This window comes from Lethenteron reissneri, chromosome 37 (genome assembly GCF_015708825.2).
Source record: "Lethenteron reissneri isolate LAM-NWPU_2019-01 chromosome 37, ASM1570882v1, whole genome shotgun sequence".
Taxonomy (NCBI): domain Eukaryota; kingdom Metazoa; phylum Chordata; class Hyperoartia; order Petromyzontiformes; family Petromyzontidae; genus Lethenteron; species Lethenteron reissneri.
This window is the reverse complement of record NC_083815.1, coordinates 3,224,904-3,463,366: the sequence shown is the minus strand read 5'-3', so window position 1 is coordinate 3,463,366 and position 238,463 is coordinate 3,224,904. Positions and strand designations below refer to the sequence as shown.

Genomic DNA, 238,463 nt, shown 5'->3' with positions numbered 1-238,463 from the left:
CACTTGTCCTGACCGTCTGTTGGAGGTTGCCCTCCGCGGTGATCTTTGTCGTGGACGCCAATGGACCTCGTGGCGTTAGGCTGTCGCTTCGGTGGCTGCGTCGCAACTTCGCGTATTTGATGTGGACGGTACTGTGTGTGTTCCCTTGTCAAGTTTCCATTTTAGTGCAAGTCACTCTAGATCTATCTGTGCAATGCTTTCTGGAACTACATTGTACGATGAACAGTCTTGGAAAAAAATTTAACCCGTAAAAACTAAGTTTTTCACTATAAATCCTTTATATGCGAGGCGGCTAGAGTCCTCTCGTCGTCTGGCTTGAGATGGCTGCCACCTATGGGTCAGATGATTGCCTGCCACCATTAAGCAATTGGTAATTAAATATAAAAAAAATCCTAAAAAGTGTAAAATTTAGGAAAATTTTTTTCAAGAAAATACATTGTCACGCACAACGAGTCTGTGTGCAAAATGTCAGCTCGATTGGATCACGGGAAGTGGGTTAAAAACGACCGAAAGATTTGTACGGTCGTAAGCGCGCAAGCAAGCAAGCAAGTGAACTTAATATAAAGGATTTTAAAAAACCGCTGGAGGGAAGGCGATATTTTTAACGTTGATTTACGTGCGTGCCGTGTTTTCCATTCTTCACGCGACACGGTTGTTTTTAAATCCTTTATATTAAGTTCACTTGCTTGCATGCTTAGGACCGTGCAAATCTTTCGGTCGTTTTTTAACCCACTTCCCGTGATCCAATCGAGCTGACATTTTCCACACAGACTCGTTGTGCGTGACAATTAATGTTCGTGCAATTTTTTTCTCCAAAATTTTACACTTTTTAGGACAAAAATATTATATTTAATTGCCAATTGCTTAATGCTACCATGCAATCATCTGACCCATAGGTGGCAGCCATCTCAAGCCAGAGGACGAGAGGACTCTAGCCGCCACGCATATAAAGGCTTAATAGTAAAAAAAATTGTTTTTACGGGTTATACTTGTTTGTGCTCAATTACACAGCAGTTGCTTCATTGATGCGCTTGATTTGTTTGTGATTGTGGTGACCCACGTCACTGTTGCAAATGAGACCAACCTCGGTCCCATGAGTTCTCACCTCGCAAAATAAAATAAACTTTACCGAAAGAACCAAAGAGTAAAAGAAACTTCCTCTTCATCATCGTCTCTTCTCGCTATGACGGGTCCCACTCAAGCCAACTCGTTTTCTCTGCAATGTTTATACGTCTCCAATTTTGGGTTTGTTTTCCCATCCACGACTCTCTCCTTCCCTCCTCCCCCCAACACTGCAATGGCAATCTGTAGGTTGACTCGGCCTCAAATGACCATGGTGTTGTGCGTGAGCATGTTGGGGAGACAAAGGCGGCCGGGCGTGATGCAGCTTTCATCAGTGCAACCCTTGCGTGCTGTGCCGGCCTTAATCAGTGCTTGCTAACAGCAAGTTGCGCAACACGTAGCAGTACAAGTTCAAGGTAGCAGGTATATGCGTATGTCTCCTGCGCGTGTGTGTGTGATTGGGGATGTTGGGATGTGCTATGGTTGAGGGCAAAGGGTTGTTGTATATATATCGGGAGTTCAACCTCAACTTTACGGTCACAGGATAACGAGGGGGCAAAGTTCCATGCGTCCGCTTATCAGTCACGAAGTCCGTGACATTTGACGGTGACACGGGAGGCTTGGCAACAATGACGCCAATATTTACACGAGCCCTGGACAACCTACAACCCGGTTCTTTGGCTTCTAAAATCGGGCCCATTCCGGGTAATTTGGTAGTAAGAAACCCCATGCATGTGTAGTGACGTAAATGAAGTCACCGTAGTGGTTTAGCGCCAGCTACTGTCGTAAGAAGTGGAATTGTACGTCTTGAGCCTTTCTCTGGCACTGGAGCAGCTATGGCATGGAAGCAGGCCCTAGAGGGCATGGCTCGGAGAACGGTCAAAAGAGAGGGCATCTGAGGACATGGCAGTCTGGGTGACCCCGAGAGGGCACGTGACCGGCGCGAGGGGGGTCAAAGGGGGCTCAAGGGACACGTCATGCTCGGATGAGAACCTTCTGGTGAGTTTTAGAAGAGGGCATGGCCGAGGGCGGAGCGAGGCCGCGCCCGGCAGCATAAAAGAGAGGTCCCAAGAGCAATCGAGTCTGTTTTTAGGAATGGAACCCGTCGGTGCTACGTCGCTTCCATCCTCGGTCTTTATGCTCAGCATCGTGGGTCAGGCAGTGTGTTACTGACTGACCCGGTTATAGTTACCCCATTGTGGCCTAGTTAACCAGTGCACGTTCATGCAGTTACCCTGTTGTGGTGTGAGAATAAACGTGTTGCCTCCAAGTTCAAGTGTATGCCTCCGTAGAACCCCCTACACGTGTGTAGTGGCATAGTGCTGGCTGCTGGCAGAAAAGGGGATCTGCGGCAAGGCAGTTCTGACGTCAGCAGGCCACGATATACACGAGGGGGGACCTCGGGGAAAGGTCACAGGAGGGGCCCACCAGGAACCCGCTCGTAGGTTCCAGAAAGGGGGTGTGGCCGGAGCGGAGTGAGGCCACGCTGACAGTACAAGAGGGCCCCTGTGGGGGGACCTCGGGGCTGTCGTTGGAGTGGGATTCTCGTTGCCATCGTCGCTGTCGCCTCCACTCGATATTGCATTGCCAGATAGTTGTTGGCGGTCTCGGTTCAGCGCCGTCAGTGTTAGACGGTTAGAGTTGTGTATAGGCTAGCAACAGTATGTGTACCCACGTAGAGTTGTGTATAGACGAGCAACTGTAGTGTGTGTACCCACGTAGGGTGTTAATTCTAGATTTGAAGCTTTCGTGACTGCAAGGATTTATACTCTTAGGTTTTTTTTCCGGTAAAGTCACGTAGGTAAAAATAATAGAAATAATAATTATTATTTCTATTATTTTTTATTATTTACCCACGTAGGGTATGTATTATACCGATGGTGCTAGTGAAATATAAGTGCCTCCAAGTCTTATCGTCTCGGAGTTAGTCACTACACATGCATGCATATGGGAGGGCACGACTCAAAACTCTGCACAGATAACAGGTCGGGAACCTACTTGCTGCACTACCCCAGACACCACCTTGTTGAGGTGCGAGGTGTTGACCTTAGGCACAGGACAGTGCCATCTTTGCAGGTTACATCGACTCCAATTGGTCAATGGGCTGCTGAAAGATGGAGCGATGAAATCGCCTTGTGTAGCAGGTTAAGCTGGATTGAGGCTTTCATTGAGCAGTGGATAGATGGCTGCTGCTGATGCTGCTGCTGCACGGAGTAAACATCCTCGTCGAAACGAGCAGGAACCACATAAAACATTGTTCCCTTACAGATCATAATTTTATTCATAGTTTTATAAATTCACGCGAGCCTTTGATTTGAGATAAAAGGGAACAAATTAAACGGAAGATTACCTTATACCCTCATGCAACATTCAAAAGTATGCCGTGCCAAGCTTCTGATCAATTAAAACACGATTGTTTAATGAGATAGCGACGTGACTCGAATATTGCACGCTTTTGATGTACCACTTAAAATATGCTAATGGACGTCTTAGGCGACACGTGCAGTTTTGTTGTGCTGCGAACGCGGTTAACCGAGCCCGAATCCCGGCCACGGCTAACGCCGGTGGCGACTGATGACCGAGGCGATCCTCGATCCTGGCCTCCTTTTCCTCACCAAACTCACATTGCCCGGCGTTGCGAAGTATGTGGTCGAACCACCTTCAATCATCAGCAACGCGCGGGGAGGCCTTCCGCATAGCAGTGGATTGACAAAGGGCTGCAAGCAAGCGTGCAATAAGACGCAACAATGTGTAAAACGCACGCGACCATTCGTGCGTATGCAAAAAAAAATCAAACGTCGGCGTATGTGTTGAACTTCTTTCGCACCGTACGTAGCCAACCGTGCTACTCGTAGGTGCGAAAGCCCGTGTGCCTTTTCCACATTGTTCGTGTCTTGTCTGGCACTTCTGGTTTTCCAGCGTGGGGTATTACTCTGTTGTGATGGGGCGGGTTTTCGTCGTCATTGACAAGAGTTGATTATCGCGCACAGCGGATAATGAATTCACGCACTCATGGCATGCATAAAGCCACAACTTCGGGATCAAAGTGTTCTCTTGTAACCGCTATTATGGCGATTGTGAACTCGTCTAGCGCTGCACCACTGATTGAAACAAATCGTCAACAGGACGGGGGGGAGGTCCTGAGTGTGAAGAGGCACAAATCCTCAGCCACAACCCTCCTGCTGCCTTGTGGTGCACCCTTGGCATGCCGCTTATCCTTTCTGTACGTACACCTCAATACAGCCCTTGTCAATCAAATGCTGAAGGCCATTCCACGAGGGAAATGTGATACTTCACCACGCTGGTCAGTGTGGGTTGGGAAAGCGCTCGGACTTTGGAGCATATCATCATGACTGTCCCCATGGGCAGATTGCCCAGAGGTGTCGACTTCATATTTTATGTTTCCACTTTCCTGTCTTGTACCAAAATGGTTAGTTGTGCTACGTCTTTCTGGCACCAATCTCTGACGTCATCGTCGTTAAGCCATTCTCCGTTAGGTCTTCCTCTCTTTCCGGTTCCTTCCATTTTTCCCGAATACACTTTCACTGGTAGGAACCTCCTGGTTACACCAGCCCACAAGGGATTATTGTGTCCGTCCGTAGTGCAGGAAGAGGCTGGGTAGGGAAGGGCTGGGTGGGGGGTGGAAGGGGTGGGGCTGGGTGGGGAAGGGCTGGTCACCCCGTGGTGCCCTGATAAAACTCAACGTTTAACCTACTCACGCCGGCTTGTGCCCGCCCTCAGTCTGGCATCTTTGCGGAATACACCACTACCGCCGTTGACCCTGGCCATTGACCGAGCAACCCAACGTTCCTACCAGCTGCCTCCGCAGGAATGTGTTAAATTTCCCATTTGGGAGCACACATCCAATGGATTTTGCCGCACTGCCCTCTGCTGACAGGATAGCCCCACAGCAGCCCACAGCACCTGTTCAAGCCCGGTGGTCACGTATCCATCAACATCCACGGTCAACCCAGCAGGAGTCACATCGCAGTCGACCATTACAACGCATACAAATAAAAAGAATAACATCCCTTCTTTCACACGTGGAATTCAATAATCAATATCGTTGAAGCAATATGTAATTACATGCCCCATAGCAATGTCCTGTATTTGTTGACTTGTATTCCTTGCTTCCTCTCACACACGCAGAGAGCCGCAGTCTGTCGAGGCTGGGACGAAAATCGCAGATAACTTCCTCCCGTGACAGTGACAATTGCCTCTTCTTGGCTCGACTCTCTCCGAGTGATTTAAAAAACTCCCGAAGTTACCGCGCGTGTCGCAGGTTTGTGCTGCTCAGTAGTCTGGCACACCAATTATGCAAAAGTTTTGCACAGCCTGGCCCTCAAGAGACTGCAACCACAACACTGCAAATTCGGACACTTATTTTATGCAGGCACGGAGCCAGGTTGCATGTTTTGTATGGTTCACTTGTTGTTGGCTTGCCCCACATTAGGATTTTTGCACACAGCGTTTTAATTATTTTTTGTTTGAATATTTGCTGGTTTATTCCAGGATGTTTCTGTTGCGCGTCGTCGCTTTGGGATGTTCTGTGTTCATATTTTGTTTGTTGTGGTTGCACCCGACTTAACAGCCGCATGGCTCACAGGGCTAATCCTAATAAATGAAACATGAAAACATGCCTGGATGAACACTAACATAGCTTAATGGTGGCTCAGATTAGGGGCATCCCTACCACATCTGATTTGTCTCGGTTGACACAACCGCCCATCCGAAAAATGCACACTCGTTTATGCTGTGGAATGTACTCCTATAAAACTCGCAGACATCAAGAGGTAACAAAGATCAATTAAACAGCTCAACGATGCGTTCTCTCCAGGGTTGTACCACGCATTGTTCGGCATCATATCGGATATTTAGCTCCAAATATATGGGGAGCTTCTTCAGGAAATGAATTGTTTTTTATTGATGTTTACTTCCTGAAGGTCCGAATACTTAAGAGCGAAACGTCAGACATTTCATGCCGAATGGCAAACGGTAACAACCCCAAAATGCATTGCAGAGCTGTACAGCAGCAAGACTGCAAACAAAATAACCAGCAGTGACAATTAACAAGTTTACGTTTGTTGTACACATTGGTAATCTTTTTGTTTTCACCTGCATTTAAAATGGAAAAAACCCAGCGTCACATGCTGAAAATTAAATGTCAAATTAAAAGGTTAAATCAGGGCAGAAATTAATCATTGGCGAGGGTGGTAGGACTGGGGAGAATGATGAGTGCGATTGGAATGCTGGTGAAGTTGGCAGGCGAGGATGGGGTTGGAGTCCAAAGTCAAGGGGCCATGGGTCAAGCCATGGGCAGTTCGTGGGTGGCGGCGTAGTGGCCGGTGACGTGGTGGTAGATCTGCGAAGACACAGAACGGGGCCGTGTCAAGCTCACACGGAAAGAACCGGGTCCAGAGACTCTAGAGACCACCAGGATGGCCTCCTTTGCAAGAGTGAGCCGTTTTTTGACAAAAAAAAACATTATAAAAGCCAAAGGAAACAATGCACAGCGATGAAGCGAACAGAAATCGGAACAAAAAGAACCGACTCGTATGAGAAGTCGAATATATCGCATAAACACAAATAAATGTTAAATATGAGTAAAAAAGCAGGTATGTATAAATATAACAAGAAAAAGTATGCATATGCTTGGATTCTGTGACGCTTTCCAACGTGGATTTGTTCTTGGAATCGCTTGATAAGAAATAATGTAATAAGGGATAGTATTGCTACTCTCCCCGCAGTAAGATGACATTGCATGTTACGCGCCACGTGACGCCATCTCATTGTGCGGCTGTGGGGAAGTGGGGGGAGCTTAGTTAACAAAAGAGGTTGAGGTGCAACACTGCAACTGCTTGCTCATGCCCCTGCTGGGGATGTGGGACTGGACATCTGTGAACAAGAGCTTTATAGCTCATCGGATTCCTCCAGTATAAATAAATATTCTGATTCTGATGATTCTGTTTCGGATATCTCTCATCACTGACATCAGCCGCTGCCGGGAATGGAACTTAGGTTGTCGCCGGGTTCATAGCGCAGCGTTCTATCCACTGCACCCTTCGTGAAGAGCACTCGAAAAATATAACTCAAACACAATGATGACTCCATTCGTTTAAAACTTGCGGCCCGGGAGCGCGACTGAAGTGCAAAGCATCGTTTAAAGCATGGCCAGAGTAACGTCCCACGACACGACATTAAAGTTGCTGCTTGTTGAGAGTGGGCAGCGTTGTAGAACTCCACAGACCCGTGTATCTGACTGCAAACAGTTCTGGAAAATAAGACCCATGTGTGTCAATGGAGATGTCTATAGCCGTGGCAGGAGAAGAGCCTGCTCACCACCTTCCACCCGTGCGCTGTCAAGCACCGCTGGGGAAGTCGTGTTATTGTGGGGCGAATGTGTGAAAGTGAAACTTTTCGCGCTTTCCTCAGATTCTTTTGGCAGTTGTAATTGCAGAGGCCAGACATTGGGCTCTCGATGCGATTGACTCTAAAATGAAGTTGACGGCAGTGGTTAGGAATTGATTGGTCCCATGCACACTTACAAAATGAAATGAGGCTGTGGAGATCGTAGATGACATTGTGTATTTAGGTAGTCACGTGCGCGTTAAGAGAAATCATATTGACGTAGACTCGTAGAGGAAAGGATAGTGGGGGAAAGGACATGTGTCAGGGAATGACGGCCGATGGTTGGGGCTCATGATGCAGTAGTAGCCAAGGTAAGGAACGTGCCTGAGAGGATGTCTACAGCAGAGATAGAGCAATGAAATTAACTCGTATGTATGAACTTCTTTTGCGCCGTACGCAGCCAACCGTGCTAATCAGAACTCGTGTGCAAGACCTGAATGGATTGTTGCATCGCAAGGTTGTGAGAGATGGAGATGGCTTGGGGAGGCCTTCATCCAGCAGTGGATTGATCATGGCCAATGATGATGATGATGTGTATTATGCAGGGGGTTATGAGAAGAAAATCAGGAGGCTTATTGAGTTAGTAGTGTGCATTTGGACATACTAAATAGACCACTATGTAAAATTAAGGATGTCATCTGTAGTATGAAGAGAGGGGTTTGAGGCAGTAATAATGTCCATGTTACTGCATGGGTTAGAGAGCATCTAGAAATAAACTTGTGTTTATGGAGAATCCTATTGGCTACATACGGTGCAAATGAAGTTCAACATACACACATATTCATTGCACAGTAAGCAACTTTGAAGTTTGTAACAGAACGCAGCTACAAAGATTAAAGGCGGTTGAGTTTGGTGGGACACACGTGCAGGATGGACGAGGGGACAGGTCACCGAGGCAGGCAATGGAGTGGCACCCAGAGGGCTCAGCAACCAAGGAGAAGACCTTCAGCCATATGGTGGTGATGAAGACACCGCAGGAGCGGACCTTGATGGTCAGGTATCAACCTCATAACTACAGGATCTAGCACAAGCAAACATGCGATGACGAGGCGTGACGGCATCAGCAGCGCTCCGCCGAGATGACCTCTTCACCTTAACGCTGCCGCATTAGCGAGTTTTGAAAATCGACAGTCTTTCTTCGCGTTCGCTGCTCGCAACGAGCATGCAACACCGGTCACGGCCGCCGGTCTCGCACGCTCCGGCATGAACCCTTCGGCACCACAGTCTTAATCTCAGACGGCCTTCCATGTGCCAAGGGTGAGCACTCTCTCGTTCTCACTAATCAGCTTCAGGGCTACAGCTGCCGATAACCCTTTCACCCAGGAAATGTCGACTGTACGGATGAGAATAAATACACGGTGGTGGCATGGAGACAGAATATTCTTATCTTTGGATGATTTTGGTGCTTCATGTTGAGATGATGCCACGGCTATCTCTGAGCCAGTGTTAATTTTAGTGAGCGTTTAATTTAATTAATTAATCTATTAAAGCTACAAACTGAGACTTAACTAAAATTCCACATGTTGTCGTCGGCTATACTGGGACTAACACGCCGATGAAAAGGTTTTCTATTTGGTATTTGCAACATCTTAACACCTGTTTAATTGCCAGAAAGGGTAAAACCTACTCTTAGTTTTCATACACCGATTAAACTAACACCAATGGAAACCATTACAGCCACGGCCGACCCCACGGTCAGCGGGGCTGGCCATGTCGCTCTGGTCACATTTGGAACAAGGTTACTTCAAAATGACAACCCCTGCCAGCACTTTGTAACAAGTAAACTCGTAAAAACAAAGTTTTTCACTATAAATCCTTTATATGCGTGGCGGCTAGAGTCCTCTCGTCCTCTGGCTTGAGATGGCTGCCACCTATGGGTCAGATGATTGTCTGCCAGTATTCAGCAATTGGTAATTAAATATTTAATTTGTTTTCCCTAAACAGTGTAAAATTTTGGAAAAAAATTTTCACGAACATTAATTGTCTCGCACAACGAGTCTGTGTGCAAAATGTCAGCTCGATTGGATCACGGGAAGTGGGTTAAAAAACGACCGAAAGATTTGCACGGTCGTAAGCAAGCAAGCAAGCGCGCAAGTGAACTTAATATAAAGGATTTAAAAAAGAAAAAAATCTGACACTGACCCATCGCATCTCGCACTGGCTCCTCAGTGACCACGCGCCCATCACACCGCACCACGAGGTACTGGTGTACATGGGTTAGGGAACGTGTAGAATACTCATTAACTTTTTTCTTGAATTTAGTTTGTTGTCCTTCCCCCACACCCCCGATTAGCACGGTTGGCTACGTACGGTGCGAAAGAAGTTCAACGTACACGCGTACTTTGCTTAGCCCCAGACAATACACTATACCCTGAACCAGGGAGCCTACGTAGACTTTGTATAATCAGATTATTTGCAGTGGCTGGTTGATTGATTGGCTGTGCGAGCTGTGTCTATAATCTCATTAATTATGCTTCGTGCGACAATGAGATAATGAGGTAGTGAATTCACCGCAAGGTTATGGCACTGTGGTGGCTTTGTGCCACCGTGATGGTTGCTTCACACTGTCAGGGTCTTCGCACGCATTCCCTGCTTGCAAAATGAAAAGGCCAATTCTATTTAACATATCAGACCTGAGATCGATCACAACAGTATTTTGTCATTCATAATGCATAAAATAATTCGAATTCATACGTAATTGTGGTCTTCAGTTTACAATATGTTGCTGTAATTATAATTGACCTCAGATCTGACAAATATATAATGAATGGACACAAAGTCAACTTCGAATATACAATTAATATCCAGGAAGTCCATTACTCCACTTACAACAATTGTACTTTTTGGTTGTCAGCATAGGCAGCTTCGAGACAAGTCTTTCCCAGCAGCGTTGTTGTTTGAGCTGCAGTTGCTGCAGCAGATGGTGTATGGAGGGGAATGCATTATACTGGTAGGAACCTCCTGGTTACACCAGCCCACAGGGGATTGGAGGGGTGGGGCTGGGTGGGGAGGGGCTGGGTGGGGAGGGTGGGGAGGGTGGGAGGAGTGGGGCTGGGTGGGGAGGGGCTGGTCACCCCGTGGTGCCCTTATAAAACTCAACGTTTAACCTACTCACGCCGGCTTGTGCCCGCCCTCACAGTCGGGCATATTTGCGGAATACACCACGCCGCCGTTGACCCTGGTCATTGACCGAGCAACCCAACGTTCCTAACCGGCTCCCTTCGCAGGAATGTGTTAATGAGACACGATGGCTTTATCCAATTGTTATTCACTCAATCACTCTGGCCTCTCTGGGTGCTAAGTGAGAAAGGGGCATTGCTCGAAATGTCACCTATTATGTACAGCTTGGGTTTTTTTTGTTTCACTTGACAATGACAAGAATGCTTCAGATGATGCATATATATTGAACTTCTTTCACACTGCACATAGCCAACCGTGCTAATCGGGTGTGTGGGGGAAGGACAACAAACTAAACACAAAAAGCAGTTCTCAATAAATGTTTCAATCTAGATTTAAAAGTGCATAGCTCCAGTGGCTTCCTAATATCGGAAGAAAAAGCGTTCCAGACGGTCGCAGAAGACATTTGAAAGTGCGCGATGCAGTGACCGCCTTTGTTCGATTATGTTGATGACGTTGGAAAGGGACAGATTTCATACACACGTGACCAAAAGCAGTGACGAAGAATGTGGACTCTGTGACGCTATCGCCACGCCCACCTGTCTCTCGATGTCGGTCAGCAGCGAGCTGGCACCCAGGCGGAACAGCTCCGGACTCAGCCATTCGTTGCCCAGCTCCTCCTTGATCAGCACCAACCAGGCGAGGGCATCTTTTGCGCTGCGGATGCCACCCGCCGGCTTAAAGCCGACCTGAAAGGGAACGTTTGAATGTAAAGAAACAATCGGACAGCAGTGCAAAGGCCAACAAGATGTGAACTTCAAATATTTTTTACGACACTTTCTTTGAGTCTTATTCGATCTGTACACTGTAGAATTTCTGATATATATATATATTGCGATGAGATATTTGGCCAATTAGAGTCTTCCTGTTTATTCAACTTAAATGTTTTTTTTCCCCCTATGCCAATTATATTCCCATTGTGGCAAAGGTGTCATTTATTCAGATGAAAAAATGTTCCTCAGGAACCCTCGCAGTGAGCAGCACACCCCATTGTGTAAGATGGCACCACAGATCAAGTCCCTGCAACAGGCCCCATTACTCGCACGATGGCCACTCTCAGTGGTTTTGTTTCTTTTCAATTTGATATCAGAATACCCACAATTACACGGGGAAAACACTGGAGCGCATCACACACAGCATCTAAAACCACTTTGCTGGACTGCATCCAACAATACATCTTCTCATCTATACATATTCCCAATGAAGGACTCTCGTGAAAAAAAAAATTCAGCCGCAGTGAAGCTTTCCAGGGTATATAAAGGACATCGTTTTTAGTCGATGGCGCAGTGCACTGCATTATTAACCCAGAGAGTCGAGTTCAATTCCCATCCACAGCTAACATCCAGGACATCATTTTTATTTGACGGCACAGTGCACTGCATTAGTAACCTAGAGAGCCGAGTTCAATTCCCATCCACAGATAACATCCGTGGCGAATTCAGAATTCCAAGTCTATTTCCCACAGAGTAGGGCCCACCGAGCAAAGAAGCTGTTTTTCAAGGGCGACTCGACCGGCAGACAAGATCAAAGCCACAATTACGGATGTAACAAGAGCAATCATGCTGTAAAATTACATTCACACTTAAAACTTTTGTGATTTTAATAGTCAGTTTAAATGATGCCAGAGATAGCAGAATGGAAATGCTAAGAGACGAAACTAGGTGGTTACAAATTTTTTGGGGCAGCTACATTAAATGCTTTTGATTCAAATTGTACGCGACAGCTGGGAACTATTAATGTACAATCAGACGGGCGTCGCAGCTTTTTAGGATTGTCTCTTGGTAATAACAGGCTAGACCATGAGAGCCACTCTTTGTCGCATTCTGCAAACAAAATTCTATATTTCAAGTGCCACAATGCACGTGAATACAAGACGTTGGTCCTTGATGAATAACGTCACGAAGCAGTCCATGAAGAGCCACGTGCGGCTCTGGAGCCTCAGGCCGCCGACCCCCGGGTTAGACAATACACATTCCTGCTGCGGAGGGAGCTGGTAGGGACGTTGGGTTGCTCGGTCAAATGCTAAGGGTCAACGGCGGCGTGGTGTATTCCGTAATAATGCCCGACTGTGAGGAGGGGCACAAGCCGGCGTGAGTAGGTTAAACGTTGAGTTTTATAAGGGCACCACGGGGTGACCAGCCCCTCCCCACCCAGCCCCAACCCTCCCACCCCCACCCAGCCCCACCCTCCCCACCAAGCCCCTCCCCACCCTCCCCACCCAGCCCCACCCTCCCCACCCAGCCCCTCCCTCCCTCCCCACTCAACCCCTCCCTGCACGACGGACGGACGGACACAATAATCCCCTGTGGGCTGGTGTAACCAGGAGGTTCCTACCAGTATAAAGAGCAAATCTACGGACAATTGCCTTGTAGATGAAAATAAAATCCGTGGCGAGGAATATATCTGAACCGCTCCTGGAGCAGCCCCCTCCCGCCCCTCCGGCTCTCTTTACTAAGCCACATGGGCGAGGGCTACATGCCCGTGTGCTCTGTAGGAGCGAGGTGCGTCGCGTGCCTTGTTCCCAGTGCGGTGGTGGTAGTCGCGGATGGCTCGCACCATCACCAGCGCCACGGGGAACGTCGCGTTAACCCCTTCCTTCCCCGTGGACGTCTTGATGAAATCGGAACCTGTGGCAAAATGAGGGGGATGGGGGGGTTCATTGCTTCGTTCCCGCATGCAGTCTCCAAATGCCTTACCCAGCCATTGCCTTGTGTCAGAATTCAGAAGCTCAGCAGGGTTGAGAGTGGATACGTGTTTGTATATGAAACTGGGTGTTGTTGGCTGCTGCGGGGCTATGCTGTCGGTAGACGGCAGTGCAGAAAAAAACATTGTTGGACTGCACCATGCTCTGACGCCGACACTCCTCGCCTTCGCGAACCTGCAATGACCAGCGTGCGTGACGTGTGGTCAAATAACCCCCACGGCCCGCACGGCATGGGGAGGGGCTCTCATCCAGCAGAGGATGGAGGAGAGAGGCTTGTACTTGACCACGTGCATACCGGCCATCATGGCGACGAGGCTGGCCTTGTAGACGTTTGTGAGACTGCCCAGGTCTCCGACGGCGAGGATGGTCTTCATGTGCGCCTCTCCGCACGCCTTGCGGCACGCTCGGATCTCCTCATACAGCGCTGCTCGCACACAATCACACATAGACGCACGCACGCATGATCTTTTGCTTCTTAACAACGCTGTGGTCTTCTTCGACCGACCAGCCCCTTTACAGCGGCTGCTGGGTTCTGAAATTCTAGCAGCAGGCAGCAGTTCTCCACTGTTAGTAATCACCATCATAGCCCATCTGTTGCTGATGGTTCCATGTCAAATCTCTGCATTCTTGTGCCGCCTCCTCCACTCCTTCAGTCCATCCTTTTCTCGGTCGTACCCCGTCTTTGTTTAATTTCACCAGCGTTGCCATTGCTGTTTGGTGGCATTATTCTGACATGTGTGCATTCCCCAATTATTTATATTATTGTTCTTTCCATCTTTAAAATCCTTCTAACTAACCTTGCTACTCCGAGTATTTTTGTTTATGACAATTCATCAGATTATTGGAGCGTGGGTGGTGCGTAATTACATGCTTACTTTCGGAATTTCACATTTTGCCCACATTGGCCATCCAGTCAAAACGCCGCATCCCATTTTCTCATTGGCCAGCCTGACGCGGCAACTACCTTTCCATTGGCCGGTCAAGGCGAGCGCCCGACTGATGACAATGTCAATCTCCTTGGCTCCGTCGGCGACGGCCAATCGGATTTCTTCGAGCCGGGTCTTGAGCGGAGTCTGCCCGGCAGGAAACCCCGTAGCCACTGCAAGAGATTAAATGACTTAATAGGACTTTCAATTACCTTTGGCGGACAACCGCACGTTAGAACACACATCAGCATTAACCAATTATAATGGAAAACATAATTAGGGCTCAAAACCAATTACTGGGCGTGTTAAAATGAGTAAGAGAGTGTTACCATGTTGGAAATGTTCCCCTCCTTTATCCAATTAGTGCTGCTAAGATAAGATGTTCGCAATGATGAATAAATATCGTTTGCGAGCCGTTTCGCACCGGTAAAAACCGAAAGAACACTTGCGCGCAGCAACACAGGTTCGCCCACGCACGCGTGTTTGATTGCGACAGAACGTGTACATTCTCACTAACCATGAACATAACCGCTGGGGGGGAATTAATCACAGTGCGGCAATTCGCTTTGTGCGCACTGCTTGTTGAGTGTCGTGTAATGCGAAACCTGTCGGAGCAAATAATAAGGGAAAATGTGTCGAAACCAACAACGCGTTTGAATCGCATAAAAGTGTGAACGCCGGCAGAAGGCCAATTATCCCCGCGGCAGATTTGTTCCTGGAAGGCCGAGCAGCACGCATATGAAGGTCAGAAGGTCAGACAGGGCTAAGAACTGTACAGTGAGTGGAGTGGGAAGCTGGTGAGTACAAGTGAGGCGATCGTGCATGGCGAGAGTGAGACAGCGCGGTGAGAGTGTGGTCAGCGTGGCGAGTGTGGTGAGCGTGGCTGAGTTTGTGACACCGGCGAGCGTGCTGTGAGAGTGTGGGGATCGTGGCGAGTGTGGAGAGCGTGGCTGAGTTTGTGACAACGGCGAGCGTGCTGTGAGAGTGTGGCGAACGTGGTGAGTGTGGTGAGCGTGGCTGAGTTTGTAACAGAACAGCGAGCGCGTAGTGACTGTGGTGAGCACAGCGAGAGTGCGCGTGCGTGGTGCGAGCGTGGTGGGTGTGGTTTGTGGCACACTGGCGAGTGCATGGTGAGCGTGCGGTGAGCGCGATGGGTGGCGAGTAATCTAAATACCGGATGCCACTGGGATGTCGCACCCGGCGGACTTGAGAGCTTTGACAGCGTCGGACACGCGAGACGGATAAACACACACGGCCCCCACCGTGATCCCTGCGGGAATACAAAGTGGGCAGATGCAAACCTCACGCACGACATCATCACATGCACACGTACAGCCTTCTTCGTGGATCCACAAGCCGTGTGGGTGATGAGGGTTGCTTGACCAAACTCCGCCACGCTGGCCAGTGCTGGTTGGTGAAGGTGGGAAGCATAGATGCGGGGATTACGTTTTTTGTTTGCATTCTGACCACAAGTATTGTGGTTCATGCAGACATAATTCCTTGTAAAAGGTTTCAGTTTGGTGTTTAAACATCTTAACACCTGTTTTGTTGGCAGAAAAAAGGGGAAAACCTATTCTCAAATCCAATGTATTTGCAAGATAAACACGTACAACTTGGGCACATGGAAACTACGGTTTACACAGCTCACCAAGATCATGTGACCCATACTGCCGCCCTCCTTTAAAGACACAAGTATTCCCTGACACATTCCTTCAATGGGGTCAATGTCCCAACGTTAATGTGAAAATGTGGGCAGTGGTTATGTCCACTGGCAGAGCTAATTGGTGAAAACTCCACATTAATATTACAGGGAGCAGTTTTTCTGTAGGAAACCACGACTAAAATGATGACACAATGGTACTCATTTTATTGATCTTATTGTGACATCGGGCTGATTAAAGAATCCAATTCATACAACAAATGGACCAACACATTTGTGAATCATGACTCCATAGTTCTCACTCAGATTGCAGTAAATTAAAAAGGTTGCCAAAGATGGAAAAAAATCCCTTTATTTTATCTTATTCACCCCACTATATTCTTAGATGATAATCATCATCATCGTTTAACTCACCATCATGATTTATATACATAACGTTTATTATATGACTCAGATTGCATCATTGATGGATATCACTTACATCATTGATGATGATGACATCCTTAGAGTTAGTTATAATCTATCATTCAAAAGTGATTAGATTGATTAAACATGTTAGACATAATGATGCATTCATTGATCCATTGACTAAAATTGATGTGCATAGATTCATGCATATGTGAATGGAGTATTTTAGTATGTATGCAAATGTTATGCGGATGTTATAATAAGTTAAGAAAACAAGATGAATCAAAACTACAAATGAGAAAAATGTAATCGTGGGGGCAGTGACTCATGAACTGCCCAGTAGTGAACATGTACAAAAAAGCATGCACACGTTTAAGCAAAAACATTCGTCTATAAATCCAGAGCCACACACACAACCCACCACAGACCCACCTTTATCCTGCATGCCAACGGCCTTCAGGAGGTCCTCGCGAATCGGCCACTTGGCCTTGAAGCACAGCCTGTGCACGTTGGCCGCCGTGTCGTCGCCAGAGAGGGTCGTCAGGTCGATGCAGGTGACGGCCTTCAGCAGCCATGCTGCCTGGGAGGTCACCAAACGCTCGGGTCAGCAGCTTCGCCAACCAACTTCACAGGACGAGGGGTTATTCACCGTGAAGGGGGGGGAGGGGGTTAACTCGAGGATCAAAGTGATTCTAAACCTGGAATTTAGCCAAATTGAGCGCAGCAACTAATTCTATATGCAGTCATGTGTGACCGGGCTGAGACCATCAACTTACTTACACTTGAGAACCTAATTTAATCACGGGCAGCTGCCTGGATTCAAACTCAGGCTCTCAGTTGTGCCAGATCAGCACTCCACTGAACTGAGCCACTGAAGCACCTTAGGGCGAGCACGTCTTGACGAAGTTTAGCTAAACCCAAGTTCTCAGTGGCACTGGCTCAGGGGCACTGATATGGCCATCCTGAACCCCCGCTGCACACCTAACCGCTGCACACCTAACCGCTGCACACCTCACCGCTGCACACCTCACCGCCGCACACCTCACCGCCGCACACCTCACCGCCGCACACCTCACCGCCGCACACCTCACCGCTGCACACCTCACCTGCCACTGCTTCTTGACAGTACGTCGGGCTTGTAGCTGCTCGGCACGCAGCTTTACGGCCGGCAGGTTGACCTGCACGCGGGACACCCAGTCCAGGTCTGCAGGCAGTGAGCACACACACACACACAAATCCTTCCCGTTACATCAGTTTCGTTCATGTAACCAGTGTTGTTTGCAAATTATACTTTACGCTCTTTTTATGAATGTGTGTTTCCACGAATTGTATTCCAACTGAGCTGTCGTGTCATGTCATGAAGAATCCATTCAGATCTCGAGTGGAGGCGAACATCACAGAACTATAATAATAGGGTTTTCCCCCTTTTTCTGACAACAAAACTCATCGTGTGTTTTTGTTTGCATTTGACTGCAGGTATTGTGGTTAATACAGACATGAATCCTTGTAAAAAGGTTTCAGTTTTGTTGCCAGAAAAAGGGGGAAAACCCTATTATTATATTTTGGTACTGGCAAAGGAGGTCCAATGATCACAGAACGACTTCTGAAATCCCTTCATGCTTAGGTTACACTATATTTATCTAACATTTAAATGCAAAAATATCTCAACGTGCTCAACAGCAAAAGTTTATCGAGATGTGGAGTAAAATAAGCACAATAATGCAACGGACATTCAATGACAATTATCGCTCATAGGACCTTGTCACTTCTTCTTCTTGGTTCTTTCGGTAAAGTCACGTAGAAGGGAAGTAATAAAATAATAAAAATAAAACATAATAAAACAATTCTTAAGTGTGGCAGTGCAGTTTGGTGGGGATTGCTGGTGGTGATCGTGTGTAGTGTGGGTTGGTGGTTGTTTGATGATTACGGTTGGCTACGTGCGGTGTGGGTTTGCTGAGGATTGGTGGTGGTGAAGGGGGTGTTCTGGAATTGTGGCCATGTTTTTTGAGATCATGTTGCTGGACTTTCATTTGTGGACTGACGATGCTTCTCAATGGCCATCTGTTAACCGTACTGTGCATGGAGCGGTTGGAGTTCATCTCTGTGCTTTTACAGTAAAAACCCGGTTTACGTCCGCGATGCGTTCCTGAAAACTGCAACGGATATCCAAAACGACGTAAATCAAAGCAATTTTTCCCAATCACCAAAATACTGCACGTAAGTTTTATATCGTCTTCTGCAGAACAGTCCATTTCTTTATGCGCGACGCAAAGTAGTTTGTGTGCGGGGTAGGTGGAGGCGAAGGCTGAGAGGCGACGGATACGAGAAAGGACGGACGGACGATGCTGTCAGCAAGTGTAGGTTTAGTGGGCGCAAATCAGGTAGCAGTGTTAATAAAGTGACCACGTATTTGCGAAATAAAAGGGGGGAGCCCTAAACCAGGGGTATTACAGTGATGCCATTCACCTCTTGTTCTTATTTCCCACCTCTTTCCCCTTAGCGATGCTACGTTTTCTTCATTTATTTTGTAAGCCACTTTGAATAAATGTTTATTAATCAGAGGGACCGCTGTTTCAAAGGTAAACAAGCACACCGTAGCTCACCACATTCATCATGAACAATGCATTATAACACGATGAATATATAACAGGCTGACGTTTCAAGCAATGGCCCTTCTACAGAACAGAGAGAGGGATCTACCCACTAAGCCAAAACTAGCGTACGATACATCTCAAAGGTTACATTTTATTTGAAGCTTTCGTGACTGCAGGGATTCATATTCTTGGTTCTTTCGGTAAAGTCACGTAGAATGGAAACACTAAAATACTAAAAAATTTTTAATCTTTTATTCTTTTATTATTTCCCATCTACGTGACTTTACCGAAAGAACCAAGACTATATATCTCAAAGGTTGATTAATTATATACAAATATTCCATTTGGATACATTGCTTGTTGTGAAATGAGACATTAAATGCTCGGAATGTCGTTGAAAGGGGGGATTATCACTCAGTGTAAATGTTATCCAGTGGCAGGGAAATAAACCCAGGTTGCTGGACTCGTTGCAAAATTCGCTAACCACTCTGCCACTACTCCATATATTTTTTAACGCACGCAAGCACAGTTAACAGTACAGATTCTTGAAAGCACAATTCCTCTGCATATGTCATGCATGTTAGAACCGATTGCCATTGACGAATCACCGAGGTCTCTCTTGAAAGCGAGTTGTTTAATCTCAGCGGACTCTCACCTGGTTCAAAAGTCTCCTACCACAAAGCGCCTATGACCCAGTTGACCACGTAGAAGACTTTCGCGACTAACATTATCCATGATAGAGGTCTGTTTGCGTTAGTTTGCGCCAATATAAACCCGCCACAGTGCCGCGCATGACCACTGCGCCCACCTCGCCATCGCTTCCTTCCTTCTGCCAGATATCGTAACCACAGTGGTGGGAGCGGTGGCGCAGCAGTTAGCGCATTATGCTACGACACCCGGCGGCATCAAGTTTGATTCGGGGACCACGGCTAATATCGGTGGGCGCATTACAATCAGAACTGGTCCCAATCTACAAATATTATTGACTAACCGGCGTTGACCATCGTGGTGAAGTATGGTCAAACAAGCCCCACGACCGACACGATGTGGGGAGGCCTTTATCCAGGGCAGTGGCTCAAAGGCTGTTGCATGATGATGATGATTATTATTATTACGAGCTACTGTTCGCACACAGTAGCCCACTGCTTAAATTGCGGTTGTTCAGCAAAGGCCGAAATTTCCAACAACGCCAGGAGCCCAACAACAAAACAGCACCGTGAAAGTTGTAAGTCTGTCAGGTAGAACGAACTAAAACGTGCAGCAGCAGCTGTTGGTGAAGCGTCAATGCGCGCCGAGACGGACGACTGATTGTACCGATTAATATCGGCGAGAAAGTGAAGTTCCTACCGAGTTCCAGTCCCAAGTTGCGAGCCGCCATCGCCTCGACCGCTCGCCACTTGACACGGCCGCCTGACTCCGGAGCATCTTCCAGAAGCGGCAGACGTCTACCGTGGAGCCATTAAAACAACCAGAAGACTATCTACCGGTAGAGGCAGAGTCTTCCAGAAGAGATCTACCGGTAGAGGCAGAGTCTTCCAGAAGATGTCTACCGGTAGAGGCAGAATCTTCCAGAAGAGATCTACCGGTAGAGGCAGAGTCTTCCAGAAGATATCTACCGGTAGAGGCAGAATCTTCCAGAAGAGATCTACCGGTAGAGACAGGGCTCTTCCAGAATACATCTACCGGCAGGAATACACTCTACCGGAAGACATCTACCGGAACAGGTAGAGAGAGAGAGATCTTGATTTGAAGCTTTCGTGACTGCATGAATCCATACTCTTTGGTTATTTCGGTAAAGTCACGTAGGTATAAAATAATTATTGTATTTGAAACTGGAAGACGTCTACCGGTAAAGGAAGACGTCTACCGGTAAAGGAAGACACATCTACCCGGTCTCTTCCGGAAGAAAAAAAACAGACGGTAGAGAAAGTGTCAAACAATCGCGTTGCGGTATGAAGGGGGTGGGGGGGGCGTGGATCGTTCCTACGTCTCTGCGCATGCGCGGTAGTCACGGCAACGGCGGTGACGTCACGTAAACTGCTTAGCCAGGCGGCGCGAGATTTCATAAAGCGTATAGGCGCAACCCTCGAGTAGGGCGCCGTTTGATTGGTCCAAGCTGTTCACGTGACGGTGCCCATCGTGGATCCCATTGGTTGCATTTGTGAAGCGTGATTTGTGTTGACTACAAAGTGTAAAGTGTCCAACGTGGGATCTACGTTGAGGTATTTGGTAATGATTTGATGTTTTATCTTTATAATATTGGATATGAATACGGATAACGCTGCGGCGTAATGATGCGGTGTTGTGTGCTTGCGTTAACGTAATTGTTGTAAGCTTTGATAGCTTTAGGAGCTTCCAGAGAACCGGATCATTGAGGTACCGCCGCTCCGCGGGCTCCGAGGCGAGGTTCCCGGCAAGGCGCTTAGGAAAAGCGGGAGGCTTCGGCCTACGAGGGTCGGGGTTCTGCGAAACTGTTTAATGAATCGGTGTTTTAATTTGCTTCTGCGAAACGGACTTCAATAAAACTAGTGAACATTAACTCACGTGTATTTTTTAATGTATACTACGTTTAGCTACAGGTAGTATTATATAGATCTCCAATACTCTATCACTTTGATACACTTTATATCGTAATGCGTTCATTCCTCCAAATCAAATTTTTCGGAAAACATTTTTTTGCCCCTGTGACTTTAACTTTTTCGAAAGCGTGTCACCTTATCCGACTCCACTTCTAATCTGTATTTAGATTGTGCATGCAGTCTTAGTGTAGCGGTTTCACTTGTGTCATTCACTATCATAATCTTTAATTAGACTACAGGAGGAATCCGATGATCTATGAAGCTCTTTTTCACAGATTTCCAAGTTACTAAAATACGAATGTTCTGGTCTCTCTCTGTGTTATGAACAAGAACCATTGTCCGAAACGTCGCCTATTATTACTGTATGTTCTTTTTAAGGCAGTGTTATTGGCGAATATGTTGAGTTTTTTTTATTATCTTTGCTTGTACACCACTGCCAACGCAGTACTATATCACGAAGTATTGTTTTGTAATGTTTAAATATGTATATTTAAATATAAGTATGTTTTAATATGTACATTCTGCCAGAGGAGTATTGTTTTACACTACTTACGCAGGGTTGCTAACAGAGAGATAAATGTATTCCGCAAAAAAAGCCACATCATACGGCGACCAAAATAATTACCGTCGCAGTCATCGCATTCACTGAATGGTCATTTGCCGTGTCACTCGCGTGTGCAACAATAGGTTATCTTTAACACTGAGGCTTTCGCCATCAATATTATTCATAATAAACGTGATTGGGTTAGATCGCGTTATTTATAAATGTGTCGTAACCCTCCACCACCCGACACGGCCAATCAGCAAAAAAGTGACACGTTTATTTCACACCTGATGATGATTGCTTGTGTTGCAGTCGAAACGTCGTGAGAATTTGTTGTTGTTTTATATTTCTATTATTTTATTATTTCCCTTCTACGTGACTTTACCGAAAAAACCAAGAATATAAAAGACAAACGGTTCACTACTTTAGCCCACCGGTGTGTTGAAGAGTGAATTCACAACAGTTTTTGTGGATTCACTCTCCAACACACCGGTGGGCTAAAGTAGTCAACTATTTATCTTTTGTCAACGCGACACTGTTTTGCTGATTGGCCGTGTCGGGTGGTGGAGGGTTACGACACAATTGGTTATCTTGTCAAATAACCACGAGACGGCACTGCCATTAAGCTGAGTGTGCCCCGCCACTGGTATGGGACTTAGGATTGTGTAAGGGAATTAAGGGGACTTAGCTCAAAGATGCGCGCCATGGCTCTACAGCCTATATTTAGCCCGTGTCAGCGGAGCGCGTTACTGTTGCATGCACAAACATGGCTTCACTTAGTTAAGTGTTTAGTTAATGCAGTGTGTGCCAGCTTAGCCTTAGCCACGAATGTTACATCGCCAGATGAGTACACGAATGGATGTGCACGGGTAGGCGCGGGTTGTGTGCTTGGAGGTGCAGTTATTAATGGTGTTATTTGAAGAAAGTCAAGAGGGTGCCACCTGCCCACTGTCGTTGCAGATTTTTCATATCAAGAGGGATGAACTGTGGCCGATCGAGCCGTGTTGGGAAGCACAGAACTCGCGCGAAGAACGATTAGATCGAGCGGTGGGGGTTAACGTCAGACAACCACAGGGACAATGCTGCAGGTTACGAACTATAGCCTGGTCCTGACCGTGCAGTTCCTTCTGATCATTTACGACCTGGTGGTGAATTCCTTCTCGGAGCTGCTCTACAAAGAGAAAGTCATTCAGCTCGTGCTTTTCATGTGAGTGCCGCGATGTGCAGTGGTTCACCCGCGTTTTATTGTTTGCTGCAATTTCGTTGTTTGATGCCAAATGGTGATGTGCAAAACGATTTAAAAGTGTGTGTTAAACGTTGAATTAAAAGACGACACTGATTGCGTTTAATCGATGCAAATATGATGAAAGTACCTCATGCTGTTAGCATAGTTAGTATATATAATCTGTGTTCTCACTAAGTATGAAGTGCTTATGACCAGGTCACCCACAACATAAGCAGATTTCAGCCTGGATTGTGATTGTATGGGAGACCACCATGCATGAAATAGGTGTCCACTGCTAGGGAGCTACCTTGTCTGGAGAGGACAGTGTAGCAAAATACATAGCTGTACTGTACTTTGTATGTTCCAATGTTGTCCCCGTCTTCACTACCCACGCTGACCAGCATGGTGAAGATAAGAAATCATCCAAAGATCTGCACGGAGTGAGCAGGTCCTTATCCATCGGTGGATTTACAAAATGACTGTACACATATATTGAGTGGTCATGAAGACAAAAATAGTATGCAATAGGGACCTGGGCTAAAAACTAAAACGTAATTGTGCAACATATTTCGGTGCAAAAAACAAGCATAAACGAACAAAAAACAAGCATAAATGAACAAAAAAAGTGTACGAAGTTTCCTTTAAAATAATATTAGCTGTGTATTAAATGTTTTCTGTTTTATAATGTATGGAATTGTGCTGTCAATGTTAACGTAACATCGATATGTTTGTGTTCTGCATTGCAGTATTCAGGATGCTGGAATCCTCTTTAACGTCATCATCATCTTCCTGATGTTCTTCAACACGTTCGTGTTTCAAGCCGGGCTCGTGAGCGTGCTCATACAAAAGTTCAAGGCCACCATCCTCGCGTCGGCCCTGTACTTAACCCTCAGCATTGCCTTCCACGTCTGGGTCATGGTGCGTTGAAGCTCATGATTGATTTTACAAGCAACAACAACAACAAAGTCAATGGATATGCTGTAGTTTATAAATGCACTCGTATCACCGGACAAAAAATATGATGGTAAACGGAAAGTGCGGAGGGGTGCGGTCAGGGCAGGGCCCATGGGAGAGAGCAACACTGAGTCGCAGTGTGGAACAAAGCAACTGGGGCCCAGCACTAACAACAATTGGACAGCAAGGGCAACAATCATCACATTCTAGGGCATCCTCGGGGTGGCTGGAGCCCATTCTGGAAGAGCCACACAAACACCCACGTGCTGAAGAGTAGTGACAATGCATCGATAAATGTTTTTAATTGCTTAAGAATCAATGTGTTTTTTACTTGTAAGTTTTAAAGGGTTCACTTAGCCACTAGCGACCTCTATATTGTGAATGACATTGTCAAAAGAAATATTCAACCGAATAACAAAATTTCATCAAATCACCGAGAGTGAATCATCAAACCTCCACTGGGCTTCATCAGATTTTTTTAATGGTGTAAATCATATTGTGTTGAGATATTAATCCACATTTGGAGTAATATCCACGTGAGTAGCCCGTACCTAGGGTTCTCAGGTTGGAAAAAAAAACATTGCAAATTATTCTTGCCTAGACCCTTGTTGTATGTGTTGTGATTATGAAATTTTGATGAAAATAATAAAAATTAATAATTTTCCGAAAAATGCGCAAATCGCATTAATTATGATAGTGTGTGTATTAATATGCATAAATTATGATAATGCGTGTGATTATATGCATAAATTATGATAATCGTAGTAATTTATGCGGAGGCTTGCGATTATGTTAATGTGTGCAGTTATGATAATTTGCTTAGTTTCGTTTATCCAGAGTTATCAATCAGGATAACACGATTATCATAGATTCATTTACCGATTATCCTAGTGTGTGTTATAATATTTTAGGTCTCCATTTTCATATCTCATCGTAGGATACAGCTCTTATGAATAAGATGGTTTTGCATGGACTTGGAAAGAACACTCAATATGCTTCTGTGATAACAATTTTATTCTAACAAGCACGCGACATTCTATCATGCAGGTCAAACATGAGTCAATAATTCATGGGCAAGATTATGCAATTAACTAATATGAACGACAAAAACTTATGCAGTTGCGAAATTATGCAATTATGCAATATGAATAACGAAAACTCTTATGCATTTATGTAACTCGACGGCAGCAACTGCTTTGCACGATCAGTTGATATTGAACGCACCACCTCGAAATGGCAACCCTTTTTGAAACGCAAAGATCACTTTTTGAAAGTCTTATTCGTGTGCGTGCTGTGTGTGCGTTGTCCTCTCGTAATATTAATTGTGTCGTTAGCTTGTGTGGTGTGGGAGGATACGAACAGCTGCTGCTGCTCCCTCGCTCGGCGTGTCGCTCGGCTTTTGCTCTCTCTCTCTCTCTCCACTGCTGGATTGAGCGGCGTTGGCACGATGTTCCTTGAAGAAACTTGCTTGCTTGGCGCTTGATGGTTCCGGGGGCTTGGTGCTGCTCGTGCGCTCTCTCTTTCTACTGCTAGATGACGAGTTGGCACGATGCTGTCCTTGAAGATGCTCGGTCGCTCGTGTCGCTCGTTGTCGCTCGATGGCGCGCGGTGGCGCACGGAGGCGCAAGGTGGCGCACGGTGGCGCAAGGTGGCGCACGGTCAGCGCTCGTTCAGCGATCTCCGCCTTTCCTGCGGGTTGTTCGCTGGTCGTCACTCTGACGAGGAGCGATGCTTCGTTCGTGGCAGGGTGGACGTTGGCGTCTTTGTTGGCTTCACTCGCAGCTCTGCGACTCAGGGTAGCGATTCCTCTCAGGTGGTGCAGACCTCGGCTTGTAGCTACGCGTCGCTACTCCGCAAACCTCGTCATTCTGAATGACAGGAGCTTCTTCGTTGGCGGCGACGAGGAGAGATGGTTGTCGCCCTGGAGAACTCTGGTGGGGCCTTAGCCCGGAGACGAGATGAGATGTAGGCCGGAGCTCGTGAAGATCTGTGGTGGAGCCGAAGATGGGCTCGTAGCCCGGATGATATCTTGTGTTGGAGCCGAAGCCCGGACGATATGTGATGGGGGCCAGAGCCCCTGTCGATCTGCGTTGGAGCCAAAGCCCGGATGAGATGCTTTGTATGGATTTTTCTTCGGTTTATATCGGAAACTTCCACTCGGCTTCCCGAGTTGTTCAAAGGCTGTGTCATAAAACCTTCCTGTGGGCTGAACCATCTGCGTCCGTGTGTGTGTCCGTCCGTGTGTTTCGCGTGCGTGTTTGTCCGTGTTGTGGGGAGACAAAGGCGGTTGTTTCCACGGTGGGAGCACCCGGCGCATGCGCTTATTTATTCGAAGACGTGTTTATTTCCTTTGAGCCATTGCCCCTTTTATGGGTGTCATTTCCTAGCTTGGTGCCTGTGTGTGGAGATCCTCTCGGAAAGACAAAGGCGGCCGTGTTGCTCGCTTCCCATGGGTGTTGTGTTTGGTTAATTTTGAGAGCCTTCTCCGCCCTTGATTCCTCTTCTACTTTAATTCCGTACTTATTATTTGACTTCTTGTGATTATTTAATCTGATATCCCGGCTTATCTTTGTTCAGAATATAATTATCTCTTCCTCCGTGTCTCCTGGTTCTGCAACCCCCCGCCTGCAATTCCCCCCCTCCCTTGTTCCTCTTGTGTGAATTTAGGGGAGTTTTTTTTTTTTATTACCTTATTGCCCCCCCTGTCATGTCCTCTTTCCTTTGAAATGAGGTATGCGCGCATCTGTGGAAGTGTGGGGGCCTCTGTGGAAGTGTGGGGGCGTGTTCGTTCCCACGTGGCCCCGTGTCTATTAAAAAAACAATATTATATATGATGGCAGAATAAGCCTTAAAAAAAATAATATTAAAAAAAATAAAAAGGGGGTACATACACAACAGTCCGCCCGTTTGAAAATTATCAGGGGTCGATTTGGCCACTGGCGAATTTTCAAACAAAGTAATGCCCCCTTTTTATGTCATGAATCCCATCAGCCGCCCTTACTCTCGGCGGTTATTTCTTACGACGCGCGTGCACGTATTACCATCTTAACCTGGTTACATCTGAAATAAGCAAAGAAAATAAACAACACGTTAACATCGATATTGCGTTACATCGGTTCTCATACATCATAACTCCGGCGAATATTAATTTTTGTTTTTGTTAAATCCTGGTTACATTTGAATTAAGCAAAGAAAATAACAACCCGTTAACATCGATATTGCGTTACATCGGTTCTCATACATCATAACTCTGACGAACATTCATTTTTGTTTTGTTAAATCCTGGGAAACGCTAGGTAGCGGTTTCGAACGCATTTATGCGTTACCTTCCTCATGTTGCCTGGTTTACCACTTATCACTTTGATAATTTGATCACGGTTTTCGGGTTCGTTTTTGTAGTTTCCTCTCTCACTCTCTCGCGTCGTGGGAGTGTGTGGTGAAAAATTGTGCTGCACGTAACCAGAATTCGCGCACACGACCCATTTTGACACTTGGTTCGTGGCATTCGCTCTCTCTGCGATTACATGCACATTTGCCGAGTCAGTGTGTCGACTTAATTCTGTGCCTCGTAATGTTGCCCTCTTTGTTTTTACGAGTGTGTTAGATTCCAACACCATTCCTGATATGTCATGAACATTCGTCTCCATTTTAGCACTCCGATCCACATACATTTTGGTTTCCCTTGGATATTTTCCATTCAAAGGCTCACGCCTGCGCTCCTCAGGGCGTGTCTCTGTGTTCTCTCTTTGTCTCTGCTGTCTGCTATCCACCGTCCGATCACACTTCAATTCAGCCCTGTCACTTGCAGCCTGCTCAGGGTTTAACACCTCGGCGGGTGGGGAGCGTGTTGGCCGCTCGCTCGCACTCACTGTGGATGGTTCATCACGTATTTGGACCGCATTCTGTGTTATTCCTCTATTCCCTCTTGGTATAGCCGGTGGAGGAATTGGTCGGAATTGGATCGATTGTGTTTGACCTCCCATCCTGCGATTCTCCTGAATGTTCGCATCCATACCTCCGCGGTCTGTGTAACACCTTCCCGCTAGGTGGTTATCTTGCCATCTCTGTGCGTAATTTGAACCTTGCGTGTGTCGTGGGATGGGGTGTTGATATGGTTCTGCTCTGAACCTCTCCCTCCTGCGATTCTCGTACATTTTTGGCCAAGTATTTCTCCCATTTGGGTGCCACATTTTTCCTGGATTGTTACCTCGCCATCTTTGTGGGTAATTTTGATCTTGTGTGTGTCGTGGCATGGGGTGTTGATATGGTTCTGTTCTGAACCTCTCCCTCCTGCGATTCTCCTGAATGTTCGGCTTTGTGCCGCTCTCATTCTCGTGCCAACCTCTCTCTGGGTTATTTTGCCATGTGTGCGTGCGTTTCTGCTCCGTCCTGCATGGTGGGACTGCTCGGTGATTTTTATTCCTCTCTGAGAGGCTGGGTTCCTCATCCCTCTCCCTGTGTTCTGGATCCGAATTATGATTCTTAGCTCTGTATAACCATGCCATGTACGCCTTGCTCTCTATGCGGCGTAAGGATGCGGTTTCTGGATTCAAAACCATTCTCACCCTTTCTGTAATCTCTGGGCTCAAGGATTCAAAAAACATAATTTTGAACATTTTATCTCCTTCGTGGTATTGATTCACATCGCCTGCGTAATACGCTCTTTTAAATTGGACGAGGTAGTCACGTGGATCTTGGTCCATGCCCTGGGTCATCGATTTTACAGCATAAAACCCCTCCGTGAGTGTCGAATATTCTCCAAACTTCCGAATCACTGCCAGGCTCAGTTGTTTAAAATCATTTCTAACCTTGTGTGGTAGTGACTTTACCCATGGAATGGATTCTTTATGTAAGGTCCGTTTCAACAAACTCGCTTTTTCATCCCGTCTCCTCAGCCCTCTAATCATTGCCTCCTCTTCTACGGTTGCGATATGTGTGTGGATATCCATAGTCTTATTGTGGGGGTCAAAATCGGGAATTCTGACTAGAGCCTTGTCCATCAATTTAAGGGTTTTACTGGTGAATAGGTATTCCGAAAGTTGATCGCCGACAGCGTCATCATCAAACAAGTTATCATCAGGCAATCTGTCACTTTGGTCTGTGCTGTGTCGAGCGTGTTGCCATTTCTCTTCAGTTTTTGCCTCTGCCCTTAGTGGAGCATGTCCTGTCGACTTTACTTTAACATTTTTCCTCCCTCTCTCGAATTGTGAGGGTTTCCCTTTGTCAAGGATTTTTTGTTCGACATCCATAATTTTTGTGCGATTAGTCCCTGGACTCTGTCCACGTACCCAAGAGTGTGATTTACTGTTACTTCCATATTTATTCTGCGGATCAACGTCTGTGAGTTTCGCTGGTGTCGCGAGTACTGATTTCTCTCCCGTTTCCTTTCCAAATTTTTCCTCATTCCACAATCCCTGTCTGTATGCCTGTGTGAAAAGGAATGAGTCCTGTCCTGCCTTTCCTGCAGTTTTTACATCGTGTTCGCCTTCGTTACATTTTATCCAGTCAATTAGTTTCCCCCGAGGTGTGTTCGTGTTATCGATACAGCTCCCTTCCCATATGTCTCTCTGACTGTACTGCTTTGTAACAGATTGGTCGGTACGTTTAAATACGAGCTCCCCGTATCCCGTAACCCATTCAAAAATTATTCTTAATCCTAGCATCTTAGGTATGGCGGAAGTTACTTTGACATTTCTTTTCAGAGTGCATATAAAACAATTATCTCACAGAGTGTAGTCAATTTGACTCGAGCTATCTGTTATTTTCCGATTCAGAGTGCGTACCTCTAACACCATTTATCAGAGGATGCAATTGGTTTGATACGATATTATCTTAATTCCACTGTCTCTGTTTTAACCTGCTATTCTGGGTTTTAACCTTAGAGGGCGTTTTTTAGTTTTCCGCCCGTTCACAATTACAATGCAATGTTCGATCCTGATATTCTGGTTAACACGAAGTGATTCATTCCATCATCCATGCAAAACACTGTCTGCGAGAGATCCCGGACGAGCCCCCATTATGTTGTATGTGTTGTGATTATGAAATTTTGATGAAAATAATAAAAATTAATAATTTTCCGAAAAATGCGCAAATCGCATTAATTATGATAGTGTGTGTATTAATATGCATAAATTATGATAATGCGTGTGATTATATGCATAAATTATGATAATCGTAGTAATTTATGCGGAGGCTTGCGATTATGTTAATGTGTGCAGTTATGATAATTTGCTTAGTTTCGTTTATCCAGAGTTATCAATCAGGATAACACGATTATCATAGATTCATTTACCGATTATCCTAGTGTGTGTTATAATATTTTAGGTCTCCATTTTCATATCTCATCGTAGGATACAGCTCTTATGAATAAGATGGTTTTGCATGGACTTGGAAAGAACACTCAATATGCTTCTGTGATAACAATTTTATTCTAACAAGCACGCGACATTCTATCATGCAGGTCAAACATGAGTCAATAATTCATGGGCAAGATTATGCAATTAACTAATATGAACGACAAAAACTTATGCAGTTGCGAAATTATGCAATTATGCAATATGAATAACGAAAACTCTTATGCATTTATGTAACTCGACGGCAGCAACTGCTTTGCACGATCAGTTGATATTGAACGCACCACCTCGAAATGGCAACCCTTTTTGAAACGCAAAGATCACTTTTTGAAAGTCTTATTCGTGTGCGTGCTGTGTGTGCGTTGTCCTCTCGTAATATTAATTGTGTCGTTAGCTTGTGTGGTGTGGGAGGATACGAACAGCTGCTGCTGCTCCCTCGCTCGGCGTGTCGCTCGGCTTTTGCTCTCTCTCTCTCTCTCCACTGCTGGATTGAGCGGCGTTGGCACGATGTTCCTTGAAGAAACTTGCTTGCTTGGCGCTTGATGGTTCCGGGGGCTTGGTGCTGCTCGTGCGCTCTCTCTTTCTACTGCTAGATGACGAGTTGGCACGATGCTGTCCTTGAAGATGCTCGGTCGCTCGTGTCGCTCGTTGTCGCTCGATGGCGCGCGGTGGCGCACGGAGGCGCAAGGTGGCGCACGGTGGCGCACGGTCAGCGCTCGTTCAGCGATCTCCGCCTTTCCTGCGGGTTGTTCGCTGGTCGTCACTCTGACGAGGAGCGATGCTTCGTTCGTGGCAGGGTGGACGTTGGCGTCTTTGTTGGCTTCACTCGCAGCTCTGCGACTCAGGGTAGCGATTCCTCTCAGGTGGTGCAGACCTCGGCTTGTAGCTACGCGTCGCTACTCCGCAAACCTCGTCATTCTGAATGACAGGAGCTTCTTCGTTGGCGGCGACGAGGAGAGATGGTTGTCGCCCTGGAGAACTCTGGTGGGGCCTTAGCCCGGAGACGAGATGAGATGTAGGCCGGAGCTCGTGAAGATCTGTGGTGGAGCCGAAGATGGGCTCGTAGCCCGGATGATATCTTGTGTTGGAGCCGAAGCCCGGACGATATGTGATGGGGGCCAGAGCCCCTGTCGATCTGCGTTGGAGCCAAAGCCCGGATGAGATGCTTTGTATGGATTTTTCTTCGGTTTATATCGGAAACTTCCACTCGGCTTCCCGAGTTGTTCAAAGGCTGTGTCATAAAACCTTCCTGTGGGCTGAACCATCTGCGTCCGTGTGTGTGTCCGTCCGTGTGTTTCGCGTGCGTGTTTGTCCGTGTTGTGGGGAGACAAAGGCGGTTGTTTCCACGGTGGGAGCACCCGGCGCATGCGCTTATTTATTCGAAGACGTGTTTATTTCCTTTGAGCCATTGCCCCTTTTATGGGTGTCATTTCCTAGCTTGGTGCCTGTGTGTGGAGATCCTCTCGGAAAGACAAAGGCGGCCGTGTTGCTCGCTTCCCATGGGTGTTGTGTTTGGTTAATTTTGAGAGCCTTCTCCGCCCTTGATTCCTCTTCTACTTTAATTCCGTACTTATTATTTGACTTCTTGTGATTATTTAATCTGATATCCCGGCTTATCTTTGTTCAGAATATAATTATCTCTTCCTCCGTGTCTCCTGGTTCTGCAACCCCCCGCCTGCAATTCCCCCCCTCCCTTGTTCCTCTTGTGTGAATTTAGGGGAGTTTTTTTTTTTTATTACCTTATTGCCCCCCCTGTCATGTCCTCTTTCCTTTGAAATGAGGTATGCGCGCATCTGTGGAAGTGTGGGGGCCTCTGTGGAAGTGTGGGGGCGTGTTCGTTCCCACGTGGCCCCGTGTCTATTAAAAAAACAATATTATATATGATGGCAGAATAAGCCTTAAAAAAAATAATATTAAAAAAAATAAAAAGGGGGTACATACACAACACCCTTCACGATGCATGCGGCAGCTGTGGTCATTTACGATTCAGGGGTCATAATTCATGAACCGATTCTCTTTGCCATTGTGGTGAGTGGAGCACAGGGTTAGACAACTAATGTAACAAGAGACATGTTCTTCGAATTCGCTAAAACTATTATAAGATCCATGTGAATACAAGAGCCTCATGCAGAGGATGTATTTGAACTACTGTATTATGTATGTGCATTAAAATTGCTTATTGATGTATTATACAATGGTAAAACAATATCTCTGATGAGATGCCATGCAATTTATCCCTGTGACTTGTAGAACAAAATCGTTTATGGGATAGACCAATGAAAGTGGTTGAGGAAGAAGTATGCGGGGCAAGTGAAGGAGGCCGGGAGTTGTAAAACTAGGAGACAGTCGCAAAGATAGAAGACAGTCAAGGATACAATAAATTTTGATTTAAAGCTTTCGTGACTGCAGGGATTCATATTCTTGGTTCTTTCGGTAAAGTTACGTAGAAGGGAAATAATAAAATAATATAAATATATAACAATACAAATTCTCACGACGTTTCGACTGCAACACAAGCAATCATCATCAGCAAGAAAATTTGAAAATTCTAATTTTCTTGCTGTGGATTTCACACCTGATGCTGTGGATTTCACACATGATTGCTTGTGTTGCAGTCGAAACGCCGTGAGAATTTTCATTTTTGATATTTATATTATTTTATTATTTCCCTTATACATGACTTTACCGAAAGAACCAAGAATAAGGATAGAAGCCAAATGTAAAAGTTGTATATCGATACACATGGAGACACACGCATACAAATTGAAGCACTGCTCTGCTGGTAATATAATGGAGTTGTCTACTTCCGATTTTAGGGGGGAGCACTACCATGCATTTTTATTTAGCGATTTGGCCACGAATGCCATTGGTGCCATCACCTCTCCCATGCCTTTTTGTCTCCTAAACCTCTTATGTTATTGCCCTTTCCACATCACCTGAGAGGATTATACTTAACCCCGGAATACCTTTTCATTTTATTTAGCTTGTAAAACGTATTTTTCGAAGTTTGAGAATGAAGTCACAGAACCTTAAATAACAAAAATGACTGCATATGCTGTTTCTGTGCATCATCTTGAGATGTATTTGTATGCTATGTAAATCAAACTTGAATGGCATTTTGTTCTCACCTCAAGCATGTGCGTTGGCCTCCATCAAGCGTTTTCCAGTGGACTGATGGACTGCTAGCACTCTTCGTCTTTCAAAGACTTGGTGAGTCGAGCTAGCTAACTTTCAGTAAGCGCAAAATGAGATTCCATATAGTTCAAGATGAACACTTTTATATTTTATCCCTTGCCGGTCTGCTGCGGCCTCGTCAATGACCATTAAAACACTGGTTAAAACAACCATCTGTATCCCTTTGCACGTGTAGCAGCGGTATTTTATTACTACTTTTACAAGCGGACAGCACTCAGACTGGGCGATCCCCGGCTCTACGAGGATTCCCTCTGGCTCCGCAAGGCCTTCTCAAGGACCAACTAAAGCCACCCCACCATCACTGAACACATTCTTCCCACCATCAAAAAGAACAAAAGCTCGCATGGCGTTTTTTCATTGCCAGTTGCGAGCCGACAGATTTTGAATAACTTTTCAGAAGGTATGTGATGGAGACATTTTTATAAAGTGTAATTATATTCTGCAATGTCGGCTTTTTAAAAAATCACGTTGATTTATGTTCCAGGGTTATTGGTCATGGATTTTAAGTGTAATTGACATCTCAACTGTTTGTATTTAAACACTAATTGTCCATTTCAACCACTAAATGTATTTTCTTTAACATTTTTGGAAGTTACATAGTGTATAGTGTCAATAATTTAATGTAAGAAGTGCTAGTTTATTTTTTACATATTTGCCAAATATCCTTAATTTTTGTATTTTGCATATTTCTGAATAAATGTGATTTGTATTATTCTATTGACCAGATCGTGAGGGTTATTTGATTACTTCATGCTGTCTGCTGTGGCGAGGCCTGCACCCAGTAGTGGATTGATAAAACGGCTGCACATTGTATTCATTTGATGCAAACGGTTTCAGAGATGCCGTAAGTGATTTATTGATGTTGTTGTACATAAATTCCAGATGGCTTACAAAGGCAGACTTGTGCACTGTGTACACCATGATTATATTGTGAACAGAAAAGTGCCATTTTCCCTGTCCAGTGACAGTTGCACTTAGCAAAATATCTGTGCGTGGGCAACATGTTGCTCTCATTTATAAAAGGTCACTGCATATTGACAATAAGTGTCAATACAGGAAACAAATGTGACCTATTCTTGCTTTACACCACTGGACTTCAAATCGATGTCCAACACTTACATAAGAAAAATTGAATTCAAATTAACGTTCTTAAATGTTGCTCTACCAATGCGCACTGGTCGGCCTTCCGGACCAATATTTTGCACAGCGAGCGCCTGCGGTTTCTTTTTTTTTTCCTTTTTGTAGACTGCTCGAGTATTGCACAGTCTCTCATCGCACTCGTTTACAACCGATAGCAAACAGGCGAGTGTTTAGTGCCCCTGATTTTGCAAGATGTTTTTTTTTTATCTTCTTGCACCCTTGTTCTTTGCTGCCGCCTCCGCCGCTGCTGTTGCTCCAGTCGTGAGCAGCTGTGTACTGAGATGCAGGTTTACACCAGCTTGTGTCGCTCAGGCTTTCATTTCTGGAGTGCCATCGGGGCCACCAATCACCGTCTCACCGTTATCTGCAGTGAGCTCCTCTGTGGGAACATGGGGCGGTAAGAGTGCAGAGGAACAGCAAACTGGCTTTGCTTAGGCGATGTGTAACGCACACAGTGTAGACGGAAAAGCATATGCAATGTCATCAAGTTGGTGTATAAGTTTCAAAATAATTATGCAGGCGCTAACATTGCACTTTAACGTTCAAAAGGTACATATACAAAATGGTTAATGTGATGTACAATTTTCCTTTAAATAGACCAACAAAAATTAGCTTCGTGTTTTACATCCCTCCTTTTACAAGTGATTATTAACTGCAGATAGCAGCTGCTATGGGACCATTCTTGTAGGTGAGATGCAGCATAAGATGTTATGAATACACATTATGGTAAATTGTATTGTACTACATGTGTTTCCACCAGAGGCCAATAGGCATCTGGTGAGCACAGAGTTGCATCTTTACGAATTTACTTAAACGTCATTGCCCACGGAAGAGGGTTTCAGACTGCCGCAGAAATGCATCTAAAAGCGCGCGATGCAGTGACCGTCTTTGTTTGATGGCTAGCCAAAATCCGCTGCGAGGATGATCTGAGTTCACGTGATGGTTTATGCTCCTTGACGAGATCAAGTATTGTGGTTCATTTGTGGCAAGCGCTTTGTGTGTATTGAGTATGAGGTGGAGGTGATCTGGTGGCTCACAGGACAGGGTGCTGAGCTGGCATCGTTGAGATGCTGGGTTTGAATCTGTGTTCCAGCCGTCCGTGATTATACCGCGTCCTCGATCAAGTGCAGTGAGTTTAACCAACTTAACTGTTATTTTACCAGGTAAAGCCCAGAAAAATTATATTAGCTCACTCTATTACAACTGATATAACATGGGCAAGTGTTCAGTGTCTGCCTGCTGTGCCTCACCATTGATGTAGGAAACATCGGCACATTTTCACCAAACGGTGGATAAAAAGGCAAATGTTTGCAACACGTTAAGTGGTCGTCCCGTAGAGTTGTGTTGACATGTGTGTATATAACACCTGTCTGCTCACCGGGCAGCAAACACTTCCACAGGCCGTACGTCTTCCCCACGGCCGTTTGCCACAGTCGCAGCGTCCCGTCCTCCGAGCCGCTGGCGTACAGTTCGCCGTCGGGGCTAAACCGCACGCAGTGCACCGGTCCAAAGTGGCCCTTGTACGACTCTGCGAGCACATTGACAATGCGAGACGGCCACAAAAAGACAAGTTGAGAAACACCGATATAAACAGCAACACAACTGTCAGAATTACCTTATTCTGTGCAGCAGGTGTACTTGCAAAAAAGCAGATTTTCTGCCATTTCAAAGGTGTTTACTTTGGTACATACTATAAAATGTCTGAAATGTCATGGTTTACGACCCTCCCAATTACTTTTTTCCCTGCAGATTCACTTATGTGTTTACAAAACATTCGGACTGTGAAGGCAAGTGCCGTTAGGGAGCATCTGTTCAGGCCCTAATGATGCAGGAGGGGGTGGTTTGACCAGCGTCACACCCGGCTGCATTTATCACCCAAATGGTTATTTATACACAGCAGCAGGTAATAATTTAAGCCTGCAGGTGAACTAGGGTAGGCCCTGGATTGGTTCAGATATCACTTGGTACTAATGTTAGCCATGGTCGGGAATAAAACCGGGGTTGCTTATGTTCATAGCGAGGTGCTTAACCACCAACATCAACAGTCACCTACACTACCACAGTGGTGAAGCTCATACAGGAGGTAAACCAGTTATTTTTTAGTCTTGCTCTGTGACTCAAAGTACATCGTCACTTGACAATCTGAACATCCCTTGTAAATAAAACAAATGTGTACAGGACAGGCCTTGGCATGGCAAATGTCATATTCCCTGTGCCCCCAACAGCTTTGTACCCTGGGTAACTGCCCCTGACTGCATACCCCTTAAGACCACGCCTATCCATATTATTAGGCCAATTGCGATGTATACAGGAGGGCTATATGATGCGGAATCAACTCAACTGATGCAACTGAACTGACAATCACCTACCGAGTTCCTCTCCAGTGGTGTAATCAAACTTGTACAACTTGAAATCTTCTCCGCCGGCTATGAAGCACTCCTTTTCCGGATGAAGCGAAGCTGAATTTATTGACGCCGAAGCCTCGAATTGCTTGATCAGTTCCAAGCTGGAAGAATCAAATGAAGGTACAATTTTTTTACAAACTGCTTGCTGTTGAGCAAAAGTCAAAGCAAGAAAGTGTATGCAAACACAAGCCAAAAACAACACGCAGACGTTGGCGGGATGTGGAACCCTTACGTGAGCGCATTGTAGAAGGCGATGGTGCGTGAGTAGGTTACCACCACAATCTCATCGTTTGGGAGGTACTCCATGCTGCTTGCCGACATGGGCAGTGTCACAGACTTTACCTCCGTGCCCGTGGCTCGGTCCCACAGCCTGGAAAGAGGTTCACACGCCGATTACCTTTCAGCCTGATGTCATTGTAAACAGAAGAATACACCAGGATATGTTGCACACACTGTTTGGTTAAGTCGAGCTAAGTGTGGTTTTAAGTCAGGCTTCAAAGATGTGTCTTTTAAGTGCTTTTAAACATGAATATGACCCTGCAAAATGGTTCATGCACTGCACTATGAACACTTCAAACCGAGTTCCGATTCCCGGACAAGAATGGTAAGTTATACTTCAACTGGTTCTGGGGGAGACTTCACCAACCCACACTGACCAGCATAGAGTAACATGGTATGAAGAGGCCTTCGTTCAGCAGTGACTGTACAAATAGCTGTGGTTTATTGACTTTAAGCCCATTTTATAAACATGGTCGAATGCAGTTTTGGGTGAATATGCATCAGTAGTGCGATGTGGATGATGTATCGATGGTGCGTGCCACTGTAAAATAGCCTGTTTCTTTTCAAAAAAAGACATGTACATCATGCATACAACTATTCATAACCCCCCCCCTCGGTTTAGTGAACCAAAGACATCATGCCAGGTGTTATCTTCGAATCTGGAGTTGCATGCAAGGGTGAACTGCATGTCACGTAGGAAATGCATTGGCACTTCACTGGAGGTTTCGTTCTCACCGGATGGTTTTGTCGTCGGCGACAGAGATGATGAGCTTCTCCCCCGTGCACCACGCGGTGCGCCTGATGCCCGACGTGTGACCGCTCAGCAACTGGGGCTCTGAACCAACACAAGACAGTCCCGTCGCACCTATGGTCAATAACACCTGTAAATTGTGCCACTTTCAATCAAGTGCATTCTCAGTTTCAGTCTAAATTAAGTTCACAATGGTGCTGTAATGGTCATAATAATTGACTACTTATTCAAGCCCACGTGAAAACATGTTACTATGTATAGCTCTTTTGTCAATCCACTGCTGGATGACAAGCTTCTTCCCATGCAGCGTGGTGGGTCCTAGAGGTTATTTGAAAGTGAAGGGGGCATAGATGTGGGAGCTTAGAAGTACAGAAAATGTATTTTGCTGCACTCCAAAGTAGTTTGGTATATTGACCACTTCTAGTGCATGAGCTGTGTAGTGTCTTGGAACGTTTTATATTTTTATCTGAAACCCCCAGCTGAAAGATGTGCAGACCATTTCTGGTGGTGAGGAGGCATATTGGTTTAAGAAATTAAATGTGTTTAATACAACATCGTAACCTCTTTGCATGTAAGATCAATGCTTTCCAACACAGCTGGGTGTGCAATCCCACCTGCGTCTGTTTTCTCCAAATCATAGATCCTCAGCATCTTGTCCTGTCCTCCTGTGAGCAAGTGGACACTGTCCTGCAAGGAAACACCCCATCGGGTTCAGCACAGGTGTGTGTGCCTGCACCTTAAATCAAGCACAGCCTCTGGACTTTACTGCATTATTACTACAGTAATGTCACTCCATTGCTTGATTTTACCATCACATCCGCATTGTTGAAAATTTGCTGCATTACTTTTTATATTATTTACTAAAGCAGCATCCTATCCTATGCATGTGATCTATCGCAACACATCAAATCTTCTTGGTTCTTTCGGTAAAGTCACGTAGAAGGGAAATAATAAAATTATAAAAATAAAACATAACAAAATACAATTCTCATGCCGTTTTGGCCACAACGCAAGAAGCCGTACTCAAGGGAAGAACAGGTCTGTCGGAAAGACAGCGTCTGAATGAACACCACCAAGCTTGGCAGCGTATATTTAAGCTGGGTTAGAGGAGGAAAGGCGCCTTGACAAATAAATTGGCATATCAACAGAGGAATTTAGCATATTTATGGGAAATGCAGATATGGGATTAGTCACTACTTGTGGAATGCGTAGGAGGTGGGGGGGGGGGGTCTTAAAGTCATTATGCCCGTGCATTATGTAGGATTAGCAGCAACAAAGGGAGGAAGTAGGGTTAGCAGTAATAAAGGGAAGGAATTTTAATAGTAAGGAGCTGCAGCAGCCCAAACCACCACGTAAAAAACTAAATAAAGCTTTAAATCGAAACACATCAAATATTATACGTGTGATTTAATACATGTACCCAAGCCTTCAAATGTACTCAACTCGACGAAACTTTACACCCCTACTTTCTAGTGTTGTGGGGACGATTTCTAGTAAAAATAAACACATCGTGTACTTACGATCTGTTTCTCAATAAAAGTATAATGATGCATTGAATAAAATGCACGCGATTCATGCATAGAATTGTGTGCATGACAATTTTTTTTTATTCCTGCATGCTGCGTGACCGCTGCAGCAACTACAGGCACTACAACGCACCAAAGTAGAAAACATTAATTTAATAATTCATCGAATAACAAGCTGTAGAGACGTTAAATATGCTGCAGTGAGAATTACACCATTACCTCGGTGAAGTCGACAGTTTTAACGATGTGCTTGTGTGTGAAGCTGACAACCTCGTCACCGGATATGGCGTCCCACACTTTACTGCGGACAAGAAGAAAAGGTGGAGAGGTTGAGATTTCACACTCGAGTCTCAATGTGTCCGTTCAAAGCGTTCATCAACGTGGAATTTACCATTTTGTATCCGACACCATCCATGCAGTATTAATATGTGCTTTTTACATATACAGTGGGTAATATGAAACGATTAAATCTTCGCTTCTTTAGGCAAATGATGTGGCGTTTCATTATTACGTTGAGTTTTCCAAAAGGAAGTTACGTCAAAAATAGCCTAACTTCTAATACCGTATTCCAATTGTCAAAACTTTTAAAGAAGTTATTTCATTCACATTTTTTGTAATATCGCCAAACTATGTGTTCTTACACATTAACAGCATGCTGGCCTTGTAACTCATCACTGTAAGCAATAATTGATATGGAGGCATTAAGATGCATATTGCACTTTAAAATACAATTACACGGTGCCAACGGAGGTGTTCAAAGCCAACGAACACGCCACTTTACTTCTTCATGATGGCCGAGAGGCAAGGCAAGCTCTTTTTGTCACACGTCCTACGAATACTGACTCGCTCAAGGGAGCCAAACGTTTGCCGAGTTCAACAAAATAAATCCATCGGTCGCGTGAAGCTACTGCAACAAATGTCAGCCACTGGGGCGACAACAATGACATTACAAGACCCTTACGCGGTGAAATCCGCGGCAGCGGTGGCGGCTTTGGTGGCATCGCGGTTGAGTGTGGCACCCCACACCGCTCCTTTGTGGCCCAGGAAGGTGCCGACCCAGTCTCCCGTGTCTCCCTGCCTCAGCATTGGTTTCCCGTCTACGTACAAAGTCGGCAAAATCACAAAGGTAGTTAATTTACACCATTGGAACCTCATTTGCCAGTAAAATATGATAATTGGTTGTGCGCCTTTTGGCGTCATCTGGTCCAACCCATGTGAGACTAGGCTCTAAGGAAAGCTGTCTCGGGTGTGGACCAATCAACTTCAAGGACAGTGCACATTATCAGAGTCTTGTTTTTTGTTTGCATTATGACTGCAGGTATTGTGGTCTATGCAAACATGACTCCTTGTAAAAAGGTGTCAGTTTTGTTGCCAGATAGAAGGGTAAAAAAACAATAATCAAGGTAGTTAATGTTACAGGTTTTAGCGACATTCATCTTCCTGGCTCGGTTCCTTGCTGTAAGATTCAAGAACACACACATTCACGAAAAACACCAGAGGTTTTGTCTGCAATGCAAAACAGACTTGAAAATACTTGCTTCATCTGCAAATAATTATCTGTAATGTGATATTCATAGATCCGAATTCGCCCAGTCGTTATAATGGATTTTAAATGTTGGCGTTATAGTACGTGACTTAACATAGCATGTAAGTGGTGTAACACCACATAGTCAACAGATCCCTACTTGATTTAAAGCTTTCGTGACTGCAGGGATTAATATTCTTGGTTCTTTCGGTAAAGTCACGTAGAAGGGAAATAATAAAATAAAAAATATATAAAATTCTCGCTGTGAATTTCACACCTGATGATTGCTTGTGTTGCAGACGAAACGTCGTGAGAATGTTATTGTTTAATATTTTTATTATTTTATTATTTCCCTTCTACGTGACTTTACCGAAAGAACCAAGAATATAGATCCCTCCTTTTTCACAGCACTGGATTTTACAGATTAACATCACAGTACTATAAATAAACACTACTCCAGTCGCATCCCATTGCACTCTACAGATTCACATCACGATAAAGATTCACATCACTAGTCTATAAATTCACACCACTCTATTCCATAGATTCCACACACATCACTAATTTAATACATTTCACATCACTGTAAATTGTTGATATTCTCACTAATTTCTAAAGTCACACAGACACCCCACTGAAGATGTTATATTCATACTAATATATTCGATACAATCACATCAATACATCCCCTATAAATGAACACTACAAACGATATAATTATATATTTGCACCACTGTAAATGTCAAACAATCTTACCATTAATGGCCTATATCCTGTACATTTTATAGTTTAAAACCAAAGTGTATTCTATACTCTTACCATAAAAACCCTCTACACATTCAAACCACAGTATATTTAACAAAGTAACACCACTGTCGTCAATACAACCACACCATTCTAACCTTATTACACGAGTATCCACCACCATTCATTCCCCTCACTTGCACACATGGCCACGCCGCGGCCTAGCTCCACGATAGAGCCTACGGCCTGTCCTAGCGCCTCCCGCGGGCGGCCTCGCACCTTTGCAGGCGCTGATCATGAAGTAGCCGTACGGGGTGATGGTACTGAACGCCAGGTCCACGACCGGCCTCGTGTGGCCGCTGCAGGTCAAGGGAGTCTGTCTCAGGGCCATGGCGAGAGAGATGTTGGCACCGTTAACGTCCTTACAACTTAAAGATGACAACTTTAAGAGAACAAATTCTAGAGCGACGTTAACGCGAATATGACCCGAGACTGATGGACGGGGCAGAAGAATCGATTCGGCTTGGAAGCAAATCGATTAAAATATGTTCGATTCAACGTGCGAGACAAGGAAAAGACGAATCGATTCCTACACGTCAATGTGTAAAGGGGAATCGAATCGATCTGGATTCAACGGTTCTGATAGTCGGTTTCTTGTAAAATGTAACTCGAATTGAATCAACGAGTCGACGGTGATGATGGGGTTTACGATATTTTTTTCTCACCCTAAAGCAAACGTCAAGGGGTGCGTCTCATAATCCGATAGGCGAGTGTTTATGATCAGATCGGATGTGTATAATCAGAATCCGATTAGCTGTAAAGCGCTTTGTCTTGCCACCGCCGCAAAATTTCGGGGTACGTCTTTTAACATGGAGACTACGGTGATTGAGCGAGGGGGGGGAGGGCTCTTAGACTTATATTGCTGAGAAATTGCTGTGGTCTAACATTGAGTCATTTGTCTGAAGCAACTTTTATTTACTGGAATATATTTTAATAAATAATTTAATGTATCCTCTTTTCGAATTTCTTTATGAAACGCGCTTGTGCTAATTGTTTATTTTCTTCTTCTAATTTTGGTACCCCATGTGACTAATCTGACCTCTTGAGGTTCTCACTTTTGGGCTAAATAAAATTAACTTAAAACTCCAGTTACTGTGCTGCAATCGATCCACGGCTCAAGGGAATCGTGTTGTCAGTAATCGACTATTCGATTCTCCCCCCGTTGCCCAGGGGCGGAAGTGAGTCACGGTCACGTGATGCGATCGCTGCCACGAGGAACTCTGGGAGGAGCAACATGGCCGCGAGGGGTGAGCAGCTTCTCCGTCGCTATGGCAACGCGGCGGTGTCGCGTTTAGAATTAATAAAGCGACAATGTTAGACAAATGTTATAACATTTAATATTTATTCCTGCCTCAGCAGTCCGCCTGCTGTATGTTTTCACCTGAAGACGATTGCTTGTGTTGCGATCGAAACGTCGTGATTTGTTATTATTTTAATATTTATTATTTATTTTTATATCTACGTGACTTTACCGAAAGACCCAAAGAGAATGTTAGAAAATATTAAACGTTTTGTTACGAATCAACCGAGTTAGTTAAACGAGTAAGAACTTGATGGCGTAGTTAAGCTGTCTGTATTCCATGCATGGTTGCTTCTAAAGCAGTTCTTGTGTGACTGTGTACAGCCTCTCGATTAAGACTTATTGTGGGTCTGGGATGTATAGCTGAATGTGGGATGTAGAACTGAATTTGGGATGTAGAACTGAATTGGGTTGGATAACTGTATTTGGGATGTATAACTGAATGTGGGGTGTATAATTTAATTTGGGATGTATAGCTAAATTTGGGATTTATAGCTGAATCTGAAATGTATAGCTGAATCTTGGGTTTACGACTGAATCTGGGATGTATAAACTATATCTAAAGTTCATTGTCAGACAACCAGCCAGGCAGTGGACACACAGAGGGATGTACTGTAACTCGCTCGAGACGGTTACCACCGTGGAGACGGAGCGACGAAATGGGTTAATTCTAGATTTGAAGCTTTCGTGACTGCAATGATTCATATTCTTAGGTTTTTTCGGTAAAGTCACGTAGGTAAAGTCACGTAGGGTTAATGTTGGTGGCCACATATCGGCGGCTTAGGGAGGGCCTTCATCCAGCAGTGGATTGACCACGGCTGCCGATGATGAAATTGTTGCTAAATGTAATACACGTGTTCAAAAGTAGGAACCGTAAAAAGTAAGGTTGAAAACTTAAGTCGATGTCGATGCATCTGTGCGATCAACACACCCAGCAGTGGATTGATCATGCCTGATAATACCCCTCTAATGGGGGCTAAGCGATACTCATCTCGATCAAATCATTCGTCGGTGATGGAAATTCCACGGTATTATGGCAGGGGCGGGTATACCCATAATAACTGTTCACTTGAACCAACAATGGTTGTGATAGTCCTTGTTTGGTTGTCAGTGACGAAACGATAAAACATTTCAACTCTTGTCTGTCCACTGCGTGGCGCAGTCTGTCCGCTGGTGATTAAAGTTATGGCGGTGATGGTGTGCTCAGTTGACAGTAACCAGGATGTTATGTCCGCTAATGTGATCATGAGCCCAATGTCTCACAGACTTATCTATATTAGCCCTATTAACTGTCCAATAGTCATTTCGTTATATTTAACCTGGTTGTTGACGGTTAAGTTACATTGCTTATGTCTTTTTTTGGTGATTTCGAAAAGTTTTTTGGTTTGGCCATGTTTTGTTTGTTGTAGTACGGAGTCAGACTGATGGCTTTAATCTAAATTGTCTTGTGGTTGTTGTTGTTTGACTTGCATCCCACTGGGATTTTTGCACACAGCGTTGGTGTACGGTGCTTTTTATGGAAGACTTTGCAGTTTTTTCTTGGATTTTTCTGTTTGCGCGTAGTCACTTTGAGATGTTTTCTTGTTCATGTTTTTGTTTTGTTGTGGTTGCACCCGATTCAAGAGCCGAATGGCTCACAGGGCTATACCAAATAAACTGAAAACTGAAAGTGGTGGTGCAGTGGTTAAGAGTGGTGGTGCAGTGGTTAGAGTGGTGGTGCAGTGGTTAGAGTGGTGGTGCAGTGGTTAGTGCACTGCACTCTGACCCTGGCGACCGAAGTTTGACCCCCAGCCACTGCTAATAACAGTGGTGAGTGATCTCTGAACCGGTCCAGGGGGAATCCCATTCACCAACCCACTCTGACCAGTGTGGTCAAGTATGGTCAAACAATCTTCATGACAGACACATAATGTATAGGCCTTCATCCAGAAGTGGATTGCCAAAGGGATATATATTGGTATGAAGACTTTGCAAATATCTCACTCCTTTGCTTTAATAACTATGGATATGGTGAATGTCTAACCAATAACATAAGTTGGTATGAAGACTGCTGCAAATATCTGATTTCTTTGCTTTAATAGCTATGGATATGGTGAATGATTAACCAATACAATTTTATCTTTTTCTTTCAGGGAGAGCGAATATGATCGTATCCTTTGATGTCAGATGATGAGCACGCTAAACACAATATACACGTGGCAGTGATTAAACATTTTAAGAATATTCTACAGTAAAATATTAAATGTTGCAAATTAATTATATATGAATGCTGTGTTTAATTAGATCCTATTTAGAACTCGTAATTTGTTGAGATATATTTTCCAATCATAAATACAAGCGATTGCATGCAAAGTAATGATAAGAGGGCAGTTATTTTCCCAAGTCATCATTTGGGTATTTTACTGTTATATGGCAGTGTTAATGATTAACGTGGTGATTTTTTTTCAGAATTTGTACCGTCAGTTCTAACTTCCGATTGCGCCTTTGACTTTGTTTTCTTTTAATATGAATTGTAAATTTCCTTAATTGAAACACTCCAGCTTTCTTCAGTACCCTTGCAATTTTTACTCTTTTTGAATGGCTGGTATCTTGGCTTTTTTTTCATCGCAGAGGCATTGATTTTTATTTACAAAGGTAAGGCCTGTCACTTTTATTCAAATTTATAACATAGAATAATATATATTGCATCAAATCGTAAATGTGTTTTTTCCTTGGAGCTGTGTATAAGATGTGTTTATGAGTACATCATACTGTACTTAGATTTTATGTGACCAATGAGCAACTATTCAAGATTCAGTTCAAATTGATCTAGCCGTTCATTTGTTTTGACAGTTGGTGAATTGCACATACACCACCTTTAAAATTATATTTCGGGCAGTGTGAAGTTATATGATCCATGGTTTTTTATTAGCACTTACAAACAGGAGACTCTTATGTTTCCACTTGTGCATTAGGTGTCTTCATTGTCTGGTTTTAGACAGTCTGGTTAAGCATTGCCTATTGTTTCCATGGAAGATGAAAGCCAGGCAGTGGGGTGGTGGGGTCACTAATCAGGTGTTTGTTGGGCATGTTGCTTGAATCCCATTAATTGCCGTTTTGATGCCAACATTCTCATCACAAAGTACTGATATCGGTGTATGTACTCTATACGAGTGTGTATGTAGGTATGGAGAGTAGTAACGTTTCGTATACTATGCTGTGAACCTGGCAAACCTGAGTTCTGTTTCTACTTGCAAGAACTGGAGTCTAGTAACACTGACTTCGAGGTCATGTGCTGTCATCTGCAGGTCAAGTGCTGCCCTACCCCTCTTCCAACCTGGCCCTCGACATCATCCTGCTCTTTGTGCTCACACTTATCGAGATTTTCCGCATCTTCTTCTGTGAGCAAATCTTTCCCTTTAAACCCTCCCTTTGAGCTCAGCAGGTTAATGTTACAACATAATAATATACCTTAAGTGGCGTGTTTGTGTTACGTATACATATGAAATGTTGGTATAAACATTATATAGTTCTTGCACATAATGTGCACCTACAGCCCTTTCAATTTGATTGCTAGTTGAGGGTCTCCCCAGGCTGTGCGTGTCATTGGGGTTATCTGACCATACTTCATGCTGGTCAGTACGAGTTGGTTAAGGTGGGCTGCCTCGTAGACATGGGGGCGTACAAGCGCAGCAACAACATCGTATTAGCGAACGAAACGCGTTTGTCTTGCGTGTCGCACCTGGTAGGCAGCAAGGGGAACTTGACGGAGCGGAATGTTCCTCTGAGCGTGGGCGTGGGGCTCACAGTGCCCGCCGTGGTGCTCTCCGTCTACCTGCTGCTGTTGCAGACGTACGTTCTGCGCGTCGAGGTCATCATCAACGGAATCCTCCTCGCGCTGCACGGTGCTGAGCTCATCCTGAGCATCGTCGCCATCGGCACATTTGCAAGGTTGCGCCCCGTGCGGAGTCGATACTCGCTAGACGGGAGACGTTAGCTACCTCGCTTGGTGTACAGGAGGACGTGGGTTCCATCCCCACCCTGACACCTGTATATTTCTCCCCGCGTAGATTTTTTTTCTCCATTTAGAATATTTGGCTGTTATTAATTCCTACACGATAAGCCACTTCAGTCACCTATCATTTGTGGCCATGTCGCTTCTGAAAAAAAGCTAGAGAGGTCAGTGGGCCTTACCTGGTAAAAATAAGCTTATATTGGTTTTTAACTTGTGGAGTACGAGGAAGGGAGTTCGCCCAGAGGGCTCGGGGTTCAGCATAGAGCTGGGATGTCCAATTCATAAAGTAATCGATTACTCGATTGTCTGTTCAATTACTTGACTTATTATATGACATTTAATTGTTTGGGACAAAAGTCTGTTCCCGCGTGCGTTGTTGGATATGATGTGGTGGGCAGGGCTTCAAGTGGTTTCCTGCCTTTGCAAGGGTGTCATTTGGCCTGAGTAATTTCCCACAATAAGGTAGTTGATCACAATTTTTCGTTGATTAATCAACCAATTGTGCCGGCTCTAGTTCAGAACGCTAAGCTAGCACCGCCAAGGTCCCGGAGTCAACGTTTCAGCCAACCATGATTAAATTGCATCGTCAAGTCCAGTGTGTTGATGGTCTCATCCTGGTAACCAATTAATATGTAAAGTATAATAATTAATGCCATTTCTGAGACTGAGATGCTGCAGTACATTTTCATATATCGGTACTGGAGTGTAGTGTTACTGTCGTGTCAATTTGAGTGATTTTCTTCATTGGTGGACTTTCAGACTTGGTTTAGATAACCCAGCACACACAACCTGTGTGTGTGTATCCTTACGATATGAGCTGTTTGAGTCAAGGAACATCCAACCCTAAAAACAGATTAGTCAATGGCAATTGTGAGAACGTTTGTGAGCTTTTCACATGGTGCTCTTGCCACTGCAAAGGGTCTTTCTATTCAGTGGGTAGAGGTACCCACTGAAATCAGCCGATGACGTATGCAATGCATAACATGTGTATGTTTAAATTTCAAGTCAAAATAGGTTCCTTGCTAAGAGGCATGCCGCAAGTTACTCCCTCGACAATTCTGGCTTAAAATTCGAATTGAGAAACAATTATACTGGTAGGAGCCACCTGGTTCCACCAGCCCACAGGGGATTATTGTGTCCGTCCGTCGTGCATCCAATAATGGGATGGGTGGGGCTGGGTGGAGAGTGGAGGGCTGGGTGGGGAGGGGCTGGGTGGGGAGGGTGGGGGGTGGGAGGGGTGGGGCTGGGTGGGGAGGGGAGGGGCTGGTCACCCCGTGGTGCCCTTATAGAACTCAACGTTTAACCTACTCACGCCGGCTTGTGCCCGCCCTCACAGTCGGCCATATTTGCGGAATACACCACGCCGCCGTTGACCCTGGCCATTGACCGAGCAACCCAACGTTCCTACCAGCTCCCTCCGCAGGAATGTGTTTTTGGTGTGCTTTAAGTCTAATCCACCGGAAATATTGCCATGAACCTGTAGGTTTTCATGAACGAATCGCATACAGTATGCATTAACTAGAAACACATTAACTGTACATGCACAATTGCATAAACTGAAAAAATGTTAATCTTTATACACGCATTAGTGTGTATTGCATCGTCTAATACAATTGTCTTGCAAACATGAGAGTTGGTTATAATCAGTTAATTGGTACGTCCTTGTTTTTTTTTTTCTAGTCAGATGATTAAAATGGACTGATACCTGAGTTAAAGCTGGACATATTTTAAGTAAATTAATTTCGGAGCATTTGTTTTTGCTGATGCTCTGAACTGCTACTTTTTTTATTTCACTTTACATTCTTATATCCTATTTAATTGTGTTCTTTTTTTCTACAACAGGGCCAACACACTCGGCTGAATGGAAGAAAACAAAAATCCTGCATCCCAGCCATGCTGACAGTTGGAGGTGTCTACTATGTCTACTGTAAATCTGTTAAATAGGGGTGAGCTGTGTACATATTATTCAGTGTTTCAGAGATTCAATGATTGAAGTTATTTTTACATCTTCTCTATTCATATGGTGTTTGCCATGCTGGTGTGCATTTGCAATGAGTAAACGTGCCATCTCCACTTGTAATAATAAAGCATATGTCTATATAATTGTCAGATTGTTTCCACTATTACATAGCTGTGTTATAAAAAAAATGAAGCCGAACATGCATATGTTTTTCTACCTGTTTGTTAATATTACACGTGTTAATGTTAAAGGAAGCTAATTGTTCTCTGGACATTGTCCAAAATTAATTGGTTTGCAGTAATGTTTATTTTCCATGCACGTCCAAGTTTACAATTCTGGATAAATATATTAAACATCCCAATTTATATCGCAAAATAGCAGTTAAAGGGTGTGTTATAGTGCACATAGGAAATTACAATTCATAATCTCATGAGCCACCCAGATTAATCCCAGTTTTGTTTGTTTAATCAGTCCAAAGTTGAACTGGTAACAACTTTGGACTTACATCAGGGCATCCATTGGCACCGATTTGTCAGGCCACCTACAGTATCGCCGTTTATATTGCATTGAAGATCGTCCAAGGTTCGGTGTCTAAACAAATGTCGTTGGGGAAACTGGGAAAATCCCAGTGTGAGGTTTAAGGTGTCACATTAAACAATATAAACTCTGCACTTTGCAGGGTGTTAATAAACACTGAAATCTCCCAGACCAGCGTGTATAGCTATGCATAGCTTCAAAGAAACAGTATCACTGGAATTGTCAGAAAAGCTGGCCCAGCTATTTAAACTAAATTAGTGGAGTTTTATACGAACTTAATACTCAAGATTATAAACCTGAATCATGGAAGAGGCTCCATTCTATAAAAAATGACGATAAAACTGATTATAAGAATTAAATGCATTACTCGCCTATCGCACACATATGTATATAGATTCTTCACGAACATCAAATGGAACGTAATAATGGACAATTTAGATACCAACCACATGAGCAGGCAGGAATTAGAAAAGGATTTTTCGACCATTGACCACAGAAATAGTATAAAAGAAAAGATATTTTTTTAAATATATTACCTGGTTTGGTAGACTAATCGGTGAAAACATGTCATCCGATCTTTCACAAGTATTAGACATTGTCGAAACCATTTATGATTATGGGACAGCTACGCAGATTTCCAGAAGAAAACTACATATAAATGAAGCAAGGAGTCGGGCACGGAGATGCACTTTCGCGATGACTATTCACGGTGACAGAAGATGCTTTCTGAAAATTCAAATTGACTAAGGTTAGTGATGGAATGGCAGTCGAAGGAGTGAAAACGCCATAAAGCAATGTGTAGATTTGTTGAACTTCTGCACCGTACGTAAGACTAGGAAGTGATCCATATAACTGTTGCAGATACTGAGAGAGCAGTTTTGCATTTAGAAAAATATTTTATTGGTACATTGTTTTGAGCGTCGACTTTGTTCGACGGATCCAGGGAAGATTGGGAATCGCTGCCTTAGAGGATGATACGCACTACAATGACAATAGTTTGAGAACAGCAAGATGGATTGTGTCGCAAAACCGGAAAGGATGGTCTTCAAGCAGTGGATTGAGCATGACTGACGATGACACTGGCTGTAATAAACTAACCAACATTTAAAGTGATTACTTCAATAATTTGATGATGCATTTAGATCATAACATTACCTTAACCTCTGTCTTTATTGTAGGTTTTACCAACATTCAGGTTTCGTGACCCTCCACCCGCCGTCTTTCCACGTTTACCAATTTCTCCAATACAAATTAACAATACACTACGCAATTAACGCTGCCCGCGTGAATCGAGCTGATGCAAATGAAGATCGAGATCTCGGCGTGCGTGCGTGTGCACTTGTTACACACGCGTGTGTGGGCACGTGTTCCAGGTGAAGCAGACGGCGTTCATTGCTTAGCGCGTCACGTGGGACGTGTTTAACAATCATCGGGCGCGTGCAGCGTGCAACGAGTTCCTGTTATTTGAATGGAGTAAATTGATAAACGCGGAGAGACGTAGGGGGCCGTCCATAAATGACGTCACGCACCTAGGGGGGGGGGGGTCTGACATTTGTGACGATGTGTGACGAGGGGGGGGGGGGTTAGAAATGTGACGTCACGTCAAAATGCGCAACTTTAAATAAATATAGACAACACGTTCTACTTAATGAAATAGACTTTTTAATAAATGTTTCTCCTACAACATCAGAGTGCAGCGCCACATTAAATACGCACTATAATGACAATAGTTTAAAGCGATTTGAAGCATGTTTGAATTTTTTTGGGTGAGGGGGGGCAGAGCTTTGTGACGTCATATTTGAAGGGGGGGGGGGGGTAAAAAATCGTCCAAAATCGCGTGACGTCATTTATGGACGGCCCCCAGCGTGGTGAGTTCCGAGGATTGAAGTTTAGAAAACCCTGCCTCGTTGATTTGCATGAACATTGTATGATCAATAAACGAATGTGATTAGTTTTTACAGTATCCTATTCATAACAGAGAGCGGTAGTTTTCACCACCGTGTGCACCCCGTGGCTTTCTGACGCTCGATTTCGTGTCGGTTTCCCGTTGGCTTTTGTTTGCGAGTTACAGTAGTACTCTATGGACTCCCGTGTTGGCATGCCATTTCTTAATCCTCAATCCGAGAAAGGGGTGCAAAGTTCCACAGCGGCCACCCGCGTCTGGGTAAGCACGAAGCTATCTCGCATCGACGACCCCGGGCACCCTCTTGCCCTGCTCAAGCGAGCACAGTCCCCATGCTGGCAGCAGCGTAATTCAGAATCAGAAACGCGTGTGTATACGGGAGGAATCCGATTAGCTATGAAGCTTTTTTTCACCGATGTCCCGTCGGGGAGGGTAAGAACGTTCCAGCTACAAACGCTACAAAACATCACGATAGGAGTGCAAAGTGCAACAAAGTTAGACGCATCACTCAAAAACATGCAAATTAAACTACACCATCCCCAGCCTACCAGGCAAAACCCACCGAGTTATTCATTTATTTTCAGAACGCGGGGAAAGGGGGGCCTTGCCCCCAATCCTCCCCCCACCCCCCGTGGTCAAAACTACAAGTTGGGCCCCCTTGACAACCACCACTATCTTTTCAACAACATTGTAAAATAACTGAAACTTGTGTATAACGCGGTTTAATTAAAAACAATAAATACGAAAAGGCTTTCATTTACTTTCCACGTTTAATTCCTATTGACAGCAGTACTGTAATAATGCAACTACGGAGCTGTCGTGGCTGAATTTTGCGTAGACGGAGCGCCCCAACAGCGTTAAGTGTTCGAGACCGTGAGCGCAACGACGGTGTGATTAGGTCAGAGGAGCCGCGATATGTAATAGCGTCGAGGTACGTGCGTGCGAGGCAAATCAAATATTGGGGTCCCACCTGCCAGATTGCCACTCCCCCTGAGCTGATAATGTAGTTACAACGCCACTGATAGTGACGTTTCTACGCCACTGATGATGTAGTTACTACGCCACTGATGATGTAGTTACTACGCCACTGATGATGTAGTTACTACGCCACTGATGATGTAGTTACTACGCCACTGATAATGTAATTACTACGCCACTGATAATGTAGTTACTACGCCACTGATGATGTAGTTACTACGCCACTGATAATGTGATTACTACGCCACTGATAATGTTCCTACGCCACTGCCTGCAGGGAATTAAGTTAGTTAATTATATTTACCTTTTTTACTTTGCATCATTCGTTAATAATATCGCAACCATACAATCGGAGAATATCAGTAACGTGTGCAATATGCTGTCGTGTTTGTTTACTCTCCAGTTCACACTGAAGCGGTCAAGCATCTGTTGGCGGAAACAAATTAGCGGTTGACAACATACAACCTGGACTTACCCTTCATGATAGACCCATCAGTGGTCTAATACCTTAAACAACCACCAGATGAATCTTGAGCTGCAGGGCAATTGAATCGTGTTGTGATTCACTGCTGCGAATGGGCATATTCGACACTCGTAGCTGGGCTTATGTCTCATGAAGTACAAACCCGAATTGTTAAGATGTGCTTCTAAATGAATGTGTCACTGTTGGTACCATTAACTCGATGCCATGTTGAGAATATGTGTGAATATTAGGTAACTGATTATGGGTAGGTTCCTTTTAAGCCGAGCTAAGTCACCTCGGCTTAGCATAATTGGCTACGTACTGCACGAAAGAGGTTCAACATAAGTGACCTTGCCTTTCACGACCTTTGTGTACTCTGACTCGGAGGGTTATCAGCAACCTTTAAGGGGTTCTGCCTGGAGTGACGAAGCGTTTGTTATTGGCTGGCCAGGAGGGTGCCTTTGTCAGGTGATCACAAGCTGCACTTGATATGCAAATAGCAAGAACAGGTTTCGTACTCGGTTCAGTGGGGAAATGTCACGTACAGCAGCCCGGAGAGGGTAGCACGGCATACCGTGTGAACCCATCACGGTTTATACCTCGTGCTCTTGTACAGGAAAATTGAGTTTTCAGGTCCACACGGCGTTCAGCCGTTTCAATGCGGGCAAAACAAATGTTTTGTCTGTGTTTCTCCATGTGATGGGATTTTCTACGATGAACGTTGAGATTTAAAGGGCACGGGGTGACCAATACGGTCTGAATTGAAGTGTAATAAGGTAGGGGTTGACAGGTGTGGCAAGGTCGGCTACGTACCTATGTGAAATAAAGTGAACATTTCGTACAGATCCATGGCATTGCCCATGCTGAAGATGAAGAGTACTCCTCTGCGTAACCAGCAGTACCTTACGCTTTGGTTCTTTCGGTAAAGTCACGTAGGTATAAAATAAAATAATTCACGACGTTTCGGGCGCAACACAAGCGTCCATCATCAGGTGGGAAAGCATGGTCAGCAGCAGATCATGCTTTCCCATCTGATGATGGACGAAACGTCGTGATTTATTTTATTTTATACCTACGTGACTTTACCGAAAGAGCCAAAGAGTGTGGATTCATGCAGTCACGAAAGCTTCAAATCAAGATTCAGCAGCTTCCTTCTTTATACTTTTCAACATCGAGGCTTTGGTTTCACCAAAAAGTATAATCCGTGTAAAAAAATCGTGCCCATACACTGGTTAGTGTCGGCTGTCAAACGGCGGGCGGGCGGAGTGCGCAGGACTGGTTCAGGACTGGTTCAGGACTCGTTCAGGACTGGTTCAGGTATCGCCGCCGCTCACCGCATGGCAGGAAGTGAAAATCAGTTCACCCGGCTTCGCACAAATACAACGAAACAATTTTTACCTGGTAAGAAAAAAAAAGTTTTATTTGTACTCTATATATATTTTAAGTGATTTATTTACCTTTCATATACTTTGCGCTCGTGTTGTGTTTTTGCAATGTTTGCTGTTGTGACGACCCGCCCCTACTGAACATTTGTAAAAAAATATCTTTATAGCTCAACGGATTTCTTCAGTATGAATAAATATTCTGATTCACACAGTGTTGCAAACTCTCTTTTATAGATGCGCTTTCGTATTTAAGTGTGACTTCTGGCACCACCTGTTCGGAATACAATATTAAGAGCCGGGTGGTTTAATAAGAGGATTGGAATTGCTGGCTCATTATTATAGATTTCGAGTCCAATGGACGTATGTCTGTATGTATGTTGAATTTTTTTCGCATCGTACGTAGCCAAACCGTGCTGACGGGGAGGTGCGAGCGAAGGACGACATTCCAATTTAGCAGCTCCCTTCGTTTTCACAGTTAAAGCGGGTGACAATGTTGAGTTTAAGGCCAGACATTTACGGTACTGTACTATATGTATGGGGGGCAAACTGGTAACTGATTTTTATTTTACCATTTTTTTCCATTCGGTAAATTGGCAATGCAAAAAAAAACAATGTTTAACAACCCTTAGTTGTCGCCGGTTAACGGAGCTTTAGTCCCCTCCCCTTCCAGCCGGTCTGGACACGCTGAGTGCCCCTTGAAACTGGGAGGCTATCCAATGATTGTAGCAGCGGTGGTGGTAAAGCGGCCGAGTGTAATTCTGCGCAAGCTTCTGCTTATCTTCATTCATAGCGGTACGTCTATTGCGCTAAAAATAATCTGAAAGTATGCCAGCGTTGCTCAGCTTCGGCGGGGCGGTGTGTCTGTTACACCATCGGTTGTGCTGTTTGTTCGTTGGCCGATTGGCCCTTTGCACCGCCCGACTTGTGCTCAGCATCTGTGCTAGAAAAAAAGTAAATAATTATTCATGCCAAAAAAAAAAACCCAACTAACATTCGAGTGAGGTGACTTTAGGTGAGAAAATCAATCGCGGCGCGCGCCACGTTGTGCCAAAGAATGGCCCTGTAACACAAGTTAATTGGTGGCCTCCCTGAGGAGACCCATCAGCTCGGTACACTTGAGGACGTGAGTTAATGGCAGGTGGCTTCAACCCTGCTTTAAACTCCCAAGATCCCAGCGGTGCAAGCTCAACGCGACGACGCCGGTGCGGTGTTGAACGTGCACCGAGCGAATGCAACAGGAATCCGCCCGAGGAACTCTCACGGCGGCAGTGGAGTACTCTCAGCATCCCACTTGGCCCAATGGCTCGCTATTGATTTCACCATCCGTGCTTTGTCAACTGCGTCACACACCAACAACGATACAAAAAAAACACTGCCAGCCGTCGCTCGAGTTCCTTCGACTCACGTGAAATAGAAAAGAAAAAAAGCCGTGTTGAAATCTAATCGACTTTACATGTAAAATTGCCGACGTAAATAAAACGTTCGCTCACGCGCTGATACGCGTCACCAGCGCAGGGTGGGTTCGTGGCCCTCCACGTCGGCTGATCTGCGTCAAACGTCAAAGTTCTAGATTTGAAGCTTTCGTGACTGCAAGGATTCATACTCTCAGTTCTTTCGGTAAAGTCACGTAGGTAAAAAAATGAAATAAAAAATAAAACAATAAAATCACGACGTTTCGGAGGCAACACAAGTCTCCGTCATCAGGTGAGACCGTCACAGCCAGATTAGCTGTTTAATTTTTATTTCATTTTTTTACCTACGTGACTTTACCGAAAGAACTAAGAGTATTAACGTCAAAGTGCCGTCAGTCGAGGCACCGAAATCCGTCTCGAGCTGCCGCAGCCAGTTGTGCCCGGATCGAGCAACGGGAGTTGTTGCCAGTAACTGCCAAGTCTTGTGCCACGCCGGGTAGCAGTAACGCATAGGTCGAGGGCGGTATGAGTTGGCGAATTTGACGCACCTGACATTAAACAAACAAAAAACCGGTCACGTATTTTGTGTCCCATGAGAGACACGGATAGCATCAGCAGCGCACACAGCTGAAGAATTCAGATATGGGCAATTTCTTTTTTCCTGCCAAGAGGAGCTAAAAAATAACTTCAGGTACGTCTGAACTATAAGCTTTCCTAACTTTGTCTTTGGCTTTTTATTTAAGATGAAACGCCCATTACTGAATGCACGAGTTGCATTTAGTATGAAACTTTTTTTTAAATGGCCTATGACATGACGTACAATGGCCGAATACAAAATGACAACACCGGTGCCACTCTATATATCTAAAAAACAGATTTAGGCTCAAAATACGATAATTTCTGTCCAAAGTTTTGTCAATGACTCTTGACCGTGTCAAAAGAAAACCCTCCAAGGTGTCCTGACAACGTCACGTGGTTTAGTTGGCTGTGCCCCTACCTCCGAACAACACAGGATGGGAACAATTCTACTCCGCAAAGTAATTGTGTGTGTGTGCGTGCGTGAGAGCGAGAGAGAGGGCCTGGCAGACGGAGGCACGTGATATCTGAGCAATAAAAGCCTTCCGTGGCGACCTTTGAGATTGCACGCAACGCACCCCCCCCCGCCGCCCCTGGCCACCAAAGTTAAGTGTCTTGCAATCGATGCGAGTGTGCTATTCTTTTTTTTGTTGCAGTGAAAGAGAGCGAGAGAGAGGGAGCAGAGGCAGAGAGAAAAGCGGCTCCCGCCTCTGAGTGCAGCCGACGCACCCGACCGCTTTTCGGGCACCCGGAGGGGTTCACTCCCTGCGTGTCGCAGGCTCTGCGTGCTGGACTCTTTAAACGGCCCAGTCTTGCAGTTCACGGTGGAGCGTCTTGTGCGGTAAGATCCCGTTTTGTGCCGGTGGCGCGGTTGTGATGTTCGGAAAATCGTATCCCCCCCCCATTTCTGTTGCTGTGTAATTCACGCCAGCCGACAACCCCTTGTTTTTACGCGAAGAGAAAGTCGCTGGTTTGGCACAACCGACTCAGCTAAAACTGTTTTTGCGTGTAAAATGTACAACTGTCTTAGTCGATGTTAATGTCTAGCCGTTGTACGTGTAAAAGCCATATTGAAGGTCGATATTTTGCTGCTCAAAAGGCTGCAAATATTAGGTAAACGCGAAGGAGGTCGGTGTGGTTTCTTTAAAAATGTAATGTTTCGGTGGAAACGCTTGTGTAAAAACTGGATTGTGTTCATGCGTGTGAAAACAGCCGCAGTTCACCCGCTGTGCGTGTCCACTGCAGTTCACCCTTGCGTGCAGTGTATAAAAAAAGTGCCGTGTTAATGTTTAAATTGTGTTGAATCAGGGAAACGTTTTATTTAATCGGGCTTTTTTTACATATATGAAAGACACGGGAATATGTATGGCAATGTGCCGAAAGAAGAAACAAGTTCATGAGTGTAAATCACCTGCTATTACAGGGATGAGAGACACAAACGTTTACCAAGACAGTAGAACAAGAGCTTACAACTTGTGCAGAAAAACGTGGCGGAGATACATTGCTTGGAGTTCCACTGACAGACAGGAACACATGGATTCGAGAACATACGCACGTGAATAACCGTATATATTTCATTCACAAAAGTAAGTTGGCTTGAGCAGCAAACGTCACTCGAAGGGGTGAGGGCCGAGTGGTCGAGACTAATAACGGAGTGGCAGCCAACGGAGAGAAAGCACCTGTGGAGGACCACCACCACAGAGATGGAGCGATGCTTTCATGCATGTTGAACTTCTTTCGCACCATAAGTAGCCAACCGTGCTAATCGGAGGTGCCGGGCAAGGACAATAAACTAAACACAAAAAGCAGTTCTCAAGAAATTACTTTTCAATCCAGATTTAAAAGTACATAGCTCCTGTGGATTTCCTGATGTCGAAAGGAAGAGCATTCCAGACGGCCGCAGAAGCGCATCTGAAAGCGCGCGATGATGCGGTGACCGTGTTCGATGGCTAGCCAAAGCCGCTGCTGCAAGGATTTCCCGTGACATTTTACGCTCTTTGACGAGATCAGCAAGGTATTGTGGTTCATTTGTGGCAAGCACTTCGTGTGTAATGAGTTCGACCTCGAGATGTATTTGTTGGGCAACCTGAAACCAACGCAGCTCAGCTAGCACCGGACGGACACGGTCGGATCTTGCAGCTCGCGTGCAGGTGCCAGATGGATTGTTATGTTGCAGGACCACAAGAAATATCCTCATCCAGCAGTAGATTGATAATGAGCGGTGATGATGGTGATGCTGAAGGAACCTCATTGGCCCTGGCGTTGAAAGTCAAGATGTAAATACTATAGTTCGACACACTCTTTGGTTCTATCGGTAAAGTCACGTAGGGAGAAATAAACTTATTTCTGGCCCATAAGTAGCCAACCATAGTTTACTATAGTTCTGATTTGTCTTTAATGAAAAACACGGCCTTAAAGCAGAAAATGTCAATATTAAAGCGAAATTGTCAACGAACGGCCCTTTAGAACAGAGGAACGGAGGGGGGTAGATGCGTATTGTGGCATGAATAGATAAATCATTTTACAACGTGAAGCATTGACAAGGGTTAACATTCGTAGGCACAGTTGCTATACGAACAATTTTCCACCGACAGATGCCAGACAGCAAACTAATTGTGCACGTTAATATATGACTGGAATGTACTCCTGGGGTATTGCCCCAGTCATGTTTGCAATTCTTAGTGGTAATCGGTGGTTATAAGAACGTTGGTATGATGTGGTTGACGTATCTGGTAAGGCAGAGTAAAAGGTCACATTCAGAAATTTTATCGAAGGGGATCTTTGAACAATGTCCGTGACATGTTTGATGTCATATTCTTTGGGTCTTATGGTAAAGTCACGTAGATAGGTTCAAAGAACCTGCAGTCACGAAAGCTTTAAGTAAATATTTACGTTTGATGTATTTTTAAATCCTTTATATTAAGTTCACTTGCTTACTTGCTTGCACGCTTACGACCGTGCAAATCTTTCGGTCGTTTTTTAACCCACTTCCCGTGATCCAATCGAGCTGACATTTTGCACACAGACTCGTTGTGCGTGACAATTTATTTTCGTGAAAATTTTTTTCCAAAATTTTCCACTTTTTAGGAAAAAAAAATTCATATTTAATTTAAAATACCAATGTGATAAAAATGAAACTCTTACTCAAGAAAAACAGAAATGAATAATAAAATACAACCGATGCCACGCATATAAAGGATTTATAGTGAAAAACTTAGTTTTTACGGGTTAATTTTTTTAAGGGTGTAATTGGGCAATCGACTGCTATGCCTGGGGAATATTTGGTCTTTCCATCTCTTCATGTCCAAGAACACTTCTCATTTTTACACAAAGGACATAACCCCTAAACGTATTAATCATTATGCAACTCGCCGCGCAGCGCACAAATACCAATTGGCCAGATCTGCCCTTTTTACGTAAGGTTTTAAAAACCTTCTTTAAAAACGGATTTTTTTTTACTTTACAGTTTGCATCAATGCAATTAGTGCGCGTGTGTTCGAATGCGAGCACGAGGATGTTACCACTATTATAACGGTTGCCGAGCACAGGTCCGAAATCCCAAAACGCCAGGCAGCCCAGCAACAAGCAGCACAATCTAAGATCTAATTGATACAAGTGAATATGCTTCTTGGATTGAGCTCATGTGTGCGTGCGTCCGTGTGGGTTGGTGAAGGCGGGGAGCATAACACGTGGAAGCCCAGAAGTATAGTACAACAACAACAAAACAATAAAGCTTCACTGCCCTATGCATAGCCCCGTAGGAGCTTCTAACAACCTGATGTGCATCGTGGTCGCCCACCCAAGCACTAGCCAGGTTCAAAGCTAATTAGCTTCCAAGATCTGATGCAATTTGGGGTATTCCCGTTGATTTTTACCATATGCAAAATTCTCGGGTATGCGTGTGTGTCTATACACGTATATGATTAACACGTGTGCATAGTATGTGCAATAAAATATATATGAGTCGGTAAGTTAGTCACTCCTTTATCAGGAGAGAGTCCAAAGAGACGGCATATCGGGTTCCAAATCACACCTTGTAAAGAGACTTCAACTATGTCGCGTACAGGATACGTGTGACCGTCACCTTGAGCGTGCACACGCATTACAAAGTCGTCCACAGGCCAACAGGCATTGCAGAAACAATAACCGCGCTACCAGTTATGGCTACACAATGTGCCGCAATCATTAACTCCGCTGGATTGCCGCTCATTTCCACACGGCGGTAACCCTCCGACTGGAAGCGGAAACGTTTCTCCACTGGTCATCGGAGTGGCTCTTTTTGGCGCTTGAAGGGCGACGGGAAGCGGATCGAGAGTCGGCAGCGACGGGGAGGGTTGGCTGGCTGCTGGCGAGATGTTATCTCCCCTGTTCTAAAAAAAGAAGAAGCTAATAGCTCAGTGGGTTTTTACGTGGTCAAATAAAAATTAGGGTGGTTTTTTTTCGTGATTTGCTTACCTTTCCTGTACTCTTGCACTCATGTCGTGTTTCTGTGTTGTTTTCTGGTCCGCCCGCACTGGACATCTGTGGAAAAAGGAGCGTTATCGCTCATCGGAACACAGAAAAACCCTGAAAAACAAATTGACCTACATGCGGCAAAGGGCTTTACGGCCTTCCATCGCTTCCCAATTCCACTCCCGTTATTTATCATCCCTCTATTTCACACCCCTTTATTTGCCATCCCTCTATTTGCCATCCCTCTATTTGCCATCCTTCTATTTCACACCCCTCTATTTCTCATCCCTCTATTTCTCATCCCTCTATTTAAAATCCCTCTATTTATCATCCCTTTATTTGCCATCCCTCTATTTAAAATACCTCTATTACTCACCCCTATATTTCTCGTCCTCATATATTCCTCTCCCTATCTCTCGACCTCCTCCTCGCGCAGGCTGCTCATCTAAGACTTTGTTAGACCAGGTGACCACCAAGCCTCGAACTCCCGTTCAGCGTTGTCGAGTTTTAGCGTTTAGTGACTGTGCACCGCTGCCAAAGCGGTACCACAAGTTGGTTGTTTACGACAAAGAGAATCAGCGGTAATCGATTACTCGCAGCGTCGTTAACAAATCCAACAACATTTCGTTCAGGCAAGCCTGCTTCTGCGGACGAGACGCTGCGCTTTAAAAACCGATACAGATCGCTTGCTCGTCTTGAAACGACGCTGCTGAAATTAGGCACTTCGAGAAGGCCATGTGACTGATGGGCTATGTCAGGAATAATTCTAGATTTGAAGTTTTCGTGACTGCACGGATTCAGGTGTGTCACACACTTAAGCGGTTGTGCTTTCGCCGCGTTGTCCCCACCTGAAGACGGACGCTTGTGTTGCGCCCGAAACGTCGTGGTTTAATTGAGTTGTTTTCATTTATTTATTTTTTACCTACGTGACTTTACCGAAAAAAACTAAGAGTATGTCAGAAATACTTTTGGAGGGGGTGGGTTGATATGTCGAGAGGCGGTATGTTAAGGAGACATCATGTCTGCTTATTTATTTGAATATGTAATACAATGGGGATCCGGTAGCACAGAGCAGAGGGCAACCTATTTATTGGTAATAAAATGAAGACGCTGGCTGGGCACGGACCGTGCTTTACATCAAGGCGCGAGCAATAATTAACCCAGAGAAACAACAAGCAGCAGAGCCAACCCATTTTACTGGCTGTGCAAATAGCCACAACACGGCAAAGTGTTCTCCAAAAGGAATTGGGATAGAGAGAGAGAGAGTTACCGAGGCCGCCTTTCAGGAGGTACAGTTACTGAAGGTTGCTGCAGTCATTAGCATAGTTGTGGGGGGTCAAACCATGTTGGTAACAGAACGCTGGCAAGGCTTTGAACTTGAGCAGCAATAATGGTCGGCAAGGTTTATATTAGGCTGGGAACACAGCCGGAAAGATCCAGTTTTTGGTGAGATCTTATTTGAGGTCGCCAATGATGGAGCTACGTGATCGAGTTTTTGACCTTTTCCCGGCTTCATTCTGACTCCGCTATCGACGTCATCTCACGAGATGAAGTGTCCGACCGGATCTTGCACAGAGCAGCGTCATCCTGTGTGTTAGAGAACGGCCCGCGGAAGGAGTTATTGCAGAATTACTCCTGAGATCCCTTTGATTGACCGCCTTTACCCACACGAGGGGAACTGCACCAGCATTGCACGGCGAAATGTTCGTTGCACGCCATTCAAATTGTTTATTTTTTTTATTGTCACTGATGGAGTTTTGCCGAAAGAAGTTTATTTAGCTTTTTATTTCTTCATGAAATCAAAATGACATTTTGAAGTTTTAGGAGCCTAAACGATAGGGAGACCAAAAACAAATTTAGCGGTGATTTATTTTCTATTGCACACATTGGTTTGCGTGGCTAAGATAAGCAACTCACTCACCACACGTGAGAAGCTGGTTTAATCACGGGAGACCGAATCCTGGATTCGAACCCAGGCCATCAGCAGCGCTGGCCCTGTCCCCTTATCCTGGGCCACTTGCTCACTTCCATCTTCTGTCTGACGCAGCGTCACGGCATGGCGCTACAGAGGGGAGAGCTTGCGTATAGTTGCGAGTGATAGTGCGGTTGAACTGTGATCTTGTCTCGTGAGGAGATTACAGAAGCAATGGAAAGACAAGCTATAAACGTCTAATCCGCGGGTTATGGCTGGTGCAAATTCCCAGCACCTGTGCTATCACCCAAAATCAGTTGTTGAACTTCTTGATGAGTCAAAGAGCGTCCAGAAGCCTCCACGGAACGGACCTTTGGCCCTTTCATTATCGACATCTGTAGCAGTCATGGTCAATCCACTGCTGGATGAAGCCTCTTCACGATGTCCTTCATCCCACGCTGTACTGCGAGGACACGATCCCCACTGCTCCCGAACATGAGCCGATCTCAAAGCTCCATCTCCTCTCGGGGGCGTGATCCATCCTTTGGCTGCCATTCCGTCACCAGTCTTGTCCACTGGCCGTAATCCCTTCTAACAACGTCGCCTTCATAGGCCCACCTACGAAATTCGAGAATGATACGATTTGAAATTAATTGGACTGTTCTCAGATCTGATTGATCGTACGTACGTCCGTGGTCAATGGCAGGAATCGCAGGTCTGAATCCGGCATGCTGTGATTCGGTCGGTTGGTCTCTAGATTGTCCATTATTCGATTTGCCATTCAGTTTTGGTATCCGTAATATTGGGGTGTATATACGTTTTATTTTGTTGCTATAGCGGCCAGCATAGACTTCCTCTCTTCGTTCGATAATTCTGTGTCTGGAGTGCATTGCAGTGTTGTCTGGCTCTATTGTGGGACATTGTTGTCACTATTGAATGATGTCCTTTTCTACCCACCTCACCGAGTTAAACAATGCCTTCAAAGCTTAATTTTAACATGTTCCTTCCTCATTCCGACAAGGTTTGTAGTCACAAGTTGCGTGTAGTGATTCCACACAACAGTTCGTGCCCGGGCGATTCTTACCCCCCACTCCCCGACTCCCTCGCCTGCCCAGACAACGCCACGGCCGCTTGATCCAGAGCTGCTGGTGGCTGGGGGTCAGTGCCGTCCCTAGGGTGCACGGAGACTCTGGGCGACTGCCCGGGGCCCTGCGCTTTGGGGGGGGGGGGGCTCTGCGCTTCACCATCACAGTGTCAGATGTTAATGCTTTTGAAGGCGTCGGGGGGCCCACGTGGTGGGGTTTGCCACGGCCCCCCCATGGATGCCCTGCTGGGGACCGTGGTTTAGGTCCATGAGGGATTCTGAGTCTGTTTCACTTTTTTTAAAATCACGTCTTTAAAAACTGACACATCTATACAGGCTTTCCCTGTAACTTAAGATTTAAGAATCAATTTTGTTGTCCTTTGTGGATTACTCTGGCATTATTATTCGCTTTCATCATAGTTCTTGATTTCATTGGAATTTAGATTTTCTTATTATCAGATATCTCGCGTGGATGTTAACTATACCTGTAAGTGTAGTTTTATCTTCTGTACGTACAGCGCTTTGAGATGCTTCACTACGAAAGGCGCTTCACAAAATAGAGGTTGTTATTATTGGCGTTATCTGACCATACTTCACCGCACTGCTCGGCACAGCCCCCCAACCCGCCTCAAGTCGAGGCCCTCCCACCGCGCGCCGTATCAACGGCATAGCCACAGTAAAGTCGTTCGCAAAATGAGCAATTAACGTTGCGCCAATGTTGCTGTGTACTCTCGAGCCAGTCAGCGGCAAAAGGTTACCGAACTTGATAAAGACTATTAAAGTGCAGAGATGGGGTAAATCGGAAGGTTCAATGTGTCATTGTAAATCCACAAAACCCATGCGATGGCAATGACGCATCCGGCGCTTGGGGTTTTTCATCGATAACCGCGAAGTTAAATATCGCAGCGTAAGAAAACAAAAATTTCCCACGCAGGTGGTGAGTGCGTGACCTCACAGAGGCCGGCTGGCAAGTTTACCCGGCTAATCAACACGCGCGATGCGGACCAGCGGGCTCACATCTCTAAGTTACTGAGTCAGCACCTCTACAGCTCTGGCTTCAAGCCCAAGCGCAGACTTCATCTGGGAAAAATAAACAGGCACACACAAAAAAAACAACACACAATAAACCAGGTGGGGTCTGCCTTGCTTCTCAAGGGTGGTGCATCGCAACAGAAGAAGGATATAGGCAAAGCCCCTTGAGAGCAAGAGCGGGCAAATCAATATTTATTTATTTTGTACGTGCCAATTATCGCCCCCTCAACATATGGGGGGGGGGGGGGCATCGGTGCACATTGCGGTGGGGCAGGAGCAGCGCAGGGTACATTGAGCGACAGCAAAGAGAGAAGAGAAACCCCTCGCGACCTCGGCGGACCAACACCGACTGAGCGGAGTAAATTTCGATTTAAAGTGACTGCAGGGATTCATCTTCTTGGTTCTTTCGGTAAAGTCGCGTAGAATAGAAATAATAAAGTAATAAAAATAAAATTGGTTAATTATGTTTTATTTTTATTATTTTATTATTTCCATTCTACGTGACTTTACCGAAAGAACCAAGAAGATGAGCAGAGTAAGTTGCAACCGCGCGAAAAGGTGTGCCTTACATCCAGGACTTCATTTCTCACCCGATATTTTCCAGGAGCGCTGCTACGCCGGCCTGGAGTTTATAATCGGCGTAAGGCACTGCCAGCAGAGGATAGGCTCTCGAGTGCCGATGCACACTAATCCTTTTGCAGTACTATTGTACCATATATAGCGATAATCCTATATAAATATAATGATTGTTCAAGATTTATCGGGACTATATTATTGGTTAAGTTTTTTTTTATCAACTTCATTGTGATTATCTGCGTCGTGTAATTGGGAGACACTTCTATTCGGAAACTGTGCAGCTTGTAGTGCATCATCACCTTGTGTCGGAAAGCATCTTTAGTGTATCTTCTTGGTTTTTTCGGTAAAATCACGTAGAAGGGAAGTAATACAATTATAAAAATAAAACATAATAATTGTTATGTAAAAATAAAACATAATAATTATGATGTTTTATTTTTTATTATTTTATTACTTCCCTTCTACGTGACTTTACCGAAAGAACCAAGAAGATGAATCCCTGCAGTCACGAAAGCTTTAAATCGAAAAATTAAATCTCTAGTGTAGTCAGACAAGTTCCCCAGGCATAGCACGATGTAGCTTTACTGGGCATCTGTGAAAAACACTGAACGCCTGTGAACAAGAGATTTGTAGCGCATCGGATTCCTCCAGTATAAATACAGATTCTAGCTCAAACGGTCAGAGAGCTGAGCTGGCACTGCCGAAGAAGATCCTCGGTCCGAATCTGGGTTTCAGCCGTTGCCTCGCGATGAGACCAGTTTCTCAAGTCTAGCTAGTTGATGGTCTCAGGCCGGTCACCAACGACTGTACAACAACAACATCAACAAAAAAAGCCAGCAAATTACATGTTTTGTTCTGAGTTAAATTTGGCCAAATTCCAGCTCTGGGAATTAAAAATGTTCGTTTGTCTGCCATGGGTCCAACGTCACTCTCATTGGCAGAGTCGGTGGGAAATGCGCTGTCCTCGACTGAAAGGGCCAAAGGTTTAGTTGATTTCAGAGGCAGGTCTGCAATGTCCGCTTACGTGTGGGCTGTCCTCTACAAGAGGAAGCGTCTGCTGTTGTGCAAGAGATCTGATGGATACTTTGTTTTAAAACACGATGACACCGATAGCGCATTTCGGGGCACAATTGCGTGGGGCAGGCGGGGGGGAAGACATACAAAACAGACGTCATACACCCTCTATTAACTTCCCAGAGCTGTCCTCTAGGGTGCACGGCAAATCATGGCGATCGCCCCGGGCCCCGCGCTTCGGGGGCTGTGACGGTTTAGTTTGAAGACGTCGGTTGTGATTTGGCCCAGGCCCCCCCCCCCCCCAGCCTAGAGACGACCCTGTTTCGCGTCACCCTTACGGTGGAACGATCGCGGGTTCTAAAATCGAGGCTTTTCTTTCTCTACACAGCCGACAGTTGTAATCGTGTGCCATGGGGCACACAATGTATTGCCAGCCGCATGACGAATGGCAAACAAACTGGGTTGGGAGTTGAGCAGCCTCGTAAAAACCACACACACACACGTGGATATTGCCCTTATAGACACGTCACTATACGTGTGGGGGTGTAGATTGCATCAATGTTCGTACGCGGTCATATCTCACAGATAGATGAACACATTCAATATATTACGATTTAAAGCTTTCGTGACTGCAGGGATTCATCTTCTTGGTTCTTTCGGTAAAGTCACGTAGAATGGAAAAAATTAAATAATAAAAATTCAACATAATAAAATAATTCTCACGACGTTTCGGCCACAACGCAAGCAGCCGTCCTCAGGTGAAGAACAGGTCTGTCAGACTCTGTCGTCTCGACAGACCTGTTCTTCACCTGAGGACGGCTACTTGCGTTGCTTGCGTTGCTTGCGTTGTGGCCGAAACGTCGTGAGAATTATTTTATGTTTTATTATTATTATTTACGACAGAGTCTGACAGACCTGTTCTTCACCTGAGGACGGCTGCTTGCGTTGTGGCCGAAACATCGTAAGAATTATTTTACTATGTTTTATTTTTATTATTTTATTATTTCCATTCTACGTGACTTTACCGAAAGAACCAAGAAGACATTCAATATAATTTCAAGCACCGAGTTGGTTCTCGTACAGGAGGCAAACATCGCAGCGGTTAACATGAATTTCCCCGTGTCGGTGTCATTTTATTGTGTGGCTAAACTGTGGTTGTCTCAAAGGTTACAACGCTTTGTCCGTGTGTTTCTGTTCATTGCCAAACATTTGTGTTTGTAGTTTTGGTTGATATTACTGTGTCCCATAAACTGTTCAAAAGTTATTAGGAAAAGATAAGTGTGAAGCTTTCTCGGAAGGTCCCCAAAACGTCCCTCTTCTCCTCTGGCCATGTCTCGCTTGCTTTGTAAATGTATCCCTTCTTCGACCATCATATAATTGATCAGGTTTCAATCCTTTTAATAATAATGCCCTTTAACCCACATGGCTCCACAGAGTCCTTTGCCTTGATCTGGTTTCCAAATTCTGCGTGAGAGTTGTTGAATTGTGTGGGAGGAAAACAGAGTGAGGGGTAAAACAGTGAGGGGTAAATCTCCACACAAATAGATTCACGAATAAATATTTTCACTGACATCTCCTGGCCACCTCAAAGGCCAAGCCTATAACATCCGGTTTTCCCAGGCAGTCTCTCATCCTCATAATAACCAGGTTCAATGCTGCTTAGCATCTGAGATACAATTAGCTTGGGCGCATTCCAGGGCGGTCTGGTCGAAGTTAACGATATTGGTGGTGCATTGGCACGGGAGTTAGTGAACCGTGCTCTCTGAGCTAAATCCTCGGCCATGGCTAACATCAGTGGCTAATGATTTCTGAACTGGTCCTGACCCCATTCCTCACCATCCTGCACTGACCAGTGTGGTGAGGTATGGTTAAACAAACCATACAACCACCCTGCCATGGGGAGAGGCTTTCATGCAGCAATGGATTGAAGGGTCATGAATAAATGATGTTGCTAGGGTGGAGTTGACCCATATTTAGGTTTTTTTTTAATTAATAATTTTGGTTACATTTTATTAGAAGCGTTTAACTCGGCACACTTTCAGAATTCACTCGGTGTAATAACACGACCAGCACACAAAATTAGCATTTCGCTCACCGAGCAAACTGGATCGAGTTAATGACCGATGGACCAAATGATTGAACATATCCACTGACTTAATGATGCATAACGCACCGAACATTCGCAGCAGTCGGAGTTCAAGCCGGGCAGTCTTAGCCAGGAAGATTCCCTGACAGCTTCCCAACCCTCGCACGTCTCTGACCTTCTGTTGTAGGTTGAACGTGTGACGACGGAGGCAAGGGAAAACACCGCGAGCATGAACTATCACGGCATGCAGCCGCAGTACGTCCAACCCACGGCGGAGCACGCGGCCATGGGCCCACCACGTGCCAAGTAAGGACAATCGCATCTCACACCCTGCGCCTGTCTGCACACATCGACCCGTCTGAGAGATGTGTCCTCGAAAACAAACAATGATAACCCACAACATCTCACAGTATGTCGAGCTTCTTTCGCACCGTACGCAGGCAACCGCGTGCTAATCGTTGTCCAAGAGGAGGCAGGTTTGTGATTTAGTTCATTTTGCAAGCCAGTCTTTGCAACATAATACAAAGGGACAATGATTGTAGTTCCAAATAGATTGTACCTATACATTCCGTGTCTTTACTCTTTGGTTTTTTCGGTAAAGTCACGTAGGTAAAACTTTACCAAAGAGTATGGACCCTTGCAGTCACAAAAACTTCAAATCTAGAATTTCGTGTCTTGCAACAAAAAAACACACGGATGTTCCAATGTGATTGACGGGGATGGTGGTCATGTAACTTTGGCATTTTTGGAGGTGACTTCAGAGCCTTTTCTCAGGTTGCATTGTAAGTTATAAACTTTACAGATTGAAAGTTACAGTGATTTCAGGTTTTCATGGCAGGTTTATGTTTCGTGAACTGCACTTTATATCATCTTTATTTGTACCGGAAGGTCAGCAAAGAACAGAAACTACACTAAAAGCATTTCAGCAACACAATCGCTGAGCACAGTTACAGAGACTGGCATCGCTGACGCCCCTTTTCCTTCTCGTGCTCTGCCACCACCGTCAGCTGATATATCGTGATAATCGTCAGTATCGTGAAAGATTATATCGCGACAAGCTTGAGCTTAATCGACGACTCGATACGTTATTACAACCCCTGTCTTGAGAAGAGGTTTTCCCCTTTTTTCTGGCAACAAAACAGGTGTTAAGATGTTAAAACACCAACTGAATGAAACCTTTCACAAGGAATCATGTCTGCATTAACCACAATACTTGTGGTCAGAATGCATAATAAAGGAGTCATAGGAGGTCCCATTATGTAGCTGCTCACCCCGAGCTCTCATTGCTCTGATAGTGCATTGTATTTGTGCTGTACGCCTTTTGGCGTCCTCTGGTTTAACACCTTTTGAGACTAGGCTCCAAAGCAAGCTGTCTCTGGTGTGGACCAATCAGTTTCAAAGACAATGCATATATTATCAGAGTATGTTTTTTGTTTGTTTGCATTCTGACCACAAGTATTGTGGTTAATGCAGACATGATTCCTTGTTAAAGGTTTCAGTTTGGTGTTATAACATCTTAAAACCTGTTTTGTTGCCAGAAAAAAAGGGGAAAACCTATTCTCATATTTTGGTACTCGCAAAGGAGGTCCCATGAAACCGCTGTCTTCTTTTCACATCTTCACATTCTGTTTGGCGCAGTGGTTATCACACGCTGCACTGCACTGTGGAACCCATAGCCCCGGCTACGACTGACATATGAACCGCTCCCCAGGGCCGATTACCCCGCCGCTCCCCACCACTCGACCCCCCACCAAAACACGGAGATGATGTGGTCAACACCACTCGTACCTAATCGATTAATTATCTGGCTGAACCTGTGAATTGCTGCGACTAATCAATGCCATTGTTGGACCCTCTGCCAGTGGCCTTGGACTCACGGAGGGCGGACCGCCGGCCAAGAGCGCCAGGGAGCTTTACGGTGAGGACATCTAAGAGAGCTTGCGCACACACACACGCACAACGATGACGACGACAACGACGACCACAACAATGACAAAAACTACGACAATGACGACAACGACAATCACGACGACGACAACAACGACGACGACAAGGATGACGACAATGACGATGATGACAACAACATCCACCATTTTCCACCAAGGGCATCGCGCCCTTTCAGATGCACATCTGCAGCCGTCTGGAATGCTCTTCCTTCCGATATTAAGAAGGAGGTCATCGGATAGACCCCGGTGTCACCACGGTGCTTGTGCCAGGCTATGTTCACTTTGAGGCCATGTGAAGTGTCGAACGTCCGCTGTCAGGAGGTCATCGGACAGACCCCGGTGTCACCACGGTGCTTGTGCCAGGCTATGTTCACTTTGAGGCCACGTGAAGTGTCGAACGCCCGCTGTCAGGAGGTCATCGGACAGACCCCGGTGCCACACACACGCGGGTGAGCGTGCCCTGAGCTGACACCGCAGCGCCGTTGCGCAAAGTGTCACTGTTGCCCAAGAGCGATTGGGCGAGTGAGTGAGCAAGCGAGCGTATTTGCCCAAGCGTGATGGCAGTGAGATGAACCTTACACTTTTTCGGTGAGTCAGTCCCGTTCCACCAAGAGAAATAGCCCTCAACACGCTTGAGCAACAGCAGCGGCCTCCAAGGGGAGATAAGATTAAACTCTTTTTTTTGTATTTTACCAGGTAAGGCCCACTGAGCTATATAGATCTTTTTCAGAAGCGACCTGGCCACAAATAATAGATAAACAAAGTGGCTTGTCAGGTGGACATTCATAGCAGCCAAAAACTCTAAACGCGCGTTTTCATATGTGGAGGGAAAACTTGGAGGACCTGGAGAAAAATCCACGTGAACACAGGGAGAGAGACACGCAAACTCCAAATATACAGGAGGCATCAGGGTGAGAGTGTAACAACTTGACGTGATCCTGTGGAGACGGAGCAGTGAAATCAGCTTGAATGCAAGAGCTGTATGGATTATTGCATCGCAAGACCGTTCATAGGGCTTGCGACAGCTTGGCGTGGCCTTCATCCAGCAGTGGATAAATCATGACCAATGATGATGATGCCCGTGTTGTTTCCGGCCGTTCAACGTGCGTTTAGAGTATTTGTCTGCTATAAATCTGGAGGGGGGTAAATGGGCTGTGTGGGTGTCCTGAGATCCCCCGGGGCCCCTCCCAACGGGTGGGGGCTGTCCTAGGATCCCCCGGGACCCCGCCCCTCGGTTGGGAGGTGGATTAAAGGTGGACCTCTCTCCAGGCTGGGGACCAGTCGAAGACAGAAGCCGACGACCAGCTAGATAGGACCCTGAGACCCCTAGCCCCGCTGCCCTTGTCAGGGCCGGGACTCTGTGCGGCTCAGTGGTGAGACCCTGGGAACCCCTGGCACGACGTCCTTGTAAGGGCCGGATCCAGCGGGTCCGTGGTCAAAACTCGCACCCTGGCGAGGGCGAGTTAGAATGGCCTCTCCCTAGGCACTCATAGCCGGAGGACCCTGAGAATAGTCCTGTGTTAGGGCAAGTTAGCCCAGAGGCAGTACCTCCCCAGACAGTGGTACAGAAGGACAGTGACCCTGAGTGTTCTGGGACTGTACTGCCGAGCGAGGTGGTTTAATAAAGAGTGTTGCCTCCAAGAACCGTCTCCAACGTCTCCTGAATCCACAACACTACAAATCTACACGTGATGATAAGCCACTTCGTTGAGCTATCATTTGCGACCAGGTCGCTTCTGATAAAGAGATCTACAGCTCAGTGGGCCAAAAAATAGTTTAGTTTATAGTTTAGTTAAATAGCTGGGCAACTGACTAAACGCGACCATCATCCGTGCATCAAACAAATAAGCATAAAATAAACGCTTTGGCAGTATCTATTGGACATTATGACTATGGTTAAATACGTTTTCCTTAATTTGCACGCCTGTTTGTGTTTGTGCATTGTGGCGATCTTTGTGCATGACAAAAAAAACGAATAAATCGTTTACATGTTTACATTTAATGAGTGTCTAACGTATGCGGGTAGTGTACGTGTCCAGCCGGGCATAGTGCTGGTTCACACCAAACGACCTTGCACCGTGCCAGCCTTAATAGGTGCTCGCTAACAGAACTCGCCCCAAAAGTGTGTAAGAGGCTACATAGAGCTCTTGAACCAACGATGGATAAGATGTCACCTCCACGATGCTTTTCCAACTGTCGTGTTTTCATCATCTTGGTGAGCTCTTTCCTCACCCATAATTGTTGAGATATATTTAGTCACAATGAATGTATTCAAGAGAGCTATTTCTATTCATATGTATCTGTGTTTGTACATATTTATGTGCGTGTGCGTTTTATTAATCGGGCAGTGGTTGTCCAGTGGCTAGCGCAGTGTGCTCCAGACCCGACGACCTGAGTTCCATTCCCGCTCACGGCCAACACCAATGAACCGGCCCTGGGCCTCCCCTCAGTCGACTCAGCCTCAAATGAGTACCTGGTACGGTGTGTAACCCTTCGCCCTGGGGCACGGTGCTGGCCAACCATCCTGTCGTGTGCCATACCGGCCTTAATCGGTGCTCGCTTAACAGCACTTGCCCCAACCAACCTGCTCATGCTCTACGGGGACCTTTGTCTTTGTGTGTGTGCCCCACTGTGCGTGTACAGAGCAGCGCAAGCAGTACTCCCGTGGGTCGGGCGCGCAGGCGGAGGTGGCGGAGTACCGCGTGGAGGTGAGCCATCGTCACTTGGCACGAGGTTCGGGGTGCAGGGGAATGACAGTGGACGGTAAAAGCCCACCGACTTTGAAGCCACGCGTTTCCCCCCACTGCACCGGGTTGAACTTGCAATCGCAATCCGATGTGGATTTGCATAACGTACAAACGCACATCCTTCCTCGGTGGAAACGCGCGCGTGAACTCACGCTGTTATTTTACGGCCGTCGACGGTGCCGTTTGTTGCTGGCCGCGTGATGCTTTGGACCTTCGGGGTGTGTGCTCAGCAGTGGGTTTTAGAAGAAGAAGTATGCATCGGAGGGGAGGGGAAGAGAGTTCGTTTTTATCAGATAAGACCTGGAGCCCACACGGGCTCTTTAACAAGATCGACCTCAACCTGGTCATGATGGCCCATAAAATGTTAAACTAAGACAGCATCTCAAGGCACTGTAATAAACCATGGTGTTGACATGTGTATAACCAGAGGAGGTGGATGATATCTGTCGTCATTAACATCATGCCCGATCCACAAATACGAAGGAGGCATCAGAGCGATACACTCCGCTGTTGTCTGGCTTGACCACCTGCATCTGAAATCGTCGTTGTTGCTCTGCATCTACATCATCATCTTCATCGTATGTCGTCTATCCACTACTGGAAGGAACTCGGGTCACCGTATTTGCAGCGCAGCGTGCTAACCACTATACTAACTGCTTCTCGTGTGTGTGCATATACGGATGCTTTGTTGTCGCCAGCCGTGATCTATCCATCGCTAGATGGTGTCCCCAAAAACCCTTGCTGTCCGTCGTGGCCCTACAATGCAGCAATCCATGGAGCCACAGGGCATGACCCATAAACACCGCACGCAGTCCGCTTCAAAGTTATTTCCGTAAAATTTGACCAATTTAAAATTTATCCCTTCAAATTACCGAATTTAAAATCACTCCGTACCGACAGAATCTCCCCGCCTGTGAAACACAGCTGACTTCGCGATAGCTTCGCGCTATCATCATCCTCATCGTATTAAATTAATTGGTTACCTCCCTTCCTTCTTCCCCGATACCCTCTTCTCCCTCCTCCCCCCCTCCCGCACCCCCGCTGCTGCCCCCTCCGCCCGGCAACATGGGCAGCACCTGGTGTCGCTGCCCATGGGCGGCCCCGAGGGCGTGCGCTCCCCGGAGGAGGGCGTGCAGCGCATGCGGCGCCTGGCCGCCACCGGGCACCTGTGGTCACAGGACGTGAGCCTCCGCGTGGCGGCCGAGGGCATTCAACTTCTTGACCAGGACACCAAGGTGAGCGCGGAGCACGGAAAGGGCACGGGGGTGGCGGGGCGGGCGGTAGAACAGTAGTGCAGGGAAGAAAAGGGCATGGCAGATAAGGGCATGTCAGGGAAGTGAAAGGGCAGGGCGTAACTGACTCACCCACGCTGGGACGGTGATGGTGTTTTCACTTCGTGTGTGTGTTAGACCACTGACTTATCCCACGATTAAGCCACATGTTGTACTATCTATAGGTAATTAACTTCAAAATTACACGGTAAGCATCGCGAGGGTAATTTTGAAATTTTGACTGTGAGGTCACCTAATTAGTGGAAATGCCCTTAAACATCTCATGCTTGCTCCTAACGAACAACAAACGGGCCTTAGGCCCTCCTCCAAACGAGCCTTAGGTGGGCGTAATAGCCAATATTCTTAGGTTTTTCCCGGTAAAGTCACGTAGGTTAAAAATAAAATTAAAATGTATTAAAGTAAAATAAAAAATAAAATATTTATTTTAGTTTTATTAATTTTAAGTTTTAGTCACGTAGGTAAAAAAAAAAATCTAAATTAATAAAAGTAAAAAAATAACATTTATTTTACTTTTATTAATTTTAATTTATTTTTTTTAGCTACGTGAATTTACCGAAAAAACCTAAGAATATGAATCCTTGCAGTCACGAAAGCTTCAAATCTAGTGATAGCCAACGCCAAAAGCGCTCTCTCTCAGACTTCAACCGCATTCGTCACTGCCTGTGTATCCTCCGTCGATGGGCAACCGCGTGATCCCCCGTGATTGTGTGACAAAAAAAAACATCCAGGAGGAACTGGAGAACTTCCCCACCCAGACGATCCAGCGCTGCCTGGCGATGGCCGGCATATCGTCGGAAGACCCCATTCTGTCGCTCATCTGCCACGATCCCTCAGAGCCGTGTGCCGAGCTCTACCTGTTCCAGTGCGGGCGCGTGCAGGTGAGAAGCCAGCAACCCATACGTCTCTACGGGACGAGCGCGAGTTAAAGGCAGGAAGTCTGAAACTTTAGAAATATTTCAGAGTATCTCACATTGCCTTACAGAGCTTAATCTATGGTAATCTTTTAATCAACTGTTAGTGTCCGCGTTTAGAGATGTTGCCCCAAATTGGCACGATATAAATTAGATTTTTATTATTAATTATTCAGAACATCTCACTGCAACTCCCCTCCCACCCTCATGCAGCTTCTCTGTAAAGCGTCTTGAGCTGCGGTTGCATTTAGACGGCACAAATATTGACATTATTGTTGTTGTTGTGTTTGTTGTCGAGTGAAACTGCTCTTATCCACGGCGGGGATTTGGGATGGAGGGAAAGCGCTATGCGATAGGCTATCGGTGGATTTGTCTCCTATTATACTCACGGTTATCCGTGGATGAACGCGGATAATTTGATTAACTTCCCGCCACTTGTGGGTCGCTCCTCTTATGCGTGCAAGCCGAAAGCAGTGGGACGAGTTGTATCCATTGCAGGAGAACTTTTCCACGTGACTCTCGTCCACTGAAAGACGCAGACGATTGAGAATTTTATGCCACCACATTTGGATAGCTCCCCTTAACAGCGGGCGAGCATGGATAACAGAGAGTAACTACTCGTGAAAAACTAGGATTTCCCACGGATCGATGGGTGGAGCAGTTTAGGTGGATTTCTTCAGACTAGCATACACTCAAATGGCTTAGACAACTGCTGTGAAGGAAACGAATGGTCGTCTGTGTGTTCCCCTGCCAGGGCATGGCCATACAGAAGCACGTGGACCACGTGTTGTCTGGCTCCCCGCGCTCTCCAATGAACAAGTGAGTTTGTAACCCAAATTGAGACTGACTGCCTCTCTCTATGTAATAATAAAAATAATATGACCGCAGATTTTGAACAGGGTTTTGAGCTACAGCTGCATTTAGACTTCGTATAAGTCCACATTGTATCAACTTGCACCAAGACCTATAAACTAACATGAATACCGAAAGACTAACAGAGATCCATATTCGTACAAAGAGACTTGTATATCCGCACAGGGACCCACAGACTCACAGAGTGATGCACCCACAGACTCACAGAGTGATCCATATACTCACACAGGGACCCACAGACTCACAGAGTGATCCATATACTCACACAGGGACACACAGACTCACAGAGTATGCATATACTCACACAGGGACCCACAGACTCACAAAGTGATCCATATACTCACACAGGGAACCAAAGACTCACAAAGTTATCCATATACTCACACAGGGACCCACAGACTCACAGAGTGATCCATATACTCACACAGGGACCCACAGACTCACAGAGTGATCCATATACTCACACAGGAACCCACAGACTCACAAAATGATCCATATACTCACACAGGGACCCACAGACTCACAAAGTGATCCGTATACTCACACAGGGACCCACAGACTCACAGAGTGATCCATATACTCACACAGGGACCCACAGACTCACAGAGTGATCCATATACTCACACAGGAACCCACAGACTCACAAAATGATCCATATACTCACACAGGGACACACAGACTCACAGAGTGATCCATATTCTCACACAGGGACCCACAGACTCACAAAGTGATCCATATACTCACACAGGGAACCAAAGACTCACAAAGTTATCCATATACTCACACAGGGACCCACAGACTCACAGAGTGATCCATATACTCACACAGGGACCCACAGACTCACAGAGTGATCCATATACCCAAACAGGGACCCACAGACTCACAGAGTGATCCATATACCCACACAGGAACCCACAGACTCACAAAGTGATCCATATACCTACGAACTCACACACATATAGAAGACCCATGACTGAGTGCTTCTATCAAACAATATCTCACTGTCTCTATAACCCGTCTTGAGATAACAGCCACATTTTTAAACCCTCTGTACAAAATCCGAATTGCGTCTGTCTCAATCATCGCATTGTAGTTCCTGTGGCGAGCTCGCCGGTCGGCGTGTACCCCCCCCCCCATTCCCCCCTTCACCCCACGTTCGCTCCTCTCGCAGGCCCAGGGAGCCGCACGGAGAACCGGAAATGTCCCAAAAGCAGGCTCCCCCCAGCCCGACGATGATGACGAGTGAGCCAGCCCCCCGGCCGCCCCCCACGCTCACCCAGGTGGACTCGCGCAGCAAGGTGGCCATCTGGAACATGTTCCCGAATGATCAAGGTGCGACGTGGTTTCATTGCATCACTGTGTGTATTGCCGCCGGCTATGTGCTGAAATTAATATTATGAAATTTAATATTGCCAGAAAGGGTAAAACCTATTCTTATTTGTCATCATATTTGATGCTGGTAAACAGGTCCCATAGATATTTTAACTTTGGTTTAGCTTTACAATTCGTCTATCATGTAAAAAAACATAACTACAATAACCAAGGTGAAAATCAATGTACAGTAAGGATTGTTTTTTGGGCATATGAAAAGAGGGGCCCCGCAGTTCTATAACAGCCCTGGGTCCCCATCACAATCAGAATCTTTATTTAGCCTGGAGGAGGAATCCGATGAGCTATGAAGCTCTTTTTCATAGATGTCCCAGCATGGGCAGTTCAGCAAGTTACAACAGCAAACAATACAAACACCATGATAGGAGTGCAAAAATAGAGAAAATGTTAAGCAAGTCACTAAATATGAATAAATAATGAATTATTTCGTTATATGAGTTCGATTTATCATAATTGGCCAAGACAACAACAGCAAAACACTCCTAGACCACACCAAGATAACACCACGCAGTAAGTAGCCCCTGAATAAAATGGCACGTTAACATTGAACTATCGATACACAGCAGGTAATGATCAAAGTTACAAATCACATTTGCAAATGTGGCTGTATCCAGAAGTAATGTGGCCGCCGCCTTCTCCCCCATCCCCGCAGGAGACAGGGACAGTCTGGATCTTGAACAAGAGCTGGAGGACGTGCCGGAGTTCAGGCAAAAACGTGTGCAGCGAGATACGGTAACGACAAATCAATTGCGATAAAAAACCCACCAGGATAGTGTTTTATATTGATGTCTGGGAGGAGCCTCAGCACAAATTTTTAGGAGGGGGGAGTCCTCCTACCCCAGCGTTCTTCACTAATTAAGACATCATCAGGGTATGGGCCACCACACATTTGAAACCATTGGAGGATTGACAGCACGATGATGTGTATTGTCGGAGGCTGCACGTCAGGGGCCGCACTAAACGCCACCATTGGCCGCCAGGGCCCATGGGCCTTGCGATGAATAACACTGTCCTACTCTCCATGGAGCTTTCTCGAATGGAGGCCCTCTCGCTGGCGGTTGGCGTGAGAAAGTAATTGCCAGGCTGCTCCTTTAACTTAAACGATTTTGTGTTGATATCCGTCGTCTCTGTCCCCCCACCGCCCCCTCTACCCTCGGCGGTGCATGTCACTGGCGATCGAGTAGGAGATGCTGAACCACCTCTTCGACGAGATCGAGGGCTTCGTAGCGAAGCTGCAGAAGGCGGCGCAGGCGTTCGACGAGCTGGGCAAACGCAAGAAGCAGAAGCGCAGCAAGAAGAAGAAAAACGGAGGTCAGGCGCAAAGACCGCTGACAGCAGCCATAGTCATCACCGTCATCGTTATTGTCGCCACCACCCAGAGACTCTATACACATTGGCGGTGGTGCCAATTGTTGAGCGTAGAGATGGTCACGATGATAATGATGATGACAGTGATGATGATAACAACGATGATGATAGTGTTGTTCGTAATAATGATGAAAATGACAAGGTTGCTGCTGATACTGATGACAGTGAGGACGACAACAAAGACGGCATTGGTGATCCATTGTTGATAACGATGACCATGACGTTAATGACAATGATGATGATTTTTACTAACAAAATCAATAATTGACAGGAAGTGAGTAGAACACAGCTCAGCTAGTTTAGACTTCCTGGAACACCAGCCAAAGGGGCAGTGCTCCGCGGTTCCTAAACTAATTTACGGTGCAATTTTACCGTCACTTTGTTTTATATTTCAACCATAATTATTTTACATCTGGCAGGCAGCTTTACGTCCCTTTATTGTGCCCTGAGACAAACTTGAAGGGACGGCGCCACTTCAAAGGAGACGGAGCGGTGCACCCGGCTAGTGTTCGATTTACGCGGGCGCTTTAGGGAGCTACCGACTGTGGACGAAAGCCGAGCAGATGTCTCAGTCAGCACGAGGTCTGTTATCGAAACCGGGCAGCTATGCTGCGATCCGCTTCAGCGCAATAACTCGTGCCAGATCTCAGTGCTTATCAATTCCTGCCACCCGAAACGCAGATTTCAGATGTAATTTATCTGACTGGTTTTGACCTGGACCTGGACAGGTCAAAAATTGGACAGGTCAAAACCTGGACAGGTCAAAACCTGGACAGGTAGGTGACCATAGTTGCAGGGCCACAGCCTCCGATTTTGAGCAGTTCCCAAGTATATCCTCTGCTTTATAAATGGGTGAAATGGAATACTGCAATAATCCTACGTCAAATCCTATCGTGTTATTCGTAATCAAAGCCATTGCATGAATGTGTGCATTGCCACGGGCTGCACGCTCAAATGAAAACCAGTTTTATTTGTTTTTAACTTTTATTTAGCTTTACAAACTCGTAAAATCGCCTTTCAAAACCATAACTGCAATAACTCAATGTTTAAAGCAGTGTGAGTTGTTTGACATTGGGCACGGGCGGTGGTGAAACAGTCTTGAATTTGAAAAAAAAAATTACAGCCCTGGGATCACCATCCAGCCTGACAAACAGTAACTGGCCCTGGGCGCAGCTGCCTCCTATCAACCTCCTGCCCCCTCCCCGCCTCCCCCCTCCATCCACAACAATCATCTCCCTACTCTACCCTCCTTGTGTGGGACAGACGGAATCCTGACGCTGCGCTCCAAGCCCCCTCCGCACGAAGACTTTGTTGATATTTTCCAGAAGTTCAAGTACGGGTTCAACCTGCTGGTGAGTGAACCGCCGGGCCCCTCCCCCCCCCCCCAGTTTTTTTTATTTTCCCAAAAATCGGCACCCCCTACTTGCCTCTGACCCGGTTGCCGTTTCAAACTACTGGATGTATGAATAAGCTATTTTGAAACCACACATTTAGATATTTTCATCATCAGCAGCGTCCACTACAGCGGCCTCTACATCTGCAAATTTGTGCGCGTTACAAATTGAACTATTATTATTATTATCATTGTGATCATCATCATCAGCCATGATCTACCCACTGCTGGATGAAGGCCTGCCCAATGCCGTTCCCATCTCTCACGGTCTCGCGACGCATTGTTCCGCCGAGCAGCTGCGCACGAGCCAATGGCGACGCTCCATCTCCGCACTGGTTGTACTCTCGGGTGTGCTTTCCTCGTCCTGCTTCAGGCCATATTTTTTTACGCTCAATACGATGATGGACATAACCTGCACATTATGTCTGAACCACGTGCTCCTTAATTTTGTTTCACATTGTAAGCCCAAGCATTAGAGCATCACACCTACGTAGGTTTGCGCGGTTGTTGTGCTGCAACAGGATCTTCGGTCGTGTTATTCGAGGTGGACCGCGGCATCGTTTGTCCGACGCTTCACCCCACGCGCTGCGAGCTTCCGTTCCGTTTACTTCAACAACGATCACATTTCTGATGTGTACGTCTCGCGGCGGGTGATTTACACCGATTGAAATCACGACGGGTAAACCTCTGACTGAATGATGTGTGCGTGCAGGCTCGACTGAAGGGAATCATTGATAATCCAAGCGCAGAGGACCTGATAACCAGTCTCTTCCCACCGCTGCAGATGGTGAGTCATGAAAAGCATCGGGCTAAAGTCCTTGGAAATGATGTTTGGATACTGTAAAGCCGCTTGCGTGCGAGCGTGCGCGTACGAGTGCGTGGTCGTGCAGCGGTTAGCGCGCTGCGCTACCAACCTGACGACCTGAGTTCGACACTCGCCCAAGGCCAACATCATTGACGGATATTTGAACCGGTCCTGGGGCCTCCCCGTAGGTCGACTCAGCCTCAAACGAGTACCTGTTGCGGTGTGTAAACACTGGCAAAGGGGAGTCAAAGGTGGCCGTGCGTGGTGCTGACTGACCACGCCACCGCCTTGAGCCCATGCTGTCCTTTGTAGGTGCTCGTCAACAGCACTTGCTCCAATGGTCTGTTAGAGGCTACGCAGGGGGGGCTGCGTGGGTGTGTGTATATGTGTGCGTGTGTGCGTGCCTGTGTGCATACGTGCGTGTGATTGTGAGCTCGTTACTGAGTTGCAGTTTCGGGGTAGCTATGGTTGTGGCGGTTGCCTCGATGGTTGGTTACGTTGCCACGGTCACGAGATGTTAACTACCTCGCCTGGTATACAGGAGGTCGTGGATTCGAGCCCGACCCTGACATCTGTATATTTGGAGTTTGCATATTCTCCCCGTGGTCCAGTGGATTTTTCTCCAAGTCTTCCGCTTTTTCCCTCCACATTTAGAATCAACGTCACCGCGTTTAGAGTATTTGGCCACTATACATTTCCACATGATAAGCCGCTTCGTTGAGCTATCTTTTGTGGCTAGGTAGCTTCTGAAAAAAAATAGGGTTTTCTCTAGTTAGCACTGTGCTCATTATTATTTACAACCGTGCCGCCCCACGGGACTGATCGACTAATGGATGCGTATTGTTATTAAGAGACGAGAGCCACTTTCAGCCAACTGGGGAGATGCCAGTCCCAACTTTTCCATGAATCCAGCCTCCCCCATTTCTCTGTGCATTCACGTCACCCGATTGCAATAACCAAGTTCTTACTCGACATTCCAGGACGTTGCTGGACTCGCTGCTTTGGCACACAATAAATTCGCCTGTTCATAACAAACCTATATTAGTATCCTTGTAAAACTGTGCATATACATATTATTGTACCCTATATTCCTATGAACTTGACATGGACGTGACGTGCCAAAACTATTACCGGAACATTGTTCTGCACAGTTTTGTCTGAGATTAGGCATAGGCAATCCGTCGTGAGATACAGAACAGGCACCACATTTTTTTGGTTAAAGAAAAGCCGGCGAGTGATGGGGCAATAACCGCCGCATTACAGATTAACCTCGTCAATTTTTATTTTTCACGTTTTTCTTTTAATTGCCAAGCATCGGCGGCATCGGTTATCGCACGCAGCTCGCGGTCAGTCGCAAATGTTCGATGCATTGTTTGGCCCGCCGCTAATGTGTTTACTGCGGCATGAATCACCAGGCAATTGCTATACCAATTGACACGTGGTCTGCAGGGGAAGAAAACGCACTGGCATGAGGCTCGGTCAACAGCCCTCCTGGCTGTATAAAACTCAGACTTTGTCCCTGTGCGTCTGTGTCTGTGTGCATTTATCTTTGTATCTGTGTGTGCGACTGTGTTACTCATTACGGGATTATAACATTGAAAACCCAATGAAAGACACTCTGTCGCTTGTGTGAGCGTCAATTCTATGCCTTGATTTTTATTCCTTAGCCATGTGCCGGTTTGTCACAGGTATATATATTTTTTTACATCATATATTTACGACGCAACTTGCAACCGCCACTCTCAGCCGGTTGCGAATGGCACCAGGGCTAAAACACCAGCTAAGACAAATGAGTGAATGAATGTACACATAGATATAGATATCAGTGACGAACAAGCAAACTGTTGAACGCATACCTGTCAACCCATACGGATTACCCGTTATCCTGTACAGGGAATTTGAGTTTTCAGGTCCATACGGCATACAGCCATTTCAATACGGGCAAAACAAATGTTTTGTCTGCTTGTGTTTCTCCCTTGCGATGGGACTTTCTAGGATGAACGTTGAGATTTGTAAGGGCACAGGATGACCAATAAGGTCTGAATTGGTCTGTAACAAGGTAGGCACTGATAAGGGGTTGATGGGTATGTGAACGGTCAGTTCGCGCTTACAAACGAACGCAGTTGACGAATCGAACTCCTTTCCCGATGGCACGAGCGCAGATTCTGCACGCGTGCGGCGGCCTGGATCTGGTTCGCTCCGTGGCAAGCCCTCTGCTCACGCGCCAGGCCATCGACATCCTCAACACGAGCCCCAACCCCGAGCAGCGCAAGCTGTGGCTCTCGTTGGGCAACGCCTGGAGCGTCACCAGGTGAGAGGCGCACCTGTGGTGACGATGACAGCGCGACTTGCGACGGAATCACCGCACCTGCTGATGTTAGCCAATCAAAATGAAGGGGTGGGGGGTGGGGGCTGCCAAGTCATTACTCGATCCGTGGATCGATCGGCAATGGATTGGCACAGTAATTCAATCGCAAATTACGATTAACCCGGTATTTTTGATGTTATTATGGTATGGAATGGGCAGAATCGATATAATTAATCTCAAAATTGGACATTTTTTGGCAGTATGTGGCAAAAAATGTCCAATTTTGTAGCTGCTCACCCCGAGCTATAAATGCCCTAATAGTTGCATTGTCTTTGTGCTGTTCGACTTTTGACATTCTCTAGTCTAACAACTGGTGGTGAGACTCGCAGCCTTCTTTATGGCCTCGTCTCACCACCAGTGTCACGCCAAAGAACGCCAAAAGTCGAACATTACAAAGACAACGCCACTATCAGGGCATTTGTAGCTCAGGGTGAGCAGCTACATCATGGGACCTTTTAGACAGTATCCAAAATTATGAAAGATAAGAATAGGTTTGACCCTTTCTGGCAATAAAACAGGTGTTAATATGTTCAAACACCAAATGTACAATGTTGTTTCGTACTCCCCTCCTCCACCCGACGCGGCCAACGAACCGTTTCCCATTCCGAGACGTCTGCAAGTTGCAGGGTGGTGTCCCGTTCACCTCTGAAACTCGGAACGTGGCCACAACCGGCTCGGCGTTATTTAGAGAGGTGTAGCGCCGTTGTACTGTACTCATAATAGAGGTTATTTTTGTGTAAGGGTTAGATCGCGCGGATATAAACGCGTCGTTCAACCCGCCACCCAACCGACACAGCCAATTAGTAAGGGGTTCGTCACGTAAACAAAACGTGCGAGTTAGTTACTACTTCAGCACACCGCTGTGTTGGAGAGTAAACCCACGACGTTCACAATTCGAGAACGACGTTTCGCCGGCGATTACTGCAGCCAGCTTCGATTGGCTGCTGAAGAAGCCGGTTGTAGTCACCAGCGAAACGCGATTCGGTTCGGTGGCAGTTGTGATTATAATGGCAGCACTGATGCTGCTGCTGCTGCCGCTCCTGGTGATGATAATTACATTGAATAGATGATGGTGATGACGACGACGACGACTTGAATGGTGATGATGTTGATCCATGCAGGGCAGAGTGGCCGGCAGACAAGCCCCTGCCGTCCTACATCCCACGCTTCCCCAACTGGGAGCCGGAGCGTTTCAATGTCCCTCCCATGGCCCACGCGCACGACTCCCCCGACGCCGGCCCCGTGCCCTCCTCGCCGCGCAGGATCGCTCCGGAGACCCAACTCCCCATCACGGTACCCTTCATCGCCTCGTCAACACCTCGCTGCCTTCGTCATCAACTCGATCCGTCCATCATCCGCTTAATCCACCCTGCCGTCATCCACTCCATCCCTATGTCATCCCCTCGATCCATCCATCGTCGCCTCGATCTCTCCATCATCCCTCTCAATCCCTCCGTCATCTGCTGAATATCTCTCTTGTCATCCCTTTGATCGCCCCGTCGGCCACTAGATTCCTCCATCAACCCCTCACATCCTTCGTCACCCCCACGATGGTCCCGCATTGCCCCTTCTCCTCGACGCCAGGGGTCGAGAACCTACAGCCCCTGGGCCGGAGAGGGCCCGTGGCTTCCTGTGATAAAGTCCCATAGCCACCTGAGGCATATCAATAGCAACCGCTGACTGCGCCACCTGTGAGACCAATGAGCTTCAGTCCCTTTGATTGACCTATTGGAGACGTGTGTGTCTGCACGTTTAAGGGACACAAGCTGGCCGCTGTCACGGTGGGGCGAGGGTTAAATTGACGCGGAGTGTGTTTGTCTCCCGCCAGGAACGTGAAAATGTGGAGACTCCTCCGGGTTTCAGGTGAGTTGTTTTCACGGTTGCCGATTATTCCCCCTCCAAACGATTCGATGCACTTGGCCACGATCATCTTATTGTCTGTCTCGTTTGTACCCTCCCGTTTGCATTGTCTCTCGTCTGGGCAAGTTTTGTTTGGACCAGTGGCCTCAATGCAACGTTAACATATGATGCAGAGAGACGACACACATTGTAAATAACAAAGATTCCCACAGTCACAAACTAATGCATGCATTTTGGGAACCAATATTCCCAAATATTACTTCTGTTTGGAAATGCCGGATATTTGTTCCTGGGCAATAAATCTTCAGCAGGAGTATATTCTGTGTGTATATTTTATTTTACAATGGTCTGACTTGCGTCAGTCCAGGAGCATGTCTACAATGTCTTGCTCACGCGACTGCTGGCAGAAGAGCCTCCACTAGGGGGAGCTCTAGACAGCCCCTCTCGTGGGATGTTTTGGCCTACTCCTCTACGCTGGTTGGATATCTTGGATGAGCTGGAAGTACCCAAACTTTACCCCACCACACACGATCGAGCGATCGTCGGACCCATACTCTTTGGTTGTTTCGCTAAAGTCACGTAGGTATAAAATAAAATAAATTAAATCACGACGTTTCGATCGCAACACAAGCAAATCATCTTCAGGTGGGAAAACCACAGCGAGAACATTTTTTGCTGAAGTGGCAGAGAGATGCCGCGGTAAGAGGTTGTATAGGTAAGAGAGGGGGGGGAGGAGCAAGGGAGGGGGGTAGGGGGAGGGGGGTAGGGGGAGGGAAGCGTTGCATGGACGCTAGGAGAGGGAAACGTGAACCTGGACGGGGGGAAGTGGGCGGGGCTGGACGTGGGAGGCTGAGAGAGCTGGGGATGCGTGGGGAGGGGGGGAGGAAGCTACAACAAAGCAGCAACAGTACCAATAAAGCCAAGAACCCCAACGCAGCAGCAATGCCAAACGCTAGGGATGCACCCAGAGCCGGCCCAGCCACTAAGCGACCCTTGCAATTGCAAAGGGCCCCGTGGCCAGCAGAGGGCCCCCTAGAGTCACTGCTGGCTAGTGGGTGAAAAAAATCATACATCAAAGGGGCCTCCAACCAAATTTTGCTTAGGGCCCCCAAAGGTCTAGGGCCGGCTCTGGATGCACCACTGGGTGGACAGAGGCAGCACGCCGGGGATTTAAGAAACTTTCGTCCCAACTGAATCGAACCAGCCACCTGTGGATTGCAAGTCCTGCGTGGTCGACGATTACCAGCACGGAATCGTATATCTCTCCAGGGAGCAGTGTCTGAAAGTGTCTGTGTTTGTGTGTGTGTGGCGAGCGGTAGTGTGGCGGTTAGTGCACTGCACTATGATCCCGGCAACCTGAGTTCGATTCCCGCTCACGGCCAACCCCTGGTGACGATTATCTGAACTGGTCCTGGGCTTCCCCTAGGTCGACTCAGCCTTCAAATGAGTACCTGCTGCGATATGTAAACATCGCCACTGGGGAGACAAAGTCGGCAAGGCGTGGTGCTGGCCATCTACCCCCTCGTGTGCCGTGCCGACCTTCATAAGTGCTCGTTTAACAGCAATAGCCCCAACAGTCTGTGAAGGCTATGCGGGGGGGATTTTTGTCTTTGTGTCCCCGTAGAGATGACGATGCTCACAGCAAGAGGATGGCCAGGGCTTCGTACAAGTTCACTGCACGCAACAAGAACGAGATCTCGGTGGACAAGGACGACATCCTGGAGGTCGGTGCTGCCTCTCATTTGGTCTTGTTGAACGGTTGACTCGGGAGTGCGGTGTCTGTCACCATGGACCGGACGCGCGGATTTTGTTCAATTTTTGAGAGAGAATGATGCAGAGGACAATTGTCCAAGCTCTGCGTTCCTTTATCGTTATGGTTGGCCAACTCCATTAATGAGTGTTTACGCATGCGGTAATAAAAATCGGAGTGCCCGGAGAAAACGCACACGTGCCAGGGGGTGTTAACGCTCAATCCCCGTATGGATGAACTACAAATGGATATGAATCCACTTGCTGCTCTGCCATTACGTGGCAAGTCAGGTGACGGCTAGCTCGACCTGCCCACGAGTAGCGTGGCGGCTTCACGAGCGCGTGCGGTCCACCAAACCCCTCGCCGCCTCCACAGCGCCGCGGTCCGTGCACTTTTACCTTCACGAGCGACGGTCCGCGACCGCCTCCCCCCAGGTGCTGAACGACACCCGCCAGTGGTGGAAGGTGCGCAACCAGAGTGGAGAGCTGGGCCACGTGCCCTCCAACATCATGCTGCCGCTGGATCAGGCGCCGGGCGGCGCACCCAGCCCGCTCGGGGTCTTTCCGCACGTGCAGCAGCACCAGCAGCTGCACCAACAGGTGCACCAGCAGCTGCACCAGCAGCAGCAGCTGCGAGCCCACCTCTCTCACGACGAGCCGGCCAACTTCGCCGATTTCTACGGCGCCCGCCAGCAGCCGTGGTATGCATCCTCGCGGAACGAGGTAGTGCGACCGCAGGCGATGTACCCGGCCGGGTTCGCCAACGGCATGGACGTGGGGCCGCATCATCAGCAGCAGCATCATCAGCAGCAGCAGCAGCAGCATCAGCCGTTTGGGTTTGGCGGTGCTCCTCCTGGGCAGCCCTCGCTGCCGCCCTCCGACTACAGCGCGCCCACGGTGTACGAACCCGTGCTGCCCCACGTGCAGCACGGAGCCCGGGCACCGCTGCACACGACCTACGCACCCAGCGCCATGGCAAGTGGCTACCCTGCCTCTCGCCCCTCTCTCTCTGCGTCCGTCTTGCTTCTGTCCATCTCTCCTTCCCCCCCCCCCTCTCCCTCCCTTCTCTGTCTTTCCTCGCTCGCTCCCTAAGCCAGGGGTCGGAAAACTGCAGCTCTGGAGCTGCACGCTGCTCTAGAAGGATTGCTTCGTGACGTTATATAGCGACATGTTAACTACCTTGCCTGGTATACACACAGTCATGGGTTCGATCCCCTCTAGGACGCCTGCTGTATATTTAGAGTTTGCATGTTTCCGGCTCCTCTGGTTTCTCCCTCCACATTAAGAAACACGCGTTTAGAGTATTTCGCTGCTGTCAAATTCCACACGATAAGCCACTTTTTTGAGCTTTCATTTGTGGTCAGGTCGCTATTGAAAAGAGCTAGCGGGCCTTACTTCATAATCAACGATTTTTGGGTTTAGATCGCGTTTATTTATAAATGTGTCGTAACCCTCCACCACCCGACACGGCCAATCAGTAAAAATGTGTCACGTTGACAAAGACAAATAGTTCACTGCTTTAGCCCACCGGTGTGTTGAAGCAACAACATTTACAATTTGAGTACGACGTTTCGCTGGTAATTGCAATCAGCATCATCGGGCAATTCGCCAGAATTGTGAGGCTCTCCTGTGTCTCCCGTTCTTATATAGAGCAGCAGCAGGGTGACGTCATCATTAACTCATTAACTTACTTACCTGGTTAAAATAAAAAGTTAAGTTTTTAGTTTCAGGTGCATATACGGTCTGCTATGATGGATGGATCAGAAGCATAGACATTAAATTAGAACGTGGAACATAAGCTGAAAAGTTCCACAAAGAACCACTGAGCGTGACGCGTGCTTTGGATCATTATTGAGCAGCGAAAAGAGAAGCACGTGGCCAGGTCACTTCTGGGCCTAACCTGGTCAAACAAAAACATTGTTTATTTTTTTAGTCACGCCGGTGTCTGTCGCTGCGCAGGGCCTGGCGCCTGCTCCGTCGCGGGGCTTCATGCCGCACTCATTCCCGCGAGCGCCAGCACCACCGCCACCGTCCTTCTCGCCAGCGCTTTCCACCCCCAACGGCGTGGGCCTTCGGGAACACGAGGGCCACGGGAAGTCCTCCACCCTCGCCTCCTCCACCTCTGCCGCATCCTCCTCATCTGCCAACCAAGCGCCGAAGGAACGTGAGTACCTCGCCCCCAAGAGACATGAAGTCATAGATGTCGGAGATTGATAGCGGATTCGTCTAAACGCGCCGTGCATCAGGCTGAAGTTCAAGAGGTCAGGCTTTCAAGTTGATTTTGGTGTCTAGCCGGGACGAGGACTCAAGAGACCAGGATGAGCGATCTGGTTCACCACAATGACAAAAGACTAACAAATAAAACAAAGTACAAGCAATGAAGTAAATAGAAATCAGACCAAAAATGTAAAATAACTGGTAGCACACGAGTAATGCTAAATATTGCAAACATTGATCCATTTTAAATCGAAGCTAAATATAAAAATCCCAGCAGCGCAAATCCGCTCGGCTGCAAATTACGGCGAGATTGATCAGAGCGCAAATGACCAAACTGAGCGGCAGAAACATTCAACATTAAACAGACAGCAGGTTAAATTTCGATTTAACGCTTTCGTGACTGCAGGGATTCATCTTCTTGGTTCTTTCTTATTATGTTCTATTTTTATTATTTTATTATTTCCCTTCTACGTGACTTTACCGAAAGAACCAAGAAGAAGACAGCAGGTTGACTGTAGTCCTCATATGAAAAGAAGCAAGGCTGTACGCCACAGGCATCTTGGTCAGTGCTGCTGATTGATGACGGTTCGCTACGTTCTCCCTCCTCACCTGGTGAGCCCTGCCGGCCACCCCGGTGGTGAGCATCGAGTGGTCTGAGCCAGTGGTGGAACTCGCGCGTCCCTCCAGCGGCGGCAAGCCCTATCCACAGGGCAGCCGCCGTTGACTTCCCCACAGAGTGGTACTTAAATGGTGAAAGGCAGAGGCCCAGCCCTGGCAGCACTTGCTGGGTCCACTGCTTTTGGAATGGCCGCCTCCACTGAGTGGCGGGCTGGTGGAGGCCAGAGCAGCAACGTCTGGAGCAGTGGCCTCTCGCTCGTCGTGTGGCCCAGCGACCGCTCGGTCGATGCCAACATTGCCAAGGCCCACACAGCCACCCCTCCACCTCCACCCCTGCTGACAAAACGCATTCACTCAACTCTCTAAATACCAGTCGTACTAAAGAACTCACATGACCGTATTTTTTTGTTTGCGCAGCTATAATATTTTTTATGGGGGGGGGGGGGAGATACATTTAGATGTTCGGGTTAGGGGTAGTTTAGTCAGGGTAGTTAAACTTAGTTAAAAAAAATGTATATCAAGTGTAAAATATTAATTAATGTCCGAAATATGATTGTCCGGATCAACCGGCGTTTGCATCACAGCCCCGCGGAGCACCTGGAGGAGTGTCAGCAGACCAGCGGTGTTACCGGGGGCCACGCTCTGAGAACCACTGCCATACAACAACCACTGTTTGATTTTTCCCCCACGAAGTGGCACTTTTTAATTATATATCTACCCCCGGCAGGATTATGGATTTGAACTCGCGACCTTTACGACAGCGCGCCCGCTCGCTGTGCGCGCTGTGAAACGCGCCAGCGCTCGCCTGTCGCTTCCGAAGTCGGTTCGAGCCGGGGGTTCCCCACGTCCGGCGTGATTTTATTGCGGGGCCTGAGGGTAGGGGCAATAAAAAACAATACTGAGCTTCTAAGTAATGCGGACGCGTGGAAAATACCGGAGGACCAGGGCTCGCGTTGCGATTTACCAGTGCCCTGGAGTTCAAATGCAAATTCAGACAATAAAACGCAAAGTTTAGTGGAGGCTCGGTGACGGTACGCAAATTTCCATCTCTGCTTTCAGAGACACGGCGAGAGTTAAAAATAGATAGGCGCGCGCCCTTGATGGAGAAGTTGTTTGGATTTTATGGTCGCAGACTTTAACGCTGGCGCTAAAAATACAAAAAAACCGAGAGCGGAACGAGAGCTCGTAATGACCACGGCTCTCAAGTCGGGATATTTTGTTGAGCCGATTGCTGCCATTTCTACGTGACGCGACTCTCCTCCTCCACACGACCCTCTCTGCCTTTCCACGGCGGCGCTGACGTCGTCATGATAATGAGCAGCAGCGGCATCGTCAGCAGGCGTAGCAACATGAACTGGAGCAAGGAGCGTTATCTTCGTCACCTGCATCAGCAGCAATAGCTGGGTCATTGTTGATTAAAATAAACACTTCATCATCAGCCATGGTCAACGCGCTGCTGGATGAAGGCATCCGCATGCCACTACCACCGCTGACGATCCTGCGACATGACAATCCACCTAGCACCTGCACAAGAACTGATTTCATCCCTCCAGTCTCCGCGGTGGACGTGCTGTAGGACGCGTTCCGTTCCATTGACTGCCACTCCTCTATTCTTCTTATTGATCGTTGGCCATCGTCCCTTCTGGCCGTGACGAGGTCCAGATTCGGAATCATCATAGGAGCAGATCATTCTCCGGTGATGCGGCTCCCGCTGCGTTGGAAGTTGTGCACGAGCACCATTGACAAATAAACACAAGCTATCAATCGCAGCGTGTGCGGGCGGTCTTTAAAGTGTTAGTATAGAACGGGCGACGTTTTGGGCAATGGCCCTGCGAAAAACGACCATTGCCAAAACGTTTGCCTACAATACCCGTTTTAGCTTCAAGGCCAGAGTGTTGTGTGCATGTAGAACTTCTTTCGCACCGTACGCAGCCAATCGCGCCAATCGCAGAGTTCATTTTTTACTTTTTTCGACGTTGTTTTATTTTTTGTGCAACCCGAGCACGTCGCTGTCATGCATCCGGGGGGGGCGGTTGGGGCACTGGGGGAGGTTCCCCTAACGGCGACGTCCGATGCCTCAGACTCGCAGATGGAGATCATGCAGAGCGAGCTGGTGTCGCGTCTCACCCTGGGGCGCAGCGCCAACGCCGTGCGGCCCCGCGTGCGCCCCAGCACCGTCGAGCAGCAGCTGAGCATCACCAACGAGTCGCGGCCGCGCGACGTCTACAACTTCCTCCAGGCCAAGGGCTTCTCCGAGCTGTGAGTGGTCCCGACCCGTGACCTTGACCCAGAACCGGCCCGAGACCTTTGGGGGCCCTAAGCAAAATTTGGTTGGAGGCCCCTTTGATGTATGATTTTTTTCACCCACTAGCTAGCAGTGACTCTAGGGGGCCCTCTGCTGGCCACGGGGCCCTTTGCAATTGCAAGGGTCGCTTAGTGGCTGGGCCGGCTCTGCCTTGACCCCTCCGTCCACCCCGCCCCGCTCGACGATCCGTCGATCATCGGGACGGCCACCAGCGACGTGCTGCTGCGGGATGGATGAAGGCCTCTCTCCCACACGTCGTCGTCTTTTAGTTGTCCCCCGCCCTCATCGCCGGCCGTGGTCACTCCACTGCTGGATGAAGGCCTCCCTAACCTATCCTTGTTATGATCAACATTAGCCGTCATCGATCCACTGCTGGATGAAGGCTTCCCATCGTCTTGCTGTTATTCCTACCCTCATTATCATCATGTAAACATCCATATAGTGCCTCCGTCTGAGCCGATTGCATCGCTCCACCTCCGCGGTGAACGTGCTCATCACGTGGCCACCACGCATCGTGGGCTGCTGTGTTGCAGATGCTCATGCGGATGTGCGCACTGTTTCACTCTGTCTGCTGTGTCAATGGGGCGCCACGGTGGTGAGACGTTAACTCCCTCGCCTGGTATGCAGGAGGTCGGGGGTTAGATCCCGACCCTGACTCCTGCTGTATAATTGGCGTTTGCGTGTCTCTCTCATCATCATCATCATCACGGTGGCTAGGAGATGTTAACTCCCTCGCCTGGTATGCAGGAGGTCGTGGGTTCGATCCTGACCCTTGACTCCTGCTTTATATTTGGAGTTTGTGTGTCTCTCTCCCCGTGGTCGCGTGGATTTTTCTCTGGGTCCTCCGGTTCCCCCCCCCCCCCCACACACATTTAGAAACGTGCGTTTCGAGTATTTGGATGCTATACATTTCTACGTGATAAGCCACTTCGTTGAGCTATCACTTGTGGCCAGGTCACTTCTCTAAAAGAGCTATACAGCTCAGTGGCCCTTACATGGTAAAATAACGATAAAATTTTTATCAAATAAAATAGTTTAATGTCAGTGTTTGTCGTCGGCTATTTAAAAAAAATGCAGTCGATTCTTACGCACGCGACCCTGCCAGCCACGAGGGGGCGCTCCTGTACCATAATTATTAAATACCTCGCTCCACCTCCTGGTGATCACCCCTCACCTCCACCGTCACCCGCTCACCCTTCAACCCTCACCCTCTCTCCCTTCACCCGCTCACCCTGTCACCCTCGCCCGCTCACCCTGTCACCCTCGTCACCCTCGCACGCTCACCCTGACCCACTCACCCTGACCCACTCACCCTTCACCCGCTCACCCTGACCCGCTCACCCTGACCCACTCACCCTTCACCCACTCACCCTTCACCTGCTCATCCTGGCCCGCTCACCCTGACCCACTCACCCACTCACCCTTCACCCGCTCACCCTTCACCCACTCACCCACTCACCCTGCCACTCTCGTCACCCATGCCCCTCTGGTATGCAGCACGGTGGAGACGCTCAGGGGTGCTGTCGGGTGAGCAGCTGTTCGCGCTCACCATGACCCACTCACCCTGTCACCCCGACCCACTCACCCTTCACCCACTCACCCTGTCACTCTCGTCACCCTCGCCCCTCTGGTATGCAGCACGGTGGAGACGCTCGGGGTGCTGTCGGGTGAGCAGCTGTTCGCGCTCACCATGACCCACTCACCCTGTCACCCCGACCCACTCACCCTTCACCCACTCACCCTGTCACTCTCGTCACCCATGCCCCTCTGGTGTGCAGCACGGTGGAGACGCTCGGGGTGCTGTCGGGTGAGCAGCTGTTCGCGCTCACCATGACCCACTCACCCTGTCACCCCGACCCACTCACCCTTCACCCACTCACCCTGTCACTCTCGTCACCCATGCCCCTCTGGTATGCAGCACGGTGGAGACGCTCGGGGTGCTGTCGGGTGAGCAGCTGTTCGCGCTCACCATGACCCACTCACCCTGTCACCCACTCACCCACTCACCCTTCACCCGCTCACCCTGTCACTCTCGTCACCCTCGCCCCTCTGGTATGCAGCACGGTGGAGACGCTCGGGGTGCTGTCGGGTGAGCAGCTGTTCGCGCTCACCAAGGATGAGATACGCATGGTGTGCTACAGGGACGCCTCGCGCGTCTACAGCCAGATCACCATCCAGAAGTCCCTGCTCAACGTGAGTGGCTGGGTTCTCTCCACCTACTCCATTGCTGTCATCATCATCGTCGTCGTTGTTGTTGGGATCGTCCTCATCATTGTTATAACTGCCATCGACGTTATCGCCATCATCGTTATTATCATCGTCGTCGTCGTCATCATTGTCACAATCATCGTAATTGCCGTCAGTGTTCTCGCCATCATCATTATCGTTATCATCATCATCATCATCGTCGTCGTGATCAATGTCACAATCATTGATTGCAACTGCCGTCAAAGTTATCGCCATCATCATTATCGTTATCATCATCGTCATCATTGTCACGGTCATTATCACTGCCGTCATCATCATCATCACCGCTACGGTAAATGCCGTCATTGTAATGGTCGTTGTGTCCGTCGTTATTTTCATTGCACCGCCATCATCGTAATCATCATAATCACTCTCAACATCATCATGGATCATCAGCGTCGCGTGTGTGGGGAGCGGTGGCTCAGTGATTCACGCAGTGACCCTGATCCCCGTGTTGTGTGACGTTGGTTCGATTCCTGACCATGGGGACTGCGAGTTGGCACTGATATCAGAACCTGTTCTGGTTCTTCTCTAGGCTGGCCCAGTCTTTAAAAAAATCGCATTTGTTACATTGTGTAAAACATCAGAACCGGGGAGACAAACGTGGCTAGGCACAACATTGGCTACACCATCCCCTGTGATATCTTGTGTCGGTCCAAATAGCAGATGCTCGCTAACTGCACTTGCTCCGACAGTCTATATGGCTACAATGGAGAAATCTTTCTTTCCATGCCACAAATGTCAAAACATGGCCTGACTCTACCCTGTGTCGAATCAGCCCAACAAAATGTTAATCTTCTGCAAAGATTTGTTTATTGTATCAGTGGTGGCTGGGTGTGAAAGGAGTTCAGCATACATACACACGCTAGAGGCGCAGTACCAACCCTTAAAGTAACTCTATATGCTCTTTGAAAAAATACAATTATTGCTGTGGTTTTCCCACCTGATGATGATTGCTTGTGTTGAAATTGAAACGTCGTGATTTAATTTATTTTATTTTATACCTACGTGACTTTACCGAAAGAACCAAAGAGTAAGGATCCCTGCAGTCACGAAAACTTCAAGTCTAGATTTAACTCTATATGCCCCAACAGATGATTAGGTTGATCTGACATTTTGGAATGTGTTGGTGCGCGTGTGTCAATATCAGCAGTGGAGAGACAAAGGAGGGCCAGCCGTGGCAATTGGCTACACAGCCCACTAGCGGTGCATTACCAACATTGACGTAGCTCTTTGCCCCAGACAGTTCATGACGATGAGCTCACGTTCTTGGAATGTGTTTGCGCGAGTGCGCCTGTACTCCTTGTGTGTGCGTACGTGCGTGGAGCGGTGGGGAGCGGTAGTGCAGTGGTTAGCGCGCTACGCTGCGAACCTGGAGACCCGGGTTCGATTCCCACTCACGGCCAACATCAGCGAGGTTTATCTGAACCGGGCCTCCGCTAGGTCGACTCAGCCTCAAATGAGTACCTGGTGTGGTGTGTACACATCACCACTGGGGAGACTAAGGCGGCCGGGCGTGGTGTTGGCCACCCACCCCCTCGTGTGCCGTGCCGGCCTTCATAGGTGCTCGCTAACAGCACTTGCCCCAACAGTCTGTTAAGGCTACACGGGGGATCTTTGTCTTTGGAGCGGTGGCGTAGCAGTTAGCTCGCTACGCAAGGAGCATGGCGGTCATCGAACACCAGTGACGATTATTTGAACTGGTCCGCGCCTCCTCTAGGTCGACTCAGCCTCAAATGAATACCCAGTGTGCGGTGTGTAAACAATAGCCGATGGGGGAGACAAAGGCGGCCGGGCGTGGTGCTGGCCACCCACTCACTCGTGTGCCGTGCCGGCCTTCACGGGTGCTACTCGTCAACAACAGCACTTGCCCAAAGCAGTGTGTTAAGGCTTTACGGGGGGTCTTTGTCTTGCTGTGTACAAACGACAGGAGAAGGAGTCGGAGCTGGCCGCTATCATGAAGCGTCAACAGGAGAGACTCTGCGATCCGTGAGGAGCGGCTGGACACGCCGGGGAATGAAGAACGAGCACAAAGGGGAACCCGTGAGCCACCGTGCTCTCTACACGTGGCCGTACGTTGGCCTGCAATTCGTGGAAGGACCACGTGAACATTGGGGCAATGGAGCTGGGGGTCAAGGCGAGAGAGATGGGACTCGGGATTTAGTGTTAGGGGGAACGAGCCAGTGTTTGACGTCGGCCGGAACGGTACGCTGTTTGATTTGGTCACGCCACATCCATCTCGCTTCAGTTTGTCCTGTTTGTAGAATTGTAGGAATATTTAGTACGATAATATAGGGTTCTTAAGGATATGCGTACCTTCTGCTCCTGGTAGTAGTGCCTTACGCCGATAACCCCTATTGTCATGGTATCCTTGCAGCGTTCCGGAAATTGCAGATTGATAAACTAAGGCGGTCTGGGTTGAGTTATGGTGGATGGAGGGGGTGCTGTGGGCTGCATGTGTGTTTTGCAATAGGGCTTGGTATCGCTGTGTGTTGCTTTGCCACGCTCCATCACTTTCGACTCTGATCATCGTAGCGCCGTACAATCTGCCTGGGAGTGTACCAATTTGTCGACCAACGTCGGCTCGTAATCACTCGGTATGGGAAGTATTACGTGCGCAAGAATTTGGGTTAGTCGATTGATATACTTGCTATGGCACGCATGGGTCGCCCTTGCAACAACAACACAAAAAAATACTTGAAGTCTTGCTGGGTTTGTAACTGCTAGATGAAGGCCTTCCCAGATTGTGTCATTCGTGGGGGGGGGGGGGGGGGGGTTGATCATACTTCACGCTGGTCAAGTGTGGGTTGGTGAAGGGTTACGTGGGACCGGTTCGGATGATCACTCATCGATGTTAGCCATGGCCAGGAATTAATAATGCTGTGCGCTAACCACTATGCCACCGCTCCAATCCCCGCTGGGTTCTTACTTGGAAAAAATAAGTTCCATCGATCAATCAGTCACATGTCCCATGCAATCCACTAAATGCGTTACCATTGATGATCACAATGTTTAAAAAAATCAATCTATTGTTGCATTGAATGTATGTATATATGTAAAACGTCTTTCGCGCCGCACATAACCAATCGTGCTAATCGGAGGTACGGGAATCGTTACACGCCTGGACCCTACACGGCACAACACAATGCAACGCAACGCACACAGCAGCAGCAGCAGCATCAGAAGCGGGATACTGCAAGAGCCTTGGGAGCTAGTGCAGCTGCGCTGATGTCCAGGCTTTAATGACAGCCACGGCAGTGCATCTCCACTCACGTCCCCAATGTGTCCCTACATTCGCATGAACCCATTCATAGGATTAAGGGATAGTGCCTTGTGCCAATGATTCTTACTCAAAAGCCAGCTTGTAGCAGCGTTCTGGAAAATATCGAGCGAGAAACTAAGCCCTGTGTGTGTGCTTATATCCGAAAAAAAGTTATTCTTTGTTTCTGCACCTCCCCCGGCCCCCACTCCCCATGTAATGTAAGAAGAGTTGTGTTACGTGTATCAGAACTGTGCTTTTCGATTTAAAGCTTTCGTGACTGCAGGGATTCATATTTTTGGTTCTTTCGGTAAAGTCACGTAGAAGATAAATAATAATAAAACATAATATAATAATACAATTCTCACGACGTTTCGGCCACAACGTAAGCAGCCGTCCTCAGGTGAAGAACAGGGCTGTCGGAAAAACAGCGTCCTAATGAGGAGGAGAGCGCCTTGATATGTAAACTCCTTTGTCAAGGCTCTCTCCTCCTCCGACCCAGCTTAAAAATACGCTGCCAAGCCTAGCAGTGTTCATTAGGACGCTGTCTTTCCGACAGCCCTGTTTCTTCACCTGAGGGACGGCAGCTTGCGTTGTGGCCAAAACGTCGTGAGAATTGTATTTTATTATTCTATTATCTCCCTTCTACGTGACATTATCGAAAGAACCAAGAATAAGAAGTGTGCTTGTATGCGGCTTCCCTAGTCCACATGCTTCGCAATGCAGCGTGGTGACACTGCACGAACAAGCCAGCAAACAAACCCCGCAGCGCAATGTAGCAATGTTTAACTGTGATGACGCGAAGTGTGAGTTGTATGTTTCTTGCCCCCGGTGCTGTGACACGGACTTAACTCTCAACGATTTCATTCATGTCCACTTGTTTGCACGATGTATAACGATACTCGAGTGTACAGAAGTAAACTAGAACGATTGAGGGCAATCGTCGGTTTGCAAAGGGCTCGATGCTGTGATAATGTTATTTTGGTTAAGATAATCTTATTTGGGTTAAGATAACCTAATCTTGTCGATGCTGTGATAACCTTTTCTGGAGGAAGGGAAAACAATATGTAATCATTGCGTTTAGAACATTGTTAAAATGCAAGTCTTGCACACATGTTATGACTCCCATCTACTTTCACGCAATTCTAGTTGAAGTTTAGCAACAACGACAACGGCAATAAACATTCCGAGCTATTTACAATTGTATTTTATATTGTAAAAATAAAATAAAATCCGACCTTTGACAATTATTTTTGTATTAACTGCAGGCTCCAAAATGCACACAATGTTCTACATTGCTCATAATTACAGCAATAAAAAAAAACCCAAGGAAGTAACCAATGCGGAACCAACAGTAATTTATTTTATAAAAATTGCTGCTCATGTGGATTTCCTTCTGACCCCCTTCCCCTCCTGCCCGAGTTTGGACACTCCCCTTGCCAGCTATAAGTTCAACACCCAGCACTGGTCACGCGCATGCAATTTTTGTGAAGGACTCCCTCTTGAAAGGAAGTGTAAGAGTTTCGATTTAAAGCTTTCGTGACTGCAGGGATTCATCTTCTTGGTTCTTTCGGTAAAGTCACGTAGAAGGGAAGTAATAAAATAATAAAAATAACACATAATAAAATAATTCTCACGACGTTTCGGCCACAACACAAGCAGCCGTCCTCAGGTGGAGAACAGGTCCGTCAAGTAGACAGAGTCTACTTGACGGACCTGTTATTTTTATTATTTTATTACTTCCCTTCTACGTGACTTTACCGAAAGAACCAAGAAGAAGTGTAAGAGGTCAGTCAGAGACTCCCGAGATGTAATGCCTCTATAATAATGACGTCGGCTCTCCTCGAACGCGTGCAGTTTTCAGAACGCGAATTGGCTAAAACGCGATGAATGGATTAGGGAATACATTTTCTATAACCCGGATGCGAATTGGATGGAACGCGATCAAATGAACAGAACTGTATTCTTAGGTTTTTTCGGTAAAGTCACGTAGGTAAAAAAATTTAAATTAATAAAAGTAAAATAAAAAATAAAAATCACGACGTTTCTGGCTGTGACGGTTCCACCTGAAGACGGAAGCTTGTGTTGCCTCCGAAACGTCGTGATTTTTATTTTTATTTTACTTTTATTAATTTAATTTTTTTACCTACGTGACTTTACCGGAAAAAACACCTAAGAATATGAATCATTGCAGTCACGAAAGCTTCAAATCTAGAATGAACAGAACTGCTTTGCAGCGCGAGTAGGAATAAGAACAGAGTGTACTCCAAAGATATCGAGAAAATGTGCAGATTATTTGTCCAAACACTGTTGGAAAAGGCCCTCGTGGGGGTTTGGTTGACCATACTTCACCTTGTTGGTCAATGCAGGTTGGTGAATGAGGGAGGGGTGGGTGTGGGGGGATTTCAGATATCAATCGTCACTGACAAGATACGTGGCCAGGAATGAAATCGACGAAGCTTCCCTTGAGTCTTGAGACGCTTTCAGCAAGGGGTGGCGGGGGGGGGGGTCTCCTGCAGTGTGATGTTTGGGCAATTCCATTCATACTTTAGTTTTTTCGGCAAAGTCACGTAGGTAAAAAAATGAAATTAAAATTAATAAAAATCAAATAATTTTAATTTCATTTTTTTTTACCCACGTGACTTTACCGAAAAAAACTAAGAGCATGAATCCTTGCAGTCACGAAAACTTCAAATCTAGAATCAATTCCATTCACTCGTGTTTGGCTTCACGTGGCAGGAAAAACCAGGGAGAGCGGAGAAACCCCACCACGCATACGAGGAGGGGGCGGTGGGGGGGTGCAAATTTCAACACTGCCATCTGGCCACCCAGAAAGCCCTCGAGTTGATTACCCATCCGAGCAGTTACCAGGCGCCACTCGGCATGGCTCGCAACATCCGACAAGATCGGGTGCAGAGGGCGGTGACTTTGGTCATGGCGCTTCATGGATGGGGAAAATGAGACGAGGCATCTCCATGGTTCAAATGCCATGGTGTATATTTAAACACGGTCCCCTTTTGGGGCTACGTTAGGTAACGACAACGACCGCGGACGTGGGAGCAAAATCACGGGTCGTCCGTCCCGTGGGCGACCCTCGAATGCCACGGAACGTAAACTCGCAAATCGGCCGACGAGCAAATGGATCTGAATGGAATGCGATATATGCGAGGCGTCACATCATCCCATCATGCCACCGGCGCGCCACGTCACGTGCAGCGTAGCGTGACGCTGGCATGTTGACAACATGTCCGAGAAGTCGTTCGCTGTTACACAGCCCAGCGCGTGTGTGCGTGTATGGGGATCGGTGGCAGGGTGATTAGTGCGCTGCGCTGCGTGCTGTGCTAATCTCAGATGTGTGATTATATAATTGTTTGTGCTACGACCCCGGCGACCAGAATTCAATTCCGGCTCACTGCCAACATTGGTCACAAGTGACGCTTATCTCAACGAGTCCTGGGCCTCCCCTAGGTTGAATCAGCCTCAAATAAGTATCTGGTTCGGTGTGTAAATATTGTCACTCGGGAGGCAAAGGAGGCCGGGCGTGGTGCTGGCCACCCACCCCTTCGTGTGCTGTGCCGACCCTTCATAGGTGCTCGCTAGCAGCACTTGCCCCAAGAATTGTGTTCAGGCTATATGGGGATGGGGGGGGATCTTTGTCTTTGTGTGTGACGTCAAATCTCTTCTTTCTCAACGTGGGATGACAGTTGCCCCACGTGTTGTTGGCATCTGACTGCAGGACATCGCGAACCCGATTTGGCGTCGTAAATACGAGTGGCGGCACATCGGTCTCGTGACACGTGCACGAACGCCAATGGAATTTTCGGATTCCCCCGTTGCTGTAATTGGACAGCTCGGTCGGCTAAAACCGGATTAATCAACCCCACACCCAGTCACAAAAATAACAATAAATGATAGGCATGATTTTTCTTTCTTTTGTCGGTATATAAAATTCCATTTTCCTTTTCAGCACCAGATGCAGAGGCGACATCTCATATCAGTAACAATAATGTTTACTTATTTGCCCAGGAAAGTAGAATGTTTAGAATCTTTATTTAGACTGGAGGGATCCACACTGAGTCAAAGGGATTTTTTCACGAGGGTCCTGGCATTATATATTTTTTAAATTAAGGTAACCGGACTAGCCGGAGAAAGCCCATGCGTGCGAGGGGACAACGCTATATCCCGTACAGATGAGACGTATTGTATTACTCCGTATTTTGCTGTGCCGTTTAATCCTGGTGAGACATGGCATAGCATATTCTCGACGTCCAGGGAAAATAACGAATAGTCTGCGCGGCAAGGCACTTTCCATTATCCTCCTTCACAGCTCGTACCACTGATCTGAAACTCACACCAGGAGGAAGTAGCACTATATGTATACGTATTGCTCCATCGACATTGATTCTTGAGCTCGCGGTACGTGCGAGGAATCGCGTGCGTGGTGGATGTGAGGGCATCTCACCCAGGCCGCCATGAGAGACGCTGCTATTCACCGTATCGTGAACAACAACACGAAAATCATCGCGGTTGAAAACGGTGTTGAAGAACGATACAATACACTTTTGTCCGGTATTTTTTCTGACTCGTAACTTGTTATCCGTGGCACACCCATGCCAAAGGTCGTACAATGGTGGATATATAGAATTAATTAAACATTTAAAGGGAACGGTAAAGGGGATGGAGGAGAGAAAGAATGGGAACTACGAGCAAAAGGATGGAAAAGGAGTGGAGAAACGAGAGCGAAGCTTCATGAAAGGTGAGGATCTGGAGGAAGAGGCGACGCGAAGGCACTGACGCTGCCACACGGGGGGAGGGGAACCGCGGGCGACGGGGAGAGTGGAGGGTTTTGCGGGTGGCCACACTGAGCCACTTGATCTTTTTTCATGATAATTATAATTTACATTTGTAAATTGGCGCATTTCATCCGTAGATCCCACCAATGCGCCCCGTGTATGGAAAGCCAGGAAATTAACAGAACCTACAGGAGATGAGCATCACCTGCAGGGTTAACGGCGAGAAGTAGAGGGGTTGAAGGCCAGTTCATGGACGTGAGTTTTCAAGACGGATACATTTATCTCACGATTTAAAATGTAGACGATTGGGCAGGTTGGGGGGGGGGGGCGAGTCCTTCCACCCCTACTCATTGCTTACCCCTGTATTCAAACACGATTATAATTAGCGTTTTTAAAGTCGAATGCCAATTGCCTAAATTGCCACGATGGTGCGCCTGGGAGTACATTTAAAGTCGTTTTTTTCATGAACGTATCGCACAGCCCAGAACTGTGTGTGTACAGAGCTATGTGGTGGGCAGCAGAGGGCAGGGCAACACAGTCCAATTGTTGTACAGTACATTTCTATGCTCTCACGTGTATGCTCCCTACTTTCACAAACCCATGCTGGCCAGCGTGGTGAAATATGGTCACAACAACTCCCCTCGACTGACACGGAGTGGAGAAGGCCTTCATCCAGCAGTGGACTGACAAAATGGGCTCGACATGAGTGTTGCATACTTGCAGGTAAGAGCTGTTCGGTTTCGTGTGCCGCGTTGCCAATTATAAAAGTAGATGCAGCTGCTGCCTGGTTTCGTGGAATTGTCATGTTAGCAACTCTCCGACTGAACTAAAGATGATCCAATATGAATTATACTTTAGCATAAAGTCGTGTTGCTTTTCGCAAAAATTACCCACCCGATTGGAAATCGGCCGAATTTATCCGAGGATTGTTTGTTGTGGTAACTTTCTGACCCGCCCGCACTGGACATGTGTGACGTATAAAAGAGCTTCATAGCTCATCGGATTCCTGCAGGATAACTCAACATTCTGATCCTGACAGCAAACGAGAACCAACTGCAAATTGGCAAACGCGTGGTGGTTTTTTTTTGTCCCCCGGACAGCCACCTGTCGGTTTCCATACCTCGAGTTTAAACATTTCCTTAAAAACAAACGCATGCTGAAGTGCCTTACATAATCTCACACGTTTGCATAATCTCACACGTAAGCGTTATTTTTCTTCACTTGTTGACCGAGCTGCTGATTTATGTATCGGGCTGTCCGCTCCCAATGGCCCCGTCGGGGGTGGAGAAGAGTGAGTGGGGGAGTCGTCCGTTCGTGGAACTCGCTGGGCCAAGTTGACCTCCCTCGTGCGGGACGAGGAGGAGGAGGAGGCCTGCGGCTGACCGCCTGCTGCTGCTGCTGCCACCCCACGTGGTTCGCACGGTGCTGCCCAAAGCCGCCCCGCCTCCCACACCCCGACAGAGCCGCCCCGGGGGGAGAGACGCGGCCTCGCGCTTGCTTGGCAGCAGCCGTGGCTCTCTCTGGCCGAATTTATTCTTGTTTTGCACGTGGGCTTTCGCGACCAATATTATCCATAATAACTGTTTTTTGTTTTGGGTGAGATCGCGTAAATGTGTGTCGGGTGGTGGCGAGTTTAACGACACATTTGTGTTATCTAACCCTAAAAACAACCCCGTTATTTAGGACTTTATTAAGCCTGCAGCCGACTGTAAACGATAAACGCTCGGTGTAATCTAATGTTTGTGCAGCAGTCACTCACACTGTTCTGATGAGTGCATACTAAAAACCGCAAAACTCGGAGGCGCGCGTGTCTGTGTGTGTATTAAAGATTATTCCAGCCAATTACTGATTATCATTTATTCACACCCATTGGTATGCAAGGATATTACGTTTTAGAGACTTAAAATGGAGGGGGGCCCCCATTTTAAAGAGTTGTAACGTGACCGACACGCTTCAAATGATCTCTAGCGGATGACATTTACCGTATTCTCTGGGTCATGACGCACTGCACACCGCTCCACGCGCCGCGTATCTTAAACCAAATGTTACGGGGGGGGGGGGGGCGAGTGGGGTTACATCTTGTAATACGGTAGGTGCGCGCGCGCGTGTGTGTGTGTGTCACCCGGATTTGACATCACTTTATTGACATCAGGCACACGTTTGGGATGCGACTTTCCAGAGCGTCTTATAGTCCGGATAGTGTCGGTGATGTACTGCGCTGATTGGCGGGGAAGGGGGGGGGGAACCGTTGATTGCGGCTCGTTGCAGCGGTTCGCGGTTTAGAATCTAGCGGCCGTCCTGGTTATCACTGCGGGGCCGGGCAGGAGGAGGGGGGGGGGCAATAACCACGGTAGCGCAGTGCTACGCGACGTCCGCTTTGCAATCTGGACGACGTCAATGATCCCACGACGCCTTTCGCGAGCGTCGGCGAATTGTGTGCAGGCGGTGTCATCACGGTCACAAGTTAGTCAAATTTTTATTTTGCGAAGAAAATTACACGGCGAATTACTGAGCTGAGATATACAATATACACAACAATCATTGCCCCTCTACACCCCCCCCGCCCCTTGTTAATGTGAACACTTGGCAGGACCCTCCTGAAAAATAGTCATGAGATTCAGTAAGGCTTTTCGCGAGGTTAACAGTCGTAACAATAATATGAACATGAACCTAACCATAATTTTTGTTATGATATTGGTATCAATAGGAATAATTTACAGCACTTTTTTTTCGAGCAACTGCTGGATTAAGGCCTCTTCCGCGGCTTGTTGGCCGTGGCGGCTTCTTGGCCACACTTCTACACGTGTGCTCCACGCGGGTCGAAGGACCGTTGCGAAGAATCAAACTTAGTTGTTATTTTCTTTATATTAAAAAAAAAAAATTTCTCTACTTACAAAAAAAGTATTCCCAAGGAAACACATCCATCATGATCATGCCCATGATTCTGTCTGGTTGGTTGGTCCAGCACAAATCAATAGCTTATAATGGCAATAAATACATTCATACACAGAGCGGCCGTCACTATACAATTATCTACGGAAATTTAAATGACAACGAAAATGACGAATGCCACTATCGCTTGCGTTCAAAACGACAACTGCTCAGATGTCTAAGCCGAACTGCCAACTTGGGTCAGGTTGTAGACACGAGACTGAGCACCTGGTGTGGCGTTGGTGGGCAGCGGTAGCATAGCACTACGAACCCGGTGACCCGAGTTGGATTCCCGCTCACGGCCATCACCGGTGACCATTATCTGAAACCGGTCCTGGGCCTCCCCTATGTCGACTCAGCCTCAAATGAGTACCTGGTGCGGTGTGTAAAAACATCGCCACTGTGGCGACAAAGGCAGTGGGGCGTGGTGCTGGCCACCCACCCCCTCGTGTGCCACAGTGCCGGACTTCATAGGTGCTCGCTAACAGCGCTTGCCCCAACAGTCTGTTAAGGCTATACGGGGGATCTTTGTCTTTGTCCTCCTCCATGTGGTACGGTGACACCTCGGGGTGCTTGCTATATGCGTGACTCACGTCCCTGCGAGTCATTGAGTCATTGGCACTTTCGGTGAGGTTTGACTGTGCAGGTGTGTGTGTGTGTTGCTTCATATGGGGAGCGGTAGTGTGGTGGTTAGCGCAGTGTGCTACGAACCCAGCGACCCGAGCTTGATTTGCACGACCAATTAAAAGTGACACATATCTGAACGGGTACTTGACGTCCAGTAGGTCGACTTAGCCTTAAACTCCATTGAGAGTCGTGGCTATTATTTAGCCACCGTTCTGGTGGAAGGTGGCCCGCAGGACCGGTTCAGAATCGACCGCCAATGCCAAGAATCGAGCTCGGCTCGCCGGGTTCGTTGCGCTGCGCGTTAACCACCGTGCCACCGGGCCACGGCGTTCACCTCATTCGTACGTTCATCATGCGACTCATAATAGGAGCATATACATTGGCTGTAGTCACATTGACAAATGTATGTACATTTTACATTACACTTTAGGTCAATGGACGAATACACGTATGTATGATTACAGTATCAGTATGCTTGCATGTACGTACGTACGTGTGTCACATTGTGCGTGTGCAGGTATGGTATTGCGTGTGCAATGCGAATGCATTTGTTCGTTTGAGTGAACCACGACCCTCGTTACACGTGCCTCTTGTGCACGCAGGCACGCGGCGTCGTACACTGCACAACACGCCTGGCGTTTCAAAATCTCAACTGGTGCCACTTTCTCCCTCTCGAAACCATATAGGCCTTTGTCCGGTTCTACCACGTGGTTGGCATGGGTCCCTGGTGTAAAAAATTCCGCCCTCTCCCCATCTCCTCTCTTCGTAACCCTCCAGCCCGTGTTGACCCCCCCCCCCCCCCCCGGTGCAGTTGCACCGCCTGTATACTCGACAGCAACCCTCGCCGTAGGTCTCCGCGGCCGCGTGTGACAACGGCGCTGTCTGTGAAGAGGCCTCGGACACGCTCCTTAAGGGAGTCCGACAAAGACGCAGCGGTGCGCCGGGCGGCAGGTGACGCCGGCGAAGCGAGGCCCACTTGTGTCCCCTCGGGTGCCCAGGCCATACGTCTCGCACTCACTCACGCACTCACTCAATCACTCACGCATGCTCGCACTCACTCACGCATGCGCGGACTCATTCACGCACTCACTTGCCCACGCACTCACTCACGCACGCACTCACTCACGCACGCACGGACTCACTCACTCGCCCACGCACTCACGCACTCACTCGCCCACGCACTCACTCGCTCACGCACTCACTCACTCACGCACGCACACACTCACTCACGCACACGCGGACTCGCTCACGCACTCACTCGCCCACGCACTCACGCACGCATGGAGTCACTCACTCACTCACTCACGCACTCACTCACGCACGCACTCACTCACGCACGCACGGACTCACTCACTCGCCCACGCACTCACGCACTCACTCGCCCACGCACTCACTCGCTCACGCACTCACTCACTCACGTACGCACACACTCACTCACGCACACGCGGACTCGCTCACGCACTCACTCACTCACGCACGCACACACTCACTCACGCACACGCGGACTCGCTCACGCACTCACTCGCCCACGCACTCACGCACGCATGGAGTCACTCACTCACTCACGCACTCACTCACGCACGCACTCACTCACGCACGCACTCACTCACTCACGCACGGACTCACTCACTCGCCCACGCACTCACGCACTCACTCGCCCACGCACTCACTCGCTCACGCACTCACTCACTCACGCACGCACACACTCACTCACGCACACGCGGACTCGCTCACGCACTCACTCACTCACGCACGCACACACTCACTCACGCACACGCGGACTCGCTCACGCACTCACTCGCCCACGCACTCACGCACGCATGGAGTCACTCACTCACTCACGCACTCACTCACGCACGCACTCACTCACTCACTCACGCACGCACGGACTCACTCACTCGCCCACGCACTCACGCACTCACTCGCCCACGCACTCACTCGCTCACGCACTCACTCACTCACGCACGCACACACTCACTCACGCACACGCGGACTCGCTCACGCACTCACTCACGCACACACTCACTCACGCACACGCGGACTCGCTCACGCACTCACTCGCCCACGCACTCACGCACGCATGGAGTCACTCACTCAAACACTCACTCACGCACTCACTCACTCAAACACTCACTCACTCAAACACTCACTCACTCACGCACTCACTCATGCACTCGCGCACCTCCATACCAGATGCACTGTGAACTATGAAGGCACTCACGCTGGCAGAGACTCAGGGCTTCGTGGCAGAGCATCCGAACTCTTGGGCGTTGGGTCTGCTAAGCGGTGGCGTAGATACTGAGTGTGTAGAGGGTACCCCCATCTCATTCCCTGTACCGTTTGTGCTATCGCATCATGTCAAGAGATGAAGTGTTGATTCGGAAATATCGCAGTGAGCAGTGTATCACCCCCCCCTGTGTTAGCTAACAGCACGTGGAAGGAGATGTGACAGACCTCTTTATGAGATCCCTTCAAGTGACCACATCTCCACACTCGGGGTGCTGCACTTGGCATCCTGCTGTAGAGAAATGTTCATCACGTGGCTGTGAAATTGATGTATTTATTTTCATTCTCAGGGCTGGAATATTTTTGCCAAGTTAAGTGAAAAAAAACTAATTTCACGTGGTTTTATTTTGTGTGTGTGTGTGTACGGACTCAGTAGTGAGTGGGCCGAGACCATCAACTCGCCGGACTTAATAAACACAGAATAAGTCGCACGGGGCGGCTAAAAACCGGATTCGAAACCCACGATCTTAGCGCTGAAATGCTCGGCCCTTTGAGCCGCCCGGCCGCCTTGCTGACTAACCTACAGTGGCTTTAACAGTTCTATACAAATAATAATAATAACAATCGTAGGCTTTGACGATAGCCGACGAAGCTTTGGCGAGTTGAGACACAACAGACGCAGCAAGTGTTCGCTCGTGCCGCAAACATTGCCGCCTCCAGCCTTGAACACCCTAACACCCGTGAGACTACCAACCCCCAACACCCAAACACCGGCACCAGTCCAACCCCGGACACCCAAACAACACCGGCGCGACTCGCACCGAAGTCTTCAAAGGTGAGAATTTTATGACCGGATTGTGAAAGTTGGCACGGCCGCTGTTGTGCCAATTTGTCGAAGGGAAGAGGCCGACCCTCCCCCATCGTTTAGCAATTGTAATTGTGCGTAAGCTCGTTCACAGCCCTATTGTCAATCCACTGCTGGATGAGGTTGTTCTCACCACGGCGTGCGGCTCGCGAAGCTCGTCTTCGCCAGGTGCCGCTCCTTGTCGGCTGTCGATGGCGAGGGAGCGTAGAGTCCAATGCCGTACAAGCACTGTGGTTCTTCACTGGGTTTCGCGAGGTCACGTGGGTTCAGCGGTCACACGCGGTCAGTGTCACCTCTGCGTTCCCTCTGCCGTCTGCCTAAGGCACAGTCGTGAGCGGCACGTGCTTTTTTCACTTTCCCAACGTCGAACATCTCAACGCGCTGCGCGTGTGTAGTTCTCGTGTCGCGGTTAGCGCACTGCACTACAAACCCGGTGGACCCCAGTTCGATTCCCGCCGACGATTATCTGAACCAGTCCTGGGCCTCGCCTAGGTCGACTCAGCCTGAAATGAGTACCTGGTGTGGTGTGTAAACATCGCCACTGAGGGGAGACAAAGGCGGTCGGGCATGGCGCTGGCCACCCACTCCCTCGTGGCTTGTGCCAGCCTTCATAGGTGCTCGCTAACAGCACTTGCCCCGACAGTCTGTGAAGGCTATAGGAGGTGATGGATCTTTGTCTTTGTTTATATATACACATGTACAAAAAATATATCCTCACGTGTTGCTTTACAACTCAACAGTTTCCAGTTCCGGTTTATCCCTCCTTCGTAATGAGAAAACCGGTGAGAAGTGTCTTTCTCTCTGTCTCTTGAATTCCAGGGGGCTCTTAATTTATTTATTAAACAAGTGGAATAAGCGCTCAGGCGAGGCACTGCGTGCTCACGAGTTCGGGGATGGAGGTCAGGCTAGCTCCACCCTCGGTCGAGATGTTAACTCCCTCGCCTGGTGTGCAGGAGGTCCTGGATTCGACCCCGAGTTTGCGTGTGTGTCTCTCTCTTTCACCCACAGTGGTCGCGTGGGTTTTACTCCGAGTCCTCCGTTTTTTCCCTCCACATTTAGCATCGACACGCGTTCGGAGTATGTCACTGCTGCTATAAATTGACATGCCGTAGGCCACTTCGTTGGGCGATCATTCGTGGCCAGGTCACTTCCACGAAACTATCTCCATAGCTCAGCGGGCCTCACCTGGTTAAATAAAAACAGTTTAAGTTTATAGTTTAGAAGAATCCTCTCCCGTGGCTCTGGCTACCGTCAGCCAGTCGGTAAGGGCAGCCCGCGTCGCCCCATTACCGACCGCCATGTACAATGCTGGCACCCAGCGGCCAGATCCAACGGTAAGGAACACGTGGTGGTGGCGTTGAGGCTGGAAACACATGGAGGTGTTGAGGCTGGAACGTGTCATGGTGATGTTGAGGTAGGACCCCATGGTGATGTTGCTGAGGCTGGACCATGTGATTGATGGTGGTGTTGAGGTTGAACTCCGTGGTGATGTTGCTGAGGCTGGACCATGTGATGGTGGTGCTGGTGGTGTTGAGCTTGGACCCCGTGTTGTTGGTGGTGTTGTGGTTGATACAAGTGGTGGTGGTGGTCTTGCGGTTGCTACACGTGGTGGTGGTGTTGCGGTTGCTTCACGTGGTGGTGGTGTTGCAGTTGCTACACGTGGTGCTGGTGCTTTCTGCTCTCCAAAGAGACGTCACGACGAGGCTCTTGTTGGTCGCACGCTCCGAAGTGGCGGCCCGGCCGTGGGGTTCCACCAGGGGGGGGGGGGGGGGGGCGGTGGTGCCGCGTCTCCCCCACGCCCGTGCGTTGTAGTCCACCGCGTGTGGCGTCACTCGGACACCCCCAGGGCCTGCGCCTTGTTTATTGCCGCCTCGTTCTCGACTGCTGCCACGATGGTGCCCCCCGCCACCACCGAGGGCAGCGCAAACGACGCAGAGAGGAAGAGGAGAGCTGAAATCCGGGCTTCTGTGGCGACGATTTTATGGGGGGGGGGGGGGGGGGGGGAGGCCATAGAAGGAGGTTCGTGCCCCTACGTCCTGGTTGTGTGTTTGCTTCAGCATCTCGCTGCCCGGCACCACGCCTCCATCTCTTCCTTCCTGCTGCTAGATCCTGCAGCAGTTGGGACCGTCGCGGTCTGCACTCGTAACGTCTCGTCCCACTCGTGGAGTTTTACACCGAGTGGACAGAATGAAGAGGGTGTCCTGCCCCCCCCCTGCCCCCCCTGCCCCCCACCACTGGTCTATGAGGCGGTCACCCAAACCTCCCCATTACCGCCGCCCTCTTTTGTGTGTCCAAAATCCGACCACCGCTGCAGCTCGTGTTCCAGTTGGCCGGGTTTCAATCGACCCGTCTGCATTCCCGTGTGGATGACGACTTCTTCACCGTTACAGGGTGACCCGCATTCATATGCACGACTTGTGGAGCAGGGCGCTTATATAACGGTACAATCTTCTGCTGTCAATCTTCATCCTCGCGTAAATTGTTGTTTTGTTTTCTTGCCGATCGTTTCGTTTGTCGACGACGATTGAACGAACTCCGTTTAGTTTCGGGGGGCAGGGTTCGGGGGTGGGGGGGGCTCCGGCGATGCTTTTCGTATTTTTCTTTTCCTGTTTCGTGAAACGATCATCGCCTCCTTGGGACCCGCCGAAGGACAAAGACCCCTTCGGCGGACTTGGAGAAAGCTCCTGCTGCGCTCTTGCCTCCCCGCGGCGTTCAGTAGATGACGTCTAGGGGACAAGAACGACGCCGTGAGACGTGCAGAATGGGGGGGGGGGGCACTGTCAGAGAACGCCACCGAGTTACGCGCACGCACATCTCGTTTTAAAATCCTTTATATTAAGTTCACTTGCTTGCTTGCTTGCGCGCTTACGACCGTGCAATACTTTCGGTCGTTTTTTAACCCACTTCCCGTGATCCAATCGAGCTGACATTTTGCACACAGACTCGTTGTGCGTGACAATTTATTTTCGTGAAATTTTTTTTCCAAAATTTTAAACTTTTTAGGAAAAAATAAATTATATTTAATTACCAATTGCTTAATGGTGGCAGGCAATCATCTGACCCATAGGTGGCAGCCATCTCAAGCCAGAGGACGAGAGGACTCTAGCCGCCACGCATATAAAGGATTTATAGTGAAAACCTTTGTTTTTACGGGTTAATTTTTGTTCATGTTTAGTTTGTGGTCCTTCCCCACACCGCCGTACCTCGGGTTAGCGCGGTTGGCTCCGGATTTCCCCCTCGGCTTTTAGAATGAACGCGCGTTTCGAGTGTTTGGCCGCTGTGCATGTGTCAACCCCCCCCCCCCCCCCCACACACACATGACGATCGCTGTCAACTGTGTGATAGCCTGGTCGTTTCTGTAAAAAGAGCTCTATATAGCTCAGTGGGCTTTACCTGGTAGAACTAAAAGTAGTGAGAACACAACATAGTTTCCACTCGTCTGAACCCTCCTCGACCCTCACCGGGCGGGTGGAGCAGCGCGCCCGAGCGGACGTTCTCGTACACGGCCTCGCTCAGCCCGCTCGCCTGGCCTGACTGCCTCCACATCTCCAGCACGCACAGGTGGATGAACACGTACTGCACCTGCCGTGCGTAACATAGGGACACACACATGAACACGTACTGCACCTGCCGTGCGTAACATAGGGACACACATGAGCGCGTACTGCACTTGCCATGCGTAACATAGAGACACACACATGAACACGTACTGCACCTGCCATGTATAACATAGAGACACACACACGAACACGTACTGCACCTGCCGTGCGTAACATAGAGACACACACATGAACACGTACTGCACCTGCCGTGCGTAACATAGAGACACATACATGAACACGTACTGCACCTTTCATGCTGAACATAGAGACACACACACATGAACACGTACTGCACCTGCCATGCGTAACATAGGGACACACATCAACACGTACTGCACCTGCCATGCTGAACATAGGGACACACACACACACATGAACACGTACTGCACCTGCCATGCTGAACATAGGGACACACATGAACACGTACTGCACCTGCCATGCTGAACATAGGGACACACACACACATGAACACGTACTGCACCTTCCATGCTGAACATAGAGACACACACACATGAACACGTACTGCACCTGCCGTGCGTAACATAGAGACACACACATGAACACGTACTGCACCTGCCGTGCGTAACATAGAGACACATACATGAACACGTACTGCACCTTCCATGCTGAACATAGAGATACACACACATGAACACGTACTGCACCTGCCGTGCGTAACATAGAGACACACACATGAACACGTACTGCACCTGCCGTACGTAACATAGAGACACATACATGAACACGTACTGCACCTTCCATGCTGAACATAGAGACACACACACATGAACACGTACTGCACCTGCCATGCGTAACATAGGGACACACATCAACACGTACTGCACCTGCCATGCTGAACATAGGGACACACACACACACATGAACACGTACTGCACCTGCCATAATGAACATAGGGACACACATGAACACGTACTGCACCTGCCGTGCGTAACATAGAGACACACACATGAACACGTGCTGCACCCGCCATACATTACATAGGGACACACACACACGTGAACACGTACTGCACCTGCCATGCGTAACATAGACACACACACACACATGAACACGTACTGCACCTGCCATGCGTAAAATAGAGACATACACACACACACATGAACACGTACTGCACCTGCCATGCGTAACATAGAGACACACACACACACATGAACACGTACTGCAGCTGCCATGCAAAGACAAGAGACAAAGATCCCCCGTATAGCCTTCATTAGACTGTTGGGGCAAGTGATGTTAGCGAGTAGGGCCTATGAAGGCCGCAACAGCACACGAGGGGGTTGGTGGCCAGCACCCATCATCGACTGCAGTTGTCTCCCCAGTGGCGATGTTTACACGCCGCACCAGGTACTCATTTGTGGCTGAGTCAACCTAGGGGATGCCCAGGACCGGTTTAGATAATCGTCACCGGTGTTGTGCCTTGAGCGGAAATCCTACTAGGGTCACCGGGTTAGTAGCGCCGCACGCTAACCGCTGCACCACCACTCCCCACCAGACACACACGTGCACACAACAGCAGCCGCCATTCGCCATTAAGTGGCGCTTGTGCCAGGCCAGTTGCAAGTTGATTCCATCGCTTGACGTGTGGCAGGCTTTCTGCTGCCAGGTCACAGGATAGACCCAGGTGTTATGGGGTTGACTGAGATGATTGGCAGATGCACCAACTGCACTCTCCACTGTGCCAACTCACCATGCATTAGCCACCCATACACAGACAAAGACAAAGATTCCCCCATATAGCCGAAACTGAATTTTGGGGCAAGTGCTGTTAGCAAGCACCTATGATACACACATATACACATAAATAGTCCCACAGACACAAAGTCAATGATAATGTTGACATTAATGATAATAGTGATTGATGGTGGTGGTGATGATGAAATTGGCATTTATGAAGAAGACATAGATAACAGTGACGACGACGGCATGGCAATGATGACAACGACGAAGATGACGTTGCCGATGGCACCGGTGGCTGCTGCGATGGTGCGTGCGCCGTACCGTGAAGACGCTAGCGACAGTGACGGTGGTGATGTTACTGCGGGTGCCTTGCCTCTGTCTGCACCATGCTCGCGCGGTGGAGTCGCAGCTCGGCCACCAGGCCCAGAATGTCCACAAAGTCGAGCTCCTGCAGGTGCTGGATGAGCCGATCCAGGGCAATGAACGTCCCCGTGCGACCCACGCCCGCGCTGCGACGGTGGTCGAGAAACGATGGTCAACACAAAGATGGGCAACACGGAGCGGTCAACACGGGGCGGTAAAAATGGAGTGGTCAATGCGGAGCAGTCGACACGGGGCGGTCAACACGAGGGCAATCATCATGGAGTGGTCGACGCAGGGTGGTCAATACGGGGCACTGAGCATAGAGTGGATAACACGGAGTGGTCGACGTGGGGCGGTCAACGCGGGGTGGTCAACACGAAGCGATCAGCATGAAGTGGTCCCCGTGGAGCGGTCAACACGACGAGATCAAAACGCAGCGATCAACAAGGAACGGTCAACATGGAGTGGTCAACACGGAGCGGTCAACATGGAGCGGTCAACATGGAGTGGTCAACACGGAGCGGTCAACATGGAGCGGTCAAAGCAGAGCGGTCAACACAAAAAGATCAAATGCAGCGAGGTCGACATGGAGCGATCGGCACGGAGCGATCAACGAGATCAATACGGCGCGATTAAAATAATATTTGGATGAAGCTATGAAGAGGTAAATCAATATAAAAATCCAACATTCAGGGTGGCAGAGAGATGGCAACACCTGTTAAGACCAAATCACCCCGAATGATATGAAGTCTGTGATCATGAAGGCAGCAAAGGAGAAGGAGCGACCTCCCACCGAGTGATGGTTGACTGGGGCTTCCATAAAAGTTGTCTGTTGCTAGAGTAGTGAGAGTGTAGGGTAATATAGTGAGATGAAAGTGGATAGGTAGGAGAGTGCGTGGAGAGGAGTAGAGTGAGATGAGAGGTGGGAGAGTGCGCGGAGGGGAGTAGATTGAGATGATAGGTGAGAGGTAGGAGAGTGCGCGGAGGGGAGTAGAGTGAGATGAGAGGGGAGAGGTAGGAGAGTGCGTGGAGGTGAGTAGAGTGAGATAAGAGGGTAGAGGTAGAAAAGTGCGTGGAGGGGAGTAGAGTGAGATGAGAGGGGAGAGGTAGGAGAGTGCGTGGAGGGGAGTAGAGTGAGATGAGAGGGGAGAGGTAGGAGAGTGCGTGGAGGGGAGTATAGTGAGATAATAGGGGAGAGGTAGGAGAGAGCGTGGAGGGGAGTATAGTGAGATGAGAGGGGAGAGGTAGGATAGTGCGTGGAGGGGAATATAGTGAGATGAGAGGGGAGAGGTAGGAGGGTACGTGACTTTACCGAAAGAACCAAAGAGTATATATCCCTGCAGCCACGAAAACTTCAAATCTAGATTGAACTCATTAAACCGTGTGTCACTTTTTGTGCAATTGGAACATGTTGCCATCGTAAAATATACTGCTTTGAAATTGAGTCAATCTATTTTGAAACACCATGTAAATAAAACGAAAAAAAAAGTTCGCAGCGCGAGCGATCGATTCGATCGATCGAGCGAGCGCGGCGCGGCGCGGCGCGGGTACCTGCAGTGAACGACGATGGGTGCCGAGCCCGGCGTCACGTGGCAGCGCACGGTGCGCACAAACTCGAGCACGCGGCGCGTGCAGCTCTCGCTCGGCACGTCGTGGTCGGGCCACGCCGTGTAGTGGAACTGCCGCACGACGCGCGTCTCCCCGTCCTGCCGACGCACAATCGTCGTTCGTTAGCGCAGTCGTCCCGTCCATCGTCATTGATCAATGTCAACGTCGCCACGTCCAAAGCCACCGCTGTTGTCGCTGCTGCTGCCGTCGACGTGATTATCGTTCATCGCTATTGCCACTGCCGCAATCAGAACCACCACATTATCCACTACCACCAACACCACCTCCATGGACTACCACGGTCGCTACCATCACCGCCGCCACCACCACCAAATTGACGACCATCACCACCATCATGTACGTACTATATGTACGTTGAACTTCTTTTGCACCGTACGTAGCCAACCATCCTAATCGCCATGATCACCACCACCATTACTATCATATATATCATCTCCACCAGCACCAGCACCAACACCACCATCATCACCGTCGCAAGCATCACCACCACCACCGCGTGGGAGGGAAGGCATCGGCTGCACCGTACCCGACCGATCTGGAACTCGCGCACGGTCCACTCGGCGAGCGCCGACTCGGAGATGCGGCGCACGACGAAGCCGCGGTAGTCCACCACCTCCTCGTCGAACGGCCAGTAGTGCTCGCACTTGATCTGCGGGCGGAGCCACGGACATGAGCCGACCCGCAGGGACGCTCGTTGTGCAAATCCGCCTCATTGCGATCGTCGTTCGCTGCCGCACGGCGATGCCTCCTGGCCAGTTCGTTCGCGAACGAACGATCGAGAGAATGAACGCTCAGGCGACGGTACAAATGGGCAAGCGAGTGTCTAGCACCCTGCGTGTGATCACCCGTGAGCGAGCGAGAGTGTCTCGTGTGCCGTGTCCCGCGCGTGGGCTCACCCGTCCTCTCTCCACGCACTGCGTGAGCATCACGACGACGCGCGTGTCCTGCTCCCACACCATGCGCCAGAAGTCGTCACACGTGCTGGGCAGGGGGCCCTGCGCCGCGATGTACTCCTTGGGAGAGCGGTGGCCCTGGGGGGCGGCACGCGGCGTGCGTGATGTGCTGTGCGGTGTGCGGTGTGTGTGATGTGCGTGATGTGTTGTGCGTTCTGTGTTCTGCGTCATGTGCTGTGAGTGCTGCGTGATGTGTTGTGCGGTGTGCGTGGGGTGTTGTGCGGTGTGTGTTGTGCATGGGGTGTTGTGCGGTGTGCGTGGGGTGTTGTGCGGTGTGCGTGGGGTGTTGTGCGGTGTGTGTTGTGCGTGATGTGTTGTGCGGTGTGCGTGGTGTGTGATGCGGTGTGCGGTGTGTGTAATGCGGTGTGCGGTGTGTGTGATGCGGTGTTCGGTGTGCGTGGTGTGGTGTGTGTGCCTCCAGATATCGTTTACTCCGGCTCGGGTGAATGCTGGGGCGATGTCTGAAGAGGGTCAGGTGAGTGTCACGCAAGTGTCACATCAATCCTGTCCGTCATCCTGCCCTCTGGTATTAAAATAGAGCATCAGCTGGGCCAATGGCCTGGCCTCGCGTGTTTGGAATGGGCCCCGGTGCAAGCAATGAAACGGGACCCCCCCCCCCGGACCCCCCCTCCCCTGTCCAATGTCTCCTCTCTTCGTCGGCCGGCATCAGGGCCCCTCCGACCCCGCCCGTGGGCCCCGGTGTGCAGTTGCACCGCCTGCGCACTCGATAGCCGAGAGTCTGCGTGGCACCTACGGGGATGTAGTTGGCGTTGATGTAGTCGGACCCCTCCTCGCCCTCGATGCTGGACAGGATGACGCGGCTGAAGTCATCTGCAGGTGACAGTGGCGGCCAGGGTGACTCAAAGGGTCGTCTCGTAGTTTAAACGGATTACTCGGTGACGCTGCTGCTGCTGCTGCGAGCACAAGTAACTAAACACTCAACACATTTGAACCTTATGGCGGGACCCCGGGGTCCCATAAGCCCACCCCGGCTCTCGCGTGAACTGCGTTGCGACGTCATTTCACGTCTGTTGAAGGCGAACGACACGGCCATCTATTCCTCTCGATGAGCTCTACACGATGCGCTAATCAACGTTTCAAAGTTTTGTTAATGACTACGGCAATTTTGGCAACGACGGGTGCTTGGTGAAGAACGAGAGGATTGGTTTTCGGTGGGTCGCGGCGTTTATGTGCGCGGTGGGACGGAGTCGCCAAAAGTAAATAAATGTATTACGATTTCGACTTCCGTTTATTCGGGACCCCGGGGCCCCGCCATAATGTTAATTTGTCAATGGCGCCACGGTGGTGAGATGTTAACGGCCTTGCCTGGTATGCAAGCGGTAGTGGGTTCGATCCCAACCCTGGCTGGTGTGTTTGAGAGTAAACCCACAACGTTAACAATTTGAGTACTGTGACTTTTCGCCGGTGATTACAACCAGCTTCATCAGGCGATTTTCCAGAATTGTTAATAAGTCTTCCTGTTTACGGTCTTAAATAGAGCGAGGTTATGTCGCGTGTAATGTCATCGTCATTTGTTCGGCATCCCTCCCATGTTACTGAGCTGTATACATTGTAAAAAAAAATATGACAAAATAAAATAATGATTTATTTTATTTTATACCTACGTGACTTTACCGAAAGAACCAAAGGGTATGGATTCCTGCAGTCACGAAAGCGTCAAATCAAGATGAAATAAAAACAACTCTCACGATATTATTTTATCGGCCTCGCAGACACGACGGGCGAATCGGCGTCTCTCGGCACGCCTCGTGCGCGAGCGACTCACACGGCAGGATGTTGGTGTAGCGATTCTTGCCCCGATTGGCCAAGTGGTCGGCAGCTTCGTGCGAAAACTCCGCTCCTATCAACCGCAGCTCCTGCGGAATCCACACGCAGAGATTATTAGCACCATTCGTCACCCGTTTCCCGTGCGGTGTTGTTCTGTGACTTGACTGTAATTGTCGACTGGTCAGTCTCGAAATAATGTGCCCGAGTCATCGTGTACGCTGCAGGGAATTCATTATTCAACGTTACGTTTTTAAATGGGATATGGCTGTTTGTTTTTTTGCTACGACTTCGCTTCACTCCTGTGCTTGCTTGAACTTCATCTTCTTGGTTCTTTCGGTAAAGTCACGTAGAAGGGAAGTAATAAAATAATAAAAATAAAACAGAATTATTTTATTATCTTTTATAATTATTCTTTTATTACTTCCCTTCTACGTGACTTTACCGAAAGAACCAAGAAGATGAATCCCTGCAGTCACGAAAGCTTTAAATCGAAATTGCTTGAACTTGTTTCGCTTTAGTCATGTCGGTGAGCCAGATCACTCTCGCTTGTGAGACTATCCTCGTCTCTTTGAGTTCTCACCCGGTTAACCAAATGCACCTCAACTTTAGAGGTGCCCTCTTTGTCGACTTTATAGATACTCGGGGTAAGTTCTGTTTGCGAGCACCTGTTAAGGCTGGGAACGCCACACGGCTGGGTGGTGTGGCCAGCACCATTCATAGCCGGGCGAACGTCCTCTCTCTCGAGTACCGATATTTACACACCGCACCAGGTACTCATTTGAGGCTGAGTCGGCCTAGGAGATTCCCAGACACAGGTTCAAACATCACTTGCCGTACCTACTAGCAGCGGGCCCTCGGAATGTATTGGGGGAACCAGGTTCGTAGCGCAAGTGCGACAACAACTGCTCCCACCACTCTTTGTGTTTGCAAAACCCTCGCGCACGCACGCACACACGCACGCACACACACGCACGCACACACACACGCGTGTGCGTTCCCCATGGCAGGGGGGGGGGGGTCTCTGGAGAGGGGGGGCAGGTGTGGCAGAGGGCAAAGCCACTGCCCCCCACGAGGTTGTCCAGTCGTGACGTGGGCGGAGAGGTGTTGTTGTTCCACAGGTCACCTGATCCCGGAGCAAGAGTGTAAACGCTTCGCCGAGCCACCATTGCGGGTTTCACTATTCGGATTGGATACTCAGTTTTAAGTCAAAATGTAAGATCTATTCTCTTGGGTCTCCGTCGCGTTGTGTATTGTTCGTGGTCGTCTCTTTTGTCCGGTCTCGTTCACTCCGCGGGCTAAAGGGCAATGGTCGCTTACGACTTGCGTAGAGTTTGTGCGAGAGGTGTAAATGATTGACCGCCCGTAAATGGTTCAATGCTGCTCGATTAATATTTGCGTGAAGTGTGATAGCATCTGAAATACGTATACGTCAGACTTGTGCGAAGAGGAAGTGTGGTAAAAGATTGAATCCTGCATGAATAATAATATTTGAATGTGATCTGTATGAAAATGTAATCCAACTTTAATCATTTGAAGGTTATTTCTCAGCATTGGCATGTTAAGTCAAAACCAGTTTGATTATGGGAGGGGGTGGAAGTTTGCTGTGTGAGGAAACCAGAGAACCCTGGGGTAACTCCTGCAGGACAGAGCGAGAACTAACAAACTCCACACAGAAAGTTGCCCGTGTCCGTAATCGAACCCAGGCCCTTCCTGCCGTTAGGCGCGAGCGTCACCACTGCCACCAGCCACCCCACCCCGTATGATAACGGCCACGATATCAATGTGTCTATTATAACCTTGTTTATTATTCGTACTGGGCGGGTGGGATTGTTTTTTAATTGGCGACTGGACGAATGACTCACGGTCTGGGAGCTCTGGTTTGTGGGTGGACAGTTGCCCTTGCTGGCTCTCAACAGCTTCGTGGCAAGGTTAACTGGGGAGTTGGGGGGTGCGGGACCTGTCTGGCCTCTGGGTACACAATTTGCCTGCCAGCGGGTGGCTGACACGATGGGGTCTGCTTGCCCAATCGGGGCGATTATGTCAACAGCACAGAGCAGCGAACGTCTGCTGTGCCCCCAGGGCTTCATTCAGCTGGGGACACGTGGAGGTGGCGTTGTTATTTTTTCTTTCTCTCTCGCTGTCGCCGGTCGCTCAGCACGGGTCCGAAGGCCAAGACACGCCAAGCGGCCAGCAACAAACGGCACCTTTTTAAAGCTGTAACGGATAAAGAGCTGAACTGAGCGGGCTTATTGTGGTAAGAGCTTTTTTGGGGGGGAGGAGGGGGAACAGACGATGGGAGGGAATTCCAAAGTGGAGCACGGTGAGGGCAGAAGCAGCAAAAGAAGCGTCGTGGCCTGCAGTGTGGTGAGTGAGTGGGTAGGTGGGTGGGTGGATGAGTGGGTGAGTGAGTGTGTTGTTGTGACCTGCAGCGTGACGGCTGGACACGCTGTGGATGTAACGAAACAGTCGTGTAGACCTAGTCCTCGTCATGGGTGAAGGAATCGGCGAGCTGTTCACTCCCTCGCCTGGTATACAGGAGGTCGTGAGTTCCATCCCAACCGTGACGCCTGCTGCTGTATATTTGGAGTTTGCATATTCGCCCCGTGGTTTTGAGGATTTTCCCCTCCACATTTAGAAACATGCGTTCAGATTATTTGGCCGCGAAACATTTCCACGTGATAAGCCACTTTGTTGAGCTATCATTTGTGGCCAAGTCATCACTGAAAAATAACTGTATAGCTCAGGGGGCCTTACTTGGTTATAAACCAAAAGTAAGTTTAGTTTACAGTCAATTTCACCGGAAGATAAATTATGCTAATAGCGATAGAAGAGTTATAAGGAGGATCTGTCTGGGCCGGCAACCCTGAAACATTTTTTTCGCAGCCAGCGCACACCACAATCCCGAACAGCTCTCTCGCTATGAGCTCGGCTACTCGTGGCCGTGTACCTCCTCCTCCAGTCTAGCGGTGACCGCCCGCGGGGCAACTGGTGAGAAAGAAACGAAGCCGTGTCAGGGGCCCCCACCTCAAACTCCACGGTGAACTTGTAGCCCGAGTCGCGAGACATGGCGAGGACGTTCTGCCCGAACTCGGACATGGGTACTGGGCTGCAAGGAGAAACGATGTGAGACAGCGCACCCACGAGCAGCGCACACGGTGCCGTGCGCGCGTGTGCACGGCCCCCTTCTGCCGATCCGCTGCTGGATGACCATCATTCAACTACGCTGGTTAATGCAGGTCGGTAAAGGCGGGCGGCCGTAGAACTCGGGTCGCAAGATTCGCCACAGCTCCACCCGTTAAATCGGCGAGTCTGTGGTTTCCCTACATGTAGATGTGGGAGCGGAGGGGTGCGGTGCCAAACAACTGAATGTAGTTGCGCTGCCATCTGCTGCCCACCATGCATGCTGTAAACCTACAGCACCTGGCATATGTGGTGGTCGCCCATCCGAGCATGATTCGGGCTCAAAAGCTGGTTAGATTCTGAGCCTTGCGCGTGCGGTGCTCTGTTTAAAGTGCCCCGTCTTGAAGGATCAAGTGGTGAATTAAAAAAACACCCCACCCCTCCCCTCTAACAAAACACAAAACATTTCAAAATAAAAGCCCCTATAATAGAGGTTTTTTTTGGAACTAGACCACGCAAATACAAATATGTCGTTAAATTATTTGACGACTCAAATTGTAATTGTTGTGGGTTTACTCTCCAACACACCGGTGTGCTGTACTAGTAACGAATTGGCACGTTCTGTTTCCGTGACAAACCTAATAGGCTGTGTCGGGTGGTGGCGGCTTTAACGACACGTTTATATATTTACGCGATTTAACCCAAAAAAAACCTCATGGATAATATTTGTCGGGAAAGTCTACGTAATAGAAAAGCACCTCTCTCATCTCATACGTGGACGGGCGGGCGTGGAACAACGTGATGCCCGATCCACAAATACGAAGAAGACATCACGGCAATGATACACTCCGCTACTGCTCCTGACGCGGTTAACTGGCTTAGACCACCTGCATGTTAAATTGCAGTTGTTGCTTTACATCGACATCAGCCATACGAAAGAAGAAGAAGAAACGCCAGAACAATAATAACTTCTCAACAGGGCTGTAGCCTCCCCCTGATGGACGTAACTCCGGTAGATGCGAGAAGTGAGGACTTGGCTCCTTTACAGCGGCAATAATCTGACTCCCCCGCCTAAGAATTAACGCGGTCATGTAAGTCTCGCGACTCGGCGAGGTCTCATCCGCGCGCCGCCACTACTTACTGTTTGTGCTTTTTTCGCCTCCCAAAGCTCCTGCCTCTGTTGGGTGGGGGAGTGGAATAAACGAAAAAGATACAGCGATAGAAAGGAATTATGACGCGCGTTTTCCTGATACGTTTATAGCAACGCACAACCGCGCACAATTATTCTAACTATTTTCTTATTTTTGCCAGGTAAGGCCCACTGAGATCTATAGCTATTTTCAAAGGCGACCTGGCCACAAATGATGGCTCAACAAAGTGGCTTAGCATGTGGAAATGTATAGCAGCCAAATACTCTAAAACGCGTGATGTTGATTCTAATTGTGGAGGGGAAAACCAGAGGTCCCGGAAAAAATCCACGTGACCACGGGGAGAGAGACATGCAAACTCCAAATATGCAGGCATCGTCAGGGTCGGAATTGAACCCACGACCTCCTGTATTCGAGGCGAGGTATTCAGAATCAGAATATGTATTTATACCGGAGGAATCGGATGAGGTATAAAGCTATTTTCACAGTACAAAACATGATAGGAGTGCAAAGTATAGAAAAGGCAAGAAAATCATTAAAAATATAGAAAATAAAATATAAACTTTTTATCTTACCAGGTAAAGCCCACTGAGGAATTAGCCTATTTTTAAATCCTTTATATTAAGTTCGCTTGCTTGCGTGCTTGGTTGCTTGCTTACGACCGTGCAAACCTTTCGGTCGTTTTTTAACCCACTTCCCGTGATCCAATCGAGCTGACATTTTGCACACAGACTCGTTGTGCGAGACAATTAATGTTCGTGAAATTTTTTTCCCAAAATTTTACACTGTTTATGGAAAACAAATTAAATATTTAATTACCAATTGCTTAATGGTGGCAGGCAATCATCTGACCCATAGGTGGCAGCCATCTCAAGCCAGAGGACGAGAGGACTCTAGCCGCCACGCATATAAAGGATTTAGAGTGAAAAACTTTGCTTTTACGGGTTATACTTGTTAACATCTGGGCACCGTGGCACCCTATCCGCGCTTGTTCACGCCGTTTACGTTCACCCTGGTTTGATGATGATGCAATGTGTAACACGCGCAGTATTTTGGTTTGATGATGATGTAATATGTAACGTGCGCAGTATTTCTGTTTGATGATGATGATGATGTAATATGTAACACGCGCAGTATTTTGGTTTCATGATGATCTGTAACGCGCCCAGTATTTTGGTTTGATGATGATGTGTAATGCTCGCAGTATTTTGGTTTGATGGTGATGCAATGTGTAACGGGCGCAGTATTTCGGTTTGATGATGTAATGTGTAACGCGCCCAGTATTTCTGTTTGATGATGATGATGTGTAATGCGCGCAGTATTTTGGTTTGATGGTGATGATGTGTAACGCGCCCAGTATTTCAGTTTCATGATGATGATGTGTAACACGCCCAGTATTTCGGTTTGATGATGATGATGTGTAACGGGCGCAGTATTTCGGTTTCATGATGATGATGTGTAACGCGCCCAGTATTTCAGTTTCATGATGATGATGTGTAACGCGCCCAGTATTTTGGTTTCATGATGATGATGTGTAACGCGCCCAGTATTTTGGTTTCATGATGATGATGTGTAACACGCCCAGTATTTTGGTTTCATGATGATGATGTGTAACGCGCCCAGTATTTCGCAGGCGTCAATGTCCGTGACTCGAGGCGGAACCACGAGCAGTGACACTCGGAAGCCGGGCTAAAGAGGCGCGGGCCTTCAAGCGTCTCCACCAGATTTACTAGACCCGCTCCTCACTCGTCGAGGGTCGATGACTCGGCACCCTCATGACCAAACACGTGTTGCTAATGAAACCGGTTACTTCAAGAAGCGATGCATACGGACGACACATTCTGTTGCTTCACCCCATATTGTCAGTCGATCAACAAGAACAATGCTTCTATGGCCGTATGTAAGCGCCTTGCTTTACGCGTGCGTTTATTTTACTGGGGCCATCCACACCCCACGTCACCACTGATAATTGAGAGTTGACTGTCATTTACTGTGAAAGCAAAACACGAACCCATGGCAATGCGATAGCTTGCATTTGATTGTGTAAAATTACCAATTCACATCTGGAAGTCCGTCGACAAAGTAAACATGGAACGTCGGGCCAACGTTAGTCCAATGGTTCCAAGCACATGCCAACGTTGCAAGTTTACTGGGTAGTCGCAGCTCGGACTGAGCGGCATCCATTGGTTGATTTTGTATTCCCACGGAGGCACTGATCTCCATTGGTTTGACAAGACCAGCTCCCACAATGCTCGGTGTCTCGTGGTTTCACAAGACCAGCTCCCACAATGCTCTACGTTTCGTGGTTTGACAAGATCAGCTGCCACAATGCTCTATGTCTCGTGGTTTGACAAGACCAGCTGCCACAATGCTCGATGTTTCGTGGTATGACAAGACCAGCTGCCACAATGCTCGATGTTTCGTGGTTTGACAAGACCAGCTCCCACAATGCTCGATGTTTCGTGGTTTGACAAGACCAGCTGCCACAATGCTCGATGTTTCGTGGTATGACAAGACCAGCTGCCACAATACTCGATGTTTCGTGGCGTAGCTATAGCACGGGCTCCCGCAATGCGCTGCGAGCTATGATGCACATGCGCACGTACGGCCCTGTTGGTCATTCCACGGCTGGATCGGCGCTTACCCCATGCCGTTCGAATCGTGGCGGGGGGGAGGGGGTAAAACTGCACCACGCTGGTCAGTGCGTGTTGGTGGCGGTAAAGAACATAGATTTAGGCTGCGTAGAAGTACAGCACAACAATGCATTTTTCCGCACCACCCTTTGTTGCACATTACGTAGACATAGATCAAGTTACAACAGCAGTCACACCGCAACAACGTCACGAGGACGAGATATGATAAACACTCCTCAGAGTAAACGTGCAACGTTGTCAATTATATGTTGTCATTAACGGTGGATCACACTCGTGTTGGACAACCCAGGGCACGCAGCCAAGGTGTGCATCTACAAGAGCCGTTTTGTTTTGCGTTGCGCTTTGCTTTCTAAAGTATTTCTCGGAGAGATTGTCGTTCAAGTTGATCTTGTTGACCTTTGTGGGGGAACTTGTCTAATTTGGACCCCCGACGCAGGCACACAATGGCCTGCTCTTGCGAACTCCGTCACGGTGGGCGGGGGTGGGGATCTTTAACGTCCAATTAGAAGTGGACGGTGCGCAGCATCACCACGGTAACTACACACTGCGGTAATAACCAGGGTGGCCAATGGAATTCGAACCGTGAAACCCCTGCAACGAGCGGCAGACGCGTTACCCCTGGGCCGCGTCACCGCCGTTGTGGACGTGTGTGGCCGGGAGAGTAAAACAAACAAACAAACACATCAACCATAATTCGATCGGTCAAATTTTGACTATTTTTTTTCTTTTTGCACATCACTGTATTTATCATGAGCGCATCTTCACAGCGCATCTTTACCAATCGGTCGCCGCTCGTGGTGTCATCACGCAAATTGCATAACAGCGTCAAAAACGAGGCATCACCCACTTTGTAAAGGGTAGCTTTCCGTCTCCGTTGGCCACAGATAAGGTCACTGCTGAGCCAGAGCCATAGCCCCTGGAAAAAGATGGGGGGGAGGAGTATTAATGCACTTGGTGGCACAACGGGCAGATGGACGGACAGACAGAGAGGAACACTGAGAGATACAGGCGGACAGATAGCCAGATACGGTGACAAGCAAACAAAAGGTCAGTACTATAGTTAATAAACACATCACGTAGTACAAACACATCAAAGCTTATCGTCAATAAAATGGAGGGAATTGAAGAATATTCATGATGTGTTTTTTTACATCGCGAATCTAATCAGGTTTCACGAAGCAATTATAATAATAACTGTGATTTCCATACGAATGCAATTTCAGATTAAATATATTTGTATGAATGCAGCAACTGAGTTCTTACCTAAGTATTATTTTTAATGATATATTTATGATAAATATTGTTCGCGCTAAGCACGAGAATCACCGTGGGGGTACAGTGCAGCGTTTGGAATATTGATCTCACCTAAAGTGCAACGCGAGTTCGATTCCCAGACATGGCTAACTCCAGTGGCAACTATGCGGATGATTTTATCAAAACAACGCAAATCTTTTAACTCTACAACGATTCATCTTTAATCGGACCGTCATTGATATCATCACAAACCATCCTATGTTTTTGCCGATCCAGCACCACCCCGGTTAACGTCGGGGATGCGTTCCTGAAGGGTGCGACGACGACGGATATCGAAACGACGTCAATCAGAGCGACTTACAGAGGTAGCTGATGGTGGAGGCGAAGGGCTGAGACACGACGGGATAACGAGAAAGGAGCGAACGATGCCGTCAGCGGCGTAATTGTGCGGGGTTGAGACGACGCTAATCGCGTAGCGGTGTTATGAAGGTGATGACGTATTTGCGAAACGACGTGAAAGGGGGAAGACGTCAATCGGCGTATTACTGTGCAATACATACAGGGTGCTTCAACTTTTTTTTTAACACTTCTGAGAATTTGCAACAATACCACAAGAAATGTGCCTTCGGGCTCTGGAGGTCACCTGGAGAAGATTCCGGGCATGTGCTGACAATGATGGCGAACAAGTGGAGACTCTTTGACTTTTTGAAGCTATTAACATTACATTTGTTATCACGTCACAGTGCATTGTCCGTTTCTCCCCCCATTAAAAACGATAGTCCCATTTGTCTTGAAGCAGCCTGCATATGCTGCGCATACCCCGCCTTCACAAGCCTGCACACTGACAGGTCACGGCAGAATCCCAGTCGGATAACTCCCACCGCCTGAAACAACCTGGGGAGGCTCATGTCCATCCAGCAGTGGATTGACAACGGCGTGCCGAGGACGCGTCTCCTCACCTGGGGTGTTTGGCACGCCGGAGTCGCAGGAAGACGCAGGCCGACAGCAGAGCGCCGACCAACGCCAGGGCCACCACGGCCGGCAAAACCGCGTCCGCCGAGCCCGCAACCTCGCCTGCCCGGGTCCCCGTCATGGGCAGGTGGAGTGGGGGGAGTGGGAGGGAAGGGGATACGTGACACGGGAATCGTGGACTCGACTAAACTAAACTATATATATTTTATTTCACCCAGGTAAGGCCCACCGAGCAATTAGCTTTTTTGTTGTTGTCAGAAGCCACCTGGCCATCGGAAATGATGGCTCAACGAAAGTGGCTTATCGCGTGGAGATGTTTAGTAGCAGCCAACTACTCTAAACGCGCGTTGCTGATTCTAAATGTGGAGGGAAATACCGGAGGACCCGGAGAAAAATCCACGCGACCACGGGGGGAGACAGAGAGACACGCAAACTCCAAATATATAGTTAAGCATCAGGATTGAGATCAAACCTACAACCTCCTGAATACCAGGCGAGGTGGTTTACATCTGGCCACCGTGGCGCCCTGGACAACGGTGAGACCATGTCTCCACAACGTGCAGTACACGTACACAGGCCTTTTGTCTATTCACCACGGGATCTGAGCCTCCCCCCCCCCCCCCACGCTGTGCAGAGCCGTCCCGAGGGTAACGGTGAATCGGAGCCACCACCCCGGGCCCTGCGCTTTGGGGGGCCGCGTGCTTAGACGTCACGGTGTGAGATTAACAGTCCCGGTTTAGTTTAAAGGCGTCGGGGGAAGGGGGGGGGGCACACTGTGGGATTTGCCCCAGGCCTCGCACCCCCCTATGGATGGACGGGCCTGCTGCTCAGTACAGTTTGGTAAAGGCTGTGAACACAGACATAGACACGGGAGCATAGAAGTACGGAACAACAATGGATTTTGCCACGCTGCTGCCATATGTTGCCTTCACCAACCGACACCAACCAGCGCGGTGAAGTATGGTCAAACAAGAGTGACAACAACAGCGCTGTGTAAATGTACACGTGCGAAACAGGTGAATGCCAGCCCTCGCGAGTCGATGACTTTCACAGTAGCGGAGATACCGGATCCTGGGATAATGGATGCATAGAGATGAATGGTGTTCTCATTTTGTCATCTACAAAACGAGACACACACACACACCCCACGCGTTCACGCGCGCGCATCACCCAGTAGCAGGACACAGCAGCTCGTAACGCAGCCGATCCGTGGTTTTGTTGACAAGTTACGCCAAGTTGGACACGCGCACACACACGCGCACACGCGCGCGCTGTCCCTGCATCTCGTCCATTCATGCCACGGACGTTCATGAACATTCATTGACATCCGAGCAGAAAAACCACGAGAACAAAAAAAACACACACAACCGCTCATCACAACGGAAGAGAGAGAGAGACAAAAAACAACCCTCCATCACCATCTCGCCTTTTGTTGCTTCGCATTACGCAACGCCGTACCCATTATAAACGCATCTCATTTACCCTCGCGTCGTCATCCACTGCCACATTGTCCAATCTACGGTGAATTTTCGTCAGATGATTCCTGTTTGCTCTCGTTGTCATCATGGATTGTTTAGTTTATATATACATCGCCACCCCGGCCTCCTCCCCACCTTTCTTCACATAGATGAATATAACTCTTCCTGTGGTGACGACGCAGGTTGGTGGATGACTCATCCACAATGTCCAGAGATCGACGCTTCGACTCGATCTCCTGGCGCGGCAGTTTGAAACCACAGGCATCGATCTGCCTTCAATCCCCCCCTGCTTTCCGTCCAGCAACCCGCTGAATAGTACGTGGGTTCAACACGGTTAGCCCGTCTGCAGGTTGCATGTCGTGGGATAAACTGTGGGTATTCTCATGTTTTTTTTTCCGACAGCGTCTGGAGGGGGCTCTAATTGAGCTCTTTCGAGTAGAGGCCCTTTCGCAAGCAGTGGCCGCCAACCAAGGCAGAACTGGGTGAAATCGAGCACCGCATCCAGTTAAGGTCGCGTGATCTATGCACCGGTATTGAGTTTCCCTCCTCCATCCAACTTCTACCAACCCGCCAAGACCAGCGTGGTCAAACTACGGTGAACCAACCCCCAATATTAACGTGGCGTACGGGAGCCTCAATACAACAATGGATTAAGGTCAAGGTCAATAGTTCATCATTGCCAATTCCCTTGATGCCACCGAACCTCGCCATCCCTTCCCTGCGCTTGATCCTGTAGCTGTCGTAAGTTTGCCACCTGTCCTTCAAGGTCTGCTCTTCGCAGTCTCCCATCAACTGGCTTCAAGGCCTCTCCCTTGGCAGCTGAACTCTGTGTGCTACCCCAATTACCCGTCCGGGTAGCCGACCCTCTTCCACCACCCCGCCCGGTTAGGCCAGCTAAAGCTAAAAACACATTTCATCTATGCATTAGACGAGGCGTCAAGTAACGAATAGTGTCCAGGTGGTGAAACCGCCCGCCGAGCGTGTGAACGTGAACGCGTCGCCGTGCCGAGCGACGTCTCTCCACACCTCCCGAGCGCCCAAGCACTGAGAACGGACGCCGATGTCGAGATGTTAACTCCCTCGCCTAGTATGCAGGAGGTCGTGGGTTTGATCCCCACCCTGACGCCTGCTGTTGTCTATTTCGAGTTTGCGTGTCTCTCTCTCTCTCCCCGTGGTCGCGTGGATTTTTCTCCGGGTCCTCCGTTTTTTTCCACCACATTTAGAATCAGCATCACGCGTTTAGAGTATTTGGCTGCTATACATTTCCACCTGATAAGCTACTTCGTTGAGTGATCATTTGTGGCCAGGTCGCTTTTGTAAAAGATCTAAGAAAGCTTAGTGGGTCTTACCTGGTAAAAAAAAAAAAGTTTGGTTTTAGTATGTGGGGTTCCCCCCCCCCCCCCACCCCTTCCAAAAGAAGCTCGAAAGCTTCGTATCCCATCGGCTCTCGCCGTCCGTCTGCGTGACACGTGGGTCGCCGCGATGACCCCGCGTTCCTAATGACCGCGGTGCGGTTCCCCGTCGTCGGAATCGCCTTCGCGCGGAGCCGAAAGCACGGACAACTTTTTGAACCTCCAGTTGGAGCCGACGTGAGATATCAAAATCCTCCCGCGCTACTATTTACGTGAGCGATGCTTTCGGCGAGGCCCTATTTTGGGGTGCTGGCGGGGGAGGGGGGGGGGGTGTGAATTTGGCTGTCCCATCGGCATCTTAACACCGGAACCCCCCGTGCGGTGACGGTGGTGGAGAGTGCAACGCCGCCCTCCCAGGAGCGAGCGATACCCCCCCCCCCCCCGGGGTGACGTGCCGCTATGAGCTTGAGAGTTCGAATCCCGGTCACCGCTAGGCCTCGGCAAGGTAAGGTAAAAGGTAAAAACAACGAGCCTACCTTTACCTTACCACTATACAATCACTTTACCATATTCTTGGTTCTTTCGGTAAAGTCACGTAGAAGGGAAATAATAAAATAATAAAAATACCTGACTTTACCGAAAAAACCAAGAATATGTATCCCTACAGTCATGAAAGCTTTAAATCAAAATCACTCTACCCTACCTTTTACCCTTTAGCAAGGTAAAGTAAAAGGTAAAAAACAACGAGCCTACCTTTATCCTACCTTTTACCTTACCCCATACAAATGACCCGATTACAGGGTAATTACTGGGGTACTACTACACACGAAGAAGGTTTGTAACAGGTAAATGCTAGGTAGAGCGCTTTATTCATATAGAATACTCTCGATGATTCCTATTTTAAATGGAGGCCACGGACTGCACTACGGAGCTTGTAGCGAGCGGTAAACAAGGTATTTACCGGGTAATACTTCGCGCTAGCTTTACCCTCCCGCGTAATTCTTCCACGTTGCCTTTACCCGACCCTCTACCTTACTTTTCGGCATGTCGACACCTTTACCCTTATACCCGGTAAAAAGGGTAAATTACCTTACCTTGCCGAGGCCTAGTCACGGATGGACTCGGGCCCCACGTAGTTTCCCTGCGGTTGATAAAAAAAATGACTTCTACCTCGTGGAGAAGTCAACGTCGGTTGTTGGTTGTCCTTTGCGTATAATCATCACTACCGTGCCATGTGAATGTGGAATTTCCAGCGCTGGCACAAATCTGTATACGTGCCATGGGAGTGCTCTCACCCCCAGGCTCCACTGAGTGAGAGTCCACTTTGTGGCTTCTTGATAACTAGAAGGTGATTTATTTACAATCCGGTAAATGCCAATTGAACAAATGTCTGCTGGACATTTGTGAAAACGAGCTTCATCGTTCATCGGATTTCTCCAGGATCAATAACGATTCTCACCTCTTGCCCCCTTTTATGCACTGTAAAGAAGTTCCACTGCCCGAAACGTTGCCCTATTACACACTTTATCTTTTTTTTTAATACCACCGTGTTATCGATGAATGTGTTGAGCCTGTTGTGTTCTTTGTGCTTGTGCACTACCTACGGACGCAGTACCACCAAATAATGAAGTCTCATTGAGACTAAAGTTTTTTTTATAAGGGTTAAGGCCTGTGGTTGAAACAAAGAGCGTGTCGTATGAGCTTTGCTTGGGTGAAGAATCACACGCGGCGTTCCATCGTTCTTTTACAACCCTTTGCTATCCATTTCTCAATGAAGGCCATCTCATGCCGTGCCGGTCATGTCGCGGAGAAGGGGGGGGTGTTTGACCATACTTCACCACGCCGGTTGGTAAATGGGGTAGTCCCTGACCAAGTTCAGTTATCACACACCACTGATGTGACCGGGAATCGAGAACTCGCGGTGACAGGCGGGTTCAAATCTCAGTCCGCTAACCGCTGCGCCACCGCTCCCCTGCGTGGTGCCCAACGGGCCGAGTCAAATTGTCGCCTGTGACCTGGCGATTGTCCCTTGACCGGAGTTGTGCAAAGGGAGTGGAGACCTCCACTCTGCGGCGCTCAGCTCAAAGGGCAGGCGGGGGCTGCGCATTCCCGGCATCGATCAATAACGCGATAATAATTTACAGCTCGTTGTCACTCCACTGCCGCGAACATTCATAACCGTGGCGGGTGAAACGAGTGCACGCGTAAGCGAGGCTTGCATTGAGCAACTCTCTTCGTTAGGCACATTGTTGATTTGCTTATGATTATCATCATCATGCGTTTCGCTGTCACAAAAAGCACTTGGATATTAAACGTATACGTCAAATGAGAATTGAGACGATGCTCATCTACTGCTTGCAACCTTGAGCCAGTGATGGAAGATTCCACGTTCCTAATGGCGAGGACGAGTCTATCCATAGGACAACCACCGTTGACTTCCCCGCAAAGTGATACTCGTTTTATCGACCTCTGAGGGATGATGGGCTGAGTCAACCCCCAGCCAGGATTGTAATTCGCAAGCTTCCGATTGCGAGCCACTCGCTCAACTCAAGCGCTGAGCCGAGCCACGTGGCCGGGTTAAACTGAACTAAAAACTACACTATGTTTTTTTATTTCATCAGATAAGGCGCACTTAGCCCACAAATTATTGCTCAATGAAGTGGATTATCACGTGGAAATTGATAGCAGACAAATACTCTAAACACACGTTTCTAAATGTGGGCGGAAAAACCGGAGGACCCGGAGAAAAATCCACGCGATCACGGGGAGAGAGACACGCAAACTCCAAATATACAGCAGCAGGCGTCAGGGTCGGGATCGAACCCACGACCTCCTGTATACCAGGCGAGGGACGTAACATTTTGCCACCGGTGGCGCCCAGCAAGTAAGAGTTGAGACAGCGACCCAGAGATAAACCGCTGGGTACACCGATGGGAAAAGGAAGCGATCGTGCCAAATTAAGGGTACGCGTTCGCTGCCTTTAAACAGCGAGCTCGAAAGCCAGCATGAAAACCAAGCAGGCAACGCCCTAAAATGGGACAACGAATGCCGATTGGCTGCTATATAATACCACACGGAGAAAATAACACGCTGGGAATGGCCACGCACGCTAAGCCACATGGCTTTAGCTATGCAACACACGCCCCCCCCCCCCTTTTTTTTGTTCAATGGTTCTTGGGCTTTCCAAGCGGGCTCCCATAATCAGCATAACGAGGGTAAACACGGGCCTCCGAACGCACACAGTGACCTGCTTACGTTCAGGCTATTTTGGTGGCTGGGCGTGACTGCGTGCGGGTGGGTTGGTTGTGGGGGGGCACGTGGGTGGGTGGATGGATAGTTGAGTGGGTCGATGGTTAGTTGGGTGGGTGTCTAAGTGGGTTTGTGGCTGTGTGGGTTGTTGGGTGGTTGGTTTGGTGGATGGATGTGTAGGGGTGTCAGGGGAAGGATTCCCACCAATAGATGGGTTAGTGGGAGGGGTGATCGAAGAGATATAAGGAGAGAACGGGCGGGAAGAGGGGGCCTTTGGCGGGAACGAGATTGGGACGGCTGGGGGACAGGTGTGGATGGAAGGAAAAGAATAAAGGACGAGACCCCTGCAATCTGGTGTCGGCTCCTACTTTACATCTGGTGGCAGCGGTGGGATCTCATGGCTACAAAGAAAAATCCCCGCGGGAAAGAGCCAAGGGAGGAGGAAGCAGGGGCCGGGGATCCTTCCCATCCCGGGCAACAAGGGGGCCTGCTATCAGAAGCAGCAGCAGGGGGCCCGGATCGCCTGGAGGACACCATGGAGGACCGCATGGCCCGCGTGGAGAGGGCACTCCAGGAGCTCCTACAGAGGCTCCCTATGGGGGACCCGCCAGCACCGGGACCCCCACCCCCACGCGTACTACGGGAGGAGAGGCCACGGGACCCGGAGGCCGACCAGCCGGCCGGGCAACCAACCTCGTCACGCCAGCCGCCGCCGGTCCCGCCAAAACCCCCAGGGCTAACCACCCAACACGGAGAGCAGGTGGCCGGACGGCCGCGTCGGCTGGGGCCCGTCGACAAGTTCGTGGCTGAGGAAGAAGACTGGGAGGAGTTTGTCCGCCGATTCGAGGCTGCCTTCCACGCTCTCGAGTGGACAGACGAAGAGGCACTACGAGCGCTGCCATCCGTTCTGGGCAAGGAAGCACTCGCCTCTTACACCTCCCTTCCCTCGCACAGCAAGACCACGCTACAGGCGGCCTACGAGGCTTTGGGGGAGATCTATTGCCCGGCGGAAGGGGCCTTTAAACGGTTCCAGGATCGCCAGCGAGGGGCTAAAGAATCCCCTTTATCCTACAGGGGTGCACTGCTCGTGTTGGCGAGGAGAGCTTTCCCTCGCCTGGCTGAAGAAGCGCTCGAGGATCTCGTGGTCGAGCACCTCATCGCCTACGCTTGCCGCGCCGGCGTTGTAATGCCCGTGGTGACGCCGGGGGAACGCACCTCGCTGTGGGCTGCCCGGACCATCCAAGCCCACGAGCAGGTCATGGGCCGGGCGCCACCCGTGGGCCCGGTAGCTGGCGCGGCGGGGGGGAACAGCCGAGCCGTTGCCGCGGCACTACTGGGTCCAGCGACACCAACCGCCGAACCTGCACCGTCGCCACAGGCTGCCTGTGGAGCAGCTGGGGACGGACCCCCGACGTCTGAGACGGAGCCATCGCTACGGGAGGTGTACGCGGCGATCCGGGGACTGGCGGAGCAGAGGGACCAGGGGCGCGACCAACCGCCGCGTCGCTGGCAGCCGCCTCTACAACATCGCGCCGAGCCCCCCCGACGGAACGCCCCGTGGGTCTGCCACCGTTGTGGTCGAGAGGGGCATGTGGCGAGGGGGTGCCGCACAGAGCCGGAGGCCGCCAACGTTACCTGGAACCCGCCGGGGCCGAACGCCGACAGGATCCAGGCGAGTGACGCCTTCCCGCCCGGCCTCTCGGTCGGGCCGAGCAATTATAATTCCGACGCCGCGAACTTACCGGGAGTCTCCTCGGGGTGGGCGCCGTCAGTGTCGTTCCCCGGTCCCCATTGTCCGGGTCGGGGGAAGGGAATCGCGCCGGGGATAGCGCCGGGGCCTGGGATTGCGTCGCGACCAGGGGTGGCGTCGCGACCCGGAGTGGCGTCGCGAACGGACGTGACGTTGCATCCGGGAGTGACGTCGCGGCCAGGAGTGGTGTCGCGGATCGCGCCGGGAATTGCGCCGGGGCCGTGGACCACGTCGGGGATCGCGCCGGGGCCGGAGACCGCGTCGGGAGTCGCGCCGGGGCCGGAGACCGCGTCGGGAGTCGCGCCGGGGCCGGAAGGGACGTCGCGGGCGGACGTGACGTCGCGGGCGGAGGTGACGTCGCGGGCGGAGGTGACGTCGCGGGCGGGCGTGGTTTCACCGGCGGGCGTGACGTCGCGGGCGGGCGTGACGTCCCGGGCGGGCGTGACGTCGCGGGCGGGCGTGACGTCGCGGGCGGGCGTGACGTCGCGGGCGGGCGTGACGTCGCGGGCGGGCGTGACGTCGCGGGCGAGCGTGACGTCGCCGGCGGGCGTGACGTCACCAATTGCCTGCGACGCCGGCGAGTTGCCAGGGGCAACGGCCCGGGGGCGGAGGCAGCCCACAAGATTGACAGTGCGCCCTGAAGCAGTTCCACGGGCTGCCTCACCACCGCTTTGCGGCAGATTGAGACGGAACCAGGGGGACCACGCCCCCGTGACAAAGGGAAGGGAGGGGAGAAGGGAGGGGCTCACGGGAAGGCCCACCCCCCAGTCCCCACTGCCCCCTACAATGGGGGGGGCCCCCCACACCACAAGGGGGGCCCATCCTACGTCACCAAAGGGGGGCAATTTGCACCACACAGAGAGCCCAGCCCGCAACCCAGGGGTAAGCCCACACTATGTAACAAGGGCGCGTTCACCCTGCTGCGACGCACTCCAAAGGGAGGAACCCCATCTTCAGTCCATTCACATCCATCCCCCATCATTTCACCATGCACCACAGGATAACGAGACGCCGCCTGGTCAGTGGCCGGACTCAGCCACACAATGGAGGAAGCTGGCAAGGCGGGTGGTAGCGGCCACGTCAGGAACCTCGGTCCTGGTCGGTGAAATCGCGGGAGTGTCGGCACGTATCTTGGTTGATACGGGGGCATCAGCCACGATCATCTCGAGCACCATGCACGAGATGCTGCCGGATAAAATCCGACCTTTAGTCCCCGTCAAGACAACGTTCATTGCAGCAAATGGAGGCAGCATGGGCTTCCTGGGCCAGGTTGAAGCCCCGATACAGATTGGGCAGCTTTCGGTAGCAGGACCCATCCTTGTCTCCGCAACATTGCCCGTACCCTGCCTGTTGGGGACGGACTTTCTGAGGCGGATGCCAATGAAAATCGATCTGGCCAATGGGCGGGTGGAAGTCCAGGGAACGCATCTCCATTTCCTAAAGGCGGAGGGAGCCAGCCGGGGAGTACCCTACGTGCAGGCTCTGGTCAGTAAGTCTGTCTCCATTCCCCCGGCAGCCCAGATGCTGATTCCGCTGCAATATCGGTCTCCCCTCGTGACAGCCCGACCAGACTCACCCATCCTGGTGTCTCCGGCATCAGCTGCCATGGATCGCCATGCGCTGGTGGGGGCCGAAACTATTGTACAGAGGAACCAGCATCTGTTCATTCAGGTGCTGAACATCTCCGATAGAACAGCGACGGTGCAGGAGGGAACAGTTCTGGCCCACGTTAGTCCCTTGTCACTAGGAGCCCCAGGGACAAAGCCCGAGCTTGTAGGCAGCATCAGCCAGTCCGAGGACAGAGGGGCCGAATCGTGGATGGACCAGCTGGCGGGGCCTGAGCCGGGATTGCCGCCCGACCAGAAACAGCAGCTGCACTCATTATTGCATGAGTTCTCGGACGTGTTCAGCCGGGGACCGTTCGACCTAGGGCGCACAAATCTGTCGCAGCACCACATTAACACGGGAGATGCCGCACCCCTGCGCCAAAACACATATAGAATGAGCCCAATGGAAAAAGGGCACATTCAACAAGCGGTGCAGGAGATGCTGCGGGCCGACATAATTTCTCCATCCTCGAGTCCCTGGGGGGCACCGGTGGTCCTAGTCAAGAAGTCAGACGGGTCACTGAGATTCTGTGTGGACTTCCGACGCCTCAATGCCGTCACGCTGGCCGACGCATATCCCCTACCACGTATTGACGACTCATTGGATGCACTGGCGGGAGCAAAATTTTTCAGTACGCTGGATTTATTGTCCGGGTTCTGGCAGGTCCCACTAGACGCGGACTCCCGGCCTAAAACAGCGTTCCGGACACCACAGGGCCTGTTCGAGTTCAACTGCCTGCCTATGGGCCTCCAGACTGCGCCGGCGACGTTCCAACGCATAATGGAGTTGGCCTTAGCAGGCCTCCAATGGGAAACGTGCCTCATCTACCTGGATGACGTCATTGTCTTCAGCCGATCATTCGAGGAACACATTGACCGATTACGTCAGGTATTCCTGCGGTTCCGGAACGCGAACTTGAAGCTCAAGCCGTCGAAGTGCCACCTTATGCAGTCGTCGGTACGCTACTTGGGCCACGTCGTCAGTGAGTCTGGAGTGGCTACAGACCCGGAAAAGACGGCCTGCGTGAGGGCCTGGGCTGTTCCCACAACGGTTCCAGAGGTACGCCGGTTTGTGGGTTTCGTTTCTTATTACCGCCGGTTCGTACCCAACTTCGCAACCATTGCCAAGCCCTTGCACGTGTTGACGGCGAAGAACCAGAGGTTTTATTGGGGCCCTCTGGAGGAAGAGGCATTCCAGCAGCTGCGCTCACGTCTGACAGATGCACCACCATTGGCTTTTCCGGATTTTGGCCTCCCCTTTATCCTGGACACGGACGCCAGCGATGTGGGCATCGGCAGTGTTTTGTCGCAAGTCCAGCAGGGTCGCGAGGTGGTTATCGCCTATGGTAGTCGCGTGCTTTCATCAGCGGAGCAGCGCTACTGCGTCACACGTAGGGAACTCCTGGCAGTCGTTCACTTCGTGCAGCAATTTCGACCCTACCTGTATGGTCGCAAATTTACGGTCCGCACTGACCACGCGGCCTTGCAGTATTCGCTCCGCATCGACCAGCCTTCGGGCCAGCTGGCCAGATGGATAGAGCGCCTGCAGGAGTACAGGTACCAAGTAGTGCATCGCAAAGGGACCAGACATGCCAACGCAGACGCATTGTCCCGACTGGCGCCCCAGGGCCCTTGTGCATGCACCACAGGCGGGGCACGCTGCAAGGAGGCGAGGCCGGAGGGGACAGTCATCGCTCCCGTACGCACGGCGGAGGACGCACAGGGTGAGGTCCAGCTGACCGACCACGACCTGGGGCTGACCTTGGACGATTGGCGACGGCTACAGCTGGAGGAAGCCCCACTGCGAACGCTACGCGCCTCAGCAGAGGCAGGGGGGGAGGAGTACATCGTATGGGAGGACCTCCTCATGCGATGGGACCCGACAGGGCGCCGACGATGCCTGGTAGTTCCGGAGTCGCTGCGTCAACAATTGGTTATGGACGTACACGGCCGCCAGCTGCTGCACCTGGCGGGGCGGAAGACACTGTACACATTACAGAGTCGGTACTTTTGGCCAGGTATGACCGCTGATGTGCATCGATGGGTCGCTACCTGCGTCGAATGTGCGCGGCGAAAGCCGCCACCCCGGGTAAGCCGGGCGCCCCTACAGCCCATCACGGTGACCAGGGTCAACGAATTGGTTGCGTTGGACATCCTGGGACCACTGCCGGTCACGCCACGGGGAAATAAATACCTGTTGGTCGGAGTCGAGTACTGCACGAGGTGGCCGATGGCGTGGGCCCTCCCGGACCAAACGGCACAGACCATCGCCGATGCCTTCGTGGGAGGCTATGTCCTTGATAAGGGGGCACCGGAGCGGTTGCTCACGGATCAGGGCAGGAATTTCTCCTCACAGCTATTGAAGGACGTCTGCTCTATCCTGGGCACTAAAAAGGTCCGAACATCTCCGTATCATCCCCAGACCGATGGGATGGTAGAGCGGCTTAACCGCACCATAGCGGCCATGCTGTCCCAAGTGGTGGACGAAAACCATTCCGACTGGGACCTCCACATTCCATCTGTCTTAGCGGCGTACAGGGTGGCCCCACACGCGGCGACGGGGTTCTCGCCGTTTTTCCTGATGTACGGACGGGATCCCGTTCCGCCTATTGAGGTGCAGTTGACGGACATTCCCGCAAGAGCCGACGCATGGCCGAAGGCACTAAAGACCTCCCTCATTTATTTGAGAGAGGCCCGCCAAGCAGCCGAGGCCGCATCGGCCACGAGCCAAGAGAGTAATGTACGGATACGGGAGAGGACAGTGACAGCCAAGCCCTTCAAAGTCGGGGACCAGGCATGGCTACACTGTCCTCAGGTGCCGGTTGGCCTCTCACCAAAGCTGCACCGACCCTGGAAAGGGCCGGTCGAGGTCATTAAAGCACTCCGACCGCAGTGCGTCCAGGTCCAACTGGGTAAGCGACGATGGTTTGTACACCCCACCCGCCTTAAGCCATACATCTCTCCACCGTCATCTTCACCAACATCACCACCAACATCACTGCCAACATCATCATCATCCCTACCCAGGCCAAGGTCGCCGACCACCACGCACCGACCGGCAGGGGGTTCGGTGCCCTGTGTTCCCTTGTCACCTACAGCACCCCATGTGAGGCCTGACGGAGCGGCGGCACGAGCGGGGGCCGGAGAGACAGCGGCGCCGGGCAAGGCGACACCAGCACCACCGAACCAGGGACCGCGACGAGAGGGCCTTCGAAGGAGGGGGCCGCCACGGTCATCTGCTGCCTGTGGATGTCCGGGCTGTTACGGGATGCTGGCTGGAGACCTGGGCAGGCCGCGCAATTGATTTCGTTGTGTTATGTTGCATTGTATGGTTGTGGGGGGGGTAAGGGCTGTCGTCACTGTCAGTGGGGGGAGGCATGGGGAGATTTAAATGGTCCATGGGGGAGGCAGAACCGAGGACGGTTATTTTTTTCTCCGGGGGGGGGGGGTGATGTAGGGGTGTCAGGGGAAGGATTCCCACCAATAGATGGGTTAGTGGGAGGGGTGATCGAAGAGATATAAGGAGAGAACGGGCGGGAAGAGGGGGCCTTTGGCGGGAACGAGATTGGGACGGCTGGGGGACAGGTGTGGATGGAAGGAAAAGAATAAAGGACGAGACCCCTGCAATCTGGTGTCGGCTCCTACTTTACAGATGGGTGGATAATTGAGTGGGTCGATGGTTAGTTTGGTGGGTGGGTGGCTAAGTGGGGTTGTGGTTGTGTGGGTTGTTGGGTGGTTGGTTGGGTGGATAATTGAGTGGGTCGATGGTTAGTTTGGTGGGTGGGTGGCTAAGTGGGGTTGTGGCTGTGTGGGTTGTTGGGTGGTTAGATGAGTGAGTAGTTGGGTGTGTGCTAAGATGGGTGGGTTTTTGGATGTGTGGCGAAACGGTTGGGTTCTTGGATGGGTGGTTCGGTGGATGGATGATGGCAGGGTGAGTGCGTGAGTTGGTGGGTGGCTGCGTTCATTTGTGAGTTGGTGGGTGGCTAGGTGAGTGTGTCGGTGTGTGTTGCGGCTGGGAAGCTTGGGAGTGAGAGCAGTGGACGAGAGATAGAGACGAGGGGAGGGGGGCAGGAGCACGGTGGGCGTAAGCCGGAGCCAACGCTGGCCTCACGAGCAAGGCAGATGCAAATCTATTTATAAGATGGCTCTACATTTGTGTCGAGCCGCTCGTGACAGACCGCAGTGTTTACACGGGGCACCTCTTCCCGTTAGCGTCTCGTGATAAGTGCCGCCGGAGATCACGGCCAATTTGCTCCGCTCGGTCACGGGACAACCCTGTCCGGGGTTTAAAAACAAAACCCGCCACAACGGCGAAAGAAACAAAAAAAGGAGTGAAGAAAGTTGGGGTGGTTCCACCGGTGGTCGCCTAAAGTCTGTCTGGGTGTATTTGGGCGTTTCATCGTGCCAGGAAAAAAAGACCGAGAATAACCGCACCTGGACTATTTATGGGGACTCATTAATCTCAGAGGTTCCGCGTTTACACGTTCACCAGAGCTGCATACAACAGTTGAAATTGGCAGCCCATCATTATCTTCTTGGTTCTTTCGGTAAAGTCACGTAGAAGGGAAATAATAAAATACATTTATTTTATTATGGTTTATTTTTATTATTTTATTATTTCCCTTCTACGTGATTTTACCGAAAGAACCAAGAAGATGAATCCCTGCAGTCACGAAAGCTTTAAATCGAAAAGCCCATCATTAGTTTCATTTGACTCCAAATTAACGCTGTAACGATCAGACCAACCTCTCTGGCGATTCGATGAATGGTCACAAATCGGGGCTGCGATTCGATGGAGAAACAGGTAACCGTAGATTCATGAACCTTTTCGCGTTGTGATCAACGTAGTGGCCGCTAGTGACTGCAGGTGCTACATGAATACATTGGATACAACATAGACCAGTCAGTGTTGCTGCACACAGACGAACGTATCGCGAACTAAAGAATGGACATTGCTCAATCGACACTTCCCAACTCTATAAACTCTCGTCTCTCTCCCCCCGACTCTAAACCCCGAACAGACTTAAAACAGATCAGTTGGTTAACAAATATCAGTGATCCCATTTTACACTCGGCATAAGAAATAAATCACGCAATGACATAATTTACTTATCAGGTATATAGTATGCATCGCTTCGGAGTCACCGAAAGCAAAAAGCGATTTCATAAATGTGTATTTATTTGAAATTTTTTGTCAGTCATCTGCACAGCCACTTTCTTGCAGAATTTAGGGCTCCTGGGGAAATCCTGGGATGTCTGCCGAGGTCAATGCCCTGAAACAGTTTAACGGGGGGGGGAGGGGGAAGCGTGATTGCTGGGATTGCACACAATACTGCGGCAGCCTTTAAGTAAAACTACCCGTGCATGAAAGATCAGAATTGGTGTTTGTTTTTCCTGAATAGTTGTTTTTGCTCATGTTCGTGCCTTCCCCCAGCCATCGTCGACTCCCTGCCCATATTCAAATTTAGGCTCAAGACCTTTTTTATTCTTCGTCTGCCCATCACTGACTGCCTCTCACTCTCTCTACAAAATAAATATGCTCACTTTTATTTCAGTGCATCATCGTGAGATGCTATCGCATTATGAAGATAAACAACCACAAATTGTGGATTAATTGCACAGTGTGGTGGGAATAACGCGCAGACGGTGGTTGGGAATTAAGCATTCCGATTGTTAGAATATAAGTTTGAATCGGGTCTACTTGTCATCATCATACATCATTATCGTCGTCTTTGAAATGTTATCACAATCATCTTCATTGCATTACATGCAATCATTACCATAATACCTTATGAATGGCATTCCCAACATCAACATAATATATTAAAGGTAATCATCATCACGACTTGTTAAATATCATTACCATATTATCATTATCACCACCATCATCATCAGCAGCAGCAGCAATATCACCGGCAGATATATCATCAGCATAGATGAAATGTTAGTTTTCTTTCTCGCTATGGGAGGCCGGTGGAGAATCCAGAAGAAGGAAAACAAATCCCCAAGCTGAACAGGAGGAGAACATATCAACTCCTGGCAGATAAGCGCTCGAGTCAGGAATTGAACCTAGGCGCATCTTGTGTCGAGGCACTGCACCACCCTGCTGCATGTCCTGCCGCCCGCCCGCCCTCCTGCCTTCGTGAAGTGGCCCATTGAGGTGTATATTTTGACAAATATGCGGTCCAGCTTTCATGTATACGTTCCCACAACTGCCCGCCACCACTCATGCACAGCCGCTAGACATTGCTATTTAAAGCGGCCAAATGTTAGCAATTTCATTATAATTTCCTGCAGAGGTCAAGATGAACATTCCTCTGTGGCATAGCTACACACTGCAGCAACTGCCTTAGTGTATGCGTGCACACTGTGTGTGTGGAGGGCGGGGGGAGTAGTGGCGCAACGGTTAGCACAATGCACTACGAAATCTGGTGATTCGTGTGGCTGGCCGTGGTGCTGGCCACACCACCCCCTTGTCAGCTCTGCTGGTCTTAATGGGTGCTCGCTGTATTCGCCTTAACAGAATGAAGAGTGGATCTTTGTCTTTATATAACAGACATGTCAGAGTTTCCAGTCACCCAAGCCGCTATTCTAGACCCAAGTAGATATGCACGAATGTATAGAAGCAACGCTGTACCCAGGTCGTCCTCATACGAATTATTTTCAATTATTTTCTTGAGTTTGTTTTGCATCTCATCTTTGTCGATGTTTGTGAATCTAAGTGTTGTAAAAAATATTTTAAAGAAATACTTACGCCAAGTATGGATATTCGTATTTAATCGTGGACATTTGAGTCATGTGATTTGTGTGTGTGTGCCTCCGTTTCCTGTTACTCTGAAGTCTCTTTTCTTTCTGCTTTTATTTTATAATATAAGGCTGCACTTGTTTAACCCTCGGGGTTCTCTTGAATAGGAATGTTTAGTCTCACGGGGCCCTAACCCGATTACAAATAAAGGATGCGGATGATCGAATGAATGTGCTCTTTAGATTCATGGAATTTCACTCGAGATCCATCGAGATTCATCAATCACTGCCCAATTCCATTGATGAGTGTTTGCAGTGGCGTAGCTATATTGAGTGTGTAGGCGGTGCAACTGCCCCCTGGGCCCACGGTACAGAGAAGCCCAGGCACCGGCTTCAAAGTTGGGGGAAATTGGACAGATAGTGTGGGGAGCAGGCTCATTTCATTCCTTGCACCAGGGCCCATCTCCAACCGCGCTGCTCTGTACACTGAGCATTTTGGTTTCGTGTGGAATGACACCGGAGTACCCGGAGGGAAAAAAAAACACACACACACACGTACGAGGAGGTAGCAACTCAAAGGTTCACAACAATGAATTCAAGAATCCATTGCCTTGCTGGCATCTCGTGGCCACCCCGGAGGCCAATCAAACGAGACCTGGCATAGCTCGGCAAACTTTCAAGCCGAGAGCTAACCAGGCTCAGCGCCCTGCTTAGCTTATCTTTGCAGAACCGCCGAGACCAGGCGCACTCTGGGCGATGTTGCCGTAGGCAGCTCGGCAATGGAATCGTGAATTCCCGGGAGGGCGGATGAGGAATGAGAGGAGGAACGATGTGGAGCAAGGTGGGGGTGGAGATGAGTTGGAGATCGATGGGGGGGGGGGGGGGGCACTCGCCTAGGCTTGACAACGACGTGGTAAGAGATTGGTGCCAGAACGATGTGGCCACTACTGGAGCATGTTGGCAAAATAAATTCGTGGAAAGCGGAAACAAACGACGAAACGTGCAGTGGACACCTTACGGGATATTTGCTCATGGATCGTGATGATGATGACGGCTCACCTGGGCTCTGCACGGCCAGAAGGAGCGAAGGGGGGCTTTGCCCCCCGCTGTTGACGCGTACCCATCCGGAGGAGCCCAGCCCTACCAGCGATCCGCTCTCTCCGTCGGCGCTCGCTACGTCGTCCTGAGAGACACGCACAGGCACGCGGGGACGATTCATCGCACTGGGTCACGGTGGGTTGGTGAAGGCAGGGGCCCAGGATCGGTTCAGGTGTCACTCGCCACTGATGCTGGCCATGGCCCCGGAATTAAACTCGGCTGGCCGGGTTTTTAGTATCGCGCGCTATCCGCTGTACCACCGCTCCCTGGATTGAATACGAGCAAACCGATTTGGATTCATATCGCGATGTCTAAGCGCGAGACCGCCGAACCGAAGAAACACGTGGTTACATTTAGTTTGCAGATGGCGGGCAAAGGAAAAGAAGGAGGGTCGTGAACTCGGACTTGAGCAGGGGCAGGAAGTCAACGGCGAGGGTGGCCGGGCGGAAGGGAAATTCCGGCGGAGGAGGATAAGCGACCTCCCGCTGAACGAAGGTCGACACGGGGGTCTGACGGAAAGCCTCGGTTGTTTGAGCGGAGAGTAAGAGCGGGATGAGAGGAAAATATAGGAGTGTGCGTGGAAGGGGAGTAGAATGAGATGATAGGTGGGAGAGTGCGTGGAGGGGAGTAGAGTGAGATGAAAGTGGATAGGTAGGAGAGAGTGTGGAGGGGTGTAGAGTGAGGTGAGAGGGGAGAGGTGGGAGAGTGCGTGGAGAGGAGTAGAGTGAGATGAGAGGGGAGAGGTAGGAAAGTGCATGGAGGGGAGTAGAGTGATATGAGAGGGGAGAGGTAGGAGAGCGTGTGGAGGGGAGTAGAGTGAGATGAGAGTGGAGAGGTAGGAAAGTGCATGGAGGGGAGTAGAGTGATATGAGAGGGGAGAGGTAGGAGAGCGTGTGGAGGGGAGTAGAGTGAGATGAGAGTGGAGAGGTAGGAAAGTGCATGGAGGGGAGTAGAGTGATATGAGAGGGGAGAGGTAGGAAAGTGCATGGAGGGGAGTAGAGTGATATGAGAGGGGAGAGGTAGGAGAGCGTGTGGAGGGGAGTAGAGTTTAGGTGAAAGGTAGGAGAGTGCGTGGAGAGGAGTAGAGTGAGGTGAAAGGTAGGAGAGTGCGTGGATGGGAGTAGAGTGAGATGAGGGGGAGAGTGGGTAGGCAGCGGCAAGTCCACGGTGATCTTGAAGATCTTGAAGATGGTGAGGGCGATTTTTGAAATCGATCTCGACACCGCAGTGAGCAGCAGTGGTGGCGGCGGCTCCTAGATTCGGATCGCAGAAGCTGCGAACTCCCCCCGACCCCCCCGGCTCGCCCAGTCCCAGGTGGTATCGGGTGCAGGTGGATTCATCCTCTCGAGCCCGAAGCCACCGAGCGTTTGGCGATCGTTAGCGGCCTCGTGTCGAGCAGTCCTGCATTTACCATACGGGTGACACGTGCGTTTCGTCGCATCGTGTTCGTGGAGCGCGTCGCGCTACGAACCCGGCATCCCCGAGTTTGTTTCTCCATCAACGGTCAAGACCTCAGTGACGATTATCTGAACCGGTCCTGGGTCTCCCCTAGGTCGACTCAGCCTCAAATTAGTACCTGGTGTAGCGGTGTGTAAACATCGCCACTCGGAAGACAAAGGCGGACGGGCGCGGTGCTAGCCACCCACCGAGTCGGCTTTTAGAGGTGCTCGCTAACAGCACTTGTCCGAACAGTCTTAAGGCTGTACGGGGGATCTTTGCCTTTCATGGTTGCATGTCCAGACACATGAATTGACAGTATATACCAGAGGTGTGGACTCGAGTCATGTGACTTGGACTCGAGTCAGACTCGAGTCATGAATTTGATGACTTCAGACTCGACTTGGACTTGCATAACAATGACTTTGTCCCACCTCTGAGGTGTGGACTCGAGTCATGTGACTTGGACTCGAGTCAGACTCGAGTCATGAATTTGATGACTTCAGACTCGACTTGGACTTGCATAACAATGACTTTGTCCCACCTCTGGTATATACTGTGTATATTACTGTATTTGTATCCGTGCATATTAACACAAACTCTGTAAATATGTATTACGTGTCAAGACGTACTCAGAAGTATTGTATGTGTTTCGTAACGGATTCTTTTAGGGCTCAGATCGCCACGTAAGTAAAATGTGTGTCGTAAACCCTCCTCCACCCGACACAGCCAATTGATAAAGTTGTCACGTGATGAACAATCGTGGCCAACGTATTACTGCTTCAGCAGCCCCACGACGTTGTGTTGTTGGAGAGCGACCTCACAACGTTTAACAAATGGCTTCAACGTTTCGCTGATATATGTTACAACCAGCATCATCAGGCAATTACCAGATTTGCGCAAATTATATGTGCGTGTGTATACGCGCACTAAAACTAACTCTGCAGCCCTCTGTCAATCCACTGCTGGATGAAGGCCTCCTGAGGTCGTTTCAATCGTGGGAGTTGCTTGACCACATTTCATCCCTAACCACCGCGCCCACCGTTCCACCATAATAATAATAATGCAATTATGTTATATTTGCGAGGTGGTCCACATTTGTACGTGTTCTGCTAAAAGTATTCATCGCATAGCAATCAAGGCAAAATATGTAATCCACGGAGCTAGAAAATTCTGAAATTATGCAACGAATGAAATGTAACAAGTACGGTTCTTTTTTTCTGTTTCATGCAGACGCACTTGAAAACATGCTTTGACCACCACGGGCGACTGGAACCTGGATTGAACCCATAAATCCCAGCGATGGTGGCTCAAGTGTCTTCCTAAGTGGCACGTGAAGCCCCCTTATCATGCCACGCGGCCTCCTCACTTTAATGTGTTGTTGTTATTGCGACACCCACTGTCAGAGCTCCAGTAAGCAGAGACGCCCAGCCAGGCCAACCCATTTTAAACATCGTCGCGGTCATCGGGAATATTTATAGACGGGCACCACTACGGACCATAGAAGACCCCCTCCCCCTCCCCCTGTCTTCTGCACTTAGAAGGGCGATGGGAGACGCAATAAGATGACTGGCTATGGGAGATCAGAATCTTTATTTAGACTGCAGCAGGAATCCGATGAGCTCTCAAGCTTTCTTTCACACATGGGGGGAGGGGGAGGGGGTCAGCTAGTTGCAACAGATGCCACCCGGAGCAGGGAGGCAATGAGTCGGAGGAAGACCGAGGATGCGAGATGGGTGACGGGATGCGGTGGAACGAAGACGCGAGGGCAAGGGGACGTGGGCAGAGGAGAGGCACGGAATAGAAGCACGCGGAGAAATCAAAATACGGGCAGCCGACCCCGTGAAATTTTTCGGGCTTGTCTGGCTTAGAATAAGATCGTTTTATCTTACGGCCACCGCCGGATTAATAACACTGGTCAACACACTTTTTCTGGCATAAGGTATTCCAACGGTTTTAAGGTAATTTTGGGGTGCTGATTCCAAATCTGTCTATCACATCAGGTTTTTGAGATATGAAACATTGCATTTTCAATAAAAACTGCAGAAGAAAAATATGAAATAAATGTAGATATCTACATAAAATGATATTATAAACACACTATCATAAAAATACAGCACCATATTTTAACACTAAAGCAGTCACTGACTCGCAACAACTTGCAATCATAAGTGACAGAGTTAATTTCGGGCAAAATCAATGAAAATGGGGTATGCCGATAGCATAAAAATGAGATGTGATAGGGCAAATCTGAGATCAGATTTGGAATCACCACCCTGAAATTTGTCTAAAACAACTGCAAAAGTCCAGGCCAGAAAAAAATGTTTTTTTTGTTGACCTGTGTAATCGTCGCTCATTGCCCCGGTGACGTTGAGCGCGACTACGTCAACAGTCGATCTGTCGAAGCGGTGATTCAAGTTCAGGTGCCACGCATCGGAATGATTGATAGATCACGGGACCTCCTTTGCCGGTACCAAAATATACTCTGACGTATGTCTTTTGATTGCACTCTGACCACAAGTAGTGTGGTTAATGCAGACATGATTCCTTGTTAAAGGTTTCAGTTTGGTGTTTTGACATCTTAACACGTGTTTTGTTGGAATGATTGATGTAAGTTTATTTTTGGTCACATTTAAATAGCGTTTGTTGGTTGTTAGGCTGTGTGCGTACGCGTTTTTGTGTGTCACGTGTGTATTTTTGTGTATGTGTGTGTCTGGGCCTCCCCGAGATCGACTCAGCCTCATATGAGTAACTGGTGTGGTGTGTGAACACTGCCGCTAGGGAGACAAAGGCGGCCGGGCGTGGGTCCTAGTCACCCACCCCGTCGTGTGCCATTCCAGGCTTCATAGGTGCTCGCTAACATCACTTGCCCCACCAATCTGCTCAAGGCTCTGCGTGGAGATCTTTGCATTTCACGTGCACATGTGCGTCATTTAAATGTCGGTGTTCTTGTTAAACTCAGATCCCACGTGGCCTACGGAAACCAGTGACGTGATTCAGAGTGAATGACCAAGAAACGCCACTAACGGACCGCTTAGCGAGACGACGTGCGAGTGTTGATCTCAGCATCAGTCCACCTATCGATCTGGACAACCCGCGTGCGCTTATTTGGAAATAAAAGTTGCCAGCGTTTGACTTGCCTCCAATAATAACCCATCCAAAACCGGACAGACGGATGCTTCACCGGTGCCTGTATTCCGCGCACCGCACGACTTAAATAAACACACGCGCCGTCAACGCGCGTGTGTTTATTATCGGTCACAATTAGCCATCGACGCAAGAAAAAACTTAATGAACAACAAACTTCGGTTGGCCTAACCCAGGCAAGCGTCAGTATTTTGAACCCAAAGAACGCAACGAAAGGGCAATTAAATTTGACAGCGCGAAGCTCGCGGTCACTGAACAGAGAAGTCGTTTAGCGACAACAGCGTCAAGCGATTGACGCGTCACCCACGTGCGTGCTTGTGTGTGTAGGTGTGTGTGTGTAGGTGTGAGTGTGTGTAGGTGTGGGTGTGTGTAGGTGTGGGTGTGTGTGTGTAGGTGTGGGTGTGTGTGTAGGTGTGAGTGTGTATAGGTGTGAGTGTGTGTAGGTGTGGGTGTGTGTGTATAGGTGTGTGTGTAGGTATGGGTGTGTTTGGTTGTTGAGCTGTGTGTATGTAGGTATGGGTGTGTTTGGTTGTTGAGCTGTGTGGGTGTGTAGGTGTGGGTGTGCTTGGTTGTTGGACCGTGTGTGTGTGCGTAGGTGTGGGTGTGTTTGGTTGTTGGACTGTGTGTGTGTGTGTATAGGTGTGGGTGTGTTTGGTTGTTGAGTTGTGTGTGTGTGTAGGTGTGGGTGTGTTTGGTTGTTGAGCTGTGTGTGTGTGTGTAGGTGTGGGTGTGTAGGTGTGTGTGTAGATGTGGGTGTGTTTGGTTGTTGAGCTGTGTGTGGGTGTGTGTGGGTGTGCTTGAGTGTTGAGCTGTGTGTGTGTGTAGGCGTGGGTGTGTTTGGTTGTTGAGCTGTGTGGGTGTGTATAGGTGTGGGTGTGTTTGGTTGTTGAGCTGTGTGTGTAGGTGTGGGTGTGCTTGGTTGTTGAGCTGTGTGTGTGTGTAGGCGTGGGTGTGTTTGGTTGTTGAGCTGTGTGGGTGTGTATAGGTGTGGGTGTGTTTGGTTGTTGAGCTGTGTGTGTAGGTGTGGGTGTGCTTGGTTGTTGAGTTGTGTGTGTGTATAGGTGTGGGTGTGTTTAGTTGTTGAGCTGTGTGGGTGTGTGTGTAGGTGTGGGTGTGTTTGGTTGTTGAGCTGTGTGTGTGTGTAGGTGTGGGTGTGCTTGGTTGTTGAGCTGTGTGTGTGTGCAGGTGTGGGTGTGTTTGGTTGTTGAGCTGTGTGTGTGTGTAGGTGTGGGTGTGCTTGGTTGTTGAGCTGTGTGTGTGTGCAGGTGTGGGTGTGTTTGGTTGTTGAGCTGTGTGTGTGTATAGGTGTGGGTGTTTGGTTGTTGAGCTGTGTGTGTGTGTAGGTGTGGGTGTGTTTGGTTGTTGAGCTGTGTGTGTGTGTAGGTGTGGGTGTGCTTGGTTGTTGAGCTGTGTGTGTGTGCAGGTGTGGGTGTGTTTGGTTGTTGGGCTGTGTGTGTGTGTAGGTGTGGGTGTATTTGGTTGTTGGACTGTGTGTGTGTGTAGGTGTGGGTGTGTTTGGTTGTTGGACTGTGTGTACATGTGAAGTGTGTGGTACAGGTCTGTGTGGGGAGACAAAGGCGGCCGGGCGTGGAGCTGGCCACCCACCCCCTCGTGTGCCGTGCCGGCCTACAAAGGTGCTACTCGCTAACAGCACTTGCCCCAACCGTCTGTTAAGGCTACACGGGGGAGCTTTGTCTTTGGTTGTTGGACTTGTTTCTGTGCGTGGACGTGTGGATGTTTACGTGTGTGCACACGTGCGTTCATGTTTATGTTGTGTTCACTAGCAGTACTCTCCCCCAACAGCAGTCGACATGCAGGCTATACGGGTGATGAGTCTGTGTATGTACTCGTACGTGCGTGTGTGACGATATATCTGAACCGGTTCTGCGCCTCCCCTAGATCGACTCAGCCTCAAATGAGTGTCTAAACACCGCCACTGGGGAGACGAAGGCGGCCGGGCGAGGTGCTGACCACCGCACACCATCGTGTCCCTTCACAGGGGCTGCTCGCTTGTAGCACTTGCCCCAACAGTCTGTACAGGCTATACGGTGTGGGGGAATCTTTGTGTTTATGTGTGAGTGCGTGAGTGTGTGTGAGTGTGAGAGTGCGTGAGTGTGTGTGAGTGTGTGTGAGAGTGTGTGAGAGTGTGCGTGAATGTGTGAGTGTGTGCGTGAGTGTGTGTGAGAGTGTGAGTGTGTGTAAGTGTGCGTGAGAGTGTGTGTGAGAGTGTGAGAGTGTGAGTGTGTGAGAGAGTGTGTGTGAGAGTGTGTGTGAGCGTGTGAGTATGTGTGTGCGCGAGTGTGTGAGTGAGTGTGAGCGTGTGAGTATGTGTGTGAGTGCGTGTGTGTGCGTGTGAGTGTGCGTGAGTGTGTGTGAGTGTGAGAGTGCGTGAGTGTGTGTGAGTGTGTGTGAGAGTGTGCGTGAATGTGTGAGTGTGTTCATGTGAGAGTCCGTGAGTGTGTGTGTGAGTGCGTGAGAGTGTGAGTGTGTGTGAGTGTGCGTGAGAGTGTGTGTGAGTGTTTGAGAGTGTGTGAGAGTGTGAGTGTGTGTGTGAGTGTGTGTGAGTGCGTGAGTGAGTGTGTGTGAGAGTGTGTGCGTGAGTGTGTGTGTGAGAGTGTGAGTGTGTGTGTGAGTGTTTGAGAGTGTGTGTGAGAGTGTGTGTGAGAGTGTGCGTGAATGTGTGAGTGCGTGAGAGTGTGTGTGAGAGTGTGAGTGTGTGCGTGAATGTGTGAGTGTTTGTGTGTGAGAGTGCGTGAATGTGTGAGTGTGAGTGTGTGCGTGTGAGAGTGTGCGTGAGAGTGTGAGTGTGTGTGCGTGAGAGTATGTGTGAGTGTGTGAGTGTGTGTGAGCGTGTGAGTATGTGTGTGCGCGAGTGTGTGAGTGAGCGTGAGTGTGTGTGAGAGTGTGAGTGCGTGTGCGTCATCTCACCGACAGACTGATGACGTTGGTCAAGTTCATGTTTTTTGCCGAAGTAAAGCCCCGAGTTGTTCACCGGGGGGCGTTTGGAGCAAATGTGGTTCTCTCTCTCCGACTTCTCTTCTGCTGCTGCTGGTGGTGCTGATGTCCCAGTGACATCAACATCACCGTGGCCTCCTCCGTGATTGTTGTTGTGGTGATGGGGGGGGGGGGGCTGCTTTCTTTCACAAGTGGCCCCGTGTTCTTCTCGTGGAGTCTCTGCACCGAGCGCACCGCGTGCGGGAGACGGCGGCGGTCACGACATCACTCGCCGTGCCCCCGTTGCTGTGGCTGCCATTTGTGTGAATGGCTCAAAACATGGGAACGTGGAGGAGGAGGAGGAGGTGGTGGTGGTGGGGGGGAGGAGAGTTAGTGTGGGTTGTCGATGGTGGTTTGAAGGGGTAGGGTTGAGGGGAGAGGGAGTGGGTTGAGGGGGGGGGGTGCTCAGAGCAGTGAAGGTTTTGGTGTGACAGCTCGAGTTACTGAAACGGGACTACGGGCGGTTGACTGAAGAGCTCCGTGGGTGGTGGGCTGGCTGGCTGGCTGGGAGGGTGGCTTGTTTGGGTGGCTGAACAGCGAGGATAATAAGGCTGAATTGGAATAAAAATGCTGAATTAGAATAATAAGGTTGAATTCGAGGAGGCTTTAGTATATTCTCCGCACAGAACTTCGGGGGTGGGGGGGGGGGTCTTATAATCTGGTAGATGTGTATGTTGTATGTTTTGGTGTGACCACATTAGTATTTCAGTAGGCTTTACATGGTAAGTTAATTTTTTTTTTACTTTTTTTGTTTATTTTTAAGTGATTTGTTTACCTTTCCTAAACGTTGCACTCCTATCGTGTTTGTGTACTGTTTGTTGTTGTACCGTTCTGACCTCGTGCCCCTACTGAGCATCCGTGAAAAGAGCTTCATAGCTCATCGGATTCCTCCAGTATAAATAGAGCTTCCGATGCTGACACCCTGCGCACGTTTGAGGCGCGTCTTGCTTTCCGGAGCGTCTGATAATATAATCCCGAGTGTACGGTAGTGATAGTCTGATAGAAGAGTGGGTTGGGGTGTTAGTTGGTGCGATTGGGTTGGGGATTCTGGAATGGCGTTGGTAGGAGGGTGATGGTGGTGGTGGCGGGGGTAGAGGCGAGAGAGGCCGGCAGGGTGGGTGGCTCGTGTGGTTGGGGGACGCGATGTTCAGAGAATTTCTAGGGAGGGCTAAACACGAAAGTTGAACCAATCCCATCTCGTCCCACTCAGCCAAACATCAACACCCCCACCCCCCGCCACCCCCTTTGCTGACCTATAGGAAAATTCTCGGGGGGCGTTACTCCAGCTCGACAATTATGATTCATCTTCGCCGAGTACGGAGTGGGCACGCTCTGTACGACCGCACCCAGCCGGATAATGTTTCACCGCGGCTGCTGTGCCAGCCTGGGCCCCCCCAATCGGACAACTAAACCTTGTGGCGGGACCCCCCCGGGGTTCAGATGTCGGATGCCGTGCGAAACGCAACGATTGACCTCATGCAAGTGACCGTTTTATTCGGATTATAAGACGCTCCGGAAAGTACGACTCCTGACCCCCCCTCCCCTCTGCCCAATATCTGTCCTCATTTGAGTACCTGGGCGGTCTGTGAAAATATCGCCACTGGGGAGACAAAGGCGGTCGGGCGTGGTTCTTAGTCATAACAACACAGCCCCTTGTGCGCCTTCATAGGGGCTCGCTAACAGCACTAGCCCCGTTTGCTTGGGAAGACTATACGGGGGTTTTTTATCTCTCATCTATGCACAACTGTGTACATGACTACTTACATGCATACCAGTAGTACCACGCGTGTAGGCAGTGCACACACACACCTACCGACGTGCACACGCCACCAATTCACACACACACTACGCCACTCACACACAGACAGACACGCACACACATCAATCACACCAATCCCCGCACACCGCACAGAGGAATCAAACCACATTCCAATTACACACACATTGCGCTATCATCCACATGCGCACAGTCCTTACATACCAGCGACACCACACAAATACACGCCGCAGATGGGCGCGCACACACACACAGACACGCCGTACTGCACAGACAGAACTATCCGTACTCGAACGTTGAGCCAAGCAAGGCTGGCTCTGCTGATGAGACGCAGTCGGTGCAGCCGAATACTGGTCCACGTCGTTTGCTCGTCAACGCTGCTGAAACGATTCAATCCTCGAAGGCCGTGCGGGTGAAGGCTTCCGTAAGAAACGCAGTGATATTTGTCTGCTTACGTATGTTGATTTTTATTTTCTCTCCACAACCTACGCGAATGGGTATTTCGAGTCATCCTAATGACACCACTTAAGACGTGATACGGTTACGACTTGGATTCGTGTCCTGTAGTTAGTGTGTTAACGCAGATGTGTCCCAACATATAGAAATATGTGGTATCAACACACCACTGACATGATTTATATGTCAACCATGAATAACCACGTACACACCCAACTCACCCTACTCACATGGAGACCACTTAAGCAAACCCTTTCACGTACCCCAGCTGAGCTAACTACACGCATCTGCGTGCATACACACCCCGCTCAGACACAAGCACTCACGACTACCCACCTACGAACCCCACCACTAAAACAAGACATAGATGACCCCCCCACCTCCCCCGTGTAGTCTTAGCAGACTTTTGGAGCAAGTGCAATTAGCGAGCACATTTCAAGGCCGGAACGGTACGCGAGGGAAGGGGGGGGGTGACTGGCCGACCGCCTTTGTCTCCCCAGTGACGATGTTTACACACCACATGAAGTACTAATTTGAGGCAGAGTCGACCTAGGAGAGGCACAGGACCGGTTCAGATAATCGTCACTGGTGTTGACCGTGAGCGGGAATCGAACTCGGGTCGCCAGGTTGGTAGTGCAGCGCGCTAACCGCTGCGCCACCGCTCCCCACGACTTCACATGCACACAGCATCAACAACAGCACACACCACCAGCGCACCCTCTCACTCCACTCACGTCAACCATAAATACATCAACTATTGGGGTATAGATCCTGTTAGCGAGCACTTATTAAGACCCAAACGGTGCACAAATGGGTGATGTAGCCTAAACCACGCCTGACCGCCTTTGTCTCTCTAGTGGCGACATTAACACTCGGCACCGATTACGCGTTTAAGGCCCGAGTCAACCTACAAAAGGCTCAGGACTGGTTGTGGGTATTCGACACTGATGTTGGCTGTGAGCGGTAATCGAACTCAGGTCACCGCGGTCAAAACACATTGTGCTAACCGTTGCGCCACATCAAAGCACGCGCGCGCACACACAGACGCATCACCCACGCAACAGTCTGTTAGAAGGACACGTGCCTCTTTCCGCTCACAGATATGAGTCATCCAGTCATGACACACAAGGGCGAAGTTTGTTCTAGTTTCTGGACAGACGTGAAACGCGCTGAAAGCGCAGCAAAGAGTGAAGGGGAAAATTAACTATATTCGGCATTGAGCATGCTCGTTGGCAAAAACCTGCATCTATGTGTGCGGCGTTTACCATCCTCCTGGTATGTGTTGTGGGTTTTCTCCTACTACTCCCGTTTACTTCCACATAGCCAACACTCGTTCATAGCATTGGCCAAATATTGCAATGTAGCAGGTGGTATGAATGCAATGTTGCAGCTCTTTGTCAATCCACCGCCGGATGAAGGCTACCCGACGCCGTGTCGATGGTGTTGTTGGTGGTTATTTGACCATACTTCACCACGTTTGTCAATGCGTGTTGGGTTGACGGGGGAAGTCACAGATTTTAGCTGTGACTGGCAAGTGCGCTAACCACTGCGCCACCACTCCGCGGCATATGTAGCCGGACCCTACTTGCCAGAGGGTACGTATTGAGACTTTCCTGGCTGGATAAACAGTCGTAATTTTAGTTTTACTTTGATCGTTATTTAAATACTCCCCATAGGCTCAGCAACAAACGACGTGAACTCCGACTGACACCCGCGCAACCCACACGGCCACAGTGCTACAAGACGAAGGCGGGAGTGCTCATGGCCTGCCCCATCTGGACGTCTGTGACAAAGCGCTTAACAGGTCATCGGATTTCCTTCGGTTTAAATAAATATTCTGATGCAGATTAACGCCGCCGGCAGCGTCCGTGACATTTTCGCGATGCTCTCAACAACAGCAACGCCGACACCTCGATACGAGGAGCCAGGTCGCTCTGAACCGATGTCAACATCGCCCTAAAGTTAGTTGTATTCTTCTCTCTGTAAATGATATTGCTGCCACTTCTGGATGTAACACGTTGCAGTGGCGACTTTTTCTCTAGCCGGTAGGAGATTCCCTCTGGCACGGTTTGGAGGATACATCTGGCCAGAAATAGTCTTCGGCGCTTTCTTTTTTGTCTTAGGGGAACGGAACTTGGTCTGTGAGATGTCTCCATTCCGTGAGTAGGAGGTAAAGTTCCCCCCCCCCCCCCCACTGTGTCCGGTCACTCCCCAAAAACGTTTTAGATACGGCTCGGAGACACATAAAGTTGCACACACACACGCACTCGCAAAGACAAAGATCCCCCCTATAGTCTTCCGAGACTGTTGGGGCAAGTGCTGCTTGCGAGGATCTTTGAACGCGGTCACATGGCGGGGTGAGGTGGTCAGCACCACGCTCGGTCACCTTTGTCCCTCCCGGTCCTTGTGTGTGTGTTTTATACACCGCACCAGCTACTCATTTAAGGCTGGGTCGATCTAGGTGAGGCCCAGCGGGAATCGCCGGGTTCGTAATGCAGCTGCGCTAACCACAACACTATCCCGCGCACAAACAACGCACACACGGCACGGGCATATATCCAGACAGCACACAAAGACAAAGATCCCCATATACCGTTTAAACGGCTGAAGGGGCAAGTGCTGTTAGCGAGCACCTATGGAGACCAGCACGGCACAAAGATCCCCCTCATAGGCTTAACATAATTCTGGGGCCAGTGCTGTTCGCGAGCACCTATGGAAGCCAGCATGGCACACCCACAGACACACACACACGCGCAAACATCCACTGGGAGACCCTTTCGTTCGCTGGACACTCCCGACTGCCAAACAGTTGAAGTGCCTCTCTGTGTCCGGAGTGGGTTGGAGGGGGGGGAGGGTGATTTCTCCGGTTCTGAAAGGACATCGGCTCTACACGGGGCGCCTGGAGGAAGGAGGGAGAGAGAGAGGTGTGACAGGCAGCGAGAGATTGTTTCTATTATATATGGAGAGATAAAGTGGGTTAATTTTTTAACATAATACAGGAAGGAAAAGCGGCATCGAATGGCATCCGACTCAACTCGAAAATGAAAATGGTCGTAAGAAATGCCCCATACACGCATCGAATGAATTTACAAAGAGGGGGCATGAAACGTCAGTTGTCTAAAAAAAAACCCCCACTCAGCCATCAGCATTGTGATCACGTGGTCCTCACCACTGAACATGCCTTGCATTGCGCAAGAGCGAAAATGACAGCGTAATACTCCTCGAAAGTCCTGGCCCCGAAAATTGTTTAATGTGATCGTCAAATGTTCTTTAAACATATTGATAACAACTAAATACATCAATAATGTATTTCCCTTTGTCTATCCACAGCCGGGAAAAGGCGACCTCATGCGGTGTTGGTAGGCCTCGGCAAGGTAAGGTAAAGTGTAAAAAGCAACGAGCCTACCTTTACCCTACCTTTTACCTTACCACAATACAATCACTCTACCCTACCTTTTACCCTTTAGCAGGTAAGGCAAAAGGTAAAAAACAACGAGCCTACCTTTACCCTACCTTTTACAATTACCCCTTGGCATGTCGACACCTTCACCCTTTAGCTTGACCCTTTTATCCGGTAAAAAGGGTAAATTACCTTACCTTGACGAGGCCTAGGTGTTGGCCATGGGGGTTATTTCACCAATACCTTACCTGCACACCGATCAGTGAGAGTTGATAAAGTTGGGGGGGGGGGCGCAGAGTCTGGCTCAGATGTCACTGCTGACGTCGGCCCTGACTGGGAATTGAACTCGGGTCACTGGGTTCAAGAACGCGGTAACCCTCACCACCGCGCCGCTGCTCATCCCCATATTAATAGCAGACATAACAACAACGTACCCCAAAAAAATACCTTCGTTCGTGGCATTCTTAGTGTCACTTTCATTACCAATGCATCTTGGCAGAAACGATTACAAGTGAATAGCTTAATGACTTTAAATGGCGATAAAATGGAGCGGATGAGAGACAACATAGAGAGGTGGGGAGTATGGAGGACAAACTGAACAATCACATTTGCATACACTGGGTTAGTTGGTTGGTCCCAAACATATGTAGGAGTTCCACGGTGGCGACAGTTTAATCCCGACCCTGACGCCCGCTGTGTATTTAGATTATTTTGCTGCTCTAAATGAACCTCATGGCGGGACCCCGGGGTCCCATAAGCCCCCCTCCCCCCCCCGGCTCTCGCATGAACTGCGTTGCGATGTCATTTCACGTCTGTTGAAGACGAACGACACGGCGATCTATTCATCTCGATGAGCTCTACACGATGCGCTAATCAACGTTTCAAAGTTTTGTTAATGACTACGGCAATTTTGGCAACGACGGGTGCTTGGTGAAGAACGAGAGGATTGATTTCTGGTGGGTCGCGGCTTTTATGTGCGCGGTGGGACGGAGTCGCCAAAATTTAATTTATTAATTACGATTTTGACTTCCGTTTATTCGGGACCCCAGGGTCTCGCCAGAAGATTCAATTAATGTCCAAACGATAAGCCACTTTGTTGAGTTATCATTTGTGGCCAGGTCTCTTTTGAACAATAAGTTAATACCTCAGTGGGCTTTGTCTGGTAGCATGTGGCTGGTTGAGTGCTGTATTTGTGGTGTTTGGGTGATTTGTTTACCTTTCTTGTACTTTTCACTTCTATCGTGTTTTTTTACTGTTTGCTGTTGTAACGTTCTTACCCGTCCCGACTGGACATGTGTGAAAGAGAGCTTTATAGCTCATCGGATTCCTCCAGAATAAATTAATATTCTGATTCTGATATTTGGAGTTTGCGTGTCTCTCTCCCCGTGGACACGCGCGTTTTTCTCTGGTTTCTCCGGTTTTTTCCTCTCCACATTTAGAAACACGTGTTTAAAGTATTTTACTGATATACATTTCCACGTGATAAGCCATTTCACTGGGCTATCACTTGTGGCCAGGTCGCTTCTGAAAAAGAGCTACATTTCTCACTGGGCCTTACCTGGTAACATAAAACATAGTTTACTTCGAGTTTAGTTCATAAAGGCAGGCCATGAATTTGCTGTAACGTAACGACTGCGATCCATTCTACTTCATATCTTCTCCACGTTTGACCGTTCCCTATTGCGGTACAGCGTCGCATATCCGACTCACTAGCGATTGAAGGTATAGCCAGGCAATGGGAAAACGTCAGAGGTGTGACCATCTTTAGCACACGGCAATTAAACCGTGCGTAAGTAGGTCACTGGACAAAAAACAAAGTGCAACTGCTCTCGACATGGGCGAATGCTTTTCTGTACTTTGAACTTAAGCGAATGTACGCGAGATTGAGAATACACGACTGGACGTGAAAAGGTTGGCTTTGTGAGCATCTATTAAAGAAAAATATGACGGTCAAACATTGCACAAATACTGCGGCTAATAGTTCAATATGGATACGTGTGACGGTCACATATGCGACGCTGTACACTGGGCCTACATTTCCCACTCGATTTATTCCAGCACCCTCCTAGGCTGACTTGGAGTATGAATTATCGGCGTACAGCACTACCGCTAGAGTACAGAGTACGCTTGTCTCTAACAATTCACTATTATTTTACCTGCCTGTATCCCTAGAATCCCACGAACGGGTTGATACCACGAGGACAAAGTCAGGCGAGTTGGATGTGGCGTGCCAAAATAATATCCGGACTGCCTGAAATTGTGCATTGCTACGACGTTGTACTTAAGGCATTAAGCCCACCTTGATGGCTTTATGCGGAGTGTTTCCCGCTGCTAGCTCCACCGGAATGCCCCCCTCCCCCACACACAGATTGGTTACACGTCCCACTCATTTAGAATGAGCCCATGGGCCAAACTTAGAGGTGCTTGGCGCGGCGGCGGCGGGGGGGGGGGTCGAACGAAACGAACCCACGGATTATTTTGGGACTCTGTACAGACGCGGCGGTGGAGCATTGCGTTATGTCGGTGGTAAACAAAACAAAAAGAAACCGATTTGCGCGAGTGACGTTAATGTGCGTGCGCGTGCCGCTTGAGACGAGGGTTGGGGTCAGAGGGAGGTTAGTGACGGCGGCAGCGGCGGTGGTGGCGGGCCGTGGTAAGCGCTCGACGCGATTGCACAAAGTCCCGGCTTGGGAACATGGAGTTCCGCTCCAAGTTTTATTACCCCCCCCCCCCACCACCGCCCCCCACCGCCCCCCCACACCGCCTGCACAGCACGCGGCTGTAATGAGACGTGGTTGGAAACACTCGGTCTGCTTGTTTTCGCTTCATTTCGGTTCTCCGGTCAACTCGATAGGCGTGGTAGCCACACCTAGGGTCTGACTCCAGACGCAACGTGGACGTTGAATCCATCTGTGCGGAGCTGTGAGTGTCATCCTCAACACGGAGCAAGCGCTAGGCGTGGAGGACTGCACGCTCGTGATGGGGAACTTTGGAGGCAAGGGTTGGTGGACCAGCGCAGATTTGGTGAAGTCCCCAAACACACTGGGCTGTGAGGTGGCCAGAGGATTTCACAAAACCGAGTGGGTAATTCCACCTGTCTGTTTGGACCTTAGAGGATGTATCCCCTCTTACGTGTGCGCTTACTCCGGTTACTACAGTTTCATCCCACATGCCACTCACTAGTGTAATTGGCCAAACATTCTGAAGCAAGACCTCCCCCACCACCCTGAAAAAAAACCCTCTCGTGTCTCGGCGAGGCTTTCTTGGGTATTTGAAGGGCAACAGATGTAATTACTTGGTTTGTCCCATGGAGTGACTCATTCCCGTCCATAGGAACATGGCATTTCCACCACTCGTTCAACACAGTGAACAGGGGGATGAGCATATCTCCGTGCTCTGACGGACGTGTAAGATGTCAGTGGCATAGCTGCAGAGTGTGCAGGCGGTGCAACTGCGCCAGGGCCCACAAACGGCAGGGCCCGAGGTGTGGAGCTAGAACCCCTGCCAACTACGCCACTCTGATGGAGCTGTGGCCGTTGTCATATGCAAATTCCTTTGTCAAGGCGCTCTTCCCCCTCCAACCCAGCTTAAATATACGCTGCCAAGCCTGGTGGTGTTCAATCAGACGCTGTCTTTCCGACAGACCTGTTCTTCACCTGAGGACGGCTGCTTGCGTTGTGGCCGAAACGTCGTGAGAATTATTTTATTATGTTTTATTTTTATTATTTTATTATTTCCCTTCTACGTGACTCTACCGAAAGAACCAAGAAGATGAATGCGGATTCGTCTAAAGTGGCTGCGTCAGTCAGCATAGGCTGCAGGAGTTAGCATAATTATAAGCAGAGCGGTGAGGGCTTAGGAGGATTCGAGTGATGCAAGCATATGAAATTGGTGACACCATCACCAGCTTGCACTGAATTATGCTGACGATATCACCTCTGAAAAAACAGGTGTATGTATCATCATCAGCCTTGATTAATCCATTGCGGGGATGAAGGCATCCCTGTTCCGTCCCCGTCTCTCACGGGCGTGCGACGCAATAATCCATCTCGCACCTGCACACGAGATGAGATGATCTCATCGCTCCATCTCCACAGTGGGCCTCCTCGTGGTTGTGTTGTGTGTACGTTGAACTTCTTTCACGCCGTACATAGCCAACCATGCTAATCGGAGGTGCGGGAGAACTAAACACAAAAATAAATTCTTAATGAAATTAGTTTTCGAATCTAGATTTAAAAGTGCATAGCTCCAGTGGCGTCCTAATATCGGAAGGAAGAGCGTTCCAGACGGCCGTGGCTGCCACTGCCTCTCTAGTCTCGACCACCGACCGTCTCTTTCTCTCTCTCTCTCCAGCGATGTGTCTTGCGTAAGTCCGGCTTACGTTTTCCCGAGTAAATATAACGTCTCGTCCTGCGTTGGCACGGGCCGTTTACGGGTTATGACATTAAAACCAAAAAAACTTTCCGTTCATATTTCCACGTAAAATTCTAACATGGTTTGAGTCCATATGGCTATGGTATTTTTTTTCAAGACCAATAATGCGCACATCAATATTCCTTAACGGTCAATGTGGTGTCTGTAATTCTGCATCTGCTTCACTGATTCACGCATTCACCTCTCTCGATGTATTTACTCCCCCCCAACCCCCCCGCAAAAAGGGGGTGTAGGTGGCCGATGCCTTTTTGTTGAGTAACAGTTGCAGCATAGGGCCCTGAGCGCACATGGGAGGGACGGTGTGTGTGTGTGTGTGCGTTGTTGATGACTGGTACCAGCGGTGTCAAGATAGGCATCTGTGGAGGAGGCTCGTGAAGGACGCTACTGGGCAGTTGGAGGCAGTCGCCCTCCAACAACAACGGAGGGCGGAGGAGCGACGCTCACAACAACGAGCGGAGCGCCGGGTGGATAAAGCACAGCAAGTTGGTACAGTAGGGGGCACAGTTGGTGCATCAGCCAGTCATCTCGGTCATCTCGGTCAGTCGACCCGTGGCACCTGGGTCTGCCCCGTGACCTCCTGCCAGCTGGCGTTCGACACTTCACGTGGCCTCAAGGTGCACTTGGCCTGGCACAAGCGTCGTGGTGACGTCACCGCCACTTAGTGGCGAATGGCGGTTGTTGTTGTTGTTATTGCAGTGGGGAGCGGTGGTGTAGTGGTTAATGCGCTGCACTACGAACCTGGCGACCCGGGTTCGATTCCCGCTCACGCCCAACACCAGTGACGATTATATTAACTGGTTCTGGGCCTCCCCTAGGTCGACTCAGCCTCAAATAAGTACGTGGTGTGTAAGCATCGTTACTAGGGAGACAAAGGCGGCCGGGCGTGGTGTAAGCCATTCACCCCCTCGTGTACCGTGCCGGCCTTCATAGGTGCTCGCTAACAGCACTTGCCCCAACAGTCTGTTAAGCCTATACGGGGGATCTTTGTTGTTATTGCCCCCTCCCCACCCACCCCCTATTTCCTCACGGCCACTACTGAAATGAATGACATTCTGTATTAAGGACGCCGTGCGGGCAGCAATGCAGGGATTTTTTTTCTCTCTCTCTCTCACATTTCTATTGGCAAGACCTCCCAGACTTGTGCTGCTGGGTGTTTGTCACGTGCTTGTACGGTTCAGAGTTGGAGTCAACAATAATTTATGTGAGTAATAATAAGGGGGGGGGGGGTGCTGGGGTGGAGAGCGGTGGAGTAGCGGTTAGCGCACTGCGCTATGAACCCGGCGACCTGAGTTTGATTCTTGACCACGGCTAACATCAGTGGCGAGTGATATCTGAACCGGTTATCGGCACCCCCACCTCAACCTTCACCAATCCGTACTGACCAGCGCAGTGAAGTATGGTCAGAGGACCACATGACTGACACAGCGTTCAGAGGGCTTTACCCAACAGCGGATGGGAGTAGGGCTGTAAATCAAATCAATAAAAAACATGTAAGGTAATTGACTTTCCAATTGAAAGCCTCAATTGAGTTATTTAGAGGGTAACTGTCAATTAATGAGTATTTAGCGTATAGGGAAATCCCAGAGTGCCTGGAGAAAACCCTATGTATACGAGGAGATAGCATTCAAAACTCGAATCCATTGCTGATTGGGTAGACTCAAGCAGTCTGCAATCCAAATACTAGCCAGGCCTTTAGGCTGCTTAGGGCGCTTTAGTCACAACGTGTTACATTGGTTCAACTCAATCGCGACGGATGGGCGTGACCAACAATACGCCCGGCCGCCTTTGTCTCCTCAGGTACTCATCGGTTCAACTCAATCGTGTAACTGATTTACCCCCCGCGATCACGACCTGCACCCCACCAGTTCCATCCGACAAAGAGTCTCGAGCCAATGATGAAGGAGCACGACACAATACGTATGCTAAGAATGTACAAGTGCATGTACAGGCCCCCTGCGTTCATCCACTGCTGGATGAGGGCCTCCCCATGACGCGTTGGTCGTACAGAGTCATTTTACCCATACTTCACCGCGCGGGTCAGTATGGGTTGGTAAAAGCAGGCAGCAGAGACGTGCAGTGAAATCCGAGATTTTGCAGCACCGCCGTTTGGGGCTCACCCAAATGGCCCCGCAGCCGAGAGCACGTGTTGATGTGTGGTCGTCGCCCATCCAAGCACTATCCAGGCTCATCACTGCTTAGCTTCCGAGACCTGCTGAGAACTGATGCACACATCCAAACTGACATGGTCGTAGTCACACATGTAAACTAACCACGAATTGTACACCCAAATGAATGATGGTCCTGACAGCTTCATCACAAATGACTCCAGCATGCAATATATCTGTGTTCACAATCGCCGCTGTAGGAAGCTTGGTGTGTGTGTGTGCGCCTGTGTCACAACAGCACAAGGCCATAATTGCAATGGGTGGGTGTTCAACCGCAATTGCTCTAGCATCAGATGCAGTAAAAATAGACAAAATTATGGGATAATCGGCGTACGTCTCATTTCCACGAATAATAGCCGCGCGCGACGCAGAGCGCGCCTGCGTTTGCAAACAACAAATGGCTCCTGCCGGGGATTGTATGAGCTGGGCAAATTGAGACATCTCGCTGTTTATATTCGACATTCAATTTTTTTTTACAATATTGCTTGTTTACATTTGTTTAACAAACCTGACTCGGCTGATGAGACTCACAGGGGGTGAAAAATCAGTTGAGCATCTGCTCGCTTTGAATGAATGCCGCTCGTTATTGGTTTTGCGGATATCCGGGCGGTGTTGGCACACCTGTTAACCAGTCCTGTGGAGGAGGTGTGAGGGTTGGTGAAGCACACAGCTGTTTGTGAAAGTCCCTACTTATGATCCTAGCTTGCCTTGAGAAGGCGGTACAACAAAGTGCGGATTAATATAATCTGTCCTTTCTGTACGGGATTGAGTGTTGCCCCCTTTCATGCGTCAGTTTTCTCCGGGTGCTCCGAGTTTTTCTCCCACATGTATTAAACGCTCATTAATTGGCTGAAAACATCTTAATATTGACAGGACTGCAGAGCTTGGACAGCTGTTCCTAGCACCGGCTCACCAGCTTGTCTGTGGTCCCTCGGCGATCGCAAGAGGCAATTTGTAATGAACGATGACGACGTGAAAGATAAAACGAAATATTATTTTAATTATTATGAACTCTCAACTACTTTTTGGGGAGCGCCAGCATTTCCGCGCGTTGTCAAAACACGGTGTGTCAAGAGACAAGCGGGTTCGTTCATACCCACGTTGGGTGGCAAGTTCAAGCAGAAGTCACCGCGAGCAGTGTCCACTATGAGCAACACAGCTTCGGGTACATACCGTCTGTTTTATCGACACTCTTCATATTTATTTTCATGTTCTGTAGATGTGCCATATCACGTTTGTCGTGTCATATCACGTTTATGTCATCGTATGTTTAACAGAAAACTTTGGTAGCTATTTAAAAAGTTTCCACAGCCATCTTGCTATGATATTTATTCGTGATTTTAAGATAAATGCCTCAAGAAAAAAATCATTGTAAGCATTTTAATGGTACTGATATGTCACTTTTGAGTCAATGACTCAAGAACTGATAATTGCCCACAGGCGAATTGTGTGAATTTCACAAAGCCATGTCTCTCCTCTCGAATGCCACTGAATAGGTTGTGCTGCATGCAGGGCTTAATATTTGCACTCAATATTTTCCAGAAACGCTGCTAGGCTGGCTTTGAGTAGGGATTATTGGAAGAAGGCACTACCACTGGAATGCAATGGTATGCCTATGCAAAATATGTGATCGTACACTATATTTCTAAAATGCTGTGAGGTCAAAGTACTATTACGAGGACAAAATAATGCGAGATGGATATGTCGTGCCAGAACAATTGCCAGAACAGAGTTCCGGACTGTTCCGCCTGAAATTAAACACTGCCTGCATCTTAAGACCGCAAATCAGAGGTGTGAGCCAATACTAACCAGTTAAAAATTGTGCAACATCGGGAACATTAAAACATATTAACAGCTTTGGTTTGCTTTATGCAAATAACAGTGTGTAGAAATGTAAACACGAATGGAATTTAAAAGAGTCCGTATTTTTAAATAACTATTGAAGAAACAAGTTATTAAACTCTCTGTCGAGTTTATATTCTATACTAAACCAGAGGCCGGCAAACAACATATCAAGAAGATACGTTTTTTTTCGAATTCGGCACGTGGCGAACAACGCCATGACGCATTCCTCAATGAGCCGCATTTGGCTCTGGAGTTACACGTTGCTTCCCCCTGTAATAAACAGACTCCGTTTTGCATGAATGTCAATCCATTGAAATGTTGTTTTATATATATCTCTGTAATAACAAAACCGTGGATTGTATATACGGTATGCTTTGGCTTCTCAGGGGGATGATAGGCCATGGTCAATACTAATAATGGAGTGGCAGCCAGAGAATGGAATGCATCCGAGAGTAAGTCCACTGAGGATATGGAGCAATGAAATCCGTTCATGTGCTCGATTGATGCTTGTTGCATCACACGTTTGTGAGAGGTGGGCAGCAGTTTGGGTAGGCTTTCATCCAGCAGTGGATTTATCATGGCTGATAATTATAAATATTAGGCTTTACTATGAAGCCTGTCTACAGGAACGTACTGTATCTCTCGGAATGCTGCTGTGGGAGGTTTACTGGATATTTTAAAGGGCACTGATGATAAATACGGATACCTGCACGGTAAAACTTCGTTATTCATTTAGGTTTGATCTTTAAGGCCTAGATATAACCTATGTAATGTTGGTGCAGTCCACGAAGTGCAATCGTATCGAGGGCTATCGATCGCACCACTATTGGCAGAGCGTTGCGTCGTTATTGCACTATGCAATCAGTCGCAGCGCGCTTGCGCAATCGCGACCGATTGAGCCAGTTATTATTTTTGTTTATCAACAAAAATAACCAAATGCGTGTCAAGTTACGTCTATTTTGTTTCACCAGGTAGGAACTCAAAGACCAGGATAATATAATTTTCACGAGTGACCTGAGTCACCAAAATGTCAAAAGCAAAAGAGAGCACAGCATTGAAGCACGTGTGTGCGTGCAGGTATGCGTTTGTCGTGGTGTTTGCTCACGGTCAACACCAGTGACGATTATCTGAAACGGTCCTGGGCCTCCCCTAGGTCGACTCAGCCTCGAATGAGTACCTGATGCAGTGTGTAAACATCGCCAGTCGAGAGACAAAGGCGGCCGGTGTGGTGTTGGCCACATACACCCTCGTGTGCCGTTCAGGCCTTAATAGGGGCTCCCTAACAGCAATTGCCCAAACAGTTTCTTAAAGTCTCTATGGGCGGGGGGGGGGGTCTTGTGTTTTGTGTGATTGGGTTGGCGTGTGTATCCAACATCGCCCCCTACTGCAAGCCTTAGCAGGTCCCGCCTAAAAAAGAGTTGAGCCTCATATGCGAGTGAGTCTTTCCTGGGTAAAATAAAGACACTAAAAGATCGTGAGTCAAAGGGCTGTGGAAAGTTTCCCCTATGTGCCCTCGCTCAACAGATAGACAACATCGCCTGTGATGAGCCGTGGCGGTTCACGTGATGAGCGGTGGTGGTTCATAACGCAATGTGTTACCACTGCATTGCGTTATGAACCCGACGAAGTGAAATCTGAACTGGTCTTGAGCACAACCGTTCACCAATCCGCACTGACCAGGGTGGCGAACTACGATCAAATAATCCTCCATGATCCGCAAAGAGAGGCGTGAGTCCATCATTCAACAGAGAATTGCCAAAACAAAGAGGGGTTTGATACGTACACCGTGTACTTTGGGGCCCAAATAAAAGTCTTGTGAGCAACCCCAAGAGCCTCGGCGTGTCTGAGCGATTGGATCATTGCTGAATTCACGCGCGTGCATCAGACTACAACCACCGCCATCCTGTTGCAGTGTACGGCAAGGGGAGGGGGAATTGTGTGGCTTTTGTCAAACTCTCTGGATTCCTTACTGCAAGCATCTAAGCCGTACATGGCAGGTTCTCGACGGGACCATTTTCTACCCGGCAAGATTGCGTTTTTTTAAACGTGTCGCTTCTGTACTCGTACTCGGCAATATTGATGGGGAGATTTTTTGTGTGTTTTGTTTTTGTTGCTGCTGCGGTACTAACGCATCACGGATCTCCCGTGTGAAATAGCTGGGAAACTGGCTGAACTGGACCATCCGTCTAACACATGAAAATATAAACTAAACTAACTAAACCGCCACTGCAATGGCATCTTACAGTGACAGAAGTCACTGTGGCGCACGTGTGGAGGCGGGGGGGGACTTTTAAAAAGACTTGCCAATTGCTGCAACCGCCGGCGCCGTGGGATGTTGGACTGGCGACCTCTGGATTGCAAGGCCAGTGTGATAATAACCATTACACAACCAAGGCTATTTATTTTCTTATACTTTACATCACATGAATTCAGCAGTGTGGATTGGCAAATCACTGTAAGTTATTTGTGATTATTATTTTAGACGTGACTGTTATTTCATCCGTTGTTCTCGTTTCCTCCAAACTATTAGGCAATACGAGCAGTTGCAAATTTATTATTTTTTCCTTCTGATTTCGAGGGCGTTAGCTTTCAAACAAGCAGCTGAACATTTGTTTTTAAAAAGCACCATATGCATGTTCCACCGTAAATCACAGTTGTGTTGTTTTGTGTTTGTGCGAAAGTATGTTACATTGCACAACATTGTTATAATAACCAGGCGCTCGTGCTCATGAGAAAACGCATACCCGCACACTCAACTTTGTTTATGGTAGTTATCAAGCCACCATGAACAAACAAAAATTACCCTTGCTGGATCTGGCGTATACACGTGATTGATCGGCCCTCTCAAATATAAATCCACGTATCGTCACAACAACCTAACTTTACATTTATCCAATACACTTGTCTCGTTTCATCTCACCAATCATCTTGCACAATAGTTAGTTCACTGTACAGCGCATTGGTTAAGACGCTTTATAAATGTATGATAAGATAAATTACTACGTGCTGTCACCATCCTAAAATCTCAACCCGATCCGGAGGAACGCTGTTATGCGAACAAAATGGAAACCATCCGGACGTCTATAATAAACGTCTCATTCGGGGCCCAAACATCGCTTTTCCTGGCTTTGACATTCATCGAAGACACGAGTGGAATCATCAACTGTATCAGAACATCAACAGACCGATACACATATGTATCTCATTTGTAAAGGGAAAATTAAAGACAAGCCTTAGTAGGGCGACTGTAGCCATTGAAAGAGTCTGCACTCCTTCAATGGGGCAATAGTAAACCTACATGAACACTCTCCTGCAGCCCTCCCGTGGCTATCCCATCTCGACATTGCCATTTAGCTCCTGAAGATATTGCTGTTATAGGCCAGTATACAATTAATATGTAGCCAATAACATTCGTGAAGACAATGGATATGTAATGATCAAAGTTAGCCTGTTCTGTTTTCCGTTTTTTTTTAAAATAAGATTGATTGCAGAGTCATCACATAATTGAGCTATTACATTTCCGTGTAAGCATAAAACAACAAATCTGCTAATTTTGTTCCCATGGCCGGAGTCTGCTTCTTTGATGATGTCCGCAGTTATACCATCTTGTCCAGGGGCTTAATACTATCCACCAAAGTGCCCTAACTATTGCGCCATCGCACTGCACCCTAGCCATACAGAGGACAATTCTACCAAACCATTGTGCACACAACAGGCGTGCGCGACTTATGAAAGGGTAATCGGAAACACGTTTCACATGCAAGTGAATACCGTATTAGCCAACACGAATGCAACATTTAATTCAATAAAACAGTCATTCGCCGTAACTTGAGCCGTTCAAATGTGAAATGCGCAGTGGAAGCTTGTAAAATGTGGCGTGGCCCACGTGCTTGTGTCATTGGAAGAGTCGCCGCGACACCTGGCGTTCGTACCGAGTCTTTACGTGTTCAGCTCTTTTTGAAACCACTTCAATGATGCGTCTTTCCTGCGCGCCAAAAACAGGATATTGTGTTTGACCCTATTTCACTAAGCTGGCTGGTCAGTAAGGGTTGGTGGTTTGGGTGTTCCTTCAATGGAAGACCAGCAAACATTGGTTAAACTCTCTCTTAAAATTCCTCTCGTAGCTAACAGACCTCGATATTGGCATTTAGCTCTCGAACATATTGCAATACGCAAGAATATAATATTATTTGGATGCCAAGGGACCGGTACAGATATCAATCGTCACTGATGTTAAGCCGTGGCCCGTAATTGAGCCCGTAATCAAACTCAGGTAGCAGTGTTCATATTGTAATGTGCTAACCACTGCGCCACCGCTCTATATACCCTTCAATAAATAAATATTCGTTTAAAATAGTATATGCCGGGAAAAAAACATACGTTTTGATGTGCAATAAAAGCACGCAGCTTGTGCAGTAAGTAAAACCCAATTCCTAAACAAGTGCATCGTTAAGGAACTGCATTGTTCTTCGACAACTGTTGTGTTTATGGTTTTATGCAAAACCCAACTACAGTTCCAAAACATGTTTTATTCAGAAACTGTTTATGATTTTTGCATCATGCGCAAAGGCTGCGAGTTTTGTGCACGTTTCGGTGCGTAGTTTGAAACGTATGAGCCTGTTCTATCTTATCTTAATTGACGGAGTGTTTTAAAGTCTACTCTCATCAGTCGTGGCTCATTGGGTTCATACGGGCGTGTGTGTTTATTATTGGTGCTTACATTGCATCAAATATTCCGTCTGAGAGCAATTTTAGCGATTTCCAAATAATATTCAGTTTTTTTTATTTCAGTCAAAACCGCGCCATTTTTGTTTGAACCAAACTGCGGCCTCGACAATTTTCCTTCTGCGGTTCCGTTGATTGGTCGAGAGCGCCCCCCCCCCCCACCCACCCACGTGATTCCGCCACGACCAATCGCGTGCAAGGACGGCGGCGCGTGCGTCTGCGATCTTCTTCAACGTTGCGGCAATGAGCTCCAAGCCGGCGTGTCTCTTCGCGCTCAGTTCTGCGGCTGAAGGTAAAATGAAATCAATATTTAGCAGACGTTTTGGGGGGGTTAATGGTTGCTTTTTTTGTGCTCGGAGGAGATCGCCAGATAATTGACCATGCGTTGCGACGCTTTAAAATGGATTAGGCCTAGTCCCGTGAAGTGCGTGCCGAGCTCGACTAGTTTTCTCGCCGGGCCGGCTGCGGCTCTTTTCGGCCAAACCGAGTTGCTCTGAGACCCCCTTCCCCGGCGTTTGGTTTAAAAGTTGTTTAAAGTAAGACGTGACCAAATAGCTGTTACCATCTAGATATATTATTAGTTGTGTGTCCCGGACTGTCTCACACTCGTTTAAATACATGTCGTAAGGACCGAGACGCGGCATAGAAACTTATTTACAAGATAAGTATGTGTTTTTTCTTGCTTCTGTTAAAAATACACTTTAACGACACATTTCTATATTTTCGCTATCTAACCCCAAATCTGTTTTATTATGGATGATATTGGTCGCGAAAGCTTACGTGTTAAACCAAAAATACAACAGTTTTGTAACGAGACTGGCTGCGTTATTAGCATTTGCCAAAGGTTATGTTTTCATCAGCAAGTTGGTTAAGTTAAGGCAGTTTTAGACTTGGACCCATTGCGCTAATGGTTTTTTTTATATGGTCCAAACTTGTACGCAAATTTTTTAATTCTTGCTTTACAGGTACTGCATTCAATTGGTCCTCTGCCAGTGTTTTGTAAATACCTAAAATATTAACATGGTAAATAAAATAGATAAAACTTGCGCGTCTTGCAAACACGTAGTGAGATGAAACTCACCCACAACGAAGTGTGTGTGTGAGTCGTAAGAGATTTCACAGTAAAGTAAAAAAAAAAACTGTGCTGTACTCGGATATGACCTTCTTATTGGAACACAGGTTTCCCTCGCTTTATGCGGGTGCAATTTCGTGTTTATGCGGCTCGCCTACGTATACCTAAAATTCACTCTATGCGGTTTGAGTTCACTCGTATGCGGCTATGCGGGCTGACGTGGGGGGCAGCATTGTATACTGTACGCGCTTTTCGGCAGGCATCTGTCTTATCGTGCAGTTTCACTTTGCGTGCGATTTTTTTTGGAACGCATCTACTACAACGACCGCATACAGCGACGGAAACCTGTGTAAAAAACGAGGTTAACGTGCATGGTTTCTGAGTAGATGCGGTTCAACATGGCGCACTCTATATTGCAGGGAGAAATAGGTTGAGAACCACTGATAACATTTGTCACTCGATAAAATATGATGAAAATCGTTTAATTATAACTGTGCAATGCCCTCTCCCCGCAGGTGTGTCTGCGCAATCCTTTGTCCAATCGTACACCCTGTGCAGCTCTGCGTTTACGCTGCATATTGCCACACCTGGGGTGAGTGTGACGTGTCTTCATATCTGCACCCTTCCTTTGCATGTACAGCTGGATTAAGGCCGCGTCAGGTCATGCAGGCAGTGAGGGTTATTTGACCGTACTTAATCATACTGATCAGTGCTGGTTGGTACATTTGGGGGGAGTACAGAACAACAACAGTAGATGCCCTGCACTACCCACAACACTTATTACACCTGTGTTTAGTGTTTGGTGGTCACTCATCCAAGTACTGTCCAACCTCAATCCTGCATAATTCTTAACTGTTCCATGCTTGTATTGTTATTGGGGTTCCTCGCACACAGAGCCAGACACTTAGAAATTAGCACTCCAATGCAGGCCAAGCGTCCCGATACTGGCCCCTCAGGTTTGAGGCTCAAATTAAGCTTTACTGGATGAAGAACATTATTATATTATGTGTATGCACGTGTCTCATATGTTGTGGGCGTCTCTGGTCTGGGCTGGTGCATGCTTGCCTTTCGCAGGGAAAGCTGCCAGAGTTTGTCCATCAGGATGAGGCTTCTCTTCGTTGGCTGCAGGACTTCTGCACAAAACCGCATTCCACCCCACTCCGCCTGGAGTCCGTCGACGGTACACATTGACCTCTAAGCATAGCGTATAGCATTACCCATCGAGTGTGGGTTCATTGGGATGGGTAGTGCGGTTGCGCAGAAGTTAGTGGGGGGGAGTGGCAGTGTCGTGGTTAACGCGCTGCGCTACGAACCCGGTAACCTTCGTTCAATTCCCGCTCCTGCCAACACCAGTAACGATTATCTGAACTGATTCTGGGCCTCCCCTAGGTCGACTCACCCTCAAATGTGTACCTGGTGCAGTATGTAAATATTGCCGTTAGGGAGACAAAGGCGGCAGGGCGTGGTTGCTGGCCCACCCACCCCTCGCGTGCCATGCCGGCCTTCATAGGTGCTCGCTAACAGCACCTGCCCCTACAGTATGTTAAGGCTATACGGGGGATCTTTGTCTTTATAGTGCGGTTGTGCAGTAGTTAGTGCAATGCACTACGAACCTGGCTCCCTAGTTTGATTCCTGGCTTTGGCTAAAAATCAGTGGCATGTGGTATCTGAACCAATCCTTGTCCTTCCCTAGGTCGACCCAGGCTTAAAAGAGTTCCTGGTGTGGTGTGTAAACATCAGCACTGGGGGTCACAGGCAGCAGGGCTTAATACTGATCTCACCACCCTTTTGTGCACTCTTCCAGACTTAATATGTGCTTTCGAACAACACCCCAATATACTCTGAAGACTAAACAGATAATCTTTTTTGGAATATAACTTAATTGCGAGAGCAGCTAAGCTTCAAGTTGTGAGGTTGTGTGTTTAAATTCCAGTTAGGGTTAACATGGCTCATTAATTTTCCATAGGATGTCAATATGGATTGTCTTATAGAGGGGAGACACTTGTGGCTGCCATCATAATATCCACCACTGTCTCAGGACTGCCAGCGAGCAATGTCTGCTCAAACAAAACTTGCATGCCAACATTTTGGCATCTTTTTTTAAGTGTTGTCAAGGCTTTGAAGTTGCATAAATTATTATCACAGCACACATAATATAACAGCACAGAAATACAAGGTTTTGGTGGAAGAAAGTTTTGATTCCATGTAGTGTTATTCACATGCGTCTAGCGGTAGCATTTGATCCTTGGACTTAAACCCTAATTTGATTGCTTTTCTGTTTACTGCTGTGTACTCAGGTGCGAGGTACAATGCCCTCTTCCTTCCCAGCAGCCTCGGCGCCTTGAGCGACTTGGCACACAGCGGATACCTGGCTCAAATCCTGCAGCATTTTGTCGCTGAGAAAAGTAAGTGGCTGGAGTTGGGTGCGCATTTTACATGGTAGCTGTGACTTCATGGCGATGTTTCGTGGCAGTGTCAAAAGTGAACTCCAGCTCAAATCGTCAACTTGTGCCATTCGAGCATTTATCTCAAATCGCGAGTGTGCAACCCTGTTCGAGTGTGGGCCACATTGGGAATCTCGTCTCTCCCCACGGGTCGAGAGAGTCATGTTGAAACTGAAGGAAGGCAAAGTCATGGCATTCACGAATGTAGCACGATGTTCGTGAGAATGATATCTCGTGCACAAACAAAAGTGAGTGTGGTACACTGCTCCTCACGGTGGACGTCTGGTAGAGATACTTGCCGAGCATTTCTCATCCCCTAGTGCTGTGAAATTTTTTTACCTACCTTACGTTTTTGGATTGTATAAAACTGTAAGACTTTTCTCTGTGTTCCATGCATGCATTGCCTGCCCATCATTCAATACCAGAGCCCATATGTGCTGTGGGACACGGGGTCGCCGGGCTGTGCTGTGCACTCAAAGAGGACAGGGGCTGGGCGTTCCGTGGCTACAGCCTCACTGGGGTAACTCGGTCTTCATTTTGTCTAACAAACTACAACTGCAGAACGCTAACAATTGATATCAGGGTTTTGTCACTACTCTTTCCCTGTGCTTACAAGTAGCAGCAGTTTTGTAGGCAGTGATGGCTCTGAACTCGTAGTTTATGCTGGTGATTGCATGTTTTAGCAAGGTACAATGGGTTCCTTCCTGGTCATACATTAAGGTCATCTATCTAGCTATCTTTCATCTGTTATTCTCTAGATGCAGCTTAGCAAGTATAACTGCTTTCCTGTTGACTCAACCTTTCCTGGTGGTGCTCCGGTATCATTTCCTGTCTCTGTTAACACAGCCGTCGGTGTTTGAGCTGGTGAGGAAACCGGGTTTTGCTAACCTCCCTGTGATTGTGGAGGACTTCTGCAAGGAATCTGGAGCCACCTATAGCGGTAAATGCACCGCATGGCCAGTAGCCGTGCACAATACAAGCTGAGTTTACACTACCCACTTGTATCTGGAAAGGCCATGGAGGCTGAATTAGGCCACACCTACTTATGAGTCTCACCAGGCCATGCCCACAACCATTTGGCCATCCCACCTAGGAGAGCTGGGACTATTTCCAGGCAAGTGAGGTCTGTGGCGTCACACTGCTATGCGCGGGGTAGGCTGACCATGTGGTTTTGGCAGCTAGTGATTGAAAGGAAAATAGAGGGACTGAGAGCACAGTGGGGCTGCTGTTGGTGTTTAAATAACATGTACAGTCTGCTCTCCTATAACACGTGTTTTCATAACGTACATTTTATATAACGCTATGAATGTATTAGGGAACACATTTTTTATAACGTGGATGCGAATTGGATATAACGTGATTGAGTAAACAGAACTACATCGAGTGAGTAGGAATAAGCGGTTGTACTGTAGCATTACACAAGGCGGGATGCTGCTGGATAATTCTAGATGCTACCCATGCGCCTCAGTCTTTGTTCAGCCTGCATGCACATCTCACGTGTTATCGCGGGCTGTGCTTTACCCTATATTATATATTATTTATCATAACGAGATTTTTCCATAACGCGGTGTTCTTCAGGAATGCAACTACCACATTATAGAAGAACAGACTGTAGAAAATACAACATATACTTGAGCACACTGGGCAGTGTGGGTTGGCAAAGAGAAGAGCCAACTCAGGACCGGATCAGATATCATTCGCCATCGATGTTAGCAGTGGCCGGAAATCTAACCGAGATGTGCTTTGGTTCATTGCGCAGTGTGCTGATCGCTCTGCAACTGGTCCACCCAGCCAATATCGCCGTGTGTTCGCCATGGTGAATTGGCCGTGCGCGAGCGTATGCTCGCTAACAGTACTTTCCCCAACAATCTGTGAAGGCTATACGGGATATCTTTGTCTTTGCTCCTGCAGCCAGCGAGGTGGATGCCGTGCACGTGGTGATCGACCGACACGTCATCACGGGCCAGAATGAGCAGTCGACCGTCGCTGCTGCTCAGAACCTCGTTCTGCTGAGCAGCTCCAGGTGACGATGACAGCCTGCTGCTCACGAGCCCCGCTATCCTGTCGCGAGGAAGGCCGAGACAAATCTTGAGACTCAATGAGGCTTTCCTGGGCAAAGGGCAATATTAATATTGTTGGGGTGATACAGTGGTTAGCGCTTTGTGCTGTGAACCTTGCACCCTGACTTTTGATTCCTAGCCCTGGTTAAAATTGGTGGTGAGTGATATCTTGCCCAATGCTGGACCCCCTTCACCAACATGTGACTCATGAGACATTTCTTCCAAGACACTCTGAACCCGGCCACTTGAATTGTATTCCAGGTCATGGTTAACATCAGTGGTGAGTGGCATCTGTATGGCTCTTCGACAGCAGCTCGTACTGACTAGTACGGTGAAGTATAGTCCAACAGCCCCATGACAGAAGGCCATGGGGAAGCATTTACACAGCAGTGGAGTTAGAAAGAGCTATAAATTATGATTTTATTATTGCAATTTGGATTTTATTTAAAAACAATATTTTCAGGATGATGTTCATGTAACAGAATTATTTGGATTTGTTTAAACTTGATAGCTACGTGTCGCAGTGTGCCTCTAAGAATGTGCTCGGTGTCTCCTGCAGAAAATGACATCCCTGGAGAAGATTCACGTGAATGACCGTTACCTCTCATCACGATCGTCGTGTACACTACTCGTCATATCAACAAGACGACAGGTCCCGGTCTAGATTTCTAGTGTTGGGAATCGGACCAACAATATGCTCATTCATTTGGGATTGGCTTGGTTTTCCTTGCATCCATACCAATCTGAATCTCACTCTCTCTTTCCATCTGGCATCTCGCATGTGAGTTACTTGTCATTTTTTCTGTACGAGTGATGCAGTGGAAATTGTCATGGACAGCCACGTGTGTGTATATCGGTCATTGCAATGGGAGAAAATGTAATGGGGAAGAAATGTGAATGCGTAATTTGAAATGTAGGTTCCATTTACAGAATACAGCCAACTCTGGTGCATGGTTATCTTAACATGTTGTATGTTTACCTACATAGATTGGGGCTGAAGACGTACAATGTGTCTTATGGCTTGTATTTTTTTTATTATTTCTTAAAATGTATTTGTTTTACTTGTGTTTGTGGTCACGTGTTCAATGAGCCACTGCCCCTCAATGAGTTAGGAGCAACTTATAATTAAACCAATGTGCATGAAGATATTTTATTTATTTTTCGCAAGCACTGTTCATTCGTAACCCGCAACTTTTTGGCACTCCTCCGCACCGCCTGTGAAGGTTTCCTGGCTTGGTTTGGAAGTTGGTGATTGTGGTCTGGGATGTGGAGACCTGTTTGATTAATTTCTTTGTTGTGATAACTCTTTTTTTCGTGGCTTTTTTGTTTTGGTGCCATTTCTAAATGTGTTTATTCATTTTACATTTTGCTTGGTAGTAGGATTTTCATTTGCTACGTAGTGGCTGTAGAAATGATTTGGTCCTTATATATAATTAATGTACAGTGTTATGGGATGCTATTAGCATGAATGGCACTCCATAAAATGAAAGTATTATTAATCTACCCACGAATTATTGAGAAGTAACTTTTTAATCAGCAGTCTTGGTTGTTGGGGTTGGAATCGCACATTGGTTTCAATTCAAGTGCCAAAAATGCATCGGCATTACTAACAGATGTAACAACTTACAAACAATATATTAAGAGCCTTTACTAACTTACGTGCCAAATCATGTGCTGAATTAGCAGTAGAGTAATTTCCAAACTTGCAAGAAGGAAATTATATGCACTTCCTCCAGAGAATTGCTACGCTGTGGCTGTTCTCCCAGTTCTGTTTTCAACGTCGCCGAGGGCTGGACAGGTTTCCTGGCGGGTCAGGCTGTACGGAGGAGTCCCTCTGCAGCTGCGCGTTTCTGTCACGTGTCATCTTTCCACTTAGAGACTGAAGACAAAACTGTACATCGTGGTCGTTTACAGCTCGTTTAGTTGATTTCGTGCGTTAGAGAATGGCCCATGGAAGTGGCTTTCACAGAGCTTACCTCTGATGTCCCTTCAAATGATATTTGGTCCATACAGCAGGAGGCAGCACTTTTCTATCTGACCTGCGGCATGAGAGCGACGTTCATCGCATGACAAGCCAAACTGAATATACTCGGCCAAACTGATACACGACTGCCTGGAGAAAGCCTACATGTACCTAGCGCAGAAGGCTCAATTTAGTCGCTGCATGATAGGACAACCCACGTTCTGTCCCTGCATCGAGGTGTATTTACACGTGGTCTTGGTATGAGCCAATCACCTTGGAGGAACGTCACTGTTAACAGGCTCAGAACATCGCGTCCACCAATGGCTCGTCTGGCTTTAGCCAATGCACAAGAGCAGCCATGTGATGAAGTGGCAGTGGCAAGGGATGGTGGGGGGGGTGATGTCGTGAGCTTGAGCGGTGCCAAAGTGGTGGGTAGGGGGGCCAGGCCTGCAGTTGGCAGCCTTGGTGGTGAAAAATAGACTTCACACCCCCCCCCCCACAAAGTCCCTGTGGATACAGGTCGCAGTGGATTAACTTGACATAAGCGTGTGTATATCCCTGTGTGTGTGTTTATATACACACCCCTTTATCAATCAACTGCTGGCTGCAGGCCTTCCGACACCTGTTTGGTCATGGAGGGTATTGCTTGACCATATCTCACCTACCATGCTGCTCAAGTGCAGTTTGGTGTTTGTGGTGTGCCCTGGTTGAGATATCGCTTGCTCCTCACTGTTGTTCGCAGTGGCTGGGAACTGCGTGCGGTCGGTCGCTGGGGTCGTAGCACAGTTGCGCTCGCCGCTCGATCGAGAGATGCTGTGTACTTGAGGGATTGGGTTAGGCCACTGGTTCGGCAACCCAAAATAACAAGTCTTTTTTTTTCGAATTCGGTAAAAACAAAACGCAGTAATTCAAGAGCCGCAGTGCAATGTGGTGAATACTAGACGGTGGTCCTGAATGAATAACGCCGCAGAGCGCTCCTTAAAGAACCGCAGGTTGCTGATACCTGGGTTAAACGGTTGCGATCGGCAGGAGCGATTTGAAACCGTTTCATTCGCTCGTTAACCCCAAGCCTCTGCTTGTCCTATCCCCCCTCAGCCGCAGCTCCTCCACGCAGATAACGCCGATGCGTTGGCTGCTCAACGTCTTAAGAAGTCACCTCGGTCCCCATCCTTAGCCCCACTTCCCCGTCCCCTCGTGCACCCAGCATGTCACGATGTCATTTACCCCACCCCCCCCCCTTGTAATGTGGTGGTGCCAACAATAGCTGTGTATTTTGACGGGGGGGGGGGTGGAGGTATTGCCGTCTGAACGCGTGATGCTCCCATTGCCAGGGTAACATTTCTCGTTGTAGGGACGATGGTTTCGTTCTCAATCGAGGCCACGAGCAGTTTCCCAACTCGGGGGAAGCTTGTAAGCAAATAAGGGTGGAATGATTGTGTTGAATATAGCGGCCACTCGTCGCTGCAGGAATCATTTGAACACGTTGCGTGCAACATACACAAAATCAATTTTGCGCGCAAAAATATTTGATGATGAGATCGTGTAGTTATTGAGCCAATCGTAATGTGCCAATTGTCCCTTTTATAGTGTGAGTGATTGTAACTGTGCAATGTACAATTGAAAGTGGGGAGGATTAATGTGGTTTTTAAAATTGTGAAACGTTACGGTGGATGATTGTCTTAAGTGTTGATGATTTGTGTAATGTGCACAAGTTTTTTTTTTAGATAATTCTGCATTGATGCTAGACATTGTATACACTTTTAACACACCGTTGCAAAGCAAGTTATTTTCTTCGTTTTAAAATTGTAACTTATGGAGGAGAGTTTCTCAACTCTGTTCGTCGTGACTGCCCTACCCCCGCCGTACAAGCTTGCTGTGATGACCGACCATCCGGCAGAGGTCACAAACGGGTTTTGATTCCTTACCCATACCCGGCCGTACCTGGGTCGCAAATGGGTACCCGTACCCCTACCCGGCCGGGTACGGGTACCCGTTCCCTACCCGTACCCGTACCCTACCCGAAATGAGTGACAAACGGTTACTCACCAGTGACTCACGGCCTACCCGTACCCGTACCCGGCTGCACCAGGGTTGCAAACGGGTGCCCGTGCCCGTACCCAGCCGGGTACGGGTAGCCGGGTATCGGGTAGGGTACGGGTATCGGGTACCCGGTTGCGACCTCTGCCATCCGGCTTGATTGGATGTGAATGGAACGTACGGCAATTGACACGGCGACTGGAGTTCACAAACAATAGTGCGGATTATGCTAATATATTACATGAATACACGTAACTTTGTTTTGGATAAGGCCAGTTGAGCTGTGAAGCTCTTTATCTTAATTAGTTAATTTTAACCAAGAGTGAACTGCCCGTGGTGTAGTGTATCATGCATGACGGATGTATGTGCGTAGCCAAATGTGCTCATGGGAGGTGCGGGAACAGACAAGGCTGACTGCTGATCGTTTCACCATTAAAAACAGACGGCTTGTTCTCACTTTGAATAGTAACAGTTTTATTAATCCTATTCAAGCCAACACCGAGCAGAAAAAAAAAGAACTGCAGTGGGATGAGGGAAAAATAAAAGTTTTACTTTGCGTTTATCTACATTTGCGAGACCTCACGATCGATGAGCGGCGTGGCGTACAAAGCCCCGCAAGCGTTACCGCGCCGAGTGTCCACACAGCACGTGGTGGGGCAGACGCGCGTTTAAATAAAATGGTGTTTCGATTTAAAGCTTTCGTGACTGCAGGGATTCATCTTCTTGGTTCTTTCGGTAAAGTCACGTAGAAGGGAAATAAAATAATAAAAATAATAAAATAAATTTTATTTATAAATAAATTTTATTATTTTTAATAAAATAAATTTTATTATTTTTATTATTTTATTATTTCCCTTCTACGTGACTTTACCGAAAGAACCAAGAAGAAGAAAAATGGTGTTTGTGACGATGGTGCACGTGGTGGTGATGGTGGTGGCGTGAGGTGCGTCAGCCCCCGGGCAGATGAAGGCAAAGGACGAAAACGCCGCGGTGGTTTCTCCCGGCTCTCCTTTGTGCCTCGGATTTTTTTTCGTTTTTTGTTGTTATTGTTGTTGTGGTTGTGTTTTTCTGGGCGACTGCTGTGACGATGGGCAGATGTCGAGCCGTTGTAAGTTGTTGGTGAGGTGGCTCGCTGCCGATGCCACCGCCGCTGCCTCCTCCGCTGCCTCCGGCCGGGCTGCTGCTCCAGGGCGCGCCGCTTACTTCCATCGGCCGCCGACTTTCTTCCCTTTTGTTCCTTTCTTGCTGCTGCAGGGCCACGGAAGGGGGTGGTGGTGGTGGAGGGGAGGGGGGGAGGCATCGGTCAGGACCACTGTGTGTCTGTGTGTGCGCGCAGCGTGTTCTGCTCGTGTGCCGTTCCGGCCTTCGTGGGTGCTCGCTAACAGCACTTGCCCCAATAGTCGGTTAAGGCTACCCGGGGGGGTCGTGGTCTTTGCTGAGTGTTCGGCCCTCACGTGAAATCATGTGCGGTGGGTGAGAGCGCGGTTCTCCGTGGTTATTATTCTTTTACTAACACGATTACCGCTCGCAGGGTTATTGTTCTCGCGCTGCAGAATGGACAGCGATTTTGTAGCGTTGACTTTGTGTTGTTGTTTAATCGGGAATGTTGTGTCGAGTCTCAATGCGCTCTTGCGGGGGGTGTGGCGCGCTTGTCAGGAACGACTGGCAGTGCATCACATTTGTTCAACAAGACTCAACGCTGCTGATGAGACCCACAAAATATTTTATCCCGGCCCAGAAGGGTCGACTTGTCTGAACAAATTCTGCTCGCTAAGTCCACAAGGGGGGCAATCAGCTGGTGGACTATAAGATTGTTGTTTTTACGTGGAGACGTACGGGTTTATTGGTTTTATTTTGCAGGCTTGCCCTGCTTTTGGATATTTCCAATTCCACGTTTTGCGTGTTTTCATAAACGTACGCGATGGGGGTGTGCTGAGCACCTGTAATGGGATTTTACACACGCGACCACTTGAGTTACCTGTGCGTCAGATTTGCGGATCGGTGTTGGTGACTATTTAGCAAACAGTCGCTACTCTAACGTGTTGGGGCTCACGGCGATTCGACCGTGCAGAGATCACCAGTCTGTTGATGTTTACCCGCACAATTGGCTATGCTAATATATTTTCACATGATGCAAAATGTAAGCTTTTCTTTCAACGTGAGGCTAGTTAGTTTACCGATTAAAATTGCATTTGCTATCAAATAACATTTCACTGTGTATTGTGTCTTTGTTATAAAACAGTAGCAAAATGTGTGGCATTGAAAAGTCCAATATAGATGATCTAATTAAACGTTGTGAAAACCACATACAATGTTTCGTGTTAGTCAAACCCACAACACACCACATCATTAGTAGCGGTGTCGACTCATTAGTGCTTAAACGTAGTATGCATGGGATGCAAGGACTCGTAAATAAATAAATAAAATCGTCAATTTCATTCAACAAAACACCCTTTGTAATCTCACGTGGAGATTTTTTTTAAAAGGCACACAAACTCGATGGAATCAAACCATGCCTTTAGCCGCGCGTTTCTGTAAGTACAAAGTTGCAAGCAGCACGCGCGCGGACAAGCGTCGCTGGCCCAGCGAAGGCGTCGATTCCACTTTGCGCGCCACGTGCGTGTCGGGTAACGTCGACGGCCGTCGAGGCAACGTTGCCCCACATGATATGACCTTTGCAGACTGTGCGATGTTGGGCCTCCTGGGACTAAAGTCGTCCTCCGGGCTTTCGTTTAAAAGTAAAAATCAACTATTTTCAGGCCCGTCGGTCACGTACGCTACAACGAGTGGATGCACAGTTGACTTACCTGGGTAGGCATGTGTTGGCGCTCACACGTAGCGCCGACTGTCTTATCAAATGAACATTTGTTTGTTTTGCCGACCGATTTGTCAAAAAAGGGGTTCGCAGTTTCGCCGAGTAATCGTTAGCGGAGGATTTCTCTTTGTTAAGAACTGCACGGAATATTTTGAGTGTCGGTGAAGGATAAATCGGCTTGAGTCGAGAAGACGGTGGAAAGAAAAAAAACTCTGCGGACATTAAATCGTATTGCTTTTCTGGAATGCATTAATACGGAGGGGCAGGGATAAATATGAAAGTACGAAGGCGCGCAATTGTACAGCAAAGTAGAAAAGGACTCGTTCAAACGTAAGCCGTCATTATTATAGCCGTACTCATCAGACTCGTATTAAATACTGCAGAGGAAAAAGTGGTAGTGCATCATGAGTAGGATAATTCCGGGAGGGAGGGGGGGGAAACACTACAAATATAACTGAGAAAAATCACTGCAAGACAGCTTCAATCTGTTTGATCGTTAATTGGGGGACCGAGAATAGTTCGTTAACGGGAAGGGGGGGTGGGTTGGGGAGGGGGGATCTTTGTGTTCGTTAAGAAACAATGTTGGGGGGTTCTGGGTGGGGATACGGGTCGTGTGCTGCAGGGAGGGAGGGGTGTGATGCTGGCAGACTGCTGCTCCGCTACTTACAACTTCTCATGCTCGCTGATTCTGGCTCTGAGCAAATTAATCTGTAACCAACAACACAAAATGTGCGCGCACATATATTTCGCCGCGTGTTAAGTTCGCCGTGTTCGCTCTCGGCGTGAGACGGCGGAAGGGGGATTGTTGGCCTGAACTCCTCCAACGGGTCCTCGCCGGCCTTTGGATCTTCTTCTCTGTGTCTCGTCTCAACAAGCGTCGAGACGCGTTCTACTTACCCTGCCGCCGAGACAAAGCTCTTACCTGTGCAATCCTCAAGGCAAAGAGATGGGATTTTGTTGATGTTGTTGTTGTTGTCGCCGCCGCAGTCAATACCCAGGCATCCAAAACAAATCGGAGCTCGCGTCACAGATTTGTTTTGTGGCAAGCTTTCACTTGGCGTGATCGCTTGCACCCTCTCTGTGTCTGTCCCGTCACCGCTGGCGTGGCGTGATGGTTGCTCATCACGAGCATGCACGTGGGCAATTTAAATGGAAATTAAAGTCGCGTTGTTCCGCATGCAGACGAGGCTCGTGATGTCGCATCATGCCTGACACGCCATCACTGACACGTGGACGTGGCACGGTACTTACTACTTTGACAGCTCATCGCAACGATGAGTCAGCGTATTGATCTGTTGGGGAGGAACATTGTTGCAACGGGAGAGAAGGTTATATACACGAATGCATTTCCACTTCATTGTTGTTGCTGCTGCTGCTGTGTCACTTTAGGCACCACATCCTAAACTCCAATGCTCATGATTATAGCATTTTTAAAAACATATATAAATGCTCATTCAAATGTAAGGTCACCAGAAAAGCACACGTGTTAAAAACTAAATCATTTACAGTCCTTTGTTCAATCACTGCTGGATAAAGGCCCTCGTGTCTCTTGGTCAAAGGGGTTCGCAGTTGATCATACTTCATCACGCTGGTCAGCCCCAAATTTATGAGTGTGCCCAGGACAAGTTCGGATATCACTCGCCACCGATGTTGGCCATGTGCGGGAATCGAACTCTGTTGGCCAGATTCATAGTTCGGTGCGCTCACCACTGACACCACCACCCCACCGTGTCGCACGGCAACCGGTAAATGTGAAACTCTGCTGAGAAGTAGGAGCAAGAACACTGCATTTTGGGATGTGCTGCTTTAAGGAAGCTCGTGGCGATATTACATCCCAGGCCAGGGATGATAAACTCTTGTGAGGAAGGAGATGGCCGTTTCTCAACATACATCAAACCTTCTTTCCTTCATGAGTTGTATAATGGGAGCTGCCTGAGAACAAATACATTGTTTTTCTTGCAAGGTGTTATCCGTTTATAATCCAAAATTAAGCACAGCCATCGTTCCCACGTTATGTTTTCGTGTTTTTAAGATTATGCACACACATTATTCAAAAAGGCTTAATTATGCCCACATATGCACATTTCAGCTTCGTGACATTTTGATGAGGCCTGTCGAAAGCCTGACTCCTCTGCCTATGGCTTTCTCGATGAAATGTTAGCAATTGTGCCTTACCTTGAAAAATATATTTTTTTCTTCAATAAAAAAATATATACTTCTCTTATCGGAGCTCCCAGTCATCCATATCCCATTATTGTGTCCACCATATTGAGATGAAGTTGCATTTAGCCATTAAATATATCCAAATGTAATTGTGTTGACTTCACAATGATAATCCCAAGACTCCAGTCACGATGATCCCGCATTGGGATGTTAGACCAAGTACATTAACGAGTGTTTTTTTTATTTCCGAGTATTAATGGTGATTATTCCATCGGGAGCCGCTAACATGGGAGCCGGATCGCTGAGCGCGTGATTTATCGTCGCACACTTGGTGGATGTGAATCATTCCGCTTTCAGAGATAAACACGTTTTGTGCTTCACATGTCGGTGGACAGAGGGCCATTGCAGCCAGGCATAGTCATCTGTATCGGTCGAGCCAATTGAATTATTCTTCCGCTTGTTTACCTGAAGAAGCCTCACCGAGTCTCAAGACTCTTTTTTCAGAAGTCCTGACACGTTTTCGCAGGAGGGTGCGTGATGTTTCTGCTGCGTATAATCCCACGTGAGTCATTTGCGGGTACATTTTCAGCATTGGACTGTTTGACCAACACCAGTTAGAGTGTGTGTTTTCTTCAACAATGGGAGGAAACACGGTCAACCGAGGGGAAACCCATGCAAACAGAGCAAGGGGAGAATACCAACTACACGCACACGTGTTACCACTGCGCCACGCTCAACAAAAGGGATACATTGAGAGCTCTACCATACTCAAGTGCCGATGATTAAGTCACCCCGCACGTGTCAAATCTCGCAAGTTAAGCAGGAATTGAGCCTGGATAGTGCTTAGATGGGCAAGCATTGTGAAAGAGGTGCTGTGATCATGTGCGATCTGATCGAAGTTTCAACCCATAAACACAAAAATCGCAGTGGGTTTCTGGCTCAAAGCAGCATGTGGTTAGATTCATCTCTTGTTTACAGCCCTGAGCCAACCGTGGAAATTCCACATTCCTATGGCAGAGATGAGTATATCCACAAGTTCCACACACAGAGATACAATATTTTATCGGCCTCAAAGAGATGAAGGACAGTGGACCGCTAACTGGGATTGCAACCCAATGTGTCACCCGGTGAGATGCATACACATAACAACAATGTGTATGTGTATACAAGTAATGCATACATCAACAAAGACGACAATTTATCTTAATGAATGCATTCGGGTGATATGACAAGACCTTTGTGTGTGCGTGTGTGCATGCGTGTGCAAGTATGTTTATGCATGCTTGCGTGTACGCATGTCCAAGTGTGTATGAGCATACGGTATATGTGTTTGTGGCGTGTGTGTTTGTACATGTGCACGTGTGTGTGTCTGTATATATGTGTATGTACATAGGTGCTCGCTAACAGCACTTGCCCCTACAGTCTGTTAAGGCTATATGGGGGATCTTTGTTTGTATATGTACATACATCTATGCGTATCTTGAAATGTCATTGTGTTTGAATCCTGTGTAATTCAAATTGTGTGAGTGTTTGTGTGCATGTGTATTATTTGTCTGTGTAAGTATGTACATGTGTAGTGACATCGCTGGATGTCACCAGGCTGTAGGTGCAGTACCGACCCTAGAGGGCACGGTCTGTGTCGACCTGAAGGGAAGGTCAGGTAAGGCCATGACAGCCGAGTTGACCCGGGAGAACACGTGACCGGTTAGAGGGGGCTGTGAGGGTCACGTGATGGGAACCGAGGTTCTTCGTGAAGATTCTGGAAAAGGGGCGTGGCCATGGACGGAGTCGGCCACGCCGGAGAGAATAAAAGCCGAGTCCCGAGAGGGATCTTGGCTGTCCGTCCCGGGGAAGAAACCTTTCGTCTACGATCTCCGATTTTCAGGTCTTCCAGCACGTGGACCCGGGCAGTATGCTGTTGGTCCCCATCCGAAGTTGATCGTTATCATGTAACATGTGTAGTTAGCCGGGGTGGTTACCACCCTAGGTCATTGTCTTGTTAAGGGGTAAAGTTACCCCGTTGTGTTAAAGTAATAAATGAGCTGCCTCCGAGTCTACGTGTGCGACTCAGTTGAACCCACTACAGATGTATATGTGTATGTGCACGCGTGTCTTTGCATACGTCCATGTCCGCATGCCCATGTATGTTCATGTATGTGTGAGCGCGCATGTGCGTGTGCGTGCGTGCAGTGTGTATTACGTACGTCGTATTTCTGTCTCTTGAGCTTCTCCTGCAGGTCAAACTTCTCCGACTCCAGATCGTAGAGCCACTGCCACAGCTCTTTGGCCTTCTCCCTGTTAACAGAGTAGACAGTCGATCTTCATCAGTTTTAATCCACAAATCCACAACATTTACAATCTGAGTACTGAGTGTGGATTTGCTCTGCAACACACCGGTGTGCTGTACTAGTAACGAATTGGCACGTTCTGTTTACGTGACAAACCTTACTAATTGGCTGTGTCAGGTGGTGGCGGGTTTAACGACACATTTATATATTTACGCGATATAACCCAAAAAAACCTGTATTATGGATGGTATTGGTCGTGAAAGCCCAATACGTGTTAAACTGATCCGTTTTAATATCAAACTATATTTTTGTTAAATGAAAGTTTTGGTGGTTGGCGCGCGGGCGGGCAAGTGCGCGTTGGTGACGCGTTGGCGATGTCACCGCTCACATCTCTGAGTCCCATAATAAATCCCCCCCCCCTCCTCAAGTTGTATTTGTATGTAAATTGTCTGGGATGTGACTGGAATAGAGATGTTATAGAAATGCAAATTGCATTGTATTCTATTATAACCATCGTCTTTTTAATGCTTTTCACGGCTGGTCGAAAGGTTCATTCATTCGCTCTCTCTATGTTCCGTTCGTCTGTCTGTGACAGGGGGGACACGGTAATCCTCATAAAGACAATCAATATGCAAATTACACTTTGGCATGAGTTGTGTTTCAATTATGGGCTTGCCCTACAAAAAAATCCAGCCAAGTTATGCCAAGATTTTCCCAAAAGTTCGAGACATAAAAACCAGTGCTAAAATTATTCAGAATTGGCGTTTGCACCCTGTCAGCCGAAAACCGACGACTCCACCTCCCACGATGTCATTACGTGTGACGTCAGGTGTCACACGCGCCATGCGACGTCTCGTCCTGAGGCTTGACATTCGACGTGAACGTGACTGCGAAGTCGTCGCGCCGTTGTTTGGACTCACTTGAGTTTGTCCTCTCCCAGGTGGTCGATGTTGAGCGGCTTGCGTCGGTCAGCCAGGATCTTCTTTTTCTTCTCCCGCTCCGTCTGCTTCTTACCGCGGCCCTTCTCCGCCTGCGGGGGGTGGGGGGGGGCACCACCGACACTTCGGTTCACGTGTGCACTCCCTTTTCCCTCCCCGTACAACCCAGCCACACGGGGCCGTGCCAGGCCAGGCCAGCTAAGCACGCCACAGGTTTGTTTTGTCCACTGCAGAACTCGCGCCGCGCTGCCAACGTTGCACGGGACGAACGCGCGAAGTCAGCATCGCACGGTCGAGCACACTGACTGACGTGACGCACGATCTTCTTGGTTTTTTCGGTAAAGTCACGTAGAAGGGAAGTAATAAAATAATAAAAATAAAACATAATTAAATAATTCTCACGACGTTTCGGCTACAATGCAAGCAGCCGTCTTCAGGTGAAGAATGAGACACTGCCAAGCTAGGAGCTTATATATAAGCTGAGTTGGAGGTGGAAGAAGAGCGCCTTAACAATTATTACCTCTGACCCTGCTTGACTTTGGGCCCGATTCCGATGTCTTTTGAGGCCAGAGTTTCGCAGTTCTGGCACAGCTCTGAAAATAGCCAGTGGAAAGCCACCCTGCTACCGTGAGGGCCGTAAGCTAGCGTGGCTTGGACGTGCCAGTGGTAATGGGGTAATCGGTACGGAAGCCTGTGTTTGCAATAACCATGTCGTTTGTGAATGCATTTTTTTTCTTTTTCCCAATTATACCCTGGTTATGCTATTGGTGTCATATCCTGAGACGGAGTATGCGTTCAGATCTCCGACAGAGATGTGTAACCCTTTGTATGAGAAAACGGCCCACGGAAACAGATATCACAGAACTACCTCTGAGATTGTGTCAAGTCAACTGTGGTCCCCACGATAAAGTAGGGCAGCACTTTCCCACCCACCTGCCCTGCTACATAGGTCAATGGTCATCGTGTAAGAGTGAAACTTACGTTTAAAATTTTCAGAGCTGGAACTTTGCCAAATTAAGTGTCCAACCAAAGTTAATGTGATGGGTATTTTTGTATGAGGCACCGGTTGTGGTGGTGGTGGTGGCAGCTGTGGGGAGTGGTAGTGTAGTAATTACCGCACGGCGCTACAAACGCAGCAACCCGAGTTCGAATCTCGCTCATGGCCACCAACACCAGTGACAATTATCTGAACCGGTTCCAGGCCTCACCTCGGTCGACTCAGCCTCAATTGAGTACCTGTTGCGGTGTATAAACATCGCCACTGGGGAGACAAAGGCGGCCGGGCGTGATGCTGACCACCCACCCCCCTCGTGCGCCATGCCGGCCCTTCGTAGGTGCTGCTCGCTAACGGTATTCGTCCCAAAAGTCTGTTATGGCTACACGGGGGATCTGTGTATTTGGTTGGCTGTGAGCCTGTGAGTGAACTTGCCTTCTGCAGGTAGCCACCGTACGCCGCTCCCATGTTGGACAGGGCCTTCTTCTTCATGATGTCATCCTCTGCCATCTTCCTCGCCCTGTCCTCCTCCTTGCGAGCCTTCTCGTCCTGTGTGAGCGGACAGAGCAGCCACTTTGCTCCGGCAACTTTTGTTTCTCATTCGGGGTAGTGGACGCTTGTGTTTACATGCTTTTAGTTGTGACCTACTAGGATACAAAGCATGTCTGATATTTATTGAGAAGAAGAATATCTCACAATTCCAGAAAAGTGGAAAAATAAATGTAATGAGTGGTGTATTATTATTATTATCCTACTGATAAAAACTGTGACTTTTACTGTCCCGCAGAAGACTTGTAGATTTACCCAGTACCAGAGGACAATTTTAGCAAAACCAGGACAACTGTCAACCATACTTCTACCCTAATGTGATTTTATGAAGAGTCTTAATGTGCTTTTGCGATTATCGACTCTTGTAAAATTAAAATGGTCGTTGTTGTTGTGAGGGAAACCAAGATGGCCAGCCCGCCATGGCTGGTTGAACCGTGCGGTTGCTCACAGCAATGCGGGCCTGGCGCTCCTTGTCTTTCTCGGTGCGGATTCTCTGCTGATCCGAGCGCTCGGTTCTGCGCTTCTCCTGCAGGAGGAGGAGGAGACGACATTAGGATGATGGCCGCCGAGTTGAGGTGGCGTCAACAGTGGTGGCGGTGACACGGGGGCAAGAGGTTATACAGTTTAGAACGGTAACTCAGGGTTCAAGTTTATTTAATTGGGTGCCACGGTGGCGAGAGGTTAACTACCTTGCCTAGTATACAGGTGATTGTGGGTTCGATCCAGAACCTGACACCTGTATATTTGGAGTTTGCATGTTCTCCCGGTGGTCACAGGGATTTTTCTCCGGGTCGTCCGCTTTTTCTCTCGACATTTAGAATCAACATGCGTTTAGAGTATCTGGCTGCTGTGAATTTCCACATGATAAGCCAATTCGTCGAGCTATAATTTTGTGGCCAGGTCGCTTCTGGAAAAAAAGCTACCATAGCTCAGTGAGCCTTACCTGGTAAAAATACAAGTTTAGTTTAATTCAACCAGGTGAGAACCCAAGAGGTAAGGAGAGTGTCCTCCTCCATAACTAACTGTGTTTACAAATCAAAATGGTCGCCGATGGCTGATGGCTGTCCTTACGATTCTCTCCTTGAGGGCGATGAGTTCCTCTTCCTCCTGTTTCCTGTTGTCGAAGTGCGAGTCGATCAGACCCTGCAGCTCCATGAAGTCCTTCTCCAGACGCTTGCGATGGATGTCCTGCGGTCGGGTGGAGATGGTGGGGGGGGGCAGACGAATGTGCTCAGTCGTCTCGAGCCGCCGTGCACGGCATGACCAGAAACCCGGGGGTGCCTTTTGAGATAAGCGTTTGCGCCTCCTGAACTCTGACATGGCACTGGTGATGAGCGTGTGCGAGGCCTGGGAGCCGTCGTTGATCTTACAAGGCATCTCTACTCTGCATAGCCTCGTATCTCCACGTCCACAGCGTCTCCCACATCAGCCATTTATTTAACTCACTCCAGTTGCCCTAAACACCCTCATCCATGCCTTCAATAACTTCCAACTCGACCGTTGGAGCGCTCTCCTCTACGTTTTTTTCTAAAATCCATCACCTCCAAACTCCAGATGATAAAAACTGTATCTGCCAGAATCTTAACTTACACCTATAATAAGGACCACATTACCCCAATATTCCAATCTCTCCACTGGCTCCCAACCCGATCCCGGATTCATTCAATATATCACCATCTTCATGATCCTCCGTGGACTCAACAATGCCCTATCTCTCACTCTGCTGCTCTCCTCGTACTCTCCTACCTCCCCCCCCCTCATCTTTCTCTCTCTCTACTCCCCTCCACGTACGATCCTTTCCATCAATCAAAACTTTCTGTCGAATCCCCCAGTCAGCTTTCGCTCAGCGGGACGATACTTGTTCACTTCTGCTCTCTCCCCATAGGCTGAACCTCCCCTTTCCAAGCCATCGGTGCTGTCAACTCCCTATCAGTACCTGAATTCCAGGCTGCAGACATCTGAATCTGCCTTTGTCGATAAAATCAAATCGTCGGCTGCCTCTGTACGGCGTGTTTTGAACCATTCGTAAATCCACATTGTCCTCGTATTGCATAGCAGAGAGAGAGAGGAAGAGATGCGAGAGATTCGGACAGTTGGGCAACTTACATCAAAGTCCACCCTCTCTCCATCGGGGATTTTGGGAGCGACGATCTGGGGCACAACAAACCTGTAACGGGAGAAATGTTCACGATAAACCCGAGCGTCCACCGACACCCACAGAAGCCACGCCATAATCATTCTGAAAAAGATCAACTTGGGATTTACGATGTTCAATGCCAGACTTGAGCACTCACCCTCAAATACTCCACGCAGGAAAACAATCTTACTTATCGGACTCTGCGTATGTGGGTTGAAAAGTCAACGTACATCTGTATGGTATTCACATGAACCTGGTAAATTCTTATCGATCATTGAGTTCATATCGATCATGTCTGTTGGGTGCGGTTCAAGTGTTTGCAGAGGGTCATAAGATAAACACCATCATTATAGTAATGCCAATAATTTACCCAGGAAAGCCTCACTGGGTCTCAAGACTGTTTTTCGGAGGGTCTCGTATTGGAACTTATGGCCAATTCCATGAACGAGTGTTTGGCATTCGGGAAAAAAACAGGAGAACCCGGAGAAAACCCACCACGCATACGAGGATGGTGACACTCAACACTGCCATCTCCTGGCCATGTCACAGCCCCGTGTCTAGAGCACCTGGCTAGCCCTGGCAGTAGTCACCCCATTCCAGCAATGACCGAGCTCAATCCTGCTTAGCGAAATACGACGGGATCAGGCGCATTTATGGTGATTTTGCCGTCGGTAAATTTGCTCAAAAGGCACATGCGACCGCGTGATACAACCGTATGCAATAATATTACTTCAACTTACTTTTGCTTGGGCTTTCCTTTTGCCAGCCAGGGAGGGTGCAAGAGATTGAGAGAAAACAAGAAACATTAGATTGCAATTTCCAGCAAGGGCTGCTGCTAGGCAACAGCGGCATAGCTATCGAGGGGCCGTCCATAAATGACGTCACGCGATTCTGGAAGATTTTTACCCCCTCCCCCTCGTCACACGGCGTCACAAAAAGTCAGACCCCCCCCCCCCCCACAAATGTGACGTCACAAAGCTCTGCCCCCCCCCCCAACCATATTTCCATTTTGAAAATAAAATATGCTTCGAATCGTTTTAAACTATTGTCATTGTAGTGCGTATTTAATGTGGCGCTGCACTCTGCTGTTGTAGGATAAAACATTTATATAAAAAGTCTATTTAAGTAGAACGTGTTATTTACATTTAAAGTAGCGCATTTTGATGTGACGTCACATTTCTCAAACCCCCCCCCCTCGTCACACATCGTCACAAATGTCTGAACCCCCCCCCTAGGTGCGTGACGTCATTTATGGACGGCCCCCGATCGTGTAGGGAATGCAATTGCACCGCGTGCCTGGCGACTGAAGAAGGGAGAAGTTGTACTGTGGAGGGACCCCATTCATACCCTGGGCCCATTTCAACCACGCCACTGCCCAGTGACCTGCCCTTACATCTGGCAGTCTGTTTGCATGTGCGTTTGTGTTTGACAAACACTTGAGGCTTGTGAACGTTAACTGAAGCGCAATTCTTCGACCACGTACTATCAAACAAACAAAACAAACTTTAATTTTACCAGGTAAGGCCCACTGTGCTACACAGCTCTTTGTCAGAAGCGACACGGTCACAAATTGTAGCTCAACGAAGTGGCTTATCACGTGGAAATGCATAGCAGCCAAATGCTCTAAACGCGTGACGTTGATTCTAAGTGTGGAGAGAAAAACCGGAGGACCCGGAGAAAAATCCACGCGACCACGGGGAGAGAGGCACGTAAACTCCAAATATACAGCAGGCGTCAGGGTCGGAACCACGACCTCCTGTATACCAGGCGAGGTATTTAACATCTCGCCATCGTGGCATTACAGTCTACAATATAAGGAGGCTCAAGGTCATGGCTGTAGGCAAACCAACGACAATGGAACGGGGTTTAGCCGTACGTATGTTTACAGTGGGGATGTGTTCCCAATTCCCGAATAAATCCAAAACATCGCACCCAGACACAAAGTGTCGGGTGATCCGAGAAAAAGAGATTTTGATTGATCCGAAAGCCTGACGACACAGGGCACTTTCGCGTCACAAATGACGCCACGTCCGCTTTCTCCCCCCCCCCCCCCCCGTGAAAAGTGACGTCACCGCGTCATTAAATTATCGCATCGTGTCATTTACCACATCCGAAATACAGTCATCCGTAGTATATTCATACGTGCGTGTTGGCCCCGTGTGTTAACTCGTGTAAGTACGCACAGACCCGTTGTCTATCTACTGCTGGATGCCCCCCCCCCCCATACACACGCCGTGCACGGTCGTGGGGGTTATTTGACCATACTTCACCACGTTGGTCATTGGTGTAAGGCGTAAGAGCATAGACGTTGAAGCATAGTGCAGGGCAACAAGTGAGGACTTTGCTACACTGCCCTCTGCTGACAACCTATCCCCACAGCAGTCTACACGAGTGCTGGCCAGGCTGAAGCCTGCTTAGCGTCTGACAAGACCGGGCAGACTCCTGGGTGATTTGGTCATAGGTTTAGTTGTAGTTTTGTTCGATTTGCGTAAACATGCACATTGAGTCAGGGTATAAGGGCTCTTATTGTGCAAAGACAAATTACGACCAAAAAAAATCTTCGAAGCTCATCGGATTCCTCCAGTCTAAATTAAGATGCTGGTTTCGATGCAACTCGATTCGGTTAGATTATCTGCACGGCCGTGTACAGCGTGAAGCAGCGTTATCACATGTTGCGTATTGTCAGAGGCCGCACTAAAGGCGACCAGGAGCAGCCAGTGGCCCGCGGGCCTTGCAATCACTCTGTAACACGATTTTTGTTGCTGGGTAGTAAGTGTTATTTTGTAATTGCCTATGCCTAAAAAGTATAGAAAATGGCTATTATTCCCCACAAACTTTGCTTTTCTGACCAGGACTTGATGTGAAGGAATGACACAAATGCGCACGTTTTCTCATTGAAAATAGGTCGATTTCAAAATATCAATGTCCTGGTCACAAAAGCAACGTTTGTGGGGAATAATAGCCATTTTATGTACTTTTGAGGCATAAGCAATTATAAAATAACACTTACTACCCAGGAACAAAAAACATATTTTGTTACACAGTGAGATCACCGGGGTAAAGCAACGTCTCGCACGCGCAGTCACGCGTTACACCACTCTTGTACCTTCCTCTCCTAAGTGTGGGTTTGATGTTGTTGGTTGGTTGGTGGTGGTGGTCGATTGTTGGTGGTCATGGTGGAGCAGCCATGAGCATGGTGGAGGGTGAGGAGGGAGGTTGACAGGGGAACGCAAAGCAACATGGTCCATCAGCGCCACGTGCACAGAAGCACATGCGGCGACGCACGTAGGCACGTGTGTCTCTCATCATCATAATCATCATCGCCATCATCCAACACTGTCAGACATGATCAATCCACTACTGGATGAGGTCCTCCGGCTGCAGCCGTCATAATTTAATGGGTCATTTTTTTCTTTCTCATCACCACGCAAGCCAATGAAGGGAAGAGTCGGGACAGCAAACGACCGTTGTGTGGATGGAGCGATGCAGTCGGCTGGTGTGCAACAGGAAGATTGCCACATCAAGAGACCCTTCGGGATGGCAACGGCTTGGAGAAACTTTCATCCAGCAGTGGATAGATCGTGGCCGATGATGATAACTGATGAACGTGAATCGCCATGATCTGAATATACATTTCGATTTAAAGCTTTCGTGACTGCAGGGATTCATCTTCTTGTTTCTTTCGGTAAAGTCACGTAGAAGGGAAGTAATAAAATAATAAAAATAAAACATAATAAAACAATTCTCACGACGTTTCGGCTACAACGCAAGCAGCCGTCTTCAGGTGAAGAATGAGACACTACCAAACTAGGAGCTTGTATATAAGCTGCATTGGGGGTTGAAGAGCGCCTTAACAAAAAGAATGTGCATGTGAAGAGGGATTTAGCATATTCATGGTAAATGCGTAGGCGTTGGGCGGGGGGGTGTCAAAGTCATATTATGCCCATGCATTATGCAGGATCAGCAGCAACCAAGGGGGGTGCAGGGATTAGCAGTAACAAAGGAAAGGAATGTTAATGATATGTAGCTGCAGTTACTCAACAACCACGTAGAAAACTAAAGTATAAACTACATAAAAAACTAAAGTATAAACTGCATCGCACCATCAGTATACTTACTATACTCTATAATAAGCTGAGTTACTAACAGCAAGTAATACATTACAATTTTACCTCGTAAAAATTCTATAATATGCTTCCATCTAAACCTTATTCTCTTACATCACACGAGCATATACCGTACTATATACTGCCATAGATAAACCCAACATTAAATTATATACTGTATTGCTGTAAACCAACCTATATCTTATACATTTAATATCACACTATGTATTATTCTACACACCCTAATGTGTATCGAAATGGTTTATTACGTCCTTCCAATGATTGCTGAGCCAGAATCCATCTTCTCGGTTAAAGTTGTCTCTGTGTTTGTATATGTGGATCGCCTCATGAACGAATCTCTCATGATAGCCAGATGGCTTGCAGAGAACCTCTGTCTTGGAGAAGTCAATATCATGTGAGCCCACTGAGTTGTAACAGTGATCTGCCACGGCTGAGGTGTTAGTCCTACCGTGTTTCAGGTCAGCTTTATGTTCACGGATGCGGTCCGAGACATGTCGTTTGGTTTCCCCAATGTAACTGCTACCACAGAGGAAACTTAGTTTGTAGACGCCAGGGTACTGTATGTCTGGAACCACATCTTTTACAGACGGTACCAGATCACGGATTTTATGTACTGTGTTGAATCGGACCTGGATCTTGTGTTTAATCAGGATTTTGGAGATCTTTTTTGTGACCCCAGCAATGTAGGGTAAGGTGATGGTCTTGAAAGGCTCCTCAACAGGATCCTTCTTGATGGTTGGAGTGATGGCTTTGCGGATTGTATAGTCGGAGTAACCATTTGCCTTAAGAGCTTGGCGTACGTGTTTGAGTTCACTGGAAATGTGTTCATGGTCGGAGATGCATTGGGCTCTATGATATAGAGTCTTGATGAGGGAATTCTTCTGAGATGGATGGTGGTGGGAATCCGGTTTTAGATAAGCATCCGTGTGGGTGGCTTTCCTGTAGACAGAGTGGCTCATTGAACCATCAGGTCTCCTTTTGATTAGGACATCCAAAAAGGGTAGTAATTGGTCTAGAGCAGGCCGGCCACATGGCCGGCCTGCTCTAGACCAATTTCTCGACCACATCAATTCCATACACCCAGCCATCAGATTCACCATGGAAGTCGAAAATGATGGCAAGCTACCCTTTTTGGATGTCCTAATCAAAAGGAGACCTGATGGTTCAATGAGCCACTCTGTCTACAGGAAAGCCACCCACACGGATGCTTATCTAAAACCGGATTCCCACCACCATCCATCTCAGAAGAATTCCCTCATCAAGACTCTATATCATAGAGCCCAATGCATCTCCGACCATGAACACATTTCCAGTGAACTCAAACACGTACGCCAAGCTCTTAAGGCAAATGGTTACTCCGACTATACAATCCGCAAAGCCATCACTCCAACCATCAAGAAGGATCCTGTTGAGGAGCCTTTCAAGACCATCACCTTACCCTACATTGCTGGGGTCACAAAAAAGATCTCCAAAATCCTGATTAAACACAAGATCCAGGTCCGATTCAACACAGTACATAAAATCCGTGATCTGGTACCGTCTGTAAAAGATGTGGTTCCAGACATACAGTACCCTGGCGTCTACAAACTAAGTTGCCTCTGTGGTAGCAGTTACATTGGGGAAACCAAACGACATGTCTCGGACCGCATCCGTGAACATAAAGCTGACCTGAAACACGGTAGGACTAACACCTCAGCCGTGGCAGATCACTGTTACAACTCAGTGGGCTCACATGATATTGACTTCTCCAAGACAGAGGTTCTCTGCAAGCCATCTGGCTATCATGAGAGATTCGTTCATGAGGCGATCCACATATACAAACACAGAGACAACTTTAACCGAGAAGATGGATTCTGGCTCAGCAATCATTGGAAGGACGTAATAAACCATTTCGATACACATTAGGGTGTGTAGAATAATACATAGTGTGATATTAAATGTATAAGATATAGGTTGGTTTACAGCAATACAGTATATAATTTAATGTTGGGTTTATCTATGGCAGTATATAGTACGGTATATGCTCGTGTGATGTAAGAGAATAAGGTTTAGATGGAAGCATATTATAGAATTTTTACGAGGTAAAATTGTAATGTATTACTTGCTGTTAGTAACTCAGCTTATTATAGAGTATAGTAAGTATACTGATGGTGCGATGCAGTTTATACTTTAGTTTTTTATGTAGTTTATACTTTAGTTTTCTACGTGGTTGTTGAGTAACTGCAGCTACATATCATTAACATTCCTTTCCTTTGTTACTGCTAATCCCTGCACCCCCCTTGGTTGCTGCTGATCCTGCATAATGCATGGGCATAATATGACTTTGACACCCCCCCGCCCAACGCCTACGCATTTTCCATGAATATGCTAAATCCCTCTTCACATGCACATTCTTTTTGTTAAGGCGCTCTTCAACCCCCAATGCAGCTTATATACAAGCTCCTAGTTTGGTAGTGTCTCATTCTTCACCTGAAGACGGCTGCTTGCGTTGTAGCCGAAACGTCGTGAGAATTGTTTTATTATGTTTTATTTTTATTATTTTATTACTTCCCTTCTACGTGACTTTACTGAATATACATGTGAAAGTCAACAGCAGAGCTTGATTAAGACACACGCTGTTGTTCAACGCCAGTGATCCACGGCTTCGTTGTAACATCGCAAGCTCAAAAGATACGTTTCTCCCCCCCCACACACACACATTGGGGGCGGGGGCGGGGGGGTGGAATTGACTGCTCCGTGGATTGAACCATCGCTGAGCACCTCGGGGTGGGGCTGCCACCTGCTTCATTTTCTTCAATCTCTTTTCCAAAATATGTTTTACTTATTAATTAATGAGGACCTTTCCACGACGCTATTTTAAGCCTGTCAGTGTCAACGTGTTCTTTGGAGCAACGCTCGTTGCCAGCCCAGTGTATTCTTACTTGCTGTTGAGTTGCTAATTTTTTTTATTTATTTAGTTACTCGTTTAACCAGGAGAAACCGGATCAATTAAATTCACCCCATGAGCAGCTGCGTGTGAGCGCAAATAACAAGAATCAACACATTCGACATCGGCAACATGTCGCCTCTTACATAGACAGGGTGATTCCATTATTTTTTTACCACTCATAATGGGACTATCGTTTTTAATAGAAAAAGATCGGATAATAGACTGTAACGTGATAACAAATGTATGTTAAAAGCTTCAGAAAGTCACATATTGCGTATTGCAATATGTGGCATTGTTGCAAATTCTCAGAAGTATTAACATGTTTTGAAGCACCCAGTATTTACTCTTTGAGCGGTGCATTTGACGAGAATGTGTCGAATTCCATGAACGAGCGCTCGGCTTTGTGCCGGCCGTCGACCGGCCGGCTCAGAGAACACACAACACGTGGCAAAGCCTGAGCGACGCCTGAGAAAGATTCCACACTCCTTTGGCGGCACCCAGTCGAGGCCGTCCCGCAACAAGCGAATAAATAACAGAATATGACGCGTGGAACTTTCTCTGCTCGGCTCCTAAAGAGGGCTCCTTCACAGAGCTCTCGCCACCTAAAATAACTGGGTGTGGCACCCAAGGGGGGCCTCAGTCGCCACCGGTTGAATCAAATTTCGCTCAAGGGCAATAATTAAAAATGGCACTTGTGTATCGCGTCCCCCTGCCGCCTCCTCAACTGCACTCTTAGGGTGCGTTACATTATTCCAGGGGCTCGTCTCATTCGTTTTTGTTTTGTTTCCAACGGCGTAACAGATTGCGCGGCGATCAGCAAGCAGTGTGTGGGGGGTGGGTGGGGGGCGAACGCGGCCCGCGACTTTCGTTTTCGCAGCCACGCGGCAACCTTCCACTTTTGAAACGGTACCGGCGAATCGTCACGGTCCTCGAATTCGATGTAAAGCTTTCGTGACTGCAGGGATTCATCTTCTTGGTTCTTTCGGTAAAGTCACGTAGAATGGAAATAATAAAATAATAAAAATTTTAACATAATAAAATAATTCTCACGACGCTGTCTTTCTGACAGACCTGTTCTTTACATGAGGACGGCTGCTTGCGTTGTGGCCGAAACGTCATGAAAATTATTTTATTATGTTTTATTTTTATTATTTTATTATTTCCATTCTACGTGACTTTACCGAAAGAACCAAGAAGAAGGTTCTCGAATTGTTAACGTTGTGGGTTTACTCTCCGACGCACCGGTGTGTTGCACTGATAACGAATTGGCACGTTTCGTTGACGTGACAACCCCTTACTAATTGGCTGTGTCGGGTGGTGGCGGGTTTCACGATGCGTTTATATTTACGCGATTTAACCCAACACAAAAAAAACTCTCGTGAATAATATTGATCGAGAAAGTCCTACTACGTGTTAATCTGAGATTTAGCCCCTCGCAGCAAATATCTTAGTTGTACCAATCCGGTGCTAGAGGGCAATACTTTACTGCCAACCTGGCAACAACAGAGGTTAGAATTTTATCGCACTCAAGTAACCCGTGTCCCTGGCTACTTTAAAATAGTTCGACAAGCGTTCTAATTATTACTATCATCGGATAATGCCGATTTGCGTGTAAACGTGTGGTTGCCGACTAAAGTGAAAGGTCCTCAGGAAGTAAAAAGGTTTCCCCATTCCTCCGCTACGTAGAACGAATGAGGGCAGCAACAGGGGACAGAGGGAGCCAACTGACGTCCGGTGGACTGATTGTTGCGCTGTTCAGGTCCCCAGACGCTCGGTGCGATGCCAACCACTCAGATGGAAGTGACATTTGAGCCGGCGGCGGATTGAGTTGCGGGATTTTGCTCGTGGAATGAGGCGCCACGGTGGCTAGGAGATGTTAATTACCTCGCCTGGTACGCAGGAGCTCATGGGTTCGATCCCGACCCTGACGCCCGTTGTATATTTGGAGTTTGCACGTCTCTCTCTTTCTCGCCGTGGTCGCGTGGATTTTTATCCGGGTCCCCCGGTTTTTCCCCACCACATTTATAATCATGGCTTTCGAGTATTTGGCTGCTATAAATGTCAACATGGTAAGCCGCTTCGTTGAGCCATCATTTGTGATAGCCAAGTGGCTTCTGGAAAAGAGCTGTATAGCTCAGTAGGCATTACACCGGGTGGGGAGAGGGGTGCCATCTCGTTTTGTTTATGTTGGGACGCTGCTCTAGACGAGCGGTTCCACCTGAAGACGGAAGCTTGTGTTGCCTCCGAAACATCGTGATTTTTTAATTTTATTTTTATTTTACTTTTATTAATTTTTATTTTAATTTTTCACCTACGTGACTTTACCGAAAAAAAACTAAGAATAGGAATGAATAAGGGTCCACCGGCCGTGGCGAGGGGGCATCTCGTATACATTCCGACGCCGCGACCCATTGGCGATTTTCGCAGGTGAGTAGCGCGCACAGGTGCCGGCGGTCGACCTGCCCACCCGTCTCCACGGAGCGTCGCTGTCTCAGACTAGGCGGAGGGCCCTGCGAGGCACCGTGTCGTCTAAGCCGCATATTGTGACTCCCACCCCACCGGCCATCGCTCTCCCCCGACTCAATCCGCCACCGCCGCGGCCACCGCCGCCTCCAGCCCAAGATGTAACAAACACGGGTTGATGGCAAGGGCAAGCCGAAAGTCTCGGAAGCACTGGGTGCAAGCCATTAGACGCGGAGGTTGCTCTCGTTTGGGAGGTCGTAAGAGGATCCAATGACTCTGTCGGTAATTACAGGATGCAGCTTGTGGGATGGTTACATTCCCGATCGGTTCCAATGTGCGTCCAATTCGAGACCGAGTGCTTCCTCGTATTTCTATTGCATGTGTAGAGTGGTGATCTCATCGACACAAGCTGAGATAGCTGATCCATGAAGGGAGCCTTCTCTCTCAACACATCTATTTTCGTTTCACGTTATAGAATAGACACTTGCTCCTTTTGCCATATTCACTCATTCTTGAAAACTGGAATTGCATTGCACATCCCGTAACACACACGTGTGTGTGTATTAACGCAACACATGTGAGATTGTCTCTGTGACAATCTGCGTTCAGCTCAACCATTCGAGTGTTCTCCCGTTTCCAGAGAACATTTTGCTTGGCTATTTCTCCGAATATACTCGGACAAATGGTTTATTTTTTCCATCATCGGACAACTAATGTTTACTTCCAAAATCGGCCTTGCCCACATTTAATCTCCGTATTGAAGGCATTTTCGTTTGAATTTATCAGACGATAAGAAAAATGCAAAATTGCCTATGGAAACAGTCATCGATCATTCTTGAGCCTGCACAGGCTGAAGAACATTCAAAAACATAAAGACACTCACTCAAACGCTCACAGAGACAAGGGGATGACCCCGGTAGCTGTCACTCAAAATTCCAAGTGGAAACTCTTCCACGCCTCTTGTAAAGATGACGCATCTTTACAAATCCCTCAACAATAAAACAAGCAATTCTCACAACACATCGACAGCCACACATTGGAATCTGCTGATTTCGCCGAGTCTCAAGAATGTATCTACGGGACCTTGTATTGCCTTATATAAAAATGATGGGGAAAACATAAGAATAGGCTTCATCCCTTTCTGGCGATAAAACAGGAGTTGTTAAGATGTTCAAACACCAAATAGATAACCTGTTAGAAGGCATGAAGTCTGCATTAACCACACATACTTGTGGAAAAAACATGCAAACAAACATGCTCTGATAATTCTGGTTTAACACTTAGGCTTTCGCGACCAATATCATCCATAATAGAGGGTTTTTTTTGGATTAGATCGCGTAAAAATATAAATGCGTCATTAAACCAGCCACCACCCGACAGCCAATTAGTAAGGTTTGTCACGTAAACCTATTCTAAATGTTGTGGCTTTGCTCTCCAATACACCGGTGTGCTGTACGAGTAACAAATTGGCATGTTCTGTTGACGTGACAACCCCTTACTAATTGGCTGTGTCGGGTGGTGGCGGGTTTAATGACACCCAATTTACATATTTACACGATCTAACCCCCCCAAACAAACCTCTATGATGGCTGGTCTAATAATAAACGCATTGTCCTTGAAACTGATTGGCCTGCACCAGAGACAACCTTCTGTATGACGTTGTCTCGCCGCCAGTGTGAGACGGGAGAACGCCAACAGGCGGACAGCAACAAAGGCATGCAAAGCGTCAAAGTATTCAGAACTCGTGTTGAGCATGCAGTTATAGCAATGGAACCTTTCAGGAACATCCTGCTAGAGGGACAAGCTGCCATTAGGGGGCTCCCCGAGCCTTAATTACACCTCGCAAGACGACGTGCAAGTGATGTTATCGGCTGCAATGCCATTGCGAGTGTTATTGACATCATCGGGATGTTTGGAAAATTCGTTATGTTTAGTTTTGTAAGGAGTGGGCTATGCGTGTGGGAGGAAGCCGGAGGGCCCGGAAACAGCACTCGAGTTGTAATCGCTTCACAAATTCATATTTTGTAATCGCTTCACAAATTTATATTTTGTCTCATCAGAACCGCGTGACAACAATACAGCAGATTCCAGTGCGCAGACAAACAAGGACTTGGTTAAAACAACAACAACAACAACACAACTAAACAAAGTGTAAACCCAAGCTATGGGGAGCGACCCAGACGAAGATTCCTTCGTCGTGAGCCACTGTGGCTTTAAACGGCAGCGAAGTTTTGATTTTTGACACGCACGCACGAGCCAAACAACCAAAAATGCGTCGCAAGCTTTCCGTTACCTGCGGGAGCTGCGCGGACACGGGGGAAATGTTGCGATAAGGATTGTGTACTCCGGGGGCAAGTGGAGAAGAACACACGGAGAACAGAGGGAAAGGGACGGGAGGAGGTGAGGAGGGAGTTATTCGCGCGAGATACGCGCCGTAGGAGGTATCTCAGTCGGAGATCTTCCGATGCTGTTTCGGGTTCGACGGCGAGGTGTGTCGGCGTTAGGTCCGACGTTTACGGGTTCGCTTCGTCGGGAGCTTCAGGGACTGAAACGACGAAGCTCCCACGACGAGCGAACGGCACGTAAGAGCGAAACGTCGGACATCGTTCCGAACAGCACGCGGTAACAACCCGGAAATGCCCTCTAAAAGCCACGCAGTTGGAGTTGTGTAGCAATCGGCAGTCAGTGCCTAAGAAGTGTCAATGTAAGTGACATTTGACAGTGCATCCATTATGTAGATCACCCAATAATCCCCACCGAACTAATGTGGAGTTTCCACCACTTGCTAAAAGCTGAAAAAACAGGACGTGAGCACCGCTTGCTCAGTTTAGCAGACATCACATTGACACTGACCACTTCAACGGAATACAGATCGATGAAAACAAAGCATGCTGTCTCTACCGAGACCAATGAGAGGTTCTCTGTAAGTGGTTTTGTCCGAGGTAGTTAACATCTCCTAGGTGGTGGTGGTGGTGGTAAATGAGTCGTGAAATTGTTGGAACACGTGGAGGCATCGCTGCACGTACCTGCATCGGCGACGACGGAAGTTGAGTGGCACCCACGATCATGGAGGGGAAAATAAAAAGGAACATTTGTTAATAACGAGGATAAATAGGAACGATTATACAGTGATGGTGACATTAATTACCTCTGATCTTGGCGTGCGGATGAGCAGCGATTTCATTTGGGACAACAGGTACACATTTGTACGTGCGTGTGTACGCGTGTGCGTTCGCCTTTATGTGTATGTTCGTACATATGTGCGCGTGTGTGTGCACATGCGTGCTTGTGACACACGTGTGTGCACACATGTGTATGTGTACGCGTGTGTTTGTTATATGAGGGGTCACCTAGGTAAGATAAAAACAGCACTGTTTGAGGTTTTAGTTGTGTGCGTGTGTGTGCCCGTGTGCGTGGCCTATCCAGGCGTGTGGTCCTGGTGTCTGGAAGAGTATAGATCTTGTCAATGTACACGTGTGTGTGCGCCTGCACGTGTGTGTGTGTGTGTACGCCTGCACGTGTGTGTGTGTTTGTGTTTACGCCTGCACGTGTGTGTGTGTGCGTTAACGTGTGGGGAGCGGTAGTGCAGCAGTTAGCGCGCTGCACTACGAACCCGGCGAATTCAGTTCGATTGTCGCTCACGCCCACCGACACCAGGGACGATTATCTGAACCGGGGCCTCACCTAGGTCGACTCAGCCTCAAACGTATGTAAACATTGCCACTCGGGAGACAAAGGCGGCCGGGCGTGGTTGCAGGCCACGCACCCCCTCGTGTGCCGTACCGGCCTTCAGAGGTGCTACTCGCTAACAGCACTTGCCCTAACAGTCCGTTCGGGCTATACGGGGGATTATTGTCATTGTGCGCACGTGTCGTGGTGCGTTTGTGTACTCAATCGTGCACGTGTGTTGCGCCTTGCGCGCGCCTGCCGTGCACAGAATGCTTCCTCATCACGAGCGAGGAGGGGCTTAACAGGTGGCAGCAAACATCGGGGAACAGATTTCGAACGGCGAGTGGTGTGCGGTCAGCTGCAAGAAGAGGACGATTATGAATTCAAACAGAGCCGAGCACATTTAGACACAAAATGTCAGGGAACGGCTTCTGCAATGGCAAGGGTCGTTATCGTAGCGTGCAAACGGCAACCCGTTAGTGCAATGAAGAGCAATTCCACGACGGTGTTGTGTTGTGTTGCTATTTGAAACGATACAGAGGATGAGAGCAACAGCGATATGTTTTTGGGAGGCCCTTTGTGATGGTAAAGCCGGTGGTGGCCTTAAAAGAAAAAAAAATAGATAATAGGCGACGTTTCGGGTCATGATCCTTCTCCATAGCACGATGATACTGTGAAGTGATAATTCTGGAGAAGAACATGTACAGTGGACGGGAATTCATCTTCTTGGTTCTTTCGGTAAAATCACGTAGAAGGGAAATAATAAAATAATGAAAATAAAACATATAAAAATACGCTGTCTTTCCGACAGACCTGTTCTTTACCTGAGGACGGCTGCTTGCGTTGCGGCCGAAACGTCGTGAGAATTGTATTTTATTATGTTTTATTTTCATTATTTTATTATTTCCCTTCTACGCGATTTTACCGAAAGAACCAAGAAGATGAATCCCTGCAGTCACGAAAGCTTTAAATCGAAAGGTGGACGGGAACATACGGAATACGGGAACAACGTGAATGGAAAGCGCGACGCAGCACGTGACCACGTGGGCAGATATCTTCTAGGTTCTTTCGGTAAGTCACGTAGAAGGGAAATAATAAAAAAAAACGTTATTATTTTATTACTTCCCTTCTACGTGACTTTACCGAAAGAACCAAGAAGATGAATCCCTGCAGTCACGAAAGCTTTAAATCGAGGCAAGAGATGTTGAAGGCTGCGACTGCTGCACCGTACCTTCTTCCTCGGCTGGGTTCAATGTGAAGCGAATGCACAGCGTCGGGAGCAGAGCACAGAACGAAAAGATAACAGGCATGGAAGCATCAGCGTGATTCACACAAAGATAAAGATCCCCCGAATAGCCTTAAGAGACTGTAGGGACAAGTGCTGTTAGCGAGCACCTATGAAGGCCGGAACGGTACACGAACGAGGGGGTGAGTGGCCAGCACCACGCCCGATCGCCTTTGTCTCCCCAGTGGCGATGTTTACACACCGCACCAGGTACTCATTTAAGGCTGAGTCGACCTAGGGGAGGCCCAGGACCGGTTCAGATAATCGTCACTGGGTGTTAGCCGTGAGCGGGAATCGAACCCGGGTCGCCAGGTTCATGGCGCAGCGCGCTAACCGCTACACTACCGCTCCCCACACACACACACACCCCCACCCCCCAGTGGTGGTGAGGGCCACTGCTATGGGGTCGTGAGTGAAAAACAACGGGCAACACAGACGACCCTTGTACATCATTCCTGGAATGAGAAGTCTGGTCAAGGCGCTGTAAACCATCGTGATCGTCGAGACCGGCACGCACGTGCCCATTGCGGGGACACGTGTCTGGTTAGGGGCACTGATCTCCCCCCCTGCTCTGTTCCAAGTGTTGGACTGTTTGTGGTGTGGGCAACGGTAGTCGAGTGGTGAGGGCGCCGCGCTACGAACCCGGCCATGATTATCTGAGCCGTGTCCTTGGCCTCCCCTAGGTCGACTTAGCATCAAATGAGCACCTGGTATATTGTGTCAGCATCGCCACTCGAGAGACAAAGGCGGCTGGGCCTGGTGCTGGCCACCCAAATAGGTGCTTTACGAAGCCGCTGACCTGGGTTCGATTCCCAACCACTTTTAATGTTAACCCATCCCAGGCCCCCACATAGGTCGACTCAACCTCAAGCGAGTTCCTAGAGCGGTGTATAAACATCACCACGGGGGGAGACAAAGGCGGTCGGGTACGGAGCTCGCCTTAAGAGGCGCTCGCTACCAGCAATTCGCCTCCACATTCTGCGCGGCTAAATTCGGATCTTTGTATTTAACTCGCGTGCGTGAGCGAGCGAGCGAGTGTGCGGCGAGTGCATAAATCTGCTGTGCCTGCATGGCCGTGGATTAACCCTGGGGGCGGAAAGGGGGGGGGGCGGAAAGCACATGAGAGTTAAGCCACCGCATTCTTGCCGGAACATCCAACAACTGCGGTTGGCGGCAAATCTACGCGGCAACAGCGGCAACAGCAGCAGCTGTCCACGCAATGCCCTCCAGTTCATAGCCAGACACGTTGTGCCCGCTATGGTCATGGTCACCCCATCAACTCGGCCTTCTCGCCGTCCTCTTGAACGACGTTCGTTCGTGAAGGAAAAACGGCTCTCGGCTTTGCCAAAACCCAGGCGACGATGCATCAGAGAGGGCACAGGCGAAAAAAGTGTGATTGGCATGGGCCAGTTTTAACACTAGATTTGAAGCTTTCGTGACTACAAGGATTCATATTCTTAGGTTTTTTCGGTAAAGTCACGTAGGTAACATCTCTTGAGGAAGGCCAGCGTCTCGAGAAGCTGTGACTTCTTGTCTCGTCTGTTAAAAACTCTAACAGATAGGTGGAATTCCTCCCCGTAGAGGGTATTAATTCTAGATTTGAAGCTTTCGTGACTGCAAGGATTCATATTCTTAGGTTTTTTCGGTAAAGTCACGTAGGTAACAAGGTACAGTTTTAACACGTCGGCTTTCGCGACCGATAGGATTCATAATAGAGGTTTTATGGGTTAGATCGCGCAGATATAAATGTGTCGTTAACCCACCACCACCCAACACAGCCGATTGGTACGGTTTGCCAATTCTGCCAAATCGCCTGATGAAGCTGGTTGTACTAACGTCACAGTACCCAAGTTGCAAACGTTGTGGGTATACACTCTCTGCTTCTTTCCGTAAAGTCACGTAGGTATAAAATAAAATTAAATCACGACGTTTCGATTGCAACACAAGCAATCATCATCAGGTGGGAAAAACCACAAAAAAAATGTTCTTGCTGTGCTTTTCCCACCTGATGATGATTGCTTGTGTTGCAATCGAAACGTCGTGATTTTATTTTATTTTATACCCACGTGACTTCACCGAAAGAACCAGAGAGCATGGATACCTGCAGTCACGAAAGCTTCAAATCTCGATTGTGGGTGTACTCTTTAACACGCCGGTGCACTCAAGTAGTAACTAATTGGCACGTTTTGTTGACGTGACAAACCTCACTGATTGGCTTGGGCCCTCTGCGATGTCACCCCCCACCCCCCCCCCCTTGTTTAAAAAATAAATAAATAATCCCAGCGCCTGGGGCCCCGAGGGCTCGCGGAAGAAAGACCCGGCGCAGTTGCACCGCCCGTGCCACTCATGCTACAGCGATGCGAGACGAGCCGAGCACACGGAAAGGCAGCAACATGCAGGCAGCAGGAGTAGAAGAGGGAGAGTAGAAGAGGGGGGCAGGAGGATTTGACACGAAACGTCGTAACGCGAAGGAAGGTAGGAGGAACGAATAGAGATATTCATTTTTTTTACAACGACAAAAAATGAATTCATTTGGTATCCAGAGTAGGAAAATAGGAAGCAGTGTGCGCTCGTGGATAAAATCACCCAGTCAAACGTTAACGGGAGAATCGCGAGTCGCATGGAGAAAGTATATCTGCAGATAGATTGCACTGAGATATAATCGTCCATAGAGAACCGACAGTGTTTTCGAAATTCTGCGCACATGCACAGCACATGTGTGCGTACATGTACACACACGTGTGTGTTTATGTGTGTACCAGTACACACACACACGCACACGTGCTTGTGCGCTTCGACATGCAAACGACTGTGCTAGGTTTGGTCTTCATAGACACCATTACGATCTCCGTTGTTACCTTCCTCCACCTCCTCCTCCTCCTCCGCCTCCTCCTCCTCCGGCTCTGGCTCCTCTTCAGCTTCCTCTACGAAGCGCCCGGGGGAAGCAAAGGGGATAAGCAGCCCGCCAGAAGCAAGCCAGTCAGCAAGCCAGTCAGTCAGCCAGTCAGTCAGTCAGTGAGGCAATCGGCCAGGGATTGGGGTCAGCAAATCGGTCCACGCCGCGCCTCTACAACTCGGGTAGGTGAGTGAGTTAACAAGTCAGAAGGCCCTTTAAACGGCCAGTATGTCAGCAAATATTTCAGTCAGTCTGCCATCCGCCAAGCCAATGGCTCAACACGTCAGTAAGTCCACCTGCCACCCAGTTAATCTGCCAGTCAGCAAGTTAGGGAGTCCACCACGGAGCCTGTTGGATGATCAGCAAATAAATGATTATTTCATTCCGCCAGCCATTCGCTGGGTTGGCCAACCATTGCACCAAATTAGTTGGATCAGCGGCACGTCAATAGGTCCACTCGTTACCCAGTTCGATCGTCCGCAGCTCAGCAAATGTAACGCGACGGCGAGTCAGTCGGTGAGCGAGACACTCAGGCGCTCTCTGCCAATAAGCCACGGCCAGGCGACAGGCGCCAGCAGCAGCGATGTTGTGCACAGGAGGGCAGCGCAGCAAGCTGGCAATGCCGGCGAGTGGCGTGCGGCGGGGGGTTGGGTGGTGGTGGTGGTGGTGGGACGCGCGCGCGATGATGAAGCGACGCCAGACGCCGCAGGTGGCGCGCTGCCCCCCCCCCCCCCGACTCCGAGCGGCATCGTCGGTGGAAGCAACACGCGCGCGTGGTCCACGTGTGGAGAGGAGCGAACGCCGATATGCGAGATTCGTGGCGTGGGAGACGCGCGCGTGTGTGTGTCTATGTGCGTCTTAGTGTCTGCGTGTGCAATAGGTGGAACACGCGTGTGATGATTCTGGAGAGGTGGGGGAACAAACGCGCGCGTGTGTGTGTGTGTGTGCATCTCATGGGCTTACACAGTTATTCATATGATTAATCGACAGATCGATGCACGGTTCCACCCCTTAGCAATAGGCAGTTGGGATTCCTCATGGTTTCAAAGGGGAGGTGTTGTTAGCTATTAGAGTTGTATTCGTACACACGATCGCGGTCAAGGTCTGAGGACCAGGTTTGACCAGTGCACCCTGGCATCAGCCCGTCATCAGCCCGGCATCAGCCTGGCATCAGCCCGGCATCAGCCTGGTATCACCGAGTGTGCCCACGCTCCCTCGCCCATGCGTCTGCGATGCCGTGACATTACCTTCCTGCTCCCTGTCAAAACGAGAAGAAGCAGAAACACACGACAGAACACACAATCAGAGACAACCACGACGTATTATACACGTGTGTGCATGTACAGCCTTTCCCCCCCGCCTTTTTAGATCCACTGCTGGATGAAGACCTCCACACACCGTGAGGTGCCGGGGGCTTTGTTTGAACATTCGTCACCACGATGATCAGTGCTGCTTGGTGAAGTTGGGAGACCCACGGGACCGATCCAGATCAAACTCTCGTTGACTCATGTTGGCCATGGTTGGGAATCGAACCCAGATAATCACATTCATGGAGCAGTGCACTAAACAATGCGTCGCTGCACTACTTTTTTACATATACAAATATTGCCTACATGTGCTAGGTTCATAAACTAGTTGCATTTATAGTTAACAAGATAAAATAACGCGCTCAGCCCTGAGCGATATGGAATAGATGCGAAATGTTACATGGAAGCAATGCCATGCAGTGTAGATTGGGAGTCATCAAATATATCGAAAGCAGGGTTCAGTGTCAACTATGAGGCACATCTGCTGCGCGTGTTTATCTGCCGGTCATAATTGTGGATATTCCAACAGTCATTGATTGCGCTACAATGTTCACTGCACACACACAGCTCTCACACACAGCTCACACGCGAGTGACGAAACGTCTGAAGAAGTTCTAGAAGGGCTTAGAAAGCTGGAATGTAGCACACACACAGTGGATTCGTTACCAAATTACGGGGGGGGGGAAATAAAACAAATTGTCGCTGTTTTTATTATACTACGGCGGTGTCGATGGTTCGTCCACTGCGCAATGAGTGTGCGCATGTTGAACTTCTTTTGCACCGTACGTAGCCAACCGTGCTCATCGGAGGTGCGTGGAAAGGACAACAAACTACACGTGGCGACCTGAATTCGCTTCCAGACCACGACCAACATCAGTGGCCAGTGTCCCCTGCGCCTCCGCCTCCCCCCACCGATCCGTGCTGACCAGAGTGGTGAAGTATGGTGAAATGACCCCACGTGAGCGACGCGCTTTGGGGGAAGCCCTCGTTCAACCGTGGATTTGACAAATGGCTGAAAATTGTTCGAAACTCTGCTTGGAAGTGAGAAAGTGGCAGCGTTGCAATATAAAGTGGTGCACTTACTCGACCTCCTCCTCATAAACTTCCTCCTCGGACATGGTGGGCGGCTGAGTCTGCGAGCGAGACAGAACAAAACAAGCGCCGTGAATTTCACGACGTATCGATGGCACGTGCTATCATTTAGCATTGCAGTGGGCGGGCAGAACGGGCCGCGTTAACAGTAACGACCCATTTTAGTCGACAATGACCCCACAACCGCCCATCAGCCACTTATCATCCTGTGGAAAAGAACCGGTTTTGCACTTGGTAATGGAGACATGGCGACGCGGAGACACAGGAACGCGGTGATGTATGGAGACACGGGGACACGTGGAAACGAAGACACGGAGATACAGAAACAATGGGATGATGGGGACACGGGGACACTGAGACGCAGAGACAGAGGGACATGGCCAGGTGATCGCAGGGTCATGGAGCAATGGGGAAACAGAAACATGGGGACATGGACACACAGGGATAGAAGGATATGTAAATGCAGAAACATAAGTTCACAGAGACACGGGGACAGAGGCGGAGAGACACGGCAACACGGAGACACCGCGATGGACTCAGGGAACACGGAGTCACCATGTTGATCTCCACTGGACTGGTGCAGCACTGGACAACGTGATTGTGGAGCCACCGAGGGCCAGCTCGGGGCACGCGGGATATCCCCGGCGTCTAATCGTGGACACGTGCACGCCGTGACGCGTGTTGTGGAGCAGGATTGCCCTGTGAGCAGACTGGGACGCAAACGGAGGGGGCTGCACACAGCAGGAGACGGCGCCGTGAGATAACTAGGCTCAGTATGCGGATGTCAGGATCGTCTACTGGAGCAATGCATTTTACAATCGAGATTTTTTTTTGAAATGTTTTATGTTGTTTCGTTTGTGGTCAATTCCCCCCGCACCTCCGATTAGCACGGTTGGGTACGTGCGGTGCGAAAGAAGTTAAACGTACGGCAAAGTTGGCCGTTATTTATTTTGACGTTGTTAAGACTGTGTCCCTATAGTTATAACTTATATTGCATCAAGAGAATCCGTGTAGGTTTGATTGCATCTAACGAAATGTGCAACGGTAAATAGGATTTTTACATATAGGCTTTTGCGACCAATTGTATCCATAATAAAGGGATCGTTTAGATCGCGTAAATATAATTCTGGATATCACCTGATCAAGTTGAATGTTGTAATCAGCAGCAAAACATCGTACTCGAATTATAATTATCGTGGGTTTACTCTCCAACACGCCAGTGTGCTGAAGTAGTGACCAACTGGCACGTCTTGTTTACCGCACAAATCTTACTAATTGGCTGTGTCGGGTGGTGGCGGGTTTAACGACATGTTTATATTTACGCGATCTAACCCAACAAAAAAACAACAACCGTTATGTACGAGCAAATTGCACGGCCTCCAGTTTGTCCGCAGAATTCCTGGAGACAACTGGGAGACTTTGCGGGCAGCATTCTCACTTATAAAATATATATTTTCGTAAAGTCCCCACGCACAATTGCTCGAAGCCTCGCTGCGGCAAACAGCGAGTATGGATAATGACGTCCAGAGAAAGATGAAACCGCACGATGCCGCAAGCGGTCGACCGGTCGGTCGCCACGGCTGAATACCTGCGCGAGTGATATTTGAGGTTTATTTATTAGGGCCTATTCTGGGAAGTCATTCAGGTCGGGGTCAATAAAAGGAGGAAGGGCCCCCCACCCCCCGCACACACACGGCGCGACCTGTCCTTGCGAAAGCTGTCATTGGGACACGCGCTTGTCGGATAATGTTACAAGACGGACAGCGTTTGCCGTGTGGGACCGCACAGCGAGTCATGCCCAATTGTCACGAATACCATCATCATTATTATCACCGCGATCGCCTTTAAGAGATACAAAGGCGGACAGGAGGTGGCAGTGTGTGACTCATCCAGCGCCGACCTGGAAGTGTTGTACCATAGCACGCGTGATTTTTCTCCGGGAATTTGTGGCCAGGCCGCTGCAGAAATAGAAGCTTAATAGCTCAGTGGGCTTTACCTGCTAAATAAAAAATAATAGTATAGTTTTTTTGTTATTTGCTTACCTTTTCCATACTTTGCCCTTCCTATCGTGTTTTTTTAAATATTGTTTGTTGCTCTAACTTTCTGATCCGCCCTAACTGGACATTTGTTTAAAAAAAAACTTTGTAGCTCATCGGATTTCTCCAGTCCAAATAAAGATTCTGATGATTCTGCCTGGGATGGCCAGATCGCTGGAGGCACGCACTGATCACCCCCTCGACTCCCCGTCGCCGCATTCTCCCCGCTTCGCGCCCTCCACATCTCCGGGTTATTTTAGCGGACGCGGCTGCACGCGGCGCGACGCTGTGACGATTCGCACGGCGCCCAGACACCCACCCGGGGCATCAATCAGGGCCCGCAAAGTTGACGAGACGGAGCGGGCACCATGGACAGGTGCGTGCGGGGAAGGCCGACGTTTTGACGCGTTGGGGGGTGGGGGTGAAATTGCAGCTGTGCACGAGAGATCGGATTTCACTACACCCTCCCCTCCCTACCCGTGCAGATCCTCAAACTCACCCCCCTCACCACCATCCCCCCAACTCCACATGGCATCTCGTTTCATCCTCAAACGGCAATCCTCGCGAAACTCCAATGCGAGGCTGACCCGGCCCAACCCCGACCTGGGCTGCCGTAGTTCAACTCAGCCGCGTAAAATCAGGGGAGCTAAGCCCCCCCCCCCCCCGCCGCTACCTCCCCCCACTCCCCCCCTCACCTCACTGAACGATCACCGTAGCATCAGATTGGTTGAGCCACTCCCTCCCCCAGACCCCCCCCTTTGAAGGATCAGCCATCCATTGCACATTCTTATAGTCAAGTGGAAAACAAAGTTGGCACGATGTTGAACACAAGTGGCGGCCTTCGGCTTGCAATGAGCGCGGCCACGCGACGATGGGCCTCGTTTCCGCCTTTGCCAAATGCGGCCGGGCAGCGGGAGCAGAATGCACGAAAGACAAAACGCAGTGTCCGTCACACATTCCGTCGAACCTTCGTCTACGAGGTTACCTTCAACGCGCGCTCTGCCGTGCCCGCCCCAAGCATGTCTCCCCCCCTCCCTCCGACCCTCCCCACCATCCCGCGCCCCTCCCTTGATCTGAAACGACGTCAGTCGACGGCGCTGCTGGTTCCACTGTGGAAAGCGGAGAGCGTGGTGGGCGAGGGGAGGGATTGTGACAGGTGTAGGGGGATGGACCGCGGGTCCGGGCGAGGCATCATTCCTCTCACCCCCCCACCACCACCATCCTCCCCAAACTCCAAAATTAATCCCTGTCTAGCAAGACTTGTCCCCCATTGCTCAGTTGTATTTATACACTGAGCGAATAAGGGGGAGCTGGTCAGAAGAAATCGGGCTGACACGGACGCTCCCTCTATGCATCGCGTTATATATATAGCAGCGACAATAACAGCCGCGCGCATCGCAAATGTAGAACGTGAAGTCGCCGCACAGCGATGTCGGGACGTAACCACCAACATCTCTCCCCGCGGGGCTCCTTCGGTTGACCCAGATGTGTATTTTTAAGCGCGCGAACGCAGTCAACGCGAATCGTGTTTGCGAGCGCATATTAATGCTGATGCGGGGGTGACCAGCCCCACATTTGCTTGACCCCTATTCTCCTCCACATTCAATCGCGTTGTTGTTGTTGTAGCTGACCGCGTGTCACCAAAAAAAATATCAACATTTTGTTGAGTCTGAGTCAATCTAAGGGATGCTCCAAACAAGGAGGCGATAACGATTTTCGTCGGTGCATGAGGCCGGCAGCAACTGGTTCACTCTCGCCATAAAAGGTGCTCGGGAGCAGTACGCATCTCTTGCAACAGCCCTATCCGACCGCCGTTTAGCCACATCAACCTCATGGCACGCACACATACACAACGTGAACAGCAGCGTTTTATGACACATCTCTCACGGGAGTCCGACGGACGGCAGCGCGGCAAGTAGGTGGCGGACGTATTCGCACGGTTCTGTGTCGATGTCGATCAACCGAACTGATCTTCGATCGTTCGAACTGATAACCCGAGCTCTATCAAGAGAGTGCCTCTCACGGCCGTGCTGCTAAAACCCTCGATGTCGTCGGCGTATGCACGAAGCAATTAGACAACGACTGCCCTCTTGTGCTACACCACAAGACCAGCGGAGCATTGCTCTTACGAACGCTCTCGTCAACTCCTACTCCCTGCTTTGCACAGCTCAGCAGGCTGAGTAGCGCGATGCGTTCCCTTGCTACCAAGCAGCTATATCGGCGTATCTCTCTGCAGCACCTTTATCAATCCACTGCTGCAGTAAGGCCGTCCGCATTCCATGTTTGTTTGACCATACTTCACCATTCTGGTCAGTGCGGGTTGGTGTTGACGACGACGACGATGATGATGATGATGCGGGACCAAGGACCGGTTCGGATATAACTCTCACGGCTCACATTTGGCCAGGGCCGGGGTTCGAACTCGGTGTCGCCGAGTTCGTAGGGCGGTGCACAGCAAGCCAGTGGGCCCATCCAGGCCAGGAACATATGACAGTGGGGTTTTTTTCTTCTTGGTTCTTTCGGTAAAGTCACGTAGAAGGGAAATAATAAAATAATAAAAATAAAACATATTTTGTATTATTATTTTTTACCGAAAGAACCAAGAAGATAAATCCCTGCAGTCACGAAAGCTTTAAATCGAAATTTAAGTTGGGTTTTTATTTGAACGGTCTCTTCTAAAGAAGCCCGAACGGTCCAAAAGATCTCCCTTAAATGTGTAACTTAACCTGTCATTAAATGTGCAATTTGATGATGATGATTTCCCTGGTCGCCTAACAGTCGACACGAGCTAATCTAGTCCCGTTGCCTTTTCTGTGCAGCGTGGAAACAATCGTCTATATTTAGATGCTTTCCGACGTAATTCCATATTCCGTTGTACACTATCGCACACCCTAACTAGCTATTTTAATACATCTTCATGCATTCCAGATATGCAGTGTACCTTATCAAGCTATGTTTAACGTGGACCCAACACCGAGCTGATCTCATTCTTTCCCTATCTGTAAGCCTGCAGACACAATGTCCTTCGACACTTTCTGATGGCGGTTTTAAACTTCTCGGAATTAACGCTGGAGACGGAAAGATGAGCACACGGGATCCAGGGAAGACACTCAAACGCAAAGACATCGCAGTGACTTTCAAGAAAGGTGAAGTGGACTTGGGGCAAGGGCACGTGACTTGGCTGGAAGGCATCGCGGCGGGCGATTGATGAGACCGGTAGCGGAATAGCAGTCAATGGAGGGATCGCTAAACTGACGTCTATAAAACTACTTTGCGTTTAGATAATTGGTTTTTTACCGTTCTATCTGGCAACAAAACTGACACCTTTTTTACAAGGAGTCATGTTTACATAGACCACAATACCTGCAGTCATAATGCAAACAAAAAAACATAACTCTGATAATATATGCGCTGTCCTTGAAGTTGATTGGTCCACACCCAAGACAGCTTTCCTTAGAGCCTAGTCTCCTTAGAGCCTAGTCTCACATGGGTTGGACCAGATGACGCCAAAAGGCGTCAGTTTTGTTGCCAGATAGAAGGGTAAAAAACGAATTATCATATTTTTACTGGCAAATTAGGTTCCAATGGTGTACTTTGCGTTTCGTTTGTTGTCCTTCCCCCGCACCTCCGATGATGAGCACGGAACGATGCGGTGAGCGGCGCACGCGGGAGTCAGATGGACTGCGGCGTCGCTGAACCACGTGGGGTGGCGATTGGCATGGGGAGAATCTCATCCGCCAGTGGCGAGAGCATGGCCGCTGCCGATGATTGTTTGTATATACTGTGCCTTGATTTAGCGTTTTATTAAGTGCAAGTGTTTGAAATGTTTTCATGTTTGTTTCTTTAAATTGGGAATGTTCCAAAAAATGGTATGAATGTTTTAGTTTTTGTTACATCTTATTGGGGCTCTGAACTCGGGATCCTGATTTAGACTCCCCGTCACAGTGACGAGCAGGGCAGAGTATGCTTGAAACGATCACACAATCCTAGATTTGAAGTTTTCACACAATCGCCCGCGACCCACCATGGCGTGGTATATGCAAGGCCTTCCCACACCAACAGTTGGTAGGGCAAACCGCTTGTAAGATTATCAAGTGCGTGACTTCATCTTTATCAACCCGTGTTCGTCACAACAATGAACGGGAGCTGCGCCGTGGGACATCCGTCGAAAGTGATGCGCGCTTCGCCGCATCTGTGCCAGTTCAGTTGGAGCATTTCATCTGTGACAGTTCAACTGGAGCAGTGTCATCTGTGCCAGTTCAACTGGAGCAGTTCATCTGTGACAGTTCAACTGGAGCAGTTCATCTGTGCCAGTTCAACTGGAGCAGTTCATCTGTGCCAGTTCAACTGGAGCAGTTCATCTGTGCCAGTTCAACTGGAGCAGTTCATCTGTGCCAGTTCAACTGGAGCAGTTCATCTGTGTCAGTTCAACTGGAGCAGTTCATCTGTGCCAGTTCAACTGGAGCAGTTCATCTGTGCCAGTTCAACTGGAGCAGTTCATCTGTGTCAGTTCAACTGGAGCAGTTCATCTGTGCCAGTTCAACTGGAGCAGTTCATCTGTGCCAGTTCAACTGGAGCAGTTCATCTGTGTCAGTTCAACTGGAGCAGTTCATCTGTGACAGTTCAACTGGAGCAGTTCATCTGTGTCAGTTCAACTGGAGCAGTTCATCTGTGTCAGTTCAACTGGAGCAGTTCATCTGTGCCAGTTCAATGTAGGACCGCCGACGGGTCGAATGCTTGCCATTCCCTTCCACCTTATTTAGTTCTCTTGAACCTTCTGCCACGCGCGAACCGAAGAATCCTTCGCAAGCAGTGACATACGGAGTGTATATATACACACACGCACGACCGCGCACACACACACACATGCACACGCCAGCATATGCCAAGTATGGACTTGTGACACTTTTGGCTGTGCCTGCCAGCCAGGTTGTGCTGTCAATCTACTTTGATCCCCAGCTAATTGTTATCGTCACTCCCAACTTGCAGGCATTTTTTTTAAATAGGGCCTGGCTCAAGCAGTTTATATTTTCGTATTTGGCAAGTTGCCGATAAAATGGTCTGAGATTTATTGTGAGTCTAAGCGCGGTCAGCAATGAGTAGGACATGAGCGAGAGTGCTGAGTGATTTGACATCGGGTGTAAAATACTGCAGGTTGTGATGAGATTGGCGTATGGATTTCAGAGTTTTTCAGATCAACTCATCGTGCAAGCAAGAGATGGATGGTTCCAGCATTACAGGACAGTGAGGAATGGTGCCAATTTTTTGGGGAGGGCTTCGTCCATTGGTGGATAGACCATGGTTCATGATCAGGGAAAATCATGGTTATGGTGTGACCTGATACCATTATCAGAGTCGAGAGTCAATTAATTATTCGTATGATTTGGGGAATAATTGCCTCTCGTGCCATTGTCTTCGTAACCAGCACTCGAAAAATAATATTCTCAGACCCTTTTGACCCCCACCCCTCCCCACGTCCCAAAATCTCACCCCTATAACCACACACCCCCCTCATCGCTCCCTCTCCTCCCCGTGACCCGTGACCCCCATCACCCCTCTAACATAAACCATACGAAGACAAAGATCCCCCGTATAGTCGTAACAGACTGTTGGGGCAAGTGCTGTTATGTGAGCACCTATGAAGGCCGGCACGGCATACGAGGGGGTGGGTGGCCAGCACCACGCCCGGCCGTCTTTGTCTCTCCAGTGCCGATGTTTACACACCGCACAAGGTACTCATTTGAGGCTGAGTAGACCTGGGGGAGGCTCAGGACCGGTTCAGATAATCGTCACTGGTGTCGACCGTGAGCGGGAATCAAACTCGGGTCGCCGGCTTCGCTGCGCAGCGCGCTAACCACTGCACTACCGCTCCCCAACCTGACGGACACACACACACAACACACACTCTTACATGCACCATCGCAGCGAATTCCACACCACCCACCCCACCCCTTTATCGCATCACCGCCCCCCCCCAACTGCCCCAGCCCCTCGCCCCTGCCTTGTTTGGAGATAGAATAAATGAGAGCTATAATTAAAATCTCAGAGGCATGCGTCTTGGCGCTGGTTGCGCGTCTCGGCCTTCATCCCCACGCGTCCTCCGTTCACCCCGAGGTGCTGCGGCCATCGCGAGCGACGTGCTTCGGGTCAACCACCGACATCACCCGCAGGGATATCCACCGCTTCATTTCAGCCGCCACAACGGTGTGGACGCGCTGTCTCGCGGCGAATGATTTTGGCCACGCCACATCCACGCAAAAACTTTGTCCTTAGCCTGTTCGTAAGGCTGTAGCAATACGGGGCCACGGTAATGTGTGATTGTTATGGGGCGAGGGGGGGTATGCATTCCTTGTACTCTCGTGGTAGTGCCTTACGCCGATATTCCCTGCACCGGCCTAGAGGCGTTCCGGAAAATATCGGGTGAGAAAAACGGTGATATCGCGGTCAACTGAAGTAGCATCACTTTCAACTGCAGTAATATCAACGTTAACTGCAGGAATATCATATTTCAACCGCAGTAATGTCGCTTGCAACTGCAGTAACATCACTTTCAACTGAAGCAAAATCTATTTCAACAGCAGTAACATCACTTTCAACAGCAATACTAATTATGCCATTACACGTATTGTAAATAATACAGTAAAAATGTATACAAATATTACTGATACTTGCCACTATTAGTCGTACATTTCGGGTTATATTAATACTAGTGCTCAGGAAGCCCGAGTCTCAATATTATTTTTCTGCCACACTGAGATACAGTACTTGGATTCGTGTGGAAGGGAACTGGATACAACCCACCGGGCATACGAAATCTATGCACGGATGCATTCAAGGTTCCACTGCTAAGAATGCCATCTTCTGGCCTCCTCACGGCACAAGCCCACAACATCCAAAGTATTCGCAGGAAGTCTCCCATCCAACGATTATCCGGGCTCCAATGCTTGCTTAGCCACCGAGATCCGTCGAGATCCGGGTGCATTCGGGGTGAATCGTCTTGGAGCCAAACTTCTGAGTGAATGTTTTTTTACGGGGCCGCTGGTAAACTTTAAACATTTCGCTTCAAGGATGCCTCGCGATCTTCCAATTGCCGGGAGGTGCCTGATTTCGTTATCGGATCTGTTGAGCCGCGTCGAAATTCCACATGTGGCCGAGCTAAAATTAAACTTAACACGGTCACTGAAGGCTTTACGACTAATTGGTGGCCTCCTCGCTGAGGTGGTTGTGATGATGATGATGACGACGACTGCATATGATTAGATGGTGATTATTTTCGTGCTACGGTTGTGTATAATTGATCGCGATGCTTATAGATACTTGATGATGATTGCATTTAATAGACAATGATGCAGATATGTATATGATGATTCTAATAGTTAATTCATGGTGATGAGGATTAGACTTAGCTGATCATACAATTGATGAAGACCGATATAATGATAATATATGCATTTTATTATTACGATTCCATTTAATAGATTATGATGATATCACTTAACATACGATCTGCCGATTATGTGATAGATATCATCATAATTCCACATCCCAGTGGCAGAGACGAGATTATCCTTAACACAGCCAACTCGCTGGTTTGGCAACTGCTGTAATCGATGCACCCCTCAGCAGCTACCGATCACGATGGTTATTGGGAGTAACCCGTCCCAAGATCTGCGTCTGAAGCTCCGCTACTGCACGAGCGCAGGAATAACAACAACAACAACAAACAAACACATCGCACGGGCATGCCCCGCGACAAAACGCGCCCGACAGAGACGCGTCGCCTCTTAGCGAAGGTCCCTTCCGGATGCGCGCGCCTTAGCCCTGGGGTAGGCAAACCGCCAAACAAAAACATTCGGTAGTTTGAAAAAAATAAACTCCCAATATTTCAAGAGGCGCAATGCACGCGTAAATACGAGACGGCGATTGTCCTTAATAAGAATACAAAAACGGTCACGATGCAGTTTGTAAAGAGCCGCATTAGACTCCGGCACCGCGGGTTTCCGACCGCTGTCTTAGACCGAGCAGACACCACGCCGATAAACAAACCATTTGCCGATGCTTCGTTGGCGGTGGGGCACGATCACAGTTAGCAACAAAACAGTCGCTCAACACTCGGCCATAATACCGCGGCCTTCAACGGAAAATAATGAAACCGAAATAATAGGCGACGTTTCGGACAATGACCCTTCTTTCTCACAGCACACAAATCATTATTTAAAATCACGAAAGGCCATCATTATTTTGTTGTCCTTTCACGGCACTGCGGATCGCCACTTCCGCCTGGGACTGCGTGGCGCCCAGAGATCTGCGGATCCAGAATCGGGACTCCTCGGTCACCTCCAGAGCCAAACACCAAACCTGATGGACGTCGTCCGCGAACCCCGAAGGGACTGCTGCCGACGAATGTTATTAACTATTTTTTTTATAGATTCAACGCATGTGAGATGCTGTGACGCGTGATATGCGTGCAACACACACCGGCGTGCCTGTCCATCTGTCTTTCACTTGTCCGCCCTTTGTCTCACTCTGCTTTCTCAATCATCCTCTTTTTCATTTCCTCTTAGCCCTGTCTCACACTGCGTCTCTCCGTCTGCACTCTCCCATTCATCCTCTCGCCTGTCTCTCATTCTACCCTGTCACTCATTCCCTGTCATCTGTCTCTCGTTATCCGTGTCTATCTTATCGACACCGTCATTTTCATTCTCTCTGTTATTCATTCTCTTGTGTGTGTCTCCCATTTTCTGCGTCTCATTTTCTCTGTCATTCTCTCGTCTGCCTCTCCGTCTGTCTCAATGTACCATCTTTGTGGTTTTCTCACTCTGATTCGCTTTAATCGCCTCTTATACGCACCTTCCATTGTCGCTTTCATCCTCTTTCTTTCTCTCTCATTCTCTCCGTCATCCTCTCGGCTACTTCTCTGAGCCTCTCAGTCTCATCCCATGTTGCCCATAATGTATTTGTAATTATCGCTTGTAAATGTCTCCCAATTTTACAATCTCTCATTTCCTCTCACCACTCTCTTCGCTCCCGTTCACTCTCTCCCCTGCTATCTCTCCCATTCTCTCTCCTCAGCATTTCTCATCCTCTCTCCCATGCATCTCTCATTCTCTCTCCTCTGCATTTCTCATCCTCCCTCTCATGCATCTCTCATCCTCTCTCCCCAGCATCTCTCGTGCTCTCGCCTCATTGTCTCTCACCTGGGACGGCAGAGGAGAGACGAGGGGAGAGTCGGCAGGCGGGGTGGCCACGCAGAGTCTAAGCTTTGCCTCGAGCCCGAAGTGGAATATAAAGCCCCCAAACCCCACAAGCCCACAGGACACGCGCTGTTGGGATCAAGGCGGTGCTGGCGAGGGGGGAGGGAACACCAGGAGAAGGGCGAGAGAGGAGGGGGACACCAGGAGGGGATGGAGGAGGAGGAGGTGGTGGATGGAATGGGAGGTGGGTGAGTGAGTGCGTGCGTGCTGTTGATGGTGGTGTTAAGTTCTTGGTTTATTCTTGGCTAGGAAGGAGAGATACGTTTTTAGTTGAGGGGTTTAGGAGTGTGTTGGACGGTGGTTGGGTGGGTGGTGGGGGGTGTAACAGAGATGATGAGGCGGCTGATGAGGGTATGTGGGTCGATGAGTTGCGCTGGGAGATGGATGGTGGGAATGTGTGGGGCGATGCGAGAGGCAGGGATGTGTCCCGAACATTCCGTGTGCGCGTGTATGTTTACGCGCGCGTGCGCGTGTATGTTCACGTGTGTGTGCGTGTGCGCGCGTGCGCGTCGTACGTGCGCGTGTCCCTGTCGTTCAATCGATAAGTCGTCCTCCTCCCTTAAAAGTCGCTGAGCAAAGCGCGCGTGGTGGGGGGGGGGACTAATTATACAGGCGTTGACTTCAGCACAACTTTGCGAGCGTCTCTGACCCTGCGTTTGGGGTAAGGCACGGATCGCGGATTATCGACGGCGCCTTCACATCTGCGGCGGGATCGTCGCTGCACAGAATTACCCAGAGGGGGTCACCCACTTCGTGTCCTATGCGCCGGGCGGGTCGCATTCATCGCGCGCGCGCGTGTGGTTACTACGGGCGCTGGGTTTCAATCCACTGCTGGATGAGCGCGACTCACCACACCTGTGCGGTGGTGGGGAGAGAAGCGGCGTGGGGGAGTGATGTGGCCACACGTTCACCACACAGGGCGGCAGTGCTGGTTATGTGAAGGCGGGGAAGGACTTCGTTGCTTTCTCGATGTTTCCCAGAACGCTGCCCCAGGGGGGGCTGGCTTAGAGTCTGGATCTTATCGGCGTACGGCGCTGCGAGGCACACAGCCTCTCTCCAGAATCATTGGACGTGATTCCGAGAATCCGATGATACGGCAAGGAGCACGGGGATGAAATTTGGCGAGATGGTCGAGACGTGCCGATACAATTCCAGAAGCAGCCCCTCCGGACCTGTTCTGGATGAAACTAAAGCACTCCGTACGCTCAGCACGTCCCTCAATATCACAATGTGGCTGTGGAGAAAAACTATACATAAAAGACGACGTTTGGGGCAATAGACCTTCTTCATAGCACAGAGATATAGAGAGGCCAGATTTATCTATTATGTATCCACTGCATCGCTCTCTCTGGCCTATCTATCTCTTTGCTATTATATATATTTACTTTTAGGGCCACAGTAGCTATCGACACATGATGTGAGTTTATTGTTGTTTGTCAATTGTGTTTAGACACCACACTGCCAACGCAGCCGCAGCCGCAGCAGCATCGCCAAAGTGTTTGTGTAATCCCGAATGACGAGTGGATGATTGTTGCAGGTGGTGATCAAGAGGCGAGGGGAGGTCATGCGCTGGGAATGTAACGAGGGGAGGGCGCGTCGGGGAGGTTCTACGAAGGGGCAGAACAAGAAAGTGGAGGATCCTCTTTGTGTCTGGTTTGGAGGAGAGGCCCTGGGTGGCCAATGGAGACCAACTGTGGATGAATGTTATAATTAGTGTCCCCGACAACCCTTTGCCAATGGACGACTGGGCGAGAGCCTGCTCACGCCGTGTGAGCTGTGAGGTTTCTTTGACTCTAACTCGCCCCGCGCATCCCCGCTCAGCACGGTTGGCTACGTACGGTGCGTAAGAAGTTCAACATACAGACATACATACGCAGCGTGGTCAGCGCGGGTTCGTGAAGTCGGTGATAGAACGTGGAAGGACGCACGGCACGGTTACCCACCACGTAGACCCAAAACCTCAAAACGACCGCTGTCATGCACGGTGATCAACCCCATCCACGTCGTCGTCCCCTTCTCTTCCGAGATCTCGCGAGTTGACCGTGCCTGCCATTCCGGATGGTTGGGATGAGCGACGCAACGGCGCTGCGAGCACCGAGCGGTTCACGAATCGCAGTCGTCACTGATGTTAGCCGTGCGGCTAACCTCTGTTGTCCTTACCCCGCACCCGCGATCAGCACGGTTGGCCTACGTACGCTGCGAAAGAATTTCAACAGACATCCGTGCATAAGGACTGAGAGTCCTCGGCTTGACTCGGTGTGGTAATAAAGTGGCGAGAGGAACGCAGTGGCCTGGAACGAGTGGCGTGAGCATCACGGAGTTGGGGTTATATTGCTCGCGGTCATTAACTCGGCGATGTTTGTGGCTTTCACTTCGGCACCACCGATGTTGGGCAACCGACGTCGCCGATGGCAGTGGGCGTTGCGTTCTTGGCTTGGCTCTGGTGCAAGGAATGAAATGTTCGAGTCTCCCTGCAGCCCTGCCCGCCGAAGGCTCAAACCGCTTGGCTTCCGAGATCCGACGGGATTTGGTTCCCTCGGCGTGCAGTGTTTTGCAGCACACTTTCTGCTTTTGTTGTTGTCAGAATGACAGGGCTGTTGTGAGCAAGGTCACATTTGATCTCAAATTGTCGTCATGTCTACTATTCGCTAGTCTACTTTATTTTAATGCGAGAATTCCAATTTACCTACGTATTAAATTCGTGACCTACGACCCCGTGAACGACGCTGACCGCGCCCGATCTTGTCGGATCTCGGAAGCGAATCCACATCTGAGCCCGATTCGTCCTTGGATGAGTGGCCGCTCCGGTTTAATGCCAGGTGTTTGTCAACACGGTGGCTATGAGATGTGAACTACCTCGCCCGGTATACAGGAGGTCGTGGCTTCGATCCCGACCCTGACGCCTGCTGCTGTATATTTGGAGTTTGCGTGTCTCACTCTCATCATCATCACGGTGGCGAGGAGATGTTAACTACCTCCCCCGGTATACAGGAGGTCGTGGCTTCGATCCCGACCCTGACGCCTGCTGCTGTGTATTTGGAGTTTGCGTGTCTCACTCTCATCATCATCACGGTGGCGAGGAGATGTTAACTACCTCGCCCGGTATACAGGAGGTCGTGGCTTCGATCCCGACCCTGACACCTGCTGCTGCTGTATATTTGGAGTTTGCGTGTCTCTCGTCCCGTGGTTGCGTGAATTTTTATCCTGGTCCCTCTGGTTTTTCCCTCCACATTTAGAAACGTGCGTCTAGAGTTGTTGACATGATGCTCCACTTCGCTGGGCTATCACTTGCGGCCAGTTCGCTTCTGAAAAATAACTATATAGCTCAGTGGACCTTACTTCGTAAATAAATATATGTTGAAAGTTTAATGGTTTTAGTTTCGTAAGGCATGCGGGCCGCCAGGTGTGACCAGGAGATAGCGATGTTGAATGTTGCCCCCCCTCGTCTGCAGAGTGTGGGTTGTTCCGCAACGGAGGTTTGGGCAGGGGAGCGCAGAGTACTTTGTCTCCGTATAAATATATGTATATTGAACTTCTTTTGCACCGTACATAGCCAACCGTGTTAGTCGGAGGTGTGGAGGAAGGACGACAAACTACACACTAAAAGCAGTTCTAAAGAAATTACGCTTCGATGTAGATTTACAAATGCATAGCTCCCAGTTGCTTCCTGATATCGGAAGGAAGAGCGTTCCAGACGGCCGCAGAGAAGCGCGTCTGAAAGCGGTGACCACCGCCTTTGTTCAAAATCGGTGGTGTAAACAAGCTGCCCTATTTGGGAAGCGAGGGCGTGGGGTGGAGGGGTGGGGACTTTCATTCTCTGAATGGACACGAAAGTCTCTGTGAAACGTTGCACGAGGCCTCTCGCAAGCGGCTGGAGAGTGGCGGGGCAGTGGTTTGCGTGCGTTCTCGGCCACGTTAGTTTCCGTTCAGAGCATCTGAGTGATTCTCTCTCTCTGTGTCTCTACGTGTGACAATGCGGCTGCTATTCTGAGCTATTGTGGGTGACAACAATAATGCAGCCGCGTGTCTCATTCTGCTCATCGCGAGTGAAAGTGGCATTGCTCGCGCACCCTAACGCGCGACCCCGAGACCGATACGCTCATTGTACGCGACTGTTGCACTTGACAGCTGTCTCGTCGTTCGTGCAGTCATCTCAATCATCGCCGACCGCCGGCAACGCCGCCTGTTTCATGCATATCACCTGTTCAGCGCAATCCTCATCGGCACCACCACATCTCCGTTGTTGATTTCACGAAAGTAATCGGTTGGGTGCAATTGCCATCACCACCATCAGCTGGGTTTAAGCCATGCGCATCCATTGTTATATGAATATTTTATGATTATAGTCAAATAAAACTATACAAAAAAACACATTAACTTTTTATTTCATTTTACCAGATAAGGCCCACTGAGCTATACAGCTCTTTTTCAGACGCGACCTGGCCACAAATGTTAGCTCGATAAGACAGAACAACGGGCGGATTAGAATTCATACGCAGGCCAATGCCCCGATTCAAAGTGTGAAGAGAAGCGAGTGGGCTTGGGCAGGACGCTTCCCTCGTCGACAATAATGATGGCCGTTGATCAAATAATAATAATAATAACGGAGCAAGACAGCCAAGCAGGGACTGAAGGCGTCTGAGAGGCTCGTTCACCGAAGAGATTTGAGCGAATAAATCCTCCCCCGCACGCGCGAGCGCTCAGGTGTCGTCCTGTCATTCTTAAGAGCCCCCGGGGTTCTTGTGACCCACATGGATGGAAACGTCGAGACCCATTCCTCCTCGACCGCAGAGGTAAGCGGAGGAACTGAACGAGGCGATTGGCAAATCCCCGTGCACGCGTAGCATCTTCCATGGAATTGGTAAACAAACCGCCGAGAGGCTCTTTAAATAAACCCGGCCGGCTCAACGAAGCGTCAAGCCTCTTAATCCAGTTTCAGGCTGTGGAATAACACCCCTCGCCATCCACATAATCAACACACGCCGTCGTCGATCCACTGCTAGATAAAGGCCTCCTCCCCACGCCGTCGCCTTTTGGTTGCTGGTCGAGCCGCTATTCTATTCAACGGCGATCCGCGCGGAGGAGCTGCTCTCATTGCTCCATCTCCGCGTCGGGGCGTCCTTTCGGGCGTCTTTTCGTCGTCGTTACTTTCGCTGTTATTCCGTCACCAGGAGTGGCGTAACGAGCGTGGCGGCATGGGGCGCTTCCCCCCCCCCTCTCCCCCGGTGGCCAAAGCTACGAGTTGGGGCCCCCTTGAAAACTACCATCAGATGTGTTTTCAACAACAGTGTAAAATAATAATCAATATTTAAAACGCGGTTTCAATGTTCGAGACCGTGAGCATACTGATGTGATTAGGCAATTGGAGGCGCGATATGTAATTGCTTAAGTGCCGCCGTGCGAGACAAATTAAATATTGGGGCCCCACGTGACCGATTGGGACACCCCCTGAACGCCACCGGTCACCAGTCTTGTCCACGAGCGTTTCCTTCTCCTGATGTCGTGCCCAAGGCCACTTACCGTCCTTCACAATCAATATGATGTCTCTAACGTCTGCAAGGTTCTCTGATCGACGTACTCCTCTCGCTGTACTCTTAGGTTTTTTCGGTAAAGTCACGTAGCTAAAAAATAAAATTAAAATTAATAAAAGTAATAATAGAAATCATGTGATTTATTATTTTATTTCTATTATTACTTTTATTAATTTTAATTGTATTTTTTACCTACGTGACTTTACCAAAAAACCTAAGAGTATGAATCCTTGCAGTCACGAAAGATTCAAATCTAGAATCCTCTCGCTGTCTTCCTCCGTTATTGCAAGAATGAATGATCTACAAATGCACGATCATATGCGTGGTCCTTGATGAGCACCATACGAAAACGGTGTCGTTCCCAACCGAGGGTAGCAGAAGTGTGGGACGTTGTCAACCAGTGCATATTGCTGGCTATGACGTATGGATCGGACACGTGTCAAGCAATATGGAACAACGGCTTTAAAGCGTGCAAAGCAGCATGGAGGCGTGAATGTGTTTGGATTTACGCGGAGACACCGAAAGATAAACACGTGAATAAATACATAAAAAATAAAATTGCATTTTTTTTATTTTTTTTATTTTTTCACCTACGTGACTTTACCGAAAGAACCAAAGAGTACGTGGATTATGCACGAACGAAACTGTTTATTTTAGCAGGTAAGGCCCACTGAGCTGTATAGCTCTTTTTTCAGAAGCGACTTGGATATGATAGTTCAAGGAAGTGGCTTATCACGCGGAAATGTGGAGGGGGGAACATTGGAGGACCCGGAGAAAATTCCACGCGACCACGGGGGGGGGGGGGGGGGAGAAAACATGCAAACTTCAAATATACATGCAAACTAGGCGAGATATTTAACATCTAGTATAGGAGAAATCCTATTGACTTCCAAGAGAAGTGGGCTTGTACAGAGCACGTCATGGCCAGGAAGGACGACGGCCGATGGATGAGAGACTGACAGAATGCCTCGGCCATCGAACAAAGACGGTTGCTGCATCGCGCGCTTTCAGATGCGCTTCTCTGCGTCCGTCTGGAACGCTCTTCCACTGGAGCTATATGCAACTTTTAAATCTAGATTGAAAGCTAATTTCTCTTTTAGTTGTGTTTAGTTTGTCCTTCCCTGCATCTCCCATTATGTACTCTGCGAAAGAAGTTCAACACACATACATAGACATCATTAGTCAAGGCTATTATTCAACATAGACAATGTACGTCTACATAAACACCGCCCGTGCGTACGTCCGTCTGCATAAGAGTGCGCTTCCACAGATTTCTGCTGCCTCCATGATTCTGCAGATGCATAGCTGGCCCCCGACTGCCTCTTGAGAGGGGGGGGGGGTGTGAGTTTGCATCTGTGGTGTTTGGTTTTTCTGGCACGGGGATGGGCTGAGAGATCTGAGCCGGGGCATGGGAGTGCATGCGGAGGGGGGATTGAAGGAGGGTGGTTGGGGGGGATAGATTCTGTTTTTGAATTGAATCCCAATTGGTGCTTGTAACCTGAATGTCAAATGCTGTTGATGTTTGCTTTTGGAAACTATATATGCTGTTGTTGTTATGATGTTAAGGTGATTTCTGAATTTGTTCTCATTCGTTTGAATCTTGAACCTGTTTGCAATTCACGTATAATGTTTGCCGTTATGGTCGTACGTAATTTTGAGTTTTATTTCGTTGCATTCCGGATCACGTTTGATGCTTATGGTGGTTACGTAGCTGCTGTGATTCTGATTGTCGTGGTGTTGGTTGTAATCCCGAATGGATGATGGTGATGTTGTTGTTATGATGCCGTTAAAAGTTATTCTGAATATGCATACATTCGTTTGATTCCTGAAACCTGTTTGCGATTACGATGTTTGCCGGTTATGATCGTTAACATTGGTTACATTCTGGAATAGGTTTAATGGTTTTTTGTTGCGTTAATTCATTAAAAGTCTTTGGGTTTTCCGGTAAAAGTCACGTACATAGAAAAAATTAAAAATTAAAAAAAGCACGACGTTTCGATCGATTTCTATATTTATATATTCTATAGAAATATTTCTCCTGCCTCAGCAGTTCTCCTGCTGTGATTTTTCACCTGAAGATGATTGCTTGTTTTGCGATCGAAACGTCATGATTTTTTTAATTTTTCTCTCTACGTGACTTTAACGAAAGACCCAAAGAGTATGCATTCCTGCAGTCACGAAAGCTTTAAGTCAAGATTTAATTCATTAAAAGTTCAAAAAAATTGTACCACTCAAGAACCTGTCCACTCTGTCGATGATAATACCGCAGTGAAGTTCACGTTTTGAACTCTAGAAACTGCTCTTTACTTGTGTAACCAACTTTAAATGTTTCATTTATGGCATAAATACGACTAATACGTTCAAACGCCAAAAATAGACATAATAAAACTTCTTTTAGTATGAATACTGGTCGCGAAAGCCGATATATTAAATTGCCAAAGTAGACGCCCACGACAAGACATAAAGTCTGCATCAAGAGCGAGTACTTGCGGTAAAATATATAAATACGCTTTTATATTGTATGCAATGTCCTTGGCACGAATAGGCCTTCCATCAGAGACGAGCCTCCTTAATGACTTTCTCTCCCCCAGTGCTGTAGACCAATGGCTACCAAAAGGCGAAATCCATATATTCAATATCTCTATACCGGCAAAAGAGGTCCCATAGACATTGACTTCAAATGTGGCGTGTGATCTTCTTGGTTCTTTCGGTAAAGTCACGTAGAAGGGAAATAATAAAATAATAAAAATAAAACATAATAAAATAATTCTCACGACGTTTCGGCCACAACGCAAGCAGCCGTCCTCAGGTGAAGAACAGGTCTGTCGGAAAGACAGCGTCTGAATGAATACCACCAGGCTTGGCAGCGTATATTTAAGCTGGATTGGAGGGGGAAGAGCGCCTTGACAAAGGGATTTGCATATCAAGACGAATTTTGCATATTTATGGGAAATGCAGATATGGGATTAGTCACTACTTGTGGAATGCGTAGGTGGGCGGGGGTTTTTCAAAGTCATATTATGCCCGTGCATTATGCAGGATTAGCAGCATCAAAGGGAGGGAGTAGGGTTAGCATTAATAAAGGTAAGGAATGTTAATAGTATGGAGCTGCAGCAACTAAACCACCACGTAAAAACACTAAAATATAAATAACATCAGTATCATCAGTATGATGATGTTTATACGACGGTTTCGCAGATATGTGAGACTGCCAAACTGGGTCGTCCTGGCCGCGAGGTGGCCAGGACGCCTGGTGGAGTCACTCACCGTCTGTGCGGTGGGTGGGTGCTCACCAGGGCTCTCCAGTTTACTCTTAAAACTCTGCAACAACAACACAAACAACAAACCTCGTCAATTAAGAAAGGGTAAAACATCCCCAATGCACGGCCCTCTTCAAGAGTGACTCAGAAGATTCGCTGAGACTTGCCCGGATAATAAAATGCCACAAAGCGGGGTAATTTTGACTTAAAACCGAGGTTAAAAACCAGGCTACAGTCTACATTATAGACTGCCAGTACGCTCACCGAGGTTAAAAACTAGGCTACAGTCTACATTATAGACTGCCAGTACGCTTACCGAGGTTAAGGACCAGGCTACAGTCTACATTATAGACTGCCAGTACGCTCACCGAGGTTAAAAACTAGGCTACAGTCTACATTATAGACTGCCAGTACGCTTACCGAGGTTAAGGACCAGGCTACAGTCTACATTATTGACTGCCCTAAACTCACCCAGCTTAATAACCATTGCTACAGTCTACATTATTGACTGCAAGTACACTCATCAAACTTAATAACCAGGCTACAGTCTACATTATAGACTGTCAGTATGCTTACCGAGGTTAAGAACCAGGCTACAGTCTACATTAGTGTTTTTTTTTATCTACGTGACTTTACCGAATTGAACCAAATAATACAAGCGGGGAAGCCTGCGATCACGTGGCCAGCCAACATCTCTCTCCTCCCTGCGCGCGCTGTCTCCCCTCCTCTCCCCCCACCGCCTCCCTCCCTCCCTCAGTATGAAGACACTTCCAGAAGTGTCCTGCCTACAGACGTCATTCTCCTCCCGTGTGTTTACTTACATTCGTCGCCCAGAAGGTTCGTGCCCTATGTGACCTTTCCGCTCTTCCTAGGCCAGGTGGCTCAGCAGTAGAACAAAGCAGCTCGCAGTTTGGAAGGTTGCGAAGTCCAATCCTGGTTTGAGGTGGTTGACTAGGAACCATGAATCATCCCTCTATGACAGCGGTCGGGAACCTATGGCTCGCGAGCCATATATGGCTCTTCCAGTGACGGCATATGGCTCCCAGACAATTTTGAGTTGAAAAAAATAATAGTAAAAAAAAATGAAAAATCAGTTTGGAACTGATTTTAAAATACTTGTGATATTGTTTAATACTACGGTGTCATTTCAAAGTAAACAGAAATTAGTTTTGAAGATAAATTTCACGGGTCACGCCTGCATGAAGCTCAACCTCACCACGTATGAACCAGACAACAAGGCCATCAGCAACACCATATAGCACCAGAAGTCGCATTAAAAGTAAGACATATTTAATTTATTATACGTTAAAAATACTATATGGCTCTCAATGAAATATATTTAGAAATATTTGGCTTTTATGGCTCTCCCAGTCAAAAAGGTTCCCGACCCCTGCTCTCTGGTCTATAAAATCAGTACCACTTTGCAGTGACGTCAGCAGTGGGGTTGTCCTTCTGAGCGAGAGAGGACGTTCACCCCTGTCACAGAAATGTGGAATTTCAAGAGCCAAGTCGGGCTCTCAATGGATGACGTGCACCGCTTTTCATTGCTCGTTTGAGCAGGTAACCCACCTTTGACTGTGTTTATTCGACTTCCCATACCGGGGCTTCCGCGGATTTCCTCGGGACCCCCTCCCTCACCCCCCGTGGTGTTTTCTCGGTGTCCTCGTAAGATCCGTCTTCACCTGCACAAGGGGAGCTGCCGCAACTCGATCTGGACCGTGTTTATTTTGGTTTTTCTGTTTTTAAAATCGGTCTCCCGACACTGCAAGCCTCTTAGCATCGACCGGACCCACGCGGCCCGAGTCGACTCACATTCCGTCATCCTAGGCAGCCGTCGTGAGATCTTCCTTCATCCAGCAGTGGAACACATCCTCTGATTTAATTTCTGCCACCAAATTCCTACGTCATGGTCTCATCTTGAACCGTCTGGACTACTTCTGTAATTATCTTCTTCTTTGTCTCCATGCCTCTGCCCTCACCACGCTCCAACAAATTCAAAATGCTTCTGCCCGAGTTGTTTTCAATCTCCCCTTTAATGTTCACGCTTCACCTGTCCTCCACCTCCAGTGGTCTCCCCGGTCTCTTTTCAAATACCCGATGGAAAATTCACGCAACCAGCGAAACGTCACAGTGTTCAAGTTGTAAGTGTTGCGGGTTTACTCTCCAACACACCGGTGTGCGGAAGCAGTAACTAATTGCCACGTTATTTACGTGACAAACCTTACGGGTTTGCTGTGTCAGGCGGTGGTGGGTGAACGACACATCGTTACTCGATCTAACCCAAATAAATCTTTATTATGAATATTTTATGGGTGTTGTTTTCGCCGTGCTATCCGTACTGTCTCTCGTGTTTTCTCTCCCATACATCCTCAATGTAACATTCGTAGCCGGTTCGCGTACACTGAACAAAAGTTGATCCTTTTACACGAACCATGGGCCCTGTTAATAGCTCGTCTGGATTAGCGGATGGCGCCTCTGATGCGTCGCTTAACCCACTGGGCTCCACGGCATCATTGACGTCTCTCGTACAGCAGATGGCGCGCTTAGCTCACGGATCACAGCAGGCGCCCTGCTGAGAATCCTCAGTGCCGTACTGGGAGGCTCAATATGTGACCTTAACATTGCATGGTCCCTTGCCTACGTCTCCTCTTCTGTTCCCGATGTCTGGAATCCTCTTTAACTCCACTCACTCTGCAGTTGGGATTAAAGTCAAGACTTAAGACCCATTTGTTCTCATGTGCAGAAATATTTCTTTTCACCTGCCCCTGTGGAGAGTCTGGAGATGTAGTTGTTCTTAGACTCCACTACACCAGTGTTCGTCACTAATTTCAGGGGGGGTGGGGTGCTTTCGCCGATAAGACATCATCAGTATGAGGGCCACCACGCATTTGAAACCATTGTGGTTTGACAGCAGCACGATGATGATGATGGGGGGGAGGGGGGGTGTTGTCACTGTGTGTATTGTCGGGGACCGCGCTGATAAGACATAATAATTTAGTATGACTGGTATTGAGAAGGGAATAGAGATGACTGAACGAATTTAGTCACCAGGCGTGGAGGGTTGTATGGGCCACGGAAATGTTTGCATCGGCCGAGCGTTCCGTGGGCCAAAAACAAGTTTGAGAAACTCTTCCTTACAGGAACAATGCCCCGCTCCCGAGCGCCACGGTCTCCTGTGCACGGAGCATTCCACTTGCACCTTTTGTGGGGGTGCGACACCGTGAGGCTGACCGGGGGATGGGGAGAGCCATTGCAAGCCCCCTCCACGTGTGGAATGGCATTGACCCCAAAGTACAAACTCGTGACCCTGTGGAGTCCGGTTTCACGTTAACGAGGCTTAGCTTGGCGAAACAGCGCTGCACAGTGACAGGGCCGGGCGTGTGTGGAATCTGGATCATTGTTGGACCTTCCAGTCTACGACATTTGTAACGTTGTCTCTGCTGCTGTGTTTACGGGTTGTTGTTGTTAGCACGTTGTATTCATCACGATGCCCATGCCGGCACAAACCTGAACACACATCGGAGTTCTGTAGCACGCAGCCACGAGAAAAAGTCACGAGAAATTTTTATATTTTCACCCAGGTAAGACCCACTGAGCTAAATAGATATTTTTCAGAAGCGACCTGGACACAAATGACAGCGCAACAAAGTGGCTTACCACGTGGAAATGTATGGCAGCCAAAAACCCCAAATTCACGTTGATTCGAAATGTGAAAGGGAAACCCGGAGAACCCGGAGAAAAATCCACGCGACCACGGGGAGAGAGACACGCAAACTCCAAATATACAGGCACCGTCAGGGTCGGGATCGGACCCACGACCTCCTGTATACCAGGCAAGGTAGCTAACATCTCACCACCGTGGCGCCCCGCTGTGTAGAGAAGCCCCCAGTGCACAGTGGAGCTTCTCTACGCCCTACGCAGTGGCACTCGTAAACATTGATGCCGGTCGCTCAAGCAACGGCAAATTCGTCGCATTCATCGCCATCAACAACCCTCGCCACTGTCATTGTTGTCATTGCCAAGTGCTTCCCACGCGCTAACAGAATAATTCCTGGCAACAATCTGCAAGGTAAAGTCACAATAATAAAAATAAAACATAATAAAATAATATATTATTTTATTATGTTTTATTTTTGTTATTGTATTACTTCCCTTCTACGTGACTTTACCGAAAGAACCAAGAAGATGAATCCCTGCAGTCACGAAAGCTTTAAATCGAAAAATAAAACAATCTGCAACCCTTTCACTTTTGGATGGGGAATGCTCCACGCCGGGTCAGTTTTGCAGGGCTTGTTTGACCATACTTCACCGCACGGGTCAATGAGGGTTAGTGAAGGGAGAGAAGATTGGGGGGTGGGGGGCAGGATAGAATGGCTGACTGGACATCACTGACGACCTGATGTAACCTGTGGCCAGGAATCGAACTCAGGTCACTGGGTTCATCGTGCATTGTGTTGTCCTTTACTCGCACCGCCGATTAGCACAGGTTGGCTCGGCATGGTGTGAAATTAGTTCGACATATATACAATGTGCCAACGACCGTGGTGTGGCTCCATAAGTTAAGCGCAGTACTGTGTAGTATTGAAATTGACGTGGCGAATGTGTTCCAATAGTTGGTGTCGGTTAAACAGGGCAGAACATTG

At 48.5% G+C, this 238,463-nt stretch overlaps 9 protein-coding genes and 1 long non-coding RNA gene across 26 annotated transcripts; 5 read left to right on the top strand and 5 right to left on the bottom strand.

Annotated features, from left to right (window-relative positions):
* Positions 1–3,316: 3,316 nt before the first annotated feature.
* Positions 3,317–20,416, bottom strand: DERA (deoxyribose-phosphate aldolase). Its single transcript, XM_061566662.1, has 9 exons — positions 20,287–20,416; positions 17,452–17,549; positions 16,778–16,925; positions 15,452–15,547; positions 14,316–14,450; positions 13,647–13,775; positions 13,162–13,274; positions 11,187–11,336; positions 3,317–6,424 (listed from the first exon to the last, which is right to left on the bottom strand). Exons 1-9 carry the CDS (start codon positions 20,315–20,317, stop codon positions 6,368–6,370), a joined length of 957 nt encoding a protein of 318 aa, XP_061422646.1. The 5' UTR covers positions 20,318–20,416; the 3' UTR covers positions 3,317–6,367.
* Positions 20,417–20,563: 147 nt separating this feature from the next.
* On the top strand, positions 20,564–34,504 carry TMEM138 (transmembrane protein 138). 2 transcript variants are annotated; one of them, XM_061566672.1, is made up of 5 exons: positions 20,564–20,663; positions 23,023–23,269; positions 24,034–24,205; positions 33,729–33,804; positions 33,965–34,504. In XM_061566672.1, the coding sequence occupies exons 2-5, from the start codon at positions 23,142–23,144 to the stop codon at positions 34,072–34,074; spliced, it is 486 nt and encodes a 161-aa protein (XP_061422656.1). In that variant the 5' UTR covers positions 20,564–20,663; positions 23,023–23,141; the 3' UTR covers positions 34,075–34,504. The 2 variants fall into 2 exon arrangements, with proteins under 2 accessions (XP_061422656.1, XP_061422655.1); XM_061566671.1 differs by lacking the exon at positions 20,564–20,663 and adding an exon at positions 21,023–21,161.
* Positions 34,505–34,620: 116 nt separating this feature from the next.
* Positions 34,621–42,688, bottom strand: STRAP (serine/threonine kinase receptor associated protein). 2 transcript variants are annotated; one of them, XM_061566659.1, is made up of 9 exons: positions 42,439–42,688; positions 40,852–40,987; positions 40,110–40,191; positions 38,979–39,051; positions 38,349–38,448; positions 37,567–37,704; positions 37,299–37,435; positions 36,296–36,457; positions 34,621–35,308 (listed from the first exon to the last, which is right to left on the bottom strand). In XM_061566659.1, exons 1-9 carry the CDS (start codon positions 42,548–42,550, stop codon positions 35,238–35,240), a joined length of 1,011 nt encoding a protein of 336 aa, XP_061422643.1. In that variant the 5' UTR covers positions 42,551–42,688; the 3' UTR covers positions 34,621–35,237. The 2 variants fall into 2 exon arrangements, with proteins under 2 accessions (XP_061422643.1, XP_061422644.1); XM_061566660.1 differs by having other exon boundaries at positions 36,308–36,457.
* Positions 42,689–42,712: 24 nt separating this feature from the next.
* On the top strand, positions 42,713–51,515 carry LOC133351445 (transmembrane protein 216-like). Of its 7 annotated transcripts, none has more exons than XM_061566665.1 (7): positions 42,713–42,904; positions 43,390–43,466; positions 45,652–45,668; positions 46,060–46,153; positions 46,807–46,899; positions 47,248–47,403; positions 49,356–51,515. In XM_061566665.1, the coding sequence occupies exons 1-7, from the start codon at positions 42,855–42,857 to the stop codon at positions 49,442–49,444; spliced, it is 576 nt and encodes a 191-aa protein (XP_061422649.1). In that variant the 5' UTR covers positions 42,713–42,854; the 3' UTR covers positions 49,445–51,515. The 7 variants fall into 7 exon arrangements, with proteins under 7 accessions (XP_061422649.1, XP_061422650.1, XP_061422647.1 ...); XM_061566666.1 differs by having other exon boundaries at positions 42,802–43,040; positions 47,248–47,350; XM_061566663.1 differs by having other exon boundaries at positions 42,802–43,040.
* A 2,976-nt stretch (positions 51,516–54,491) lies between these two features.
* LOC133351409 (epidermal growth factor receptor kinase substrate 8-like) lies at positions 54,492–99,558 on the top strand. 5 transcript variants are annotated; one of them, XM_061566583.1, is made up of 22 exons: positions 54,492–54,755; positions 57,384–57,568; positions 69,071–69,189; positions 70,746–70,801; positions 73,473–73,537; positions 74,650–74,811; positions 75,597–75,746; positions 76,534–76,598; positions 77,824–77,984; positions 78,694–78,773; positions 79,226–79,352; positions 80,673–80,761; positions 81,515–81,589; positions 83,770–83,918; positions 85,097–85,268; positions 85,804–85,838; positions 87,460–87,559; positions 88,020–88,559; positions 89,544–89,748; positions 92,501–92,678; positions 94,785–94,917; positions 96,902–99,558. In XM_061566583.1, exons 1-22 carry the CDS (start codon positions 54,692–54,694, stop codon positions 96,962–96,964), a joined length of 2,973 nt encoding a protein of 990 aa, XP_061422567.1. In that variant the 5' UTR covers positions 54,492–54,691; the 3' UTR covers positions 96,965–99,558. The 5 variants fall into 5 exon arrangements, with proteins under 5 accessions (XP_061422567.1, XP_061422566.1, XP_061422565.1 ...); XM_061566581.1 differs by lacking the exon at positions 54,492–54,755 and adding an exon at positions 55,334–55,531; XM_061566585.1 differs by lacking the exon at positions 54,492–54,755 and adding an exon at positions 56,298–56,443.
* Positions 99,559–105,031: 5,473 nt separating this feature from the next.
* LOC133351369 (receptor-type tyrosine-protein phosphatase O-like) lies at positions 105,032–154,012 on the bottom strand. 2 transcript variants are annotated; one of them, XM_061566512.1, is made up of 14 exons: positions 153,644–154,012; positions 146,093–146,216; positions 128,841–128,955; positions 127,475–127,543; positions 123,967–124,002; positions 122,730–122,811; positions 119,704–119,794; positions 118,672–118,748; positions 117,861–117,995; positions 117,491–117,613; positions 116,887–117,041; positions 115,346–115,481; positions 113,134–113,254; positions 105,032–112,398 (listed from the first exon to the last, which is right to left on the bottom strand). In XM_061566512.1, exons 1-14 carry the CDS (start codon positions 153,671–153,673, stop codon positions 112,385–112,387), a joined length of 1,308 nt encoding a protein of 435 aa, XP_061422496.1. In that variant the 5' UTR covers positions 153,674–154,012; the 3' UTR covers positions 105,032–112,384. The 2 variants fall into 2 exon arrangements, with proteins under 2 accessions (XP_061422496.1, XP_061422497.1); XM_061566513.1 differs by lacking the exon at positions 105,032–112,398 and having other exon boundaries at positions 113,165–113,254; positions 115,294–115,481.
* Positions 135,205–141,649, top strand: LOC133351453 (uncharacterized). The gene is made up of 2 exons (XM_061566678.1): positions 135,205–136,604; positions 141,388–141,649. Exons 1-2 carry the CDS (start codon positions 135,330–135,332, stop codon positions 141,397–141,399), a joined length of 1,287 nt encoding a protein of 428 aa, XP_061422662.1. The 5' UTR covers positions 135,205–135,329; the 3' UTR covers positions 141,400–141,649.
* An 18,661-nt stretch (positions 154,013–172,673) lies between the features above and the next one.
* On the top strand, positions 172,674–179,240 carry GATD1 (glutamine amidotransferase class 1 domain containing 1). 2 transcript variants are annotated; one of them, XM_061566727.1, is made up of 8 exons: positions 172,674–172,803; positions 174,099–174,175; positions 174,658–174,763; positions 175,881–175,988; positions 176,453–176,547; positions 176,874–176,967; positions 177,939–178,050; positions 178,647–179,240. In XM_061566727.1, the coding sequence occupies exons 1-8, from the start codon at positions 172,755–172,757 to the stop codon at positions 178,651–178,653; spliced, it is 648 nt and encodes a 215-aa protein (XP_061422711.1). In that variant the 5' UTR covers positions 172,674–172,754; the 3' UTR covers positions 178,654–179,240. The 2 variants fall into 2 exon arrangements, with proteins under 2 accessions (XP_061422711.1, XP_061422712.1); XM_061566728.1 differs by lacking the exon at positions 177,939–178,050.
* Positions 179,241–182,544: 3,304 nt separating this feature from the next.
* On the bottom strand, positions 182,545–194,824 carry TNNT3 (troponin T3, fast skeletal type). 3 transcript variants are annotated; one of them, XM_061566729.1, is made up of 9 exons: positions 194,712–194,824; positions 193,941–194,001; positions 192,906–193,022; positions 192,283–192,360; positions 191,721–191,834; positions 190,274–190,383; positions 189,270–189,360; positions 186,154–186,194; positions 182,545–183,335 (listed from the first exon to the last, which is right to left on the bottom strand). In XM_061566729.1, exons 3-9 carry the CDS (start codon positions 192,987–192,989, stop codon positions 183,287–183,289), a joined length of 567 nt encoding a protein of 188 aa, XP_061422713.1. In that variant the 5' UTR covers positions 192,990–193,022; positions 193,941–194,001; positions 194,712–194,824; the 3' UTR covers positions 182,545–183,286. The 3 variants fall into 3 exon arrangements, with proteins under 3 accessions (XP_061422713.1, XP_061422714.1, XP_061422715.1); XM_061566730.1 differs by lacking the exon at positions 186,154–186,194 and adding an exon at positions 185,570–185,610; XM_061566731.1 differs by lacking the exons at positions 186,154–186,194; positions 194,712–194,824.
* Positions 194,825–211,336: 16,512 nt separating this feature from the next.
* Positions 211,337–225,257, bottom strand: LOC133351471 (uncharacterized). The gene is made up of 3 exons (XR_009756182.1): positions 224,973–225,257; positions 213,731–213,780; positions 211,337–212,598 (listed from the first exon to the last, which is right to left on the bottom strand). It is a non-coding gene; the product is annotated as an uncharacterized LOC133351471 (long non-coding RNA).
* Positions 225,258–238,463: the final 13,206 nt, after the last annotated feature.

Coding starts and splice junctions, on each gene's coding strand:
- LOC133351409 (XM_061566581.1), top strand. CDS start 55,456: ATGATTGTAGCAGCGGTGGTGGTAAAGCGGCCGAGTGTAATTCTGCGC. Junction 77,985..78,693: donor CATGTTCCCGAATGATCAAG/GTGCGACGTGGT, acceptor CCATCCCCGCAG/GAGACAGGGACAGTCTGGAT. Junction 81,590..83,769: donor TCTTCCCACCGCTGCAGATG/GTGAGTCATGAA, acceptor GCACGAGCGCAG/ATTCTGCACGCGTGCGGCGG.
- LOC133351453 (XM_061566678.1), top strand. CDS start 135,330: ATGGCTACAAAGAAAAATCCCCGCGGGAAAGAGCCAAGGGAGGAGGAA.
- DERA (XM_061566662.1), bottom strand. CDS start 20,317: ATGGCGGCTCGCAACTTGGGACTGGAACTCG. Junction 14,451..15,451: donor CGACATCCCAGTGGCATCCG/GTATTTAGATTA, acceptor AATCTCTTGCAG/TGGCTACGGGGTTTCCTGCC. Junction 13,776..14,315: donor CTTGACCGGCCAATGGAAAG/GTAGTTGCCGCG, acceptor GTGTGCGAGCAG/CGCTGTATGAGGAGATCCGA.
- TNNT3 (XM_061566731.1), bottom strand. CDS start 192,989: ATGGAGCTGCAGGGTCTGATCGACTCGCACTTCGACAACAGGAAACAG. Junction 192,361..192,905: donor TCGCCCTCAAGGAGAGAATC/GTAAGGACAGCC, acceptor CTCCTCCTGCAG/GAGAAGCGCAGAACCGAGCG. Junction 190,384..191,720: donor ACGGTGGCTACCTGCAGAAG/GCAAGTTCACTC, acceptor CACCCCCCGCAG/GCGGAGAAGGGCCGCGGTAA.
- STRAP (XM_061566659.1), bottom strand. CDS start 42,550: ATGGCCCTGAGACAGACTCCCTTGACCTGCAGCGGCCACACGAGGCCG. Junction 40,988..42,438: donor CATGATCAGCGCCTGCAAAG/GTGCGAGGCCGC, acceptor CTTTGTACGTAG/ACGGGAAACCAATGCTGAGG. Junction 40,192..40,851: donor GCTGCCGCGGATTTCACCGC/GTAAGGGTCTTG, acceptor TCTTGTCCGCAG/TAAAGTGTGGGACGCCATAT.
- LOC133351369 (XM_061566512.1), bottom strand. CDS start 153,673: ATGAACTTGACCAACGTCATCAGTCTGTCG. Junction 128,956..146,092: donor TCTGGCCGTGCAGAGCCCAG/GTGAGCCGTCAT, acceptor GGACCCGGGCAG/GCGAGGTTGCGGGCTCGGCG. Junction 122,812..123,966: donor AGGCGAAAAAAGCACAAACA/GTAAGTAGTGGC, acceptor TTCTCCTTGCAG/CCCAGTACCCATGTCCGAGT.
- GATD1 (XM_061566727.1), top strand. CDS start 172,755: ATGAGCTCCAAGCCGGCGTGTCTCTTCGCGCTCAGTTCTGCGGCTGAA. Junction 172,804..174,098: donor GCTCAGTTCTGCGGCTGAAG/GTAAAATGAAAT, acceptor CTCTCCCCGCAG/GTGTGTCTGCGCAATCCTTT. Junction 176,548..176,873: donor GTGGCTACAGCCTCACTGGG/GTAACTCGGTCT, acceptor CTGTTAACACAG/CCGTCGGTGTTTGAGCTGGT.
- TMEM138 (XM_061566672.1), top strand. CDS start 23,142: ATGCTGCAGGTTACGAACTATAGCCTGGTCCTGACCGTGCAGTTCCTT. Junction 23,270..24,033: donor ATTCAGCTCGTGCTTTTCAT/GTGAGTGCCGCG, acceptor TCTGCATTGCAG/TATTCAGGATGCTGGAATCC. Junction 33,805..33,964: donor CTTCGTCTTTCAAAGACTTG/GTGAGTCGAGCT, acceptor TTGCACGTGTAG/CAGCGGTATTTTATTACTAC.
- LOC133351445 (XM_061566663.1), top strand. CDS start 42,949: ATGTGTATAATCAGAATCCGATTAGCTGTAAAGCGCTTTGTCTTGCCA. Junction 43,041..43,389: donor CTTTTAACATGGAGACTACG/GTGATTGAGCGA, acceptor CCCGTTGCCCAG/GGGCGGAAGTGAGTCACGGT. Junction 47,404..49,355: donor AATCCTCCTCGCGCTGCACG/GTGCTGAGCTCA, acceptor TTTCTACAACAG/GGCCAACACACTCGGCTGAA.